This window comes from Panthera tigris, chromosome X, assembly GCF_018350195.1.
Source record: "Panthera tigris isolate Pti1 chromosome X, P.tigris_Pti1_mat1.1, whole genome shotgun sequence".
Classification (NCBI taxonomy): domain Eukaryota; kingdom Metazoa; phylum Chordata; class Mammalia; order Carnivora; family Felidae; genus Panthera; species Panthera tigris.
In genome coordinates this window covers 90171241-90459598 of record NC_056677.1, presented here as the reverse complement: position 1 = coordinate 90459598, position 288358 = coordinate 90171241, and the positions used below count along the sequence as shown (strand labels likewise).

Here is a 288358-nt window from a genome sequence, read left to right as displayed (position 1 = left end):
CTATCTCTGCCCTTCCCCTGCTCACTCTGTCTCTGTCTCTGTCTCTGTCTGTCTCTCTGTTTCTCTCTCTCTCTCGAAAGAAAGTTAAAAAAAGAATATGCCAGGAAAAGAAGTGGCTGGATCATTCCAGGCAAAATAGTCCCTGTAAAAGTATCGAAAGAAGAAATAGCACATGGGGACAATATTGAACAGTTCAGTGCCACTGGAGCATGGACAGAAAGTTGGGACACATGAAGAGAAAGGTTAGTGTGGTGCTTCATGGGGGGTGTGAATTGGAGGGGAGCCCTATGATACTAACAAGAAATAATGACGTCGTAACTCCCTTGATGTTTTCACTACCCTCATCCTGAAGGGCTTCTCTATGACCTGTCTTATCCTTCACTTCTGAACTTGTGCCCCATCTCCTTGGCTCCCACCTCCTTGTCTTACCTCCTATGTAGAACCTTCTGCTATATCCTGAAACCTGATGCTCGATGATATCCCTCAGGTACTGGACTGGACTTCTTTGCTAGGACTAGAGTTCCCATGTGTTGAAATCAACCCCCACCCCAACATATACTCAAACAGAGAGAAGCCTGAGGCTAGCTTGACTGGGGTGCCCACCAAGTGGTTGACAAATGTAAACAACAAGTCCAAAGGGTCAGAGTTGGGATTGAAGGAGGTGTGCAAAGCAAGGGTTTCAAAATTAGGCTGAAATGAGATCAAAGCAGGAGTAAGTTGAAACACGATGGGGTGGAAGGGCGGGGGGGACAATAATGATTGAATGATGCAAACCTTTAATGGTGTTTGGACCTTGATTTTACTGGTTTGACTGGTGATTGGAATGGGATGGGTGAATTTAAAAAGCAGAAAGCAGGGCCGCTTGGTTGGCTCAGTCGGTTAAGCATCTGACTCTTGATTTCGGCTCAGGTCATGATCTCAAGGTTCATGGGTGTCCATACTGACAGTGCAGAGTCTGCTTGGGATTCTCTCTCTCTCCTCCTCTATCTGCCCTTCCCCTGTTTGCACCTGCTTCCCCACCCCCCTCTCTCCCTCTCAATAAATAAACTTTAAACGGCAGTGAGTAGGGAAAATTCTTCCCACCTTCCCCCACAACCAAACCCCTTTGATAATAAGGGCTAGGGTTTCCTTAGATATACTTGGTGGAAAGTAGGGTACCACAATAGCTCTTCTGGCCCCTCTTTGTCTCTTGTCTTCTCTCACAGCCCTTTAAGCCAAGCTAACCCCAACCATGCACTGCTTTCCCACTAGCTCAGTTAAAAGCAAGCCACAAACCCCTACTCGTTTACATAGAAATCAGGCTTTAATCCTGATTGCTCACTTCAAACCTTGCTCTTGTTTTAATTCTACTTTTACCACTTCTGAACTTTTGCTGGAACCACTGTCTTGATTTCTGCTAAGCATTCGGCCTAGTCTCTATGGTATTAAACCTTCAACTCTTCCCAGTGAATGGTGGCTTACCTGCCCCTCCAGTTCTTGAGACCCTGGGTTAGCTATGACAGAAAGACTCCATTTAGGGGTGCCTGGGTGGCTCAGTCGGCTGTCTGGTTCTTGACTTTGGCTTCGGTCATGATCTCACGGTTCGTGGATTCGAGCTCTACATCAGGCTCTGGGCTGGCTGTGCGGAGCCTGCTTGGGATCCTCTCTTTCCCCCTCTCTTTCTGACCCTTCCCCGCTTGTGTTCTCTGTCTCTCCCTCTCAAAAATAAATAAACTTAAAAAAAAGACTCCATTTAACTTTGGTCCTGCAGAACCCAACCCAATCCTGATCACATGATAACTAGCTTACAAACTAGACCAAGCACATATTATCGCCCCATTCAACCTCCCAGAAAAGGAGGATTGGGGTAAAAACCCTTCCTTGTAAACCTGGTTTTAGAGTTCATAGGGTCAACAAGAATCTATGATCTTCAGATATCAGGATTAGCTGGGAGAATATGTATGTGTGCGTGAGTGTGCGTGTGTGTGAGTATGCATGTGTGTGTGTGAGAGAGAGTTGGTGGGAAAAAAACAGGAATGAAGAGTCGAAAGAGAATTCTTGATAAGCACAGAATATATGAAAAAAATAGGGTGAATGTGCACTAATGTGATAGAGACGGAATGTCACAGTGTTGAAGAACTTAATGATATTAGAAAGCTTAGAGAAAGAAATTAATTTGGGTGGTTGTACAGGGATAGCAGGTGGAGAGGCAAACAGTGTCTCAAGCTTGATTATATCTCCAGATGCCCAAGATGACTTAGGATTTGTACCATTCCTTGGAATGTTAGAGGTTGTCCTGTGGTTCTGCCTGTTATTCAGAGGCATAGAAGGTCATAGAAAGTCTACTTATATGTAGAAACTATGGTTGGTGTAGAGCAGCTTGCTCTTTTTTTAAAGGCCAACTTTATTGAGCTATAATTTTCATATACTAAATATAATAATATACATTACATATATGTTGCATATGTAATTCAGGGAAATGCATACAGCTTGGTATTCTGACAAATGTACACACCTGTGTAACTACCACCAAAATCAAAATGTAGAACATTTCCATCGTCCAAAAAGGTTCCCTCATGCTAATACTCACTTAGCCCCAGGCAACCAATAATTTACTTTTTAGACTATAGATTATATGTGTCTTTTCTAGAGTTTCATATAAATAGTATCATACATACATGGCTTTTTTTGTCTGTTTGTATTAGCATAATACAATTAGAAGTTTACCCATGTATCAGTAGTATATTCTTTTCCATTGCTGAGTAGAATTCTACTGTATGGATGCACCACAGTTTGTTTTTCCATTTATCTGTTTGTGGATATTAAAGCCGTTTCCAGTTTTTGGCTATTACAAATAAAGCTGCTGTACACATTCATGTATAAATCTTTGTGTGGACATATCTTTTTACTTCTCTTGGATAAGTACTTAGAAATGGAATTACTGGGCCAAATGGTAAGTGTACGTTTAACTTTGTAAGAAACTTCCAGATTGCTTTATAAAATGTTTGTACTGTTTACATTCTTACCAGCAATGAGTTGGAGTTGTTCTGTATTCTCACGAACACTTGGTATTATCAGTCTTTTCATATATATATATATATATATATATATATATATAATTTATTGTCAAATTGGTTTCCATACAACACCCAGTGCTCATCCCAACAGGTGCCCTCGTCAGTGCCCATCACCCATTTTCCCCTCTCCCCCACCCCCCATCAACCCTGTTTGTTCTCAGTATTTAAGAGTCTCTTATGGATTGCCTCCCTCACTCACTGTAACTTTAGTCTTTTCAATTTTAACCTTTATTTGGGTGTGAAGTGTATCTCAGGGTGGTTTTGGGTTTTTTTTAATTTTTTTAACATTTATTAATTTTTGAGGGACAGAGAGAGACAGAATGTGATTAGGGGAGGGGCAGAGAGAGAGGGAGACACAGAATCTGAAGCAGGCTCCAGGCTCTGAGCTGTCCACACAGAGCCCCAAACAGGGCTCGAGCTCACGAGCCACAAGATCATGACCTGAGCTGAAGTCAGATGCTTAACTGACTGAGCCATTCAGGTGCCCAGAGTGGACTTAATTTTTATGGCTCTTATGACAAATGATATTGAGCATTACTTCATATACTTAATGGCCATTTGTATTTTTCCTAGTGAAGTGTCTGTTCCATTCTTTTATTTTTTAAATTAGGTTGTCTTACTTTTTAGAAGTTATTTGTATACTCTAGAGGTGTCTGGGTGACTAAGTAGGTTAAGCATCTGACTCTTGATTTCGATTCAGGTTATGATCTCATAGTTCACCAGATTAAGCTCTGCAATGGGCTCTGTGCCGAAATCGTGGAGCCTGTTTAGGATTCACTCTCTCCCTCTCTCTCTGCCCCTCTCCTGCTCACTCACACATACACACACACACTCTCTCTCTCTCTCTCTCTCTCTCTCTCTCTCTTTCAAAACAAACATTAAAAAAAGAAGTTATTTATATATTATAGATAGCAATCTTTTGTCAGATATGCATATATATTTCAAATATTTCCTCCAGGCTGTGGAGGAATTTCCTTTAATGGCATCTTTCGAAGAGAAGTTTTTAATTTTGATGAAGCTTAATTTATCTATGTGTTCTTTAATTAATTATACTTTTAGTTTCATTGGCTTTCTTTATTGTGCCCTAGTTTCAATTTCAATTTTTTTCCCTGTTCTTTATTATTTCTTTTATTCTACTTGTTGTTTAATTTGTTCTCCTTTTCTGGTTTCCTAAGGTAGAAGTTGGGTTCACTGATTTAAGATTTTTATTCGTTTATAAGTTAGGCATTCAGAACTCTAAATTTTCCCCTAAATATTGCTCTGGGGCACCTCACAGATCCCAATGTGTTGTGTTTTCATAAAATACTTTAATTTCTTTCTGACTTGTGGGTTGTTTTGAAGTGCATTAGTTTAAAAATATTTGGAGATTTTCCAGAGATCTTTCTGTTTTGATTTCTAATTTAATTTTGTGTGATGAGAAGATATGCTTTGTATGACTTGAATCTTTACAAATTTACTGGCACTTACTTGTTTTATGGCCAAGGGAAGCTACCTTCTGACTAATGTTACCATCATATATCTTTATCTATTTTTTATTTTAATCCATTTGTGCCTTTGTATGTAAAGTCTGTTTTAGGCAGGCAGCACATATTTGGGTTTTGCTTTTTTATGCAATCTGGAGATCTCTGCCTTTTGATTAAAGTGTTTAGGTATTTTATATTTAATGTGATTAACGATATTTAGATTTAACTCTATCATCTTGCTATTTATTTTTTGGGTCATCTGTTCTTTTTTCTCTCTTTTCTTCTTTTGTATTAATTGTGTATTTTAAAAAAGTTTTAATCTTTTATTTTATTTTTGAGAGGAAGAGAGAGAGAGAGAAAACATGAATGGGGGAGGGGTAGAGAGAACATACTGACAGAAATACTAATTTTTATGGCTTTTGTTTTTCCTACTTTCATACTGTCATTTTTGGTCTCTGCTTTCTACTCAGGGTCCACTTTAATATTTCTTGCAGGGCTGGCTGAGTGGTCATGCACTACTTTAGTTTTTGTTTGTCTGGAAAACTCTTTATCTCTCCTTCTATTCGGAATGTTAGCCGAGCTGGATGGAGGATTCTTGGCTGCAGATTGTTCCCATTCAGCACTTTGAATATATCATGCCACTCTCTTCTGACTTGCAAAGTTTCTGTTGAGAAATCTGCTAGCCTGAAGGGTTTTTCCCTTGCAAGCTACTATCTTCTTTTGTGTTGCTTCCTTAAAAGTTTTTCTTTATCCATATATTTTGCCAATTTAATTACAATATGTGTTGGTGTGAAGCTGCTTTGTTGATTTTGATAGTTCTCTGTGTCTCTTGGATCTGGATACCTGTTTCCTTCCTCAGATTAGGAGAGTTTTCGGCTATTATTTCTCTCTCTTCTTTTTCTGGGACTCCTATAATATGAATGTTACTATGTTTGATGGAGTCACTGAGTTCCCTAAGTCTTTTCTTGTTTTGCACAATTCTTTTTTTCTCTTTTGTTCAGCTTGATTACTTTCCATTACTCTATCTTCTAGGTCACTAATTCAATTCTCTGCTTCTTTCATCCTGCTGTTCATTCCATCAAGCATGTATCTCATTTTCTTTACCGAGCCCTTTATCTCTGCTATGTTATTCCTTATCTCTGTGTTAAGGGTCTCATTCTTGTCTTCCACCCTTTTCTCAAGTTCAGTGAGTGTCCTTATGATCATTACTTTAAATTCTCTATCAGACATATTACTTACGTCTGTTTTTCCTTAGTTCTGTGGCCATGGCTTTGTCCTGTTTTTTTTTTTTTTTTTCATTTGGGACAAGTTTCTCCATCTTCTCATTTTGTCTAGGGCTCTGTGCCTGTTTTTCTGTGTTAGAAAAGTCAGCTTTGTCTCCTGTTCTTGAGGGTAATGGTCTTATGAAGAAGAGGTCCCGTAGTGTCCTGTGTGTAGTGTCCCCCATTCCTCAGGGCCTGGTGCTTCAGGAAATGTCTGCAAAGTATGCTGCATGTGCTCTGCTGTTGTGTCCTGGCTGCTTTATTCTTCAGGCCAGTTATCTGCAGAGGCTCTCTTTGCATGTTGTGGGCAGTGTTTGGTCCCTGGTCTGAATGTGGCACATTTTAACTAGGTGTGTCCTATGCTCGCTTCGGCAGCACATATACTAACTAGGTGTGTCCTGGTCTGCTTGTGAAATGAGACTTGTTGCCACCACCCCCCAAACCAATGCCTTGCTAAACTCCCAAGTATGGAGATGTGGTATTGGCAGGGCTTTGGGCCAGTATTCTGGGGGAGGGGTTCTGCCACAGTGAGAGACTAAGGCAAGCATGACTGGGATGGGAAGTTCCACCTGGGTGTGGAAGGGGTGGGACTTGGTGGAAGCAAGTTAGGTAGTATATGTTTGTGATGTTCTGGTTCTTGTAGGTGGCCCTGTGCTTATGCTGAGGGGCAGCGGAAGGAAATGACACCTGCCAGTTCCTTTGTTCCCAAAGAGGTCTTTCTGTGGATGCTGTCTCTCTGGGACATGCTCCAAGAGGAGCAACTAACTGTGCCTCGGGTGCTCTTCAGATCGCTATTTCCATGCTGTGTGTCTGCAGATTGTTTGCCTGCCTTGTCTCCAAGAGCAGCCCCAGTGCCTCTGGGGTCTCTCCAAGCCAAGTCCACTGCCCTTTAGAACTCCAGGCTCTAAGCCCCACTGGTTGCAAGAACCCACAAAATGTGACCTCTCTCGCTTTCCAAGCCAATTGCTATGGGGATTCGTTTTCCCCATGTTCTCCCCCGTGTGCTAGTCTGTCTCCTGCCCTTCTCTGAGACTGCTGCTCTCTCCCTACTTCAGTGGCCATGATCCGTTTCTCTCCCAAACTGCATCTCCTCACTTCCTACCTTCTTCATTGTGGCCCCTTTACTACCTTTAGTCATGGAGTTTGTTCTGCCAGTCTTCAGGTCAATTTCTGGGGTATTTAAGATGACTTGATAGTTACCTACTTGTATTTGTGGAACGAGGAGAGTCCAGGGAGCTCCTACTCCAACACCATCTTCTTATCTCTCCAGAAACATATAGATACTCTTCATCTGTTACGTTTCAGCATCATAATCTGATGATTTGGTCAGAAACATGGATACTCTTCATCTGTTAAATTTCAGCATCATAATCTGATGATTTGGTCTAGGTTGAAAGAGAGGGTACATTCAATAATCTCATATAACAAGTGAATTTTGATTCCTAAGTAATTAAAATAGTTCACATAGCAGGCCCAATTCTAGGAAGGTCCCAGTGGGATGCCCAATGGAAAGATGATGTGCTCAAATTTCTCAGCCTCCTGGGAATTCAGACACTTTTACATGGTGTTATTTTGTTGCCCACCAATACCTTTTCACCGCAGCCACAATACCTATTAAAACAGTGGGTGGGATATGGGCTACTATGTCAAACAGCTGGAGGAGAGGTGTTAACCTATGGGATTGACTGGGCCTAATCCTTTACCATTCCTGAACCCTGCTTTGTTTTTGTAGAGCTGTGAGCAGTGGCATCTTCTTTCATGTCTGGGAAAGTTTATGACTGTAAACTTGATCCAGCTAACCGCACAGTCCAAGCCAATCTTGAGTTGCCACTAATACCCCTTTGCTGTAGGAGCCAGTTTCTTATGAGACTTCGCTGCTGAAGTAGGATTAGGGAATAATTCTAATGGTAAAGAATGCTGTTAAGGTGGTGTATTACTTACTGCCTTTGCAATAGTATCCCAGCTGTACCAACCAGTGCCACCAAAATTATGAAGAAAACTTTCTGTCCCCATGGACTTGACATCCACCCGATCTCTCATTAGAAAGCCAAATTGGTATACCTGCTTTGGAGGGTACTATTCAAAGCTCTTCACATTTGCATCCACTTGTCACCCTCTGCAGATGGGTGACCAGGGGCATCCTTTAAATGAGCTCTTGGAAGCATCCCTCTGTGCTACATCTCCTACACACAGCAGGTACATTTGTTTCCCATCCGAGTGGGCATGCGATTCACATAGAGAAAGCCACTGCACACCTCCCAGAGGCACATACACTTTCAGAGCAATTAGTTTGTTGTTTTTTTTTTATTTAGCACCTCCACAACTCCTACGGCTAGCCAGAACCTAAAGAATATACAGGCCAACCAACAGAAGTTCTAGGATTCCCCGCTGGTGTGCCTACGATGAAAACAAGAAGGATGTTGGCCAGTTTCTGAGTCCAGCAGGAGCTTTTCCATTGCCTGTGCCCCTACTTGGATGGCTACCTGAAGCTCTCAAAAGAGGTGGCTAGCTTCATAGCATTTCTACTTTGTCTTCTCCCCTGCATATTTTACCATTCTCTGTTTCTTCTGGGTTACTGCTCACACTACTGCAGTTTCCTGTCTTAGAGCTTGGGAAGGAGTCTAGGTTTTACCCCCAACTCCTAGTCTCTCTTCTCATTGGCTGTTTTCAGACTCTATTATTACTGAGTGGAGTCAGCTATTCTTGGCTCTCGAGAGCTAAGTGCACACGTATCTCAACTCTGCATTCAGTGATGCCACACTGGTGTCTTTAAATTATCCATAACAGGAGTATGGAGTTACATACCATGGAAATGTGACAGACACCACAAATCAGAGCCCCACCTCCCCCAAAGGGCCAGTTACACATTGAGCAGCAAACCATTGCTTATACCTTACCTCCCCATCTTTGACAAGTCCTATTTGGTGTTATAGCATGGAAAAGATACTCTTCTTTTCTCTGAACCTACAATTTTTGAGGTAGTTGCTTCAGGGAACACTTTTTGATTTCAAATGATCACATCAAGGGATGAGAGGCATCCCACCTCTCTGACCTATCTAAGTATAAGGAACATCTCTCTGATCAGAGCTGCAGGAATCCCTCTGGCTCAACTTGTCAGAAGCAGGGTATCAGACAAGCTTTAGAGTCCATCTAGCTCCTTGGGGTTTCTATTTGCATTTCCCAGAGGAAGGCTGTGGCAGTGGTGCATGGCCACCAAGTGACAGCCCGGCATCAGCTACGGAGTTTGTAAACTGAGCCTTTGCTGACAAAACTCCCACTCCTGTACAAACTCATTGGTGATTGCTAGTGGTACTCTTATTTTGCATGGAAGACATTCTGTTCTAGGATTGCAGGTAATGTTGGGCATATTACACAACTGGTCTCTTCATCGGCAGATAACAAAAATGATAACAAATGCTCACGTAGTACTTACTATGTACTAATTACTATTCTAAGTGTTTTCCATACATTAACTAATTTAATCCTTGCATCACCCCTAAAATGGGTACTATTATATCCCCATTTTACAGATGAAGAAGACACTGAGACATAAAAAGTTTAAGTAACTTGCCTAAGGTCACTAGACAGCAATTAGCAGAATCAAGATATAGACCCAGGCTGTCAGTCTCTAGATTATGCTCTTAACTACTACATTAAGCACCATATAACAACTACATAGTTGCACACTAACACAATAATGTTAGCAAGTCTCCTGCTATAGCACGTTTGACCTGTCAACAGAGCCAACATGTGCTTGGAACTTCCATTCAGGAGGATGTCTTCTCAGCACTGGATTTCTGTTCTGGTAGTGAATTTCAGTTCCTGGCTTGGGGCTGGAATGAAGTGATTTTTCCTCATGAGCACAGTTCTGAGAGGATCTCAAGGGTACAGACCCCAAGCCCCACCCTCTGAATTTCAAAGCTGGCATACCCAAGGATATTAAGAGTCGACCTGTATTTTCCAATACGGCTGTCAACATTCCCCATCTAACACACACTGAAACCAGCTGCCTGTGCACATCACTCATGGGCAACTGCGAAGAGTGTGTCCAAAGGCTGGGAAAGCAGGTGTGCCTATTTTCCAGAGGGTTTGGTCTGGTTGTGTACTAGAGCTGCCTTGTACTTGCTTATGAGAGCCACTGTTGGAGTTTTGGGAACATTGCAAGCCAGTTGCGAACATAGTTAGCATTGAAAAATTAAATCATACAAACTCACAAATATAAGTATATAAAAACAAAGGTAGTGAACACTCAAAACTTACCACTTTCTAATTGTTCCAGTACATTTTCACCATCCGTGCTCTGGAGGTTATTTATAGATATTTCATCTGTATGTTGGAAATAGTACATAATAGCGTGCTCCGGCATATCTGTTCTCAACCCCGTGTGCAGTGACGTCGTATTGACAGCATGAAGCAGGATGGTTTGAAATTGGCTATAGCGGGAATACTTATAACATGAAAATCAACAAGTACAACAAATTGAGGCTCTTCCTGCTGGAGAACTAGTTATTAAACATTCACTGGGACACCACTTCCTGTTTCCTTACCTACAGTGGCACTGCTTTCTCCCACCAGAGACACTTTCAGCCCAACAATATGGACCATATAAGGCCTATGTACTATAAAGTAAGAACTCACAGCAGCAAGTAGGCTCTTACCTCCAGATCAAGGCCTTGAAGCCCCAACGTCCCCTATACAAAGTCTCACTGATCTGAGATGAGATAGCAATGCCAGTCAGTTCACAAATATATGCCTGCTTCCTTCCATGTGCCAGCCACTGTTTTAGGTGCTGGTGATATAACTGAACAGAAGAGACCAAATTCTCCACCTTATTATGGCTTCATTCTGGCTTGGGGTGGACAAAGATAGAAAATAAGCAAGTAAGAAAACATCTAAATAACATGCTTTCATATAGTCATGTGATGAACATAGGGTTGTGGGGCTGTGGGGTGGTTACTTTAGAGTGGGTGGTCAGGAAAAAACCTCTCTAATGTAGTGACATTTAAGTTGAGATCTGAATGATGAAGCAAAGTTGAGAGCCGAACAATCCATAAGACAATCCAGGGAAAAGAGTTTCAAGCAGAATGAACAGCAAGTGCAAAGGTCGTGAGACAAGAAAGAGCTATGTTTGCTTCCATCCTGGTGTTTTAAGAGCAGAGATTCTGGACTCAGTCCACTTGGGATTATTACTAACCCAGCCATCTGCTCTGTGATCCTTGGAAAGCCATTGAATTTCTCTGTACTTAAGTTTTCTTACTTTTAAAATAGGTGTAATAATAGAACAGGCATCATAAATGGCTGTGAGGCTTAAATGAAATAAAACATGTAAATTGCTTAGTACACCTCCTGGCATACAGTAAGGTAATCAATAAATACTACCTATTATTACTATTTTTTCAAACTTTTTATATTTATCAATATTTGATTTTTCAAGCTACTTTATTGAGGTATGATCAATGTAAAAAAGCAGTATGTATTTAATGTATATAACTTGATGAGTTTGGAGATACGTACACTCCCATGAAACCATCACAACAATCAAAGCTGTAAACTTATCCACCACCTTCAAAAGTTTCCTTCTGCCCCTTTTATTTTTAAAAAAATTTTTTTTAAATATTTTTCCTTTTCCAGAGCAGTTGCACCAGTTTGCATTCCCACCAACAGTGCAAGAGGGTTCCCTTTTCTCCACATCCTCGCCAGCATCTGTTGTTTCCTGAGTTTTTAATTTTAGCCACTCTTACCTGTATGTGGTGGTATCTCAGTGTGGTTTTGATTTGTATTTCTCTGATGAGGAGTGACGTTGAGCATCTTTTCATGTGCCTGTTGGCCATCCGGATGTCTTCTTTAGAGAAGTGTCTATTCATGTCTTCTGCCCATTTCTTCACTGGATTATTTGTTTTTTGGGTGTAGAGTTTGGTGAGCTCTTTATAGATTTTGGATACTAGCCCTTTGTCCGATATGTCATTTGCAAATATCTTTTCTCATTTCATCGGTTGCCTTTTAGTTTTGTTGATTGTTTCCTTTGCAGTGCAGAAGCTTTTTATCTTGATGAGGTCCCAATAGTACATTTTTGCTTTTAATTCCCTTGCCTTTGGAGATGTGTTGAGCAAGAAATTGCTGTGGCTGAGATCAAAGAGGTTGTTGCCTGCTTTCTCCTCTAGGGTTTTGATGGTTTCCTTTCTCACATTTAGGTCTTTCATCCATTTTGAGTTTATTCTTGTGAATGGTGTAAGAAAGTGGTCTAGTTTCATTCTTCTGCATGTTGCTGTCCTGTTCTCCCAGCACCGTTTGCTAAAGAGACTGTGTGTTTTCCATTGGATGCTCTTTCCTGCTTTGTTAAAGACTAGTTGGTCATACATTTGTGGGTCCAATTCTGGGCTCTCTATTCTATTACTTTGGTCTGTGTGTCTGTTTTTGTGCCAATATGATACTATTTTGATGATTACAGCTTTGTAGTAGAGGCTAAAGTCTGCGATTGTGATGCCTCCCGCTTTGGTGTTCTTTTTCAATATTACTTTGGCTATTTGGGGTCTTTTGTGGTTCCATACAAATTTTAGGATTGCTTGTTCTAGCTTTGAGAAGAACACCAGTGCAATTTTGATTGGGATTGCATTGAATGTGTAGATTGCTTTGGGGAGTATTGACATTTTAACAATATTTATTCTTCCAACCCATGAGCATGGAATGTGGATGGAACTGGAAGGTGTTATGCTAAGTGAAATAAATCAGTCAGAGAAAGACAGATATCACATGTTTTCACTCATATGTGGAACTTGAGAAACTTAACAGAAGACCATGGGGGAAGGGAAGGGGAAAAAATAGTTACAAACAGAGAGGGAGGGGGGAAAACCATAAGAGACTCTTAAATACAGAGAACAAACTGAGGGTTGACAGGAGGGGTGGGGAGAGGGGGAAATGGGTGATAGGCATTGAGGAGAGCACTTGTTGGGATGAGCACTGGGTTCTGTATATATGTGATGAACCAAGGGAATCTACCCCCAAAACCAAGAGCACACTGTATACACTGTATGTTAGCCAATTTGACAATAAATTATATTAAAAAATATTTTTCTTTTGTGGCAAGGGAACTTAACATATAATCTACTGTCTCAGCAAAATTTTAAGTAGACAATAGTGTTCTTAATTCTACACCCTATGTCGTACAGAAGATCTCCAGAACGTATTCAGTTTGCATGGCTGAATATTGTACCTTTGACCTACGCCTTTCCATTTCTTCTTCCACCAGCCCCTGTTACAACTATTCTACTCTCTGGTTCTTTGAGTTTCACTATTTTAGATTCCTCATAAAAATGGGATCATGCAGTATTTGTCTTTGTGTGTCTGGTTTATTTCACTTCGCATAATGTCCTCCAGGTCCACCCATGCTGTCACAAATGGCAGGAGGTCATTTTTCAGTTTAAATACTATTCCATTGTATGTATATACCCCATTTCCTTTATTCATTCATTCGTTCATTGACATGTAGGTTGTTTCCATATCTTGGCTGTGGTGAATAGTGCTGCAACGAGCTTGGGAGTGTGGGTATCTCTTCAAGATCCTAACTTCAATTCTTTTGGATATATATCCAAAAGTAGAATTGCTGGATCATATGGTTGTTCTATTTTTAATAGTTTTGAGGAAACTCCGTACAGTTTTCCATAGTGGCTGCACCAGTTTACATTCTCACCTTATTACTATTGTTATTAATACCAGCGGTGGGCACTGCCGGTGGAGGGGATCAGTAACTCCAGGGACACTCCATGAAACAGTGAATAGGTGAAAGTTACCAGAGTTTGGTACAGTCTATTACACAGGGTCCACCATTCCTTGGGGCCTCAGCTTTTTTTGGCTACAAGTCCTCAAATTAGGGGCGCCTGGGTGGCTCAGTTGGTTAAGCGTCCAACTTAGGCTCAGGTCATGATATCGCAGTTCAGGAGTTCGAGCCCCATGTCAGGCTCAGTGCTGACAGCTCAGAGCCTGGAGCCTGCCTCGGATTCTGTGTCTCCCTCTTTCTCTGCTCACTCTCTGTCTCACTCTCTCAAAAATAAACATTACAAAATGTTTTTAAAAAGTCCTCAAAGTACTTAACTGCTTCAAAGGTCGGGCTTTCCAATTTATAACAAAACAGTGCCGTTATCAAGTGCTTCATGTGCCCCTTCCGCCCTGGATCACACAGAACACTGCCCACCCTGGGAAATATTGGGGCAGCAGGTGGAGAAACTGCCCTCATACTGACTGTGTAGGACTCTAGGGCTTAGGTTACTGCTCAGTTCATATATTCTGCCTTGGAGTCCAAGGATAAGACACCAGCTTGGTGCAGGGATTCATTTACTTCCCTTGATGAAACCTTGTGTTTCTTTCTAACTTTGAAAAATGGAGAGTTTTACCCCTACTTGATCACCACATGCACATGCTGACTTCCAATCTCCGGGACCAGTTCTGTGAGACATCACTATGAAATTGGTCCTTTGGGGTCCCGTAATTGTGTTCATTTCCTGGAAGGTGGCAAGTAGAAGTTGCAATTCAGCCAAGGCATATTCGCTGTTAATATGATTTGGCCTAAATAATGTCCTAAATATCTTTAGCACCTAGTGCGATGGAAGAGAGCATAGCATTTGACGGTGGTTTAACATAGATGCTCAGAGCACAGACTCTATGGTCAGGCTACCTTGATTCAAATCCCAGCTCTTGCAATTACTATGTGATCTTTGGGTAAGTTACTTAAACTTTCTGGGTCTTAGTTTTATAATCTACAAAATAGGGATAAGAACAGAACCAGGGACACAATTAAGTGCTCAATAAATGTTGACCATTATTTTAATGATTGACATCTTATGTGATCTCCCAGTCTGTTCTCTACCAGGATGGCATCCTATTTTATTTTCTGGCTGTTTTTCAAAACTAAAGCCAAACAAAACAAAAACGTGGTCTGGCCAGTCCAGAACTGCCTATAGTAGTGTTCCTCTTGAACCCACACTGCAAAGTGGAGATTCCAAAGGCCAGAGGTGGAGTTCTTTTTTCCAGCTTTATTGAAGTATAATTCACAAATTAAAATTGCATATATATAATGTGTACAATGTGGTGGTTTAATATATATGTATACATTATGATTACCACAATCAAGTTACATTCACACATCTATTACCTCACATAGTTAAATTTTCATTTATTTTTTGGTGTAGTGAGAACACTTAGGATATATTCTCTTAGCAAATTTCAAGTATACAGTATAGTATACCACCATTCTGCTCTCTGGCCCTATGAGTTCTGCTTTTTTAGACCCCAGAGGTGAAATTCTTGAACCAGTTCCTGTCTGGCCTAGATGCCAACCATCCAGGTATAGCATCCCCTTAGGTCAATCAAGGATGTTTATAAATGCCTGAAGTTCACCAAATGCTTCTGCGCTTTTATCTACCATTTCTCTGCCCTGACATTGTTAATTGTGCACCTTTACCTAAGGGGAACGGGTTCCTCTAATCTTTTATCATGGCCATGGCCATAAAGGCTCTGTTCACCTCTGCTCAGGTTCTGGTCTATCCAACTAGGCCATACCCTAGGGAAGCTGATTCCTCCAGTATCATTGTAGGGGGCCATTGTATCACAGAAGGACCCCAGTATCAGTACCCACATTCCCTGTCTGATTCTCCAGGACGCTTGTAGTAGACATCATCAATGTCTTTGCAAAAGAAAGCTACTAACCATCAAAACTCTTTCAGAGGTATATTGTAACTTCCTCAAGGATCCCAATGCTTGATGACAGAATACTCGGATGATGGAAGTCTAGAGTAACTTACGCACAGTGGCTCCTTACTGTTGGTTTACCCTCTAGAAACAGGAGGTATGTACTTAGGATGCCAGCAAAGGAGAGGTTCCAAAAAACTAAGAAATATATTTGGAAATTTTTTGATATTAAAAAAAAAATCACCAAAATAGCACCTCAAGAAAAATAACTGTGCATTTCTCTAATGCCTATTTACAGTTTAGTATTGTTTACATTTTCAAATGTAGATGCAAAATATATACATTTCTGTGCTTAGGGCTTCTAAAGGTTTACCATCTAGCTGCCATGTGTTACATTACTCAAGTGGTTAGAGCTTGCCATCTGCTATATCCTAAGCAGCCAGAATTTCTAAGGGGATCCTAGAATCCGGAGTACTATGAGATGGAAAGGCAACTTCACTCAAGGAAATTTGGGTAACAGGAAATTTTGTTGTTGTCAAGACCTAGCCACAGCTAGCAGAAGTGGGTCACCTGGGTGGCTCAGTTGGTTGGGCGTCCAACTTCAGCTCAGGTCATGATCTCATGGCTCATGAGTTCAAGCCCCATATTGGGCTCTGTGCTGACAGCTTAGAACCTGGAGCCTGCTTCATCTTCTGTGTGTCCCTCTCTCTCTGACCTTCCCCTGCTGTGTCTCTCTCTCTCTCTCTCTCTCTCTCTCTCAAAAATAAATAAACATTCAGAAAATTTTAAAAAAAGAAGTGGTTCAGCAAGGGCCACAAAAAGTTGATTATGGAGAGTGGCATCTCATTGAGTTTTCAAGGTCATTCATAGTTGACCTTTGGTGGTACCCACTTTCTGACATTATTCCAGCTGCCCCACTGTTTGTGGCTCTTCCCAGACCTTAAATACAGGACCTCTGTGCAATATGGCAACTGATTTGACCCTCTCCAGAACACCATGAACTCTGACACCTGTATCTAGGTCAAAGATAAGTCCAGGCAACCCAAAGACCAGTTTCTTCCACTCGCGACACCAATATGATCTTGGGACACCATCACATTCAAATTAATTCCCATTCTGACCTTTTTTTCATGGCTATAAGGCCATCCTTGTGATGGCAGTAGATAGATGTCTTAACAAAAAAAAGCCATGTTGTATCCTGAGTCTGACTCCATCCCTACCCTCCATTCACTTATTTGCTCAATAAATTGTCTAACTTTCTGAGTATTGTGGAAACAGTATTGAAAAGGAGAAACAAAGTTCTTGACCACACAGATGTTACAGTCTGGGAAAGAAGAGACAATAATCAAGTAAACAGATAGCTAAATCAATCATTCCAATCTGCAGATGTTGATGAATTCCACCAAGAAAATTAATGGAATAATATATTTAAAAAGTCTTTGGTAGGAGTCAACTCTAGACAATGTGGTCAGAAAAGGTTTCTTTGAGGAGGTAAGCCTGGAAGGACAGAAAGGAACAAGCCATTCAAGGAACATACAGGCAGAAGGAAGAGCGAGTACAAAGGCCCAATGGCAGGAAAAGGCCTAAGTTTCAGGAACAGAAAGAAAGGGCTGTAGTATGGTGAGTTAGTGGGAGATTGCTCTGAAATGAAGATGTAAAGGTAGGTACATTATTATTATTTATCTTACAAGATCCCTTGCCTCTGTGGACTTCCCAGCCATCTGGCCCAGCTTCATCCATCTGTGTACTATCCACCTACAGACTGAGTCAAAGAATTTAATCAGTCCAGTGCTACAAGATTCTTTCTGCTGCTATACCGCCTACCAGCCACATGACTGGTCCACCTACTTTACCATGGCAGAAGTTGCCTGGAACATCTCACTGTACTCCTGCTTTGCAAACACCTCCTTTCGTAGCAACTATAGTCTTAGCCTCACTACTTTTTTCGCTTCTAGTAATCAGAGACATCCTTGCAGTCAGCTTGTGCCCTGGGGAAGCTATGGGATGCCCAGAAAACCCCCTAGGGCACCTTCTGGTGAGCCAAAGACCAAGACAAAAGATAGACTTACCAGTACTGGGCACAGGATGGAGGAGAGTTAATGAGAAACTAGACATGGAAGACAATGTCCGGGTTGCTTCTAGGCACATATCCACCACAGAGGCTCAGGGATCAACGCCTGAGAACTTTTAAGATCTCTGGCATCAGCCTTGTAGTTCTCTGACACCAGCATCTTTCTGACTCCATACCCTTTGGTGAGCATCAACCCAGTTCTAGAGATGTTCCCTGCTACACTTGACCCACTGAGATCTCATCTTTCATTCAACACTTTAGTGACCCTCCCAGATGACCCAGGATTAAAAATACTAATATGTCATAGAGAAGGTATAAGGATCATGTTGACAGGAAGGCTAGATCTATACCTGCCCCGACTGGGGGGCTGGGTAACAGCCAAAGGACAGGTCTTTGGAATCTACCTCTCATCTTTGGTCAGCAACAAGTCAGAATTCATAAGGCAAATGTAGGACAATCCCAGGATCGCAAGGAGTTTGGAAAGGAATACTGTCTACTCTGTTGTCATCTGTTCTAATGCTTCCAGAAGAGCCATGATGGTGGTCATTGGACCTGGATGAAAGTCCACTAAAGTCACCTGCATTCTGACACAGTCATTCATTACTCTAGGCTTCCCCCTCTTCCCCACCCTCCCCTTTCCCCTAGCTCTACAACATGTCCTGCTGATCTTCAGTTTCAATCTCCTTCAAATTCACACCTTGACTCCCCAGCTTGGTTTAAACTCATGTAGATTAGAAACTTGAGTTTGGACTGTATTCATAGCTCTAACCTGGAATTCCCTTGGAACAGTGCTTTATGAAATTTCTCGTGGACTCCATTCAGTGCAATAAGCACAATGGGGAGGAATAAAAGTAGGAGAAGGACAGGAAGAGTTAACACTTACTGAGCTATTACCAAGTATCAGGCATCGTACTGAGCATATGTTCATTATCTCCTTTGATGCTTGAAAAACTCTATGAAATACTTCGTACCATTATCCTCATTTTATAGACAAGAAATGTAAGGCTTACTGAAGTTAAGGGGCTTGTCAAGATCATACTGATAGAGACACACAGAGCTAAGATTCTAACCCAGATTCATTTGACTCCAGAAGCCCTGCTCTTAACCCTTCTGTCCCTGCCACATACCAGGTCAGGTCTGCGGCAGCGGAAGGGAGTCAGACACACCCCAACCACCTGTAATACCGCCTCCCCTATAAAGGTGCTCAGCATGATTATACCCAAGGCCATAGGCTTGCCACCCTCCCACCCCTGCAAACCTCTTGTCTCGGCCTCTTTTGGCTACCTTTGTATCTTGGGTTCTAGCTTTCATCCAGACCAATTTTTGTTTAGTTACCTTGTAGCACTAGATATTACCACTTCTAGTTATTGGCTATAGACTAAACCTCTTAAAAACATAGGTGACAGGCATTACTGCCCCAGCATCTGGCCTAGGCATAGAAGAGAGTTATCACACACATGCTCAAGGGTACCATAATTTGCACTGCAAAGCCCACCAAAACCAGGGACCTTGTGTGGCTTCTGTTGGCACTCACTGAGGCTGAGCGTCTGTGCTTGTGGATGAGGTTTGTCTGTTCCTGTCTTCTGTATGTACCTAGGGAATGGCTGCCATTTCTCCTATCTGTAAATTAATAACCTGTTCCTCCAGCCACCTTATAAGGGAATAGCAATGACAGACAACTCCTGATGACCAAGTCTGTGAACCACAAGATGGCCATATCTAGGTGAACGTGGGGGAGCACATCAAAAGACATTTTTCATGCCTAATTTTTATCAAATATGGTTAAACTTTAGATGAAACACAAGTCAGATTATCCACCACTCTGCTTAAGTCTTTTAATAGCTCACCCTTGCTTACATGGAATGTCAAACTGAGTTAATACAGCTTCCAAGGCCTTCTATCATGTAGCTTTCAAATGTTTTTCAGGGTCGACAGTGAAAGCTACATTTTATCCAGTGTCTACCTTTCCCCTTGGTCCTCCAGGTTTTTAGTGCTGGAAGCCCACAACATTCAGCCACTTTCTGGAAACACAATGTTCTTCCCTTTATATTGTTTACCCTTCTCTTAGGCTCTATCCCATCTGTCCATTCTAAGCTCAGAACCCATTAAGCATTTTTATTATGAAAGCTGACCTGCTTCTAGAGCCCAGGTGCTTATCAAGTACCCATATCCAAAGCCAAAGACCTAGGCCTTCTGTAAGCATGTGGGCAACAGGTACTATATAGCTTGAATGTTCAGCACAGAAGTTTTAGAGGTCAACTAGACCAGAGTTTGAATCTTGGCTTTGCCTCTCATTAGCTATGTGACCCAATCTGCCTCGATTTCCTTCTGTAAAGTGGAGATGATAATAATGGCGCCTCCTCTCATGATGTTGTTACAGGAACTAATTCATATAAATCCCTCAGGGTCTTACCAGTCATGTGGCTTGATTCCCTGATATTTATTTATTTTACTATTTTTTAAGGTTTTTTTTGGTTTGGTTTTGTTTTTTTTTACTTTGAGAGGGGGAGAGAGAGAGACAGTGGGGGAAGGGCAGAGGGAGAGGGAGAATCCCAACCAGGCTCTGCACCGTCAGAGTAGACACCAACACAGGGCTCAAACCTACACACTGTGAGATCATGACCTGAGCCGAAATGAAGAGTCAGACGCCCAACCAACTGAGCCACCAAGGTGCCCCGATTCCCTGATATTTATAAATGAGAGTGAAGGCTCTGTAATCAGACAGACCTGGGTTCAGATTCCTGGCCTTCCACTTGGTACCTGTGTGGCTTTCGACAAAACTAACCTCTGAGACCTTTCTTTGCCTGTGAAATGAAGGTAGTAATAGAGTTGGTGGGAGGATTAAGTGATTCACAGGAAAGCGCTTAACACAGTTTCTGGCACATAATAAACACTCAATAAATGCTAGCTATTAGTCTCATTGTAATGATCGCTGGTATTATTACCATTATTAATGTTGCTGTTAGTAGTAGGAGTATGGTGATGTATTGCAGGAGTCCTAAAGCACTCCACCTCCACAAATGAAGGCTCAGTGCTCTCTGTTTTTCACTTTTATTTTTTATTATGGTAAACTACACATAAAAATTTACCACACTAACCATTTGAAAATGAATACTTCAGTATACATTATGCTCATAATGCACTATTATCACTACCTAGTTCCAGAACATTTTCACCACCCCAAATGGAAACTCCATACCCATTAAGCAATAGCTCCCCATTCCCTCCTCCCTCAACTCTTGGCTAAAGCCAATCTGTTCTCTGCTTATGTGAATTTGCCTAGTCTAGAGAATTCACATAAATGGAATCACGATATGTGGCCTCTTGCAACTCGCTTCTTTCCCTTAGGATAACGTTTGAAGGTTCGGCCACACGGCACGGATCAGTACCCCATTCCTTTTTAAGGCTGAAAAATATTGCATTGTATGAACTACCAAAATTTGTTTATCTACTCATTCGTTGATGGCCATTTGGGTTGTTTTCCATCTTTTGGCTATTGTGAATAGTGTTGCTATGACCATGGGCACAAATATTTCTGGAACCAACTGTTTTCCACAGTAGCCGCACCATTTTACATTCTCACCAGCAATGAATGAGGGTTCCCATTTTTCGACAACCTCAGCAACACTTGTTTTCTGTTTTTTTTTTTCAAGTTATTATAGCCGCTTGGTTGGTGTGAAATAGCATCTTATCAAGGTTATAATTTGCATTTTTCTAATAACTAATACTGTTGAACATCTTTTTGCGTGTTTGTTGGTCATTTGTTTACCTTCTTTGGAGAAATGTCTATCCAAATCTTTTGCCTACCTTCTATTTTATTTTATTTTGTTTCCAATTGTAAGAACTTCCTTTAAAAAACTATTTAAATTCCATATGGCCAATATACACTGTAATATTAGTTTCAGGTGTACAATATAGAGATTCAGCACTTCCGTGCAACACCCAGTGCTCATCACGACAAGTGGACTCCTTAATTACCATCACCTATTTCTATTTTTTAAATTTTTTTAATGTTTATTTATTTTTGAGAGAGAGAGGGAGAGAGAGAGAGAGAGAGAGAGAGAGAGCACGAGCAGGAGAGGGACAGAGAGAGAGAGGGAGACACAGAACCTGAAGCAGGCTCCAGGCTCTGAGCTGTCAGCACAGAGCCCGACGCAGAGCTCGAACTCACAAACTGTGAGATCATGACTTATTTCTATTTTAAGTGGGTTGCTTGACTTTCCTTTTTTGAGTTGTAAACATTCTTTCCATATTCTGGATAAAAGACTCTAATCTAATATTTACAAATATTCAGATATGGTATACAAATACATTCTGTGGCTGTTTTTTCACTCCGTCGATAGCATCTTTTGCACACAAAACTTTTAATTTGGGAGAAATCCAGTTTATCTATTTTTTCTTTCATTGCTTGTGATTTTGGCATCCTATCTCAGAAACCATTGCCAAATCCAAGGACATGAGCGTTTACCCCTGTATTTTCTTCTAAGAGTTTTATAGTTTTAATTCTTGTATGTAGGTCTTTGATCCACTTTGAACTAGTGTTTGTATATGGTATAAGATAAAGACTCACTTCATTCTTTTGCATGCTACATATCCAGTTGTCCCAGCACCACTCATTGAAGAGATTATGTTTTTTCCGTTGTATGGTGTGGCACTTACACAGAAAAGTCAATTGACCCCATGAGTTTATCTATGGACTTTCAATTCTATTCCAGTATCACACTGGTTTGCTCACTGTAGCTCTGTGGTAACCTTGAAATCAGGAAAGGTGTGCTTTCCAACTTTGTTCTTTTTTTTTTTCAAGACTGTTTGGCTATTTGGGGCCCCTCAGAGGTTCATATGAATTGGAGGATCAGCTTCTCCATTTCTGAAATAAAAACTGTTGGGATTTTGATAGGGATGCCATTGAATCTGTATATTGCTTTTGGAGAGTACTGACATCTTAACAATACTGTCTTCCAATAACACATGATGGCTTTCCATTTATTTAGATCTTCTTTAATTCCTTTCAGCAATGTTTTACAGTTTCCGGTGTACAAGTCTTGCTCTTACTTGGTTAAATTGTATTTTATCCTTCCTGATGCTATGGTAAGCAGAATTGTTTTCTTAATTTGCTTTTCACATTGTCCATTGCTAGTGTATAGAAATTCGATGGTGTCTTGAAGAAACAAAGCTCCACCTCTCCTAGGACTGCCTTGATTCTAATATTGTTGCCTATAATCTCATCTGTGTTAGGAAAGTTGACAACGGAAGATAGCCTATAAGAATCTTCCAGCTGGTCTGAGTACACTACCATGCCTTTTGATTGTCGTAATACCCAGTTCTCCATCAACCAATAACCAGTATTCTACACCACTACCTGGGCAGAAAGTTATTGTATAGTTAGATGATATTCTCAACTCTCCCTCCTTTTGGACCAATCATGACAGGTACTCATTTAGGAGCTCTGAAGTCTAATTCCTTAGCGAAGATTTATTCGGCCACATCGTCAGGGGTAAAGTGACATGTGTCAGCCTTGCTGGACTTCCACTCAAGACAATGCACTGATTCCATGAGATTTCTTGGGTAGAAGCCAAGGCTCAAAACTTATTTGTTCACCATGGCTGCCTAGGTAACCAGACTCATCAAACAGCAGAGGAGGAGTTTATCTGTATCCTGACCTTTTATATCCACCCATTATCCTGTCCACTTTTATCACCTGACCCTAGACAGACAAAAGCATTTCACGTTGCTGTGACAGCTATCCTGTTTCAAAAGGACTTAGTAACCTCCACCCCTACACTTATTTCTCTGGGAAGCCTCTTCTGGAGTCAAAGTTGTTTGGCCACCAAGGCCACCTGATGTTGTGTTCTCAGACCACTGCAGGCTGAAGCGTAAGAGATGGAGTCATAACAAGAAGTAACAAGTGCTGGTGAGGATGTGGAGAAAAGGGAACCCTTGTGCACTTTCGGCGGGGAATGTAAATTGGTGCAGCCACTATGGAAAACAGTATGGAGGGTCCTCAAAACATTAATAATAGAACAACTGTGTGACCCAGCGATTCCATTTCTTAGTATTTATCTGAAGGAAATGAAAACACTACCTCAAAAAGATATATGCACTCTTATGGTCATTGCACCATGATTTACGATAAGCAAGATATGGAAGCAGCCTACGTGTCCATCGATGGAAGAATGGATAAAAAAGTCGTGGTATGTATATAATGGAATATCATTCGGTCATAAAAAAGAATGGAATCTTGCTATTGGTGACAACGTGGATAGACTTTGAAGGCATTATGCTCAATGAAATAAGTCAGACAAAGAAAGACAAACATCATATGATCTCACATATATGTGGAATCGAGAAACAAAAACAAAAACAAAAGCAAACTCATATAGAGAGAGAACAGATTGGTGGTTACTAGAAGAGGGAGAGTGAGGGTGGGTGAAATGGGTGAAGGGGGTCAAAAGGTATAAACTTTCAGTTATGAAATAAGTCATGGGGATGTAACGTACAGTATGGTGACTATAGTTAATAATAGTGTATTGTATATTTAAAAGTTGCTAAGAGAGTAAGTCTTAAAAGTTCTCATCACAAGAAAAAAATTCTGCCACTGTGTATGGTAATGGATGTTAACTAGACATACTGTGGTGATCATTTTGCAATATATGCAAATATTGAATCATTGTGCTGTATACCCAAAACTAATATAATGTGGTATGTTGTGTATACCTCAATTAAAAAATGATTAAGAGATGTAGTCATAAAATTGCCCTGTACCAGATAAGTCCTTCTGGGTTTTTGTAGCCCAATTCATGTAATTACCAGCTATACCTCCAAGATGTTCCTGATCTGGGGAAGGGTTTCTGCATTTAACAAGTTTATGGCCTAATTCCAGCAGACTGACGCCCACATGTGGCATATCGATGAGATTTTAGAGCAGGATTTCTCAACTAAGACACTATCGATATTTGGGCCAGAAAATTCTTCATTGTAGGAGGCTATCCTGTGCATTGTAGAATGTATTCCAGCATTGCTGGCCTCTGCCCACTAGATGCCAGGAGCCTCTCCCCCTACGCCATTTATAACCACCAAAAAATACCTCCAGACACTCCCAAACATACCCCAGGGGACGAGATCAACCATGGTTCAGAACCATTGTATTAGAGGGCTAGCTCTTCTGCCATATCTCCTACTAGAACCTGACTTTCCTCAGCACAACAGAGATGTACCTAAATCACGGCGGTCCATCTCTCAAAACACCCTCTTCCTTAGCAACCAGTTTCCTCTGCTACTGGCCCACACTCTTTATCCCATTTGGAGACACATGATCCCTGTAGGAACTAGGGGCTGCTCCCCAAAATCTCTGCCTTGTAAAACATGGGTGGAAGAAGGCCAACGAGTACCAAACCACAAGGAATGACACCTGAATGTATCATAGCGTATGGTCCTCTTCCAGCCATTATTCTCTACCTGTTATAATTCTAGAATCTGGAGGGTTACCATTCAGAACTGAGATGACAGAGGTTGTCAACCCCAAGGTCTTCCAGCTCAAACAGATCTCCTCTATGCACACACAACCAGTCTTGCCTTGCTGCTGGCACACCAGCAAGGGGTCAACAACCAGAGCTGAGAAGCATGAGTTAGTATGCAATCGGTTCTGGGTTCAAGGGAAACTGACACCCAGAAATAATCAAAGAACCTGAATGGTGCCTGTGGAACTGGGCAGTGCACAGCATTAACAGTTTTCTGGGGCACATTCTAATCTCTGGATCCTCCCAGACACTTTAGAACGTTCTACCAGGCAGATTCCAAGGGAGTGATGGCTCATTCCACCCGGAGGAGAAATATGTAAAGAATGAGAGGTGTTCTTTACACATCAGTCCCTTTAACTGCACCCAGTATACCTGTGCCAAACGCCCTGGCAAGTATCGATTCTTCCAGCTTTTATCCTGTTTTTCACTTGCTTCAAATCTCACACGATGTCCTCCCCTGGTCCTACTTACATCTCTGGTCTCCTCCACTATTTCTCTTTGATCATCAGACTCTCGCCCCAGTGGTCTCCTTTCTGTTCTTGAACATGCCACACTTATTTATTATTTTTTTTTTTTGCCTCCAGGTCTTTATACTTGCTGTTTTTCTCCCAAGATGCTATTTCCCCAAACACTTCAGTTCTCTTACTCATCCTTAATGACTCAGTTTAAAGATTATTCCCTCAGAGTCTATCCCTGACCCCACAGCTTAAATCACTATTCTCCCCAGTACCCCTTCTCCATTCTTCTCTCTAATAGCACCCTGTACCTTTCCCTGTGGCACTTATCACACTCATTTGGGTTTGTTGGTTTGTTCACCATTTCTTTCACTAGACTGAGTTCCATGAAGGAGGGAATGATTTTTTTTTCACCATTGTGTTGTATCCTCGGTACCTAGCATGGTGCCTGACACGTGATGTGCTCTCCAAAAAGATCTTTCCAATAAATGAATGTGTACAATTTGAAGCCTCTTCTTTATGACACATGGATTAAATTAGCTTGAACATTTAATTTGGAAAAGATCAGCTGTCAATCTGTACTTAATTTGATTCCAACACCTTTTCCATGGCTAATTTGATCTAAGGTGGTTAAACTTTTGATGAAACACGAATTGGATCATGTCATTACCTTGCCTAAAATCCTTCAGCAGCTTGCCATGGCCCGTAGGAAAATGTCCAAACATGTTAGCGTGGTTGACAAGTTCCTCTGTGACAGTGGCTTTCCAACATTTTCGACTGTGACCCAAAGTTCAGAAAATATTTTACATTGCAATCCAGTATCCACCTGTATAAATACATATATAAATAACCTAAAAAATGTTCACCAAAAAATTATAACTTTTCCTACAGGCAACGTATTACATGTTCTATTCTATTATAGTCCATTACCATTGAATAAAATGTTGGTCATGACTCACAAAATTGATTCCACAACATAGCAATGTCAGGTTACAAGCTGCGGTTTAAAAATTTCTGCTGTGTGATTTGACCTCCAACTCCAGCCTCCCAACCCATGCAGAGCTCCTTAGACCTCCTCTCGTGTGCCATACCATCGCACCTTTATTCATATTGTTCCCACCACCTGTAGGACGCTTCCTGGTTTTTCAAAACTCAGTTCAAGACTCATTGAAGCTTCCTGGCATCCCCAAGGAGATGTGATCACCCCTTCCTCTGGGTCTGCCCCATCCCACTCTTTAGCACTCTATATCAGCATCCTTGATCAGAACCTTTTCCAAAATGTGCTACATGTGTTTACTCGCCTGGATCCTCTCCGGCACCAGGTTGATAAGGTGCAGCTATAAATACATTGAATAATGGAAGGTTCTTGATCCTTTCTTGTAGGATCATTTGTGTAGCAAATACCTTCAATGAATCATTAGAACACCTTCATTCTGATTCTCAGTTTTCAATCCTTGCTATCTTGTTAACAAACCACTCATGAAAGGGACAGACACTGTTTTGGTTCCAGTGGAAGGACTCACTGAATTCCTATACTTTTTCTTCCATAGTCTACATTTATCACTGAGTCTGGTATTCTTCCCCAGATGGCTAAGGGCTGGAGAGAGGGTGTGACAGATCGAGATGGTGGAGTCCTGGGGGTTTGGGTTGGACGGTATAGTTGTTACAGGAGTGTGGGAGAGACGCTGGTCCTTGTCTCACAGAGTCGATGAATGAATCTCTTGGAAAACAGAGAGTGAGGAAAGCGATAGATTTTATTGAGGGAAAGTATAAAGCTCTCAAGAGCGAGAAGGGTCCCGACTGGGTAGCCGCTGAGGATTTCTGTGCCTGACTTTTTACTAGGAACTTACCAGAAAGATTGTGAGACGCCACGCATGGTACTTAGCCCAGACAGGTCCAGAACATGTTTATCTTATCCTCTCCTTTCCCAAACTCTGCTGCCACTGCCACTTCTTCAGCCTCCCTAGCTGCTTCCTACCCCCTGAAGGTCCCTTATCTCTCCCTGCCTAATGTAATCTTTTCCCTACTCATTCCTCCCCCCTGGAATAGGGCCGGTAACTGTGGTTAGGGAACAGGGACGATGACCATTTTGGCTTCTTCAAGCTGACAAGGGATGGTGTGGGGGTGTGGCAGTCAGAGTCTCCCCAAGGGTCGGTCAAGCGCTCCACGGTCCGGTTCCCTAGGAAGGCTGGCAGGCATGAGGCAGCACAAACATCGGCAGACACAAAGAGAAAACACGAACTGAAGATTCTACTGACCACCAAGGCGGCATCTCTAAGATAACGCCCCCAGTTCCCAAACCAGTCAAACAATCCAGGAGAGACCTTGACTTTGTCCACCTGTGCTCGAATGCCATCTGTCAGTTGCGAGACTCTTTGAGAGTTGAAACATGTGTTGAAACAACACATGCGAGGGCATCTCTCACAACCCAGGTGATGGAGAAGCAAGCAGTAAGTAACCCGTGGTGGCTTTATTGTCCAAGAGTCGGCCCTAACTTCATTTAATTCTTGATTTAAAGCATCTATTGCTTGTGAGGTGTCATTTAGAGTTCTGCCGAGTAGGTGGACAGTTGGCTTTATTGCGAGGAGTAAAACTAGCCAAGGCAGCCATTATCCATCATTATTTTGCAAATTTTTAGGTAAGCCAAATCTGGTATTATTTCATAAAGGGAGCTTTCGTTACTTCTTGTGCCTTTTCCATTTTTCAGGGGAAGTCCTTTCTCAATTAGTAAAAGCATCAACCCGTACCAACAGATGTTAGAACCCCTCTGACTTTGGCAAATGAGTGAAACCTAATTGTCAGTCTTTCTCTGGTTAGCCTCCAGTTCCTTCATTGCCTGGGAGAGCAAGTTTCTGGTTGAGAGGATTGTTTCTTTTCTTTTCTTTTTTTAATCTTTTTGTTTAAATTCAGTTTTGAGAGACAGAGTGTGAATGGGGGAGGGGCAGAGAGAGAGGGAGACACAGAATCTGAAGCAGGCTCCAGGATATGAGCTGTCAGCACAGAGCCTGACCCGGGGCTTGAACTCACAAACCATGAGATCGTGACCTGAGCCGAAGTCGGACGCTTAACCAACTGAGCCACCCAGGCGCCCTGAGAGAATTGTTTCTGAAACAAATTTCACAGGCTGATACTATTCACTGAGCTGTCCTTGACAAGTTTTTCCTAGTAAACATCCTTTGGGCCATTTGATAAGTTTTATCCCTCCCTAAATGAAAGGCCTGATGCAGTGCTTGAATAATCTCCCATTTCTGTGAGCGAGGTGATAGTAATTGCCCCTGCTCTGTTTGTAACCATCCCGAGGGCTGGAGACAGTGTCCATGAGTCAGACCCCAGTTTATTTTCTTTGGAGAGTAGGTGCATCTAAATTGAGCAAGGGAGTTATCCCAAATAAGAGAAGCCTCAATAACTTCTTCCTGTGGAATGGACTTCTTGGCGGTGGCTTTTGCAGCCACATCAGCAAAATTATTATCGACCGCCGTCTCGTCAGTCCCTTTTGTGTGCCCTTTGCAATGCATAACAGTTACCTGTGGGGGCAACAGGATAGATTTTAGAAGGTTATCTATCTCCTTACGATATTTTATAGGGGAACCATTTGCAGTCAGAAAATACCATTATAAGTTTCAATGCAGATGGCTAGACCTTCTAAGAGCAAAGTCTGATACTTTGAAAGACGAGTACCTGCCAACCAAAGATTGCCTTTTGTTTCCGGTAGGCTGGTTATATTATGAGGGGAATATATGGTTATGCCTGTCTCTAAGGTTATTCTCGTGGCGTCAAGTATTAGAAGGGCCACAGGGGCTATGGCCCGCAGGCATGCTGGCCACCCTTTTGCTACCATATCTAGCTCCTTGCTAAGATATCCCAAAGATTGTTCAGTGGGTCCCCTGTTTGGATTATGACTCCAAGAGTTATTCCCTTCCTTTTAATAACATAAATTAATTTTTTTTAATTGGGAGGCTTAGGGCCAGGGGTCTTTAAAAAATTTTTTTAATTTTTTTTTTTTAAATGAGAGAAAGAGAGCACAAGCGGGGGAGGGGCAGAGAGAGAGGGAGGGACAGAATCTGAATTAGGCTCCAGGCTCTGAGCTGTCAGCACAGAGCGTGAGCCTGACGCCAGGCTTGAACTCACAAGCCGTGAGATCATGAATTGAGCCGAAGACAGACTCTTAACCAACTGAGCCACCCAGGTGCCCCAGGGCCAGGAGTCTTAAGGCATGTTTGAATTTATAAAAAGCCTGTTGGGGGCACCTGGGCGGTTCAGTTGGTTAAGCGTCTGACTTCAGTTCAGGTCATGATCTCAAGGTTCACAGGTTTGAGCCCCGCGTCAGGGTCTGTGCTGACAGCTCAGAGCCTGGAGCCTGCTTCAGATTCCATGTCTCCCTGTCTCTCTGCCCCTTACCTACTTGTACTCTATCTCTCTCTTTCTCTCAAAAATAAATAAACATTAAAAAAAGCCTGTTGGGCCTCTGGCTCCCATTGTAGAATGGAGGTTCCATCAGATTGACTCTCTGTTAATAACTGATATAGTGGGCAATTTGTACTGGAGCCAACCCTCGGTGCAAAAGAAAATGAGTTGCTTTTTCTTCGGGGTTTGTGGATCAAAATAATCCCAATTTTTCAGAATGCATCCAAAAGGAATATTGCCCTTGGTTGGGGAATTGCCCATCTATAGGAAAAAGGAGGAAAAGGCATCCCTTATCTCAATTTCCCATAGCTGGTCAAGCCTCATTTCCTGGCCCCGTGTTTTGGCTGCCTATGCGACAGGCAGCCAAAAGCCCTGTCAGTCTCGCCAGGTGCTGGGAGTAGTCGCTCTTACCTAGGCTTGACTCTGCCTCTGAGAGCTGACCTTGTCTCCCCCGATTTCTCCTACTCCTCCATTTCCCCCCAATGGGACATTGGGGTATAAACTGTAACCAAGCAAAACTTCCCTGCTTGTAAAAGGATGGACTAATTTTATTTTGGCCCACCAGTAATTTACATATTGATCATAATAAAACTGTTCCTCTTTACAAATATATTTCAAAAGCCTGGTGAAAACCATATTTTGTAAGGATAAAATCGGTCGTTGAGGGGGGCTAAAAGGGCCAAAGCTGAGGTCTATTCTGCTACCTTTTTCAGCAATGCCCACATAAATATGTTCCAGCCCCGTGGATATCCATTTTAGAGTATCTAGGTTGTTATAAATTGGCATGCACGGGGCTAAGTGTAGCAAAATGGCTCCCATGTATCCCAGTAAAAGCCCATCATATATTATGCACTCCTCATACGGCACAGGCACCCATTCCTTTGCTAAACAGAAACAACACAAATGTGGAGCATTTAGAGGCCAGCAGCGATGACATTGCCACCGTCTCCCCAGCCTTTGGAACAAAGGAGGGGCAATTTCAACCAAGGCTTGAGCAAAACAACCCAAAAGGGCATGCTGTCCTGTGCCCTTGGTTAAAATCATAGTTCTTTCCATCTTTTTGGGGCAGACAAAAGAGAAAAAAAAAAAAAAAACCTTTGTTTACCTTCTTTTTTTTTTATCCAAAGGGACCAGCAATCCAAGAAAACTTGGCCTTTTTAACAGAGAGTAAAGCAGTATTTTAATCTTAGCCTATTTGATCCTCAGTAAACCTAGGTAGAAAAAGTTTTATATATTTAATACTGATAACTCTGAAGACATTTCTATCTTAATTATGTTCCACGTGTGTCCACTTAAAAGCTCTCCATTGTCAATTTTTGCCTGGGGCATCAGTGAGGATATCTAAAGTGGGTGGCATAAGTCTAAGGGGGTGTTCTTCCATCCTTGACAGCGAGGATAGGAGGAGGAACCCATGGTGCCAGATGCGTGGAAGATGGTGTAGGAGCCAGTTACACTGGCCACACCCGAGGTGGTGCAGAAACAGGTGGAGGGGGAGGGGAAGACAGAAGATGTGTGGCGTCACCTAGAAGCCTGGAGGCAGATGAAAAGCCAGAGGGCAGAGAAAGGTGTCTCCTGGTCTGAAAGCCTGTCAGCTTGGACAGGTGAGCAGATGCGCATTTTTTTCCACCAACAAGTGGAAAGGCCAGTCCATGTCGGGCCAGAGAAGACAGGGAAGTTCCCCGAAACAAAAGGAGTTTCGGCAGCTGCTTGGGAATATTCCATACAGTCTCCATCCCAAGGTAGACCAACCAGAGACAGTTGGCTCTGATTATCATGGTCATTAACCCTGGGAATGAAATGGGGGAGAAGCCCCCACATACAGTTAGAGTGACTGGAGTGTATTAGAAGAAACAGTGAGAGAGTGCCAGAGTCCCTTTTATTAGGGATGGCTTGTGTTTTCTTCAGCAACCTGGCTTAGGTTTTGGAACACTTCTGTATATTGATCAGGGTTGTCTGAAAATTTGCCCAAGTCCTTTTTATTTGCTTAGGATCTTGCAAGGAAAATGGAACCTTCATTGAGCCAAATTCACCATGAGACATTTCAGTCAACGAATACATTGAATGTGTCTTCCTTCCAGGGCGGGGATTTCTCAGGGGACGAGTCTGCAAGTACTTGCCTTTCTGTGCCCCTTGAAGGGGCTGGGAGGTCAGCACCTAACTTAGAGGTCTTACATCGGTCTGCCTGGTCCCGTAAAGCAAAGAAAACCTGTACATAAGGAACTTCTGACCATCCATCATCTCTTCTGCAATATCTAACTGTAAGATAGCACTGTACTGAATACTTTCCTCAGGAGGCCAGGACCTCTGTCCTCCAGGTGTTACTGAGGCCAAGCCTGGGAGCAAAAAAACACAAAACTTCATGCTCTTCTCTTTGACTGTGGATCAAATCTTTCCCAACTTCTCAGAACACATTCCAGAGGAGTTCCCGCAGAGAAGGGTTTGTTACCCATCTCATGATCCCAGTAGGCATCAAGGACCTCAAGAACCCCCGTACCTGTTGTATTAGAGAGGTGACTATGAAGGCATCCCAACATATGGGCTGTCCCCTTTAGAATCAAGGTGTCCTTTGATCCGCCCTCCCCAAAGTGAGAGAATGGCCTCACACCTTAGGTTGAAGAAGAATTGGGCCAGCAAGGGTAGCCATTCTGACCCACTGCTTTAGCCGTCACCCAACCCTACCTTGCCTCCTCTGGATCCTTCTAAATCTTAAGGAGTTTGGTGAGGTTAGTGATTCAGGCTTGTTATTTGTAAAGGTTATGGGTGTAAGCAAACAACTGAGAAGGTTACGGGGAGGCATGTACTGCTTATGGAGGAGGCTTCCCCTGGCCATGACCCCCAGGGCTGGTCTCCATCCTTTTACGTGTCTCGGGTGCCCAATGGGAGCCATAGGGTAGGTTCAGAGTGCTGGATCGCCAGTCCTTATGTGCGCCCCCAGATGAACCTTTCCTGTAACAGACAAGGTCCCTGATGATCTCATCCTTCAGAGCCCTCTTGACTGGGCCCTCATTTTTTGGTCTTACTAATTTGCTTGCACCCCCAACCCATGGAATCTAGTCCACACAGTCATTATTTCCTCACCTCCCCCGCCCCGCAAGCATCCTTCCTTCTTGTATGCCTGATGTCCAATCAGCAGATGGGTCCCAATAGAAGGGTGTAATCTTCGAGACCTAGCAGCGTTATAGTTTCTAATGTTTTGTCATTGAAACCAGAAAGCTTCAACAGTGTATTTTATTATGGTTCCTGCTGCTGTTGTGCACAAAGAAGGCACTGGTGGTAGATATGTGCTCCCATTCTTAATGTTCAAAACCCAGGGGATACAAAAGGATGACTCTAATATTGTCTGCTGATATTCAAAGCCTAGAGTCTCGGCCACACTTAAGCCTAAGTTGTATCTAACACAAAAACATATGTCTCACCAAATAAATCCCTAATTGCTAGAGTATATTGATCATCAGGGGGTTGGAAAGGTTTTAAAAGCCATTTAAGAAGGATAGGCAAAGAAAGAATAAGCCAAGAGCAGAAAGTGGAACTGGTTAGGGTCAGGCCAATGTTCCCCTTCCACAAGGGGGAACTGACCAAACCTTTACCCAGAAACCTGTCACTTGAGATTTAAGACTGACGGTCGCACTCTCTACTTTTAACTGGCCGACAGGTGGCCGCTTTTGAGACTCTTGGTAAGGAGATCCTCCTTTCAGAAAAAGAAAACAAAGAGTCCGCTGTTACTCACCCTCTGAAGGTCCCCGGGTTTCGGCACGAAAACATTCCAGGAGGGTGGCAGAGACTCTGGTCCTTGTCTCATGGAGTTGAGGAATGAATGCTGTGACAGCACACAGAAAAGCGATAAAGAAAGTATAAAGCTCTCAAGAGTGAGAGGGTCCAGACTGGGTAGCCTCAGAGGGTTTTTGTCCCTGGCTTTTGACTGGGACCTTATCAGAAAGTTTGTGAGACTCTACACATGGCATCTAGCCCAGGCGGGTCCAGAACACATTTAGCTTATCCTCTTTTATCTCAAACTCTGCTGCCGTTGCCACTTCTTCAGCCTCCCACTTGTAGCTGCTTCCTACTTCCCTGAAGGTCCCTTATCTCTCCCTGCCTAATGTAACCCTTTCCCTACTCATAGTTGACTCAAGCTTGCCAGGTCAGTATCATTCCGACTTTGGACACCATTTCTTGGTTTTGGTTCCATTCTTACCCTTTGTGGTTGAAGTCTGTACTTGGTTTCCTTGGTTTGACCATCTGTATTCCACAGATTGGCATTTTCTTCTTTGGCCTTCTATGTTCCTGGATGTCTCGGGGTGAGGGAGGAAGCATCTTTGGCTCTTCATGACTCCCTAGCACTGGCTCACTTGGCTAACACTCCCAGGCTGGGCTCACTCCAGCACCCTGAGAGTGGAAGCTCATGGCTATGAAAACGACTAACACTCAGTTGCTGTCCTCAAGAAGCATATGGTTTAGAGAACATATCGAGCATCTAGAACTATCCTTAATCCAACATCTCTGCTTTGGGTAATTGGCTTTTCCCAACTGGAAGTCATTGTCACCAATGGGTCTGAAGTTGTGGACCTTCAGCTTTTTGCAGTGGACTTTGCACACAAGTTACCCACAGTTAACCAGAGTCTACCTAGCCAGGTAGAAATGCAGTTCCCCAGAGACCTCCTTGGAACAACAGGGGTAAGCTCCTATAGCACTTCCCTCTGTCTGAAGGTAAGATACTATAGCCATCTTTTCTAACTCAGTATACCATCCAGGCAAACACAGACCTGTGGTTTCAGAATATTTGAAGTAAACCTATGAATGAGGCTCTCTACCTCCCCTCCCTCAATCCTAGTACTTTTTATGAAAAAGAAGAGAATAAAATTGAGGGTGTGCTGGAATGCTTAGAATATCAAGGCCATGATAACAAGATCACAACTTTTTTTGCCCAGTCCCAGAGTTTCTAATCAACTTTAAGGGCTGGGTATTTATAATCCTGAACCTAGCGGGGAGCGCATGATCCCATCTAAATCAGGGAGGACGTGAATGAAAGGCAGAATATTTGGATTTTCTTAGAGGTTATTCAATTATTTGATGATTTCTTTGAAATATGTAATGCACCAATGGTATATCCACACCTATGGCCTAAAGTTTCATCCATGTGATTGAGACCGATTGGTTTCTTTAAGAACATATTGATATACTCCCAAGATCTGGTCTCCCATGAGACACTCATGTAGGCAGTTCTAGGGTGACTACAGAAGGTCCCCAAATACATGGGAGACAAAATGACATCATTATACTCATACCTTTGGTGACATCATGCATTACAGTAGCTTCTGTCTCTATACTGTTGACTCTCACATTTGTGTCTGCAGCCTGGACCTTTCTTGTCAACACCAGACTTGTATCTCCAACTGCCTCCTTGACTATTTACTTGGATGCCTAATAAGCATCTCAAACTTAACATGTCCAAAATAGAACTCAACTCAATCTCCCTTCCAAAAAAAACTGGTTCTCCCATAGACTTCCCAGTATCGATTAATGGCAACTTTCAAGTCGCTCGAGCAAAGAAACCTTACGCTCATCTTCAATTCCTCTCTTTTTCACCCCACATCCAGCATGTCAGCCAAGCCTGCCTTCTCTGCCTTCAAAATACATCCACAATCAGATTACTTCTCACCACCACTACCATTTCTGCCATGATCCCAACTTCCATTATTGTTGTTGTTTTAAACAGCTTTATTGAGATACAACCCATATACTATATAAGTCACCCATTGAAAGTATACAGTTGAATGGCTTTCATTGTATCCACAGTGCTTCATGAATCATAACCAACATCAATTTTAGCACATTTTCACTAACCCCAAAAGAAATCCTGTACCCTTTGGTCGTCACCCACCTATGTGTCTATCTCCCCACCTTCCACAGCCTTAAACAACCACTCATCTGCTTTTTGTCTTTACGGATTGGCCTGCTGTGAACATTTCATACAGAGTCATACATCAAAGTGTTTTCAAGATTCATCCAGATCTCAGCATGTATCAGTACTTAAATTCTTTTCCTGGCTGAGTAGTATTCCACTGTGTGGTCAGATCACATTTTGTCTCTCCGTTCCACAGTTGATGACATCGGGGTTGTTTCCGCCTTTTGACTATTAGGAACAATGCTGATATACACATTCGGGTACAAATTTTTTTAAATGTTTATTTATTTATTTTTGAGAACGGGGGAGGGGCAGAGAGAGACGGCGACAGAGAATGCAAAGCAGGCTCCAGGCTCTCAGCTGTCAGCACAGAGCCCGATGCGGGGCTTGAACTCAGGAGGTGTGAGATCATGACCTGAGCCAAAATGGGACGCTTAACCAACTGAGCCGCCCGGGTGCCCCCAGGTACAAGTTTTTGTGTGGGCATCCATTTCATTTCTCTTGGGTGTACACCTTGGAATGGAATTGCTGGATCATGTGGTAACTCTGAGTTTAACTTTTTGAGGAAGCGCCAGACTGCTTTCCATCCTCTTTTGCTTGAATTATTTCAATAGCTTCCTAATTGTTGTCTCTACTTCTGCCTATACTGCTCTTCAGTTTATTCTTGCACGGCAGCCCGGGCAACTCTGTCATAACCGTATTCGGATGGTACTCCTTAGCTTGACTTAGAGTAAAAGACAAAGTCCTAGAAGCTCTGTGTGGTCTGGGCCCTCAATGACCTCCCTGACTTCATCTGCCGTCACTCTCCCCTGCATCCACTCCGCCGCGGTCACAATGGCTACGTCCTTATTCCTCTAATATACCAGCTGTTCCCACCCATCAGCGCTCTTTCGCTTGCTGTCCCCCCCCCCTCCACCGCCGCCTTAAATGCTCTTCTCCCAGATGTCTCCCTGACTTCTCCCCCCACTTCCTTCTGGCTGATGCTTAAATGTCACTTTCTCAATGAGACCTTTCCGGCCACCTTATTTTTACCTCCAAATACGTCATATCACCGCTGCTCTGCTGAATGTTTTTTCCTTTGGCACTTAAAATGATCTCACATACTATGCACCTCTTTATCTAGCTAATTGTCTGTCTCCTGTATGAGAGTGAGAACTCCACGAGAGCAGGGATTCTTCTCTGTTTTGATCGTGTTCACTTCTGCCTATCCAATAACTAGACCATGTCTGTCCCAGAGTTGGAAAGGACACAACAAATATGTGAATTAATAAATTAGTGGATGATTTAGTGAATGAATGAATGAATTGTTAAGAACATGAACTTTGGAGCACCTTGTGCAAGTTTCTCTGAGCCTCAATTTCTTGCATGACTCACAGGGCTGATGTCAGAATTTTAACGAGATAATCTATGTAAAGCCCACAGTATAGTGCTTCGCATATAGAAAGTATAAGTGACATATAAAACGAAGAATTATGAAATATCTTCTAAGATGCACTTCGAAAACACAGAAGATGAACTCCTAAGCCATGTCTGCCCGAGGGTGGACACAGCATCCTCAGCTGTAGAATGGCTAAGATTCCCAAACCAGCAAAGGGATAACAGATTCTTGGGGGTTATAAGGTATCACCCGGGATCTTGTCCCTTTTCCCAGTTTAAACACCCCTCTTAATGACCTCTATAAACAGAGATGAGGCTTCCTCTGAGTCCAGGTATGTTCGAAGCCCAGTCCCCTGCACACAATCCTCGCACACCCTGACTTGGCTCACCCATAATTCATTCACCCATTGCCATAGTGACCAGCGTGCCATAAGAGGATCCCTAAGAAGGATCGGCCCAGAAAATGTTTTAAGTTGAAATCTGCTGGAATCTCATCAGGAGGCGGCAGTAACTGACTTCTATGCCCAGCAGCAACCAAGTGAGAGCTCAGAACCATTATGGTGTGGCACTTACTGGATGGAATGAGGGAGTGGTGATGTCCTAGCACAGTGACTCTCAAACGTGAGCCTGTATCAGAATCACACGGAGCACAAGGGACTGGGCTCCACACCCAGAGTTTCTGATTCATTGGGTCTGAGCGAGAGCCCAAGAGTGTGCATTTCTGACAGGCTCCCAGATGATGAAATGCTATTAGGAACTTGGGGATAATAACACTTTGAGAATCACTGCTCTAGTCCAACCACATAACCATCCCTAAGCCTGAGAATCTGATTCAGGAGGTCTGGGGCTCAGTTCTAGGAATCTTTATGTTAAGCAGGACTCTAGGTAATTCTCACGCAGGTGTTCTAATGGACTGACTACACTTTCTGATGCCTGGTATAGATGCCCAGACCTGATCCCTGAGGATACTGGGTGAGTAAATTCTGGGGGTAAATCCAGGTGTTGGACAAGCCCTCAGGTGGTTCTGGTGCACATTAAAGTCTGGAAGCCATTGGTTTATCGAGTTAGCTGGACCAAACAAACAGTTCGGTCCTTTGTGAGGTACATCTGAAAGATACAAAGGGAAACGGGATATCTGTATCAGTCTGTGAGAGCTTTCACAGAAAGGATCTTTGAGAAAGTTGCTTTTGGGGATAAGGGCCATTGTGTAGGTTGGGGTAGTGGGGAAGAGAATGTGGTTAAGTAGCTGCAAAGCCCAAGCAAGGTTTGCAAGGGAGGCCAGTTTGGGTCACTCAAGCAAGAACTGCTCTGCAAGCAGTATATGCAGGTGGACTGTTATCCTTCAAGACCCTGCTCTGAAGCACCTGCCCTAACAGCTTCCCTAGGGTCAACTCAACGTGGTCCTTTGGACAACTCCTCATGGAAAATTCTAAGATAATAGGGTTGAGAGGAATCTCAGAGACTATGCCCCTAACGTTCCTTCCGTGGCATCAGGGGTGTGAAGACAGGCCCAGAGAGAGGAAAAGGGGCCCTGAACACAATCTAACAACAGTAGCTAGGAGCTGTGCTAGGCATCTTGTCCACATTATCTCGTGCAATAATCACAAGATGTCATTAACCTAGCACTGTTATCATCCTCCTTTTTACCTTCCCCTACACCTTGAGACCCAGGGAAGCTTTTGTACCTGACTGTATGTGCACACTTGAGGAGAGGTTGCTACAAGGGCATGAGCTGGAGAAAGCAATCGCCAAGTAAACAATAGCAGCTCCCTGATTGGTCAGAGCAGTAAATTCCAACCACCTAGCAACCATGTTTGGGGAGGACGATTGGCAGCTATTTCACGACAGGGGCCTGGGGAAGAAAGGAGACAAAATGGCTGCCCACCTGATAACTGCACATGTGCAGTAAGGGGGGAGAAGGGGGACAGTTACACATAGAGAAGAGGCCTTTCTTCTGCCTAGAGTCAGGGGAAAGGCAGCTATGCAACTGAGCATGTGCAGTTGGGACAAGCCTATACAACAGGGGATCCTGGGGCCCAGGCAGCAAATTGGCAGTGATACATATGAGGGGTGGGCCTTCCACACAGCTAGGGAGTAGCTGGACCTGGAGTTGAGCTCAGGTCTGCCCGACATAAAAGCCTCCGCTCTTCACGTTTACATCAGTGGGTCTCACAAGTTAGCGTGCCTCGGAAAGACCTGGAGGGCTAGTTATAAATACAGGTCCCTGGGCCAAACCCACAGACATTCTGACTCAGAGGGTCCTGGGTAGGTTCCTGCAGCCCATAATTTGAGATTTACTACTTTGAACCTTCTAACAGACCAATACCATTTCCAGGCCACACATAAACAACAACAACAACGACAACAACAAACGTGGTCCTTGTGTCCTACACACAAAGACAACCCACATCTTCCCTTGCACTCTGCACCCAGGTGTCTTCAGACCTGGTCACGACCACACTGTTCATCAGAAGGGTGCTGCACCTCAGTCTTCAGCACCAAATGCTCTGGCCAAAGGTCCTAATTCATGGCCTTTCCCCTCTTAATACAAAAAGGTATAAAGTGATCACAGATGGCCCATAATTACCAATTGCCTTTTAGTATTTCTTGAATTTGTTTTAAAATTATTTATTTTTGAGAGAGAGGGAGGGAGGGAGAGAGAAACAGACAGAGAGACAGAGAGAGAAGGAGTGGGGGAAGGGCAGAGAGAGGGAGACAGAGGATCCGAAGCAGGCTCTGTGCTGACAGCAGAGAGCCTGGTGTGGGGCTCGAACCCATGAACTGTGAGATCATGACCTGCGCCGAAGTCGGACACTCAACTGACTGAGCCACCCCGATGCCCCTAGTATGTCTTGAATTTTCTAATTCACACAGGGTAGAAAAAATACATGTAGTTCAAAAAAGCACGAAATTCACTGCAGGGACTTCTTTCTCACCTCCCAGACTTTATCCATAGTCATTCCCTCTAAAGGAAACCACCATCAATAATATCTTGTGTTTTCTTCCATTTTTTTTTTCTTTATCAAGTACCGACTTTGGAGGGCACTCTTCAAATCTACCTGTTTACCATCCCCAGGTCAGTACTTAGAGTTAACACTAAGTGAATCCCACGTCTGTGCCAGTCACTTTACACATGGTATCTAATTTAATCCTTACAACAATCCTGTGAGGTTAGGTAGTAGTATTCCCATTTTAGAGATAAACAAACTGAGGCTCAAAGAGACTAAGTTATTTTCCGAAAATCACACAGGAAACACATGGCAGAGAGCTGGGATCTAATTTTCTCTGAATCCAGAGCCTATATATTTAACTACTCAGCTCTACTGCCTTTTGGCAGGATATTATGATAAAAGCTAATATTTACTAAATTTATACTATGGGGCAGGCAATGTCCTAAGCACATTACCTGCATTGCCTAATTCCAACTTTTTTTAAAAGTTTATTCATTTTGAGAGAGGGAGAGCATGAGCAAGAGAGGGGCAGAGAGAGAGGGAGGGAGAGAGAGAATCCAAAGCAGGCTCTGCACTGTCAGCGCGGAGACCGATTGGGGGCTCGAACTCACGAACCGCGAGATCATGTGCTGAGCCGAACACTTAACCAACTCAGCCACCCAGGCGCCCCACCTAATTTTAACTTTTACAATAGCCTACTGAGTTGGGTATTATTTTCACCCCCATTTTATAGACAAGGCAGGGAGAGGAGAAGTGCAGAGAGGTTAAACCATCTACCCAAGACCACACAGCTGGTAACAAGCAGAGCTGGGGTATAAGCTGGGCAGTGTGGCTTCAGTGTTTGCATGTTCATACACGATGCTGTGTGATTTCCTTAGAAGGAGCACATAAATGAGTCTAAAAGCCTCAGAATTCACACTGCTGAATTCACACGTAATACTCCTGGTGTCCCTGAGCCAGAACATCCTCTGTCATAGCACCTTGGACACCCCCTTAATGCTCTCCTGCATCCCCAGGCTCCCTCACGCTAAGCCTCCAAGGTCAGTGGGTGCGCCTGACAAACGCGGTGGCCAGTGGGGTGACCCGGATGGCATCAGGATCGCCCTGCACACTTCTCTGCTCTAGCTCTGCCAGGCTGTGGCCCTCTGGCTTTTCAGACCCCTTGGTTGGCTTCTTGGGCAATCTCTGGACCTTAAACTTGGGTTTGGGGCTGTGTCTTTCTAGCATCCTGCCTTTATTTGTCTCCGATAGAATCTGCCTTGAATGACCCTCCATGTTCTCGTCTCAGCGGGAATGCCCATTCTTCCTCTCATCCTGCAGGCCCAAACTGAACTGCGGCTGCTTTTCCCTCTCCCTGGCCGGGCCAGCCTCAGCCTCCGGACCCCCTTTGCTGTGGAGAGTCAAACAGGTAGCCTCCAACTCAGGACTGCTTCGCAGAGCCGTCACCTGCTGTTTAGGGAAAGGAAAAGGCAGACCGCTCTTGGCAGGTGCTCATTCTGGCAGCTAAGTTAGCCACAGATTGGCCGGAGCTGCTCCTCTGTGTGGGTGATGACGCCTTCGGGGTGCCGCTGCCAAGCGATCTGCAGCCCTGCCTCTACGCCACCCTCTGGAGAAAAGAGGAAGTGATCTCAGGGAAAAAAAAAAAAGAAAAGAAAAAAAAGGAAAGGAAAGGAAAAAGAAAAGAAAAGAAAAGGAAAGGAAAGGAAAGAAAAGAAAAAAGAAAAGAAAAGAAAAGAAAAGAAAAGAAAAGAAAAGAAAAGAAAAGAAAACCCAAGCCTGAGAATCTAAACATACAGCGAGATTTGCGCACCCCCGACCCCCAAACTGCCTCAGCCATCCCTTTCTGTACCGGAGCCTGAACACGGGGGAGAGCGAGAAGCCGAGAGGGGACGCTGCTCTAGCAGCCAATCCGTTTCCTCTCAGGGTCTCCTATGGATTTCCCGATCTTTCTCCTCCAGCGCTTCTCTGCCGCTGCGATGTGCAGCCCCTTGGACTAGAGCTTCGCTAATGCAAGGCTCCTGGCCTCCACAAAAGGGATTTATCCACAGAGAGAATATGAGAACTCAGATGCCAGAAAGATCTTGGTCTTTACTAAATTCTAACTCCAGTTTAATGCAATTCGATGTAGCGTTTCCTCCTGTTGTAAACATAAGCACCAGCCCGCAGTGGGATTGGCAGTACCTGGGACTTTGTCATCAGTGGAAGTCACCGGCGGTTGTATGTCACATTGAACCAGCCGCACCTATCTCCAAATAACGTTTTGGCTCGTCACCGCTTCAGAATTATGGAATTCTGAGTGAGACCCGCCACTAGATCTTGTCGTCTGCTGGGTGATCAAGGAGCACATAAATTGCTCTATCACAAATTCAGTTTTAATATTTTGGAGAACCGTGTTTTCAGCATCATGGGTTTCCTTTTTGCTCCTGTGTCGTTTGTTTTGTGCATTTAAAATGTGGCTCTGAAAAGGGGTTCCGTCTGCTTTATGGACCTTCCAAAGGGCTGCGTGCACCCCAAAGTCAAGAATCCTAGCTCTTAGGATTCATCCAACGACTGGATGGCTCAGTCGTTAAACATCTGATTCTTGATTTTGGCTCAGGCCATGATCGCAAGGTCGGTGAATTCAGGCCCCTCCTTGGGCTCTGTGCTGACAGCTTGGAGCCTGAAGCCTGCTTCGGATTCTGTGTATCTCTCTGTCTCTCCCCTGCTCACTCTCTCTCTCTCTCTCTCAAAAAAAAAATCAATGAATAAACATTTTTAAAAAGGAAAAGGGGGAAAAAAAGAAAAAAAAAAAGAATCCTAGCTCTTAGGAATTCTATCCAGCTCTGGCCCAGGGAACTGGAGGGATGTGTTTATATTTAGGGCCCATGCTGGGAAGGCTAGGTGTAGGAAGGCTACGGAAGGCTGGAATGCTAAAGCTGTAAGCAGAATAAAACAGAAATTTAGGTAGAAGCTGAGTGTCCTACCCTGAGGCCAGGGCTCAGCCCCCACCAGTGCCACTTCAGCCTTGAAGCCTCTGCCTCACTTGAAAATTCATTCTCCACGGTGCAGCACGCACCACCAGATGGCGCTACTGTACGAGCTGGCGGCCAGGAGGGGCCTCTGAGCCAAAAGAGTCCATAAAGGTAACATAGTCGCTGTCCTGAACTTGATGTTAGTGCCTGTTGGCAAGGTCCAGCCAGGACCCTCAGAGGCCTGAGAGCGCTGAAAAGACTCCAGTGTCCCCCTCATCTGGAACTCAAAAGGAAAGCAAACCCGAAGTGTACATGATTTGGCTGAATTTCCAGTGACTTATTTCCAGATTTCCTGATGGCAAAATTCCGGATAAGGTCGTTGATGTTGAACGTTTCCCGTGCCCTTGATGTGCGTTCAGTCGGCCTGCCCATCCGCAAGCCCAGCACTGCCTGCTGGTAAAAGGGGTAACCCAATAAAATCCTGCTCTGGACCCTGACTGAAGTCTAATCTCCCTCACCCCACCCCACCCCCACTCGCAGTGTGTTGTACACTGGCAAAACCCAGGACGTCTGGTAACAACCTCCAGATCCCTTGTAGACTAAGGGGCTTTGGAGAACTCTGGGGACCATGCTCCAGCCAATTTACATGGCTCAAGACAGCCCCAGCGTGGGTGGCCTTCAAAATGTGATTCCGAAAATGAATAACCTCTGAGGCACGCATAAGAGTCCACCATGCAGGGGCGCCTGGGTGGCTCAGTCGGTTAAGCGTCGGACTTCGGCTCAGGTCATGATCTCGCGGTCTGTGAGTTCGAGCCCCGCGTCGGGCTCTGTGCTGACCGCTCAGAGCCTGGAGCCTGTTTCAGATTCTATGTCTCCCTCTCTCTCTGCCCCTCCCCTGTTCATGCTCTGTCTCTCTCTGTCTCAAAAATAAATAAACGTTAAAAAAAATTTTTTTTTAAAAAGAGTCCACCATTGAAATATTCTGGCCAGATATAATGTCCCCCTCAAACCTTACCTGGGTCAGCTTCACCCTGCTCCTCATGGCCTATACATCTCAGGGTTTTGCTAGCAGTTGCCTCGCCTACTGTTCCTACACGAATTTCTGCCAAGCTTCATCAAACCGGCTCCCCACCCTCCCAGCCCCAGCAGCGGGGACCCAGTACTCTAAAAACCCTGTAATGTCAGCCCTGTGACCATATGGAACCCTTCAGAATTCCAGCAATTCCCAAACTCCTGAACACACTCCTAGGGAACTCAGGGCAGTACAAAGTTGAAGTTCCAAGTCATGCACGTCCCTGATCAAATTCAGGAGCGCGGCCCAAAAAACCCACCATTTCATACCTGTAACAGACAGTTCCCGTGTCTGACAATGGCCTGCAGCTTGTACAACATCCGGCTTCTCAGACAGCTGCCGCATCAGATCACCCGAGACCCTCTGCATCTGGGCTTCATTGTTAGTGCTCCTGTCCTCCGTCGAGTCTGTGGTTCAGCCGTTCCTGGATCTGCTGCGATGGTACCGACGCTGGTAAAGGAACATTTTAGAAAGGGAGGGTTCCTGGGCTTCTCTCTACCTGCCCAGGGCATCAGCACAGCGTCTGGCAAGAACGAAATCCTCTGATCTCGAGAAGGATCCCTCTGGCCCCGTGATATACAGCGATTCGTGCTTTCCACCAGGCACTAGTTTTCTACACGTGCTGTCCCACTGCTGCTAAGTACCAGGAAGCAAACAGCTCCGTTGAAATGAAGGTGCGCTGCCAAGGGCCGTAGCCCTTCTATCACGCAAACCTGGGAAAGGCTCCCCTTAGGAGAGCTGGGTTTCCAGGCAGGTGGTGGGTGAGAGTGGTATCTAGCCCATTCCAGCCTGGTGCCTGCAAGCCAGCTGGCTGCTGCTGCCCCCTGTGGGCCACCATCACCCATTGGAACTGCTGTCCCAGGGGCGCCTGGATGGCTCAGTTCCTTGGGCATCCGACTTCGGCTCAGGTCACGATCTCACAGTTCGTGGGTTTGAGCCCTGCGTCGGGCTCTGTGCTGACAGCCTGGAGCCTGGAACCTGCTTCAGATTCTGTGTCTCCTTCTCTCTCTGCCCCTCCCCTGCTCATGCTCTGGCTCTCTCTCAAAAATAAATAAGCATTAAAAAAAATTAAAAAAAAAAAAAAAAAAGAAATGCCATCCCAGGCCCACACTTTGTTTATAACCTGGGTGCAATCTACCTCCTTCCAGCTCTGTGCTCAACCCTATCTGACAGAGTTCAAAGTACTTAAGCAAATGCTTTGCACGATTGTTATGCACCAGGTCCCATTCTAAGCGATTTACACATAATACATCATGTAATCTTTACAACAACTCTCTGACAGTGGTACCCCTTTTATTTCCATTTTAGAGATGAGGGAACTGAGCCCCGGAGACAAAACATAACTTGCCCAAGGTCAAATAGCTGGCAAGCAGCAGGGTCAGGATTCAGGCCCCGGGAAGGCTGACTCTACATTTCGAGGGCTTAAGCACTGTCTGTCCTATAGTCGGCTAGGCCATGTGGTGCCTCTGACAATACCCTTGGCGTCTCTTTTATGTTTTAGTCCACAGTCTCCCCTTGGATTTCATTGGCTCCCACCCATTTGGGATAAATGTCCTGCCTATTGCCACGCAGACATCAAGACTTCCCCCAAGCAGAATCCCAGGACAACTGGTCACCAGACCTCCCCCTCCACCGCCCCCCCCCCCCCCGCCCAGTTGCAGCTAAACTCCCTGGATGGGTTCCCAACACAGGTGAGGGGCGGTTGGGGGATGAACTGGAAACCCTAGCAATGAGGACAGAGGAGAGGCGGCAGATGCAAGGACACTTTTTTAATGTTTTTATTTTCTTTTTGAGAGCGAGCTCCGGGGTGGGGGGAGGAGCAGAGTGGGGGGCGGGGGGACAGAAGATCTGAAGCAGGCTCCTGGCTCTGAGCTGTCAGCACAGAGCCTGAGGCCCGACTCCAACTCACATATGGTGAGATCATGACCTGAGCTGAAGTCAGACGCTTAACCAACTGAGCCACCCAGAAATTTCTTAGAGAAATTTCTAAGGAAAAGTTAGTAGGATTGTGAGGCGTGAGGAAGAGGAGGTCAAAGCCCATTTCCAGGCTTCCCCAAAAATAATCATCTGGCTTGGGTGGCTGAGCAGGTGGATGACGAGGTCACTTGGTGAGATGGGGCACAGAAGGCAGAGAGGTTGGCTGGGAAGGTGGTAATAACAGCTGGTGTCTATGACACATGCACCATGCGGGTGAGAACGCAGGCACTGATCAGTATGCTCGCTTTACAGGTGAGGGAGTGTGAGCCTCTGAGAGTTGAAGGAATTATCCTACAGTCACACAGTAAGAAGCAGGGCTGGGATTTGGACCCAGATCTGTCTGACTTCAAGTCTGCACTTTTAATCAGCTGGATGGAAGGCAATCTGCCTGTATTCAGACCTTTGCTCTGCCTATTTCTTTTTTTTTTTTTAACTGTTTATTTTTGAGAGAGGCAGGGGAGGGGCAGAGAGAGAGGGAGACACAGAATCCGAAGCAGGTTCCAGGGTCTGGGATGTCAGCCCAGAGCCCAATGCGGGGCTCGAACCCATGAACCGTGAGATCATGACCTGAGCCAAAGTCAGACGCTCAAGCCACTGAGCCACCCAGGCGCCCCAACTGCCTGCTATTTCCATCCTGGTTGTTGTCTGTCTTTAAGCTTCTTGTTTTGCTGCCTTTCTAGAGTCCTAATGTTGGCTTAAGCCCTGTCCCTGTTTGCCTACCTGGCAATGACTCCCAGCCATTCTCCAATCTTTAGTGTCTAAATAACTGCCCTTCCCCAGTGCTGCTCTCCCCTCCCCAGCCCCCTCGAGCCCCACTCCACCCTTGTCCCTACATGCCTATCCAGAGTCACGACTCCAAATCTGCAGGTTTTAAGACCCTTCTCCATATCCCACCCACAGCGGAGCCTCCCTCCCTGCATTCTTCTCTTCCAGCCCAGCCCTGTAAGGAACATCAGAGCTCTGACTCAGTTTTGTCCTTGAAACTTTGTCTCTGTATCGAGGGATTCTCCAACTCCGTGTTTTGCATGCGTTTTGGGTGCATGTAAGTGTGTATACGGCAGGGATTGCTTCCACATGGGGGTGCCCTACTGGCATTTAGTGGGCAGAAGGCTAGACATCCCCAAAATGCCAAACAGTCCCACACCATGAAGAAGGCCCTGTATTCTACCCAACTTTTAAATGCCACACCCATCCCCAGTTATTCATGTAGGTAAGAAAAAAAAATCGGTTTGTAATGATCTGTGCCTAGAACATAACTCGGCTTTACATATCAACACAAAGTACTTTTTTTTCTGCGTGGTTTCAGGATATGCTGACATTTCTAAGAATACAACTACCATGTAAACTGAAGGAAAATTATATGTTGTTTTGCTCAGAACTCTCCCAAGAGTTCTTTAACATTTTTGAAGACCAGGTTGCTGACAGTAATGCTCCTTGTAGTAATTGAGTCAATGCCCCTGTATGGGTCTGCATTTGTAACCTTGGCATTTGTGTTGTGGTGTTTCTACACAGAGGTGCAAGTTTCTGTCTGTTCCCTTAGGTCTCCTAGTGTGGTGTGGCCAGACCCTTTACAGATGGAGTCATGATCAATTGCAAATACTTTCCTTTTATTTCTCCTTTGCACTACAGCTAAGCCTTTCTCTCTCTTTCTGTCTCTTATACACACATGCACACGTGCACACACACATACACAAATACGTAAAACTACGTGTATAGTAGGTACATAATATTGTCTCTGAATTTCCTTTTGCATTTTAGGATAGTAAAGGAGTCATAGAAAATGATTTATTAAAAATGGAAACATTTGAGTTGCTTGGGTGGCTCAGTCGGTTAAGCGTCCGACTTCGGCTCAGGTCATGATCTCACGGCTCGTGAGTTCGAGCCCCGTGTCTGGCTCTGTGCTGACAGCTCGGAGCCTGGAGCCTGCTTCAGATTCTGTGTCTCCCTCTCTCTCCCTGCCCCTCCCCCCGCTCATGCTCTGTCTGTCTCTCTCTCAAAACTAAATACTCATTAAAAAAATGGAAGCATTTCCTGAAGCGCCTCATGCAGTTTCAAGTTCATTATATGTATACCTCACTTAATCCTGACAAAAACTGAAGAGATAAAGATCATTTTCACTTTTATTTTGCAGCTGAAGAAACTGTGACACAGAGAGGTTAAGTAAGCTGCCCGAGGTCACACAGCTAGAACGTGAAAAAGAGCAGAATAGCAGCCTAAATCTGTTGGACTCCAAATGGAATATAGGTTTGCCTGTTGGCATATGCGGTAGATTCTCTATCATCTTTCTTACTGGTGTTAGGACAGGCTCCAGATGATTCCAAGGACAATATATTTAAAAAATCGTGTGGGTTCGTAGAAAAGGTACGCATCGCCCCAGGATGACTGCAAACTCTCGTGTATACATTTGGGTCTGTGTCTTTAACACGCATGACAGCCAGTCAGAGGACTTGAGTCACATTTAATGGTGTTGTATTCCTTAATTGCTTCTTGCAGCCAATCAGAGTGTAGAATTTCCGAAAGCAGCTCTTTGGCAACCATACTTTCCATTTGAAAAAAATAAGGTATGTTACCTGACACCGACTGTGACAATGAGACCCAAACTGTTTCCATCTGGACTATCCTGGAAAATCCCCACTCCACCAGCAACCAGCCACATCAACAAGATATATCGGGTGAAAATGCACATCACATACCTGCCTTATTCAGAGAAATTGGCCATTTATCTTGCTTTGTGTAGATACAGCCTCTGTGGGTTTCTCCATGCCTTCCTGGGGAGCTGCCCGGCTCCTTCCCAAGCATCTCTGAATTCCATCACTAGGTGGCAGCCTTCTCAAGGTTTTGAGCGGCACCCAAGGCCGGTTGTGCTAAGTGCCCTTTTTTTTTTTTTTCACGAGTCATAGGTCAAATGGACCATTGTTCCTTCCAGCTGAAGGAAGAATGCCCAGATGTTTTTCATGCTGCCATTTCAGGAAAGGTAGCTTGTGTTTGGCAACTTGTTGACATCGTAACAATAACCTAAAGCTTGTTCTGGTACACCTGGATCTCCACTGTTGGAGTTCAAATACTGGTTGAGCCCATACTATGTCACAAACGCTGTGCTAGGTGCTGGGGGTACAGTGATGAAGCCAAAAAGGCTTAGCTCTTAAAAAAGGCACAGTCTAGTGGGGAGACTGATGTCTAAACAAACAAACAACAACAAAAGCCTATATGACAATATCCTAAGCACTGTGATCGGGTGAGCACAGGAGGGTTACCCACTTCAATCCAGGGGCTCAGGGAAATCCTGGATCTGGTGACACCAAAAGCTGAATCTTGATGAATGGGCGAGTATTATCCAGGAAAGAACGTAGGGAAGGGGATTTCAGGCAGAGGAAACAGGCTGAACAGAAAGCTCACGACAGTGTGTCGTGTGCTGGGAACCCAGGTGGGGAATGTTGGGCATAATAAGAGAACACGGTGCAAGGTGCAAGGGGTTAGGTAGAGGTCAAGTCTGCAAGGGATGCAATGATCATGTCCCAACCAGGATCCAATATATAAACCACCTGCTCTTCCCAACTACTTCCTGAGATAAAAGCCTCACCATGTCACGATGTCTGTTTCTCACAGTCTTACGGCGGCAAGTGGAAATAACCTCGGCAAACACGTATTGAGTCTCTGCTAAGTACTGAGCACTGTGCTAAGAACTTCTTCATGCATCGCCTTCTTTCATATCAGTGACAACTCTATGAGATGGATGTCATTATGCTGTAATCTTCATTTTACAGATAAGGAAACCTAGGTTCAGAGAGGTTAAGTGACTTGAGTAGAAGCATGAATGGGACACAGAGGAAGTGCAGGAGAAAGAGGGAATCTCCAATAACATTAGAAAGCATGGGCCAAGAGTGACAAGGAAGACTTTCGGACACAGGTACGTGCCTAAGCTGGGTTTCGTAACATTAATAATATGGGGTGCCTGGCTGGCTCAGTCAGAAGAGCATGAGACTCTTTTTTTTTTTAGTATTTATTTATTTTTGAGAGAGCACAAGCAGGGGAGGGGAAGAGAGAGGAGGACAGAAGATCCGAAGTGCACCCTGTGCTGACAGGCTGACAGCAGCAAGCCGATGTGGGGCTTGAACTCACCAACCACAAGACCATGACCTGAACTGAATTCGGATACTTAACCCACTGAGCCACCCCGGCGCCCCTGAGCATGAGACTCTTGGTCTCGGAGGTGTGAGTTTGAGCTCCACGTTGGGTGTCGAGATTACTTTAAAAAAAACTTAAAGTAACAATAGCAACAATAGAGAAAATAATACCTTAAAATGTGTGTTATGTGCTAGACTCTATACTGTGTTTTAGCAATATCCCCTCATTTCACTGGGTGACATATGCAATTTTTGAATCACCTGAATTGCACACCTGAAACTAACAGAACACTGCATGTTAAGTACACTAGAATTAAAATAAAACCTTAATTTTAACAAATCTTACCTCATTTAATCTTTTCAATAGCCCTGTGAAGAAGGTACTCTTTTTATCCCCACTTCACAGATGAGGACACCGAGGCACAGAGACGTTAACCAACTTGCCCAAGGTCACTTGGCAAGTGGTAGAGCTGGGATTTGAATCCAGGTAGTCTGGTCCAGGAGCCAGGAGGATTTGAGCCCGGGACATGAGTGGGGACATTTCAGGCCAGGAAACGGCATGGAAGGCTGGGAACTCAGAGCAACTTGGGATTGCGGGGCTGTAAAGTGGGGGACCTTGAGAGGTCAGGACTGTGAGGCTGGAGAGGCCCACAGGGGCCACACTGTGAAGGGCCTTGGGTGCTCTGGAGGCAGCTTGCGTGTGGTACCCAAGGAGCGGGAGGCGGGGACCACTGGAAAGTCATAAGCAGGGGAGAGACCTAAGCCTGCGGGTACCATGACTGTCGTGTCCCCCCCCCCCCCCCCCCGCACCTGCTTCAGGTAACAAACTCCTGCAGCACAGACATCACACCAAAGTTCAGACTTCTAAATGTGCGCCATTGTACTTCTTGCTGTTCCATTTCTGGATGCGCCTGGGGCGTCTGGGTGGCTCAGTCGGTTAAGCGTCCGACTTCGGCTCAGGTCATGAACTCGCTGTTTTCGTGAGTTCGAGCCCCGCGTCGGGCTCTGTGCTGCCAGCTCGGAGCCTGGAGCCTGCTTCCGATTCTGTGTCTCCCTCTCTCTCTGCCCCTCCCCTGCTAGCACTCTGTTTCTCTCTGTCTCAAAAATAAATAAAGATTGAAAAAAATAATAAAACAAAACAAATGAACATTTCCGGATGTGCCCTGTGACGGCGATGTTCTAAGACAGATTCTCACACTGAGGTTCCTGCTCAGCGGTATCAGCACCGGCTCTGCAAACTCGTCAGAAATGCCGTTGCTGGGGCGCCTGGGTGGCTCGGTCTGTTAAGCGTGGGACTGTTAATTTCGGCTCAGGTCATGATCTCGCGGTGTGTGAGTTCGAGCCCCTCTTCGGGCTCTGTGCTGACAGTGCGGAGCCTGCTTGGGATTCTCTCTCTCCTCCTCCTCTCTCTGCCCTTCCCGCGTGCTCTCAAAATAAGTAAATAAACATTAAAAACAAGAAGAAGAAATGCCATTTCTCTAGCCCTATCCAGGACCCACTGAACCAGAAATTCTGGACGGAGGGCCTGGCAACGTGTGTTTTGATAAGTCTCCAGGTGATTCTGAGTGAGGCACACTAATGCTTGAAAACCACTGTTTGACATGGTTGCTTGGATATTAAATGCGCGCGTGTGTGTGTGTGTGTGCGCGTGCGCGCGTGCATGCGTGTGATTTATTTCCTTTCTCAGCACCCTAAGGGCAGGAAACCAGTCACCTCTTTTATCACCATGTCTGCCACCTCTGCCTCCTGCCCCTGGCACCGAACACCATAGGTATCCCAGCTCTGGCACTGACTAGCTGTGTGGAAGGCCCTTATCCACTGTATGCCTCAGTTTAATCATCTGTAAAATGGGAATAATAATGATAATACCTACTTCATTCAGTTACTGTATCGAGAGTTAGTGCTAGTGAAGCTATTAGCACAGCTCAGAAAAAACCTACTATCGCAGCTCTTCTTGATACATTTAAGTATTTTATACATCATTTTATATTATAGATTATTTTATAAATTACATAATATCTGCATGTTTCATTTTGTATAAAAGAATATAAAAATTATATTATATATTATTTTACAGAATATATAATTATATACTAATTATAATAATAAGGATACAATAATTAAATAATAATATAATTATAATTATCCTACAGGGCTGTTCCAGTGCTCCAGGAGCCTGATTTTGCAGGGAGTCAGAGAGGAAGAAGGGTGAAGCGGAATAGAGGCAAAATCACCTGGGCCCATTATACAAATTGTCCAGAAGAGGCAAATCTATAGAAACAGAAAGTAGATTAATGTTTGCCGGGGTTGAGGTGGGTGGTAATGGAATGTGGGTATGAAGACTTCTCTGGGGGAGTGATGAAATTGTTCTGGAATTATATAATGGTGATGCTTGCACCGCGCTGTGAATATATTCAAAACCACTGATTTGGGTAAATTTTATGATATGTGAATTATATCTCAAATGTTCAAAACTTAAAAAAGAAAACCCAGTGGGCCTCATCAATCTGAGAAGAGAAAGCTGGGACCCTTGCTTTTTTATCCCCTTAAGCCCCAGGAAACTAGGCACAGAGCAGGTGCAGGAAAAGCAAGAAGCTTGTGGCTGGATTTTGTTCTAATTTATTTGCTTTACCACATAGGGGCAACTAACTCATTTCCTGTGTCATTATTTTGAGAGACATAAAAAAAAAGTTTCACGTTTTCACTAAGACCCACCATATCAATGGCGTAAAATTAAATTGAGAGAGAAAGGCATAACCTGATTATAATAAAAACACAACCTGGACTGGTACATAATGGGGAATCTCACAAACACGTGTGCCACGTGAGGTCAACGTGGGTGAAAATATGAACCTTTGCTTTTTTTTTTTTTTTTTTTTTTTCCGTAAGTCCTCAGGCAACATAACCTATTCCAATAGTCCCGGAAGATCTCATTATATCCCCAAAGGGCCCAAACCACTTAATTTTCCTTCCCAGCTTTTAGAGTTTCCAAGAAAACCAATGATTAGCTTGCAGAGTGATAAAAGCAGACTTCCACCTTTGTAATACAGAGTGGATGAATCTGTACTACAGGAATTGTGAGGTTTAAATATATGTTCAACATTGTTCATTGTCGACGGAGGCTGCTTTATTCTATTCAAGAGAGTCTAAACATCTGCCTCACAGAATCTCTCTGTGACAAGACTGCTTCCTGCCAAGAGAGTTCTACCAGGAAAACTTGCAGGCCAAAACAAACAAACAAACAAAAAAGTAAACATGCTAAAGTAATTTAAACAAAGGCAAAAGGGAGGAGGTACTTCTATCTAGAGGTGGGAGGAGAGGGTGCTACACGTCACAGGCCTAACTTTATCAGGACTCAAATAGTAAAGGCAAACTAAAGAATGTGAATCTGTATAGTACAAGAGTTGAGCATGCCAGTTCTAGAATTCAGCTGCTTGGGTTCAAATTATTGGCTCTATTCTTGGTTCTCCTGGCTTGCCTAAGTAAGATATTATTTGATTTATGTCCCTCATAGTATGTTCCCCAATCTTTAGCGTTATGCCCTGACTGCCACTAGATTATAAATTCGATAAATAAGGCCAGGAGCCATCTCTGGCTTGGTATATGGGGGGGGGTTCTCAATAAATATTTGTAAAACTGACTAGATCCCTTAGCTTTGTGTTCTTGGGCAACTTGCCTCTCTAAGCCTTAGGCTTTTTCCCCCTTATTTGTTAATCGACGGTACTTGTAATTTCCACTTAATGGGGTTGTTGAGAGGAATGTGCATAAAAGTACAGTGCCCGGTACCTAGCAAAAGCTCAAAAAAATGAGAACTATCATTCCCCTCCTCCTCCTCCTCCTCCTCCTCCTCCTCCTCCTCCTTTTTTGGGAGAATTTCTGCATAAGCAGCATGCAGAAACTAGAACAGGTAACTCAATAAACTTTCTTTAAAAGTGCCATTTTGTTGGTTTAAAAACTTCATCTGAAATAAATCTAGCAAGAATATTAATGCATAAATTCTGGTTCATGGATACTTGGGTACTTTTTATGCTGTTGCCCACATTTTTATATGTGTGGCCATTTTAAAACATAGCCCTACAATCTTTGACGCTTTTCTTAGACACAGGTGGGGTCTCTGTCCCCTGTTGTTGAATTTGTGTTGTTGTCAGTATTTGTTTCCCCACCCCAAGCTTTATTGAGGTACAATTGACAAATGACATTGTATACATTTAAAGTGTACGTGGTGATGATTTGACATACATACACATTGTGACATGATTACCACGATCAAGTTAATTCCCACATCCATCACTTCACATAGTTACCATTTGTGTGTGTTGGGAGAACACTTAAGATCAACTCTCTTCACAAATCTATTTGTCTTTCTCTGTCTGCTTATTTTATTTAACACAGTGTCCTCTAGTTTCATCCATGCTGTCACGAATGGCAGGATTTCCCTTTTTATGGCTAAATAATATTATGTTAGAGAGAGGGACAGACAGAGAGAGTGAGGAGAAAGAGATTTTCTTTATGCATTCATTTATCAACAGACACTTTGGTTGTTTCCATTCCTTGGCTATTGTGAATAATTCTGTAATAAACATGGATGTACATATATCTCTTTGAGAAACTTATTTTGCTTCCTTTGGGTAGGTACCCAGAAGTGGGATTGCTGTCTTATATGGTAGTTCTATTTTTAATTTTTTGAGGAACTTCCACACTGTCTTCTGTAGTGGCTATTGTTGACATTGTCAACAATAGTGCATGAGGGTTCCATTTTCTTCACATCCTCACCAACTCTTGTTATTTCTTGTCTTTTTGATAATAGCCATTCTGACAGGTATGAGGTGATGTCTCGTCCTTTTGATTTGCATTTCCCTGTTGATGAATGATGTTGGCCATCTTTTCATGTACCGGTTGGCCATTTGCATTTCTTCTTTGGGAAAATGTCTGTTCAGGTCCTTTGCCCTCCTTTAACTCGGATTATTTTTGCTATTGCATTGTGTGAGTTCCTTATGTATTTAGGACATTTATCTCTGATCAGATATATGGTCTGCAAATATTTTCTCTCATTTCATGAGTTGCCTCTTGGCTCTGTTGCCTGTGTCCTTGGCTGTGCAGAAGCTTTTCAGTTGGGTGAAGCTTTCACTTCTCTATTTTTACTTTTGTTAATGCTGCTTTTGGTGTCATATCCCAAAAAATCATTCCCAAGAACCACGTCAAGGAGCTTTCCTCTAGCTTTTCTTCTAGGAGTTTTGTGGTTCCAGTCTTACATTTCAGTCTTCAGCTCATTTTGCATTGATTTTTGTGAGTTCTATAAGGGTTCCATTTTATTCTTTTACAGGTGGCTGTCCAGGTTGCCCAGTATGATTTATTGAAGAGACTGTCCTTTTTCTGTTGTGAGTTCTTGGTGCCCTTGTCAAGGAGTTGTTAACCATATAGGTATGGGGTTACTTCCGGAGTCTCGATTCTGTTCTATTGGTCCATGTATTGGTTTTTAGTGCCAATACCATACCGTCTCGGTTACTGTAGTTTCATAATCAGGAAGTCAGGAAGTGTGGTGCCTCCAACTCTGCTTTTTCTCAAGACTGCTTTGGCTCTTTGAGGTCTTTTTGCGGTTCCATACGAATTTTAGGATTCTTATTGGATCTTGCAAGCTCACTTGTACCCCATAGGATGTTGTAGGAGTGACACTGAATTCTGAGGCTAGATCAGAAAAGGTGATTTCCATTTTCACTGTGCTTGCTAGAATACTCTTGGAGCCCTGAGCCACCATATAAGAATCTGACCACACTGAAGCCACCGGATGGTGAGGAAACCAGTCATGTGGACAGGCCACATGTAGGATTTCTGGTCTTGAGTCCTTCTAGGCACCAGGCATGTGAGTGAATAACACTTACGCTGATTCCAACCTCTGGCTATCAAGTCACCCCCAGCCTTCAAGTTTTCCCAGGAGAGCAACCAAGCACTGTGGAGCAGAGAGAGCTTTCCTCGTTGTGCCTTTCCAAAATTCCTGACCCAGCAATTCCATGAACATAAAATCATAGTTGTCTTAGCTGCTGAATTGGGCAGTCATTTGTAACAGTGTGTTTGAAATATTTCATAGTTTATTTATTTTTTTAACGTTTATTTATTTTTGAGACAGAGAGAGACAGAGCATGAACAGGGGAGGGGCAGAGAGAGAGGGAGACACAATCGGAAACAGGCTCCAGGCTCTGAGCTGTCAGCACAGAGCCTGACGCGGGGCTCGAACTCACGGACCGTGAGATCATGATCTGAGCTGAAGTTGGACGCTCAACCGACCGAGCCATCCAGGCGCCCCCATAGTTTATTTTTAAATTTGTATTTATTTTTTATATTGAGATGCAATTGACAGGTAGCATTATATTAGTTTCAGCTATACAACATAATGATACAACATTTGTACGTATTGCAAAATGATCACCACAGTAAGTCTAGTTAACATCTGTCACCATATATACTCACAAAAGTTTTTTCTTGTATAAGAACTTTTGGGGCACCTGGGTGGCTCAGTCGGTTGAGCGTCTGACCCTTGATTTCACCTCAGGTCATGATCCCAGGATCGTAGGATTGAGCCCCACCTTGCGCTCCATGCTGAGCGTGGAGCCTGCTTGAGATTCTCTTTCTCCCTCTGTCCCTCTCCCTGAAATCCCACACACACTCTCTCTCTCCAAAGACAAACAAACAAACAAACAAACAAACAAAAAAACCATTTAAGATCTACCCTCTTAGCAACTTTCATACACGCAGCACAGTATTGTAAGTATAGTCACCATGTTTACATTATATTCCCATGAATTATTGATTTTATAACCTGAATTTGTACCTTTTGACCCCTTTCATGCAGTTCACCCATCCCCCACCGCCCAGCCCTTGCAACCAATCATCTGTTCTCTGTATCTACAAGCTCAGTTTTTTATACTTCATAATTATAAAGTAAGATTATTAAAAGGGCCAGTCCTCCTCTCGTGCCACCTAATTTAGATTTGGGCGAGAGCTAGGATGTGCCTCAGGGGTGGATAGCCATGTCGTGATGTCATTTGAAGGGCACTACATCTGCAAAACCCATCACCCCATCCTAGTGTCTAAACCTTCCCCTCCCGTCAAGATTTGTTTGAAGGCTTTTACTTCCAAGGCTCCACTCCTAAAAAGTAAATGATCCTCCAGAAGGCATGGAGGTGGGGGCAAGAAAAGGAGGACATTTGATCTGGGCATCATGTTCACAAAAGGCTTCAATTCTTGACTTGTGAAGTTCTAGCCCAGTGACCTTCTAGACATACAGTGTACGATGATATGACAAAGAAGAATATATTCATCATATGACCTTAAAGTTCCATCTCATCACCATGCCTACTCCCTGTACTGTACTGTGAATTATAAATGTTGTGCATAAATCTGGCAATTCCCTTGTTACTAGCACGAATATATTGTAGAGAATAGCCGTCTGGAGTGGAACATTTGAATTAGAATTAAGCTATAGGTGGGGCGCCTGGGTGGCTCAGCCAGTTAAAGTTAAACATCTGACTCTTGATTTCGACTCAGGTCATGATCTCCTGGTTCGTGAGTTCCAGCCCCCCATGGGTTCGAGCCCCGCATCAGGTTCCATGCTGACTATGCAGAGTCTGTTTGGGATTCTCTCTCTCCTTCTCTCTGCCCCCTCCCCCCTCACTCTCTGTGTCTCCCTCACAAAAATAAATAAATAAACTTAAAAACAACAAAAAATAAATAAAGTGTGATTGTGTGCCATGTAAACATTGAAAATATAGCACCATCTGTGAAACCCGTGCAGTAGTTAAAATACATACATATGTGTGGAGAGTCTTAGTCCCCAGAAATGGCTCCTGTCAGTCTGGCTCTCTGAGAAGCCCCCGGGTGATACTAAAAACTATCATTTTGAGCGATGTGGGAGATAAAATTTAATGACGGAGTTTTATGCGGGAATTATCTTTGAAATCTTTTCTAACCTTTGAAATCCTTTCTAACCTTTGAAATCCTTTCTAACCGTGAGGTCTAGTGGGTGTTTGACCCAATAAAGCCTCCTGGGGGAGAAATGCGGGGGCCCAAAAAGGAGAAAGACTGGAGACTGTGACATCTCTTCTGTGGAATATTGTTCTCTCCAACCTCTGCCTGGGGCTTCCAGAGGGAGGGAGCCCCAGGGGCCGGGGCCGACTGCATCAGCCTCCTCTGAATGCATGCATGTCCTGATGCAAAACTGAACTCCCGTCTGTGATCCGCGAACAGGGTAGCGGCCCCCAGGGTTGCCATGGCTACTGCTCTATTGCACAAGCTCCCTCTGGTAGCAGGGAAGGGTGTGCGCCAGGCTACGCAGCCCACCCATTCTCTGCAACTCTAACCCGGCCTCCCGATCTCCCTAAGCCAGTAGGCAGTGCCGGCCAGCAGAGGGCGCTGCACGGCCTGCTGTGGGACCCGGACATCGCCCTGAAGGGCCTCACCCTATGGCGTCTGCTGCTGCCACCTTGTGTCCTGGGGAGAGGCACAGTTGCTTCCTGAGAGGAGAGAACAGCTCCACCTTTCAGTAAGAGAGAGTTCTCTCAATGAATGGGGTGGCTTGGCCGGCTCCAGTCCCACCTCGCAGTAGCCGTCACCTGGCCCAGTGTCCCCCAAGATTGCTGGGGAGGGGCTATTCCACATGCCCTTCTTCCCTCTCATCCGTGTGCCTGCTCTCGCTTCTCTCTTGTCTTTCCTGCATCTTTTTTTTCCCTCCTCCCACCTTTCTTAAATCTTTTCCTCTCTTTTCTCCACCAGCTTTGTGCTTCCCCCCCTACCTTTTGGGCTTCCCACAATGCCCTCCTCATTTCCCTCTTTTATTGCCCTTGGCTTGATCTTTCACTCTTTTCTCGCTTCTTTTTTCTTTAAATCTTTCTCCTTTGCTCCTGCTTTCTCTTTTGCTCTCTTTCATGTTCTCTGCTTCTTTATTTCTCTCTTCTTCCTCTTTTTATTTAATTAAAAAATTTTAATGTTAATTTAATCTTGAAAGAGAGAGAGAGAGAGAGAGCATGAGCAGGGGAGGGACAGAGAGAGAGGGAGATACAGAACAGGCTCCAGGCTCCGAGCTGTCAGCACAGAGCCCAACGTGGGGCTTGAACTCACAAGCTGTGAGATCATGAACCTGAGCTGAAGTTGGACGCTTAACCGACTGAGCCACCCAGGCGCCCCTCTCTTCTTCCTTTCTGATCTGTGAACTCAGCTCTGTCTGCCTTTTTTATCCCAAGGTTGCAAACTGGTGGCTGATGGGCCAAACTCGGCCCATAATTGGGTTTTGTTTAGCCTACAAGGTAGTTTTTTCCTAATATGTATGTATTTTTTGCTAACGTTAAACAATCATGAGATTTCCTTTAAAAAAATCTGCATTTCAAACTTTACTTGCATAACAGTATCTGGAAAACCGGACCCACATTTCTATTAAGACAATAATCAGCAGGAACTGAGTTGGGCTGCCTTTGACAAGGCCCAGCAAGCTTCCTGCCCCCCCCCCCACATGCTTCCCGGCTGGCCCCTGTAGATGTAAGGATTTCAGCTCCCTTCCCCCATCTCTTTTCTTCTTTCTTCTCATGGCTTTTCTTGGGAGGCAGTAAGCCCATTGGTTAAGCTCCCAACCTTTGGGGTCATTCAGATCTAGGCTCAAATTTCAGTTTATCCAGCTGTGTGACCTCAGGGAAGTCTCTCAAGTTCTCTGAACTTCATTTGCCTCATCTGTAGGATATGGGCCTATTAATGCCTATCTCATGGGCTTATTGGTGGGGGGATCAAATCAGACACTGCTTAGAAAGTACTTAGAACAGTGTCCAGCACATAGGAGGCCCTCAATTAATGACATTTATTGTCTTTCTGCTCTCTTTTACATCTTTATTTCACTGCTTTTTAGCCTCCCTTCTTTCTTTTTCCTTATATCATTCCTTCTTTCTCTCTCCCTTGCTTTTATGTCTGTGTGTGTGTGTGTGTGTGTGTGTGTGTGCATGTGTGTGTCTAGGCCCTATTATTCTCCTTATTTTTTTGCTCTTATTTCCTTTCTTCACTTTCTTCCCTTTCTCTTGATCTTTGGGCTTATTTAAGTATTTACTCTTCTTCCAGGCTTTCTTTCTTACCCTCTCCCTGGTTCCCCACCTTCCTCACCCCTCCCCCAATTCCTCATAGGTGTAGAAATATGAAGTTCCAGGGTTATGGAATATGGATGCAGCGGACCCTTGAACAATGCAGGGGCTCAGGGCACTCACCCCTGTGCACTCAGAAATCTGTATATAGTTTTGATTCCCCCAAAACTTAACTACTAACGGCCTTCTGTTGATCAGAAGCTTTCCCAATAACATAGTCAATTAACACATAATTTTATGTTTTATGTATTACATATTGTATTCTTACAATAAAGTAAGCTAGAGAAAAAAATGTTAAGAGAATCGTAAGGAAGAAAAAATACATTTACAGTACTGCCTGTATTGATTAAAATAAAACCTCCTTGTATAAGTGGACTTCGCGGTTCAAACTCGCGTTGTTCAAGAGCCAACTGTATACATAATATTAAGGTATTTCTCATTGCCTGACTTTGAGAGAGATTTAGGATGGATAAGAGGAAATAAAAGCTATAACTCTAGAGATCTTCCCTGGAGCAAGAATGATGATGCACCCCACTTCTAGATCCTTCAGGCCCTAATGCAGCAAGTTCAGTGCTGTAGGTTAAGCTTTCCTTTCTGTCCAAGACAGTGCAATTCCTAGGAGCCTTTTAAAATTTTTTGTTGTGAAATATTTAAAACATACAGAAGGTATGGGTGCTTTCTTGTCTAACTACCACCCAGCTTAAGAAATCAAATAATACCAATGCAGTTGGAGCCCCCTGTGTTTTGCTTTCTGATCCTACCTTTTGCTTTCTCTCCAGAGGTTCCTTCCATCATAAATTGGGTAATTATTACTCTATGGGTCTCTTTATTCTTTTACCCTGTATGTATGCAGCAGCAGGAGCCCTTTTAAGGGCTTTGCCAACCTCCTAGTAGCAGGTTCACGCTATTTTGTCAGCTGTGACAGATGACAAAAAGAGGAGGTTCTGGTAATTCTTTGGGGGCAGCCAGCTCTCAGCTTTATGCACAGTCTAAATGCTGTAGGCTGCCAACAGCTAGCAGAGAGTATGGTGGTTAAAAGTGTGGACACTAACTATGATGACTGGGACTGGATCCCAATGATGAATTTCCTGGCTGTAAAATCTTGTAAAGTCTTGAGAACTGTACCTGGGGCAGAGTAAGTGCTCCATAAATAGAAGCTTTCAATTAGAAAGAGTGAAGGGCAATTGATCAGCAGTGCAGGTGGAAGCCTTCTTACTTTGATGTCAATACAGAGAAGCTTCCGCTAGACATCGAGTGGCCACAGAGACTCCAAATGCGAGAAGACATTTTATGAGTCTGGGTGCAACTGACCCAAAGGAAGAGTATTTTGGGGCCTGCCTCACTCCAACTGGTGCCTTATAAAGGTGTTTATTTCTTGCAAAATAATTTCTGCAGAACCCTTCAAGTTCCCTTCTAAGAGTGCCTTTCTGGTAAGGGCTTGGAGATTGTGCTATAAAAAGATGATTCTGTAATGAGGTCTATGCAATGATCACAAAGCGAGCTTTAATCCACCCCCTTTTCCCTCCCTTGGGGGGAAAAATGATCCACCGCAAAGAACAACAAAAATAGAAACAAACAATGAATTCATCTTCATTTATTGCTGTGGACTTAGAGGTTTCATTCCGGGATCCTGGGAGTATGGTGGTGCCCCTGATGTACGTGGAAAAGTTGATGCAGAGAAGCATTTGAGAGTGGAGGATTCTATTTAGATACATTGAGCTGAACAAGATGGACTATATAAATGGAAATGTTCTCTGAGTAGCCTTGTAAAGTAGGAAGGCAGTTGCCCCATTTGTTAACTGAACAAATAAAAGTTCAGGTAAATGAAGTCATTTGCTCAAAATAAAGAACCACGGTTCTTCAATTTTAGGTTGTATCAATTGGCCTTGATGGGGCTCAGGAATCGCATTTTAAATAGTAATTCAGGTGGCTCTGTGACAGGTGGTCTTTGTACAGAGCACACTTTGGAAATTTCTGATACATGCTGCGAGGAAGAGAGTTTCATGTGGAGAAGAGGGTATAGTCCCAGGATGATGCAAAGGGAAGGAGATCAAAGACTAGTCCGGCCAGCTCTTCACAAATGTTTGCTGAGGAGCACCCCAGCCCAACCAGGCCTTTGGTTGATAAGTTGGTCCAGAACCCTCCTTCCATTCTAATTCAGTCCTCTCTGCCCTGACTGGGTAGCATGTCATATATTTATTTCCTTGAACTGCGATCTTACGGTCTCATCTTTGGTTGTTGGAATGGAGAGCAATCAGTAGTGGGGCACAGGGGAGTGTTCGGTACTTTGGGATAGGGTAACTGGGATGTAGACAGAGACGAACTTGCTACCTCGAAAGTTACCGGTCCGGGACATGGGGCGAAAGATCAGTACTATAAAGGTACATTTCAGAGTTATTAGCATAGATGATAAGCATACCCCCGCTATGCAAAATGAAATGATTTGGCAACTATGCTGTTTATTGGTCAGTATAGACAAGTGATCTGAATAATTCAGGCCCTCCACAATGACAGCATGAACTACATAACTGCCAACTCACCGTCTCACTTGGGACTATTGTAAACATGGTTCCAGTTACCACTTGGGAAACTTGCCTTGGGAAAGATCAAGTGAAAAGTGAAAAGATCCAGATAAAGCGAGCTGTGCCTGAAGAGCCATAGAACTGAGGATTGCTGTGAGGTTGTAAAACCAAAGGAACGCTTGGCCAAAAGAGGCATAGAGTGGGGTAGGACAGCTTGAAGCTGTTTAAATTTCTGGAGAGACCAGTAAAAACCAATGGACTCCTTTCTTCCCTATAATCCACAAATAAGGGGTTACTTGATGAAGCCAATGGCAAAGAAACATGGGACGTCTCAAATGGATAATGTCTTCCTGTGGAGTATGTCACTCCTTTGTGGAAGTCACTACTGCAAGGAGCTGTAAATGGAAATGTTGAGACCATATTTTAAAAGTGGATGGGCTAACTTCATAATCAGTTCTAGGAACGTTTGCATCTTTGGCCTCAGTTAGGGAGAATTCGTCTTCATGCTTCAAATTCTCAGCCCGGAACTTGGTGGGGTGGGAGTGCAGCTTCAAGAAGGATTCATGTCTCGTAAGAGGAGCAATATACAATTAGCATGCTCTGTGGGTTTTCTTTGGCTGGCTTGGATCAGTGTACAGGAGGCTGGATCCGTTTGGCTCTCACATTTCTTGGAGCCTTTTTTTAGCTTTGCTGAATTCATGATTCATAGAATTGCAGTACCACACAATTCCGAGTTGGAAGCATGCTTTAAAAGGACCTGATCCAACCCTGTCTTTTTTTCAGATGGGATTCAGAGCTAGGAAACGACTTGCTTAAGGTCACAAGCCTAGTTATGTGCATAGAAACGTAGAAGTGTGGTCAAACTCGTTATGTGGTGCGGTGCTGATGAAATACTCAGATGCTTGTCTGAATTGACTAGATCAGCAGTTTTCAGCACTGGCTGCAGAAGTGGTATTCAAAATATTGAATAAGGGGGACAGTGCTGAGCACTGACTCATTGGAATGGAATCTGGCTAGATGCTGAAGCAGGGTTCTGGAGGGCTCCTGGTAGACCAGGCATTAGCCATTTAGTTACTAATTGTAGGGAAGTCGGAGGGTTCTGGGCTAGAAAAGATGAGGTGTCCCGGGCACTTGGGTATCAGGGCGTGTACCAACTTCACTGGAAGGATCCTCAGCATCTTCCTAACTGGTATGACTATGCCAGTGAATACTGACTTAATTATCCACCTCGGTGGGCCTGCACACTGGAATCATTTGGTGGCCCTTTAACGGTATCAGTGCCTGCGTAATTTTAATGTGCAGTCAAGGGTGAGAACCATTGGACTAGATGTTCTGGCGTCTAGTTCTGGAGATCTGGCAGACCCATTTCCTTTCAAGCTTAGCTCACAACCATTACTCAGGAATATAACCAGAATTAGAACCAGTAATCAAGCTTGTCGGGCTTCTTCTAAGGCCTCTGGACTTCATCTTGTTTTCCAAACAAACACATCGTATCAGGGAAGGCCTCGATGACACTGCCTGGGCCCCACTTTCTGTACCAACTGTCTTTGCGGTAAACTGAGGTCATCATATTTGGTCTGGATATGAGGTAAGACAAAAACTCCACAGGAGTTCATCTTCAACTGTAGAAGCCAGATGGATACCTTTGTGCGTCCACTGTGACTTTCCCTGCACTGTGAGCTTGCATCTCTGCAAGTGATGTGCCTAAAAGCTAATCCTTTTCAGTGGGAGCCAGGGAGGGGTTCTGGGGCCTGGGATGGGAGGTTCCATCTCCTGGGCACAGGGCCGTTGAGGAAGTCCAGTGGACAAGCTGACTGAATCCCTTTATGAGAGGACAGTCTGAAATGGAGTTAGTGATGGAGATGGGAGTTATAGGCTATGGGGCTTGGGACGGATAAGAAGTGTGAGGAGACAAACTGTAATCTGGAGAACAAAATAGGAGATGGCAAGTCAGACGCTAAATATGGGCAAGCATGGGGAAATCAGACACAGGAAGACATGCGGGGAGAAAAGGAATACTTCCAGATGAATCACAACGACTATCGTTTTTGTTCTCCCACACTTTATTATCAATATTTTAAAGCATACATAAAAGTTGAAGGAATTTCACAGTGAACACCCAGAAACCAAACACCTAGAATCCACGATGTATAATATATTGTACTTGGCATTATCACTCATCACCTCCCCGTCCCTCTAACCACATCCATCACCTTATTTTGCTACATGGCAAAGTAAACTGTAGACAATCAACTTCTCCCTAAACACTTCAGCGTGCCCATCGTGAACTACAGTTCAGAATTTGCGTACGGCACTTTTTTCTTTTGAGGTTGAAGTTACATAAAATGGGGTGCATAAATCTTACTCAAACCACCAGTGAGTTATGAGAAATTAATACACATGTGTAACCTAAACCCCTTTCCAGATATACGACATTGCCATCACCTCAGAAAGTTCCATATGTCCCTTTCCAGTCAATCCCTGCCCTTAGACCTGCCTCAGGCAACCACTGTTCTTTTTTTCTTACCATAGATTAATTTTGCCTGTTCTAGAACTTTCTATACATAGAAATATGCATCGCATACTTGTTTCTGTAAGGGTTCTTTCATTCAGCATAATGTTTTTAAGATTCATCCACGTCACTGTATCAGTAATTCATTCCTTCCTATTACTGAGTGGATCCATTCCATTGTATGACTATACCACAGGTTTTTTTTTTTAATGCATTCACCTATTAATGGACACATGAGCTGTTTTCAACTGGAGATATTATAAATAAAGATGCTATGAGAGCATTTATATACAAGTATGTTTCATGTGGACAAATGATTTCATTTCTCTTGGGGAAATACCACGGAATAGAATTTTTAGGTATTAGGGTTGCTGTGTATTTAGTTTTATAAATAACTGCAAGATATTTTTCCAAAGTGGCTACACCATTTCACACTCTCGGCAAAAATCTATGCAAGTTCCAGTTGTTCCACATTCTTGCTAACATTTGGTGTTGTCAGTCTATTTAATTTTAGCCATTCTTTCAAATGTGTGGTGGTATCTCATTGTGATTTTAATTCGCAATTCCCTAATGACTAATGGTGTTGAGTACATATTCATGTGTTTATTGGCCATTCACATACCTTATTTTGTAAAAATTCTGTTCAAATCTTTGGTCTATTTTAATTATGTTATTTGTTTTTATATATCCTGGATACCAGTCCTTTATCAGATACATGCTTGTGAGTGTTTTCTCCTAGTACATAAGCTTATTTATTCATTTTCTTAATGGTGTCTTTTAATAAAGAGACGTTTTTAATATTAGTGGTCTAGTTTATCAATTTTTTAATTATATGTTTATTGTTCTCTGTGTCCTAAGAAACTTTCATCTACCCCCAGGTCATAGAGCTATACTCCTATGTTTTCTTCTAAAAGATTTATGCCTTAAGCTTTTACATTAGGTACGTGATCCTGCTCAAATTAATTTTTGTGTATGATCTGAGATAGGGATGAAGGCCCATTTTTTTTTTTACTGTTTGGATATCCAGTTTCACAGCACCATTTTTTTTTAAGTTTATTTATTTATTTTGAGAGAGAGAGAAAGCACGAGCAGGGGAGGAAAAGAGAGAGGAAGAGAGAGAGAGAATCCCAAGCAGGCTCTGCACTGTCAGCGCAGAGCCCGACGCGGGGCTCGAACCCACAAAACCATAAGGTCTTGACCTGAGCCCAAGTCAAGAGTCGGACACTTAACCAACTGAGTCACCCAGGTGCCCCGACAGGGCTATTTATTGAAAAGACCACCTCCCCTATTGGATTGTGTCGGCACTTTTGTTAAACAAATCAAGTGACCATTTAAGTGTGGGTCTATTTCTGGGCTTTATATTTTTCTTCCGTTGCTCTCTGTGTCAGTCCTTATGTTCATACATATGGTCCAGATTACCCCAAGCAGGCTCTGCACTGTTGGTGCAGAGCCGGCTACGGGGCTCCATCTCACGAACCGTGAGATCATGACTTGAGCTGAAATCAGGAGTCAGACGCTTAACCCACTGAGCCCCCAGGCACCCCGGACTTTGTTTTTGTTTTTTTAAGTTTGCTTTAGATATCTGTATCCTTTGCATTTAGAAATAAATTTTAGAATTAGCTTGTACATTTCTACAAAATGCCAGATGTGAATTGAATATTTTTTAGAATTCCATTCAAAATTAAAATCTATTTATTGACATTTTAGTTATACTTTCCTTGTGTTATGCTTTTCATGGTTGCTCCAGGGATTACATTATACATCCTTCCCTTTTCTTTGTCTACTTGGAGTTAACCTTTTACCTTTTCCCATAATATATAGAACGCTTTCATTCAACTTACCTCCCTTCCCATCTATGTGACTACAGTAGTCAGAGACATTATATCTACATACATTTTAAATTCCAAGTGATAATCCACATGGCAAGCACTAGGGCCTGCCCTCGGCCAAGATACTGTGAAAAAAGGAAACTTACCTTTGCCAATCTCTTTGACCAAAGGTTGACTCCTCTATAGAATCTGCCTGCTCTCTGTTGCTTTCCAGTCTCTTGAAAGAGTTGTTTTTCAAATGTTGTCCAGAGTTTATAGTTCTTATCTTGAGGAGGGTTCACCCAATAGATGCTATGTTGGCCATTATCAGAAGTAGAACCCAGTAGCTTCTTTTTGAAAATATTTGAAGTTATAAAAGTAATACATGGCTATATTCTTTATTCCCCTTATTAAAATTTCAAATCATATGAATGAGCAAGGTCTCTCTTGGCTGACATCATCTCACTCCTTTGCCCCAAGATAACCACCATTATCAGTTTGAAACACATGCTTCCAGATCATTTTCTAGGAAATAAAATACATACATAGCAAAACCTTGGTTCGCGAGCATAATCTGTTTTGGAGACATGCTTGTGATTCAAGCACTCATGTATCAGAGCGAATTTCAAGAACCACTGGCTCAGTTGTGATCATGTGATGTTCCATATTGTGTACTACTCGTATTGTAAGACATCGCTTGTTTATCAAGTTAAAATTTATTACGAATGTTTCCTCATCTTGCAGAACATTCGCAGAATGAGTTACTTGCAATCCAAGGTTTTAGTATATATTTTTTAGTAATAAAAAATTTAAGGGCTCTTTACTTATGTAAATGAGATAGGTGGTATAATATGGAGGTTAAAATGATAGGTTATAATGTCAAACTGCCTGAATTCAAACCCCTATTCTAGCACTCACAACCTACATGTCCTTAAAGAATTTTCTCAAACATTCTATGCCTCAGTTTTATCATCTGTAAAATAGGAATAATAATATTGTCTACCTCAAAGGTAGGTTTGAAATGATGGCAATAATCAGTTAACATATATAAAAGACTCAGGACCATATTAAGCCCTCAATAAATGCTAGCCATCATTGTAATTCTATAAATCACTTTTCCTTCTTCTCAAGGTCTTGAATACATCTATATATCTGTATCCATATAATTTCTATCCTCCTGCATAATATATATTATGGCTGCATCCAGATTTTCTGCCCATTCCCCTACTGATGGACATTTTTCCCATTCTTCTCCGTCTTTTACAAAGTACAGCACGATGAAAACCCTGTTACATGCCTCTTTTATGCACCTAGGGGAGCATTTCTCTAGGAATAAATACCTAAAAGTAGAATTTGCTGGGTCAAAATATATGTACGTTTCAGTTTTTTTTTTTTTAATGATTTTTAACATTTATTTTTGAGAGACAGAGCAAGACAGAGCACAAGTAGGGGAGGGGTAGAGAGAGAGCGGGGACACAGAATCTGAAGCAGGCTCCAGGCTCTGAGCTGTCAGCACAGAGCCTGATGTGGGGTTCGAACTCACAGACCGCGAGATCATGACCTGAGCCGAAGTCGGCCGCCCAACTGACTGAGCCACCCAGGTGCCCCTGTACATTTCAGTTTTGAACATAATGTAGAATAACGCAAATGGTAATTGAGTGACATTAAAATTCTCTCAACACTGCTCTCATTGAGAACAAGTATTTCCAATATGGGGAAAAGGGAGATATAGATGTAGGGTAACAGAGGTTAACAAAATCCCATATCATCCTGAGTATGAATTGGAATGATCAGCATAAATTGATGGGGTATTTTACTTAAGCAAAAGACACAGTAATTAGTCCAAGAGCAAGAAACATTTTTACTGCTCTGATAGTAGTCTTGAAATAACATTTTTGCATGGAAAATAGGGCTTCTTGGAGAGACAGCTGTCAAAGTCCTTTCAGTGGCCTGCAAGGCCCAGCATGATCTGGCCTCAACATAATCCTTAGCACCCACAGTACTTTCCCCATCCCTCACTCTGCTCCTGCCGCACTGATCATTCCATTTAATCTGGCAAATCACTCCTTAACTTTAGCAATCCTGATCCCCCTTACACTTTTAATTTGTATTTTTCCATATACAGTAAAACCTTGGATTGCAAGTAACTTGTTCTGTGAGTGTTGCACAAGACGAGCAGACATTTCTAATGAATTTTAACTTGATAAAGGAGTGATGTCTTGCAATATGAGTAGTACGTGATGCTGAACGTCACATGATCACAACTGAGCCAACGGTTCCTTCTCTCTCTCTCTCTCTCTCTCACTATTGGAATGTGGGTGACTCTCTCCCATGCTTGTATGCTCAGTCTTAGGCCGTGGTGTTTGGCAGAAATCAATGATCTTTCACAACTGGCACTCGTGTATTTTTTGTCTCTTCAAAGCACCTATGGAAAGTCCTTTGCTTCTCCAGACAAGAGGAAGCTTAGGAATGCTGTGCTTCATTCTAGGACAGGCTGCCTGCAGATATAATACACCCTTTCCTCTGCTGCCTTATTGCCAGTTACATTAAATACAGTATATGACAAGAGTTTATTAATACTGTACTGAAGTCAACAATCATGCGAGCCTATATAATGACCCCCATGCAGAAAAAGATTCCACTGAGCCAATAGATAGCAGTGATTCCGTTAGTGATAGTGAAAGTCGTCCTACACGGTAACCCTCCTCTCTCTTGTCTCCCTCACGCTGGCCACGAAGGTTTTCAAAGGTAAGTGTAGGTTAATTTGTTTATTTTTCTATATATTTTGTATTTTCTTTATTGTGTTGTATTCTCTTATAGTACTGTGATCTTTTTTTATGAATATTTTTGGGTTGTGGAACGAATCATCTGAGTTTCCATTATGTCTTATGGGGAAATTTGCTTTGGATTACAAGCATGTCCCCAGAAAGAATTATGCTTTCAAACCAAGGTTTTACTATAGATATATAGATATAGATATAGATATAGACATAGATATAGATATAGTTTGTGTGTGTGTGCACATATACTGATACAACACATAATTTACTGTATAAGTCAAGTACTGACGACATAATTCTGTGTTAACAAGCTATCCCAAACCTCAGTGGCTTAAAACATCAATTATTTATTCTCAGTCACGAATCGTTGGGTTGACTGTGGGTTGGCTCCAAGCTGAAGCTTGGGTTTGATTTTCCTCTGTGTGCCTCTGGACCAGTGGGTTACCAAGGACATATCCTTCTCAAGCCTATGGCAGAGGCACAAGAAAGCAGGCCTGACTGTACAAGCACATTTCAAGCCTTTGCTCACACCGCCCCGTCCCCCCCCAACACTCCACCGGCTAAGTCAAGTCTCATGCTAAAAAATTCAACATTAATGGGTTAACATAAACTAATAATATGCTCTGTCTCTAGTAGGGGAAACTACAGAATTCCTTGGCAGAAGAAGTACAGATAGAGGGATGGTGCAAATTCAAAGACAATATTACTTCAACACACTAATTGTGTTTATTGTTTATTTGCTGTCTTCCTCGATCGGAATAAGTTCCGCAAAGGCATTTGTTCATTGATATATTCCAAGTGCCTAGAACAGTACCTGACACCTAATAAGTGCTCAGGAAACACTTCTTTTTTTAATGGTTATTTATTTATTTATTGAGGGTGGGGGGAGAGAGCGCAAGCAGCGGAGGGGCAGAGAGCAAGGGAGAGAGAGAGAAAATCCCAAGCAGGCTTGTCGTTGTCAGCGCAGAACCTGATGCAGGACTCGAACTCAAGGACCGCGAGATCATTGACCTGAGCTGAAATCAAGAGTCGGACGCTCAACCAACTGAGCCACCCAGGCGCCCCGGTAAACACCTCTTGAATTCATATGTGAATGAAGTATTCCTGCCGGAATACCTTCTTCCTTGCTTCCCTAGCACCTGGTTTAGACCTCTCAGGGGTCTAAACTATCAGCGCATCCGCCTTGAACGTGGCTTCTTCAGGGGACGCTATGGGACTGTGTATCTACTAGTACGCCCACACTCCCAGCAGCAGAGGGGAAAAGTGCAGAGACCTCACACCTCAGCCTCCTACTCTGAGCCTCTTCTTCTATCCACACTCATTCCTTAAAGGATCCCACACATGCAGCATTCTTGTGATGACAAGTGAGAAACAAAGAGTCCCCTTATGACTCAAAAAGAACAATTGCAATCAGGATATAGAATCAAAGGAATGAGAAATGCAGGTGGGATCTTCCTATCCCCGAACAAAAATTATCTGTGTCTTCTCATCCCTTCCAGGTCCTGTGTTACCCTAGCTGTCACACTGGCAAAGGTCTGGAAAATTTCCTCTAAGATGTTATTGAATGATGATGGCATATTATTTTACCTTCTTTGCAGATGAACAGAACGGGGTTTTACCCCTAAGGATCTAGAAGGTGGGAAGGAAGCTAGGTGGGGACAAATGACTTTTCTAGTGCTCCTTGAATCATCTAGCAGGGTGCCTGGCCAATAATTATAATTTTACATATATGCATGCACGTGTGTGTGTGTGTGCATGCACACACACACACAGAGATTGCTGAAACCCAACTACAGAGATTCGGACTTACTTGGTCTGGGCATTGAGAGTTTAAAAAGCAAAGCTTCCCCAGATCATTGTAACATGTGGCAAAGCGTGAGAACCGCTGCACGTGGCTTAACACATTTGTCACAAACTAGTAAACACCCAATGGATGGGGATGCTAAGAAATTTCTCTCTACTGGATCTTTCCTAACAGCATAAAACCACGTTACTTCTCTTCAAGATGAAAACCTCTTCTTGACTCCATTCCCCCCCCCCGCCCCGTCTCTCTCACACACACACACACACACACACACACACACACACACACTGTTTTTGTTTTCTTTTTCCTTAGGACAGCTCTTGGAAAGGACTGTCTGTACAATCCTTGTAAGTTCCCCATTTCCATCTTCCTACTCTCTCTTGAACCCACTCTAATCAAGTGTTTGCTTCCACCACTTCTCCCAAACTGCTCTTTTCACGGTCACCAGTGACATGCACATGATTAAATCCAAGCATCAATTCTAAGTCCTCACCGCATTTGACCCATCTGCATTCATTTTCACAGCTGATAACCCAGCCCTCCTCGAAGTACTCTCTTCACTTGGCTTCTAGGATGCTACACTCCCTTCTTTCGCCTCTTACCACTATATGGCCACTTCTTTTCAGTCTCCCTTGCTGATTTCTCCTCATCTTCCTGTCCTCTAAATGTTAGAGGGCCCAGGGCTCAGTCCTAGTACCTCTTCTCCTATCCACACTCATTCCTTAAAGGGTTCCAATAGGGGTCTTAATTTTATACTTACATTTTATGTACCATCAATACAGCGATGACTCCAAGTACCTATTTGATATCCACGCTTAGAAGTCTGTTAGGTATTTTAAACCCTAACATGCCCAAAACTCAGCTCCTAATATTCCTCCCCCAAACCTGTTTCTGCTGCCATCCTTCCCATCTCAGTAAATGGCAACTCTTTGGTCCTTTGCTAAGATCCAAAGCCTTGAAGTTATACCTTACATCTCAACTATCAGAAAATTATGTTAACTCTACCTTCAAAGCTTACTGGGAATCTGACCAGTTCTCAGCACTCTGCTGCCATGGCCAAAGTCACCATCATATCTTGCATGGATGGTTGCAATAAGGCTTCTAAGTGATGTTCTTGCTTCTGCTTGGGCCACCTTAAGTCTATTCTCAAAATAGCAACTTGAGTGATGCTATTAAAATGCAAGCTAGATGACACTCCCCTGATCAAAATCCTCCAACATCTCACTATCTCCCTGAGAGTTAAAACCAACATCCCCACTGTGACCTTCAAAGCCCTATATGATCTGGCCTTGTTCCCTCTCTGACCCCATCTCCTTACCACTGTCCTCCTCGCTCTAGCCCCTCCAGTTACAATGGTCTCCTTGCTGTTTGTTGACCACACCAGGCACTACCCCACCTTAGGGCCTTTGAACTTGCTGTTTCTTCTGCTTGGAACACCTTTCTCCCAGATATCCACATGGCTTACTTCCTTGGTCCCTTCGAATGTCACCTTTTCAGTGAGGTGACCCTATTTCAGAATTGCGAATTCCACCTCCACCTCCATCATATACATATGATGTATATGATGCTTGATTTTCCGACCTTCCTCTGCTTGATCTAGCATAGTATATATCATGATCTAACATATACATTTTGCTTATTTATCTTGTCTATTATCTTTCTTTTCTACTCCCCTCCCCCAAATAAGGGCGATTTTTGTCCATTCTTTTCTATTTTGTTAGCTGATGTTCCCCAGAGCCTAAAGCAATGTTTGGCACATAATCAATGCCCAATAAACATCTGTGGAAAGGAGGAATGAATGAAAGAGGCTGAGCTTTTTATTGATAACATTTGATGGTTACTGAATGAACTAACTAGCTCAAACCTGGATCTCACTGTAGTTTGGGATCAAGGCAGTTATCAAAGTGGTTAAGGGCCCAGGTTCTAGAGTGTGACAAACTGTATGACTTTGGGCAAGTACTTAACTTCCCTGAACCTCGGTTTCCTATTGGGACACATACACCTCAAGTGACACAATTCATTGAAGTGATCAGTTGATCCGCAAAATGAGTCAAAGTATGCTTTGCCTGATTCCACATATATGAGGTATCTAAAGTAGTGAAACTCATAGAAGCAGAGTGTAGAGTGGTTGATGAGGGCAGAGGAGAAGGAATCAGTGGGTGTAATGTTTCAGTAAAGCAAGATGAATAAGTTCTAGAAATCTGCTGTACAACATCGTACCTATAGTTAACAGTATGGCTATTATTCACTTTTATTATTTTTTTTTAATTTTTTTTAACGTTTATTTATTTTTGAGACAGAGAGAGACAGAGCATGAAAGGGGGAGGGGAAGAGAGAGAGGGAGACACAGAACCGGAAGCAGGCTCCAGGCTCTGAGCCATCAGCCCAGAGCCCGACACGGGGCTCGAACTCACGGACCGCGAGATCGTGACCTGAGCTGAAGTCGGACGCTTAACCGACTGAGCCACCCAGGCGCCCCTATTATTCACTTTTAAAGATCTGTTAAAAAGGTAGATCTCATGCTAAGGGTTCTTGTCACAATAAAGTTACAAACTTAAAATTAAAAAACAAAGACCCAACTAAAAAAAAAAAAACCCCTAAATTAAATAGCCTTGTAACTGTGAAATAAATTGATTTCTTAATTCAAACTCCCCCATCACACACAAAACACATGCTTTGCAAGCATGATGAAACCAAAGAGCCAAGGAAGTTCAAAATCATCAGGATCATGGGACTTAGATGCTAAGTTGAAGGAACATCTGTCCTAACTGGAACTAGGTATGCTGACTGATTCACCAAAAGCCAGTTCTTTGAGTTTATATGTGAAGTAGTGAACAATGCACAAACTTCACCCATGATCTGGATTCAAATGTTAGCTTTATCGTTATGTGACTGTGATTTAGTTAGACTTAACCTCTTTGAGACTTAATTTCTTCCACTATAAATGGGGATAAAAACAGCACCTTGCTCATAAGGTTTTTGTGAGGAGTAAATGAGATAAAGCACACTTAGTTCAGTGTATGGTACATAATACTATTATAGTTACCATTATTTAAATCGCCATCATGCATTGATTTGGGCTTTATAAATTATTATTTATTATTAATTTATTTTATTTCATTTTTTTAGAGAGAGAGAGAAAGACTGAGCAGAGGAGAGGGGTAGAGAGGTAGAGAGAGAGAGAGAGAGAGAGAGAGAGAGAGAGAGAATCCCAAGCAAGCTCCACACTCAGTGTGGAGGCCAATGCAAGGTTCGATCCATGACCCCGGGATCATGACCTGAGCTGAAATCAAGAGTTGGACGCTCTGGAGCGCCTGGGTGGCTCAGTCGGTTGAGCATCTGACGTCAGCTCAGGTTATGATCTCACATTTCATGGGTTTGAGCCCCGCATCGGGCTCTGTGCTGATGGCTCAGAGCCTGGAGTTTGCTTCAGATTCTGTATCTCCTTCTCTCTGCCCCTCCCCTACTCACACTTTATTTCTCTCTCAAAAATAAATAAATAAACATTAAAAAAATTACAAAAAAAAGAGTTGGATGCTCAACCAACTGAGCCACCTAAGTGCCCTATTATTAATCTTATTTGGGGTTTTAAGGAACTGTAAAGCCTAATAAATATTAGATGCTGCATAAATGCTTACTTAATATATGAATCAATTTGAATCTGAACCAGGTGCGTCTTCTTATTAACATGTACCTAGAACCCGTCCACAGATTGTTTTCTTGTGCACTTATTAACTGTGACAAAGACACCAAATGCACCTTTCAGGATCATCAGAGGGCAGACAAGTGGTGAGAATCATATGGTTAGCATTTTTATTTATGCTTCTGAAGCAGCTGAAACATGAATGAAATCTTTAACATTTCAGGAGAAGAGATAAGACCAAGAAAGTACAGAGAAGGATTAAATGGGGAGGGGTAATTAGAATATTTTAAATTAAACTGAAATCTATATGACATCAAATATATGTTGGAAATGGAAGAGGGGTAGTAAGTAGAGTCCATTTTCAGTAGGAATTCTTTAAAAAAAAATTTAATGTTTATTTTGAGAGAGAGAAAGCATGAGTAGGGGAGGGGCAGAGAAAGAGAGAGAGAGAGAGAGAGAGAGAATCCAAAGCAGGCTCCAGCCTCTGAGCTGTCAGCCCAGAGCCCGACGCGGGGCTCAAACTCACCAACTGTGAGATCATGACCTGAGCTGAGGTCGGACACTTAACTGACTGAGCCACCCAGGTGCCCCCTGTTTTCAGTGGGAATTCTTAGTGGCCCAGTTTCCTCGATGTGTTAATATCCAACTGGTACACAAATGGGAAAATTGATATAAAATTGCTCCTGAGGCTGCACTTATGATACCCGAACAGCTAGGATACCTAGGCAATGCAAAGAAGAAGTCACTTAGAACTCTGCTTGGTTACACAGTGGAAACATCTAGTTGGTTTAATTTTTCACTTTTCACCGGGGTCCTCGGGTGACAGGCAGACAAAGCCCAAATCTGCATTTTTTTCTTTTCATTTGTTTTAATCTGATACCACGCTTTTAGAAATGGAAACATCTGAACCTCAATAGGTCACAATTTGTCATTGAAGCACAAGGAACACAGAAACCTAGAGACATTTTGAATGAAACCGAGAACGCCAAGCTTTAGCTTTGAGAATGGTTCTTGATGGACCCGCTTACTCTGATTTTTCACATAATCACGTTCTTATTTTTATTAAGGAAGAGTACCTTGAAAATGAGTAGCTTTTTGTCCACTTTTCCCCCAAGGGACATTATCTCATTTGCTCCTACAAACAACTTCTTGAGATGCATAAAGTAAAACTTTGCTTTCATTTTCAAGATAAGAAAACAGAAGAAGAGAACTGGTTAGTAATCTTGTTTAGACTAGAGCCCAATTTCTCACTGTGGGTCTGAAACTTTCACTAAACCTCGCTGCCTCCTGATGCCCTCACTGCTTTAACACATTTTCGTGAACCTGTCCACCATGATGATCCTCGTGAAAAGAAAAAGTTCTTCCAACAAAACTATACAAAATTATTTAAATCTTTTAAAAACCTCCTTAAATTAAAATGTGTTCTTCTTCCCAGACTCCCACCATCTTCTCTTCTGTATTAGCATGGCCTCCAATCCTCATTAAGAGACTGCAAAATGTAATAAGTAATTGGCTTTCGGCATTAAGGGCCTTTTCTCAAATTGTCTCTGATTTTGTCCGTTCTTCCCATTTAAAGGATAATTTCCTAAATACGATGTTGTATCCTGGGTGGAAACCTGGGATGGAAAAGGGATGTTAGAAAAACTGGTGAGATCTGAATAAATCCTGGAGTTTAGTTAATAGTAATGCATCAGGGGCGCCTAGGCGGCTCAATCGGTTAAGCATCCAACTCTTGATCTTGGCTCAGGTCTTGGTCTCAAGGTCGTGAGTTCAAGCCCCATGTTGAGCTCCGTGCTGGGTGTCAAGCCTACTTTACAAAAAATAGTAGGGGGGGGGGCGCCTGGGTGGCTCAGTCGGTTAAGTGTCCAACTTCAGCTCAGGTCATGATCTCAGTTTGTGAATTGGAGCCGCGTGTCGAGCTCTGTGTGGACAGCTCAGAGCCTGGAGCGTGCTTCCGATTCTGTGTCTCCTTCTCTCTCTGCTCCTCCCCCACTCATGCTCTGTCTCTGTCTCTCAAAAATAAATAAACATTACAAAAAATAAAAATAAATAGTAGGGGAACCTGGGTGGCTCAGTCGGTGGGGTGTCTGACTCTTGATTTTGACTCAGGTCATGATCTCAGGGTCATGGAATAGAGCCTTGTGTCAGGCTCTATGCTAAGCATGGAACCTTCTTAAAACTCTCTCTTTCTCCCTCTGCCCCTCTCCTCTGCTCTCTCTCTCTTTCATTCTCTCTAAAAATAAAAATTAAAAATAAAACTAAAAAAATAGTAATGCATCAATGTTAATCTCTTCATTTTGAAAAGTATGCTAGAGTTACATGAGACATTAACGTTAGGGGAAACTGGGTGAAGGGTATATGGGAACTTTCCTTATGGTCTTTGCAACTTTTCTGTAAATATGAAATTATTCCTAAATGAAAACTGTATTAAAATATAATTGTAGGCCACCTGGGTGGTTCAGTCGGTTGAGCGTCCGACTTGGGCTCAGGTCATGATCTTGTGGTTTGTGAGTTCTAGCCCTGTGTCGGGCTCTGTGCTGCCAGCTCGGAGCCTGGAGCCTGCTTTGGATTCTGTGTCTCCTTCTTTCTCTGCCCATCCCACACTTGTGCTCTGTCTCTCTCTGTTTCTCAAATATAAATTAAAAATATATATATACATATATATAATTGCAAGGTACAGTAACTTCGAAATTAACCTGTAGTATATCTCACCTAGAACTATATATATATGTGTATATATATATATTTATGTATATGTATTTATGTATATGTATTATATGTATTTATGTATATATGTATATTTATGTATATGTATTTATGTATATATATGTTATAAATAATATATATATAACTATATATATATAATTATCAGTACAGTATTTTACTTTCCCCTCTACTTTTCCCTTCCAGTTTGTGTAACTCCCTTGTTGTTGGGCAGTGGAGGAGGTGAATTAAGAAATAAAATAGTATCCCAAAAATAATTTTCCACTTCACTTTCTCCTTTGAAATACCTATCCAGCTGCCACCAAATGCTTCTTGGGGCTGTTAGCACATCACATCAGGGTGAAGAATAAGGTTTGTATTCACATTGCAAGTTACAGGCGTAGAAAACCGCCCACTGACTCAAGAAGAGAAACAGTGAGTATCACATACCCCACCACCTGCCAACAGGCTGCCTGATCTTTTCCCTAAGTCAAAGTCGTAAGCCATACACTGACAGATTGAAAGGAGAGAAGAGTCTCAAAGCAAACCCCATCTTTAATTTTGTAAACCACATAAACCACCTTCCTTCTTCTTACAAACACACTTCACACCCAGAATCTCCAGTAAAATTCTTCATTTCCAGCATTTTGCCTCTAAATGGCACTTGTCAGTATCATGAGGTACCAAGTTGTGACAGAGAAAGGGAAACATGTTAAGAAATCTAGATTGGAATTGTGTTGGCACTAACGGTGGTGTAACTTTAGCAGAGTCAATGTTCTTTAGTAAATGGGGAGATAATCTAAAACATGACTAGAGGAATACTAATGGTAATGTTGAGCCAGGAACCACATTCTTTCTTAAACTTTCTCCGCCCCACCTATCCTGTCTTCTGAGCAAAGCTATCAGGAGAAAGGGGAAGACAAAAGACGCCAACTGGTATACTGTGTTTTTACTGTAGAGACAGTGCTCCTACAAAACAAGTCGTTTGAGATGCTCTTTTTTTCAGGGAGAGAAAGACAGAAAGGGAGAATCTTAAGCAGGCTCCCTGCCCAGCATTGAGTCCAACATGGGACTCGATCTCACCACCATGAGATCCTGATTTGAGCTGAAATCAAGAGTTGGATGCTTAACCAACTGAGCCACCTAGGCACCCCACTCTTTCTTTTTTTATTAAGTGAAACTTTAGGCATTTATATTTATTGTGAATACAGCTGTATTTGGGTTTACTTGTAACATTTTTTTGCAATTTTTCTCTTCTTTACGTTTTAATTTAAATTCCAGTTAGTTGGGGCGCCTGGGTGGCTCAGTCGGTTGAGCGTCTGACTTCGGCTCAGGTCACGATCTCGCGGTCCATGAGTTCGAGTCCCGCGTCGGGCTCTGGGCTGATGGCTCAGAGCCTGGAGCCTGCTTCCGATTCTGTATCTCCCTCTCTCTCTGCCCCTCCCCCGTTCATGGTGTGTCTCTCTCTGTCTCAAAAATAAATAAACGTTAAAAAAAATTAAAAAAACATAAATTCCAGTTAGTTAACACACAGTGTAATATTAGTTTCAAGTGTACAATATGGTGATTCAACACCTCCCAAAAACACCCAGCGCTCATCACAAGTGCCCTCCTTGATCCCCATCACCTATTTCACCCATCCCCCACCCACCTGCTCTCTGGTAACCATCAATTTGTTCTCTGTAGTTAAGAGTCTGTTTCTTGGTTTGCCTCACTCTCTTTTTTTCCCCTTTGCTCATTTGGTTTGTTTCGTAAATTCTATGTAGGAGTGAAATCAGATGGTGTTTGTCTTTCTCTGACTGACTGATTTTGGCATAATACTCTCCAGCTCCATCCATGTTGTTGCAAATGGCAAGATTTCATTCATTTTTATGGCTGAGTAATAGTCCATTGTATATACACTACATCTTTTTCATCTGTCTATCAGTTCATGGACTCGGGCTGTTTGCATAATTTGGCTATTGTAGACAATGCTGCTATGAACATGAGGGTGCATGTATCCTTTTGAATTAGTATTTTTGTATTTCTTTGGATAAATCCCTAGTAGGGCAATTGCTGGGTCGTAGGGTAGTTCTATTTTTAACTTTTTGAGGAACCTCCACATTATTTTCCACAGGGGGTGCACCAGTTTGCATTCAGTACCTGGGCTCAGCTGCAGGGAGCCGTCCTCACCTTCCCTTCCTCCTCAGACAGCTTCTTTTGACCAATGAGTGTCATGCTTAGGGTTTGATTAGTTAAGAGCCTTTGAGTTTGTATCTGTGCAATTCTCGATATATTAATCAACCTGTGTTTTCCTTCTAGGAATTTCCTTTTATTCCATTATCCTTCCTCCATTCAGGTTGATTCATTCAGTCAGCAACCACTGTCTCAGAGTAGGGGCATCACAGGATGAGTGAGGGGAGAAAGAACAGAAAGGTACAATTGTTGGCTTTTAGAGTTCAAATACCCATCAATGTGAGCAGGGAAGAATCAACTTTGATATCTTTCTTCACAGGATAAAATATTGTACAGCCATCAAAATGCATGATCTAGGGGTGCCTGGGTGGTTCAGTCAGTTAAGAGTCCAACTCTCAGTTTGTTGATTTCAGTTCAGGTCATGATCTCACGGTTTGTGAGTTCGAGACTCACGTGGGGCTCTGTGCTGACAGCATGGAGGCTGCTTCAGATTCTCTCTCCCTCTCTCTGCCCCTTCCTCATGCACGTGGACACACGTGTGCACAGACACACTCTCTCTCTCAAAATAAATAAATAAACTTAAAAAATGGTCTGTGTTTCGCTCTCTCTCTGCCCCTCCCCCAGCTCACACTCTGCCTCTCTTAAGCATTAAAAAATAATTGAAAAAACCCATGATTTTAAAAGTTATTTTTTGTAAGCTATGTAGATGTAATAAAATGATCTAAGAAGAAAGCAAGAAAACATGGGACTCAGGATAATGGCTACCTCAGGTGGGGGGCAGAGATAGGAAGGGGTACAATGGGGATAGAACACATGGTTAGATGTAGGATATTGTTAAGCTTCTACCTTTCTAGCTTGTGTTTTGAATGGATTGCTTTGCATGTCTATTACAATTATGAAAAATAAATAAGTAGTTAAATCAAAGGGGGTCATGTCTGGACCAATGATGAGGATGTATCTTGAAACAAGGATGATGATGAATCCATTCCTTCCGATTGGAGGAGCCACAGAGTCAGCAAGGAAACTGGTAGTGAGTCAGCATAAGGAGCCCTGAGTGGAGGATCTGTGTCTGACACTTCACTAAGTGGAGTTCTGGGAGCAGGAGGAACTGTGGGCTTTCCAACTAGTTTAGGGAATCCAAGAGGAGACTGATCCTGTAGGCTTGGGAAGGACACAGAAGTCATTACCCACAGCCCGGAGGTATGTGGGATCAGAAGGAACGTCTACAGATGGGCCTGAAGCAACCCACTGAATTTCTTGCAGCCCCAAAGGGACAAAGAGGAAACCCCTGTCACCCACGGGCCCAAGGAGCATGGAAGTTAAGAGAGAGCTGGACAGGGAGGAGCTCCATGGCAGAAGAGGAAGGACAATGGAACAGTGAGACCTGCTTGAATCCACCACCAACAAGACAGAAGGCGTCACATGCAAGCAGATTCCAGGATTTCTCTACATGACCCCACACCCACATGTCCCCAACCTCATTTTGGCCAAACTCTGGAAGCTCCTCAGAACTTAGATACAACTTAGGATAAAGGAGGAGGGACCCAAAATGACTGAGAGGACCAGAAGTGCCTAGGATTGAGAGTCTACCAAGGGCTTGAAGGAAGACTCGATAGAGAAATGAGGTTTTGTTGTGGAAGATTTAAGAACATTTCTTAAACAACTGAGCTTGTGGCCTAAGATATGCAACCCCTGCCTATATAAGCTGTCCAGACGAAACCTATGGCTCTCTGGGAAAATGAGATATGGGGACAAAGCACACAGAGTAGCCTCGCCTCTTTGCCGTAACTGGCTGTGTGAATTTGGGCAAATCCCTGGGCCGCCCTCTCATTTATATAAAATAAGGGTGGTGGCTAGATCCTAGATCAAGCTCTGACCTTGCCAGTAACTCACTGTGTGACCTTGGACATGTCTTTTTCCTTCTCTGGGTCTCTGGTTCCTCATCCACAATGCAAGGGAAATAGATGAAGTCTCACCTTCCTTTTTAGCTCCAACCATCTATAACTGAACTTTCACAGGGCTTCTTTGGACTTCTGATGTGTCAGATTCAATGAATAGCCTCTGGTTTCACTGACTATTAATATGAAGGTAACTCTTACTTTCTTCTAAAAAGTTTACAGACAGAGTGGGTTTATAGAGGCTCATTTATCCAAATCTATAGCCTGTCACTCAGGTGGCCAGAAACAGCTGAGATGTTAATATTTAACCATGAATAACCAGCAGGATTCCTCCGCAGAGCTAAATACAGTCCATTTTGTTATTTTTCTAAATATTATTGGCTTGGCTGTCTCTGCTTGAGAACGGTTTCTAGGGTTGTGAATACAATCAGACGGTCCTCCTCTTCTAAAGCAACCTCTGAAGCGGGAAGGTGGGTCTATTTATTTTTTTTTGGAGTCTCTGTATTCTTTTTGGCCCCTTGCCTATTTTATTTATTTGCCTGTGAAACACCATGAAGATGGGGAGGTGGGGAGAATGGAACATGGTGGGCACAGATCTGGTGAGCTAGGAATCTGGGGATAGGGAAGCCAGGGGACTGTCGATCGGGGGTGGGGGATGGGGAAAAGGAAAAGAGAGGCAGTGGTGCACACCAAGATGTGTGGCCTCACGGCCTGCAATCGTGAACACACGGACACACAGATGGGTCGGGTAGTGACGGGTTAAGAGCACGGGTCTTAGATTCAGAGAGCCATGGGTTTGAGTCTTGAGTTACCGGCTGTATGAGCTTCCCAGCTTGTAAAGGATGGAATGATAGTAATAGAGCCTGCCTCATACAGTAGTGCTGAGGCCTTAAACAAAAGAATGCACGTAAACATACTTAGCATTATGCCCTACACACAGTGAGTACCTAATAAATCATAGTGGCCTGATTATTAAAAATAATCGCAATTCCCCAGAATGCTAAAACTGGAAGGGACCCCTGAGATCATTCAACTCAGTCCCTTGGTTGTACAGATGAAGATGCCAAGGCCCAGAGAGGTAAAGGAACCTGTCTGAGGGCACACAGCTAGCTGAATGACAGTATCAGGACTAGGGTGTGGTCTCCTAAAGTCTATTTCTTTTTCTTTTTTCTTTAAAGTTTATTTATTTATTTGTGAGAGAGAGACAGAGAGAGAGTATGCAGGAGGAGCAGAGAGAGAGGGAGAGAGAGAATCCCAAGCAGGCTCCGCACTGTTAGCACAGAGCCCGACACGGGGATCGAACTCACTAACCGTGAGATCATGACTGGAGCAGACACCAAGAGTCAGATGCTTAACCGACTGAGCCACCCAGGCGCCCTGAAACAAGATTGCTGTTTTTCTCATGAAGATCACTTATGTTTTTTTTCTATAAGCTTCTTCTTACCACCACCTGTAAGGAAGATATCGCCTCTTGATGTACTTAGGGTGGTATCCAAAGCCGTTAGTTTCTGGTCCAGAGTGGGTAAACGACCAACTGGAGAAGCTGCCAGAAGGCCCATGAGCACTGGGTACTGAAAGCCTTCTGTTGGACCAGCCATTAACCCTTAAGCTGTGGGCTGCGTGGAGAGTCCAAGGGTTGCAGGGGAGGGGCAGGAGCGGTAGAGGCTGCAGGGCATACTTGGGGAAGCCCGAGACAGCAACAACTTACCCGGTGGCAAGGACGTATTTCAATGCTTTAACAATGGTACAACTGTACCGGAGCTATGTGCGAAATGTCAGCCGGGTGGACTCAGGTAGGGCTTTAGGCCTGGGGCTCACAAGGGGCACCAGCCAGAGCTGGGCCTGGCACTCTAGAAGCTCACGTGTTAGACAACTGTGCCCGCGCCAGGGTTCGAAGACAGCTGGGCAGAAGCGTGAAACCCCAATCTGCTGGCAAGCGAGCAATTTAGAGCAATGCGGTCATTGTTCCCAAGGTTGAGAAGGCTCCTCGCTGCCACTGCCTCGGCCTTCAAGGGTTTCAACTAGCAAACAAGTCAGGAGACAGTAGACATTTATACATTCTGCTCACCGCTTTTGAGATGGGGTGTCCTTTTTGTGAGGGATTGACCCAGGATTGTTTTGAATAGGAGCCAAAGGGAAAGGTGACGCTCCGTGGACACCAATATATTTTTTTTAACCCCGATGATTTGCCATGTAGTCACCCTCTGTCTTATCTTCCGTGCTGAGGCGTTCCAAGAAACTGCAGAAGCACTGGATCTCAAAATGACTCTCCAAAGGCATATTTAGCCTATGTTGTTATGAAAAAAAAAAAAAAAAGTCGAGCTTGTCAAATGGGCTGTCTGAAGATGATAATTAAATTAAATGAAATTAATCCCAAGAACTACTATTATGGGATTGGCTGATTACATAGGTAGCTAAGACCCGCTAACTACCATTTTCCCCTGCTGGACTCAAAAATGGCATTTTTGTTCTGTACGAAGAAGTAGTAACAGCGGCACAGCCCTGTCCACAGAAGGAACTCCTCTTTGCGTGTAGGGTAAATCGAGGGGCAGGGTAGAGTCCCCAGGTGTGCTCTGGCCTGATGGCCCCCCCCCACCCCGAATGCGCCTTGCTGTGCTGTGCCACAATTAATCAAGCTTTCTAGGTTTTAGTTAATTTCAGGACCCCAATAAATTGGTTTGTACTGGCATCAGTCCAGCCCTGCTAATTTCACAGCCGTGTGCTTGGAAACTGCTACAAGTTTGCACAGGACTTAGCAAGCAGGGAGCGGGGGCAGAAAGCATAAAAGAAACTCTTGTTTGGTTTAAGTTCCATTAATATTGGGGAAAGCTGAACTCTAAGTGACAGAAAAACATGGCTGAGCACATGGACTTTGTAGCCGGGGGTGGGTTTCTCTGTGTTCTTTACGCCCTTCCCCCACTCACGGTGGATTTGAAAACAATAAAATGAAATAAACCCAAACCTTAGGTTGACATTTCTCTTTGTCTGATTGTTCTCAAATTTTTGTCTCTGATTTCACAAGAGTCCCTTGAGGAATAAGCACTGGAGCCCATAATCTAGTAAAAGGTTCATTTGGGTTTAGGCTTTTTATTTTTAAAGATATGATTCTTGGAGATTTTTTTTTTTTTTTCGATTACAGCCAGTTTTTATGACTGAGAGGTTACCAGGAAAATCCAAAAGCAGCAAGAGAAGGGGTCCCTAATGAGAACAGACATTTGGGGCCGCCTGTGTAAATTAGCTGCTGTGGAGAATAACCCTGATTACCAAATCTTTCAGGCTTCCAGAGGCTCAGCGATGTCTCTGGCACATGGGTTGTAGAATTCCTGCAGCCAGAGAAACGCAGGTTGGAAGGGGCCAAGAGGTTGAGTGAATAGGCACCTAGAATATGATCTGACAAAGACTGCTCGAGCTTGAAGGAATCTGAGGCATCACGGAGTTCCATTCTTACACTTTACAGATGGGAAAACTGAGGCCTACAGGAGGCAGGAGGTTGGGATACGAGCCATCCAATGTGGAGACAGGACTAGAGCCCAGAGTCCTAATTCTCAGTTCCGGGATCAGTTCAGGTTCTGATGCTGCTTCTCTTTTGTCAAGAACATCGTATTTTCTCCAATATGAAAAGAAGAAAAGAAGACGTGGGCACTTGCTTATAGAGTCAATGTGAGCGTGGCTTTTGAGGTTTTCAGATTGTCTTGGCAAATTCTCTGGACGTGCAGATTCCTTGCTAGGTTTTAAAATCATCTAGGGGAGCCTGGGTGGCTCAGTTGGTTGGGCATCCAGCTTGGGCTCAGGTTACGATCTCATGGTTCGTGGGCTCGAGCCCTGCGTGGAGCTCTGTGCTGACAACCCAGAGCCTTCAGATTCTGTGTCTCCCTCTCTCTCTCTCTCTGCCCCTTCCCCACTCACATTCTGTCTCTCTGTCTCTCTCTCAAATAAACATAAAAACATTTTAAATAATCTAAACACAGAGCAAACTGGAGATGAATGCTTGACTCTGTCTACACGATGCCTAAACAGACAGCTGATTCAGTCAAAAAATATTAATCATGTTGCTGGTTTGGAAACACAATCAGTTGGTGGAGTCAATCGCTCGCTTTTTAACTCCTTGAGAGGCAGTGTGGGGTAGAAAAAAAGCCCTAGACTGGCTGTCAGAAAACCTGGCATCCAGACCCAGTAGAGCCACTCACTCACCTACCCACCCAGCCCCAGGCCTCAGTTTCTCCCTTTGTAAATTAATCCGACTGGGACTAAGCTGTCTCTAAGGGGCCTTAGAGTTTTCATCTTCGAGAGTACCACTGTCCTTTCCCAGTATGAGATGGGAAAGGATCACGTTCTGCTTGTGGTCTTTGCCATATGCGTGAGGTCAGCAGCCCCACATTTCTAGTGTGAGAAGGGATTTCTGGGTGTAATTCACAACTTACTTCCATTTCACTCCCAGCTTGGCTCCTAAGTAGGGCAGCTCACTGCTCTCTCTGGTCCCCTCCCTTAGGCTCCCTCTCATAAAGAGAAAAGGAGTCCAGTATTCAATTGACAGGAAGGACTCAGCGGTACTGTTGAGGGGGCCTGCACTTCATCATCTGACCTCATCATTCGAGTACGAACCGTTCATCAGCCCACACCTCCCTCCCAGATTACCCATGCTCGAATGCTGCACAATTGGCCAGCGGGATTCCTTAAAAAGAGGTAAGGAACAAGCAAGTAGTGTTGACTTAATGATGGGTTCCATGTCAAGTGTTGAATCTGAGGCTTTCTGGTTGATTTCTGACTCTTTTAATGTTTGTTTAATGTTTATTTATTTTTGAGACAGAGCATGAACAGAGGAGGGTCAGAGAGAGAGGGAGACACAGAATCCGAAGCAGGCTCCAGGCTTTGAGCTGTCAGCACAGAGCCTGACTCGGGGCTCGAACTCACAGACCGTGAGATCATGACCTGAGCCAAAGTCAGAAGCTCAACCGACTGAGCCACCCAGGTGCCCCGATTTCTGACTCTTAATCTAAGAACAAGATCTTCTGGCATGTGCCCCTCACCATCCCATTTACTTCCAAAGCTTTTCTGAGTGGATCTAAGCCAGTGGTGTTCGGGTGCCAGCTCTCACCAGCCTGTGAGGGGCAATGAGGCACATCTCTTACCAATGCCACATTAAGTGACAACCCACCAGTAGGTTGAAACTGGACACGGAGGGGGTATTTATAGAACAGCAATTAGAAATGTCTGTAAGTCAGGATTTTTTTTTTCTCCCTAGGGAGCCAGTTGTTAAACACTTACCACTATATATTGTGATTCCAGCTCAGATACCTCCAGGAGCTAGAAAAGTCATCTGAGTGACTCAAATAGGCCTTATGGTAACAATGGGAACACAGTAGAAAGTGACAGGGATTGTGACAGTTGATGTGCATAAAAGCAGAAGCCATTACTCTCTTCTAGCCTATGCCACCACGCCGAGATGTCAGCACCATGGTGCTAACAATTCCAATTTTTTGAGAGGAACTGCAAATCAAGGTTTTTGTGTAAAGTCTCCGAATGGTAAAAATTAAAGATTGTTTGGAACCAATTCATATTTTTAATTTTTTTTAATGTGTATTTATTTTTGAGAGAGAAAGGGACAGGGTGTGAGCAGGCGAGGTGCAGAGGGAGAGGGAGACACAGAATCCCAAGCAGGTTCCAGGCTCTGAGCTTTGAGTACAGAACCCGATGTGGGGCTTGAACCCAGGAACCGTGAGATCATGACCTGAGCTGAAGTCAGATGCTTAACCGACTGAGCCACCCAGGCGCCCTGGAACCAATTCAAATTTTGAAAGAAAAAAAAAATCCCTGTTCAGCCTGTCCAGTCAACACCTGTGAACCTTGAGCTGGCTCTCCTTGACCTCTGGGTCAGCAGTTTGCCTGCCATTTTGGCTTTCTGGCCCCCCTGTTTCCTGCTCTTATTCCCTGGGTTTCAGCCCTGATGCTGAGTGGCCGCCATCATATCCTAATGAAAACCAAACTCTCATTCCTCCTGAGCGTCAAGAACGAGGGAGCTTCAGATCTGAGAATATCCAGGTGGCTTCTTACGATTCTACTCTGGCTTGTATCGTGTTTTCTAGTCCACATGCCATGAAGCTAGAGAAGAGGATGTGAGGCCCAAATCTGTATGTAACATTTTGATATTTTCCCGGCACCAGGACCATCCCCAGTGCTCGTGCACCTGTGCGTGAGGAGAGAGTGGCTTCCATTTTGGCATCAGTCTCTTTACTGTTCCACCTGAAGGGCATGTCGGTACTCTACTCTCCAACTCACTCCCTGCCTAGAAGAGGGTGGGAAATGGGGCTAATTATTGGTTTTCTCTTCCTGCTTTTATCCCCACTCTCTTCTAAAGATAGGCAAACCAAAGCTCGAGTAGCTAATAAAGGACTTTACTGAATGGGGAATAACTCTCACATTTGGACTAAGTGGATGGGGGGAGGGAGGGTTACATGAGGCTGAAAGTAACTAATGAGCACCTAATATACGTCAGGCATTATGCCAGGCACTCCACATGCCGTAGACCACTGAATCTCCCTAGAAACATTATTATCCTCCCCTTTTGACATATAAGGAAGCAGATTCAGAAAAGGTATATGACTTGGCGGCATTCAGATTCAGGTATGCTTGAGTCTAAAGCTTTGGTTCTTCTGAGTACAAGCTACCACCTCCCTGAGGAGAGCTAGACACTGTGGTTAAGACAATGAGATAGTCACTTCTCTTAGTTCTCCTGAAAAATAACAACGGGCAGCTTTGCTTAAAAATAAAGGCTATAACCCTGGGATGTTTATGGTGGTTCTAGGGAACTGTGGGACCCTTGGGGCCCTACAGGAAGCGACCTAAGCCAACGCAATTTAAAGTGATTAAATGTTATAACAATAGAGATTCTAGAAAGGCCATTTCTATCCCACCGTACTGCATCTTTCTATGCACAGCCTGACCCTTGGACATATTATACCTCCAGTTTGTTTTAATGGAACCCCTGGTTAACAAGTTTTACACACCTTTGTAGGACTACTCAAAAAATGTAGTCAAAAGGCTCAGTCGGTTAAGGGTCCAACTTGTGATTTTGGCTCAGGTCATGATTTCGCAGTTCGTGGGTTTGAGCCCCACATCGGGCTCTGCTCTGACAGTGCGGAGCCTGTTTGGGATTCTCTCTCTCCCAATCTCTTCGACCCTCCCCACTTGAGCTGTCTCTCTCTCTCTTTCTCTCTCAAAATAAATAAACTTGAAAAAAAAAAAGAAAAAAATGTAGTTAAACTATGTGAAACAAATCTCTAGTCAGAAGTGGGTGTATGTTATGCTCTGTCCATTTGACCCATTCATGGTTACTGTAGACACACTACAATTTTGGATGAAGGAGTGCACCCCCTTTCATGTTTTGGATATTTACCATAGTCCTGAACACTATGACGAGTTTACCTTGTTTTTAAAAATAAACATGTTTCGGAAATTTTCTCTAAATCAAAGCTTGCTTTTTTGATGGCCTTTATGATTAACCTAGAGGTGCACTCCTTGGAAATGTTTCCCTTAAAATACTTCCACAAATATTTTAAAGTCACTTAAAAGGAAAATCATTTCTATAAAAATACTGTCAGATATAATACAAAGTACAAATTTAAAAAAATACCTTGGTTTCTTTTTGTTGGATACAAGCATAAAATGACAGCTTGACTACAAAGAATACACTGAACCCGAAAAAAACCCTGCTTCCATTAACTTTGTTTCCACGATCCTATAAGCTACTCTGCTGTTCTCTTCTGTGGTTTTCATAAAGTTCTAGAAAACAGAACCGTTTTTACTGGTGGTATCAGTCAGTATTGGCCAGGTTATGTCACACAAATAAGCTGCCTCTAAATCTCAGAAGCTTAATTCACAAAGTTCCATTTATTACTCATTTCAGATCTGCCAAATGAGACTGGTATGGGCTACGTTTATCTCAGTCACTCAGAAACCCAGGCTTCATTTGAATACATGTATTCATGATTCCTGTGGTAGTGATAAAGGGAAGGGGCAAATCATGCATTGGCTCTTCAAGTTTCCACCCAGAAGTGACACATCACTTTTGCTAAGATTTCAATGGCCAAAGCAAATCGGATGGCCAGTGCTCAATCCCAAAGAGGGAAGGGGGTAAAGTTCTACTGGGAACCTGACAGGAAGAAAGCTGGAAATAGTAAATGAACCATACCAATGACAACCAATTCTGTATTTTAGCATTTTTTTTTTTTTAGAAATGACTAGCAGGAAGAAAATACAATAGACAGAAATTTAATAATAAACAAGAATACATGCATGTAGTAAAGTGGCTCAGGGGCTTCTGGGTGGCTCAGTGGGTTAAGTGTCCAGCTCTTGATTTTTATGCAGGTCATGATGTCATGGTCATGAGACTGAGTCCCAAGTTGGGCTCTGTGCTAGGCGAGGAAGCAGCTTGAGATTCTCTCTCTCCCTCTCCCTCTGTCCCTCCCTTGCTTTCTCACTCTCTCTAAGAAAAATAATAATAATAAGATAAATGTTCTATAAAGGTTCTAAAAGGTCTATAGAGTGAATTGTCATCTTTCAAATATTGAATCAAGTATTCGATTAATACAAACTCTAGGTTGGTCTGATTTTCTGTATAAAGAAGCAAACCTATACCATAATACACTCCTCAACAATTTTTACGTATCCTGCCACTTTTTAGAAAGGTAATCAAATAACCTGAGTTTCCCAGGTTCCAATGGGACAAGAAGCATTTAAAAGGCTAAAACTTCTATCATCAGAACACTGTTCAGAATTAATCATTCTGAATACCTCTATTTTCACATTCATTTCTACCATTTGTGACAACATGGATGGACCTTGAGGGCATCGTGGTAAGTGAAATAGGTCAGATAGAGAAAGATGGTATGATCTCACTTGCATGTGGAATCTACAAAAAGCCAAACTCAGAGAGTAGAATGGTGGGTACCAGGGACTGAGAGGTTGGGGAAATGGGGAGGTGTTGGTCAAAAGGTTTAAACTTCCAGCTGAAAGATGAATAAGTCCCGGGGATGTAACGTACAACATGGTGACTATAGTTAATATTGTATTATATACTCGAAAATTGCTGATAGGGAAGCTCTTAAATGTTCTCACCACAATAAAAATTGTAATTATGTGAGGTGATAGATGCGGTAACTAACGTTATTATGATAATCACTCCACAATATATAAATATATCAAATTATCATGTTGTCCAACTTAAACTTATAAAATGTTATATGTCAATTATATCTCCAAAAGGCTGGAAAAAAATAAAATGAGTATGAGTCCTGTAACACACAGTATTGTGACACAACAATCAATTGCATTAATATATACTAGCAACAAATCAAACCAAAATAAAAAATACAATAACATGGTGTACACCTGATGGAACATTGTGTGTCAACTACACTTCAATAAATAAATTTTAAGAAACCACAATAACATTTACAATTGCTCCAAAGAAAATAAAATATGTAGGTATGATTCTAACAAAACACGTACAGGATCTATATGCTGGAAACAACAAAGCACTGATGAATGAAATCAAAGACCTAAATAAATGGAGAGACACACTGTATTCACAGGTTGGCAAGATTGAACACATAAAAAATTGTCAATTCTCCCCAGATTTATCTAGAAGTATAATGTAATTTCAATCCAAATATGAGAATGTTTTTTATAGACATAGATACGCTTATTCTAAAATTTATACAGGAAGGTACAGGACCTAGAATAGCTAAAACAATCTTCAAAAAGAAGAATAAAGTGGGAGGAACCACTCCACTTGATAGTAAAACCTCTATATGACCACAATAATTAAGACCATGTGTTGTTGGTGGAGCACAGACATATAGATCAATGGAACAGAATAGAGAAACCAGAAATAGACCCACACAAATATGCTTAACTGATGTTTGACAAAGGTGTAAAAGTAATTCAATGGCAGGAAGATATTTTTTTCAACCAATCATGCTGAAGCCATTGGATATCTGTAGGCAAAAAAGTGAACCTTGACCCAAGTCTCACACCTTCTGTAAAAACTAACCCAAAACAGATCATAGATTTAAAGGTAAAACTTAAGGGGTGCCTGGCTGGCTCAGTCAGAAGTCATGCAACTCTTGATCTTAGCGTTGTGAGTTTGAGCCTCACATTGGGTGTAGAGATTAAATAAATCGGCTTTTAAAAAAATGTAAAACTTAAACCCATAACACTTTTAGAACAAAAACAGAGGAGAAAATGTTTGTGATCCAGGGCTGGACAAAGAGTTCTTAGACTTAACATTCAAACACAATTAATAAAAAGAAAAATTAATAAATTGAACCTCATCAAAGTTAAAAACTTCTGTTCTATGAAAGCTATTGGGAAGAGGATGAAAAGGGAAACTATGGACTGGGAGAAAATATTTGCAAATCACATATGCAACCAAGGACTAGTATCTAGCATATATAAAGAACTATCAAAATTCAACTGTAAGAAAACATTTCAATGACAAAAATGTGCAAAATACGTGCAGAGGCAGTTCACTGAAGAGGATACATAGATGTCAAATAATTATATGAAAAGATGGGAGATATCATTAGATATTAGGGAAATGTAAAATAAAGCCACAATGAGATATCTCCATGTACCCACCCAAATGGCTAAAATTAAAAGTAATGACAACAAATGCTGACAAGAATGCAGAGAAACTAGATTTCTCACCCACTCCTGGTGGAAATATCAATAGCGTAACTACTCTGAAAAGTATGCGGCAGTCCTTACAAAATTAAACATTGCTCACCGTACAACCCAAATAAATGCACTGTTGGGCCTTTATCCCTGGGAAATGAAAAGTTATGTTCATGAAAAATCCTTAGACATATGTTCATAGCAGTTTGATTTGTGACTGCCAAAATTTGGAATCAACCCAGATGTCCTGTAATGGATGAATGGCTAAACAAGCTGTGATATGGGTCACCTGGGTGGCTCAGTGAGTTAAGAGTCTGACTCTTGATTTCGGCTCAGGTCATGATCTCATGGGTTTGTGAGATTGAGCCCTGTGTTGCTCTATACTGACCATGCAGAGCCTGCTGGGGATCTCTCTCTCTCTCTCTCTCTCTCTCTCTCTCTCTCTCTCTCTCCCTCCCTCAAAATAAATAAATTAATTAAAAAAACAAGCTGTGATACATGTAGACCATGGAATATTAATCAGCCATAAAAAGGAATGAATTATTAATAAATGCAACAACTTGGATGGGTCTCCAGAGAATTATGATAAGTAAAAGAAGCCAGTTTCAAAAGGTTACATACTGTATAATTCCATGTAATATTCCTAAATGACAAGCTTACAGAGATGGAGAACAGTTTTGTGGTTTCCAGGGAGTAGGAAGATGGGGAGAGAAGCTGGTTGGGACTGTAAAAGAATAATACTGAGGAGGGGGGCTGGGTGGCTCAGTTAAGCTTCTGACTTTGTCTCAGGTCATGATCTTGTGAGTTTTGAGTTTGAGCCCTGCATGGGGCTCTCTTCCGTCAGCACAGAGCCTGCTTCTGATCCTCTGTCACCCTCTCTGCCCACCCCCCACTTGCACTTGCTCTCTCGCTCTCTCTTAAAAATAGATAAAAATTTAAAAAAAGAAAAAGAATACTGGGGATCCTTGTGGTGCTGGCATTGTTCAGTATTCTGGCTGTGGTGGTGGCCATATGAACCAACACATGGGGTCAAATTTCATAGAACTATACACACAGGCAAATGGGTGCATGTAAAACTGGTAAAATTGTACTAAGGCAGATGGATTGTATCGATGTCAATTTCCTGTTTGTGATATCATACTACAGTTATGTGTGATGTTACTATTGGGGGTGAAGGGTATTCGGGATCCCTCTGAATTATTTCTTATAATTGTAAATCTACAATTATCAGCAAATAAAATGTTTTAAGAAATGACTATGAGATGATCTATGCTCTAATCCCCATTTAATAGGAAAAATATAAAGCATGGAGATAATCCTCACTGTAGTTTGGATAAGATCTGGTAGGAAGTATAGGTCTGGACTCACCCAAACTACAGTTCCCAACTCACACATCAAGACAAACTAATACAGGGATCACCAGCATTTACACTAATGAAGAACCTTTCAGAAAATTCTGGCAGCACCCATATAGAGTTGCCAAGTGTCTAAGAGATCCTGAACAAAAACTGCCCAGTTGAAAAGAACCGTTTGATCACAGTAAATTTTTTTGAGCTTTAAAAAAATTGCTTTCAGCTTTTAAGCCACTAGGTTTTGGGATGGTGTATTTTGCAGTAATCAGAATATTACATCAAGCACTGGGAGCAAGTGGTCACAACCAAATGAATAGGAGTTTTAAATTTCAGTGAGTCTACTGATTTTCAATGCTAGGATCCATCTTTGTCCCAGGCTGTTGTTCCTGAAACCCATTTTCCTGAATATATACTCTCCAGGCATGTTGGGACTGATGATGGATGGGGGCTGGGGAATGCAGATACAAAGGAAATTGAACAACCAGCCCTTGCCTTGAAGAACTCACAGTCTAGTGAGACAAAACATCAGCACGTTAAATGGAGTGAGAACAGTTATAAGGCAACAAATCTGCAAGTTCAAACCAATATACTACAGCACAAATTGAATGCATGTGGCAATGTATGGCTACCCAAACAGCAGGATGGAGCTAGACATTTTGGACCCTGAAGGCAACATTTTAGAAAGGGCCCCCTTTCCTTTGTTAACAGTGAAATAAACATCCCCAGCAATGCAGGAGCTAGTTGGATGATATTAACACTTCTGAAGAAAGAAAAGGGAGGTAATTTCCCAGGACAGTTATTTTTGTTTCAATTTTCCCTTGTTCTGTGTTCCTGATATGTGATTTGGGGGCAAGCTACAATTTTCCTGAGCATCCATTTCCTCATCTATAGGCTGGAGATAGCAATCAGAGAGTAGTCGGTTGAAAGTCAGGAAACCTGACTTGGAATCTCAGATCTATCATTTACTATGTGCATGACCTTGGATACATCACCTCCCTCCCACCCCCCTCATCAATTTCCTCTTCTGTGACATGAAGACTTTGAGCTCAATGGTCCAGAAGATCCCTACCAATTCTGACACTTAAGGCCACAGACAGTTCACGGGTTGTTGTGAGGGTTTAAAGAGTAGGGATGATGAATATGAAACTACTCTGTAAGCCATAACGTTATACAGATCCTGGAAAAATCAATATGATCCAGTTCAGCACTGGGTGCTGTATGTAAGCGATGAATCACCAGAATGTATCCCCGAAACCGAGAGCACACTGTAAACACTGTATGTTAGCTAACTTGACAATAAATTCTATTAAAAAAATAAAAAAATAATAAAGTCATATTCCAGTAAAAAAAGAGAGAGAGAAAGAAAGAAAGAAAGAAAGAAAGAAAGAAAAGAAAAGAAAAAAAAAGCAGCCCTGTAACTCTCCTCCAAATTTGGGGGCTTTAACATATAAATGGGTACTGTCTGTCAAGGCAGAGCCTTTGGGGCCCTTACAGGATTCTGAGAATTCTTTGTAACTACCGCTCATCAAATAAACATAACTTTGTCCTAGTCTGTCTCAGCCTTACCAAGGCATCAGCAGTGCTATTGTGATTTCAAGGCTGGGTTCTTGGCCCAACTCCCAAATCAGAATCTTAGGGACTGGGAGAACAGGGGTGGCTGTGGTGGGTCGCTCCAAGTTTTCTTCAAGACCCTTACCAATTAGTAAAGGCCCTTTACATGGGGGCGTTGGGGGGCCCTCTTCGTTGGGAGAAAGCAGATTTCTAACTCGTCCCCTCTCCCTCCACACACACACCCATCTCCACTCTGCCTTGAAGGACACCAACACTTTGCCACTTTTCTAGCCGCAGTGTGGATTTGGGAAACGCCCCTAAGTGATAAGCAGCTTGCTGGGGCATAATTTGCGAGGCCAGCTCCTCTGGTGTCCCGCGCACCAGCTCAGGACCCGACCAGGTGCACCCAGAGGGGCCCTGTGCGGGAGGAGAAGAGTTGCGGGCTTCCAGACAGGGAAGTCGGAGGGTAGCCGGGGTCTCCGGGGCAGGCGCGGGTGGTGGGAAGCTCCTAGGTGCATTCCAGTGCACAGGGGGAGGAGGGGCAGGAGGAGAGGTGCGGTCCCTTTAAGACCCCAACGCTCGCTTAGCCAGAGGAGGGGGGTGCAGTGGGGGCGCTGCGTGATGGGAAAGTCGCCGGCAGAGCCTCACACTTTCTCCCGATTTCTTAACTTTCGGGCCCCGGGAGCAGAAGTAGAGCCGCCGGGCCGGGGCGGAGACGGGGTGCGGGCTTGCAGCCGCTGCGTGCCCGCGGACTTCTCGCCTGCGTCGGGCGCCCGGCCTCTCCGGCCAAGTGGGGAGCGGGCGGCGGGCGGGCAGGTGGCCCCGGGCCGCCGCGCCCGCGCCTTGGCTCTGCCCCCGGGAGCCGAGCGAGCCGCTGCTCCCTCGTGGTGTGAGGGCGGTGATGTTTTTCCTCCCACCCACTTTTGAGTCCCCCCTCCCCCCTCGCGCGCACTCTAGCTCTCGCCACAACCTGCGAGCCCCAGACCTCGGAGGAGCGCCCCGGGGAGCTCGGAGCGCGTGGACGCGTGGAAGACGGAGCCGGCCAGTGGCCAGGTCAGTGAGCAGTGCCCGATGCCCGCTTCCTCTACCTTCCTTTCCAGCCTTTGCACAGGTGGGGCGTCTCCTGTTGGCCAGAACCGCCCCTGGACGTTCCCCCCCCCCCCCGAGCTCCCCCCCGCCCCCCCGCCTGACCTGCCACCCCAACTGGGCTCTCGGGTCCAGCTGCTAGTGGCCATGGCCCGGCTGGAGGTGGGCTCCAAGGCGCCCGGGGCAGGTTAGGGACTCCGGATTCGAACTCACCACTTGCCGCTCCCCGCGGGGCCTGCATATCTCCATGGTCTGGCGCTTCAGGGGAGGCCACTTGGGTAGCCACCTAAAGGGTTTTGCAGTCCCCTTAGTTATCTATCCCCTGAGTCCCGACCCTTCTTTCTCGCTTGCTGAAGTGCCCTGGACCAGAGGGTGATTAATACATGCTAAAGTTAATGAAACAGGGTGGACAGGCGAGAGGCTCCTCTGTCCTCTGGACATCTGTCTCATTTTCCGCCCAGACCACTGGGGTCAGAGCTTGAGACGCTAGGCTCAGGAAGCAACGCAGCCCTGCCAGAGAGCTTAGGGCCTGGAAAGCCTGCCTTCCAGACCCTCCCGGCCCTGCCACTAACTGTGGGAATGGGCAGTTGAGTTCTCTGGGCTCCAGGGTGCCCATTTTGGAGGTGGAGTTGTTGTAGGGAATGAAATGAAATGATGGATAGCAAGGTGTTTTGCAAGCCAAACGCAAGGCATTGTTTGTCAGTCATAAGCAGCAGTGAAGGCAAGGACTCTGGCGGAGAGAGACACCCTGGGTTAGAAGTGCCGTTTTTCTGTGGCAACCCACCAGCAGCGAACTGAGTTTTTTCTTGTTGGGTGGTAGAGTGGGGAGAGGATTTCAGCTGATGGACGTGGGCCCTGAGACCCCAGTGTCTTCTTGTTGTTTGTCAGAAAGAGAATTGCTACCCTGGGGACTGTCCCAGGAAGACAGTGAATGTGAGATTACAAGGTCAGTCAAGCCTCTCTGGCGGATTAAAGAGACACTGTGGGGCGTGGAGAACTGGCTGATGTGCTCATCCCTTAGCCTTCCTTTGGGAATGTCGCTTTGGTTCTCTTCTACCCAGGAGACCTCTTCTGAGAATGTCCAGACTTCTGACACTTGATGGCTCAGATTGCCTTGCAGTTTCAGCTGGGCAAGGAGCCTCTGGTCCCTTTGCTTGATGCAAATGAACTGTGTGAATGCTTGTTTCATGGAGGCACCTTCATGGATACACTTCTTTAGACACTGACAAGTTTCTCGATCTCTTGTAAAGCCTCCTCCGCCCGCCCCCTCCCCAGTGTTAGTGGTGGGATCTTGTTTTCTTATTGGCTTTCTTGACCGGGGCCTGGATCCCCCAAAACGCGTGTCTGTGGCCACATTTTGAAGGAACCTGGAAAAGAGTCCGTGCAAGTTCAATGGCACAACAGCCTGTGTGAAGCAGAGAGTTAATGCAGAAATAACTCCAGTTAACTGGGTCAAAGTATAATTTGAAAAATTAAGGACAGTTTGGCTCTTTGCAAGTATAAGAGTCGGCATGTTTGCTGAGCAATGCTTGCTTAGGTTTATTGCTGCAGTCCCCCCAAAAATGTCTTGAACCACATCTCTCCCCCCGCCGAAAAGAAAAAGTTAAAGGGATAAAGAGAAATTGAACGGGGAGGAGTCCTGGGGAAGGAATTCTTCTCAGTTTATATTTCTGCACAGAATACAAAGACAGGGCTTCAGATCTTGTAAATCAAAAGTGAATATTTATAAAGCGATTCATTTTCTGATGTTCTCCATCACAGCCTGGGAGGCCACACAGATGACAGGAACGCCAAAAGAGATTAATTGCTCTCTCGTCACCAACTTTTCTATTTGCTCATAACATTAGTCGGGACCCAAGAAAAGCAAAAAAAATTCTGAGAGCCGTTTTCTTGCCAGCTTGAGTTATGAAGCAATGCTACTGTTCACTGAACCGCCCCCCCCCCCATCATACAAGAAAAATAACCCTGTTGGTTCTTGCATGGGGCGACCTGAAAACTGTGGTTTCAAAACTACCCCCTGAGATCCATATGTGATTGTGATAAATTGGATTTCAGCGGTTAGAAAATCTTTCTCATTTGAAGGCTTGGGGGATAAGCTTATTAAAGTAGGCTCAGAAAGAACTTCGCTGGGGTGGGCAGCTGTGTTAAACTGTTCATGGAAATGATTTGCTTCAGAGGGCAGGGACGTTCTGAGTGATTGAAGCTGGGCCACAAGTTCATAGAAGGGACCAAGACATCAGAATCGAGGCCTTTGAGAGGCTAGGAACATGTTCATGATCAGTTCTTCTTTGGTTACGTAGCCGTAATTTCAAGCAATGGCTTTCAAATTACCCAGACAAGTTCATAGCATTTGAAGTATCTGCATCATGGCCCAGAAACCATTCGGTTCTCCAGAATGGTTATGTTGTATTCCTGCCAACTCTTTATACTCAATATTTAGGTTGGCCCCTCAGAAAAGATCAATGCACTCAGTTCCCATCCGGGGTTAACCCCGGATTGAAATGTGGTGTTTTTTGAACATTTAAATATGTTCAGATCATCCACTGGAACGTTTTTGCAAACTCTAGTGTCTATGGAAATGACCTGTGACTGGATCTGAGCTCTAGCAAATGTTCTGTGTTCTAAGGCTCGAAGGTTTAAGAATTTCCACCCCTTAGACTAGAAATGCAAGTCTCCTACTTTTCAGAATTATAGTTGCTCTGATGGCCTTTGGCACAGCGGTATAAGGCAAACACGTTACCTATTTAAATTGGCCTAATTTCCTTTGAGGATGGCCCGTTATAAAGTTCCGTTTCACAGTGGACTTCATGTGAGAGCAATATGTCTGAACGGTAAAGGTATTTAACTGCATCCATTTGCTAATTACATCTGTCTTTTCCAACATAAGTAGCCAAACTGAAGATCTTTATAGATCTTGTGGAGGACACAGGAGAAGTATTATTAACCAATTTGTGCCTCATCGCTGAAGCTAACATGAGTGAACTTTCATTTCAGAAATTGTTTGGGTCCCGTGCCTACTATTTTTATCTTGGTTGCCAAAGTAGCCGTTTTGCAAATCCATTTCCCTTTTCTCCCAAAGAAAAGCTCCTGAGAAATCAACTCTAATTCTGTTAAAAGGAAGATTTCAAAATTTATTTTTATTTTTCTATGACTTGCCTGTAAGGATTTTTAGCCTTAGCATTGGATAGGAACGCCTGTTCATCTGCTTGAATTTCCCCCCATGATCTTTGCAAGACCGAAGAGGCAAGTTCTCTTTCTGACACGGGAAAACAACGCTTACGCTTACATAAGTTCTCCAGCATTCCCACCCCCCCCCCCCCGCCCGCGCCAACACGTTAAAAGCTTAAGCATCAGTGATCTCCACCAGTTTCAGAGGATCTAAGTCTTTTTTTCTGCTTTCTCCCCAGGAGCTTGAATATACTGGGCCCTGACAGTTTTGAGTGGCCTCTTGCAGTGACCAAAATGAGAAAAAAGTGGAAAGTGGGGGGCACAAAGTGCATCTTTTCCTTGTTGCTGTTCTTTCTTTTCCTAGAAGGAAGCAAAACAGAGCAAGTAAAACGTAAGTGTCTCCCGTTTAAGAAACAAGATGCTTTCTTGTAATCTCTTTGAAAATGTGGTTATAATCTGTAGGGATTGAGATTTTGCCCTAATGTGGCCATATACCATTATTCTATTATTGGTTTATGCGTGAGTTGATACAACAACGAGAGCTTTGAGTCGGGTCGACTCAATTTGGGGCTGTTTTTCTGATTATCATATAGTTTTCATCTCATAGAACACATGACATATTAGCCTGTTTTCCTTTTCCTGTTCTAAACTGTACAAATCTCATTCCATTTTACGTAACTCTAGAAATATCTGACAGATGAGCTGGATTTTTTCCCAAATTTCAGACTCTTCAGCAAAGGTTTTCAGTTTATGAAAAAAAATAACACAGAAAAGAAAAAAAAAGAAAAAGAAAAAGTAAAGCAGGCCCTGCCTATTCCCTTATGCTGAAAAATGAAGAAGGAAAAAACCCTTCACATGAACTGGATTCAGATGAAAAATCCTTTGAGGAAATTGAGATTCCAGGGACCGTGAGCAAATTGGATGCCGTTTATTGAAAGAACGTCCCCGCAAAGCCAGGGAATATTTCTAGAAAGTCAGCGATCCGTGTGATGGGCTAACACATTGGAGAAAGCGGAGTGGCAGGAAGGGGGGATAATTAACCCTCCTTGCCTCCACGTTCAGGAGATTTATGCATAACTGTTGGCATCCCTGCTCTTGTTACGAGCTTTCTGCTGAAAGTAGGAGCCTCACCTTCTTTGGGCCACTTGCAGCCCTCTCTGAGGTGGACCCTTGCTCTAAATTTGAAGGAAAAGCCCTAGCTCTAGTTCCCCTTTTTGGCTGCATCAACAGAAGCACAAAATGGAGTTGGTCCAAGAGGGGCATTCTCTGCTCCACTGAACTTATTCATGAGAAGGAACCGTGAAAATCTTCTTGGTAGGAGCTGAAGCAGCATCTGAAGCCCATCGCTTAAACATTTATCTCCTTTATCAGCACAAGTTTCATAGATCAGGCATGAAGCTTGCTGACAGGGAGGACGGTGTGTTTCTGCCTCACTGTGATTTTCATAGTAATCTCAGTCTTCTTCCCGAGACAAGCGGTGCTTTTGATTAGGCTTCTGAGCAGGAGTGGCCCGTGGTGATGACCTAGCATGATGGGGACACAGGAGGAAGTTTAGCAGGGCACAGTACCAGCAAGGAAACTTGGATTGGCCTCTCTCCTGTTTTCCTCCAATGACCTCCCTCTCCCTCCAGAAAGCCCTCCTTTAAGTGGACGTGATAGAAAAGTTGTCCATCCATTCTCAGCTCCACTTACAACCCAACTGGGCCTAAAATCCTTGCTCTCTTAGGAAGAAACTTCCCTTATGACCTGTTAGCGATGGCGTCATAGGGGAAGCTTGCAATTCTTAGAAGACCGTCTCTTCTGGGAGGTCTTCCATAGATATAAAGAATTGAGGAGTACTGTCCATGCAACTTGGAGCTTAATTAACCAACCAAGGAAAAATAGGACTTACAAAATATTTACAGACCCCAAACTATCACTTTATAACATTTCCTGCTGCCTATGAATTTGTCCCAAGCCCATTGGATATTCAATTGGTGTCAAAAGGATTATATAGTAGATGGTCTAGGGCATCAGTTCTGTTCTAGTGTTTCAGGCTTTCGGTCAGATGATGAGGCTCATTCCCTGAATGAGCTGCTCAGCATCATTCTGTGTGGCCACACCCACTGTCTCGAGGACATGTACACAGTTATCTCCACTAAAGGAAATCTTAAAGCATATGCCCTCTGTATGTTGCCTCGATACACGCAGATGCACACACACACACACACACACACACACACGAGGCATGCGCAGAGATTTATATGGAAGCTCCAACAATGAGAAGGGAGAAGCAGTGGAAATGTCGGTCCATTGGGGAATGGTCATATAAACCATCTGTGTAATGTGTTGTCGTGCTACCATTGAAAACGTTGCTTATTACAAATTTGATGACCCTACGCAGTGCTTAATTAATTTGTTCTGAAATTTCCTAAGTATCCCCAAACTAATAATACTCCTAGTACAAAACAATCTGAAAGCACCTGAGCTTTACAAAAAAACGCGTGTCCCTCAGCTACCAACCAGAGGCAGCCATGACTCATAGTTTACTATGTGTTCTTCCAAACTCTTTTTCTCTGTATCTTAAAAACCTACGTAAGTACAGGTTTTGTTTTTGTTTTTTTTTTCTTGGCGATTGTACGTATTTTTCTGTAACCTTTCTTCAGAAGTGGGTCTAGGACATCCTTCCATGTCAGCACGTTGCAATACAACAGTACCGTATTCTTTCTAATGCTTGCATAGTTTCCAGTTGTGTAAGTGTGCCATGGATTACTTACCCATGGTATAGACTATAGCTATAGCTATAGACACTTAGATTGTCTCCAGTTTTTGCTATTACAACTAAGGTGTTAATGAACACCTCCAGGCACGTAGGCAAGTATTTGTGGGGAGTACTTTGGTCAAAGTGGATGTTCAGTGTTAATCTTGGTAAGCACAGTCACATTGTCCTTTGAAGAAGTTATCAATGTATACTCCCACCATCTGTGTATGAGAGTCCTTTTCGAATTCTTTCCCCACAAGTATAATTACTCTTTGTATCTTGGAGCCAATTTAATAGGAGAAATCATACTTCAGGTTTGCTGCACTATTTTCTTATTCTGGAGTATCTTTGCAATTAGTTTTTAGAATATTTTTAAATGTTTATTTTATCTCTGAGAGTGCATTGCCTATTTTGCAGTTAGGTTGCTTGTCTTCGTGATCCATCAAAGCATACATATTAAGGTTTTGTTATTGCAAATCTTGCTCCTGACCTTTTGTGTTCAAAATATTATTTTCCCCTTTTGCCATTTGCTTTTAACTTTAAGTTGTACCTTCCCATATGGAAGGTTTAAATTTTTGTGTGGTTGGATCTGCTATTTATTTCCTTTACGGCTTCTGAATTTCTTCTTGTTTCTTGGGAGACCCTTACCACTCATTCTATTATATTTTCTTCTACTGCTTGCATAATTTGGGGTTTTACCCGTAGTTCTCTACTTCATCCGAAATTTATAGTCATGTATAGTGGGGAGCTAATTTTTTTTTTTTTTTAATCTGTGACTGGTAGGTTCATGACTTACTTTTGCTCATCTTTGTGCTTCTGGAGTTTCCACAATTGGCAAGTATTACTTTAAATTTTTTTTATTTTTAGTGTTTATTTTTGAGAGAGAGAGAGAGAGCACGAGTAGGGGAGGGGCAGAGAGAGAGGGAGACACAGAATCTGAAGCAGGCTCCAGGCTCTGAGCCGTCAGCACAGACCCCTACTCAGGGCTCGAACCCACAAAATATGAGATCATGACCTGAGCCAAAGTCGGTCGCTTAACTGACTTAGCCACCCAGGCGCCCCTAATATCACTTTTAAAACAAGGATAAAAATCTGGGGAAACTCCAGGAAATGTGTAAGTGTAAGGGTAATAAATCCTCACGTCTCTTCTTGCTGCCTGATGCCATTTTACACAAGGAAGCCAAGGTTTTTGATCCTTTGTGGGTTGATTTCAGTGTAAGCTTCTAGGTCAATGCAGATGCTGTGTAGCCTGTTTCCCTCCTATCCTGGGCATCAGAGTGTTAGGAGGGGGCGTGCTGTTATGGTCAAAGATGCTCACTCGGTGTAGAATCTGAAGAGGTCTGCAGAAAATGCCGCATTTGCAGAAAGCTGTTTTCACAAGGAAAGTTAGGGGTGGTTGCTGCCACTTCCTAATAGCTGATTAGCCGTGGTCATGTTCCTGTCACAGGAGACGAGAAAGGCTCAGGAACCCGGGAAATACTGATGGTGCATTGCAATGGACGAACGAGCCATTTGTGGCTTCTATAAAAGTTTGTTACTTTCCAGAATCAGCAAGGTTTGAGGTCTTTAGCTGGGGAAGAAAGTCTTTCTGTAACTCCATTATGCTCTGTTGTTAAAGTTGTCGTCAAAGAGGCCCGGAAGCTCTTTTGAAGTTCAAAGGAGCGTGACATTGAGTGCATAATATTCATGCAAATATGGGACAAATGAGCTCAAGAGTTTGCCTCTTCTGGCAGTTCTAACTTAGGTAATGAACTATTGATCAAAGTAGGTGGAAGAATTGAGTGTCAGGAATATTCAATTATGTATTTCAAAAGGGCCTGCCTGTGCCAAGTCTGGCAAAGGTTCTGGGGAGAGAGAGATTGTTCATGTATTTCATGGAGTCCATTCCTGCTTTCTTAGGTGAGTTAGCTGGATCTTCTCACTCGTTATTTCTCTTCAGGAGAAAAGCTTCCCCACATTCATATATTGTAAAGATGGGCCTCCTGTGGCGCCTGCCCGGAGCTTCTCTGTTGTGAAAACCAACCAGAGAGGTTTGCGTTTTCCTCTTCCAGATTCTCTCTTGGACATTTGAGGCGATGATTGGACAACAGAAAGAAGCAAGCCAAAGAGTAGACCCATTCTCATCTTTGAAGCTTTTGTAGTAGAAGTGGACGAAAGAGAGAATACTTTACATTTAGATACCTCGATGCTTTTCACAGTACATTCTTAATTTTTTAATGTTGGGGGTGCCAGTGGGGTTGGGTGTGGAGGCTCTGGTGTTATCCTATTTTTTTTTAATTAAAAAAAATTTTTAATGTTTATTTTTTGAGAGGGAGAGAGACACAGAGTGTGAGTGGGGGAGGGGCAGAGAGAGAAGGAGACACAAAATCCGAAGCAGGCTCCAGGCTCCGAGCTGTCAGCCTGGACCCCGACGTGGGGCTCGAATTCATGAACGACGAGATCATGACCTGAGCTGGAGTCGGACGCTTAACCGACTGAGCCACCCAGGCACCCCTCTGGTGTTTTCTTAGATCCTAACCCCCACGCCGTGACTTGCTTATATACCTTGGGAATGTGACTTAACTTCCCCAGCTGTACTTTCCTTATTACTACAAGTATAGGAAATCCTACCACGATGGCCATCAGCACAGTCACTTGAAAAATAAAGGAGATCATGTACACCGAGGGCCCTGCAACAATCGCTGGCACAGTTAGGCTTGAATGAGAGGTAGGTCTGAGAGTAACTCTCTTGCAATCCACATGATATTATACCTTTAATTTTTCAATGAGAAACTTGAAACCCAGCAAGGTCAAGTCCAAGCCAGGACCGGAACTAAAACCCAGGTCTTCAAATTCCATGTTCTGCTCCCTACCCCCCAGTTTGCCTCTAGCCGTTCTCTGGGGAAGCCAGTTCATTCTTTTGAAGAGAAGTCCAGTCCTTTGCACATGGCAGCCACTTAACACATAAGAGATGATCCAAAGGAATGAATAAGGAACTTTGTAACCAGAATTCCTAAGAGAGGCAGTTTACTATTTGGGAGTTAAAAGGGACTAGCACTAACATTATTCAGGAACCTAAAATAAGTTAAGCCAAAGGAAATTTGTGAGGAAGGTTAAAAATATGTGCCTTTATGTCCTTGCTTCTGAGATTTCCCTGACTTCTCAGTAGGATTGGAATGTCCTCAGAGTCCAGTGGAAAGAGGACTGTGCTTTAAATCAGGAGACCTGGTTTCTGGTCAGTTCTTTTTGCTTGCTGTGTGGTATTGGTTGAGTCATTCATGGTCTCTGAACTAAAGAGTCTCGACTTGTAAACTGAGGATTCTTGCTTTCTGGACGGCAGAGTAAAGGACACCAGGATAGGCACTGAGGAGGTGGGACAAGGGAGAACAGGGCTCTGGGTTTTTAGGTGCTTGGAACACACCTGGAGTTTTATCATTGTCGCAGAGCCATTGCAAAGAATACTATTTGTTTAAGATTTATAACCTGCTTGCATCTAAAAAGGTTAGATGCAAGTTATGTATGAAAGCACAGTTGCAAAGCTAACATTTTTAAAGATGAAATAAAATAGAGCCCTTTTGAAGAATGTAGGAAGAGTAGATGTTTTTAACACCTGGTTTGGTACATTAGAGTATTCACACTCTAAATTTGGCTTGTGCTTCTGGAAAGATAAAAAGAGGGGTTTGGGGGCTGTTGGCAACAGAAAAATTACAGTTTCATCTACAGTGATTATTCCCACCTCCCACCCACTCAGGCAGTATTGATCATGGGATGTTTGAATAAAGCACATTTGGATAGTACAAGGATTCCGTCTGTAACCTTGGTTTCAGAGAAGAAAGAATGGCCTTTCTTCATTGACTCTCTGTAAAGGAAGAGGGCAACTAGTAAATTATAACTCAGTAAAGGTCTTTCTGTAAGTGCTAAGGCAATGTGGTCCAGACACTTTTAACTTTGGATGATCTGGACGTACGTAGACTAAATTGTCAATTACAAGGCGCCCTAAGCAAGCTTTATATTAACGTGATTTTTTTCTGATTTTATTTATTTTTTTATTTTATTTAAAAAATTTTTTTTTTAACGTTTATTTATTTTTGAGACAGAGAGAGACAGAGCATGAACGGGGGAGGGGCAGAGAGAGAGGGAGACACAGAATCGGAAGCAGGCTCCAGGCTCTGAGCCATCAGCCCAGAGCCCGATGCGGGGCTCGAACTCACGGACCGTGAGATCGTGACCTGAGCTGAAGTTGGACGCTTAACCGACTGAGCCACCCAGGCGCCCCACTGATTTTAAAATAGTTGCTCAAAAAAAGCTAAGTCACCTCTGAAAAATAAGAAAATAAAATAGATTCTCATTGTTAACATTCATTAAATTTTTTTATTGTTTATTTTTAAGAGACAGAGTGTGAGCTGGGGAGGGGCAGACAGAGAGGGGGACACAGAACCCGAAGCAGGCTCCGGGCTCTGAGATGTCAGCACAGAGCCTGACGTGGGGCTTGAACCCATGAACCTCGAGATCATGACCAGAGCCAAAGTCGGACGCTTAACCGAATCAGCCACCCAGGCTCTCATTGTTAAACATTCAGAAGACACATAAAAATAAAACAAAAGTCACTGGTAGTCTCAGCGTGTAAGGAAATAGCTAATTGGTATATACTCTTCTAGTCTTTTTTTTCTTTAGAGCATTTTCCCACAATGCTTTTTTTAAATTTTATTTTTGATAGAGACAGAGCACAAGTGGGGGAGGGGCAGAGAGAGAGAGAGAGAGAGAGAGAGAGAGAATCTGAAGCAGGCTCTAGGCTCTGAGCTTTCAGCACAGACAGAGCCCGATGCGGGGCTCGAACTCACAAACCAAGAGATCATGACCTGAGCCAAAGTCGGACACTTAACCGACTGCGCCACCCAGGCACCCCAAGTCTTTTTTTTAATGCTCAGCTATATGTGTGTATTTTCATACATACATGTTATTTTACAAAACGAAGCCCTGCCTTGGAACCAGTTTGGTTCATTATGTCACTTCACATCTGATTCTCTAAAATGCACCTGTAATGGTGATATATCCCATTCGTTTGAAGAAGAAAGCTGGGCGTTTGAGATATCTGTCTGTGGCAGGGCATGCAAAATCGATTCTGTTGTGACGAGTTCAAGAGCACACATCTTGAATTCTTGACCAAATAGAAAGCAAACCTCCTTTAGCAGACACTTGTGCCGCTGAGGTGCTGATAGGAAGAACAAACAAGAGCTTTGATTTTTACCCAAAGTCCTGGGCCAGAGGACATGTAAGAGATGATTTTTGCCGGAAAAATATTCAGGTCAGGTTTTACTGGGCCAAGCAGCTTTTCTGTGTAAAAGGGTCTCCACGTGGCCTTATAGTAGGGACTAATGAGAATACCATCAACTCCCAGTTATCCATGCTAATGGGAGCCTAGAAGAGAACAAGAAATCAAGATTTCATGGAATATCTCCAGTTCTTATCGTAGCCAATGGTGTGGTCTTACTCACGGTCAAACCTCTTGAAATATAAGCTCTTTTCTTCTCATGAGCTTACCCACCTGCTGGCAGACAATTGAAATGCCCCAAGGCAGATAGTGGGAGGGCCATGATGGGCACAGGCTGCTCGATAGATATGCATTTGAATTAATTTTGGGAAAATGATCTGACAAGTAGGAATAGGGTAATTAACCCCAGATACACAGGAATAAGCTGTATATATAGGATGGAGAATTTGCCTTCTTCCTGGCTTTTCTTTTTCACTGGCCTCCATAACCTGGAAATGAATTCTTAAAACCCTGAGGAAATCTCATAGAGACTTCAATTCCAGAAACCCAATTGCCAGAGAAATAGGAGACTTTTTTATTTCCTGTAGCTACTATATCTTGTCTTGCCCTTCTTGCATTCTGCCTCACGTCTAATAAATGAAAGAAATATTTCTTCCTTTATTTTTTCGGCCTTATTACAGTGTAGAGTAGCCTTTAACAAAATAATTAAAAAGGAATCTGTTTACTTGACTTGTCTGCTCCTATAACAAACAGCAGAGATTCATCTCTCTTTACTGACTGTATGTGTTATAATAAAATAAATATTATTGGAATACTTGCATGATGATGTGTCTAGAGTAATAGCTCTTATCAAAAACAGTTCTTAAGAATGTTTTCTTGCTTTTAGATTGGTGATGAAGTTATTGCCCTTTTGACCTAGTCCTGGGCGCTAGACAGCAATGGTTGGGCAAAACGTCAATGGCATAGTGACACATCTCTGTTGTCTACTTTTTATCATTGTTTCTGTGAACAGGGGCCCCAAAAGTAGCAGGGATGAGGGCCAGCCAAACCATCTGAAAAATAGCTATGATGCTGCAGGTTGAAGGTCCAACTCAAACGTTAGCTGCAGTTCCTTTGGGACCAAGTTCTCCTCGCAGATACCACTAGTCAGTGGGAAGTCATATATTGTCCAGCTGGTATCTGTCAGCTACTGGCTAGTGATAAGCTTACTGTACTTGCCTGTATCTTCTAGAAGTTAGTGAGTCATCATCGTTTTAATAAAATCAGCTCACGTGTGCGTCTTGTCCAAGATGATCTACTGGGACTTGAGGTGTGTTCAGTTATGCTGCACAACTCGTTGGATTTCCCCCTGGGGAATGCCAAAAACTTTGGAAAAGTTTAGACTTAGGAGCATGCGCTGAAATTGACTTTTATCATCACTTCTTAAGATTGATAACTGTTCGGCATACTCCTTGAGAAATCAACTGTAATGGTGCCAGCCGCTCAATCCTAGACACCCATGGTAAAACAGGTCTTCGAACTTACAGGGTTTACTTTTGTTCTGTGCTTGAAAAAAAAAATCAGTGCTGGTAATTGCAGAAGCTTTGTTTAGTGACTCCAGCGGCATTACTGCTCAACTCCTTGTCTGCCTCCAGTTCCTGAATTTGCTCCTTCCACGTGTTTGTTGGTTTCTATCTGGGGCATAATTGGCCAAATCCTATATTGCTCAGATAATAGGAACAATGACCCTGATGAAACACTATTATGTTTGCAGTTAAGACCAGGTTTCAATCAGAAGTTAGTGTTTGAGAAAGATATTTTCATCAAGAAGCATAGTTTGTAAGACACTGGTACCGTCATATGGAAGAAATGCCATGTGAGTATTATGAGGTTTAAAGAGGATGAAAAAGAACTTTCCCCTGGGCTAATCTATCTTCCCAACTAGATTTCAAACCCCTTAGCAGCATGGGTACTATTTTTTTTTTGCCTTGTAAACACATTTTACAAATTATTGAAGTATAATTAGCATACAATGTTATATTTGTTCCTCGTGTACAACATACTGATTCAACAACCACTGTGGAAAACAGTATAGAGATTCCTCAAAAAATTAAAGATAGAATTACTACATGGTCCCGTAATTCCACTACTGGGTGTTTACCCAAAGAAGATGAAAACTCATTCAAAAAAAAAATATGTACTTCTCTGTGTATCACAGCACTATTTACAATAGCCAAGATATGGAAACAACCCAAGTGTAGATGAATGGATAAAGAAGATGTAGAACACACACACACACACACACACACACACACACACACACACACCAAGGAATATTACTCAGCCATAAAAAAGAATGAGATCTCGCCATTTGCGACAACATGGATGGGCCTACAGGGTGTTATGCTAAATGAAACAAGGCAGACAGAGAAAGACAAATACCATGTGGACTCACTTACATGTGGAATCTAAAAGACAAAACAAGCATGGGTGCTATTTTATACATCGTGCCTTTAGCACTGCGATAGATACAAAAAATGCATAATAAAGTCAGCCAGCTGTACCAGTTTCTACAGTCTATTTCGTTATGACTTGACTTTACTATGGACAACATCTGATTCTTTCAAAGGTGATCAAAGATGTTTCAAAGGTTTAGTGGAAGGGTAATTTGAGAAAGTGTTAGGCAAGAATGTGTGGAAGCCCTTTATTTTCCAATTTCTAAGAGTGGGTGACCCGTACCTTACAACTATGTTACTGGAAAGGCAGAGTCCTACCGTGGTTACAGTCCTTGGGTCTGAAGCCAGACTAATTAGGTTTGAATCCCAGCTCCATACCCTGACTAATCATGTCAACGTGGGTAAGTTACCATATCTCCCTGTGCCTCAGATTCCTTATCTGTAAAATGGGAGTAATAATGGAAACTACCTCATGGGGTTGTTGTGGGAATTTAGTGAATTCGTATATGTAAAACCTTTAGAACAGAGCTGGGCTTTTATAGGAAAAGTGTTCAACGAATATTAGCTCAACCAATACTGATTTTGTTATTACTGTTATCACCATTTTCATCTGGCTCTGCCACTTAGGACCAGGTTCCCTGGCTGCTTTTTACACTTATTAACTACCTCTTAGACTGAGCCACATTTAGAGCAGGAAAATTCAGATCATTCAGATTTCACACTTTGTCGAGCAACACTCTTCAGAGACTGAATCTGGGGGGAAATGGAGTCTTGACTGAAACAAGTTATTTTTGGTTGATCTATGGATTTCATGAATATGGTGAGCTCTAATATATTGAAAGGATCCACTTTATAATACTGTCTGTGAAATAATGTACCTTAAAGATATTTCATAAATGAGATGTCAACTTGCTTAATAGTGATATGTAAAGAATACCCTCCTTGTGGGGTAAGTATATACTGTTCCTTTGGAAACAGACTTTCCTACAAATTAAAAAATTTTCATAATTTGGCTGTGAGTTTTAAAAATATGTAAATACACTTGAAACCCACACTTTGATAGCTTGGCTTATTTTAGTGGTTGCTTACTCTTTCAGGGATCTTTATTTTTTATTTGTCCCATTTTTTTCCCCCAACTAGCAGGGAGTCAATCACCCAACCAATTTCATATTGGAAGTAGGTAGGTTTTAATGTCAACCTCTGAGCGATCTAATTCAACTGAGTGAAATAATCCAGAATCAAATGCATCAGACACAAGGTTCCAGCTTACTTTGCAGTGTGGATTTAACTCAACAAAGTAATTTCTAGCTTCCCTCCATTTACATGTTAGTGGCTGCAGACCAATACAAGCAGGACTATTTATGCTAGCCTAATAATGCCCCTTAAATGGCCCCCCTTCACGTATTTGCTGCTTTTTTTCCTTTTTTTTAAAAAAAATAAAATTTATTTATTTTTGAGAGAGAGAGAGAGCGAGCACGAGTGGGGGAGGAGCAGAGAGAGGGGGACAGAGAGAATCCCAAGCAGGCTCCACACTGTCAGCACAGAGTCTGATGTGGGCCTCAAACCCATGAACCATGAGATCATGACCTGAGTGGAAACCAAGAGCTGGATGTTTAACCAGCTGAGCCACCCAGGCGCCTCAATGGATTTGTCTCTAAGTGTATACCCAGGATCTTTGTGAAGTGTCTAGATAAGTTGTATATGTGAGATGCAAATCAGGGGTTGGAGAGTGAGACTATAAATTTATTATAGAGAAACAATCACCTCTCACCCACATGTGGAAGGTAGCTAACAGTGCCTCATTTGGATGTTTGTTTTGGGAAATCCATGATCATTTGTTATTGGTTAAAGATGCTGGGATTGTTAAAATATTTAAAGTATTTCCTACTCCATTTTAGAATATTGTAGATCGAGTCATTAATTTGTGTCTATAGCAAGAAAATCGTATTTCCAAGACTTGGCTGAAAAACACCCAAGTTCTGCCTAAAAAGTAATTTTGATTTTCTGGGTTCTTTCAGTTAATAAATGGTTTTGAACACCTACTCTTAGCTGATAAATGTAGATTAATATAACAATGCTAACAATAATAGTAATATCACAAAAGAGAAAATAAAAATACTTATTAAAAGTGAATATATATTCAGCCTTCCTGATAAAGAAAGAAATATTGGTTCTGTTTTTCACTACCAAATTGGCAGTTTTATTTTATTTTTCTAAATTTTTTTAATATTTATTTCTGAGAGAGAGACACAGCATGAGCAGGGGAGGGGCAGAGAGAGAGAGGGAGACACAGAATCTGAAGCAGGCTCCAGGCCCTGAGCTGTCAGCACAGAGCCTGATGTGGGGCTCAAACTCACGAACGGTGAGATCATGACATGTAGGATGCTCAACGCACTGAGCCACCCAGGCGCCCCAGAATTTTTAATTTTAATTCCAGTATAATTAACTTACAGTGTTATATTAGTTTCAGGTGTGCAATATAGTGATTCAGCAATTCTATACATTACTCAGTGCTCATCATAATAAGTGTACTCTTTAATCCTCATCACATATTTCACCCATCCCCCACCCCCCACCCTCTGGTAACCATCAGTTTGTTCTCTATAGTTAAGAGTCTGTTTCTTGGTTTGACTCTCTTTTTTTCCCTTTGCTCATTTGTTTCTTAAATTCCACATGTGAGTGAAATCATGTGGTATTTGTCTTTCTCTGACTGACTTCACTTAGCATTATAATCTCCAGCTCCATCTATGTCATTGCAAATGGCAAAATTTCATTCTTTTTTATGGCTAAGTAACATTCTGATATGTTATATATATATATATATTATATATCAGAATATTATATATATGTATATATATATGTTACAAACTATTGGGACTACATCAAAATAAAAATCTTCTGTACAGTGAAGGAAACAATCAACAAAACTAAAATGCAACCTACTGAATGGGGGAAGATATTTGCAAATGGCATATCTGATAAAGGGTTAGTATCCGAAATATACCCAGAAAACAAATAATCCAATTTAAAAATGGGCAGAAGACACAAGCAGACATTTCTCCAAAGAAGACATCCTTATGACCAACAGACACTCGAAAAGATGCTCAGCATCACTCATCAGCAGATCAACAGGGAAATGCAAACCACAACTCCAATATCACTTCATACCTGTTAGAATGGCTAAAATCAAGAACACCACACACACACACACACACACACACACACACACAAAAAGATGGGGCACCTGGGTGGCGCAGTTGGTTGGGTATCTGACTCTTGATTCCCACTCAGGTCATAATCTCGCAGTCATGAGATTGAGCCCCGTGTTGGACTCCTCACTGAGTGTGGAGCCTGCTTGGGATTCTGTCTCTCTCCCTCTGTCCCCTTCCCCGAGCTCTCTCTCTCTCTCAAAATAAATACATATAAACATTCAAAAACAGAATACCAGAAACAACAAGTGTTGGTGAGGATGTGGAGTAAAAGGAACCCTCGTGTGTTATGTGTTGTTGGTGGAAATGCAAACTGGTGCAGCCACTGTGGAAAATAATACAGAAGTTCATCAAAAAGCTAAAAATAGAACTACCCAACAATCCAGTAATCACACTACTGGGTAGTTGCTCCCAAAATACAAAAACAGTAATTCAAAGGGGTACCTGCACCCATATGTTTATTTCAGAATTATTTACAATAGCCAAATTATGGAAGGAGCCCAAGTGTCCAAATTGGCAAAGTTTTAAATAATTAAATGATCCAGTGTTGTGCATTCTCACCTTCTGCTGATGTGAAGGTAAATTAGCATAAGTTTTCTGAATGGCAGTGAAACACTACAGGTCAAGAATTTGAATGCATTCAAAACCTTTGACCCAATAAATCTACTTCTAAAAATTTATATTAAGAAAAATAACCATTGTTGCATACAAAAGGGTTTTTTTTGTAAATTTTTTTAAATGTTTATTTATTCTTGAGACAGAGACAGAGCGTGAACAGGGGAGGGGCAGAGAGAGAGAGACACAGAATCTGAAACAGGCTCCAGGCTCTGAGCTGTCAGCACAGAGCCCGACGCGGGGCTTGAACCCGTCAACTGTGAGATCATGACCTGAGCCGAAGTCGGACGCTCAACCGACTGAACCACCCAAGCACCCCCAAAAGTTTACATACTAAGAATTTGTTTTAATTAAAAGAAAAGGAAACAGCCTAATCCCCCCAAATAGGGGATTGGTTGATAAGTTGTAGTTCAGCTGTGTTGGTGTAGAATCCAGTCACCAAGCATGAAGTATAAGGGAAATATTTAGTGGCCCCAAAATATTCATGGTATGTTAATTTTAGAATGTAGTTTACAAAACGTTTGTGCTATTAATTTTGTGATAAAACCTTTATACAAACAATGCATAGAAAAACACTGGAAAGAACTTCTAGTTTCTGGTCTGACATGTAAAGAGCTTAGAAGTTGTCACCCCCATTGTCACAAGAAAAAAGCTGAAGGAATGACTCCTCTTAAATCAGTTAGAAAATTGAGGTCACAGGGCAAACTGCCCTATGCTTTTTACTCTGAAATCTGAAAGCCTGGTGAATGTAATCACCACTGCTGGATCCTGGTAGGAGCAAGAGTAATTGACTAATTGCTGGAGATGGAGTATGTACTAGCTTGAGAGAAAAACTTATTTTTGTGAGTTTCACCCCCAGGAGCCCCATCAGGGTCTCAGGGTGAAGACTGGAGAAAAATTCTTTAGTGCTGCAGGCACAGGAGGGAAAAAGTAACCATTCTGAAATAAGTCCAAAGCTCTTTGTTCTCCTTAATTAAGACTTGCCCTCAAGGGAAATGATTTTACCAGAGCCTAACTGATTTGCATTTTGTCAGAGCCTAACCAGTGGGGAGAAGGAAAATACCCAATCCACTAGCCTTCCTGTCTTATCTACACTGGTGGGGGAGAACAAACCTAACTCGCAATTTTGAAGGTCACAGCTCAGAGACACAGGCTCACTAAAATACTGAGAACTAAGCATATAATTATAGAATGCTTCTCTCTCCAACCCCTGCCACAATTTACCACCATATCAGTTGGGGCCCTTGTATAATAACAGGCAATTACAGCTGAAAGAACTGCACACCTCAAACATTATTTAAGAAAGAGTATCTAGGGAAGCCCAAGACAACAGAAGGGAAATAAACAAGGACATTAGAGCAAATTTTACCTCTGACATCCCAGCTATGACAAAGAATGAACATGACCTAATTCCTAGCTAGATTAACAAAAAACCTCATGCTGAAGGCATATCTACCTGAGTTTCTTTTATCCAATACATCATGTCTGACTTTCAACAAAAAAGTAAAAGTCATGCTAAAAGGCGAAAACAAACAAACAAAAAACCCAAACCAAAAAAAAAAAAAAAACCCAAACAAACAAAACAACCACAGTCTAAAGACACAAATCAAACATCAGAACCAGACTCTGTAATAGAAGGTATTTTGGAATTATCAGACTGGGAATTTCGAGTAACTGTGAGCAACTTTCGAGTAACTGCTTTAGATTCTAATGGGGAATGTGGCTAATATGCAAAAATATAAGGGGAATGGAAACAAAGAGATGGAAATTCTTAAGAAAGAATGCAAAGGAAATGTGAGAAATCAGAAACACCCTAAGAAATGAAGAATGCCTTTGATGGGCTCATCTAGTAGACTGGACATGATGGAGGAAAGAATCAATGAGCTAAAGATATTCCGATAGAAACTTCCCAAACTGAAATAAAAGGGAAAAAATGAAGAAAAACGCAACAGAATATCCAGGAACTGAGAAAAAAATCACAGAAGGCTTAACATATGTGTAACAAGAATACCAGAAGGAGAGGAAACGAATGAACAAAAGAAATATTTGAAGTAATAATGGCTGAGAATTTTCCAAAATTAATGACAGACACTATAGCACAGATCCAGGAAACTCAGAGAACACAAAACAAGAAAAATATGAAAAGATCTACACCTAGGCATATCATATTCAAACTGTAGGAAATCAAAAACAAAGAGAACGTCTTGAAAGAGTCTGGAGGAAAAATACATTACCTGTAGAGAAACAAAGATAATAATTACATTCAATTTCTGTTCAGAAACCATGCAAGGAAGAAAGTGAAATAAATTATTGAAAGAAACCCCCACCAACCTAGAACCTAGAATTCTGTGTCCAACAAAATTATCCCTCAAAAGTGAAAGAGAAAGAGATTTTCTCAGGCAAAAATGGGAGGAATTTGTCACCTGCCTAAATGTTAAAAGAAATTCTTCAGAAAGAAGGAAAATGATATAGACCAGAAGCTGGGATCATTTCCATAAAGAGAGGAAGAGCATTAGAGAAGAAATAAATTAAGGTAAAATAAAATCTTTTATTTTTCATATTCTGAATTGTCTAAGAAAAAAATTGTTCAAAATAATAATAACAACAATGTATTGAATGATTATAGCTGATGAAAAAGTAAAATGAATAACAACAATCTTATAAAGGATGGGAGAGAAGAAAAGAGTACTTTGCTGTAAGGTACACGCACTATCTGAGAAGTAATATAGTGTTTTATGGATTTAGATTAATTGGAAATGTGTATTGAAAACTCAAGCTCTACCACCAAAAATTTTTTCAAAATAAGTATAATTGATATGCTGAGAGAAGGGAGAAAATGGAAGAGTAGAAAATGCTCAATTAAAGCTATCGAAGGCAAAAAAAAAAAGAGTGGAACACACACTCACACAAAAGAGAAAATCAAGGTCAATGAATAGAAAATAATTACAGATATGGTCAATCTGAATCCAACTGTGTCAACAATCACTTTAAATGTGAATGGTCTATATGCATCAAGTAAAAGAGAGTAACAGTAGATAAAAAAAAAAAAAACAAAACATGTCCCAACTATATGTTTTCTACAAGAAACCCACTTTAAATATAAAGGTACATGTCGATTAAAAGTAAAGAGATGGTGAAAGCTGTAGCATGCTGACACTAATCAAAGAAAGTGGGAGTAGCTATGTTAATTTAAGACAAAGCAGACATTCAAGGCAAGGATGTATGTTATATGCACCTAACAGGGCATCAAAATATGTGAGGTAAAAACTTTTAGAGCTGCAAGGAGAAACAGACAAATCCACTGTGATAGTTGGACTCCCTATTAATAATTAAAAGTTACAGAAGACAGAAAATAAGGATATAATTAAACTGAACAGCACCATCAATCAACCAGATCTAATTGAGTTCTACACAGTATTTCACCCAACAGTAGAATACACATTTTTCTCAAACTCTTGTGGACCATCCACCAATGTCTGTTAAAAGTAATAGACATTATACAAAGTATCCTCTCAGACCATACGGGAATTAAGCTAGAACTCAATAACAGAATGATAGCTATAAAATCCCTAAATATTTAGAGATTAAATAATACAGCTTCAAATAGCACATGGGTCAAAGAAATCTCAATAGAAATTTAAAAATATTTTGAATTCTTTGGAAAAAAATAGAACTTAATCAGAATTCACAGCATGCAGCAAAAGCAGTGCTTAGGGGGAATTTATAGCATAGAATTAGTATATTAGAAAAAAAGAAAGATCTAATGTCAACAATCTGAGCTTCACCTTAGGAAACTAGGAAAATTGGAGTAAATCAAATTCAAAGTAAGTAGAAGGAAATAAATTAAAAAAAATAAAGCAGAAATCAATGAAAATGAAACCAGGGAAACAATAGAGAAAAATCAATGAAACCAAAACTCCTTCTTTGAAGAGATTCATATAGTAAACATATAGGCAGGTTAATTAAGAAAAAAAAAAAGAGATAAGACATAAATCACTAATACCAGAAATAAAAGAAAGGCCATCACCACTATTAATCCATGGTCATCCAAAGGATAATAAAGGATTATAATGAACAACTCTGTGTCCACAAATTTAATAACTTAGAAACTATGAACCAATTCCTTGGAAGATACATTTAACAAAACTCATACAAGAAGAAGTAGCCTGAATAGCTTATATCTATTAAAGAAATTAAATCAATAGTTCATAATCTCCCCAAACAGAAAGCACCAAGCCCAGATGATGAACTGGTGAACTTGACCAAACATTTAGGGAAAAAATAATGCCAACACTCTGCAGTGTGTCTTAGAAGATAGAAGCAGAAGGAACACTTTATGTAACTCATTCTATGAGGCCATCATTACCCTAATACCAAACCCAGGAAAAGATGTTACAAGAAAGGAAAACCACAGGTCAGTATCTCTTATGTAAATATTCTTAACAAAATATTAGCGAATTGAGGCTAACAATGTAGGAAAAGTGCACAATTTATGGAATTTATTCCAGGAATGTAAGGCTGTTCCAGCATTCAGAATCAATTAATGTAATCCATCACATCAACAGGCTAAAGAAGATAAATCCCATGATTATATCAATAGATGCATAAAAAGCATTTGATAAAATCCAGTGCTATCCAGCAAACCAGGAATAGAGGAGAATTTCTTCAACTTCATAAAGAACATCTACCAGAAAATCTATAGTTAACGTCACTGCTTTTCCCCTAAGGTCAGGCACAAGGCAATGATGTCTTTTCTCACCACTCCAATTCAACATTGTACTTGAACTCATAGCTAATGCAATAAGATGAAAAATGGAAACAAAGCATATAAAGGGTTGGAAGAAAGAAATAAAACTACCTTTGTCCACAGAAGAAATAAAACTACCTTTGTTCAGAGATGACATAATTATGTATGCAAAAAGTCCTAAAAAGTCAATAAAAAACCCTCCTGGACTTAATTAAAAAGTCCATTGCTTAACTCTCTGCTAGCAATGAACAACTGGAATTTGTAATTAAAGACAATGCCACTTACATTAGCACCAAAAAAACCAAAATACTTAGATATAAATCTAGGAAAATGTGCACAAGATCTCTGTGACGAAAACTACAAAATTCTCAGGGAAGAAATCAAATAAATGGAAAGATATTCCATGTGAATGGATAGGAAGACCCAATATTGTCAAGATACCAGGTCTCCCCAACTTGAACAATAGATTCAATATAATACCAATCAAAATTCCAGCAATTTATTTTTTGGAAATAAACAAAGTGATTCTAATGTTTTCACGAAGAGACAAAAGACTCAGAATTTTGAGCACAACATTGACGAACAGTAAAGTTGGAGGACTGACATTACCCAACTTGAAGACATGCTGTAGAGCTACATTAATCAAGACAGTGTGGTGTTATTGAAAGAAGAGACAAATCAGTGGAACATAATATAGAGCCCCGAAATAGACCCACACAAATATAGTGATCTATGACAAAAGGAATAATGAAATTTTATTGGAAAAAGGATAATCTTTTCACCAAATGGTGCCAGAACCACAAGACATCCACATGCAAAAAACAAAACAAAGCAAAACAAAACAAACAAAAAGAATGTAGACCCTGACCTTAAACCTTTCACAAAAATAACTTGAAATGGATCAAAGGTCTGAATACAAAATACAGGGGTGCCTGGGTGGCTCAGTCGGTTGATCGTCCAACTTTAGCTCAGGTCATGATCTCACAGTTTGTGAGTTCGAGCCCCGCGTTGGGCTCTGTGCTGACAGCTCAGAGCCTGGAGCCTGCTTCGGATTCTGTGTCTCCCTCTCTCTCTGCCCCTCCCTCACTTGTGTGTGCTCTCTGTCTCTCTCTCTCTCTCTCAAAAATAAAATGTAAAAAAAAACCCCTTTTTTTAAATACAAAAGTATAAAACTTCTAAAAGGTAACATAGGAGAAACTCTAGGTGACCTTGGATTTGGTAGTGAGCTTTTAGATATAACACCAAAAGCAAGCTCCATGAAAGAAAAAAAAAATTGATAAATTGGATTTCATTAAAAGTAAAAGATTCTGCTTTGCAAAAGACACTGTTGAGCAAGTGAAAAGACAAGCCACAGACTGAGGGAAAATATTTGCAAAACACTTATCTGATAGAGGGCTTGTGTCCAAAACATGCAAAGAACTCTTAAATCTCACGAAAAGGAAAAAGAAAAGAAAAGAAAGGAAAAGAAAAGAAAAAAAAAAAGAAAATGACCAACCCAATTAAAGGCCAAGGAGCTAAACAAACACCTCACCAAAAAAGATATATGGGTGGCAAATAAGTATATGAAAAAATGCTCCACATCATATGTCATTAGGGAATTGCAAATTAACCAATTAGACACCACCACACACCTATTAGAACGGTTATTACACGAAATAGACACCACCAAATAGTGGTGAGGATGTGGAGCAACAGGAACTCTCTTTCACTGCTTGTGGGAATGCAAAATGGTATAGTCACTTTGGAAGACAGTTTGAAAGTTTCCTGCCAAGCTAAACATCACCTTACTATGTGATCCAGCAGCCATCCTCCTAGGCATTATCCAAATGAACTGCAAACATCTCCACACAAAACCTGCTCACAAGTGTTTCTAGCACTTTTATTCACGATTTCCAATAATTGGAAGCAACCAAGATGTCCTTCTGTAGGTGGGTTGATAAGTAAGCTGTACATCCTCACAATGGAATATTATTTAGTGACAAAATAAGTGGGCTGTCAAGCAATGAAAAACCATGGAGGAACCTTAAATGCATATTTCTAAGTGAAAGGAGCAAGTTTAAAAAGCCTTCACACCTTATGATTCTGACCGTATGGCATCTTGAAAAGACAAAACTAAAAAGACAGTAAAAAGATCAATGATTTTCAGGAGTTGGGGAGACAGAGGAGGGAAGAGATGAACAGGCAGAATTCAGGACCTATTTAGGGCTCTGAAACTATTCTGTGTGATACTATATAAAGGTGGATATATATCATTATACATTTGCCGTAACTCATACAACCATGCAAAACAAAGTGCATCCTTCGGTAAACCATGTGCTTTAGTTAATATATCACTATTGGTTCATTAATTGTAATTAATGCATTACAAGTGCATTACAATTTTCATTACAAATGCATTACACTTAACATAAGATGGCAGTAACGGGAAGCTAGGGTGAGGTCAAGAGCGGATACATGGGAACTCTGTGCTTTCTGCTCAGTTTTTTTGTAAACCTAAAACTGCTCGAAAAAAAGAAGTCTATTGATTAAAAAAAAATAAAGAAAAAATGAGAGTGACATTGTAGCATTATAGAATAGTAAACGTGGTAATCTTCTGGTAGCAGAATTCTATGTGATTTTTCTTTCCTCTCTATATTTCTTTTTATTGTTTTATTTAGGTGTAATTTACATGCAACAGAATTCACCCTTTTTCTAGGGTACCGTTTTGTGTTTTGACAAAAGTATTCTGCCATGATGTCACCATCAGAGTCAAGATAAAAATGGCTCAATCACCCAACAGATTTACTCTGTGTCCCTTTGTAGTTAAAGTTCTTACCCCACCCTGGTCCTTGGTAACTGGATCTGCTTTCTTTCCCTATTGTTTTGCCTTTTCTGGAATGAAGATAACTGGAATCATACCATACATGGACTTTGAGTCTGGCTTTATTAATTTAGCATAATGCTTTTGAGATTCATCTATGTTTGTATGCCTCAGACATTCATTTCTTTTTATTGCTGACTGATAGTCCATTATTTGGATGTTTACAGATTTATCAAAGGACACGTGAGTTGCTTTCAGGTTTTGTTGACAATGAATAGAGTCATTCTAAACATTTATGTACAGGTTTTTGTTTGACTATACATTTTTATTTCACCAAGGAAAGTGCCTAGGAATGGGATTGTTGGCTTATATATACAGTAAGTGTAGGTTAAACTTTATAAGAAACTGACAAGTTGTTTTTCCAGGGTGGCTGTACTATTTTGCATTTCCACCAGCAAAGTATGAGGAGTTGCTTTACAGTTGCTTTACATCCTCACTAGCACTTAGTATGGTTAGGTTTTTTTGAGTTAGGTGAGTAATGATATGTAATTATGGTTTCAATTTGCATTTCCCTGCTGATTCATTATGTGTTTGATATCGGTATATCTTCTTTGGTAAAGTGTCTGTTCAAATTGTATTCCTATTTTATTTTATTTTATTTTAATTTATTTTATTTTATTTTTGAGAGAGAGACAGGGAGCACATGGGGGAGGGGCAGAAGGAGAGAGAGAGAGAGAGAGAAAGAGAGAGAAAGAGAGAGAATATTAAGCAGGCTTCACACTCAGCTCGGAGCCTGATGTGTGGCTCGATCTCATGACTGTGAGATCATGACCTGAGCCAAAATCAAGGGTTGGACGCTTAACCGACTGAGCCACCCAGATGCTCCTAAATTGTAAAACTTGTTTCCTTATTCTTAAATTTTGAGATTTCTTTATATATAAAGCTTTTACCAGAAATGCGATTTGCAAATAATTTCTCTCAGCCCATGGCATTTTTTTTTTAATTCTCTTAACACTCTTTCAGAGACACAAGTGCTTAATTTTGATGAGGTAATTTTTTGTAATATTTCTTTTATGGATTATAGTTTTGGTGTCATATCTCAGAAATCTTTGCCTAACCCAATATCACAAAGGTAGCCTTCAATGTTCTCTTCCAGAGTTCTAAAATATTAAAGTTTACGTTAAGGTGTATCTGTGATCCATCTTGAATTAATTTTTGTATGTGGTCTGAGATATAGATTCATTTTATTTCATGTTTTGTGTATGACTATCCAAACGTTCCAACAGCAGTTGTTGACAAAAAATACTGTTCCTCCATTGAACAGTCTTTATACCTTTGTTGAAAATCAATTGACTACGTAAGTGTGGGTCTATTTTTTGACTCATCATTCTATTCTATTGATTTGTCTAATCTTTTGCCAAAACCACATTGCCTTAAAAAGCATAATTTTACATTAAGTCTTGAAATGACATCATATGTGTCCTCCCAAATCTTTCTTTGTCAGTCTACGGCCATACCACCCTGAACGCGCCCGATCTCGTCTGATCTCAGAAGCTAAGCAGGGTCGGGCCCGGTTAGTACTTGGATGGAAGACCAAATCTTTCTTTGTCAGAATTGTTTTGGCTATTCTCCTTTAACTTTCCATAAAAAATTTGGAATTAGATTACCAATTTTTACAAAATATCTTGCTAATAATTGGTATTGGGTTTCACTGAATCTATAAGTCACTTTGTGGGGAATTGACATCTTCACAATATTGTGACTTCCAATTCACAAACAAGGTTTTTAGGCCTTCTTTGGTTTCTTTTATGATTGTTTTGTAGGTTCCTGAGTACAGGTCTGGCACATACCCTGTTAGATTTATAGCTCAGTATTTCCATGTTTTGGGGGAGCTGTTGCAAATGATACCTTTTCAAATTTCAGTTTCTTTTCCTTTTGAATTTATTTATTTTTGAGAGAGAGAGAGAGAGAGAGAGAGAGAAAGCATGAGCAGGGAAGGGGCAGAGAGAGGGAGAGAGAGAGTCCCAAGCAGGCTCTGCACTATTAGCATAGCGCCCAATGCGGGGCTGAGTCTCAGGAACCATAAGATCATGACCTGAGCCGAAATCAAGGGTCAGATGCCTATCCGACTGAACCACCCAGGCGCCCCTCAAATTTCAATTTCTAATTATTTATTATAGAATACATTAGCATAATCAGCTTTTGGATACTGACCTTGTATTCTGTAATCTTGTTAAATTTTCTTACTGTTTCTGGTAACTGTAAATAGATTCGTCGGGATTTTTCTTTGTAGACAGCCATATCTATGAATAGAACAGTTTTATGTTTTATTCTCCAATATGCATACCTTTTCCTTCTTTTCCCTTCCTGATTTCACTGGCACGGATCTCCACAAAGTGCTGGAGCGGACATCCTTGAGTAACTCCCAATCTCAGGGAGAAAGTGTTCTTTTTCCATAAAGAATGCTGTTAGCTATAAATTTTTTTAAAATGCCCTTATTAGGTTGAGGAAGACCCTCCTTCTACTTTGCTGAGAGTTTCTGTCACGAATGAATATAGAATTTTGTTAAATGCTTTTTCTGCATCTATCGTGATAATTACATGATTTTTCTTCTCCCGTTTGCTGATATGGTGAATTAGGTTGACTGAATTGGGAACGTTGTGAATCTTGAATTAGCCTTTAACTTTCAGGATAAATCCCACCTGCTCACAAAATATTATCCTTTTTATTTATCCTTAGGTTTAATTTACTAAAATTTTAGTGAGAATGTTTGTGTCTGTGTTCAGGAGGGACGTTGGTCTGTAGACTTATTTTTGTTCTCATAACACCTTTATCTGGTTCTGATGTCAGTGTCATTCTCACATCAACGATGTAGTTGGGAAGCAATCCCTCCTCTTCATTTTTCTGAAATGTTTGGTAGAATGTTTGATAGAACTCACTAGCGAGGTCATTTGGCCTTGGAGTTCTCTTTGTGACAAAGTTTTGAACTACAGATTCAAGTTCTTTAAAAGATACACGAATATTCAGGTTCTCTAGCTCTTCTACTTTGAGCTTTGGTAATTTGTGTCTTTCCAAGAATTCATTCATTTCATCTAGTTTGCTAAATTAAGTGGCATAAAGTTATTCATAATATTCTTTTTTTTATCCTTTTAAAGAAATCCTCTCTGTTGTCCCTAATACTGGAAATTGGCATCCTCTCTATGTTTATCATTGCTGGTTTTGTGAGTTTATCAATTTTATTGATTTTATTTTAAAAAACACATGGAATCTCACTGATTCTTTATCTGTTGATTTTCTGTCTTCAATTTCACTGATTTCTGTTCTTTATTATTCCTTTCTTCTATATGCTTTTGGTTTATTTTGCTCACTTTTTCTAGTTTTTTTTTTTTTTTTTTTTTTTTTTTTTGAGAGAGAGAGAAAGAGAGAGACAGCAAGCGGGAGAGGGTCAGAGGGAGAGGAGGAGAGAGAGAATCTTCAGTAGGCTCCACACCCAGCACGGAGCCCAACATGAGGCTTGATCTCAGGACTGTGAGATCATGACCTGTGCTGAAATGGAGAGTCAGCTGCTTAACTGAGCCACCGAAGCACCCCACCTTTTTCTAGTTTCTTAAGGTATTGGTTTGAGAGTTTTCTCCTTTTCTAATATAGGTGTTCTAGTGATCTAGGCCTTTGAGTACTTCTTTAGCCAAATCTCACTGATTGTGACATGCCGTGTTTTTATTTTCATTTGGTGCAAACTATTTTGTAACTTTCCATTTGATTTTTTTCTTCAACCACAGGCTATTTCTGAGTTACCGGTATATTAAAAGTGGTTGTCTTCATGCTGGAATTGCGTGTAATGTTTTTCACGTATATACATTTATGTTTTTACTTTGTTCTTTCTGGAACTTTGTGCAAGTTTTCCAGGTTTCTACATTAAGTATGCATTGCTTTTCTAAGACGAAAACAATTACTATAAAATGACACTCTACGTTTTGTAGTACTTCTTCATTTACAGAGTTTCATTTACTCCTCCAACCTCTGCTTGAGAAGCAGATAATCTGTATCCCACAGGTGTGGAACACAGATTGGCAGGTTTTTTAACTTTAATTTTTTATTTTTTTTAAGACTGATAGTTTCACTGACTTGCTCAATGCCACACAGGTAGAGCTGGTTTAGAATTCAAACCCACATTTTCTGACTCTCCCAGCTCATTCTTCCGAAGAAGTTGGAAACAAAGATTTGAAAAGTAAATTGGAATTTATTTTTGGGTGGTTGGAAAAAAAATCATTGAGGGTCTTGAGTGAGTGGCTGCTTGAGACAATGATCTTAGTGTAGCTTTTTTTTTTAAATGTTTATTCATTTTTGAGAGAGAGCGTGAGTGGGGGATAGACAGGGGGACTCGAGGACTCCAAGCGGGCTCTGTGCTGACAGCAGTGAGCCCCATGTGGGGCTCGAACTCATGAGTTGTGAGATCGTGGCCTGAGCTGAAGTCTGACATTCAACTTAGTGAACCATCCAGGCGCCCCTTTCAGTGTAGTATTAATCTGAATCTCTGATTTCTAGTGAGGTTGAACATCTTTTCCTGTTTATTGCCTGTTCCCATTTCTTCTTCCCCCAAATTGTTATTCATGTCTCAGGTAAATAGATCATCTTTCTAATGGATTGGTTGGTCCTTTACTTATTAATTTAAATGATCAAAAGTTCCCGATACTCATAGTTTATTTATTGGAAAGATCTTCTCCCAGTTTCTTGCTCATCTGCCTTTTCTTTATTCAATTTGCTCATCAGCGAAATGTGTACTGGAGAGTGAGGGAAACTAATATGTTTGCTACAAGAAGAGTCTTGGTTTGTTTTGACCTTGTGTGTTGGGAAGCAGGAGATAAACGAGGATGGGATTCGGTGAATCACATGTTTGGAGATTCATTTACCAGTCAGTTGTTAACTGATTACATTTATTGGCCCCAGCGTAGTAGGCCATGTGATAGAGAGCAAAGAATAAATGTTGCCTGCTTTTTTGAAAACAAAAAATTTAATGTTTATTTTTGAGAGAGAGAGAGAGAGCATGAGCAAGGGAGGGGCAGAGAGAGAGGGAGACACAGAATCCGAAGCAGGCTTCAAGCTCTGAGCTGTCAGCACAGAGTCCAATGCGGGACTCCAACTCAGGAACCACAAGATCGTGACCCAAGCTGAAGTCGGATGCTTAACCAACTGAGCCACCCAGGCGCCCCAAATGTTGCCTGCTTTTGAGGAGCTTTTACTTTGATGGAGAAATAAGACCTGTAAAGTAATACAAGAAACTGTGGCACAAGACAGGCTATGGCTATGAAAGTTTCTTTTCATCAAAGGGGAAGGGGACATTACTTTGGAGCAAATGGGGAGTTGTTTACATAAGAAACAGTCTTTGAGTTGAATGAGAGCAAAGACTACGGATATTCTTGCTCACCATTTTATCCCCAGCAGTTAGCAGAATGCCTGACAATAAGTGTCCAGGGCGCCTGGGTGGCTCAGTCGGTTAAGCGTCCGACTTTGGCTCAGGTCATGATCTCGCGGTCTGTGAGTTCAAGCCCCACATCAGGCTCTTTGCTGTCAGCAAAGAGTCTGCTTCAGCTTCTCTGTCTGTCCCCCTCTCTCTCTGCCCCTCTCCCGATTGTGTTCTCTCTCTCTCTCAAAATAAATAAATTAATTAATTAAAAAAAGAGTAAGTGTAAAATACTTGGTTAATAATTGAATGATATTAGCATGCATGGGCAAAAGCCATTTATAGGAACTTAACACAGTGCTTTTCATTCATTACTCCTACACCACCACCAGGCAGCTCTGAGAAAGAGAGATCAGCATTTCAGACCTTAGCTTGCATTTCCAAAGCAAGGAGCACAACTTCTTCCAAAAGGACACCCGACATGCTCTCTTATCTTACCATTGGAACAGAGTGGTAATCAGGATCTTGGCTTCACTGAGGCAAACCTGGGTTTGACTCTCATGTCAGTTACTTGCTGGTTAGAGGACCCTTGATTTCCCTCATCTATGAAATGAGATTAATGGTAGTGCCTACCTTGTTCGATCATCGTAGGATCAAATAAGCAAAGCATGTAGAACACGGAGCTCCTAGAAGGGCTTCTGGAAATATCCCCTATGCCTCTTCTCTTGAAGTACCCTAAAACAGATGGAAAGTGTGATTGCCTTTGGATTTTATGACTTTGTCTGTGGTTTCTAACTGCCCTATTCTCCATCTCCTTCCTCACAGATTCAGAGACATATTGTGTGTTTCAAGACAAGAAGTACAGAGTGGGTGAGAGATGGCATCCTTACCTGGAACCTTATGGGTTGGTTTACTGTGTGAACTGCATCTGCTCAGAGGTACAATCCTTCCCAGCATATGATTACCCAGTTTGCTCCTCAGACATATTTCCTTTGCCTGAATGGCCGGGAAGCATGGGCGGTAAAAGCCTAAGAAAAGTTAGGAAGCAGCTTCTATGGAAAAACAAACATCTGACTTTTTCATCTTGTTGCGTTTTGGTTTGTTGCCTTTGGGATCCCTGAGTATTTGCTTGGGACAGATATTTATAGTCTCTTAGCCAAATGATATGGGACATGGTGGGAGAAGGTAGAAGAGTTTGATTCCCGGGAATGGGGAAGCAAAGCTCAATTAGAATACCTGGATTGTAAGACAAAACCGTTTTCGAAGATCATGTTCAAGGCTGGCCTTTAGAGAAAAGATGAGGACAGGTTATACACTGGTTCCTTGGGAGAGTGTATTTTTTGTTGACTCCACCAGAAACTATAATTAGGATCGAGGCTGTGAAACCTTGGCCTGTACCTGCTGATGATTGGAGTTCCCTTGGCGTGGCCTTGGCTCCTGACCAATCATTTGGAGAGGTGTTTGGATACATTAAATGCCATCTTTGCAATAGACAAAATAGGCAGTATCGTCTTCTTTCTGTGGCCTTGACCCAGGGCCACAGGTGTGGTCCATCTTTCTGGATAAGCTTCTACCATCACATAGTAGGCCAGGGTTTCTCAATCTCTACACTATTGACATTCCGGTACAGATATTTCCTTGTTGTAGGGCCCGTCCCGGACTGTGTAGGATGTTTAGCAGCGTCCCTGGCCTCTACCCAATAGACACCAATAGCATCAATCCCAGTTATGACAACCAAAAATGTCTCAAGATATGGCCAGAGTTGCTTGGGGAGCAAAATGACCCCTGGTGGGGACCACTGCACTAGGCCAATTGGGAAAGGAAGCCTTGTACCAGGCCTTGAGAATAGAGAACTCTGAGCAGATGGAAAGAATTTTCAAGACCAGCCTCTCACGTGAGACCTTGTGGAAGGACTGTATCTCCTCCCTAGTGCCCAGGTAGAACAGAAGCAGTCACTTGCAAGCCAGATTCTTTTGCCATTTAAACAGAAATTTGGGCTTCTAGAATCTTAAGGATGTGAAAATCTAAACTTGGGGCAGTAGGAGGTAATATTAAGAGGCTACCGGGCTCCAGGGTCAAGACAGACCATGTTTCCAATTCAGGCTCTGCCACCTGTGAGCCGTGTTATGTTGGACAAGTTACCTAACCTCTCTGCGATCCCTTCAGCTTCTTTTTCTTTAAAATGGGATCATGATACTATGTATTTCATATGGGTGTGGTAAGGATTAAATTCACTAATACATTTCAGTTACAACAGTGCTTGGTCACAGCATTCAAGAGACATCAGCTGCTGTCATCGTCATCGTCATCGTCATCATCACTATCACTATGACTGTTATTTTTGTTAATTTGTTAACTCTAGAACAGAATTCAGTTCAATGCATTAAGGAGGCATCAGCGTAGGCCTCAGCCAGAAGGAGTGGTTTCTGATGTGCTTTGGTGATTTCAGTTCAAGATGATACCACCTGGCTCTGAGGAGTGTGGCACAAAAGGAGACTCTGTGGTGTTTCCAAATGCAACACTCCAAAAATTTGTTCTAGAAAGTCCATGAGAAAAGAAAAAGGTTTCTGGTAAGGTCATTTGGATTTGGATCAAAGAAGCCTGCCTCTTTAAATGGCCAGGGCAGGTATCAAATAGGGCATCTGGGGACTGATTAACTGCCTGGTATGACAAGATTGTGTCAGATTCTTGACCCAACACATTGGAAATGGACAGCTAACCCTTGGGGGCTGAGCTTTGCTGTCTGCAGGGCAGGGAAAATGTTAATATGATCCCAAATCCAACAGCTCAAGGGCTGGCATCTTCTCTTTCCACATCCTCTTTGTCACCCTCTTCCCCCACAAGAGCGTGATAGATGCAAGTAACCCTTGCTTGGAATGAATTATGGATGGAAATATGCTAATGCCCAATTGATTTCCAAAGGCCTCCCATGATCTAGCAATGGCTGAGAGCTGTCAGAGCTAGGGATCTTGTCATTGTAAATTGGGCAGGGACCCAGTCACCGCCCTCCCCCTCCCCCTCGCCCCCACCACCAGGCACACTAGGTAATCCGCTCAATTCCAAAGCCTAGCTTGTTCTCCGAAAACTTACGACTGAAACAGGAAAGGCGGAGAGGAGGCATTCAGCCTGCTGGACCCAGGCAGAGTTACGTGGAATCCAAGACCCATGTGTCAGGGATGTCTCCATGCCCAGGGGTGGGTAGCAGCTAAGGGGGGGCCCATCACTGGTTATCCCTTCCCTCAGGTGGTATTGAGCAGGTGATTGTGTAATTAGACTAGGCTCTTGTGGATGTGCAGCTGGAGCCAGAAAGGCTAGAAACACCACAAAGCCAGGCCAGGAGGAGCTTTTGTCCGCAGTTGGTGGGAGGCTTTGAAAATGAGAGCAGTGGTGACCCCAGCTTCAGAAAGATATGCCAGCCAGCTATCCACCAACCCAGCAGACGTGCTAGTGATGAGAAAAGGGAAGAAAATGCTGATTTCATTCAGCTCCTTGGGAATGCGTCATTCGCTGTCTGGGTGAGTCTCTGCGTGCCTGTTTCCCAGACTGGCATGACCACAGGTGACCTTTGAAAGACATTCATTTTTTTTCTCGTGGTTGCCTCCTCTCTTTCAGAATGGGAATGTGCTTTGCAGCCGAGTCAGATGTCCAAGCCTTCACTGCGTCTCCCCTGTGCATATTCCACATCTGTGCTGCCCGCGCTGCCCAGGTAAAACCAGATCGCCTCTCTCTTTCCCCGCTGTGGTTCTCCTTCCTCCCTCTTCCACCCAAGCCACTCCATCTGCCTAATTCCCCAGAAGGGAAACTTCCAGACAGAAATAACAATAGGACGCTTTTAGGCAGGCCATGCTGGCCCCTAAATGCTGTTTATAGCCCAAGCGGGGCCCATTCTAAGCTCTAATAAGTTATTGGGTACCCAGTAACAGATTTTCATTGGGCTTTTAATCATTTGAAGGTGGATGTCAGTTGGGGGAAGGGAATTGTGGCCCAGAGAGTTCGTGCCATAAACAGCCTCTTCCTGCCATGGGCAGCAGGCACCAGAGGAATTGTAGCATGGCGGCACGTGTCTCAAGCAATTAGTGCTGGGATTGCATAAATCAAAGGAGCTGAACCAGTGAGGTTTATGACAGTATAAAGCTGCCTGCCTGCTGAATAGTCACCTCCTCCAGACTGCACAGTTATTATGTACACATTGTTAAGAGCAAATCTAAGGGGGAGGCGGGCAGAGACTTTCACAAGGCCGTTAGAACCGTCTACTTTGATGGTTTGCGGCTAGGGTGTTTGTCTGAGGCAGCGGCTCCCTCAATGACACTTTGTTCACGTCTGACTGGGGCCTGGCTCCCACACCAGAGGCATGCAGGCGTGGAATGATTAAGAGAATGCTGTGGGCCGGACAGCAGGCCTAGGAAAAGCTAAGTGATGGCCTTGGGATCTGGGCAGTAGAAGCCTTGTGGCACGTAAATTGATCTTTTTTTCCTCTAGGATGGAGGTTCTTGAGGTGGAGTCCGTGGGTGGGCTTTATGGGGTCAGTGAACCCTCTAAAACGGTTTCATTTTTGGTGTAATAATGTCTACATGTAAACTCCTTTAGAGACGATCCATAATCTTACAGGTATTTGTAAAGGGGGTGTACGTGACCCTACGAACACAAAGGACCACTAGTCTAGGGCGTAGGTGGTGCTTTTTTTAAGTAGTAAAGAACTTCCAGAACTTAAAAGAGAGGAACCCAAAGTGTCAGGGCAGCAATGGTAGGAATGGGGCTAGGAATAAGGTTCAATGAAAATGCAGTTAACATTTCAGTTATAGGGATGGAGGTGTTTAATGGAGAAGAAGCCCCCAAACCCTCTCGGTCACCCCCTTTGTGAACTACACTTTCCTGGATCAGAAAATACACGCTGATGAACACAGGGACTTCTTTCCCCCATGGCAAAAGATCATGCCATGTCATACACTTATCATTCTGAATATTGATGATGACAGTACGTGCTTCAAGATGTAAGAGACTGACCTGGCAGAAGATCTACCTGCAAGTTGGTTTTTGTAATAAATCCCTAAATGAGGCTTACAGGTTTGATATTTCTTTCTTTGCTGCTTCTACTGAAACTGGATTACGAAGGAGAGGTTTGGTAGGTGGGAGCAAAATTTCCCATTAAAAAGGCCAATCTGGAGATTTTTTTCCACTTTGTTTTCCACCGGAAGCCTCCAAAAGTGGTCTCATGCCATAGGAATGTATCGAAGCTATGTAGACATTGTTCTTCCCTGGGAGGGAGGTTGAGGCATGACCCAGATACAAAACACAGGGCCGAAGACGGTAGAGTGCAATATGGCTATCACCTACCCCAGCTGCAGAATAGGAAGCAAGTATTGAGAAAAAGCAAAGTATAAGCCAGCAGTTCCTTTGGGAGAAAAGACAAGTTGTAAAGGAATCGAGGCCATCAATACCAGAAAAGAGAAATTTGTCTTTAAGGCTTATTTAACAGTTCTTTCTGTGGGAGGTAGTACGAAGGTTCCCCAATCCTTATATGCAAAAATGTCTTTATTTTGCCCTCATCCTTGAATGATAATTTGGCTGGCTAAAAAATTTCCCTCAACACTTTGAAGATACTAATAAATGGTCTGTTGACTTCCTTCCTTTGGGGATAACAAGTATGGTGTTGGATTGTAGTTCTTTTCTAGGCAACCTGTTTTCTCCTTCTTCCAGCTTTTAAGATTTCCTCTTTTTCTTTGATGCACATGACGAATGGTGTAGATATGTGATTTATTTTTCTTTAGCCTGCTCAGTCCATCATTTTTTCAGCCAAAAGACGCAAGTTTCTCTTCAATTTTTACTCATGGTTTTTCTGAACATTACATCTTACCCTTCTTTTTTCCTCGTTCTCAAAGTTGCCTTTGACATATGTTTTTGCAGCTCATTTAATTTATCCTCTATCTCTTCATGCTTCTTTTATTTTTTCTGTCTTGGCATACTCCCCGTAATGATATATTACTTCAGTTCTGTCCTCCAATTCGTGAATTCTTTCTCAGGTCTTTTCATGCCTACTATTCAGGCCATCTGTTGGGTTCTGTTTGTTCTCTTATTTTCAATAACTGTATTTCCCCCCAAGTTTTTGAACTACATTTTAAAATATCTACATATTGCTGTTTTATAAACCCTTGTTATTATTTCTTGGGACCTTATTCTTTATTTCTTTAATGCATTTAAATGTTTATTTAGGGTCCATTTTAGATAGGTTAAATGTTTGTATTTTTTCCTGGTGTGAATTCTCAGTCGTACTGGGTTTCTTGACGGCTTTTCTTAGATCTGAATTTCCCCTTGTTTTCTAAAATGTTTCTTTGCTTGTTTGCTTGGATAAGGCCTTCCTTCCTGATGGAAAGATTGTTCCAGGCCACACAGTTCACTTAGCTCTGAACCAGGTGTTTACATTAGTGTTTACACTAGTGTTTACATTAGTGTTTCAGCTTGGGCTCCCTTATGCCTGGATGGTCTATTTCGACCTCTGTTTTCTTGTGCAGTGCTAGTCCCTGATAATGATCCTGTACTGTGACCTCAGCTACAGCTGCCTACCTTGGGAGAGCCACCTCAGGTGGGCAGAGCTATGTCCATCCCTGTTTACATGGGAGGAGTGGGGCCCTAGTCTCCACCTTTACATGAGAAGCCACTTGGAGGCCATAGTTCTTGCCCGGCTGTCTGGTCCCAACTATCTGTATCCAGTCTTAGCTGCCATATGGACCATATGGCTTTGGCCCCTTCCCTTTATTGCTGTACTTTTGTTCTATGTTTTATTCCACAAGGAGTCTTGTTTTTGTTTCTGGGCATGATTTTGCAGTTTCAAAGTTTTTATTTATTGGGGCACCTGGGTGGCTCAGTCAGTTAAGCATCCAACTTCGGCTTGGGTCATGATCTCAAGGTTCGTGGGTTCGAGCCCCGCATGGGGCTCTGTGCTGACAGCTCAGGGCCTGGAGCCTGCTTCGGATTCTGTGTCTCCCTCTCCCTCTCTGTCTCTGCCCCTCTCCTGCTCACACCCTGTCTCCCTCTCTCTCTCTAAAAACCTTTTTTAACTTTTTATTTATTTGTTTGTTTACTTACTCCCTCATTTATTTGCTCATTTTTCTTTATTGTTAGTTTTACATTTCATCCCTCACTCTTTGGTGGGAAAAGAGCAGGGAGTTCTCTCCTGTGTTCTCATGGCCATATTGAACAGGAATGCAAACCACCTCTTCTTGCTATTGAAGATCAAACAAGAGTGAACAGGTTTAATTAAACCATAGCAGAGAAGAATGGAGTTTGATAAAGGGATGAACTTTGGGACACGGTGGCTGTTAAATCCCAGAATAAATGACTAAGGAGAATTTCTGTCTCTTTACAGCATATTTCTGTAAGTAAAAAGGTACCCACCCATCTGAGATAAAGTTGTCACTGTTCTGCTTTGAGACAGGGCACTGGCTGTGATGACTCCTCTGTATTCCTTCTGCCCCAGTGATTATTAGGCATGAGGAAACTCCTGCCTTCAGGGCCACAGGAATGTTTGGTCAAAGGAAGGGGCTCTAATTTTCTGTCTTAACCCAATGGAAGGCACTGTGATGAAAATGCTTTCATTGCAAAGTAGAAGATTTATAGGCCAGGATGATGAACAAGTTCTGTATCAAAACGAGAAAACAAATGAGGAAGCTATATACCCAAGGTTTGGCCTTGCATACCATTCTGTAGCCCTATTGACTAGGGACGTTCATATGGTTGGAGATGGATTCAGTGGGAGGGTCCTGCTAGATACGCCTGGAGCTCAGATTCCGTTGGAGAAGACACAAGAGCCTTCGCCCCCCATTTGTTTCTCTGTTCACCCTGGTTCTTGCTCTCCAGACTCCCTACCCCGGAAATTTCCGAGGTTCCCACCTGTATTTGGGGTTGTCTCCTGCAGTTCCTGTTGAACTGTGGCAATCAAAGTACACACACTGCTTTTCCAGAATTACCAGAGAGAAATCTATATTGATTCCCATGAAGAGAAAACGAAAATTTTTTTTCATCAGGGCTTCCCCAAGTATCTGGGGCAGAGAGGTCAGGTCTTGGTCACATATGACAGCGTGCTCTACTGTGCCTGAAGAGGCAGGTGCTGCATGGAAGTTAGAACATTTCTTTCTTTTTTTTTTTTTTTTTTAGACTTATTTATTTTGAGAGAGAGAGTGATCAGGGGAGGGGCAGAGAGAAAGAGAGAAGGAGAGAGAGAATCCCAAGCAGGCTCCACAGTGTCAGCGCAGAGCCCGACTCAGGGCTCAGTCTCATGAACCACGAGATCATGACCTGAGCCAAAATCAAGAGTCAGATGCTTAACCCACAGAGCCACCCAGGTGCCTCAAATTTAGAACATTCTTAATGACAAAGTCAAGACTGCACAGAAGTCAGAAGGGTCACTAAATCCAACCCAGTCAATAAGCAGGACTCTCATAGTCCATGATATTGAGAGATTTATAGGAACAAAATTCCAGATCTCTTTTGGTGAAGTGGAGTGGTAAAGCGGAGAGGAAGAGAGAAAGGACAGGGCTCCTTTCCTTTTGTTCTTTATATATAATTTTATCATGAAAAGAAGACTTTTATAGGCACCAGGAGTCTAAATCATGATACTATCTACAATTGTTTTAATGGCTAATCTTAATTCGCTACTCAGAATTCAGAAATTTGGGTTCCTGTTGGGGTTTTCTAGCATCCGTGGGTCATTAAAGAGCTGTTATAAAATTGCCAACATACCTGATTTTATCTCTTACCAGAGACCTAATCCACAGCGTTCCCTATTGGCTAACGGTGAAAAAATATTAGTTCCATGATGTGATTTTAAGGGACAGTGATAGTGTGGCTTTACCAAGAGAGGTATCCCTCGCCACAGTCTTTTAAATTCAAGGGAGGTTAAAGAAATGACCTTTCCAGTATAGCACTATAATCTGTGTGTTACTGTAAGGAGAAGCTGGAAACCCTATGCCATTTGTCTGTCTCTTTTTTTATTTTGAAAAAAATTTATTTTATTTTCTTGAGAGAGAGGGGGGAGCATGAGTGGGGGAGAGGGAGAGAGAGAATCCTAAGTAGGCTCCACGCTCAGTGCAGAGTTGGACCTGGGGCTCCATCCCCAACTCAGATCATGACCTGAGCCAATATCAAGAGTTGAATGCTCAACCCACTGAACCATGGTGCCCCATTATTTGTCTCTTGACGGGAGTTGGGTTGTGAACTAGATAGCAGATACAAGCATTTCTGCCATAATGTGATATGTGTATTTCTTAATTACATTTTCAAGTTTTAATTTAAATTCCAGTTAGTTAACATACAGTGTAATATTAGTTTCAGGTGTAGAATAGAGTGATTCATCACTTCCATTCAACACCTGGTGCTCATCATGACAAGTGCCCTCCTTAATCCCTGCCCCCTATTTCCCTCTACCCGCCTCCCCTCCGGTAACCATCAGTGTGTTCTGTCTAGTTAAGAGTCTGTTTCTTGGTTCGGCTCTCTTTCTACCCCCACGTTCATTTGTTCTGTTTGTTAAGTTCCACATATGAGTGAAATCATATGGTATTTGTCTTTCCTTGACTGACTTACTTTGCTTAGCATGATACTCTCTAGTTCCATCCACATTGTTGCAAACGGCAAGATTCCATTCTTTTTGATGGCTGAGTAATACTCCACTCCATATATACCACCTCCGCTTTGTCCATTCATCAGTTGATGGACATTGGGCTCTTGCCGCAATTTGGCTATTGTTGATAATGCTGCTATAAACATTGGGCTTTGTGTAGTCCTTGGAATCAGTATTTTTGGATCTTTTGGGTAAATACCTAGTAGTGCAATTGCTGGATCATAGGGTAGTTCTATTTTTAACTTTTCGAGGAAACTCTGTACTGTTTTCCAGAGTGGCTGCCATAGATGCGTTTTTGAAAATCCCCACATTCTGCAAAATTATATGCTGAAAAATAACAAGGCTCAAAGAACAAACAAGATTGGAGAAAATAACTGGAAACTTATGCAACTTTGTAACCAAAGTACTAACAAAAGAACTATATTAATAAACAACTAGCATGGCTTAAAAAGGCATCTTAGATTTCTAATAAATAAAAGAATATTACAGTAAGTATAGACTTCACGTTTTAAAATGGTGTCATCAGCTTGGGGAAAGGGGGAAGAAAGAAGATTTGAAACTGCTGAGTTTTAGAGACAAGAGAAAAATGCGCAAAGATCAGAAAGAGTCTTGTTACAAGCACTTGCAAGACTTACAAGTATGGCCAAACTGAGCCAAGAGGAAGAATGTGGGGTGAAAGGGGATTGGGCAGATTACTGTATGTTTTCACAACTTGCTGATTTCAGTTGTGTTCATGTTGTCCCTTGATGGTGCTGCTGTCCCTTGGTGATGCTGCTGTCCCTTGATGGTGCAAAATGTTAATGTGCTGGGGAAAGTCATGTATGAACCAATGCAGTTTCTACTTTATACCAATAGCATTCTCTTATTTACCACTCGCATCTGAACAAGATCGGATCATGCAAATCTGTACCATAGTGGAAATAGCCTTTATAAGATGAGGTGGAGACACAGCATTCGGCCTTTGACAGTTCCTAGTGAGGGTTGCAGGTCACTCGGCCACTCTGAATCTGGTTTTTGATCTTTAATCGCTGAACTCTCTACACATTGTGTTCCCCTTCCTGTCCTATGACTATGTGCCCATGTCTGTGACTGCTAGTGTTACGTGAATCAAGCAAACAAGCCTTGTTTTACTCCCTCCAGTGTTTTTTAGGGCAAAAGTTCAAGGGGGGGGTTTCTTTAATTGTTATTGTGGTAAAGTACACATAACCTAAAATTTATGATTTTAGAGTGTACAGCTCAGTGGCATTAAGAACATTCACAATGGGGGGCAACCATCACCTCTAATCTAGGTCCCCAAATTTTTCAGCACCCCAGAAGGAAACCCTGTGCCCCTTAAACGATCATTATCCCCTCTCTCCACTAGTCCCTGGGAACCACTAATCTGCTTTCTGTTTATATGAATTTTCCCTATTCTGGCCATTTCATGTAAATGGAAGCATGGACATTTGGGTTCTTTCCACCTTTTGGCTGTTGTGAACAGTGCTGCTGTGAACATTTATTTACAAGTTGTTCTGTGGCATATGTTTTCAGTTATTTGGGGGATATACCTGAGAGTGGGATTTCTGAGTCGTATAGTGATTATATGTGTAACTCACTGAAGAATCTCTTCTGGATTTCAAAGCCACCCCATCTTCTTTTGGTTCAACTCTTTGAGTATCTGCTGCCTTCCATCCACATGGCTGCTGAGTGCTGCTATTGCCATCATTCGTGTGTGATCTCCATTGCTCTTTCCTCTCTCCTTTGGTTCTTTTCTGAATTCTGTATCCCCTTTTGATTTTATTGAAAAGGGTCAACTCCTTTTAAACACTAACAGCCAGCTGCCATAGTCTTTCCATTTAATGCGACTCTGTATGCAAGATGATCAGTTGGGGGCCATTTCCTTGTCCGCAAAAGAAGAATGTATTTAAAAAAAAAAAAAAAACTATCCAAAAAAGCCATCCCAAACCCTGAGGATTCTAGAACATTGGTCTCTGGATAGCAGGAGCTTTACTTTATTATTGTTGTTGCTGTTAGTTTCTCTTTAAAAAATTTTTAAAAATGTTCATTCATTTTTGAAAGAGATATAGACAGAGCGCAAATAAGGGAGGAATAGAGAGAGAGGGAGACACAGAATCCAAGGGCGGCTCCAGGCTCCAAGGTGTCAGCACAGAGTCCAGCACGGGGCTCGAACTCACAAGCTACGAGATCATGACCTGAGCCGAAGTTGGATGCTTAACCGACCGAGCCACTCGGGTGCCCCTATTATTGTTAGTTAGTTTCTTATACCAATGTTTGAGAGGTATCCACAGAGATAGTCTCTTTTGGTCACTAGACCCTCCATATCTATACAGTCTGTTCTTTCACATCATAGTGACTTTCACTGTCTTCCATGCTTTATTTCTATTATTTTCCTCATACACTTGGCCCTTGAACACAGAGTATGAAGGGTTAAAACTTCCTTCAGGAAAATGGTACCCAACTTGTCTCCTGTCCAGGTGAGGTGATCATTGTCTCTGGTAAACCCTGGGGATTTAGTTGCTTTTGAAAAAGAATGGGAGGGGTGCCGGGGTGCCTCAGTCGGTTAAGCATCGGACTTCGGCTCGGGTCATGATCTCACGGTCTTTGAGTTCAAGCCCCGTGTCAGGCTCTGTGCTGACAGCTCGGAGCCTGGAGCCTGCTTCGGATTCTGTGTCTCCCTTTCTATCTGTCCACCCCCCCGCCCCGCCCCCGCTGCTTGCTCATGCTCTGTCTCTATCTCTCAGAAATAAATAGTAAAGTTTTTTTAAAAATGAAAAAGAATGGGATTTCCTGTCAGTATGTTGGAAGCCCTTATGTCATCTAAGAATAAGACTTTTAGGAAAACTGTGCCTTTGCTTCATAGAGTAAAACTTCTCTCTTTCTTTCAATGAACGTTAAGCAAAGCTGATCCCACAAAAAGATAAAGAAGGTGGCACTTCATTGAGGGATACTGACAAGTCCCATTTGTCCCAAATGCATCTTCCATTTGTTTTCTATATTTAAGAAACCTCCACCACCGCAGTCACTCTTCTGGGTTAAAGCAGTGTTTTTCCAAAGTTTGTTGCAAGGAACACAATTGTATGGGATGGTAATTGAGCTCACTAGGGAAAACATTTACATGGGCAAATAAACTTGAGAGTTTCTGGGCAGATAAACTTTTTGGATTAGAGAAAGGTAAATATGTTTTGTTTGATGCAGGACTTCTCAGAGCCTTTAATATATTAATATACACTATGAATCTATCAGAGGTGTGTATGGAGTGCAATATTTTTCAAACTGATTCAGCTGTTTTTTTTGCAAGGCACTCTGAAGGATTAGTGTTTTTTTACTGTATGTTTTAAGAAGTCTTGGATTATGCCATTCAGTTTCCAGAAGTCATTTATTATAGCAATAAGTTATAATAGAGCAGCTTAGTTTGGAGAAGTTCGTTAGGGAATCAGGCCCTTTTACAACAAGACCCCAAACTAGTGTTGCTCAAACTTGAGTGTGCTTAAGGACCACCTGGAGAGATTTGATAAAATGCAGACTCCCAGACCTAACACTAAAAATTCTGATTCAGTTGGGCTGCAGTGGGTATTCTATACTTTAAACAAGCACCTCAGTGAGGTCTGATGCAGTTGGACTGGGGACTGCCTGGAAGTCCCAGGGAACATCTTGATAAAGGAGGTTAAGAGCACTGCCTACACGATCCTCAAGTAGAGGACCCTGTGCATGTGCAAAGGGCCAGGGGCAACACGACAACATTGTTTCTCCTGTAATAGGGAACAGAAGTACCTCAGAAACATACTTTGATTGCGTGACACGTTCCCAGGGTCAACCCTAAAGTCACATGTGCACACTGTTCCATGTGGCCAGCCTCCCTGCTTTCCCGGGGCTCCCACGTAAAGCTTTGCTCTTCTGCCGTCTTCCACATTCAGAGCCCCTGGCCGTTGTGTCCAGAAAGAAGGACCCTCTGTGGGGAGCTCTCCCTTCTACCCCGCCCATTGTCCATGACTTGTTGTTGGCAAGAAATGAATGGCATTTCTCGGAATTAGCCCAGGAATTTCTGCTGATAAACAAATGAAATTCTCAAAGGGAAAAGCAATCAACATAGTTTGAAATAAAATCAGTGTTTTCAGCTTAGTCTGTTTTCAACTTAGTTTGGAATAGGAGTCACATCTAGGGTATTTTAAGGAAAGGATTAGTAAGATGTCCTTTACTGAGCATTCTTCTGGTTGCAGGGCTGACTCTTAAACCGGGGCCTGCTTTCCGAGTAAGTGGGGCAGGAGATTATTACCTCGATTTCCCATCACCTGTGATTCCAAGACCTGTCTAGCCCGCATTGCAACAGCCTCCCCCTCTCCTTCCCCACTTCCTGCCAGGTTGCCTGACACCTGAAATGCTATCATTGTTACAGCTTCACCTTCTTAATTCAGGCTTTGATTCCTGAGAAATCAATCTACCTTTGAAAGTGGGATCTTGACTCTTATTAACGATTTCAATTCAGTCTGCACACAGCATCTAGAAAGCAGAATTCAACGGTAGAGAGTGGGGGTGGCTGGGTGGGGGGAGATCCCGAGGCCACTGGCCTGGGTACCTGGAAGAGATTTGGTGTGTGGGGGTTGAAGAGGGGAGGCTAGAGAGTCCGGCTCTACCCGTTCCACAGCCCTGCAGAGCACCACGCCTCTCTGTAATATCAAGGGCAAGTTCTTTATTCGTGGCAGAGGACACGGTGGTTTCTAGGATGAGTTGCCAGCTCTCCAGTTTTTCACTTTGGGGTTGTTAATTTAAAACCAATATGTTCTCGAAGTAACCAAATATCCTTGCTATCTGTTGCCTAGAGCCAAAGGGTTTCACTCCAGGGTTTTGGATGCAGCCACTAAGATAAATAACAGTCTTTATTAGAATGATTTTCATCTGATTTTTGTATTTAGAGTTTTACACTGTCAGCTATTCCCTAAAAGTGATTTAAGAAACTGGCAGACTTTAGGGTGTCAGTTATTGAAATTTGTTCCAAAATCCACCTCCTTGCAAGACTCCACTTTTGGCCATCAAAATAGTCTATTGTATAAATGGCTTGATGTTTGTCTCTTGTCTTTGCCACATAGACGCTAAGACTCAGAGAGTGGGAGGTGAGTCAGTAGTAGATGGGTGGCTGCTGAAACAGTTTTTTATAGGGTTGTACTCCTTGAATGGGAGAGACGCTATGAAGGATATGTACTGTATCTTTAAAGAAAGGGGTATGTATCTATCTATCGATCTATCTATCTATATTAATTTTAACTAGGGTCTACGCCCTATGTGCGGCTAGAACTCACAACCCTGAGTTCAAGAGTCGCATGCTGTACCGACTGAGCCAGCTGGGCACCAGAGAAAGGGATAAATCAAAGTTGTGGGTAGGAAGATGGTTGGTTGGATTTTCTTTTTAATTGGAGAGAAAGGGAAAGACATCAAACTTGGGAGTACAAGTTACTTTTAAAACATAAAAATTAGGTAAGTGACCCTGTAAGCTCGAGTTTTCTTTCCTTTAGCAAATTCGTGCAACGTTGATTTTCTTTTTCACATTCACAAGGTCATGCCTTCAAGGATCTAAGGCCAAATCAGAGTCCACACTCAACCCCATACCCTTTATATGGTGGATTCCTTTATGATTTTAATAGGACAGAAATGGGGAGTGAGAAGGAGAGGCAGGGAAATTTGGCTTGCTTTCTTCCTTGCTTTTTCTTTGTTTCCCTTTCTCTTTCCCTGCCTCTCACCTCCCTCCCTCCTTTCTTTTCTTTCTACTTTTTAATGTCTTCTTATGTAAAAAATTTTATTGTAGTAAAATATACATAACAATATTTACCATTTAACCACTTTTTAATATTTTTTAAATGTTGTATTATTTATTTATTTTGAGAGAAAGAGAGAGAGAGCAAAGGAGGGGCAGAGAGAGAGGCGGGGAAAGAGAATCCCAAGCAGGCTCTGCACTTTCGACGCAGAGCCCGACACGGGGCTCGATCTCACGAACCGTGCGATCGTGACCTGAGCCAAAATGAGTCGGATGCTTAACGGACTGAACCACCCAGGCGCCCCACCATTTTGACCACTTTTAAGCGTACAGTGTTGTGGCACTAAGTACATTCATGTTGTTATGCAACCAGCAGCACCATCCATCTTGGGGAATTTTTCATCTTCTCAAGCTGGAACTCTGTCACCATTAAACAAATCTACATTTCCCCCTCCTTCAGCCCCTGGCAGCCATCATTCTTCTTCCTGTCTTTATGAATTTGACTGCTCTAGGTACCTCCTGTAAGTGGAGTCATACAGTATGTTTCCTCTTGTGACTGCCTTCCTTCACTTAGCACAATGTCTTCGAGGTTCATCCATGGTATGGTGTGCCTTTCTTTCTCAAATGCGGAAGAAGGCAGAGAAGAAATTTGACTAGAGGCTGGTGGCAGAGATGAGCAAGTGAAGTCAGAAGATGACCAAGGGGTCTTAGAAGAATCTAGCAAATGTCGATCGTCAGAGCACACTTTTCACAGGATAAGGAAGGCTCCAGAGACCACACTGCCTTGAGCATTGACGGCCACGATAAGCGGTAACTGGCAGTAATGACCGACGTATTCCTTGTTAATGTTTCCTACAGAACTTCAGACAGTGTCATCTGTTAGCAGCTGATTGACCGGCAGCTTTTGTCGTCTTCTGGAGAAATCCATAGGGGCAGAGCTGTGTCCCTGTTTCTCTTGATCTAGAGAAGTGTATTTCCAAAAGGGCTTCTTCTGAGATTGCTTCGCTGAAGGAAATCATGTCTGGAGCCATTCAGTATGGTTTCATTAAAAAGATTATTAAAGGATCAGAGTATGAAACCTAAGAGGCAGTGTTGAAGGAAAAGTGTAATTACTGAGCCCCATAAAGGAAGGACTCAAACATCCTTCTGAAAGATAAATAAATGGGTCCTAGAGGATGCTGATCAGCTTTTTTTCTTCCACCTCCAAAGGTGGAGAGTGGACAGAAATGGGCTGCAGGAGAACAATGTTAACTACAAGGAAACACAGTTGACCCTTGAATGATGAACTTGAGCAGGGGTGAGGGGCACTGATGCCCCACAGTGGAAAATGTGGTATAATTTTCAACTCTCCTAAAAACTACAAATAGCCTACTGCTGAACTGGAAGCTTCACTGATAACATGAACAGTTGACACATATTTGTATGTTATATGTATTAAGTGCTGTGTTCTTGCAATAAAGGAAGCTAGAGAAAAGAAAACATTAAAATCCTAAGGAAGAGAAAGCACGTGCATGGTAGTGTACTGAGTTTATAAAAAAAAAAAAATCTGTGTATAAGTGGACCTGTGCAGTTCAAACCCCTGTTGTTTCAAAGCTCACCTGTGCTTTTCGGCACGGAGAAGGGAGCAGAAGTCTTTTAAAAGTCGACATCTTACAGCTCAAGCTTGACATTGAATAAAAAAGCAAGACACATGTCCATGAACAAGTGCATTCAGTGTGTTTTGATTAATATGAAGTTCACAACAGGCGAAATGAAACTATATTGTTTAAGGAAGTTATATACATGTGATAAAACGGTAGTAAAAAGAAAAAAGGCAGTGATTGTCCCAAAAGTCAGTACTGTTGTTCCCTCCAGTGGGGAGAGAATGGGCCTTCTGGGGTGTTAGCCATACTCTCTTTCTTGACCTACATGGTAGTTACAGGGGTGTTTGCTTTATAATCATCAATTCTGCTGTCTGTTTATGTTTTAGATACATAAGTTCTGTTTCCCGGTATAAAATATTTTATTTTTAAGTTTATTTATTTGTTTTAAATTTTTTTAGTGTTTATTTATTTCTGAGAGAGAGAGAGAGTGTGAACCACGGAGTGTCAGAGAGAGAAGGAGACACAGAATCTGAAGCAGGCTCCAGGTTCTGAGCTGTCAGCACGGAGCCTGATGTGGGGCTTGAACTCATGAACCATGAGATCATGACCTGAGCTGAAGTCAGATGCTCAACCGACTGAGACACCCAGGCGCCCCAGTTTATTTATTTATTTTGAGAGAGAGAGAAACAGTGTGTGCAGGGGAGGGGCAGAGAGAGAGGAAAGAGAGAATCCCAAGCAGGCTCCGTGCTGCTAGCACGGAACCCTATGCGAGACTCGAACTCATGAACTGTGAGATCATGACCTGAGCCGAAGTCGGATGTTTAACCGACTGAGTCACCCAGGTGTACCCAGCATGATATATTTTTAAATGATAGTATGTTTTCCTTTGTTTTGGCATGGTTATGATTGGAAGCAAACGGTGACCAGAAAACTTTTAAATGTTACAGTTAAGCATAGGATTGTGTTTATGCATTTGGCTGTTTGGGACCTGTTATTTTTGTCTAATTGTTTACATTATTTTGGTCTTCTTGGTGTTTGCTTTGGTTTTGTTTGCTCTGGTCTGGTCTTTTCTTTTTCTTCCTCTCTTTCTTTTTTTTCCCCCCACAAAGCAGATTAGTACCAAAGCCTGGAGAAAGGGCGTGCCCTCCCCTTGGAATTAATAAGAAGGCATTTGGGGGCATTTGGGGCTTTGCCCTCTGAACTGCAGAGTGCACCAGTAAGTTGATATCCATATGAAGCCTTCCGGCTTCAGGTCTGTATCACTGAGCAGAGGGCCCAATCATTGGCTTTCAGAATCAAGACCACATTTGGGAAGGGGAGAGAGCTTTGCTCCTGTGGGGTACACATTCTCTCCCCCGAGGTGAGGTTGAACTGTGCTGTCATGGGAGCAGGAAGGCATAGGGCCAGAAGGGAGATGGGAGAATGACCCTGCTCTTCCCCCGATTCACTGTGGAACGTGTCCAGACCTAACTGGCCTCTGTGTGCCTGTCTCCTCAACTTGTAAAACGAGAGTGATAACTCCTGCTTTCTACTAAGGTTTGCACTGACAATGAAAACAAAGTTGACATGGGAAATTGCTTTGAAAAGCATAAAGAGGTGCGTATATAAGCAAGGCGGTATCCAGCAGGGGAAAGAAGGAATTTGAACCCCAAGTCCCCAGATTGCATCATTAATAGGGAATGTGGGCAAAGCTTGACACTCGGGCATTTCAGTATGTGTTCCCGTAGATCCCAATGACAGCAGCTTCACAAACAGGCACTGACCATATGTCTCCAGCCTGAGGGAAAAGTTGAGGGTTGGGGGGGCTCCAAAGGAAACAGGTGACAGGTTTAGTGAGTGTCAGGCAGGAGGGGCAAAATAAATGGCATCCTCTCTGCCTTTCCTTTCTATTTCCCACCGATGAGATTTTCAGAGGTGCTGAGTATGCTGTGCTGCTCAGTGATGCTGATGCTCCCAGAGCAGGGTGAGCACTTAGCAGAGACGTAGGGGCAATGCTGGGACGAGGTAACAATCTCCGGACTGCCATGAAAGCTTGACTGGGTGTGTTTTTTCTTTTGGCTAGGCCTGCCCCTTGCCTCCAGTCACAAAAAAAAACGTTGAGCGGGCTTCATTGCTCTGCGTTGTTGAGCGCTGATTAGGCAGCCATGATTCCTCTTAGCAGGCCGGGAGTGCTTCAGTCTACGCTCTTACGAATTCATGTTCTGGCTGGAGCCTGTCATCCAGCATCTGGTTGCAGGGGGTCTCTCTGACCACCAGGCTCCGGGCAAAGAGCTCTTGCCATAGTGTTGCCTCCCAGCCCCGGAGGAGCAGTGCCCCCGCCCTTCTCCCAGGGCTTTGGAAATGTTGGGGAACTATGTTGGTCATCACAGCGACTGGGCGATGTCCTCGGCATTGACTAGGCAGGAACCAGGGATGCTTCGTGTTCCACGGTGTGAGTGGGAACGCAGTGCAGTGAAGAAACGTCCCATCCGAATTCCACCGGTGGCCCTATTGATAAACACTGGACCGCAGCCTTATTCAGAGGAGGCCAGGGAAGGGAGTCTCCTCCCAGCCAGAAGTTGGCAGTTCGTGTCCACTCACTCACTCACTCACTCACTTATTCCTTCATTTCACAAACATTTCCAGAGTACAAGCTTTGGGCCAGGTCCCATGAATGGTGGTGAGGTTTCAAAGTCCCTGCCTCAGACAGCCCACAGTCTCGGTGGGGAGACAGGCCTAACGAGATCACTAAAACATAGTGTGATGAGTACTTCAGTAGAGGTGTGGACAGGGCTGGGCAGACAGAGAAGGGAAGAGAAGAGACACTCTCCAAGAGCTAAGAGCCAGGCTCCTCAGAGAAAAGTCACTACTCAAGCTGGGTTCTGACAGACAAATGGAGCTTTTCCAGATGGAGGAGGAGGAAAGGGAGGGCACGTGCCGAGGCACGTGTGGGACCGTGACTGGAGTGGGTATGGTCTGTGAGGGAGGAGGCTCGAGAGGTCAAATCGGTGGGGACCGAGTCTCAAAGGGCCTCGCATGCCCTACAGTTAGAAGTTAATTTTGGAGAGCCGGCCCACCGCACACATCGGGAGTAGATGAAGTTTGTCTTCAGTGCCCCCAGACATTTTTTGTTCTCTCTTTCAGTTCCCCAAATCCTCACGTCTGTCCACACCACTCAGCTCTCATACAGGCACTAATGTCTGAGGAGAACGAGGCTGAGTGATCCCTTCCAGGGAGGGTTCACCCTGTAGCAGCAGAAAGGTCAATACTTCACTTAAAGAATTCACAACAGATAGAATTCTGGATGTCAGGGGGACAGACTTGGGGGAGAAGACTTTTTGAAGAACTAAGCACTGAGGAGATAGTGCCGAGGGCCTTTCTTTGTTCAGTGACCACACACTCATTGCGAGTATGAGAGTATGTGACGTGCACGTGTGAGTGGGTGAGATTCTGTGTGTGTGAGCAGGTGTCTGGGGATAATAAGAGCTCCTACCTTGAAGGACTGTCGTGAAGATTAAATGAATTAATACATGTAAGGGGCTTAGCACCAAGCCCAGTCCATAGCCCGCTCTCGAGAAATGCAGGCTCCTTTTATACTTCTTTTAATGTTTATTTATTTTTGTGTGTGTGTGAGAGAGAGAGGGAGAGACAAGAGTGTGAATGGGGGAGGGGCAGAGAGAGAGGGAGACACAGAATCTGAAGCAATCTCCAGGCTCTGAGCTGTCAGCACCCAGCCCGATGCGGGGCTCGAAGTCACGAACCGTGAGATCATTACCTGAGCCAAAGTCGGACGCTCAACCGACTGAGCCACCCAGGTGCCCCTGAGAGTGTAGGGCCACACAGTGGAGTCTGGGAAGGTGAGAACATGCTGGCCAGGATGGAGATAAAGATTTGATGCTAAGACTTCATGGCTCTATCTGGCTAGTTTCCAATCTGTGCCTAGCTAGGCCACATCCTCAACCTGGAACTATATAATCTCTTAGGACGTCACTTATCAAACTGTCAATTTTCTCAAGTGGAGGCATAGCATTACTTTGTGTATGTTTGGGTTTACTTTCTTCACCTCCACTTGGAGGGCATGCAAGGTGGGAAGCTGTTGTTTCACAGATGGTGCAAACCTGCCTTTAGGCCCAGGTCCCCCGTCCGTTGTTCTCCTGCGTGGGTTCACAAAATGGAAGAATCACAGCACTTAGGGCCAGAGCCGGGAAGATGCATTAGAAAGAAATTAACTTGGGAGGGGCTGGATGAGGGAACAAAGTCTTAGCTGGAGAAGGGAAGCAGCAAAAAGGGAAAAAAGAAAACTGGGACAGGATACATAAAGATCATCCAGCTGCCCCCAAACTGAACTTACAATGTTTTCTGTGTTCCCTTTGGAAGGCGGGTTGGCTTGTCCAGCATTCAATGGAAACTTGTTGATTGACACTGAGTTGGGCACAAGTTCAATGTGAGTGTGCCTTCAGCTATTTATTTGATTTTTTTAAAATTGCACCCTTTGCAGTAAGACTGTTCCGTTTCTCCTGGCAGCCGCAGGGCAGTGAATTTGATTGTTAAAATAGCAGCCGTTAACACTATCTGTGTTATGACACTGTCCTCCCTGCCCCCCCCCCACCTTGAGAGGAATGGGGCAGTGAGGTTGTCTGACAAAAGTTAAATTCTCCTCTCCCCACCAAGAGGAACGGAGACTCCTCCTCTAAGTCAGAGATTTGCCTAAGCGCCCTCGCTCTGCAAGCCTCCAAGTTTGCCCCCCCATCCCCGCTCACACACACATGACCCTCACAAACACAGTCTTGCTACCCTTACACTCAGACCCACACCCATCCCATGAGCTAGAGGAACCCTGGGTAGCCCCTGTGACTGTGTTAACTCTTCTTCTGTTTTGCTTTCCTTTATTTGCTTTGTTTTGATTTGAAATCAGTCTTTGGGATTACATGGGATGATTTTTTTTTTCATGTTATTAAGAGTGCTGTGGAGGGAGCAAGTAAGGACTTTATCCTCAGTCTTGGCCATGCCTGCTTCTCCCAAATAATAAATACAGTGCTGATCAATGGAACTGGTCCCTGTCAGACTTTACATACCGTAGCTCTTGCAAATTGCCCAGGGAACTCTAAAAGATGCACGCATTGTTGTATTATCTAGATTATTCATATGTCTGTTTAAAAGGGAATTTTTCATGAGAGGACTGGATGGCTGTTGGCTTTCCTAAAGGCCCTGCGAGAAGATCAAAGGAGCAGAGTCAGTGGAGGAAGTGTAGAGCAGCTGAGCTCTCTGAGGAAGGCAATAGTGGGGGCCAGAGCACAGCCCCACCGTCGGGGAGCGTCAGCTTTGGTCACAGCTGGACAGGCACGATGAGCCCAGACCTAAAAGGCACAGAGGAGCAGTTCTGTGTTCTCTGGTTATCTTTGATGCAAGTTGTCTATACCGGTGCTGTCCAACAGAACCTTTTGCAATGATGGAGCTCTTCTGTATCTCTAGCATCCAATATGGCAGCCACAAGCACATGTGGCCGTTGGGCTTTTGAAATGTGACTAGTGTGATTGAGGAACTACATTTATTTATTTATTTACTTATTTACTTATTTATTTATTTAAAAATTTTTTTTAATTTACATCCAAGTTAGTTAGCATATAGTGCAACAATGATTTCAGGAGTGGATTCCTTAATGCCCCTTCCCCATTTAGCTCATCCCCCCCTCCCACAACCCCTCTAGTAACCCTCTATTTGTTCTCCATATTTAAGAGTCTCTTATGGAACTGCATTTAAAATGTTATTTAACATCAGTTAGTTTCAATATGCACAGGCACACGTAATTAGTAGCTACTGTAGTGCATAGCATGGCTCTGTACCGTTCATCGGGTACTTTTCTGTTGCACTGAGTTTAATTCCGTACCTTCTGCCCATCTGTTCAGTGTCTTACAATTATTTATTTGTTGAGGACAGGAATGGTAGATTCTAAAACCACAGAAAATCATGTCTTGAAGAGATTCTTTTGTCCAGCCCCTTCCCCTCACATTTGTCAAGTGGGGAGACTGAGAAAGACTGTAATTTGCCTGAAACCACAGCGCTCATTATAAGTAGCTGAGCCTGGAACCTGGATCTCCCTGCCTCCTGGACCATGCTTCAGAAAAGTAAATGCCCTTTTTCTTTCCACTCTTTTCACTCTTTATAACTGAGATTAGTGCCCTCATATTTGAAAATAATTTGGACCCCAAGTCTGTCTTTATCTCCTCATGTGCCAAGGCACAGTGTAGACTCTGGACACACGTTCATGGGATGAATGAATTCTCGAAGGCCTTCCCGTTGTCTGTTCTTTTTTATGTTACATTTTCCGAGAAAATCTGTTTCTGTCTCAGACGTTCAGTGTGTTTGAGTCGGCTCGTGCTCATGCTGTCTCAGCCCAGGGAGGTAGGGCCTCTACTCCGTGGACGTGACCATGGCTTGTGCAGGCACTCAGGTGCAAACTAGGGCACCTCTGGAAGCTGCCTCGCAGGCCAGTGAAACTGCTGTAGCCCGTTGTTCTCTAGGGCCTACCTGCATTCTGAATCCTCTAAACTTGATGGTAACCAGGAACATCAGGCATAACGCTCTCCCTTCTCCACTTTTCCCCAGCAAAACACAAGCAATCACCTAGAACAAAAGATCCCTCGAGTAGGACTTGAGAGCAATATCTTACCGGTCCACTTAGAAACTGAGAGGAAACATCCAGTCCACACTGACTTCAGAATCGACTGCTAAAAGAAGACCATTCGACTCCTAAGTCCAAGTGAAGTATACATTTTCATCTTCTTTTTTCCTCTTTCTGTTTCCCACCTCAGGCCTTTGTCCCCAACCCAGAGCCAACCGACAGTAACTCAGAAATAGCTGAGTTGAAGCAAAACCTGTTACCAGCCACCAAAGGCTGAGTCTTAGCCAAGCAGCTGGCTCCTCCAGGTGGCCCTGCCAAGAGCCAGTCTGAGGCAAGGGAGCAAATGGCCTGGGTCCCATCTGCAGTGGAATGGCCAGCTCGTTTGTTGGTACCACCTAATGAAAGAGTGATCTGGTGTTGAGATAGAAGGCTTCCAGGGACCCGCCCAGCCCTAAAAATCTTAAGCCCAAGTATAGTCATTGGATGCCAAGGACACTGGAGAAAATCTTTGGAGCATGTAGAACACCAAGCCAATTGGAGTGCCTGCTAAGTCAGTCCAGGATTCCTAGCATTCCAGCCACGCCGTATACACCCCCACCCCCAGAGGGCAGCCAGTGGCCACAGAGGAGGCTACATCCGCCCAGCAGGCTGAGACCCTCATCAGACCCTCCAAGAGTCTGCTCCCTTGCTTAGGGTCGGCCTGCTTGCTTTGTGCTGAGTTCAGGGCGGTGGACAAACCGTACAGCCCAGTTTAGCCTAAGAATCTCATTTGCCATGGAGTCTCCAGGCAGTGAATCATTTCGAGCAAGCACTTAAGCAACTTTCCACTGAGTCATCCTGAGGACTGTCAGGTTCACTAATCCTGACATATACTGTGTATATCCTTTGTTCAGATCCTGTCCCCATCCTGATACTGGGGTCGGTAAACAACAGAGCTTTAAAGATGTGATTATTGGAGCTCATCTGTACCAGGGCTACCTTTGCCTACCTCCAAAAAGGCCCGAAGCACTACTCTTGGCCCGCAGCCAACTCTTGATCGGTGTATACTCTTGGCTACACAGCTACCAAGAGTGCGTTCTCTTAACTGTGAGTGGCACGGCATGCAGGATTTCTTTTCCAGATACTCCATGGATCTGTTTCCACTTGGCTTCTTCTAGACCAGGGGTCAGGAATTTTTTTTTCTGTAAAGGTCCAGATAGTAAATATCTTAGGCTCTTGCAGGCCGCACCACCTCTGTTACGATAACTCTTCCATCGTAGTGTGAAAGCAGCTGTCAGCAACATGTGAATGAACGGCCATGTCTGTGTTCCAATAAAACTTTATTTACAAAAACAAACTGCAGGTCAGATTTGACCCATGATGCCTCTTCTAGACATGAGGTGCCAAGTCCAATGAGTAGGTGAGACCTGTTTTCAGCTGGTAAAGTGTTTATGAACATCCCCTTGGGAAAGGGACCCCTCAGTTCATTTTGGGAAGAGATGTAAAAATTGTGGGAATATGTTTCATCTCATTTTGAATACGAAAGCCCATTCTTCATCCAGTGTTGGATGCCCTATGGCAATCAGAATAGGCTAAATTATGCTGCAGTCACAACCAACAAATCTCAGTGGCTTAAAACAAAGGTTTATTCCTTATCGTGCACCTTAAGGTAGCACATGGGTTTCTCATCCAGGGACACTGGCTGACTGAGCGTTGCCATCTGGAATTTAGTTCCAGTGACATGGGAAGGGAACTTAGCAAATTTTGCCATGGTTCTTAAAGACTTCTGCCTGGAAGTAACACAGATTACTTCTGCTCAAATGTCATTGGCCAGAGCAAATCACACAGCCATGTTTTGACTTCTAGGGGACAGGGGAGTGCAATGCTATCATGTGTCTGAAAGGAGAAGAATGAGAATGTTGATGAATAGCCCTAATGACTACCATGCTTTCTAAAAACATTTTTTTTCAGGTTCTTCATATCCTCTCTTGCCTAGCCCATAGTTCCTCTGGCCTATTTGCCTCTTTTGCCCAACCCTGGCTGACTTTGTTCAGTCCTGCTGGCTGTTGACATTAACATGTGAGGGAATATCTTAGGAACTAAAAGCATTAGGACAGCAATTATTCCTTAAAATGCTATGTTGACCAGCTATGAACATCACGTTGGGCCTTTGAGCCAGGTCCGACATGCCATTAGACCTGAGGATTGATTGCCACTGGGCAGCGGGCCTGAGAACAGTTTGACTTCCCATGCCTCTGGTTTTGATTTCACTTTGGTTTGCTTTTAATGGGAATTTGAATCAGAGGGGACGTTCTCAGCATATTGACTTTGGGCAGTTCCTGCCCTTAGTGCTCTGGAGGGCAGTTGTCACGATGGAAGAGGGAGGTGAAAAGCGAATGGTAGAAAGTGATAACAATGCAATATTACAGGCTGAAGTGAAACTTTTGGCCCATGATCTTGGAGGAGGGAATATATGTGTAAAGACAAAGGAATTAGTCGGGATCAGCTAATTGCTCTCCAATCCCAATGGTTCAGTGGCTAAACACAATGGAGGGGGGAGGCTATAGGGAAGGAGGGCTCTGCTCCATGTTGTCATCCGGGGATCCAGGTCCTTTTCGGGGTAGTGGCCTCGCCATCCTTTGTGGCCTGAGAGTCCTCCACAGGATCGTGCGCATGTGCCTCCCCACCCCGCCCAGTCTAGGGGAAAGAAAGAAAGGAGGATTGTGCATTAGGTTATGCAGGTCAGGCTTCAAAGATCTGTATGTCAGCTCTCACCACATTCCACAGACTAGAACTCATTCTGATAGCCCTACCTAACCACACACGAGGCTGTGAAATGCAGTGTATCTGGGTGTTGGGGACATGGGTGGGATGGAGAGGAGGAAAGCGGGTTTGATGGGCACACAGCACTGTGTGTACTACTGTATACTTGTCTTTTTTAATGTTTATTTTAGAGAGAGAGCACAAGCAGGGGAGGGGCAGAAGCAGAAGGGGAGAGAGGATCTGAAGCAGGCTCTGTGCTGTCAGCTGACAGCACACAGCTTGAGCAGGGCTCGAACCCACAACCTGTGAGATCATGACCTGAGCCGAAGTCGGACCCTTAACCGGCGGAGCCACCCAGGCGCCCCACTATGATATACTTGTCCTAATCAAGGGTGACTTTTACTAGGAAGGGGTCAAATTGCCAAGTCTTTGATTGAAGTCTTCACCAACATTCTCTCAACATTGAAATGTTTGCCACTCACAGAGCACTGTAGGCTTTTGTGCAGTAAGAGATTAGTCTTTCCCTCAGAGAACTCGTATTATAAATAGACATAAATGCACCCCCACCCCCAGATCTCACATTTTGCATTGTGCTTCACACAGGCTATAGACTCATAGGTAAGGGCAGTTATATTCTTGCTGGTACAGAGGCTTGGAATATGTGTGCTAGGGGCAGAGAAGTGAAAAAAGATGACATTCAGTGAAATGATGATCAGTGATCCTGGGCAACTCATTCCGAATCCTAGACTGTTCACAAATCACTATAAGAAACAAAAAGGTAGGCTTTAAAAGGGGAACTTTTTGCCCTGGCTACCAGGGAACTCAGAATCTTCTAATGCTCACATACAATAATTACATTAACTCTATTGGTTGGTAGTTCTTATAGCTACTTCTTGGTTCATGTTTTTTCTAGTTTAGCTTTTTGTTTTGTTTTGTTTTAATGTTTATTCACTTATTTTGAGACAGAGAGAGTGCAAGTGCATGTGCATGAGCCGAGTAGGGGCAGAGAGAGAGAGAGAGAGAGAGAGAGAGAGAGAGAGAATCCCAAGCAGTCTCCATGTTCAGCGCTCTGTGAGGAGCCCAATGCAGGGCTCAATCCCACGATTGAAAGCTCATGACTGAGCCAAAATGAAGAGTCAGATGCTCACCCGACTGAGTCACCCAGGCGCCCCTGTTTTGTTTTTAAGTGGACTTCATTACCAGCACAGTGCCCAGTGTGGAGCTTGAACGCATACACCTGAGATCAAGACCCAAGCTGAGATCAAAAGTCGGACGCTTAACCCACTGAGCCACCCAGGCGCCCCTCTGTTTTAAACTATGTCATGGTGTATGCCTTCTCTTGTAGAAAGGAAAAGGCGAAGGTATTTTTTTCTTGTTTTATTTAATGCTGAGTTGGAACGTTAACATTTGCAAAAAAGGCTTTTGGGCTGTATCAGTGGCTTCTGAGCAGTTGCTTTTACATGGTGTAGTTTTGGAGATGAACCTTGGGTTGAAGAAGAAGAGCCCAACTCTCTAAGCCAAAAAGGAGTACATCACTCCTTCAAGGGCAGCCAGAGCTGTTGTGTTCAACCCATAGCTGTTGGTCAGAACGGAGAAAGCCCTTTCAACAAAGTTCCCTTTCTCCCTAGTTTTGTACCGAGTATTTACGTGTCAGGTCATTTGTTTTTATTATTTCCTCTGGTCCAGGGTTTCTCACCTGCTTTGGGGCCAGGTAGTTTTTTGTTGTCACCGTCCTGTGTACTGGAGGATGGTAGAGGCATCCCTCACCCCTACCTGCTAGATGCCAGTAGCATCTTCCCCTACTTGTGACAACAGAAAATGTCTCCAGACGTTGTCCAATGTCCTCTGGGGGTAGCATTGCCTTCAGCTGAGAATTATTGCTGTAGTCTTAAAGTATTTGGAATTTGCACAGATAGCCTCACTTCCCCGGGATCCTGGTCTTGCGTTAAAGGCATTTTGCCATTTCTCATAGAGACAGCAGTTTGAGACAAAGGTTGTGAGTGGCAGGGAGTGCAGTTCTAGAATTGCTTACCTACTGCTCCCAGGAGGCAGAGGTTGAGGCAGTGTGGAACAAACGTCACATGTATATGTCCAGAACTAGGAATAAAAAAGCATTCTCTGCCTGGGTAGCTCAAATTGGACGGTTAAGCGTCCAATATTGGCTCAGGTCATGATCTTGTGGTTTGCGGGTTCAAGCCCCGTGTTGGGCTCTGTGCTGACAGCTCAGAGCCTGGAGCCTGCTTCAGATTTGGTGTCTTCCTCTCTCTGCCCCTCCCCATTTGTGCTCTGTCTGTATCTCTCAAAAATCAATAAACATTAAAAAAAAAAAAGCTTTCTCCAGGAGCCCAGGTGGCTCAGTCAGTTGAGCATCTGACTCTTGATTTCGGCTCAGATCATGATCCCAGGGTGATGGGATCGAGTCCCTCATTGCACAGCGTGGAGTCTCCTTGGGATTCATTCTCTCTCTCTCTGTCTCTGTCTCTGTCCCTCTGCCACTCTCCCACGCTCTCTCTCTCTCTAAAAGTTAAGAAAAGAAAAAATTAAAAAAGCCTTCTCAGTCCCTTTGAGAAGCTGACTCCTTTTCTAGGGTATTATTGAAGGTTTGGAAAACCTTCAGTGAGCTTTAGAACCGTAAGCCCTAAAGCAATGCCTCTCAGAACTGTACTAAATGCATGTGAATCCTTGGGAATCCTCTTGGGGCACAGACGCTGGCTGATTCGGTAGGTCAGGGTGGGGGTCTGAGATCCTGCATTTCTGACCACTTCCCAGGGAACACTGATGCTGCCGGTCCCCATACCACGCTTTGAATAGAGAGCAGGTGGTTTCCGGGATGCTTTGCCGGCTCCTGATGCCATTTTCAGGTTCTGTAGAGGGAATCGTTCCATTCCGAGATCATTTCACCGGCCCAGTAACGACGAAGGTAATCTGTAGTTTGTGACCATCCCCTCTTGCTGCCACTGTCAAGAAAGCACAGCCCAAGGTTAGAGCGTCCCCCACCCGCTCCCGCACACTCTCCCTAATAACCATGTGAGGTTATCATGAGGGGAGGTAGTCACGTACTTCCTTTTGGTCCTTGTAAATTTTTTTTAGATGTTCTTTGTGCCAGCGAAAGAGCGAGCACGCAAGTGAGGCAGGGGGTTCTTCCCAGGGAGAAGAACTTCCGAAGAGCAGTTGGAGTGTCGCAGAGGATTTTGTGTGGGTGGCTGTGTAGCTACACTACGTTCCTCCGCTTCCGGGGCCAGACACCATGGTTCTGGCTCCAGTCTAACCACTTTCTTTTCTTTTCTTTAAAAAAAATTTTTTTAATGTTTATTCATTTCCTGAGAGAGAGACACAGAGAGCAAGCAGGGGAGGAGCAGAGAGAGAGGGAGACACAGAATCCGAAGCAGACTCCAGGTCCCGAGCTGTCAGCACAGAGCCCGACGCGGGCCTCAAACTCATGAACAGTGAGATCATGGCCTGAGCTGAAGTGGGATGCTTAACCGACTGAGCCACCCAGGCGCCCCCAGTCTAACTGCTTTCTGACCTCAGTTTCCTCATCTGTAAGGGAGATAACAGCAAGACCTACCTCATGGGGTGGCATCTGGGAGAACAGGGCTGATGGACACGCGTATATGGTGCCGAACGCAGAGCCTGCTCAGTGTAGGCACAAGTCAGTAAATAGCAGCTGCTAATGATATTGATGCTATCACTGTAATTATCAGAACTATGACTCTCAGATTCGTTTCTGTCTCCGAAATGTCTGCATATGCCACACTCCCATCAGTGACATCTGTCATTATCCTCAAAGGTTCCCAGTTTGGAGTGGGCCAAGGTGTGAACCTTGAAACTGCTCCCATCAGAAACCCTGGTCGTCATGAGAATTAAGGCACCCTCTTCTTTTGATAATGATGGGCCCAAAGCAATGATTGAACCTCATATTTGCAGCTCCAGTCCTGCTAAATCCAAAGATGGCAGCAAACCTTATCTCCTTGCCTAATCTCCGACCCCTACAGTCACGGTTGCTTGTGATCACATCACTCGGAAATGAGGAGGGGGGCCACCCTGTGACTGTTGTTCACGCCTTCATTTCCTGAGGACTACTCGCCATCCCAGGGCGATCTGTGGTGTAGTTTTTTTGCATCCAGATTCCCTAAATACTTGCTTTTCAGTCTCTGTATTGTATACTCTTACGTGTGCTACCCTGTGCCCAGCAGGGACTTCGGCTTCCATACTTGAAGGTTCTTCTTGGAGGGAAACGCCATACTTCCTCTTTTCCTCTGGTAGTTCCATGACAAGGCAGACGAGCCGCCTCATTTAGTCTCCAGGAAGAAGTGGACTGACTTTTCCTAACAGCACTCTGACTGCTCCAAGCAGCCTGGAACCTTCTCCGTTTGCCACCGCCTTCCCTCTGCCTCTGCCAATGGCCTCTGGGGACCACTCTCTGAAGCCTGCCACTAACACTTTTCCAAACACAACAAAATGCGTGTTGGGGGATACGTTTTCTCAATTAATCCTCAAGTACCGAATGCCTCTTTTCTTCCGTTAGGTTCTTTCTCCAGCCTCCCGACAGGTCCTGCCTCCAACCCCGTGGTTTCCTCCAGTTGTCCTAAGCCAGTCTTTCAGAAATACTCACCTCACCAAATAACTTTACGGCCGAAATCACTTCACTGGCTTCTCCTCCTCTACAGGAAAAATCCAAACTTCCTGGGCTTGATTTCTTTCACTGCCCACCTCCCCCCATGCCTGGTGTCACTGGGTTGTTGTTGCAAGTGCCAAACTGTATGGTTCAAGTTAATAACACTATCCAGTATTTCATAGGGGGCGTTTTCTCTTGTTTTACAGGGCTCGCTAATGAAAGAAAAAAGAAAAGAGAGGAGAGGAGAGGAGAGGAGAGGAGAGGAGAGGAGAGGAGAGGAGAGGAAAAAGATGCAAGAGGTGCTGTATAGCTACCCAGGAGAAATACGTTAGGTCTTAGAGGAGGGCTGAGTGACTGAGGGTTGGGGAGCAGGGTCCTGAATTCAGTAGTGTCCAGCTGTCCGCGAGATGGCAAATGTCTAGATCCTCAAAATACCGAGTTATGAGTCTTCCTCGGGTGGTCATAGTTATCACATAGATGAAAACAAAAGTGCAGCAGTTCAGGAAAATCAGTGTGAGAAGATGTGAGGTCGTAGTGAAAAACAGGTTTCTTTCTTTACTGCGGGACTTCTGATATCCTTTAACACACTGAGAGGGATATTGTGAGCATAGAATATGGATCTTTTCCCAACTTTATTTGAAGCACGGAACTTTTGTTTGCACAGAGCATCTTGCCGAGTAGTAGTGCTCCGCAGAGCAGACTTGGGAAATGCTGGGGTAGGCAGTACAAAGGAATGCTTGACTGCACTCCCCACTGTCTCGGCCAGATGCCTCACATTGTTTCTGTAAATGCTGCTTGAGGGTAGTGACTAATTTGTCCATTTCAAAGGGTCATTGACCTTCAAAAAAAAAAAGTCTAGCTCCCAAAGGATTAGAACTAACCAAGTAATAGTAGAACTCATTCTTAATTTATTTAGGGAGAAGAGGAAGGCAGTGAGTGACACATGTTACTACACAACCTGCCATTAACAATCCGCTGTCATGCAGAATAGTTGATTTAACATTCCCATTTCAACTACAAGTCCATTTATCCCACCATTGGGTAATTAAACCAATTTTAAAACCTATTGGATAGTAGCATAGGAATAAGACAAGAAAATGCTCTTTATGTTCGGCTACATAACCCGAGTTCCAGTGAGGACTTGGGATTTGGAAGTTGGCCCCTGAAAACAGAAGGATTTGGTTTTCTTCTTTCCCAGTCGTTGGACTAGATTTTAGTGGGCTTCCCTAGCCCTCAAGTTTTGTGGCTCTCAGTAAAATTAGGTTTGAGTCGCTGCTTTGGCACTAAGTGATGGTGTCCATTCCACTCTCATTACCTAAGCCTTCTAGGGTTTCCCATGTAGATCTCCAACAGGAAGCTGGAAATGGCTTCCTCTCTGGACAGATGCAAACGAGGCCCGAATGAGATTGGAATGGTCCATGAGCTGAATAATGGAGCTGATGATAAAGCTGCTCAGTAAAGTGGAGGAAGACATTTTGACAGGACAGGACATGGAGGGGTTCCCTGCAAAGACTGGATTATGGGAAGCTGTCACCGGTAACTGCTCTTAGCCTCCAGAAAGCAGAAACCGAGCATGCGTGACCCTAGAGCCTGAGAACTGGACTGAACTGCCAGCAGGGTTCCAGTGCCGCTGAAGTGAATCCCACAGGCTCCTGGCTTTGTGTTCAACTAGCAGAGGCATCTCTTTTCGGTTGTGGAACACTTTGAGAGAACCCATGGACCCCCTTCTCACTCATACTTCTTGCTCTATGAGAACAGCCTTGCTCTATGTGAACGGAATTAATAATAGACTCGCAGCATTTGAGCATGTGTTGCTATTGCAACGTCGATCATTTAGCAAATAGTATGCTTGTTATCTGATGCTAGACTGTAGGGTACAGACAAGCGGGCCATTAGAGCAGCCACAAGAAATCAGAGCATGCTGGGTGGATGGTGAGGGTTGGCTACAAGATGAGCAAGCAAAGGTTGGTCTCTGATGGTGGTTGGGTCTAGGGTGAGCCAGGGCAGAGTTGCCAAGGAGCACAGTGCGGGGAGGGGGATAACGACTGGTTGGTCTGAAGTACAGCATTCTTAATTTTTTTTTTAATGTTTGGGGTGGGCAGAGAGAAAGAGGGAGACACAGAATCCGAAGCAGCCTCCAGGCTCCGAGCTGTCAGCACAGAGCCCCACGAGGGACTCGAACCCACGAACCGCGAGATCATGACCTGAGCCGAAGTCGGACGCTTAACTGACTGAGCCGCCCAGGTGCCCCTGAAGTAAAGTGTTCTTTAGCCAAGGGGATGCATCTTTGAGATGTGCTTCGTTACCCTGGCTGGACCATGCCATGAGACTGCTCCATACCTATAGCCTCAACCCTTGGGTGCTCGCCCACAGGCAGGAGACTTGACACTGCAGGGCCAGGATTGCCGCCTGAAAGGCAGCAAATCACAAACTGAGGGGCCTTTTCTGAGTCGGCAGAACCATCATGAGATGGAGTAAGTTCTGGACACTGGACCACTGGAGCCGACTCAGTGACAGATCTCCGTGCCTTCAGGTGCTTATGTACCTGGTAAAACTGGAGACAGTCATCATCAATGGGTTGTGTTGGCTCTAGCTTCTTTCCTCCCCGAGCCTTTTCAAAACATATGGAATCTCGTTTGCTCCCCTTATATCACCGTGAAGTAGAAGCCGATGAAATGATTGTCCCCAGCAAATACACATACTCACAAATGCGGAGAGTTCATCAGAAGCCGTAGGCCTAGAGATGCAGACCAGCACCACTTGCTTCCTAGAGACACGGGTCTTCCCTCCGGCGTAAACCCTCTCCTCTAGCCGTCATTCCCGGCATCTGTCTGACAAGAGGGCACATCCCGGCAGGGTCAGCTACTGACTGCCAACAGTTGAAACATTAAGGGAAGCGGGATGAAAAACAGCCCACAGATGGGTTCCGGGTGAGGAGGGAAGAAGCAGGATTACACCGGGGTGTGAGCTTTCAGAAAGCGCTTTCTTCCAGTCGCCTGTCCAGCTGGACCGGCAGATGACTGTTTCCTCTCACTCGGCACCTTCTTGCTCAGGACAGTGTTGTGTCTCTCTCTCTTGAGCTGCAGAGTGATCTCCTGAGTCTGCCGCAAGAATTTCCTGCCCTGGGACCCCACTGGGGGGTTGGGCTGGGGGTGCGAGTAGCGAGGCCACTAGTCTTGGTGTGGGCCCAAACATGGTCTTCTTGAAGATTCCAAGCGGGAAAATCCAGCCCCGCATCAGCCCCTTCCTTTGGCTCAGCTGCCTGGCAGGCCTATCCCGCCTCCCAAGGTGGGTGCCCTGCGGCATGGCCACGGAGCACCAGACCAAATTACGACTTCCCATTGACCTCCCCATCCCAGCCCCCAGACCCCTTTGTGGGTTCTGCTTTCCTGTTTCATTTACCTTTCCCTTCTTTGTCTGCCTCCCTGTCCCCTTACACAGCACCTTCATTTTGCTTAAGCCTGTCCCACTCGGGTACCCAGCCCCTGTGTCCGCGTTGTAAGGGCGTTTAGTGATTTCGTTGTAACAGCTTTATTGAGATACAATTCACTGTGAATTCAGGGCAGTTACAACATACCACCACCGTCACCACTGTCCACTTCCAGAATATCGTCATCACCCCAAAACGAAGGCTCATACCCCCTGGCAGTCAATCCCCCATTCTTCCCTCTCCACAGCTCCTGACACCCACTGATGTCCTTTCTGCCTCTGTGGATTTGCTTATTCTGGACATTTCATCCAAATGGAATCCTATGTCCTGTGACCTTTTGTGTCTGGCTTTATTGCTTAGTCGAATGTTTTCAAGGGTCATCTAGTCGAACTGAATAACATTGCACTGTATGGATATACCGCTTATTGTTCATCCATTTATCCACTGATGGACACTTGGGTTGTTTTCACCTTTGGGCTTCTGGCTCCTCGGAATGATGCAGCCGTGAGCATCCACATACCGTATCTGTTTGAGTCCCTGCTTTGACTCCTCTTGGATACACGCCCAGCAGTGGAATTACTGGTTCATGTGGTAACTCTATATTTAACTTTCAGAAACTGCCAAACTCCTTGCCAAAGCAGCTATACCATTTTACATTTTTACACCCCCACCAGCAGTGGAAGGGGGCTCCGGTTTCTCCACATCCTTGCCAACACTTGGTGTTCTTGTCTTTTTTATTACAGCCTCCCGGGTGGGTGCGAAGTGACAGCATGCTGTGGATTTTTGTCCCCTGCCCCAAGGCCTTGCTCTTCATAGCGGGACTTTTCCAGTGTTTGGTACTCATTACTACAAACTCATTGAACCTCTGAAAACAGCAAAGCCCTTTTCTAGCTAATGCTTAAACCTGGGCCATGTCAGGCACTCTGGCAGAGCAAAGAGGAAGCGAGCTGAGGGACAGAGTGGACTGGCCACCTTTGGAAGTATCGATGTGGCAGGAACAGTCTGCTCTACCACTCCGCCGAGAGCAGAGGCATAAAAGGATTCGTAGTGAATGTGATGGCTCAGAGGTGACTTTCTAGTCACCACTCAGAATCCGGCTATCTATCTATCTATCTATCATCTATCTATCATCTATCTATCTATCTATCTATCTATCTATCTATCTATCTATCTATTAGAGAGACAGCGAGTGGGGAGAGGGGCAGAGAGAGGGAGAATCCCAGGCTGGTTCCTCACGGTCAGTGCAGAGCCCGATTCGGGGCTTGAACTCACTAAACCGCGAGATCATGACCTGAGCAGAAAGCAAGAGTTGGACACTTCACCGACTGAACCACCCAGGAGCCCCAGAAGCTGGCAATTATTGAGAAGTTCTACAGGGCAGTGGAAAACAGTTGTCTTAGCGTGGGCTGCTAGAACAAAAATGCCATGTTTGCTAGAACAAACATTTGTTTCTCACAGTTGTGATGGCTGAGAAGTCCAAAATCAGCGCGCCAACAGATCTGGTGTCTGGAGAGACCCCACTTCTTGGCTTATAGACCCACCTTCAGGCTGCTTCCTCACGTGCTGAGAACAAAGATCATCTCCTTCCTGTGTCTTCTGATAAAGGCACTAATCCCATTCCTGAGGGCTTTGCCATCTTGACCTAATCACATCCCAAAGGCCCACCTCCTTTTTTTCTTTTTCAAGTTTTTATTTAAATTCCAGTTAACATACAGTGTGATACTAGTTTCAGGTGTATAATTTAGTGATTCAGCACTTCCGTACAAAACCCGGTGCTCATCACAAGTGCACTCCTTAATCCCCATCACCTATTTAACCCATCCCCTTACCGACCTCCCATCTGGTAACCATCAGATTGTTCTCTGTTATTAAGACTCTGTTTCTTGGTTTGTCTCTCTCACTCTTTTTTTCCCAATGCTCATTTTTTTTCTTCAATTCCACATATGAGTCAGATCATATGGTCTTTTTCTTTCCCTGACTGACTTATTTTGCTTAGCATAATACTCTCTAGCTCTATCCACATTATTGCAAAGGGCATGATTTCATTCTTTCTCATTGCCAAGTAGTATTCCATTGTATATATAAACCACATCTTCTTTATCCATTCATCAGTTGATGGACATTTAGGCTTTTTCCATAGTTTGGGTATTGCCGATAGTGCTGTTGATCATGCTGCAGTAAACATCAGACTGCACATATCCCTTTGAATTAGTATTTTTGTATCTTTTGGGTAAATACCTAGTAGTATAATTGCTGGATCACAGAGTAGTTCTATTTTTAACTTTTTGAGGAACCTCCATACTGTTCTCCAGAGCGGCTGCACCAGTTTGCATTCCCACCAACAGTGCAAGAGGGTTCCTCTTTCACCACATCTTCACCAAGACCTGTTGTTTCCTGCGTTGCTAATTTTAGCCATTCTGACTGGTGTCATGTGATCTCTCATTGTAGTTTTGATTTGTATTTCCCCGATGATGAGTGATGTTGAGGGTCTTTTCACATGTCTGTTGGCCGTCTGGACGTCTTCCTTGGAAAAGTGTCTGTTCATGTCTTTTGCAAAGGTCCCACCTCCTAATACCATTACGTTGGGAGATTAGGTTTTTAATACATGAATTTGGGGGGCAAGGAGGACACAAACATTCAGTCTAACTCAGGCACTGTAAAGATTAGGCAGCCCTACATCTCTTGCCTTACCAACCTACTTTCTACCTTCCAGAAATCCTGTCATTTTTTTTTTCTTTTCTTTTTTTTTTTAATTTTTTTTTCAACGTTTATTTATTTTTGAGACAGAGAGAGACAGAGCATGAACAGGGGAGGGGCAGAGAGAGAGGGAGACACAGAATCTGAAACAGGCTGCAGGCTCTGAGCGGTCAGCACAGAGCCCGATGCGGGGCTCGAACTCACAGGCCGGGAGATCATGACCTGAGCCGAAGTCGGACGCTTAACCGACCAAGCCACCCAGGCGCCCCAGAAATCCTGTCATTTATAGCTGATAGTAATATTACAGTAACAACATTTATTAAGCATTAATATGCACCCAGTATTATGCCAAGCTCATTATGCATCTTATCTTGTTGGTTCCTCACAACAACCTATGAAGTAGGTACTGTTACGAGCTCCCATTTTGTAGATGGTGGAACGGAGGCTCAGTAATACGAAGTGACTTGCTCAGCTAATAGGTGGTAACTAATTAATAGTGAGCCTGGAATTTGAACCCAAATGGAAAACCCTAAAGTCAGCCCTCTCCTCCCAATAGGACATATTGTGGAGGCTGTGTTTTCAGTAATCTCCACCACATAAGCCCAACATTCTGCAAAGCCAATAGCTTCAAACATCAAAGGGCCATGGTAACAATTTAATTATCTAGAAAAATAACCTGTTTTCAAACATTTCCTTCCATTGACACCTTAGCATAAATTAATGAGATAAGTCCTATGCCTCCCTATATAAGGACCTCAATGTGGTGGGCCAGAGAAGAGCTAAGTCTTTATGGAAGAGGAGCGTTTGGAGAAGATCTGGAAGTCTTAGGTCTCTGTCCCAGGAAAGCCAGTGCATTTAAGTCATCTCTTGGAGAGGCCCAGGGAAAGAAGAAGCGGGAGCGGTTGGAGCATGGAAAGGAAGAGATCCGAATGGTAGGCATCGCTGCTGTGGCCGCTAGACCCACTTGAAGCAGTACCTTCACTTTTACTGAGCATCCCAAAGAAACAAGACACAGCACCCCGCTGTCCCTCTCTCACTACAGCAGCACTCCTTGGTGGAGCATAAGTGGTTTCCCACGAGCATCCTTAGCTGTCTGCTTTCTTTCCATCTGGGCCAAGGCCTAAGAGCCAGCCCAAATTTACACGCTCTAAAACAGTGTGTTTTAGAAAGCACCGCAATAGCTCACACTTGCCCCAGAGGTGCCGGATAGTTTCAGTGGCAAAGAACCATCTTATTGTGGTCGGATTGGGAACACAGAGTCCTGACTAGGGTCTGTCCCACTAGTGGGAGGACAGCTGGGCTTCCGTGACCAGTTTTGTAGGATTGTCTTTCTCTGGTTGGAAGACACCCAGAATAGTCACCTAGTCTAGCCTCTGGCCTTCAAGTAGAATTTCTTTCCAACAGAAACTCTTGAAACTTAATTTTGGAATGAGAAATACAGCTTTCTAGTGTCTGACTGAAATCGTTAGTGATGCAGGTGGTATTCTTTCCCACTTGGCATAGTTTGCCAATTTGTGATAGATAATCTGACCTCTCTTCTAGCCTTCACCTTTATGACTTATTTAAATATGTTCTCATTTAACATCTTTTTGTGCCATCCCCTCTGAGGACAGCAGGATTCTTCTTGAAGTTAGGGACATGCCCTATTTACCTACCGTACACATAAACACAAAGCAAACGTCGTTTAATTAAATGTCCAGTTATCCATGGAAAGAAGGGAATCCCTCTATGTTCTTTGGGTTTTTTCAGGATGTGTGTGTGTGTGATCATAATTAAAGGGAAGGTAACCTCTTCCTTCAAGGCTTGTACCTTCATCTCTCAATTCCCCCTCCACCACCACCTCTGGCACGGTCTGCATATGTGCTGGGAGCCGACCAGTCGGATGACAGAGAACGAGACTGGACACATTAGCACCAGGCTGAGCCATCAAGAGTAAAGTAGGAACCTGAGTAATGGCAGCAATGGCAAAAGAAGGGAGAGTCTTGGAGACCAGGAGATTGGCAACTGGGAGCTCTGGAGGGGTTTGCATCTCTCATAAACACTGGGACCTGATTTGTCTCCTGACGTACAAGTGACCTTTCTGAAGAGCCAAGAAGTGGCCCACTAAGAAAATAGAAATTTGAGGGTAGGGAGAGTGGAGAAGTCAACAGCTGGCATGAGGACTTTGGGTTCCCGAGGGTGGGAAGAAGGCTAGTGCCAGGAGGGGAGAGAATGGTGTACCAAAGGAAGTGGGATAGGACCACAGACTTCTTGGTTAAAATGTGTCAGTTTCTCTGAAGAGAAACAAAACAAAACCAAACAAACTTGTGGCAAGGCTATTCATACTAAGATGTTCCTGCCAATGTGTAACCTCTCGCAGAAGTATTGGGATTATAAAATCTGATTGCCCAAAGACAACCATTTACCCCAAAGTAATGGACTTCTAATGATGGCATTTGAGGTAGCAGTGAGAGAAAAGGAAGGAAGAGATATTTAGGATAGGGGAGTGTTTTTTGAGCCCCCCGGAAGTCATAGTTCTGCTATTTATAAGACCATCCCTAATGGGATGGGGGGGTGCGTGGAAGAAGTAGTTTCTATTCCTGGCATAACTATAGTCAGATGGCATCGTGCTGGTCTGCTTACCCCACGATGTCCTTGCCCCGCCTCTCCTCAGAGTAGCACTCCCCTGAGGGGCTTTGAGGCCAGCTATGCTTTGGACGCATTTTCTGCCACTTTTCAGCCAGGAACACCGAATGTGTTCCAAGGATAGTTGGCTAGAAGCCCGGCCACCTTGGAAAATCGAGGAAGGCAGAGGGTAGAGTACCAGGTGGCCTTCCTTGCTTCTGTGGTTCCTTGCATGCTGTGTTGGCCTTCTAAAATCCAAGGCAAGGGGCGCCTGGGTGGCTCAGTTGGTTGAGCATTCAACTTTGGCTCAGGTCATGATCTCACGGTTCATGAGTTTGAACCCCGCATCGGGCTCTGTGCTGACAGCTCGGAGCCTGGAGCCTGCTTTGGATTCTGTGTCTCCCTCTCTCTCTGTCTCTCTCTCAGTCAAAAATAAATACACATTAAAAAACAATTTTAAAGATGTAAGGGGAAACTTAACTCCCACGTCCCATTTTTTTTTTTTTTTTTTAATGAAACAACTACCCATTTTTATTAGATAAAACTTCAGGTTCCAAATCACTTCCAAATCACTTCTCCAAACTTAATTAATTAATTAATTTCTGAGAATGCATTCTTTCCTTTGCATTATAAATGAAAAATGTAAGGGCCTTGCTGTTCCACTTTACTGTGCAGCTAGCATTTGAATCCATGCCTGTTTAATTAATTAATTAAGTATTATTATTATTAGTTCTTATAGTTTTAATCCACTAAGTTTTGGGGGCGGCTTTTTAAATATATGTTTTTAAATTTTAATTCCAGTATAGTTAACATACAGTGTTAGGTTAGTTTCAGGTGTATGATACAGTGACTCAACACTTCCATATGTCCTATTCTTAGAAAAATTGAGACCCCTTGGGGTGCCTGGGTGGCTCAGTCAGTTGAGCGTCTGACTCTTGATTTTGGCTCAGGCCATGGTCTCATGATCATGAGATCGATCCCCACATCGGGCTCCACGCTGATAGCGGAGCCTGCCTGGGATTCTCTCTCTCTTTCTCTGCCCCTTCTCCACTCGTTCTCTTTCTCTTTTGCTCTCTCTGTCTCTGTTTCCCCCTCTCTTTCTCTCAAAATAAGTAAATAAACCCTAAAAAAAAAAGAAAGAAAGAAAAATTGAAACCCAGAGGGGTAAAGTGGCTTGTGTAAGGTTGTGGAGTGTGGATACCTAAGCTGGGATTTTTGACTCAGTGGTCTTTGTCTCCCAGTGTGAAAAACATGCTTTTCTTTAGCAAAAATTGTATACATTTAAGGTGTACAACATGCTTATTTGTTATACATAAACAGATTGAATTGATTACTGTGGTCCAGCTAATTAACATCATCTCCTCACATAGTTCGAGTTTGTTTTGTGGTGAGAACACCTGAAATCTTCTCTCTTAGCCGATTTCCGGGACCCAACACAATATTATTAATTATAGTCATCACGCTGTACATTAGCTCTCCAGCCGTATTCATCTTACATAACTGCAGCTTTATACCCTTTGACCAACATCTCCCCTTCTCCCTGAACCGCAGACCCCGGGAACCACCATTCTACCTTCTGCTTCTATTATTTGACATTTTTTAGATTTCACCAAAAGGGAAATCATGCCTTTTTTTTTTTTTTTTTTTTTTTTTACCTCTGTATCTGACTTATGTCACCTAGCATACTGTCCTCCAGGTCTATCCAGTATTGTTGCAAATGGCAAGAACTCTTTTTTAAGGTTGAATAATACTCTGTTGTGTATATATACCATGGTTTCTTTTTCCATTCCTCGGTTGACCGACACTTAGGCTGTTTCCATATCTTGGCTATTGTGAATAACACTGCAATAAACACGAGAGCACAGATATCTCTTGCATGTACTGATTTAATTTCTTTCCTGCCAGCCAGTTTTAACACCCACTCTGTGTAAAGAAAAACATAAACTTCGAGACAGGAAAGCTGTATGTCTGAGTTGGGCTTCCTATTAGATAGCTCTGTGGCATGGGCCAAATCTTTCGGGGTACCAGTAGCCTCACTTTCATAATGCCCCCACCACCACTCCATTAGGGATATTAAAAGAATGAAATAAGAATAAATGGAAAGCTATTAAGATAAATTTATTGTGTAAACCTAGCATTAACTTGCTCATAGTTGGTTTCTTTTTCTTTGATTCTGTTTTGTCTTTCTGTCTTTTGCTTTCTCCCCATCTCCTGTTGAGTAGATTAATAGACTCCATGCCAGGCCGCTATGCAGACTATTGCAAGAAAGACTCTCAAGGTCATGCTTCCCCTGGAAAACCTCACCCTGCACTTGCCCCCCGCCCCCCGTTGATCCCTTGGTAGAAGGCCCAATTCAAAGATCAATCCACATTCTTCTGAGGCAAAATAATTCCAACCCACTTTTTCTTCTTTTGGTATTCCAAAGATCTGTCAACTCCTGTAAGAGTCACGGTAGATATTATTTTGTAGGTCATCCCAGTTTTCCTTCGCCACAAAGTACAGATATTTGGTGTAATTAGAGCCCAGGGGGGTGAGTGGGCCCTGCTCCTATCCTTTCTCCAGTGAGTTTCATTCCTGTCTACCAGCTAAATCTGGCTGGTTGTGTCCTGTTGTGGGCAGGGGCCAGGACTTAGGGTCTGCTGGTAAGAAATAAACATTTTCTAGGAGCTGAGGCTTCTTTTTAAGGAACTTCTTTTGCATCTTGTAAGGGGTCATTAATCAGTTCACACCCAAGGAGTAAGTTACTCAGAAATTGAAGCTAGATCAGTTTATATAGCAAAGTATAGAATTGAGTTAGTTATAGAAATCATTGAAGCCAAAGTAAGTGTGATATCAGTTTTCTAGGTATTCTAGGCCAAAACATTGTAAAGGAACACCATAACCTTCATGTTCCATTGATTTTGGTTTTTAAATCGAATGGCCCCTTCCTTGTTCCAAGGTTGATGTGATTGATAGCCTCCTTGATAGTGGCAAGGACGGATGATTCTAGAATCAGACATCAGTTCAGATTTTGGTGCTGCCACTCACAAGTTGTGTGACCTGGGGCAAGTCATTTAATTTCTTAAACCTTAGTTTCCCCATCAGCAAAATAAGTAAAAGCCAAGGAGAAAATGCATGGAAAAGCACTCACCATTGTGCCTGGCATATTAATTAGGGTTCAATAAATGTTAGCTGTATTATTATTATTATTATTATTATTACCATTCACCTTTATTATTTTCACCAACATCCTGAGGACAATTTTATTCTGTTTTGTTTTATTTTGTTTCAAGTTTTTATTTAAATTCTAGTTAGTTAACATATAGGAAAATATTGGGTTCAGGGGTAGAATTTAGTGATTCATCTATTCTGTTTTTTTTTTTTTTTTAAAACAGTCGTACTGAGGTATAATTGACCCATAAGATGGACTCATTTTCATTATACCTTTTTTTTCTATTTTTAAAAGTTTTATTTACTTATTTTGAGAGAGAGAGAGAGCATGAGCAGGGGAGGGGCAGAGAGAGAGAGAGAGAGAGAGAGAGAGAGAATCCCAAGCAGGCTCTGGACTGTCAGCACAGAGCCCGACATGGGGCTCAAACTCAGGAACCGTGAGATCATGACCTGAGGCGAAAATCAAGAATTGGACGCCCAACCAACTGAGCCACCCAGGCGCACCTTCAGTATACCTTTGACTGATGGGAAGGAAAGGACGCTTTCACTGTCTGAGCCTTCCCTTAACAAAACACACAACTCCTCTGACTTCTCTTCTTCCACTATTCTACAGAGGGCACTTTCCCAGCTCTTTTTATATCTATTGTTAATTTGTACATCAATGATTAGCTTCATCTGGGTTGTTTGGTGTGTGTGCGTGGGGGGGTGGGTGTGTGCGTGCATGCACACACACACCATGCGTCCTAAGGAAGCCCAGTAAAAAGACTTTTTGAGGCCATTTAGAGTCCACTCACCAAGTGCATTGGTGCATTGAGTTTTTGCTACATGGGAACCCTGCACTAGACCCCACAAAGGAAAGAGACACGTAAGGCAGCGTCCAAGTCCTTAAAAAGCAAAACATGCATATGTGTACATAAGCTGATAGAAAGAAGATGGAATTTGGGGCCATCGCTCACTACATTCATGACTTCAGAAAAGTCCACCTCAGAGGTTTGTTACCCTCAAATGAAAAATGAAGTTCAAGATCTGCCTTCCTTGATTGATAGGATTGTTATGAGGCTCCGGTGTAATAATCTGTGTGAAATCACTTTGTAAATTGTTGGCTAGATGACTATAATTCAGGAATATGAGATACAGTAATATTCAAGTCCCAGACTGTGTGCTTCAGAAATCACATGTTTTGAGAGGTCCAGATCGTGGGCTGGAGCTATTGGAGAATGCTTTGCAGAAGAAAAGGGACTTTTCCTGAGACTTCAAAATCGAACAGGACTTCAGCAGGTGGAAAAGAGTGGGAGGAGGGGGGAGATCTTGGTGGTGGAATTAAAAATAAGCAGAGACTTCATGTGGTAACTATACTTCAATAAAAAAAAACAAGCAAGGACCCCAGGGGCCAGAACAAACATACAGGCACATACCGAGTGATATAAAACATGGGAGGGGGTAAGGTTACCAGGGTAGTTATAATAGATGGTTCGTCTTCTGAAAGGACTCCCTCCTTCCAGCCAAGTTAACACATTATTCATCTGGTCTGTTAGTTCCCTCAAGGCAGGAGCCTTGTCCTTCTCTGATTTCTCTCTAGTACCCATTCTAGTGCCTGGCACATCATAGGTGCTCAATAAATGCTCACCAAATAAAAGAACAGATGGGTGATCATATCAGTTGCTGTTCTTGTCTGGTCGCTTTAATATTATCTAAGGTCATCGGCCACTGAATTAGAAACTATCTGTAAAATTCTTCTAGTGTTTATTTTTGAGAGAGAGAGAGAGAGAGAGAGAGAGAGACAGAGCATGAGCAAGGGAGGGGCAGAGAGAGAGGGAGACACAGAATCCGAAGCAGGCTGCAGGCTCTGAGCTGTCAGCACAGAGCCCGACGCAGGGCTTGAACCCACCAGCCGTGAAATCACGACCTGAGCCGAAGTTGGACGCTTAACCGACTGAGCCACCCAGGCACCCCGGGGCTATCTTTTAACTCCCTCTATATGGTACAGCCCTGTCTGCTGTTGGGATTTATGACATTCTTTGCAATGATGCTAATACTCGGTGTGGTTTTTCTTCCACCCTGTCCCAGAAGACTCCTTACCTCCAGCGAACAATAAGGTGACCAGCAAGTCATGTGAGTACAACGGGACCACTTACCAACATGGTGAGCTGTTCATGGCTGAAGGGCTCTTTCAGAACCGGCAACCCAATCAATGCACCCAGTGCAGCTGTTCGGTAAGACCCAGCATTTTAATGTCCCTGCTGGCCCCTACCCCAACACCAGAGCTTTCTCTGTGCTTACACCTTTACTTTGAGCCTACACCGTGAGGTGTTTGAATGGAAGATGAATTGCATTTGAATCCTAAGCCTCCCTGTTGATCTACTCCCTGATCTGCATCAACCCTGAACAACCCTGACCTATGTTAAAGTCAGACCCAGTTATATGCTGGTCTTGAAGCTTTAGGACTGTTTAAATAGACAAAGATCAGCTGACGGTCTTCATTTGTCCTCCTTTTCTTAATAGTCACAGCAGCAAAGCCTTCATTAGAAGGACTCAACGATTTTTTTATGTTTATTTACTTTTGAGAGAGAGAGAGAGAGAGAGAGAGAGAGAGAAGGAGCGCGTGTGTGCACATGCACGAGCGAGTGGGGAAGGGCCAGAGAAAGAAAAGAGAGGGAGACACAGAATCCAAAACAGTCTCCCGGCTCTGAGCTGTCAGCACAGAGCCCTATGCGGGGCTCGAACTCACGAACCGTGAGATCATGACCTGAGCCGAAGTCGGATGCCACCGACTAAGCCACCCTGGTGCCCCAATTCACAAGAAAAGGGGGGTATCTCTTGGATCCCATCTCTGATGTATTCTCCTAACCAGTTTGTCCCTGGTGCCGTGCATTGAGAACTCTCTCAGCAAAACATGATTATTCCTGTGACATTACTTGTCAGAACTGTATATACCCTAGGAGTAAAGTAAATCGATTATATCTTCACGTAATTGTGCAATCCAAAGAATGTAATAGGTAGAACCAGAAAATGGAATAAAATGGCCGTTTAACCTGAAGTGAGAGGAAATGAAGTTAGATGTAGAAACTTTTTATTGCCAGTAACGGCCTTAAACACTGGATTGCCAAGGGACGTTTGAGAATCTCTTCCCCTAGGGACTTGTAGTAAAAATATGGTATCTCAGTAGTTTGGGAGAATTTGGTTGTGGCCTTGCCTTCCTAATGACTTTTTAGGGAGCCTTCTTGCCCCAGAATTATTGCTTCTAAGAATTAAGAACAAGGTGTAAGGAAGGATGTTTGGAACCTAGAACTTTAGGGAGGTGGAATCTACGTAAAGACAGACCTAACAGCAAGTAAGTTTGGTTCTCTCGCTTGCCTTGTGCTGAATTGAGCTGTCCATTCCGATCAGCCCGTGTAGTTTTGCATTCCGCCCCCCGCCCCCGAGACAACTTGTCTCCCTGGCTTGGAGATTTATAAAGAAGGGGGGCTGTCATGCAAATCTGCATTCCCTGAAGTCCCAGTGTCCAGCTGGGGCACGATGGGGACCAAGGGATACAATGCAAAGAGAAGAGAAGGGCAAGACCATATTTAGGGCTTTGGCGGGGCTACGGCAGCTCTCTCACTGACTACCCTGTACCACCTCAGGGGATCCCCAGCGAGAATTACCAACTCTTCCATGACTTAGTCTCTGGCCTGGAGAAATAGTAAGCAGGAAAAAAAAAATAAGGCATAATTAAATTTCGGAAGTACCTAGAACTAACTATGCGAGGGCACTGGGAAGGAGTAGCCCATTTTGAGTCCCTACTCTTCCCAGGTCCCAAGCTAAGAAGCCTTTACACTTATTCCCAGATCCTTCTGACCTTAAGTTCTGTTTTTCCTTGGCAGGAGGGAAACGTGTATTGTGGTCTCAAGACTTGCCCCAAGTTAACCTGTGCGTTCCCAGTCTCTGTTCCGGATTCCTGCTGCCAGGTGTGCAGAGGTAGGTACCCCGTATCCCAAGAGGTAGGGATGCTGCTGGACTTGGAAGAGAGGAAAATAGCTTCCCAGCGTCTTAGGACGGGAAATTTTCTATGGTAGCCTTAGTTTAGAGCCAAGGGTTGGGGTCGGGGCAGTTGATTCACAAAAGGGAGAAAAACAACACTGATCTTTTAAAAAAATTTTTAATGTTTATTTATCTTTGGAGAGAGAGACAGAGTGTGAGCGTGGGAGGGGCAGAGAGAGAGGGAGACACAGAATCTGAAGCAGGCTCCAGGTTCCGAGCTGTCAGCACAGAGCCCGATGTGGGGCTCAAACTCGCAAACTGTGAGATCATGTCCTAAGCCGAAGTTGAATGCTTAACCGACTGAACCACCCGGGGGCCCCCAAAAAACACTGATTTTAAGGGCAACCACCTGAAAGAAACCATGCGGGAGTGTGGCAGGAAAGAAAGAGTGACAATCATCTAATGAGAAAGTGTCTCTGTCTCTTCTCCCTTAATCTCTTCTAGCTTTTACTGTGTTGTAAAACACAGGCCATTTCCATGCACAGCCTTGAAAGGAAGATTGGGCCTTGCAAAGCATTGATATGACCACTTTGAAGACTGTGCAGGGCAAATGTAGATATATTCTTTAAAACCCCACCGTCCAATGGTGACAAACTCAGTAAAAGCACAATGGAAGGCATCGTCTTCTCAAATTATAGCCCAAATGGCATCAGTGTCTTCTCAACCCAATTTTTTTCTTATTTGGTTTCCATTCCTTTGATAATAGCGCCATTTTTCACTCTGGGTTCCTAAGGTCAAGCATAATCGCCTTTAATTTCTCCTTTATTCCCTCTTCTGAGATTCCTATATCAGCAGTCTTTGATCTGTCTCTTTTCTGGCTCTCTCTAGCAGTACTCTAATTTTGTCTTCTTTCCGTCCATCCAATCAACATATTTATTGAGCATCTACTTACCATATGCTCAGCCCTGTGCTAGAAGCTAGATACATATTGGTAAATACAGTAAACATACAGGGCACCACTAGACTATATGGCATCTGTATGCGAATTTAAAAAAGAATACTTTTATTTAAGACACTTTACTGCCATTTGCCAGAAAATCTTTGTGAATGCACCCCCTTAACGGCAGCACTTTTGTGCAGTACACACCCTCTACAACTGTATGTAGCATACATAGCAGCAAAGGTATGTTCTTTGCTCTTGTGGAACTCACATTCTACCATAGAACACAAATCATAAACAAGTAAGTGAAAATCTAAATATAAATATGTGAGTGCCATGAGGAAAACAAATAAAAGACTGAGGGGATGGCATTTACATTGAGTGGGAGGGAAGGCCTTGCTGAGGTGACATTTAAGCTCTCACTTGAAAGATGAAAAAGACCCATCCATGCAAAGATCCTGGGGAAAGAGCATTCCAGGCAGAAAGAAAAGAAAATTCAAGGGCCCCAGCAAGGAAGAGCTCTAAGCATTCAAGGATCTGATGACCAGTGTAGCTGGAATACAGTGATTATAGTCAGCTGGCCTGAGATGAGGCTGAAGAAGTGAACAGGAGTCGGACCACACAGGACTTTCAAGGCCATGGGAAGGAGTTTGTATTTCAGTTCTTAAGTACATTGGGAAGCCATCAGAAGGTTGTGAGCAGGGCATTACATGAACCAGTTGATGTCTTAAAACGATCTCATTGGCTGTTGTGTCCAGACTAGATAAGAGGGAAGCAATGAAGCAAGGGGAGAGGAGAGGGAGAAGGCAAGTGGAGGAGTGAGAGTCTAGTGTGAGAGGGCAGATGCCTGGTTTAGAGACACAATATAGAGTAGTGGTTCAGACTGGAGCCTCTGGAACCAGGCTGCCACGGTTCTAATCCCAGTCCTGCTACTTTCTCACTGGATAATCCTGAGCAATGCATTCAACCTTTCTAACAATCTTGAAAGGGAGGATAATGTTAGCACTGACCTCCAAAGGGTTGTAAGGTTTAAATAATGCAGGAAAAGGACCTAGCACAGTGTCTTGCATACGGTGCGGGCACAATAATGAGAAATGGACAAGTTTGAAATATATTTACAGCATTGCTTCTTGACCGTGTGTCTATATTAGAATTACCTTGATAAATTTGTGTCCAGACTGGGGGTGGAGGGGAAGAGAGGTGATTCTAATATGTAGCCAGGGTTGAGAATCACTGAGTTAGAGGGACAAAATTATAGGATTTACTGATAGGGGATGGGCAGTTGACTCCTATACATTACTGCTAGGTTAATCTTCCGGAAACCTAACCTTAACCATACCACACCTCTACTCAAAAGTATTTGTGCCGGGGCACCTGGCTGGCTCAGTCAGTAGAGCATGTGACTCTTGTTCTCGGGGTCGTGAGTTCAAGTCCCATGGTGGGTGTAAAGCTTACTTTAAAAAAAAAAAGTATTTATGTTGACACATATCGTACCTACTAAATGCCAGTCACGGTTCTAAATGCTTGATATGAACTCATTTTCTCCCATGAGGACACTGTGTGGTGAGGATGGTTAGTATCCCCACTTTATGGATAACGAAACTGAGGCAGAGAGAGGTTAACAGCTTTGTCCAAGGTTATGTAGCTAGTGAGTCAAGGAGCTAAGGTTTGAGTCCTGGCTGTCTGGCTCCAGGCTTACCCTCTTCACTCTGGCACTGAAAAGAATGGCTGCCTGTTGCCAGTAGAAAACACATCAACCCATGTTGTAGCTTCAGCTAAACCCTTGAGGCCCACATTCTTCCATTTGTGTACCTCAGGTTCTACTCACAGTGTTCCTGTGCTCTTTTCCCTTTGTACCTTCGCTCTCCCCCTCAAGATTTCTCCAACTCCAGTGTGCTTCAGAATCACCTGGAGAACTTTCAGATCCCCAGACAACCACTACAGAGATTCTGATTCAGTGGCTTTGGGGTGGGGTCCCGGATTGTGCTTGTAGATATAGGCCCCACTGTGCACTCTGAGACAGGTGGTCCATACCCCGTGCTTTGAGAAGCCATTCCTAAGACCATGTAGGTGACTGGAGGCGGCCCCAAACAATGGTTTACATTTGAGCTTAGTGCACTTAAATTGAACCTGTTAGAAGTCTGAGACCTGAAAGCAATAGAAAAGTAACGAATGTCACTCTCTGGTCAGAGCATCTAATTCCAGTCATATGGCAACCAACTTTGGGGTGAACGAGTGACAGCTGGTTCATGGTAAGGAACTGGGGGGAACAAAATGGCGGCCTAGGTAACAACTGCACGTGTACAGCAAGATCTGGGAGGAGGGAACACCACCTCTTTCTGGAAAACCCTTTTCCGTCCATCTCTGCCTGTGGAAATCCTACAGGTTTCTCAAGACGTACCTCACATGCAACTGCCTGAAATTCTGATGCAGGCGGTCCTCTGGTCACATTATGATAAATGCCAGACGGAAGGCCTTTCTCTCTTCTTTGCCTTCCCACCTCCATCCCTAATTTCTCCACCCCCAAACCCTGCTTATCCAACGGCCAGCCTAACTGCCCCCTCCTCCATGAAGCACTTTTTAAAAATCCTGTACGTTAGGAGTAAAACTCCTTCCTTTCTGAGACTCCTCAACATGTAACTGGCCCTTCTCCAGTAGCATCACTTTGTTACCTTTTGGTTTCCATTATGTGTGCCCATGTCTTATCTGCCTTACCAATTATAAGCTCCTTAAGGTAGAAACTATTTCCGATTTATCTTTTTCTCCCCCTCACTGCTCTAGGGAGAGAAATGCACACTAGCTTGGAAGTATTGCCAGGAAGTTATAGTTTGAATTAGATGCAATGAACATATGGTATTATTGTTGTGTTTCCTTCCTCTGAGTTACTGGTTGACAGTGGTTGGTGGTGCTGGCTATATATTGGCTCATGGTCAGTAGGAAATCACCTGGTGTCATGTCTGATCCCCAGGTGGTTTTTCCTCCCCGTCGCACTTCAAGACACTGTGAGTAATATTATTTTAGAAAGAAATGACCTTGTTTTGAGTGCTGATCCCCTCTTTTTTTGAGGTGGGGAGGGGCAGAGAAAGCCAGAGAAAGAGAATCTTAAGCAGGCTCCAAGCCCAACATGTAGCCTGATGCAGAGCCTGATATGGAGTCCCATGTGGGGCCCGATGTGGGGCTCTATCCCATGGCCGTGAGCTGAAATCAAGAGTCAGAGACTTAATGGACTGAGCCACCCAGTCACTCCTCTGCGTATCCCTTTTAATATGTTCTGTTTAGTGGTTGTCACAAATCAGTGTGGATTTAGTCACAGCCTGATTTGGTTTGTGCTTCAGTAAGGCCCTGGATCTTTCGGTAGCGGTCTCTCCCAGTGTGTGTGTCTGTACGTCAATACAGCTATTACATTTAAGCCAGAAAAGAAGGGTATTTTGTTCCTCGTCTCTCTGCCCATCTTTGCCCCAACCTGAGTCTGCTCCAAAGGGAAGAGAGTCCATACAGAGCAGAGGTATACATGTGGCTGCTAATATAACCAGCTCGTTGCTCCGGTCCAGTTGTCAGGCTGAGGTTATTTTGTTTGGGGCAAAGGCTACAATGACAAATCTACACTGAAGGACAATTAATAAAATAAAGGAAACTGCCACCAGACATATTTTGCATCTGAGAGACAACGTGGCACAGAGGACATAGGCTCTGAAGTCAGAAGGACACAGATATGCTTTTACTCCGGTTTCACCTACTCGTGGTGTTACCTCGGGCAAGCTGCTGGCCCACATACAGCCTTGTTTTCTTTTCAGCTCTGAAAATGGAGATATGTAATATCTATCACCCATGGAAAGGCTGTAAAAAGTAACTGAGATGACCTGGAGATCTTGGAGGGGGGAGAGTTGTCTACACCCTCCCCTCTGTGTCTGATAGTCTTGCCTCTTTATTTGCTTAATCTCTGTTCACAGAGTCCCCATCTGCTGAACACTTCTCTCATCACAATTTACATTTCTTTTCTCATGTCCTCAGAAGCAACACATAAAAGCAAGGTATTACCGATCACGTGTTGTCCCTTCACACAACTGACGGTTCATGAAGTTCTTTCTCTGCCGTCTCTTCTGCAGCCTGAATAAGTCATTCTCTTTCGTCTTGCCCTATGAAGACTGAATCCTACACTTCCATAAAATTGATGCCTTTTTCTCAGCCTTTAATTTCTTTACATCTTTCAGTTGTATATAATGTGATTGAATCTCCTTTGAAGTCCTCATTTTTGAAGCACCTCGTTATTTTTTTTTTCTGTCGAAATGTCGTGTTTTATAAAGGTATGTCTTGTATAAGCATGTTACTCGTGCAGCAGAGAATGCAGACACGCTTCTCCCCTATGCTGGCCACCCTAATTGCAGGCAAAATACTGCAGAAGAAATAACCTTTTGAGTGCCGGACCTGCAAACCTTCATATAAAGGGCCCCATTGAAACCGGCTCTCTGTACTCTCACCAAACACTAGCGTGTGCCTCTTTTCCTGCGTCAGATAGCGATAGCGGCCACAGATTGAATCTCCACCCCAGCCTCCATTATTTAGACATGCCCCTGAGCCTAGGACAGTCAGGAGAGTGTTGGCACGGGGCGTGTCATTGCTGGCACTTGAGCAGACCTCATCTGGACTGGAAGCGGAACGCAACCAGCCACTGGAACCTTAAGGGAAACTTTATCAGAAGGAAAAATCTCTTTGGAGATCGTACGACTGCCACATTCTGGGCAGGCAGGCCTCAAGCCCAAACCCGGCCCCGGTTTCCCTCTACCGCTTATCATTACTGCTTCCTGTCTCCTGCCTATGTTGCCAAGGCAAAGGGGAAGGCTGTGTACTTGGACTCTAGACAAGGGAGAGGTTTTTGGAGTAGGCTCTTGGCCACATCGAGAGCCAAGCCTGCATGGACAGTGTATATAGGTAGCGCTTACTATGTGCCAGGCAGTGGTCTAAGCCCTTATGTGTGTAATACCCTGTTTAACCCTCACAACGGAGTTGAAACAGTTATTATCCCCATTGTATGGATGAGGAAACCGAGTCACAGAAGTTAAGCGATTGGCCCAAGGATCCGTGGTAGTAAGTGGCAGAGCTAGAATGTGAACTTTGCCGGCCTGGCTCTAGAGTCCCAAGTTCTTACACTACCTGGCGGGAGCCGTTCATAGGACACTGACAAGGGACCTCTCCCAGTTCAAGGAAGTAAAGGGGCAGAGAGAACATGCCTGGCACATTGGCATAGGCGGATAATCCTAGGAGGGTAACCACACTACTCAGCTTTCCCCATCACGGCCTCAACCTGCCCACTCCCAACCACAGGGGAACACCTCTGTTCCACCCCTCTCCCTTTATAGGTTTAAAGAATGTAAATATCTACTTTCTTTCATCCCGCGGACATTTCTGGAGCAACCGCCAAGTACCGAGCGCTGTGCTGGTGCTGGAGGTACAGTGGAGAACAGAACGAACATGGAGCCTACCCTTGCGGAGTTAAACGGGCAAGACACCTTAGCAAATAACGGCACAAGCTAATATAAAATTACAACTGTGCCGCGTGCTACAAAGAAAGGTGTTGGAAAAGGCAGTAAGTAAGAGGGGTCGACCTAGTCAGGGAGGTGAAGGAAGATGCATAGAACGGTCTCTCTAGCCTCAACTCACACCATATTCCTCTTTGCTGTCTGCACCCCAGGGTAAGGGAGGATTGACTCGAAAGTTAGGGACACAGCTAGGGGTAGTCTTACCCTCCCAGGATCCCCGACTTCTGATCCCACCATGAAACCAGCCACCCTGGGTTGTAGGAGTGTGAATAACTGTTCTTTCTTCACTGTACATGTGTGTCATGCTCTAGCCCAGGCTTTTCTTCTTACACAACTATTGATCATGTTGGTCAGTGCCTACCGTGTCTTAACCACATTTGCCAAGGTGAATCCTTCAGATGGTTTTTATGTATTTTTATTTTTTTAAGTTTATTTCTTTTGAGGGAGACAGAGACAGTGCAAGTGGGGGAAGGGCAGAGCGTGAGGGAGAGAGAGAATTCCAAGCAGGCTCTGCGGGGTTCAAACCCACAAAACTGTGAGGTCGTGACCTGAGCCGAAAGCAAGAATTGGATGCTTAACCGACTGAGCTACCTGGGAATTCCCTTCAGATTGTTTTTTAAAGGCGCTCTATAAAGCAATCTGACCTTTCCTTAACCTACTACTCATCCTCATTTCTCGGACACCAACACACACACCTTCTATTCTAGGCTGGCTCTTCTCTGTGTCCTAAAATATGCCATGTTCCTTCCCACTTTCTCTCCTGTTACGTGCCTCTCCTAGCTCTTACTCCCCACAAGCTTGGAATAGCTTCCTTCCTCTCTTCTATGGGTTGGGATCCTACCCATCTTTCAAGATCCCAGCTAGAGGCTCACCCCTTCCAAAGAGCCCTACCTGATCACTCTAGTCATTGGGCCCCTTCTTGGACCACTTTCAGGGCTTAGTCTGGTTTGTAGAGTCCAGCATTTCAAAATGTTTTCTTGGATTGTTAATCATTTCACAGGTCTTGGCTCTTTAACTGGGAAAGAACCACCTGATTCCTCTGTTTCTCCTAGCATAGGATTAAGCATATCTTTTGGTGGATTTGTGAAAAAGGAAGAGACATACGGCTATGGGGCGCTCTTGACAACATTCCCCAAGTGCAGTCCTAGCTAGGGAGGCAGGACAGATGGCTGAACTTGCAACTTCCTTGACCCAAGCTCATTTATCCAACACACTTCTAAAGAGTCCAAGGAGAAAATGGAATCTCTTCTTATGAAGTTGAACCATTTCTACAAGCTCCCTTGAGGTGACTGAAACCGAAAGCAACTATTTAAAGGCAATTTGTCGGTGCCCAAGACAACTGCCATTTTACGTGAGACTCTCAATTTCTCTTTCCAAAAGAGCAGCAGAGTCACAACTGAGATGCCATCTTGGCTGGAACCCAGAAATCTTGAGGGCAGTGGTGGGAGATATAGTCCATTTTTTTGAACATGGTACAAATCTACCCAAGTTGTCAAAGTTTGCCAAGTCAAACAAAACTGGAAAAAAAATAACAGCAGCTCCAAATATAGATCCTTTAGTGTTGTTTCTGATTTAGTCCACATTTTCTGCAGAACACTAGCATCTCCAGGTCATGACGATAGGAAGGAAACATCATTAACGAGACACACTTCTCAAAAAAATAAATAAAAGTGAACTCAGTCCTAGATGATTTCGGGTTGGGGTTCTCTCACCTAAACTTCAATATGCATTGAAACACTCCGATCTTCTCAGAGCTACAGAAGAGTCTGACCACCATTAGTTAGCCCTGTCTTCAGGTGAACTGTTCAAGTTCATAAAGAAAGGACCACCTTAGAGCTCTCCCACCCTTTGCCTTCCTCTCTTCTTCCAAATCCCTGCTGGAAGCTTTCTTTTGCCATGGAAGTTTCCTAGGTTGTGTTTGGTTCTCTCTCCATACTCTGTGCTCAGAATTCATCTTTATGAGTTTGCTGACACTCCCAGGACTCCATCCCCTCTGCGGTCATTGTGTTCCTTCTTAGCATGTCTCTTATGTGTAGAGTGTGTCTTCTTAGATAGAAAGCCCTGTAGACAGTGTATGGGACAGCAGTGATTTTCATACTGAGCTTAATGAACAGCCCTGATTCCTAATTGGTTGTGTGGAATCAATGCCCCATCCTACTCTGGGATTGGAGGGTTATTCATATGTATAGGAGTCTGGTTCTACAGTAAAAATAAGGAATTCCCCGTGAAGCATTTCGGAGCAAGTATTTCTTCCCGGGTTAAAACCACTCTGCCTTCAGCCCTGTCCTTTGAAGCACTTCACAGGACGCCATGATTGCCCAGAAACCCATGGCCATGTGTATCCATTATTCTCATTGGAACACTCTTCATGAGCCAAGACCCTGGTATTTATAGAAATGAGTCTGATTCATTGATTAACAGGAGCAAGAAGAGCAACTATCTGACAACTGTTAAGAACTTACGACTGCTTTCCAGTCATTCCCAGGTTGACCAGCAGCAAATGTTGATGGATTCCTGGGCTTCTGTTTTCCATCCACATGCTCTTTTCCATTTATGGATGCGGTAGCACAGGACTCTCTTTCTTTGGGTACTTGGACTTTTGTCACTCCACTTTATGACTACAAATTTCACTGTCTCCCAGTGAAGCAGATATCTGTCCTCGTCAGTCTCATTTGAAGCCAAGAGAGAATACAGGATCGCATTCAAACCCAAGCGCATCTTTGAAAATGATGAAAATGAGGACAGGGCTAGCACAATTATGAGACCATCTAAACCAGTTCAGAAGCCATGAGCTAAAAGAATCTCTGTGGCTATTTTTTTTTCCTGTATCCAGGATCCTGGCTTTCAAAGTGGAGTGATTTAGACATGAAATGATTCCCTTAAATCATTTCTCTTAAATGTGTACAGGCATAAATGTTTCCCTTACTGCTAGGTTTCATTTGTTTGTTTAATCTGGACCCTTTCCTTGTTAGGTACCTCGCAGGCTCATGGGAGTCTCTGAGGTGGGGTTTTCCCCATAGGTAAACTACTCTTGAGGAGGACGAAAGGATGGGAAGAAGAAGGGGAATAAAACTGACACGTAGCACTTGGTGTGCCAGGCACGGTTCTCAGCTCTTTGTGCATACGAATTCTTTTCATCCTCACACATACCCCCCACCCTGGGTAGGCATTATTGTCTCCATTTTAGCAGTAAGCAAACTGAGGCTCAGAGAGGTTCATCACTTGCCCAAAGCTGCACAGGCAAGAAGGGGCAGAGCCAGGATCCAGACCCAGGCAGTCTGGCTTGGGTTGTTCTCTCAGCCATGACTGCTGTGTCACCTCTCAACTTGGGAATGTAGAGAAACTTTGGGGAGTCTGAACTCTGAGGCTACTGGGAGGAACAGACTTCGTGACAGCTCTGCTCCCCAGGGGCCAGATATGATAACACTTCCAGCAGATTTATTGTGACGACTCAAAGACCCCACTTCATTAAAAAAAAAACATTTTTTAATGTTTATTTATTTTTGAGAGAGAGAGAGAGAGCACGAATAGGGGAGGGGCAGAGCAAGAGGGAGACACAGAATCCGAAGCAGGCTCCAGGCTCTGAGCTGTCAGCCCAGAGCCCAACACAGGGCAGGAACCCATGAACCACGAGATCATGACCTGAGCCAAAGTCAGACGCTTAACCACTGAGCCACCCAGAGGCCCCTCAGAGACCCTTATTATAATAAACTTGAATTATTTATCCACAGCACCATTGGAAGAGCAGAGTGTGGGCTCTGTTTACCATCTCGCTAATAGCTTCTCTCTTCTCTCTCCCATGATTTCCTCTTGCAAGCACATGCAACTCTCATAATGGTCTTTTTTTAAAAAATATATATATATATTTCTGAGTTTTCTGGATAAATGCTTTTGTATTCCTCTTCAGATTTGGCTGGCTACTCCTGGCAGGAGGTCCCCCTTGTCTGTGTCTTAACATTTCTCAAGCAGATACTTTAAAATGCTAAGAGCTTGTATCGACGGACAGCCCAAACAATGAAGTGCTTTATTTGACAGTGGAGTATTTTCTAGAAAACCTGACTATCCACAAGACACTAGAGGACTCCTGGAAGTACTGTATATCATTCTTGTTAGCTCAAACGTCTACCAGCGGAGAATCCTTATACCCCAGTTCTTTAAAGCTGCGCTCAAATTTCAGCCCGCTTGCTCCCTCTCAACAGAATTTGTAGAATTGGATGTTTGGCAGAGGCCCCCAAGTCAGCTGTTTCCACTCTGTCTTTCATCTGCCGCTTGGGTATTGTCTACTGGCTATAAAGTGGCCCATCCCAGAACGTGGCACATAGTAGGTGGAGATTTCACGATCAGTGTCTTCCTCTCTGCCCTCTCTCGCTGTCCCTCAGAAGCCCTTTAACTGTGTGCCCTGATTCCGCTGATTAGGACGTGTTCCTCTGAAAGTGCAGAGATCGCTTTCCCTGGTCACAGTGATCACTCCCATCCCTCCATCTCAGGAATTCATTTCATTTCTGTGCGCCTTACGATTAGAGCAACTTTGTAACCTAGCATCCAAATCAAGACACTTCTGAAAGTGAGAGTGTAGTCTTACTACTTTTGCCTGGCAGAAAAAGAGGCATGAAACTGGGTTGTCCCAGATAAATCGGGGCCTATAAGCATGCGGTTTATGATGTTGTGTGTGGTTCAGAAGCGGCCACATGCTGGCGTAGTTTTGCTTTCTGAGGCTTATCTTCATGGACATCTAATAATCTTGCTGTACACTTAGTCCTTCTAAGAGGACACGGTTTACTTCTGTGACCCTACTCAAGCCAACTGGAGTTTAATGGAAGCAGTGGGAGTTATAAACAGTCTGAATTTTAGCTTAGCTCTTGACCATTTTTCAAATGCTTGTTCTCCATTTCTCCAATTATCAGAAAGCCATTTGAGCTCCATAGGGTACCACTCAGAATATAATTGAGGTTTGAATAAACAACACATGTGGCTTTTAAGGTTAAACGAATATTGTTTGACATACGGTACACTAGAGTTGTTTTTCATTTTGGTTTTAAAAATTGGTTAAAATTACATCTTGTTGCTTCTCGGAATTAACTAGAATCCATCTGTCTCCATTAGAATCACTGTTTTGGGGGGTTTTTTGGTGCTTTTTTTAAAAATAAAGCTTTGATGGAAAAAAGCATCTCCCTCTTAGGGAAGATAATTTGCCCGGTGAATCAGAAAAAAAAAAAAAAAAAAAAAAAGCAAAGGAACAGGTTTTAGGGTAGTGCAGCTTCCTTTTTTTCTTGTATGTATTTTGTCTCTTAGGTATTTCTGAGATGGTAAATGAACATGCCTGTTATCAGCTATCTGGACAGACTTTGCCCAGGTCTAGAGAATCACTTAAAGGTGTACTAAATGGAACATCTAAGAAGATTCTTCCAATTTAGATATGGTCCAAATTATATGGAATAACTTCTTACTTACAGAACATTCCAGCTTAGAGAATACCATTTGGATGACTTTGAAAGCTCAAAGCCATAAAACTAGTAGTCATTCATACTTGAGGGTGTGTGTGTGTGTGTGTGTGTACAGAAGTAATGGCTCCAGTAGTTTTTTGTGAAGTGAAATAATTCAGATTTAGGCGCACATGCCTGTTTGCCATTAAATGCTTAGGTGTTGCGACACTTTCTTCTTGAACTTGTGTTACAGGGTGTTACACAAGTTCATGCTAAAGCCCCGTGCTTGTAGGAACCTCTACATCAAGCCTCCATGCTTGATCCTGGCTTGTTTCTCTGCTCACTTAACAGGGACTATATGCTTCAAGATTCTGACTGGACTATAAGTATTTCAAGACACTATCTAAAAGCCCTTTGAACACTCTAGGGTATAAATGCGATAAATTGAACTTCTCAGAAGGTCATGCTAAGTATATGTTCCGTGTCAATACCAATCATTAAATCTAGGTTTACAAACGCCATTTGATGCAGAGAGCAACTCTATCCTTTTTTCTTTTCTCATTTATTCTCTTCGGGGTCCTTAGATTAGGCTTGAAAATACATCCTATAACTTTTACATTTTGTTCAGCTGTTTGCTGGGGAATCTCTTCTGGTTTCCAGTCTTCTCTCTGGTCCCATATTTTCATCCGGTTTCATCAAGGACATTGCTTGGACCCACAACTGCCAGCAGAAGCGGAACAAGTAAATTGAAGTTCATCCTCACTCAGTCTCTGTCAAAGGCAGTGTCATTTCCCAGCTGTCCAGATTTGCAACCCTAGCGTCATTTTATGTTGTTTTCTCCTTTGCCAACCTCTTCCATTACCAAATCTCCCATTGGGATCTTAACATTTCCTTTTTATCTGAAGTAGTCTTATTTGCCCCTTCTCCATTATTTTATAGATTCTCAGGGCCTGTCACATATTAGTAGAACCGCCTCTTGGTTGGTTTCTCAGATTCCAGTTGCTCCCCAACTAGGTGACACTCGATTGTCAGGAGAAGCTTCCACAAACACCATTTTTACTGCAGGAACCTCTACATAAAAATTGGTAACAGGCTAAAATGTGAATTCTTCGACCTCTTTCTGAAGTCTACAAAGCAATTATTTACCAGCCTTATATACCTCAACAACCAGTCTCCCTCCCCTCCTGTTTCTTTCCTGCCCTCTCCTCTTCACCCACTACCCCCCTCCACTTCCTTCTTCCTTTCTTTCTCCCCACCATCCTCATTTCTCTTGTTTCACATCGGAACTTTTTACTCAAGCCACACCTTGCTGGCTGTCTCCAGTATGTTACTTACTGTTTCCAAAGCTCTGCCCCTTTGCAAATGCCATTCCTTTCAGTTGAGCCACCCGCTGTCCACGTCACCATGTTTTTTTGCCCTGTAGCATCTACTTCTAAAAACATGACTAATCCTTTTGGGAAGTTTTACACAATTCTATCTTACTGATCACTCACCTATTCAGTATCTCCCTAGCACATAGGTTCATTTGTATTTCCAGTTGTTACTCTGCGTGTGTGTGTGTGCGCGTGTGTTAGGCTGTTTCCTGTGCTGACTTTCTGTCACCTCCAAACATGTTGTAAAGATCTTGAGGGCAAGGGCCCAGCCTGATTTCTCTCCACCTTCTTCCTTAGTATCAGGCTTTCCACCCAAGAAGCATCCAATACATATTAACTGACTTTTGGGCATTATTTTCTAGATGTAAACAAAGGTGAAATCATCTTCACTCTTTCAGGGTCAGTCAGGGTTTCCACATAGTCTGGATGCAGTCTTTGTCTGCCTTCTTTACTCAGACTTGGAATAACCAGGAAGAAGCGAATTTACTATTGGCCAACTACTTAATTCTGTATTTTTGATTGCAGTTTAATTCAGTACATATACTGAGCACCTGATGTGTACCCAGGAACATGCTAAGTGCTCCAGGCCAAATATTTTCAAATTCTTGCACACTTCCGAATCCCCGGGAGGGCTTGTCAAAACCGATATCATTGCCCTCCCACCCCAGAGTGGCTTAGTAGGTCTGGGATGGGGTCCCACATTTTGCATTTCTGACAAGTTCCCAGGTAATGATGCTGCTGCTGCTCCAGAGACCACACTTTGAAAACCAGTGATCTAGGCAACACAGGGGAATGTCTAAGACATGGTCCCTAGTTTCAAGGGATTTATGGTCTCTTCAGAGGGACAAGGAAGACTCAGAAAATATTTTACAACAGAGGATACTGTACATTGTTTTAATGTTCATTCATTCAAGAAATATCGAATGAGTACCATGTGCCCAGTGCTGTTCTAGGTGCTGGGGTTATATCAGTGAACACGATAGACAAAAATCCTTGTTCTCATAGGAGAATTCTAGTGGAGAGAGCAGAAAATTAAACAAACAAACTGTATAAACCGTAAGATAGTGTTAAGTGCTAAAAAGAAAAGGCCAAGATGGCAGATAAGAACTATCAGAGGAGCGTTGAAATTTTCAATATGTTGTTAGAGAGGGCCTCTCAATTCCATCATTTGGCAAGTATTTTATTGAGTGACTACTATGTGTCAGGCACTGTTATAGATGATGGTGATACAGCCATGGATAACACGAATAAAAAATCCTGCCCTTACAGAATGGATGCGCTTATTTGGAAGCCAGGAAATCTGGGGTTTGGGGTGTTAATGCTCATCAACTCATTATGTGACTGTGAATGGCTGCTTGCCCTCTCTGAGCCTTTCTCCATCTGTGAAATGGAGCAGGTGGACAAAAAAAAACTAAGACTACGGGATGCTAAGTCCTTTAGGCAACCAGAAATATGTAAGAGCGCTTGAGGAAGATGTTGTACAGGAGGAAGAACTTAAATTGTTTGCATAGCTGTACGGGAGGTATGGGTGTGGGAGATGGGAAGATAATTTCAGAAGAAGAACATGAGCGAATGCATGGAAGCAAGAATAGGAGCCACATTTTCCATAAAGAGCAAAGGGGTCAAAGGGTTCTCCTAGTAGAGTAGCTGAGACAGTTCGGGAAGAGGCAGGTACTCATAAAGATGAGGGGGGGCGCTAATTATATCCAGTCTCGGATGGGAACGCATTGAGGGTTTTGATCACAGAATGATAAAGTTACACTATGATTAATCTAGTAACCAGAGTTAAATCTTGACAATTCATAATTTTTTTTCCATAAGATGATCTTTAAATCATGAAGGGACTAAAGCCATAATTTTGTTATATGTCACTACCTGATGATAATATTGCTATCAAAGGAATTTCGAAGTCTTTTTCAAGTCCTAACAGCCAATTTTCCCTCATAGTACTATCACATCCTTGAACTAGTAACATGTTACTATGTAGCCATGGGTTTTGAAACCTTGGGGGATAAATTAAAATAGAAAATTCTTAATGCTGATACTTTGGGGTGTTTCTTATTATCCCATGAAATATATGGTTGATCTGATGCTAATAGTCAGACCAAGCTCTTCCCATTGGCTTGTTTGGTCATAGATAAAACAAGGGAATATCCTTGGAAATTGTCCTGTTGTTCGTGATCTTTCTTTGGCTGAGGAATATCACCATCTTGTGCTGTGTTTGTTGTTCTCAAGGCTAAAAGTAAGATCTTCCTCCCAAAAGCAGTTACTCTGGAAGATGGCAGTGATAAGGGTTCACTATTCAAAGAGTGGACACAGAGACCTAGAGGAAGGTATCTTAGGCAATGGTAGAGAAGTACATCTTGGATACTGGTTATGTAAACACTCCAACCACCGCAAGCTTTACCTTAACTTTCGGACCAGGTCATACCTACTCAGAGACACAATGGAAAATTTAACCAATTATGACAGACCACATCCTCAAAACTCTCATTTTTAAGGGTAGTTTAAACACAGATTACACATGACCTGCAAAAAAGTTAACTGCCACGGAAAGAAAATAATCAAAAGGGAAGCTGATGGCTGTATCACAGCGGAAAGTGATTTTTTCCCTTTTGTTTCCCAAATCTTATACAATGGTGATGGGTGGAATCTTTTAGAAGGTGGCAGCTTTCTTCAGAGCTGCTTTGAAAACTGAGGCACACCCAGAGAGAAATCTTCCGGGCTCACTTTTTGAAGGACAGCCATCTTAACAACGGTCAAGCTGTCTGGAGAAATTTGGGATCATAGAACCAAAAATGTTGCTAGGTCACAAGGGTGATGGTTTTCCCTTCTATGTTTGTATGATTCTTTTCTTATTTTGTAATAAACAGGGGATGGAGAATTGTCGTGGGAACATTCTGATGGTGATATCTTCCGGCAACCTGCCAACAGAGAAGCAGTAAGTGTGAATAGCTCAAATAATTCAACACTCCACAGCACCAAGCCAAACTTTCCTCTCTCCATGGCTGTTATCCCAGCAACTCCATAAAAGGGCCCATTTCTAACACCATTTCTCTTTCCTTTCCTCAGAAAATTAATTGGCATTATCACCAACCTATTACCATTTAAGTACACTGCACGATTGGTAACCGGGGCCAGGACATGTGCATAAGGAAATCATAGCCCCCGCCCGTAGGTACCCCTTACTTAGATCAGAAGCTGGTAGACTTTCAGGATGGCTTGGCAAATCTCTGCCTTCTGGAAAGAAGGCAGGTCACTACTTCTGTCCTCAATAGTGAGAACCTTCTGTGGAATTGTAAGGTAGGTCCTCCCATCCTTTTGACAGGGGTACTGTAAACGCATCTCCACAAACCCTCTCTGAAGCCTTAGGTTTACAGCTGAAGGAGAGCAAAGGTAGCAGGCTGGATATTCCTTCCCCACCCTACAATATCTCATTCCCATGCTTAGTGCTAACCTCATAAAAAGCCTCTTTATGTATAGCAACAGTATCTCTTCTCCCTTTGTATTTTGAAGTAATTAACAAAATGCAATCCCTCTCTAAAAAACATATGGCCAGGGGGGCCAGGGCTCCTGGGTGGCTCCGTCAGCTGAGCATCCAACTTCAGCTCAAGTTATGATCTCTTAGCTCTTGAGTTCAAGCCCCGCGTCGGGCTCTGTGCTGACAGCTCAGAGCCTGGAGCCTGCTTTGGATTATGTGTTTCCCTTTCTCTCCGCCCCTCCCCTACTCGTATTCTCTCTCTCTCTCTCTCTCTCTCTCTCAAAAATAAGTAAAACATCAAATTAAAAAAAAAACATATGGTCAAGTACAGCGTAAATACCTCAAAATTCTTAAAATCTGGAAAGATGTTCCAGTTCAAGGAATCTATCCTGTTGAAGGACTTATAAAAGCACGCAAAATGTACAAAGGCATTCATGGCACATAAATGGGCATTCATCGAACCCCCGTACAGAAAAAGTGCACGGGGCATTCAGTGCAGTATTATTTTCATAAGAGCAAAATAAACGGGGCAGCAACCTAACCATGAGCAATAAGGGCTTGGTTAAACACACCCCATCTATGGCACATGGTACTGTTGTTAAAAAGAGTGCAAGGCATCGAAATGGACCAAGGTGGAGAGATCCCCAACATATATTATGTAAACAAAGCAAGGTACAGGACACAACTTACACTAGCATCTCTTTATGTAAACATTGAGTGTGTGCATGTGTACATACACATGAAAAGGTCTGGGAGGTCCTAAACCAAAACGTCAAGAGTGGAATCCCAGAGGGGTGGAAGTTGGGCAGGAGGACAGGGAGCGTTGGATTTTTCACTTGATCTTTTCTGTATCACTGGCTGTTTTTCAATGAGCATCGATTTGCTTTGCAATATATAACATTTATTTTTTGAATGTTTATGTATTTATTTGTTTATTGAGAGAGAGAGAGCGAGAGAGAGGGTGCAAGTGGGGGAAGGGCAGAGAGAGAGGGAGAGAGAGAATCCCAGGCAAGCCCTGCACCGCCAGCTCAGAGCCCAACACAGGACTCAAACTCATGAACCGTGAGATCGTGACCTGAGCCAAAATCAAGAGTCAGACACCTAACCGACTGAGCCACCCAGGCGCCCCTGCAGGATAAAACATTTAAATGATTTTTTTAAACCCGTGGAATTATTTCTCAACCAGCATTTTATAGAAGACAAGAGTCTAGGGAATTACAGGGCAAGCCCTAGGATACATCCGGAGGGTGTAAGGAAGGTGTTGGTGGGGACATAATAAAATGGCCACTATAAACATCTCAGTGTTGCTGAGGCCATGTTTCCTGGTCATCACACGCACCACTCTCGACTTGCCAACATCCAGCTGGCCAACACCCTCAGCAATGAGTTGAAGTGATGGCCGTTGGCTTTATTCTGTAGTCGTATTATTTTCTAGACGTTGCTGTTTCTGAATGAGTGTACAAGGATTGTGGGTGGGGCAGAGAATACCGGGTGTCTCAAAGAAAGCGACACTCCTGTGAGAGAGAATGGGCCTCCCAGTTCCCAGGTTAATATGGAGCCTGAAGGTAAGTGAAATAGATGGATGGGGATTAAGGAGGGCACTTGGGATGAGCACAGAATGGTGTATGGAAGTGTTCGATCACTAGATTGTGCACCTGAAACTAATCTTACACTGTATGCTCACTGACTGGAGTTTAAATACCAACTTTAAAAAAAAGAAAGAAAGAAAAAAAAGATTTTCTCCATCTAGCTCTATCTGCTTTATAGTAAATCAGATTCCTCTCAGATCTGGACAGGAGATGATACCAGTCTCCATTTTTTGTGTTGTGAATTTCCTCTTTGTCTCAGGGCTCATTTTTTTTATTGCGGTAGAAAGTTGAGAATGACTAAATCTGTGGCTGTCAACCAGATGGTATTCTAACCAAATTTGGCCCTGAGATACCTTAAACTGGGTGCCTTGGTCCCCAAAGCTAAGCGTCTGTGGCCAGCTCGGTGATCCTGCTGGGAATGCCATTAATTAGCCCTTCTTCTCGCCCCCATATTTTATGCTGCCTCCAACTCTACCCTGGCCTTTCCCTCTTGTCTTTTTTCCTAAACTGCTGGTGATAGGGCTGAACTTGATCCCGTACTTCCTGTAGCAAAAGAGGTCAGGTACAGAATGCAGGGCCTTGAAATTGTTATTGATTTTCAAAGGAGTTCAAGACCTATCTTTAGAAATAAACATTTGGGCCTAGTAGACCAAAATGTCCAGATGGTTCCACTTTATTATAAATAAATATTTTCCTTTGTTCTAAAAGGGGTAGATATTGTGGGATAGGATTTGCAGTAATAAATAGCATCTGTAGTAATAGAAGAATATGTACCTGGCACATAGTAGGCACCCAATAAATCCGTGTTGAGTGAATGGGTGTAGAAGGTGAGGTGAAATGTGTGGGAGGGGCTTTTCATGAACGTGAACGCACAGGCATTTGTCCCACATCAAAGATGCTTCACACTTGTTGCTGGCCCTCGAGCAGCCAAAAATCAGAAGGTAGGAGAACGCCTTCTGAATATCCTGTGCAGGCTCAGCTTTCTCTATGGGATCACAAAAGGCAGGCCTCACAGGACGTTGCCAGTTCAGCAGACTGTCACTTTAATGGACCGTCCCTATTCACAGGGAACCATCCAAACGTCAGTTCGATAGAAACACAGAGGTTTGCTTCATTTTGCCACATGGGTTGCAATCCATCAGTTTCCCAAGTTTTACGAAGTGCACAGGAGGAACCAGTGCCTCAATTGCACCTCCTTTGTCAAAATCTGAAATGGTTTCGGTTCGGTTTCCAGATCATAATTTCACATGCACTGGTCCTAGTACCGTAGCGGGGTGTGTGTGTGTGTGTGTGTGTGTGTGTGTGTGCGCGCGTGTGTTATAGGGAGGGAGAAGTAGACACAGGGTGGAAAGCCAAAACATGAAAGCAAGCACAATTTTGTTTTGGACAACAGCCAACGTCTTGATTTTGCCCCTGATAGATTACTCAGAGACTTACCACTCGAAAAGTGAAAGATTTAGAGATAGAAACAATAGGCAACAGATAAAAATCCACGTCTCATTCCTATTGTCAGAATGGTGGGTGGGAAAGGAAACTGGCCCAAGTGTCTCCCAGACAGGGATGGTCCCAGGGTTCCAGTGATGAAGATACAGGCACTCAAGGTTGTGTGGATTATGACACATTCTGAAGACAGTCTTTAAGTTAAACTATATTTCATGATAACTTTAGACTCACAGCCATGAAGGCACTTGGAGGGCTCTCTCGGAACTGTCCTGTTTTCCCGTCTCTGCCAGTAAAACCCATATTAGACCTTAGAACAAGTAAGGAAGAGATTCCTGGGGAACTTTCGACAATAATGGAGATTTTCCACCATCAGAAAAGAACTGTGTGGGAACCACTTCAAAAGCCTTAGTTATCGGCACTTTGAGTCAGGAAATAAAATAATACGAAAATATTGAGCAGAATAAAACAAAGTATAGCTATATGGCCATTTCTACCTAACAAGTCTTGACCTCTTCTCTTGAGCAGGCTATTCACAGCTTGTTTTTAAGATAAACTCCAATTTCATTTACGACTCCAAGGTGTTAATGCCTTTTCCTGTCTTGCTATAAGTTACAAGGTCAGAATGGTCCCTGGTAAACCTCTTTCATTTGCTTGTTTATTTTTTTTTTTTAGTGTTTATTTATTTTTGAGAGAGAGAGAGAGAGAGAGAGAGAGAGAGAGAGAGAGAGTACGAGCAGGATAGGGGCAGAGAGAGAGAGAGAGAGAGAGGGAGACACGGAATCGGAAGCAGGTTCCAGGCTCTAAGCTGTCAGCACAGAGCCTGACACAGGGTTCGAACTCACGAACCCTGAGATCATGACCTGAGCCAAAGTCGCTCAACTGACTGAGCCACCCAGGTGCCCCTCGTTTGCCTGTTTAGGGGAACAACCTCTATAAAAGAGCCATGACCCTCAAATCAAAATCACACTTCACCATCCTCCACCCCCAGGTTGTGACCACTGTCGCCGAATTTGCTATCTGAGCAGACTTGGATATTTTCTTCAGAGCAGCTTTCAGCCAAATGTTTGCAGACCACTGGGCTTGACCACACGTTCCTTCTCCCACTTTCTCCTTCCTTTCTTCCTCCTCCTGTTCATCCTCCTCTCTCCTCCTCTCCTGCCATCTCCAAAAACTGCAACTTCATGGTCACCCTAAATAAAACCCCTCTCCTGTCTAGCCTCAGTTTCTCTGAAAAACGCAAGACTTTAACAAGGCAAGGTTATGGGGGGCTGATCAAAATCCTTGAGTCTGTTTGGTCGGTGTAGAATGTTTTTGTCTCTTACTATATGTCCAGGGTCTGAGTCCCTGGCACCCAAGGCCAGCATTTCATTTTGTTCTCACCCTCATGAATCACAGAAATTGTTGTACTTGCAACTCATCCTGGGTTAGCGACCTCCTCTCTCCAATTCTAGCTCTGTGGGACTCCCTCCTTTTAGCATCAGGGTACCCACCAGCCAGACTGTCCTCTCTGTGTTCCTTTGGCAAAACTTTGCCAAACTCCAGAAAGGACAGAATGCTCTGTAATGGTCTTTGTGGAATGTGAGTGAAAAAGACATCTGAGCCATTGTGGGAACGAAAAATATTTGCGCTGAAAATCCCATCTGTGTACATGATAATAAGTTGATGCAAATTCTTACTTGCGTGAGTTTTTATAGCAATGCACCAGCGTGGATGCTTCTTAGATTTAGGGAATCATGTTCTCTTTCTCTTACTCTGACTCCTATTCTCTCTCCCCTTCTCCCACCGGTGCCTCCCCCCACAAGAGAGTTAATACTAATTCTCAAAGCTAAATTTGCAACATGTGTATCTATGGACCATAACTGTAATAAATGTTTTATGGGATGCTGGGGTTAGGGGATCCCATAACTACCTTCCCAAGATCCCCTGCTATATCTAACACTGAACATAAGGATCTTCCTTTTTAATTGCCTGTGAAATTACTCACGGGTCTCCCCTCCTTTATCCCAAACAGTTGCCTCTAAAACACAATGTTATTTGGCTTTTTGCCTTAGGTTCTAGCCTTCATTCATTCCATCCTCCTCTGCCTTCACTCTCCCTCAGCTCCTGGGAGAATAGTGGGCACATCATGTGTCGAAGCCTTGCTGACAGAGGAATGATTGCATTATTTGTAGTACAAGACTCTAAGCTTTCATTGGGGACGACAGCTTTCTTTCATTCATTCATTCATTCATCTGTTCCTTCAAGTGTCTAATGAGCACCTTCTAGACACTGGATGCTCTTTGGGGCACTGGAGGCATAGCAGTGAGCAAAACAAAGTCCTCCCCTCTGGCTGACATTCTGGTACTGTCCTACACGGTCAGTTCTTTTATGCAATGTCTAGGGTGTCTGTACCCTGCTCTGTGACCTCATGCCATTGGCTGCATTTTGAGTCTCCGTGCCTCTCATCTGGCCTATCCCGTCTCTTCATTCCATCCAGCGCACCGTATATATAATCAGGTATCAGTGCTTGGAGACACAGTTCTGATTCTGATTATTTCCCTGCTTCAAAAAAAAAAAAATCCATCGAAGGCTTCCACACCCTCACCTCTGTTGCCTACCAAATAAAGTCCTCACCCCTCAGCCTGTCATTTAAAGTCCTCCATGATCTGGCTGCAACCCAAATTTGGAATGTAATCCTTTAGCGGTTCCCATTTTTGGACTCTATGTTCTCTGCTACACGTTCTCAACTTGGAAATCGCTACCTGGAATATTCCTCACCAACTCTGCCTGTGAAAAGCCTCTCCACCCTTCATGGCCCACCCAGTTCACACATTCCCCATGACTGGAAAGTTCTCTTTGTCTTCCTAATTTGTACACCATTTCCCACTTTGTCTCCTTCAGGCTCCGGCTGCAGGCCACTCCCTTAACTCGTAAGGTTAAGGCTCCTGAAGAGTTGCAAATGGCTCCTTGGGAGCAGCTAAGGACGTTTTGTTTACCCTTTTGGGCTGTTTGCTCCCTCAGGTGAAACTAGTCCAGTCTTCTGCAAGCAGAGAGAAAAATCTCAGCATGTTGTCAAGGCTACTCTTGCTTCAGGTGCAACCGTATGTCTCCACTGGTGTAGGCGGACATGTGGTTAATTTAAGATCCGAGCTCATCGCTTGAGGTCATCACATGGCTTCTAAGTGTGTTTAAGTCCACTTGGGCCTTCTCGCTGGTGGATCTGGGGGACTGAGTTTGTCCTTGTCACTTTACAGAGACATTCTTACCACCGATCTCACTATGACCCCCCACCAAGCCGACAGGCTGGAGGTCTGCCCCGCTTTCCCGGGGCCAGAAGCCACCGAGGAGCTCTCATGGATTCCCAGCAAGCATCGGGCACCATTGTGCAAATTGTCATCAACAACAAACACAAGCACGGACAAGGTAAGGGACACTCTCGTTTTGGGCCACGTCCACAGTCCCCTTCTTTGGATGGCTGGGCCTGGGAAGGGCCCTGTCTCCCATGCATATCACACATTCACATGAGGATGACTTCCCATCAGGCCTCAAAGCGTGTGTGTGGACAAGCAACTCCAGCTGACTGTTAGGACTTCCCTAAAGGCAGCCCAGAGAGCTTAGTTTAGATTTCAGGTATACCTGCCCTTACTTAGGACAAAAGAAAGCCGTGAGCTTAATGCAGCCTCCGGCATTTTCTGTTGCCCTGGGGGGTTGCAGGTCATTTGGGAAAGTTCCTTGGATCCTTAACAGAAGAGAACTTGTGTGCTGTCACTTGGGCACCCAATATTCACAGGGACTCAGTGCCGAATGAAGCTCTTAGCCCCATACGTTCGAAGTAGCAGTTCTCACACTGCAGTGCACCCAAGGCTCTCCCCGGGCCTCTTGCTAAAGGTACATATTCCGGGCCCCACGCTCGGAGATTCTAATTCATATGAGGAGATTGTCATTGGAAATGAGTAATCCAGTAAGAAATCCAGAAACCTCCTGGCTGAGCACCAGGAGGACTGATCAGGTTAATACAGATATGCAGCCCACTCAGCCGACCAGCTGGCTACAGCAGGCACCCACACACGTCCGTGGCCAGGTCCTTCCTGCTCAGAGTTCCCTGGCCTCCACCCCCACCCCAGTAGTGGGGGTTGGGGGGGGGGGCAGAAATTCAATCAAACAATTGACTGCTTCTTACTTTTTTTAGGCATCGTGTCAACCAGCTCTTCAGAGCAAGAGCTCAGCTGGTTCCTTTTTACGAAACCACAAACATGTTTTGTTTCCTTTAAAGGAAAAACAAATCAAAGCCAGTTCTCTGAATGGGTTAAAAGTAATAAATTATTAAACCAAATGATTGAATAACACGGGTGAAAAACAATCCGTTACAAAGAACTCCTACTATAAATCTCAACAAAGCTGGTCAAACCAAAGCGAGTTGATCACAGCTGTTACTAGTTAGATGTAAATTTCAGATTACAGATAAAAAACGTTGAATCGCTTTTGAAACTAACAGGCTTAAAAGAGGAACATGCAAAATAAAAGTCTTGATTAAAAAAAATGGCGATATATCATAAGAATTGGAAATATTTACTATCGATCTGGGTTTGATTTGAAGCATATTATTTTTGAAGTCCAAGGCATCCTCATATGAATTTATGAAATGAGGAGGAGTATTTCAAAGCCTAAAAAAAATCCTGTGGGGAAATGGACTTTGAAAATCTTAAATCCCATAATTTCCACAGGCCTCTTCATTTCAGGGCAGAGGCTCATCCCTTGATTTTCTCTGTGTCCTACAAAAGGCTCAGCTGGTTTACATTTTTTCATTGCTCCCATTGATTTGGATGTAGCAGTTCTTTCCTGACCTTTCTATTATAGTTCACTGGAGAATCACTTGCCCCCACCCCCAACCCACAACGCCCAGCTGGATGATTCAAAATCATCTTGAGAGTTTGTTAGTGGGGAGAAGGCTGTGTTTCCCTCTAGAGGGTTGATCTCCTGTTACTACATCTCAGAATGTAGACTCTCACCCGGTCTAGATTGTCCCCTTAGTCCCAATACTTAGGGGAAAGGGAACCTAGCTATATAGCACGGGGGTCCTGCCCGCCCTTCTCCTTAGTGTTCCTGCTAACAGCATGCTCCTCTGAGACACGTGTGCTTGGTCCTCTGCTTGAGTCAAAGAAGAGAAGCGATAGGACTCCACCATTTTGAACTTGAGTCCAGCATCCGTTGGCATGAAGCAGACAATGTACCCACTTGACCACATTGTCTAGAAGGCAGTGTCACGGTCTCTGGAGATGACAGGAGAGATGAGGGCAGGAGACAGAATGACACATCCGGCATACCTTGTCCTGGGATTCCGTCCACAGTCCTGAGCCTCACAGTCCACACGTCAAGTCCCTGTTCCATCTCTCCGGAAGGTGGGGAGCTTCTCTGGTTTGGGTGCCTGTGTTCTTGGAAATCTTTGCACGGATGGACCCTGCTAGAGTGCCCAGTACTCTAGCAGTTTTTGCAAAGGACAGGAAAAGGCAGCCAACATCATCCATATTTCCTAATGTGACCCAGTGGACTTGAGGAGAAAGAAATAGCCCAATGATTCATCCTTCTGAGGCCATTGTCTTGCGGCCAAATCAGCCAATTCCTAGAAACGCCCCAAGTGGGGCTACTTCTCCCACCCTAGCCCCGCCTTAAGTGATACAACCCACCCTAGAGATGTTGTTGATTGGGATGCCGACAGGTCTCCCTGGGTATGATGAGGTGATGGGAATAATGAGAAACACACCCAGTCCCAGTCATGGCTTTAAAATCTCCAGAATGTCTCGGCACTTTCAAAAAGGGAGAGAGCCTATTCTCCGCCCTCCCCGCTCCCAGCCCTGTATAGTTCTTAATCCTGGAGTTCGGCTCTATGCCTTACGGGAGGAGCTGGGCATGTTTTGGTTGGTCTGCATTGGAGGATGTTCCCGTCGCCCCTTCCCTTCATAGCCACCCCCACAACTCCCCCCTCCCCGAGCCTGCAGCTCTTCAGATGCTTGCTCCTGCAAGGCCCCTCACAAAACGCGGAGCCAGTGACTTCACTTCCGGCTCAGGAAACGGGAGACCACTGTTGCTGGACCCCTGTAGCCACTGTGAGACAGGGGCCAGAGGACACTGCCCAAAGTGTAGAGGCACGAAAAGCTACCTTTCACAATCCTTTCCCTCTTCATCTCATTTTAGCGCCTTCCTCCCCACGCCAAAGAGTAGGCAGGTGCCATTACCTCCATACCCATCTGTGTTGGTGAATCAGACTCTCCATAGCATTTGATTTGCTTCAGGATCTGGAAGAAATTGGCCCTTTGGGAAGAGCGGTAGCTTCTTCATCGAGCCTCCCTGGGCAGCCAAGCTCTCTGGGGGATTTTCATGCCAAGAAGCATATCCGCTCGAGCCACGTACATCTTTTATGAAACTGCAGGGATTAACACTACAATCTCTTAGAGGTTCCTTATCACAGAGATACCCAGGACAGATGGAACCCTGCTCTCATGCACTAGTACATTCCTCCATTTTTAAGAAATATTTATCAACTGCTCACAAGGTGCCAGGCACTTGTGAGCATCCAGAAGTCGCTGCTGAAGCACCTGAATGGTTGCTAATGGTAGAATAGGAACCAGGATGGGGATTTTTGTGGTGACGGAGACTGCTCTGTACACGTCCACGGCCATGGAAAGGACAAAGGATGCTTGATGTCTGAAGGGGTTCAGGGCTTGGGTTCTGAGCACAGGGGCCCGTTTCAGCACCCTAGCCTTTAATTTCCAGCCCTGTGTTCTCTTCCAGTGTGTGTTTCCAATGGAAAGACTTACTCCCATGGCGAGTCCTGGCACCCCAATCTCCGGGCATTTGGCATTGTGGAGTGTGTGCTGTGCACTTGCAATGTCACCAAGCAAGAGTGTAAGAAAATCCACTGCCCCAACCGGTACCCCTGCAAGTATCCTCAAAAAATAGATGGAAAGTGCTGCAAGGTGTGTCCAGGTAAAAAGGCAAAAGGTGCGTTGGTTGGAAGCCCTGCCTTTCGTTGACTGAGCTCCCCACGTAGTCCTTCTCAGTGTTCTTTGAGCATCAGAAACCTAATCAACCTGCCATATCCTTGTAATAATACTAGTTGTAACAATGAACTTCATTCTCTCCTCCCTTGAAGGGCTGATAACATGGTTGTTTGGAAGAAATTTGTAACTCAGAAATAGACTGGGTTTTGTTTGTTTTTTTTGTTTTGTTTTGGTTTTTTTTCATATCTACTACACCTTTGGCCCCACGTAGCCTCAAGTGCCAGACTTCAGCCTGACTTTTCTAAATTATAGAGAAATTGGAGTATGAGGATTATACAGAAGAACAGTAGCACCTTTCATTGATGTCACTATTTCACTCGTCAAAGCACAATCACATTCATTACCCTTTCGAGATAGGATGGGAGGCACGTGAGGTAGAGTGGAAAGAAAGTGGGTTCTGGTCCTGACCTAAGTTGCTGTGTGACCTGGGAAAGGTGACAGACCTGTTCTGGCCTTCATCAGCCTCATCTGCACAAGGAGAAGTTTGGAAGAATTCATCTCCAAGCTCCCATCCAACACTACAATTTTATAATGATATCGTTACCGAAGTGCATAGAGCAATTTGCTCTGAATCCCACAAATAGATAACAAAACCGAGGTTTGGAATTCAGGTCACGTGTAGCTCATTACCTTTTCCAGGCCAGGAGATAATATTAACTGATTTCCTAAAAAGGGAATCCACAGTGGTTCTAACACCTATGAACTAGATTAAAATGTAGTCTGTAGTGTGGGGACTGACAGCATAGGGGATCGGTGATCAAGCGTTCTAATCCTGGCTCTTCCGCTGGTTTCCTGTGTGGCCTAGAAAAAGTCACTTCACCTCTCTGAGCTTCAGGTTCCTTCTCTGCAAAATGAGGGTTAGGGTAGAGGATTTCTTAGGGCCTTTCCTGCTCCAGCATTCTAGGAGTGAATGAGTCACTTCCATGCACATGAATTCATCAATTCATATGCCTACCTGCAAAGCATCTTTGTAAACACAGATGAAAACCCAAAAAACTTTAGAAGTAGGCAGAGAGCTCAAACATTTATTCCTTCAACTTAGACAGTTAGTTCGTCATGATTTGCAGGCAAACATGAACTTAGCCCACGTATATTTTTTGAGCCATCTTCATGTAAGCCAGTGGTTCCCAAACTTGTCTGCACATTGGAACCCCCGGGAAAACTTCTAAAAAATACCTGTGTCCCATCCCCAGAGATTAGGATTTAATTGATTTCAGGTGTTGCCTGGGCGCCAGAATTTTTAAAAGATCCCCAGGTGGTTTTAATGTGCAGACAAGCTTGAGAAGCACCTGCCATAGGCCCAGGGTGGTTTATGGCCTTCCTACTCTAAGTGTGGTTTGTGGACCAGAAGCACCTAGAAACTAGTTAGAAGGGCAGACTCTCAGGTCCCCTACCAGACCTACCGCATCAGAATCTGTATTTTAACAAGACCCCCCAGTTGATCCCCATGCACGTTAAAGTATGAGAAGCATTTCTTTATGGCACAAATTCTTCCTCCCAGAGTAAGCAGCAGGTAGGATTGGATGGAAGGACAGGACCTATCTGATCTGGAGTAGGGAACTGGGGCATTAAAATTGGTGAGACAAATGTCCACTGACTGGTGAATGGATAAAGAAGATGTGATATGTGTATACAATGGAATACTACTCGGTGATCAAAAAGAATGAAATCTTGCCCTTTGCAACAATGCAGGTGGAACTAGAGTATCCTGCTAAGTGAAGTAAGTCAGAGAAAGATGAGCATTCTATGATTTCACCCATGTGGAATTTAAGAAAGAAAAGAGATGAATATAGGGGAAGGGAAGGAAAAAATAAGAGAAAAACAGGGAGGCAAACCATAAGAGACTCTGAAATACAGAGAACAAACTGAGGGTTGCTGGAGGGGAGGTGGATGAGGGTGGGCTAGATGGGTGATGGGCATTAAGGAGGACACCTGTTGGGATGAGCACTGGGTGTTATATGTAAGTGATGAATCACTAAATTCTACTTCTGAAATCATTATTACACCATATGTTAACTAAGATTTACATAAAACTAAAAATTTTAAAAATAGTAAAATAAATAAAATAAAATCTTTAAAAAAATAATAAAATTGATGAGAAAATGCACTCATTAGAGATAGGGAGAGAGCACATTCTGAGCGTGATCTGGACAGGGGGGCCACCCAAGTCACAATAACCTGTTGTGACTTCCAAGTCTGTGATCTTGCCGGATCCTCAAACCTTTTAGTGTCACTTCGGAGTAATTCTACCAACACAATTTTATTTTATGTTTTTTGGTTTGGGTCAAGGGTGGAACACCTACAGTCATATAAGTAATGCAACATGACATTTTCAGACAAAACTAATCATGATCTAAACTACCCCAGGGAAGGTAAATCCTCCCTGCTATATAATATTCCAATTTCAATCTCAGATCTTCAGACCAAATCTCATTTCATTGTAATGCTTAGTCGTTTAGAGATATAGGTGATTCAAATAAGTGAATGTAGAACAGGCATTGGCTTTTAAATAGTTGGCTTCTCATGTTGGCAGTATTTATTAAAACCTTTACTTTCCTACTCTTTGGCTAAGTAATTCACTCCTAGGAATCCTAAGAAAGTAATGAGAGGGATACACAGATACACAAATAAGGATTTTTTCTTCAATGTTGTTTACAGCAGTAAAAAATCGGAAACAATTTGAAAATCTACCAATATGGGAATGGTTAAATAAGTTATGGTATAGCTGTACCATGGCTTATCAGATGGCCATTCAAAATCATTGTAGACTGAGGTGCCTGGGTGTCTCAGCTGGTTGAGCATTTGACTCTTAATTTTTTTTAATGTTTATTTTTGAGAGAATGAGAGAGAGCACGAGCAAGCATGGGGGAGGTGCAGAGACAGAAGTGGGGACAGAGGATCCGAAGCAGGCTCTGCACTGACAGAGGGCCTGATGTGGGGCTCAAACCCATGAACCGTGAGATCATGACCTGAGCCGAAGTCAGACGCTTAACCAACTGAGCCACCCAGGCACCTGAGCATCCAATTCTTGACATCAGCTCAGGTCATGATCCAAGGGTCATGGGACCAAGCCCTGCGTTGCGCTCCATGCTGAGTGTGGAGCCTGCTTGAGATTCTCTATCCCTCTGCCCTTCTCCCCCACTCTCACATTCTCTCTCTCTCTCTAAAAAACTAATTAAAAAAAAAAACATTGTAGACCAAGACTTAATGGCATGGAAAGATGTTTGTGACATATTTGTTAAGTACAAAGCTTTGCTCCAAAACAATATTTATATTGTGGTCCCACTTACTGTTAAAAAAAGAAAGTACTTGTAATACACTTAGATTAAGAATACGCCCAGGTGGCTCAGTCAGTTAAGCATCTGACTCTTTGGTTTCGGCTGAGGTCATGATCTCACGGTGCATGAGTTCGAGCCCCACATCAGGCTTTGTGCAACAGTGCGGAGCCTGCTTTAGATTCTCTCTCTCTCTCTCTCTCTCTCTCTCTCTCTCTCTCTCCCCACCTTTCTCTGCCCCTCCCTTACTTGTGCTCTCTGTCTCTCAAAATAAATTAATTTAAAAAAAGATAACACATGACAGAGAAAAAGGGAGAAAGAGTGGAGAGGGAAGAAGATCAATGTAGAAAAGAACAGTAAATTCAGCTATTTGTGTTGAGAAGGGAAAAGAGATAAATCAAATTCACTGATGATCTAGCCAAAAGTTTCCTTAGAACACATGATCACAGCCTCCTCCAGTCACAAACTAGGGCCAAAATTAAGGATGTGAGTTTTACTTCCCTCTCTTGCCTTTGCTCTGGTAGAGGCTGGCCTGGCCTTGCTTATTAGTGGCCACCTACAAGATTGTGTAGGACTTTCACTTCCTGAAGGTTCTTCAGCTCCGCTCCCATCCCCACCACACCACCCCGGTATCTGGAATTCCTATAATTACACAGTCCTTTCGGCATACAGTGTAAAACACCCCTGTTAAGACTTAAAACTTATCTGGGCTAATACATCCTCGTCAGTCATTACCACCTCCATAAGGAAATGCTTTGTCAATTTCTTAGCTGTGGAGAGCTCGGGATATGAGCATTCTCAAGGGAGGTGGGTATGGCCAGAAATGACTGTGAGCATAGCAGGCTTCCTTGGAAGGAAACGCAACTAGGTGAGCATGGAGTAATCAGAAAGCACCTTGATGTGGAGGGTGTGGAACAGGGAGGTTGTTGCCTACTGGATGCCTTGAAAGGCACAGTTTGTTTACTCTTAATATTTTCAAGTGCCAGCCAGGGTTGAGTCACTGATGGGTTTTGTTGTTCATAGAGCCCTTCCGCTGAGTCCATTAAGCTCTCGGTGGGGGTGGTGGGGGGGTGCAAGACAAGTCTTCAGGACACTAGGAGAACTTTTAGTACATGACAGGTATTTACAGAGCCATCATGGATTTCGCATGGCAGTTAACAGCTGTAGCCAGTATTAAGCTGGTGCAAAAAAAAAAAATTAACAACTGAACTCAGCTGTCATTCTCAAGGTGATAAATACACAGAGGTCCCTGGGAACTCAGAGACCCACTCCTCTGGCAAAGTGCTAGCACACGTCCCTTAATTACCTAACATATCACCACAAAGGACTGGCCCACCAAGCAATTAAATAACTAAAAAGGGCCAAAGGAGAAAGGAGGCTTGATCCTAGGATGATCTACAAATTGAGTAGTTCCACCTGGAATCACCAAGAGGTGACTTCGATTTTGTCCTTACACTGCCGAGATGGTGGTGGAGGGTGGGAATCAGGTCAGCACGAGATGGGCAATAGCAATTTGACTACAGCCTCTGGTCCCGATGCATCTGATCGGCTAACAATGAGTCTCCCTAATTAGAGTCACAGATCCAAAGAACCCAGCACTCAGTGGTTTCATCAGATAGTCTTACACATGACTTCTGCACATATTCAAAGTTTTCAGGGTGTCCATGGCTTCTCTTTGTTCCTCCTCATGCGAGGGTACACTTTAAAGCCATAGTTGAAGAGGGTGCTGCTCATGAAGCCTGCAAAGAATCTTAACTCACAGATCACCAACTTGGAAAAACTTTTTTTTTTTTTCTTTTGGTAGGGGGCCGAAGGAGGAGAAGGGTGGAGCAGAATGGGAAGTTTGAAGGGGCTGGTATCTTTATGCCTGGAAGCTGAAATCCAGCAGTTTAGTTTATACTTTAAATGATCCATAGTTGAGGGATTTGACCAATTTTTTGTGTCTCCCAGCCGTTCATTTGGCATAGCATGCATATGACTAATCTGACATCTAGGTTTTGGCACGGGTGCTGATCCGGTATTATCGTTCCCCTCACAAACAAATCAAAGAGCATTCAGAAATGTCAAGCCAATTTGGATAGATCCTTTGGGCAACTATATGCACATAAATGAGGGTCATAAAATGTTTTCTAAGTATACCAAAGTGATGTCAGGGAAGTTAAGCAAGACCCTCTGTCAGCCCATTCCCTGGGTCTCGGTTGGTAACACTGTGCTAAACAGACCATGATCCGGACCCAGCATGGAAAATCCTATGTACCCTGACGTGCCTAAGAGATTTGTACCTGGCCGCGTTCTTCCTCCTCATGAAGGTCTACTTCTCCTGTGGTGGTGGGTGGATCCAGTTTGGTTTGTGGGCCAGTGTTCTGCACATCTATGGATTCTGTTGTCGTGTAGACTTAAATCAAAGGTCATGTGGTCCTTTGTGATTTGGTGGCTGTTACAGCGCAGTTTAAACTGAGCCAAAGGAATAGGGGTGGAATTTCTAACTCTGTAAGAATGTTCTCGTTGATTGTCCACTTTCGATGAGCGTGAGACACTATGTACAATGAGATACCTGCTTCCCAATTCCAGAAGAACTTCCGGGCCAAAGCTTTGACAGTAAGGGCTACTTTTGTGGAGAAGAAACCATGCCCGTGTATGAGTCTGTGTTCATGGAGGATGGGGAGACCACCAGAAAAATAGCCCTGGAGACCGAGAGACCACCTCAGGTGGAGGTGCACGTTTGGACCATCCGAAAGGGTGAGCAAGACAATATTAATTCCTTGTTATTTTTTTTTGTAAGGGGTGGGGGACCAGGGAAGGAGGGGAAGACTCGCCTTAATTTTGCTTCAACCAGCTCCTCCGTTTGGGTCAGTTTTCCTGATCGCTCAGCAACTACCACATGACTGACAGGTGGTGATTGTGACCTTTGACCTTTAACCATGACCTGGTCCAAAAAGTCAGCATTGGCCCTTGGGGCTTGTTGTCTTTCTTGTACCAACGAAGGCTGGAGGAGTGCTTTGCAACCCTGGCTGCACATCAGAATCACGTGGGAGAGGTTTTTGTGAATACCAAATGCCTGGGCCTCCCTCCAGGGCTGCTGATTGATCGGCCAGGGATGGGGCCTTGGCATACGTGTTTGTTTGTTTGTTTTTAAACGTTTTTTATTTATTTTTGAGACAGGGAGAGACAGAGCATGAACGGGGAAGGGTCAGAGAGAGGGAGACACAGAATCCAAAACAGGCTCCAGGCTCTGAGCTGTCAGCACAGAGCCCGACCCGGGGCTCGAACTCACGGACCTCGAGATCATGACCTGAGCCGAAATCGGCCGCTTAACCGACCGAGCCACCCAGGCGCCCCACGTGTTTGTTTTTAAAGCTCCACAGGTGATTCTAATGCACAGCCACGACGGCAGCCTACCAAACTGTAGCCTACCCATTCTTTTCCCATCTGAACCTCAACAAACAGGAAAATCCATCCATTCAGTGCAAAGCTGCGTCTCTCAAATCGCGCTATGTACTCTGGGGTGACACGCACTGAAAACCTCATCCCCGCCCTCAAGAAGCGTCTCGCCCAGAGGAACAATCCCTGTCATTCTGTCCATCCAGTTCCTTTTCCGATCACTCACCCCGACTGCCATAGCCAGCCGCATCGTGTTCGTTGTGATCCTACAGCCCTTCAGACCATCCCACAGTTAACAAGGCTAGTATTGATCTAGGCTGGCCGCGTTTTCTAGGAATCCAAGTGAAGAGGTAAGATTTCAGCTGGGAAACAGCGCACATCCTTTTTCTCCTGGCTCCTGCGTAAGTAAGCCTCGAGAGTGCTCAAAGTTTAGTATGCCTCAGCATCATACTGAGGAGCTTTACATACCATGTAAAGGAGCCGGTTTACAACACAGCTCCCTGGCCCCATCCAAGAGACGTGAATTCAGTAGACCTTAGGTAGCACCTCAACAGTAACAAACAGCCAGGTGATTCTAATTCAGGCAGCACTCGGGCCATACTTTGAGAAACGATGGCTCGAGTATTTCTAGGGCTTCTTCCTCTCCCTTTTCACAACTTCTCTTGCCAGAAAGAATGAGTTCCTCCCCGCCCCTTAAAAAAATATGCTAGAACACACACAGGTTTCTTGTCTGTATTCATTTTTGCTCTATACCTAGGAATGTCCATGTTCCATGTCTAACTCCCTAGCTCCTCTGTAACTGGTCACCTAGGACTAAGCCCTGTCCTTTTGGCTTCCCTAACAGTGGACCCAATATTTGGTTGCCCCACATCGCTCACTCCCTAGAGGCGCGTGGATATTTTTCCACGCTTGCTGGGGTAGCATCTGAAGGACTTCTTGTTCAGGGCTGGGCAGCCACGGTCTGTGCTCGGTGAGCAGAGGATAACCCAGGTTTCAATTACGTTGCCTTCTCTAGACCTCTTGAGGATGAAGTAGGCTGGTAACATGTTGCTCTGTAACTGCAAGGCCATTTGCAGTTTATGTGTTATTCTGATAAAAACTATTCAGGCAAAGTTGAGACTGTGCCCCCCCCCACCTTTATTTTAACTTTCCCCATTTTCTGTAAGGGAAAGCCAAAGGAGCTGTGAAGATTTCCCAAAGGAAAATATGCTTTTCAGTGAGTTCAAGAACAGGGATGGCTTCTCCATTTACACAAACAACCTGTCTTCAATCCCACTGCTGGCTCTCACTGCTTGGCCAGAAGGGCAGCCCAGTGGTTTGGCAGGGACATAATCTACCTGGACGTGGGGCAAGGGCAGAATTTCTAATACTGCCTTTGGCTATAACAGCTCCCACCAGCACCCATGCCCGGTTCCATGTGGCTTTCCCTAGGAGGGGGTCCCATGGTCAGCAACACGATCTGCCATATCTCTATCCTCTGGAGAACCAAGGGGAGGCCAGTGAGCCAAAGAAACAGATGGAGTCAATTATAACCCTTGAGCCATCCAAGTTCCTGGTTAAGCACATTACACAGCCCAGCTCGATACTCCTAAGCCCCTGTAATGAGATGATATGCCCAGCCCAAGCAGAAAAAGGGGGTGGTGGTTCCAGATAGGGAGGGCCTGACCACCTGCCCCCACTTTTTACTTGGTTCCAGGCATCCTCCAGCACTTCCATATTGAGAAGATCTCCAAGAGGATGTTTGAGGAGCTCCATCACTTCAAGCTGGTGACCAGGACAACGCTGAGTAAGTGGTACCTGTCTTTCTTCGCTCCTCCCTGGAAAACGCCTCCAGTCTTCAACGTAGTATAGCCCCAAACAAGGTCCGCTTGTGTTCTCAGTGAACATTAGCAGTGCTCAGTGTCAACCTTAGAGTCTGTTGTGTCTCTTCTCCGGGTGACTCGGGGGGGGGGGGCGGGGGGGTCCGAATGTGAACTGAAAAACTGGGACCCGATGAATACAAATCCAGATGTAGTCTCAGCATCAGCTACCTTGAGTCAAGGTTTCCTGAATATCTTTAATGAAAACTGCTAACCCCAGCGTGTCAAGAAGGTCAGAGAAAGCTCACAGGATTCCAGGGCTGGTACACTTGTGGAGACTTGACCTCTGGAAGGATGTGTCCTCCAGCGGTGGGGGTGGGAGATGGAAAATGAAAGCGTCTCAATTCCTGTGTCCTACCAAAGTTCTGTTTGACTCTTCGAAACTGCCCCCAGGGGGTCATGTTTCTTTAAAAGCACTCAAGGACTCAAGCACTTCGGCAGCTTACCCTCTTTCTAATGCAGGATGGAGCCTAAGGACTAGATACTGCTAGGCGCTGGGAGGTGGCGAGCACTTCCGAAGGAATAAAAGGCCCAGAATTTGTATCAACCGGGTATTCTAATGGGCCAGACAGAACATGAAAATGCCTTCACTGTGAATCAGCCTAGCTCTCAAGAGTTAACTACCTGAGTACTCAGGGGAATCTGCAAGGCACAATGAGACAAGAGCCAGGTGGGCTTCGGGGAGGAGGTGTGTTTTCAAAGAGAAGGGTGTGACTGTGCAACAGGTCAGGAAATCAATTCAGGGAGAGGGTGCTGCCTAAAAGGAGACTCTGCCAGAAACAAACAAGAAATGTGGGGGGTGGGCAGCCCTGGAAGAAGCCGGTGAGAAGTTCACATGGAAGTCCAGTCGCGTTGGTGGTTGCTGCAGATTTACAAACGGCCTACTGATAACAAAAATGGTGCTCTGCAAAGATGTCTCTTGGCTAGCGGATGGATTTATGGTGTACCTACTTTGATGAGGTCATATCCCAAAGAGCCCATTATGCCATGCTGAGAAGTTAGACTTGATTGCCAGGCCAGAGAACCCCGGGGGAGGACTTTAAGCAAGTGCACGGTGCGTGCACATGTTTTTTAGAAAGAGGTGCCTGCTGTGTGGACTGGAAAGTGGACTGTCGGCGTTAAGTAGCTGATGGTAGTCTGAATTAAAATACTGTATTAAGTCGGTTGGACCAGGGAGGAGAGGTCACGGTGAGGGACACCTCTGAGTTTAAATCATCAAGATGGCTACAAAGAGAGAAATGAGTTTGGAATGGCTCCAGGAGTAACAATTTTACAGACCGGGTGAATAGTGATAATTTGCCAAGGGGAGGCTCTGGAGAACAGGCAGGTACTGCCGGGGAGAAAAAAAAAAATGTGTTTCATTTGAAACATGTTTACATTCAGATACATAAAGGCCATCTGAGCAGAGTTCCACGGTGGGCAGCTGGAAATAGGGTTAACGAGGTTACTTGTGTATTCTGTAGGAGACTGATAGACCATAAACTGCCCCGTAGGAGAATTCATATGGAGGGGTTGGAAATGAAGGGGGCAGAGTCTAGGGTCTGGTATGAATGATGTGATTTTTTTAAATTACCGATGAATTTCAAAGAACATGTTTTAGTTTTTACTGTGAGAAAGGCCCTATGCTAGGCATAATGGGATTGGGGGTGTATAACGGAAGTAGATGGTGTGTGCCCCCAGATGTGTGCAGCTGAAGGAAGTGGGTAATGAGACGATCCTGCGGGGTCACCTGGGGACAAAGAACAACAAGCCTGGCCCTTTCTGTCATGTGGCTCTCAGATCCTGGCACACAGCAGGGCTTCAGTACGAGGTGGTTCCTTGCCCGACCCTTCTCTCCTTTCCCACTGAGTTGGAGAGAACGGAGAAAAGTGAAGAACCCAAGAGACAAAGGAGCAGGGAAATGGAGTCCTTAATGAAGAGGGTCATGTTCTTCTGTGGCTAGGGAAAGAAAAGTGGTTCAAAATTGGCTCTGGATTGAGAGGAGCTCGCTGACCTTGGACTAGGAGTTCCCTAGGCTGTAACGCCATGAGAGCAGGGAGAAAAAGACCCAAAGTGGGTATCCAGGGTGGGCGGTTTGTCATCAAGATTCTTTGCCATGGCAAGATGACGCTAAGGAGAAGGAAGATCTTGCCACTCAAGGACCAGGACAGTCAGAAAAGGGACGGTTGAAAAAAGAGGTGATCTAGAATGGTTTCCAGTGCTCAGCACGGGGAGTGCACTCCAGACTGTTCGTTCAGTTGGCATGATGCAATGGGGGAAGAGATGAGCTGGTAAGGACATGCTGGCAGGGAGAGGAGAAAACAGAGAATGGGAGGGATCCTAAGAGGGGGGTGTTAAGACAGCATGTGAGCACAGGAGAAAACCGAGGTGGGAAGTTTTTAACAAAGGGCAGGAATAGAAAAAAGAGCACTAAATAATCGAGTCACCTACACCAGTATCTTGCCCCTGAAAAGTAAGCGGGACCTCAGGAACGCACAGGTACTGTTTTCCAAAGTGCCTTATTTGACCTGGTCCCAAGGGAATCCCCTAAAGAGCTAACAGCCTGATAGTGGAGCATTTTACAAATGCTAAATATACTGTAAAAATTCCAAAAATAATACTTAGGTTTGACTCTGGAGGCAATTACCTATTATTCTTGGGATTCTTACAAATACTGTGTGTTGAAATGAACATTCTGTGGCCCACTTTCCATATCTATCCCCAGAAAAGTGTTTTGGGCGCTGTTTTGCTGAAACCCCCTGACATTTGGCTTCCAGCTCCTCCCGGCGAGTGAGTGGGTAAGGATCGGGTTAGGTTGGTCACACTCCTAATTGGCTCTGCTCTCCTCTTACCTCTCTGGGCTGCTTTGTGTTTGCTTTCTAGGCCAGTGGAAGATCTTCACCGAAGGAGAAGCTCAGATCAGCCAGATGTGTTCGAGTCGTGTGTGCAGAACTGAGCTTGAAGATTTGGTCAAGGTTTTGTACCTGGAAAGGTCTGAAAAGGGCCACTGTTAGAGGAGACAGATGGTATTGGATAGGATAGAGCAAGAAAAATCAAGCCGCAGCTGGACTGCAGGCTTATTTTGCTTAAGTCAACAGTGCCCTAAAACCCCAAACTCAAATGCAGTTTATTATTCACGCCATGCACAGCATAACTTGCTCCTTTATGTGTCAGTCCTTAAACATCTCCTCCAAAGAGACTGGGAGAGTCTTGAATTATTTGTGGGAGGAAGGGGGATAGAACACCACAGCACTGCTCTAAGTTTCTGGGAGAATCACATTTCTTTACAGGTTAAAGAGTAAACAAAACCCTAGGGTTTCTATCTAGAAAGTTATTCCAGTGAAAGAAACAGGAGAGAAATGCTTAGTAGGAGTTCTGTAGTACAGAGAAAATATTTGTATGAAATCATACTCTTTGAATTTTAGAATGTCTTGTGTTTTTTTTAAAAAAATTAACACCCCATCCTCACACACACACACACACACGCACACACACACGCACACACACACACACACGCACACGCACACACAGACTAAACTGCAGTCTTCATTCTGAGGCACAGCCAGCATAGATTCCCCCCTCCTTTCTCTTGCCTGGCTCCCAGGTCGCTTTGAAGTTGTGGGTACTCAGGAAGATAAAGAAGGAATTGTGAGCAAAAGGCTCAACCCTTAGGTCAGTGGTGTGGCTGCTAAAGTCACTGACTCTGATGGAAGGGTGAAGAACAAAAACACTATTTCATGGTCGCATTCCCTTGGAAGCGATAATTAACATTTCCCTGATGAGACCGCTTCGCTTTTCTCCCTGAACCTGTGGGGGCCCCCATCAAAAAGTGAGAACTGGGTAAAATCTTCAGAAACCGAATCCACGTAAAACAAAATAATTGTTGAAGTAAACGGTTGGTCAGTGTCAACAAGGCAACCGTATGTGGGTTCGAGTCAATAGAACTCACTGACGAATAGCTTGACACTCACTAATTTCCTTGATGCCCTAGTTCGGTAGCCCAAAAATTGAAGTTAAGTGATTAAATTCTAGAAGCTCCTTAAGAGGGCAGTTTTCTTCCTTCTCCAGTTACAGGAGCTGATTTTGACTTTGCAGAGGGGCCCAGTCCTCCCACATCTTCTGAATGTTGCCTCTTCAGTTAGGAGAATTACTGCTCCTTTGAGGAAATGGAAATTCTGATAAGGATCTTTGTTCTAAACCTTCCTACCACTCTCCTCTCATCCACCAAGCCCAGATCTGAATCGTGAATCCTAATCCAGGCTGCTCTGAAAACTGTCTCTTTGCAGCTCAATCCCAGAAGTAGAAGCTCTCCATTCTGAGGCCTGGCTTTAGAAATCATCTTTGTGACAAAACTCTGAATTCTCCACAAGGATCTCAAGCCTGCCTCCTAGATTTATCCCTTCTGAGGGGCATGAATGAACTCTAATGAAGACTCAGAAATATTAGGGGCCCAGAAATCCTGTATTTCCCACTCCGTGACCATAGGGGAGAGGAACACTGGTTTCCTTACAGCATTTGACAGCAATCGGGCCCAGTCTTTATGGCAACCTGGCGTAAAGGAGGCTGTTCTCCTAAATTAGGAGACACAGGAGTGCCTCGTGGCCAGGCCTTTATGGGATAAGCCTCTTACCAACCTTTCCTTCATATTCTCCGCGGGAGAGGGTGGTAGGACATCCAGGGGCTGAAAGGCCACAGAGCATTATTGCGGAGGAGGGGGACGACGGTGTTCAGCAGCTGCTGCCTCCCTCCCAGAGGTGGCAGTATTTCCATAGTGTGGAAACAAGTAACTGAATCCCAAAGCAAGCGGTGGTTTCCCCTTCTGGATGACTCACCCCAAAGCCTTCCCACCCAGGTGTTCTCTGAAAGCTCAACCATAAGGGAACACCCAGAGAGCTTCCCTAGATAGACTTCTGCCCCCGGGTGCTGGGACACACCTTTACAAAGTGCCGTGTGAAGCACAAGCTGGGGAGCTGTGCTCGGCCAACGTGGAAACCCAGCGTTCGGTGTCGTGTAGGCAGTGGGACGTGGGGAGATGAGGCCAAGCCACCTGTAGTTAGGAGAGGAATGGATGTGGTTCTTCTTGTATATTTATTTGTATCATAAACACTTGGAACAACAAAGACCATAAACACCACTTAGCAGTTGTAGGCATGTCATAGTTAACTCGTGTACACAAGTAAGAGTAACGTCACAGTATTAGCCCTTTACTCTTCTCACGGGACATGTACCTAAATAGGGTACTTATTTATGTAGTCGCTGTAATTCTGGATTTTTAAATTAATAAAAAGGTGAATTTTGAAACATCATCTGCAGGAATGCTGCGTGAGTGATTGACTCTCTGGTCGGTGCTGACCTGGGACTGGGTAGCAGGTGATGGGTGGGCTCGGCTGTCTCCCACTTGGCTGGACACCCCTCTCAGGCTGTGGCATCGTCGTTAAGAGTGGGGACTTTGTGGTTGGCCTACCCGTGTTTTTGATCCCAGCTCTGTGCTTAACAGCTGTGCCAGTGTCCCCATCTATAAAATGGGGATAATGGGGCACCTGGGTGGCTCGGTCGGTTAAGCCTGCAACTTCAGCTCAGGTCACGATCTCATGGTTCGTGAGTTCGAGCTCCACGTCGGGCTGTGTGCTGACAGCTCCGAGCCTGGAGCCTGCTTTAGATTCTGTGTCTCCGTCTCTCTCTCTGCCCCTCCCCTGCCCACGCTTATTCTCTCCCTCTGAAAAATAAATAAATATTAAAAAATATGATTAAAATGGGGATAATTGTGGTACTATTGCCTTTTGCTTGCAGTTGTGCCGTGAGGCTTAATTTAGCCAGCGCATGTCAAATGATTACCAAACGTTCATTTATGACCATGGATATTCAAGAAGGGCACGACAGTGAAAATGGCCATTTATTTCTGGCTTCCACTTTAGGCCAAGACATTTAAGAGATTGGGGGAAAGAAGGCCATTGGCTTAGGTTTCAGGAAGGCCTCAATTTCGGTGTGCTGCTCGGTGGCACATTTTTATAGGAAGCAAGGTAAGAGTTTCATCGTATATGTTGATCCAAACTAAGTTCCCTCAGACCCCTAACACTGGTTAAATTTGTGCCATCACAGAGGCCACGAGAGCCGAAATGTCAGATAATATAAGACAGAAAACTGCGCTGGTGCTAGCAACACAGAAGTCATTGGTGGTGAGATGTTGGCAGAGGGATGGGAGCAGGGGCCAGCAGTGAGTGGAGGAACCACCCTTTGGAGAAGCTTCATTACAGAGAGTGGAGAGCTAAGGTGAAGGAAGTAGCTGGAGAAGGATACGGGGTCAAAGGAAAGTTTTTGTTTTAAATATGGGAGATACTTAACCATGTCTGAATACTAAAGGAAGGGATCCTATAGAAAGGAAAAGATTGAAGGGTATGGGAAAAAGAATGTTATCCTGGTGTGTGAGGTGCATGGGAAGCCATTTTCGCATGCTGAGCCCTCGAAACCCACAATTCTTGACCTACGACCTGGACTGAATTTTGGCTTCTGGGTGCCAACCCCTTACTGTGCATTAGCTCTACCTAGTTCCCCTCACCTCTGTTAGCTTCCCCCTACCCTTACACCCAGCATCTTCCGGAATGGTGGGTTCAAAATCCCAACATTACTCCACCTCCAGTGGGGGAACCACATAGAATTCAAACCCGATATGCTGGGTCCCTCTGGCACTCTTCCCTTTCCCTCACCCACGTTCAAATTTCACTGAGTCCTAGTCATTTGGTCTCCTAGACGTGGCCCATCTTTACTGGTTTTTGCATATCTCTCCTCTTGCAGGATCTTTTCTTCTCTGTAGTCTCCACCTCCCGGTGATTCCCAGGAAGTCCCAAAGATTATCTCCTCTGGCCTCAAGGATACATCCTGCTACCACATGTTACCCACGCTTTCATTCCTTTCTTGCTTTGGACCCCCACTCTGTGATGGGCACCTGCTGGAGAACATGGCTGCCCACTGCTTCTACCACTGCCCACCATGATATGACTGGTGGGTGCTCCTTCTGCAGGCTTAGAGGTGCCAGCAATGGTGGCGGTGCTCCAGAATCCTCAGTCTTCCCCAGTGGCACCGTATCCTGTGCACAAGCGGAGAGAGTGTCCTCCTCCTTCCCCACCCGTGATGTTACACTTTGCCACCTTACACTGAACCACTTTAACACGTAGTCCTTGAGTTTGTGTTACATAGACCAAGTCAGGGTCTTCTTGTGCCTCAGAGTCTCCAGGAGTTTGCGTGCAAACGAGTCCTTCAAGTTCCAGTTGCAGCCATTTTGTCAGGGTTCAGCTGCCTGTAGGCAGAGCCTGTGCTGAATATAAGCCTCTGAGACAGACATGAGACCATCCTCCTAATCCTTCTTCCTTATGGTTCACATGTACTGCTTACGTTCCCCACTGAATCCCTCCTGCGGATTGAATGCAGGGCCCCACCCCACCAGTCAGCCAAACATGCTCAGATACCCCCGAAACCTCTCCATGGGAGACAGGACTCCCTAAATGCAGAGCTCCAGCTCCAGAACACTGTCTCCCAAATATTTCATACACATTTACAACTTCAGGCCTTTGTATATGCTCTTCCCACCACCAGACTGTTCTTCCCTCGCCTTTGGATGGCAAACTCCTACTCATCCTTCAAGAACCCAGTCGAAATGTTACCTCCTCTGTGGAGCCTGGCCTGCTCCCCTTCTGGTTTGCCACCATATATCCTTTCTCCCCTATGTACTGTATCCTTCTACCGGGCCAACTCTGATCTTCTGGAACTTATCATGTCCTTAGTACTTCTGTGCCTTTGCACGCAGCTCCCTTTGCCTGGAATATTCATCCCCTGATGTTTCTACTTAATGAACACCTACTCCTCTCTTAAAAATCGCATTGCTCATCTCAGACCTGGTCCACCTGTTTCAGGCACACTTCGTGTACCCTCCCGCATGCTCCTGCAAAATAACCAAAGCACTTCCCTCGTGCCTGTCTCTGTAATGCAATCTGTTGACCTGCATGTTTTCTTAGTTAATCTTCACCACAGCACTGTGTGGTACATCCCATTACTGGCCCTATTTTAGAGATGAGGGTTGGGGCGCCTGGGTGGCTCAGTCGGTTGAGTGTCTGACTTCGGCTCAGGTCATGATCTCACGGTCCGTGATTTGGAGCCCCGCATCGGGCTCTGTGCTGACAGCTCAGAGCCTGGAGCCTGCTTTGGATTCTGTGTCCCCCCCTCTCTCTGACCCTCCCCCGTTCATGCTCTGGCTCTCTCTGTCTCAAAAATAAACATTAAAAAAAAATTAAAAAAAATTAAAAAAGGACATTGAGGGCGTTCACCTTGTACATGCCATTACAGTTGGCCATTCAATAATTTGGGGGTTATAGGTGCCAGCCCCCCCCCCCACGCACAGTCGAAAATTCACATATAACTCCTGCAAAACTTAACTACTAATAGTCTACTGTTGACCAGAAGTCTTACGATAACACAGCCGATGAACATATATTTTGTGTGTTATACGTATGATGTACTGTATTCTTACAATAAAGTCAGCTAGAGAAAAGGAAATGTAAGAAAAACATAAGAGAAAATACTTTACAATACTGGATGGACTATGCAAAATTTGCATATTTAAGTGGACCTGTACAATTCAAACTCATGTTATTCAAAGGTCAACTGTATGTGTAAAAATGATGGATTTGCTCAACCGTGCTCTCCCTGATTAGACTGGAGAGCTCTGAAAGGACGGAGACCCAGGGGCCAGCACTTTTAGACATTCAGTAAATATTTGGCAAGTGAATAGTCAATCTAATGAGATTCTTTCTCTGGTTGAGAAAGCAAGCAGTCCAGAGATTACTTAAATATCCAGGGGCTACCCAGCCCTTCAGAGCATCTTCTCTGTAACCCCCTCTAAGAAAAACTAATAAAATCTTGGTTAACAAATACAAATGAAAAAAGTGCTTGTTTGCATTGCAAAGTGATTTGCCATAAGGCGTCTTTTAAAATAACTCCCCTCCACCTCATCAAGATAAAAAGCTTCTGCACAGTGAAATGAAAAGGCAACCAATGGAATGGGAGAAGATATTTGCAAATGACATATCGGATAAAGGGTTAGTATCCAAAATCTACAAAGAACTATCAAACTCAACACCCAAAAAACAAGTAATCCAGTGAAGAAATGGGAGAAAGACATGGATAGACACTTTTCCAAAGAAGACATCCAGACGGCTAACAGACACATGAAAAAAATGCTCAACATCACTCATCATCAGGGAAATACAAATTAAAACCACATTGAGATACCACCTCATACCTGTCCAAATGGCTAAAATGAACAACTCAGGCAACAAGTTGGTGAGGATGTGGAGAAAGAGGATCTCTTTTGCACTTCTGTTGAGAATGCAAACTGGTGCAGCCACTCTGGAAAACAGTATGGAGGTTCCTCAAAACGTTAAAAATAGAACTACCCTACAACCCAGCAATTGCACTACTAGGTATTTATCCAAGGGATACAAGAGTGCTGTTTCGAGGGGCACACGCACCCCAATGTTTATGGCAGCGCTGTTAACAATAGGCAAAGTATGGAAAGACCCCAAATGTCCATCGACAGATGAATGGATAAAGATGCTGTGGGGGGTGCCTGAGTGGTTCAGTCGGTAAAGCGTCAGACTTCAGCTCAGGTCATGATCTCATGGTCCGTAAGTTCTAGCCCCACATTAGGCTCTGTGCTGACTGCTCAGAGCCTGGAGCCTGCTTCAGAGTCTGTGTCTCCCTTTCTCTCTGCTCCTCCCCCACTCACTCTGTGTTTCTGTCTCTCAAAAATGAATAAATGTTAAAAATTTTTTTAAAAGATGATGTGGTATATATACACAATGGAATATTACTTGACAATCAAAAGGAATGAAATCTTGCCATTTGCAACAACATGGATGGAACTAGAGGATATTATGCTAAGCGAAATTAGAGAAAGACAAATATCATATGACTTCACTCATATATGGAACTTAAGATACAAAACAGATGGCCATAAGGGAAGGGAAGCAAAAATAATATAAAAACAGGGAGGGGGACAAACCATAAGAGACTCAAATACAGAGAACAAACTGAGAGTTGCTGGAGGGGTTGTGGGTGGGAGTATGGGCTAGATGGGTAAAGGGCATTAAGGACTTGGGATAAGCACTGGGTGTTATACATAGGGGGTGAGTCACTGGAATCTACTTCTGAAATCATTATGGCACTATATGCTAATTAACTTGGATGTAAATTAAGAAATAATAAAACAAAGCCAAACAAAACAAAATAACTCCCTTCCAAAAAATTTTTTTACAAAAGGGGGTGCCTGAGTTGTTCAGTCAGTTGAGCGTCTCTTGATTTCGGCTCAGGTCATGATCTCACGGTCACCAGCTGGAGCCTTGTGTCGGGCTCTGCACTGACAGTGGGGAGCCTGTTTGGAACTCTCTCCCTCCCTCTCTCCCTGCCCCTCCCCTGCTCTCACTCTCTCTCTCAAAAAATAAATAAACTAAAAAAAAAAATTAAATAATAAAATAACTCCCAAATAATCAGATTTACACATAGATTTTTTTCCACGTTTGAGGCATAGGCCTCACAGCAGTGAAGCATTCTCACTAAAAATATTATCAATATTGTGGATGACAAGTAGTATCTATATTTCTACATAGCTATCATACTGTAATGTAATATTTAGAAGAACTGTAGTGCATGTTACAATACTTAGACCTCTATCTGTGTGTGTGTGTGTGTGTGTGTGTGTGTGTGAATAATTAGACTCAAACATGGTGTGTGTGGAGCTTTCACAAAACGGACAATACAAGAACCCAAGGCCTGGTTTCAAGTTAATGTAGATAACAGTGCGGAAGCGTTGCCTCCAAGTATAAACAGTCCCCAATCTAGGAATGAAGTATTGACCCCAAAGTTAGAATCCGGCAGGCATTTTCTTATAGAAACATTTGATTTGATGCTTGGATTCCCGGGCCAGTCCACACAAGCCTCTTGAACCCTGAAGGTAACCAAGTTATATATATAGTACTAATTAGTACCTGCTTAAGCTCAGTCCTGGGGGCAAGGGCGGGTGGTGAGGAGTCGAGAGGAATGAGCTGGGAGGTTCCTTTCACCTTTCTGGGTGGGGCCGCTGCGAGGTGGTGAGCAGCAGGCTGTAGGCAAAATGTCAAAGACAAGAGTTTGTGCTTGACGGCCTCCTGTTTTATCACGCACTCTCCAGTCCAGTGCTGTCATTCTGCCCTTCACATCCAGCTATCCCAGACCCAGGCCTGCCTTGCTCCACAAAGAACCACAGGCTCCACCAGTAAGGACCTCAACAATTAGACCCTGAATGCCTTCAGGACAGCCATCTGGGCCTTAGGAAGGAAGCACATTTAGTGAAGTGAGAGAGTTGCTGAACCCTCAGATACCATTTCACTTTTAAAGACTTTATTACTTTTGGGCACCTGGGTGGCCCAGTCGGTTAAGCAGCCGACTTCGGCTCAGGTCATGATCTCAAGGTCCGTGAGTCTGAGCCCCGCGTCGGGCTCTGGGCTGGCAGCTCGGAGCCTGGAGCCTGCTTCGGAGTCTGCGTCTCCCTCTCTCTCTGCCCCTCCCCCAGCTCATGCTCTGTCTCTCAAAAATAAATAAACATTAAGAAAAAATTTTTTTGAAAAAGCTGGGTTTGTTAAAAAATAAATAAATAAAATAAAGACTTTATTGCTCTTTATTACCCTCAAAATGAATTCCCCAATTACAAAATTACAGGCAGAGGGCTTAAGTCAGTGAAAACCTTCTGGCAACAGAGGCAGTATGAGGGAGGTGTGTGTGTGTGTGTGTGTGTGTGTGTTGGGGTGGGGGATCAAGGTTTGCTAGGCGGGGGGTAGGGGCCGGGGACGTAGGCAGCTTTCTCCTTTTACTTCCGAACCTACCAATTCTCTGAAATGCCCAGGTCTGGGTTTGTTTCTGGTGGGATGTAGCAGCTTCCATGGTGGTGGAGGCCTGGTGAGGAGGGAGGGGCTGCTCCTCTAATGGCGTTGTTGAGAACTGTCTGTGCGGCTGTCCACTGGCACTCACTTGGCCGTGGCCATGAGCTAGCCCTGGAAGGGGGCACTTAGAAATGAATTCTGAAAATCGGGAATGTATCCATGTAGGCAGAGCCCTTCATCAGGAGGTAGACTGAGAAAAAAAGAAAAACCCTGTAGAAGGGCTGTCACCATTTGCAGTCTTGCAATCAAGATGTTCACCTCTGTTCAAAGAATCACCACAATTAATAATAAAATCAGTGGCAGATGGGTGGCTCTGTTGGTTGAGCATCAGACTCCTGATTTCGGCTCAAGTCATGATCCCAGAGTCATGGGATGGAGCCCTACATCGGGCTCTGTGCTGAGCGTGGAGCCTGCTTAATATTCTCTCTCTTTCTCTCTCTCTCTCTCTCTCTCTCTCTCTCTCTCTCCCTCTACCCCTCCCCCCCACTCTCTCTCTCTCCCCCCAAAATAAATAAATAAAAAATAATAAAATCACATCCGAAGCTTAAGGTCAATCCTAGTGAGGACTCCACTCCTATCAGGATACCAAGAGAAGACAGGGAATTAACACATGCAAATGATTCACATTTCTTTCCCTTTCTCCCTGTTCCCTACATCTCTTAAGCTCTGATTCCCTATCTGCAAAATGGGATAAGAATAGTCCCTGCTTCAGAGTGTTGGCGTTAGACTAAAATGAGATAATGTACTGCGTTCGTGATAGTGACGAGCCCATAGCAAGCGCACAGCAAATTCCATTTTTGAAAATTCGGTGAACCATTTGTTCTTGAACTCCCATAGTCCAAAGAAAGGGGAAAGCAGCCAAGGCTTGGCTTTTTTTCAGGCAGAAAATGGAACCTGCGCCTTGTCTGGAAGGAAGTGTCAACCTGGGATAACTAAAAAGGTGAAGCCCTCTGGGGGTCCTGGTATAGAAAAGGAGAGAGGATGTCCCCACCGGACTTCAGCCAGGCTTGAGTAAGAGCAAGAATCTGATTTTAGCACCACAGAGAGGAGGAATAAATCTACCCACTATAATCCGGGAGTTGTGATCGCTGCAGTTGGTTTTAAAATGTAACCACATGACTACAAGGTAGGAAAGCCTGATGGACCACGTTTTTTGTTCTGAAAAAAAAAAATGACCTGGGGATTGTTGATGACCATAATTTCAATAAAAGCCCACAGTGTGGCATGTGTCATGGCTATTACCAATGTGCATTTAACTTACAACCTGTAGTAATAGAAACACTTCCATTTTAATGTTTTTTTTTTTAATTTATTTTTGACAGAGAGATAGACAGAGCATGAGTGGGGGAGGGCCAGAGAGAGAGGGGACACAGAATCAGAAGCAGACTCCAGGCTCTGAGCTGTCGGCACAGAGCCCGACGCGGGGCTCGAACTCACGGACCGCGAGATCATGACCTGAGCCGAAGTCGGACGCTCAACTGATTGAGCTACCCAGGCGCCCCAAAACACTTCCATTTATACGTTCATTTATGGAACACCTCCAGAGGACCACGTACTGTGCTTGGTTCTGGGCTTCCGATGGTGGACAAGGGAGGGCTGGTATTTGCCTGCACAGAGGTTATGGTCTACCAGAGAATACAGACACTGAACAAGTAATTCCAAGGGGAGTGTGAAAGGGCAAGACCAAGGTATTATGACAGTGTAGCTCATAAGGACTTGTCCTTCTCATGCGTGGAGGAACAAGGAAGATTTCCCTGAGGAAATGACACTGAAGGTGAGGCTTGAAGAAGACTTAGGAGTTGGGTTTCCACACTACATTCTGTTTGCAAACAAGGTTTCACTGCTTTGAGAGAGTTTGAACAAGGATTGGACTGCCGCATGGATTCTTCAGGTGACTCCTGTTACAATGTAGGTGCTCCTGGTAGGGGACAGCTGGGTACCCACTGTAATTCCTCCCCTATAAAGAAATTCCGCTGGGGCCGCTGGGTGGCTCAGTCAGTTAAGCGTCAGACTTCAGCTCAGGTCGTGAGTTTGAGCCCCGCCTTGGGCTCTGGGCCGTCAGCACAGAGCTCACCTCAGATCCTCTGCCTTCCTCTGTGTCTGCCCCTCCCCACTCGTTCTCTGTCTCTCTGTCTCTGTCAAAAATAAATAAAAACATTTAAAAAATATGAAAAAAGGGGAAAAAATTCCACTAGCGAAAATAGAGAGCAGGGTCCTAAGGGGATGGAACACAAGACATAAAGTTTGAAGGAGGAAAAGGATATGAATCTGAAGTATTGCCTGAAAACTCAGCCTTAAGTGCGACTCTCCTGAGGGGATGAGGGAACCACATGGGTGCTGCCGTGGAGGCAGCGTTGAACCAAAGTGGTTAGTATTTTATCACTGACACTGTTTAGAATTTACTGGAGCATGGTGATAATAAAAGCCTGACTAATTTTTCGTTAGTTCTACTATTGTTTTAAATTCCCTGCCAACAACGTACCTCTTTATTGATTGTACCCTGTGGACTGCTCTCATCCCCCACCTCAGCCCTCCCCCTGCCCCCCCTGCCGCCATATGTCATTAGGTGGCAATCGGAAAGAGGTTGGAGAAAGGCAGACACAGTTTTCAGCCCGGTTCTTGAGAGCTTTTTACCCTGCAATTCTAAGAAAATTAGCTCTAAGAAAATTAGCTCTCTCTTGGGACAGGGCCTCTTCTCAAGCGACTGAAGTCGCTGTACACTTGCCTTATTAGGGCCAAGGAAAGTGGCCACTTATGGCTCTGAGGTCATGTCAGGCAGAGAGGACAATTGAGGCAATCAGCTGGTTTTGGGCAACTCAAAACCCCCTTCTGCAGGGGCTGGCCAATTGTTTCCTCAAATGTCTCTTCTGCTTTGGCTAGTGGGGATCCAGTCTGAGTATGATTACTCTCCTGGATCTGAAACAAAGACACAATCACATGGGGTGGGATTGGAAAGGACCAGATATTAACCCCAAGCCACAGGCAGGGGGATGCCTGGAGCAACTCAACAGGCTTGAGGAGGCTCTGATGCAATGCAACGGGGAAGGAGGAGGGTGTTTGGTTGAAAGGAAAAGGTCAGTGTGCATTTGAAGTCAGAACTGTGGCTGATGGGACGCCCTGAAGTTTTGGAAACTGAGGACAAGCTCCAAGAATATTGAGACATGCTGGCAACTTTGGAGAGGGAACCCCTCCAGAAAAACACAAGACAATTCAAGCTGATTGAACGGCTTTGGATAGAAAGCGGGACTCTGGGTTGGATGGGATGGGGAAGGTTTGCAAACAAGTAGAAGGGGAGGAGATTCTGGGAAGGAACAAAGGGAAAGGAGAAGCTTGAAAGAAAAGGAAGTCTGAAGTCATCTGCTAACGTTTGAGAGTAGATATTACTATCTCCTCGCCCTCCCAACAAACGAAGAAGTGGGCCGATTTGGTCTTGATCACATATTTGGCAGCTTCCTCCTTTCTTTCAGCCTCCACCCCTGGTGCTCAGTACCTTCTTTTTTCCCCTCGAGTGTCTTCCAACACTCAAGAACATTTAGGGTTTGGCTCTTTGGAGTGGTACCAGCCAAACAATAATCCATCAAACTTTGGCTACTGTCATAAATACGAATATAATTGATTTCCCCAAGCACACATGGCACTCCAAATGCTGAACTCCTTAGCCCACTAGACCTGCCTGGGACCATTTCTCATCCCCACTCTGCTTTTAGGATGGAATTGTTCAATGGCCTTCCCGGAAGCGATCCAATTAATTAAGATCGTTGTGTTAATGCCTGCTGATAAGTTGACCCCCTACCACGTGAAAATTTTATACCCTCTGAAGAAGAGTCTTTTTTTAACTCAGTGGTCCCTCCACTTTTTTGAGTCCATGTGACTTCTTTGGTCCATCAGAACTTTCTCTGATTATCCCGTAATGGTAGTTGTACTTTTTTATCTGCTGATTAAGCAAGTATATAATGAAAAAAAGTTACTGGGGATTCAGCCACCTGTTTAGGAGCCTTTGCTGTTTATTAATCACATCAGCCATGCGTGTTTTCATCGTGGTAGTGAATACATGTGTAAGACAAAATGCCTCCTTCATAAGCCTTTGGTTAACCTGGTTGTGACCTCAGAGTAGGAACCAGTGTTTTAACAAGAAGAAATGATTGAAACAGGAAGCTTAATCTCTTTGAAAGTTTCATACTGAAGATACTTTTGCGCCAGCGGGGTAGGGTGGAACCTCTCCCATGTACCTCACAGATCTATTTTCTGTAGGAGGTCTGGGCAGGGCCAGTTAATAGCTGACAAAAGAAAAATGAAAAAAACGCTCATGTTTCAGGGAGCCACCCTAAATGTTCCTTTGAATGACTTCCACAAAGACCAACGCTGGAGGAAGCTGGTGGAACATTCAGGGTTTGACTTTTTGGAGCAGAGATGGCCAAACAATAGGCCGTTAGTCAAAATTGGGCCAATGTCACAAATACAAAAGAATCCTTTTCCCCAAACAACGGCTAACAGAGACGAGCTGCACAACTCTGAATATACTACTTAAAACCACTTAATTGTACACTTGACTCATCAAAGGATGAATTTTATGCATTATAAATTATATCTCAATAAAGATGTTATTTAAAATAAAAAAACTCAACCATAAATGTCATCAGGAGTATTGAGGTCAACACGATTGCCATATTAAGCTCTCCATAACTGAGCCCCTGATACCTCTAATATCCAGGGACTGTAAATTTGGCCTGTCCTCAGCTCCATAGAGGGCTGGTTCCTATTTTTTTTAATGTTTGTTTCTTTATTTTGAGAAGCGGGGGGAGAGAGAGAGTAAGCAGGGTAGGGGCAGAGAGAGAGAGAGGGAGAGAGAAAGAGAGAGAGGGAGAGAGAGAGAATCCCAAGCAGGCTCCACACTGTCAGCACAGAGCCCGACGTGGTGCACAGTCTCACCAACCATGAGTTCATGACCTGAGCTGAAATCAAGAGCCAGCCACTTAGCCGACTGGGCCACCCAGGCACCGCAAAGGTGGTTCTTATTCATCCCATCTATCTGACTTTGTATCTTCTGTGGAGATGATTAAAAACATCAAGTAGTAAAATGGAGTAGAGTGGTGAAAACACCAGCACTGAAATCAGACAGCCCGAGTCCCTGGCCTTGCTGTATAACTTTAGGCATGTCATTTTCTCTCTCCCAGCTTCATCTTACTCACCTTACTGTTTTATCATATTACCTGTTCCTGTCCCCTAACATTGCTTTGAGAAATAAATGGGTTAGAGAACACAAAGTGCTTAACATACTACTTAGCTAATGCAAACTGACGTAAGTCACTTGGTAATGCAGAAACAGTATTTGGTAAATACGGATAGCTGGCAGAGAAGTTGGAGTTGGTGAGTGAGGTCTAGCTACTCTTCTGTGTTCTCCCTACAAGATTACAATAAAAACAAAGGCTTATATAAAATTTTGCCTCACGCAGACATTATTCATTTGCAAACTAGGTACAGATAATCATAAAACTTTTATAAGCTTGATGAAGTCCTAGGTTTCTGTCCCTTTATGTGCTCTGAGCACATCCTTATGAAAGATGCAGTACATAGTTTTCTAGTTTGCTTCATACAGTCAGGAAACCTGCTAAACTAATGGCAGAGCACAGGACCCACTGGGGATCAAGTCACTAGTGTTATTCTATGGAGGATATCCATAGGTATGTTCTTTTATATATATATATATATATATATATATATAATTTTTAATGTTTATTTATTTTTGAGAGAGAGACAGAGCACGAACGGGAGAGGGACACAGAGAGAGGGAGACACAGAATCCCAAGCAGCTCCAGGCTCTGAGCTGTCGGCACAGAGCCCGACATGGGGCTTGAACTCATGAACTATGAGATCATGACCTGAGCAGAAGTGGGAGCTTAACTGACAGAGCCTCCCAGGCGCCCCTCCACAGGTGTATTCTTATGCCCTGTTCAAGTGAATATATGGAGTATCTTCTGTTTTAGCTAATCCACATATATTGAATACTTTGAGGTTTACAAATAAGAGCCCTTCTCTAGCATTCATCTTAACAGTATGCCATTCATTTCACCAATAAAAAGATTTGATGTGTGATCTGCTAGTTAGCAAAATGTCTTGAGACAGCAATAGCAAAAGGACTTGTAGTTGCCACCTCTGTGGTGTAATCCTTTCTAATAAATTCCCTCTGACCTCCTTGGATTATGCGCTGACTGTATACTCAGTTCTTTAATGAATATAGGACGATTCAAGGTCCATTTTGTCAGAGTTGAAGAATTATAGGCATAGAGTCCTTTACGGTGTCCCTTTATTTTCTTTTTCATGCCTATAGGTTCTGTGGTGAGATTCCTTTGTTCGTGACTGATATTGGTAATTTCTGTCTTCCCTCTTATTGTGATGGTCCATCTGGCTGGAGGTTTGTCAATTTTATTGATCTTGTAAAAAAAAAAAACTAGCTTTGGTTGGATTTATTCTCATTCTTTTCTGTTAATTTCATTTATTTATGATCTTATTTTTAATAATTTCTTTCCTATGCTTCCTTTGGGTTTAATATGATCTTCTTTTCCTAGTTTCATGAAGCGGAAGCTGAGATTACCGATTTTAGATCTTACCTATTTCTTGCATCAGCATTAACTGCTACGAATCTCCCTATTAGTGATGCTTCGATCGCATCCCACAGCTACAACATGTATTTTTATTTTCATTCATTCAGTTGAGAATATTTTTTAGGGGTGCCGGGGTGGCTCAGATGGTTAACTGACTTCTGTTCAGGTCATGATCTCATGGTTCTGAGTTTGAGGCCCGCATTAGGCTCTCTGCTGTCAGCACAGAGCCCACTTCAGATCCTTTGTCCCCCCTCTCTCTCTGCCCGTCCCCCACACTCTCTCTCAAAAACAAACAATAAACATTTTTAAAAAGTATTTTCAAAAATTTCCCTTGAGATTTCCTGTTTTACTTCTCAATTATATAGAAAAATTTTCTTCCATTTATGAGTATTTGGAGATTTTCTAGATATCTTTGTTATTGAATTTTAGTTTGCTTCTTTTAGGATCATTGCATTGTTTCTTTTTTTTAAAATTTTTTTTTAACATTTATTTATTTTTGAGACAGAGAGAGACAGAGCATGAACGGGGGAGGGGCAGAGAGAGAGGGAGACACAGAATCGGAAGCAGGCTCCAGGCTCTGGGCCATCAGCCCAGAGCCTGACGCGAGGCTCGAACTCACGGACCGCAAGATCGTGACCTTTGCCGAAGTCGGACGCTCAACCGACTGAGCCACCCAGGCGCCCCGATCATTGCATTGTTTCTATTCTTTGAAATTTCTTTTTTTTAAGTTTATTTATTTTGAGAGAGAGAGAGAGCACAAGTAGGGGAGGAACAGAGAGAGAGAGAGAATACCAAGCAGGCTCTGCACTGTCAGCACAGAGCCCGATGTGGGACTTGAACTCACAAACCATGAGATCATGACCTGAGCCAAAATCAAGAGTTGGACGCTTAACCAACTGAATCACCCAGATGCCCCAATTCTTTGAAATTTTTTAAGGTTTGTTTTGTGGTCCATATTATGCTCTCTCTCGGTATATGTTCCATATGCATTTGAAAAGAATGTATTCCCCTGTTGTTGGGGGATGTGCTCTATAAATGGAAATGAAATCAAGTTGTTGATAGTGTCATTCTGTTTTTCTGTATCCTTACTGATTTTCTGTATCATTGCTATATCAATGGCTGAGAGAGGAGTGTTGAAGTCTTCAAGAATAATAACTGTGGATTTGTCTATTTCTCCTTATTTGTTTCCATTTTTGATCAAATATTTGAAGTTCATACACATTTTAAAATGTTGTATGTTCAGGGAGAATTGAAGCTTCCTTTTTAGTGTTTTCATGATATGTCATATTCCATGCTTTCACTTTTAACCTATTTGTCTCTTTATACTTCAAGTGGGTGTCATATAGACAATATATAGTTGGTGGATTGGTGAGGTTGCTCCAAAGAAACAAAACCAGTAAGATATAGGGGTATGTCTGTGTATGTTTTTTATATATCTGTATATCTATATCTATATCTATATCTATATCTATATCTATATCCACACACATATACATATAATAATGTAGCAATTTATAAATGCTGAGAAGTCCCACAATCTGCCATTTGCAAGCTGGAGGCCAAGTAAAGCTGGTGGTGTAATTCAGTCTGAGTCCAAAGGCTTGGGAACCAAAGCAGCCCACGGTGTATATCTTGGTCCGAGGGTCAGACAGAGAAGAGAAGATAAAATGTCCCAGCTCTTTCCTCTAAAATCAGGAACAAGATAGAGATGTCCACTCTTGCCCCTTTTATTCAAGATAGTGTTGGAAGTCCTGGCCATAGCAATCAGACGAGAAAAAGATAAGAGGCATCTGAATTGGTAAGGAAGAAGTTAAACTGTCACAATTTGCAGATGATATGATACTATACATAGAAAACCATAAAGACTGCACAAAAAATATATGAGAAGTAATTAATTACGTAAAGTTTCAGGGTACAAAATTAATATGTAGAAATCAGTTCCATTTCTATACACCAATAATGAAGTAGCAGAAACAGAAATTAAGAAAATAATTTCAGGGGCTCCTAGGTGGCTCAGTTGGTGAAGTGTCCAACTCTTGATTTCAGCTCAGGTCATAGATCTCACAGTTGTGAGAGCAAGTCCCACATCAGGCTCTGCGCTGAGCAAGAAGCCTGCTTGGGATTCTCACTCTCCCCCTCTCTCAGTGTCTCTCTCTCACTCTTTCTCCATATAAACATTAAAAAAGGAAAACTATTTCATTTATAATTGCACAAAGATGAATAAAATACATAGGAATAAATTTAACCAAGGAGGTGAAAAACCTAGTGAAAAGTATAAAACACTGGTGAAAGAAATTGAAGGCAACACACAAATGGAAAGATATTCTGTGCTCATGGGTTGGAAGAATTAATATTAACATTTCCATACTACCCAAAGGAATATACAGACTCAGTGTAATCCCTATCAAAATACCAATAGCATTTTTTACAGAACTGAAACAAATCATCCTGAAACTTGTATAGAAACACAAAGACCCTTAATCGTCAAAACAATCTTGAGAAAGAAGACCAATGCTGGAGACATCACAGTCACAGATTGCAATATATGCTATAAACCTGTAGTAATTCAAATAGTGTGGTATTGGTACAGAAATAGATACATACATCAATGAAACAGAGTTGAGAGCCCAGAAATAAACCCACACTTATATTGTCAATTTATCTGCAACAGAGGAAGCAAGAATATACAATGGGGAAACGATAATCTCTTCAATAAATAATTCTGGAAGTACTGGACAGCTACATGCAAAACAAATGACACTGCACCATGTTCTTACACCATACCCAAAAATAAACTCAAAATGGATTAAAAACCCAAATGTGAAACCTAAAATCATAAAACTCCTAGAGGAAAACATAGGCAGTAATTTCTTTGACGTCAGCCATAGAAACATTTTTTTCTAGATATGTCTCCTGAGGCAAGGGGAAAAAAGCAAAAACAAACTATTAGAACTACATCAAAATGAAAAACTTTTGCACAGTGAAGGAAACCATCAGCAAAACAAAAAGGCAACCCACTGAATGGGAGAAGGTATTCGGAATGATAAGGGGTTAATATCCAAAACATATAAAGAACTTTTACAACTCAACACCAAAAAACCCCAAATAATCGAATTAAAAATGTGCAGAGGACCTGAATAGACATTTTTTCAAAATAGACATACAGATGGTCAATAAGCACATGAAAATATTCTCAACATTACTAAGGGAAATGCAGATCAAAACCACAATGAGATAACATCTTACACTTGTCAGAAATGACTAAAATCAGAAAGGCAAGAAATAACAAGTGTTGGCGAGGATGTGAAGAAAAAGGAACCCTTGTGCGATGCTGGTAGGAATGTAAATTGGTGCAGCCACTGTGGAAAGCAGTTTAGAGGTTCCTCAAAAAATTAAAAATAGAAATACCATTTGATCCAGTAATTCCACTACTGGGTATTTACAAAAATAATATATGTTTATTGCAGTGTTATTTACAATAGCCAAGATATGGAAGCGCCGAAGGGTCCATTAATTAGATGAATGGATAAAGAAGTTGTGGTACACACACACACACACACACACACACACACACACACTGGAATATTACTCAGTCATTTAAAAGATGAGATCTTGTCATTTGCAACAGCATGGATGGACCCAGAGGGTATCATGTTAAGTGAAATCAGTCAGACAAAGACAAATACCATGATTTCATTTGTATGTGGAATCTAAACAAAACGAATAAACAAACAAAAAGCAGAAACATACTCATAAATACAGAGAACAAACTGATGCTTGCCAGAGGGGAGGGGAGAGGGGGACAGACAAAATGGGTGAAGGAGAGTGGAGGATGTAGGCTTCCAGTTATGGAATGCGTAAGTCACAGGGATAAAAGATAAAGCACAAGGAATATACTTAGTGATATTGTAGTAGTGTTTTATGGTCAAAGAGTTTATTTTCACTTCTGGCGAGCATAACATAACATACAGAGTTGTTGAATCACTGTGTTGTATACCAGAAACTAATGTTTTCTTGGTTGTCAACTATACTTCAATAGAAAAATGAATAAATAAAATAAAATGTCCCAGCTCAAACAGTAAGGCAGGAAAAAAAAAAAAAAAGAAAATCCATCCTTCTACTTTTTGTTCTATTCAGGCCCTTATCAGATTGGATGATGCCCACCCACATTGGGGAGGGCAATTTACTTTACTGAGTCCACTGATTCACATACTAATCTCATACTAAGTGGAAACACCCTCACAGACACATCCAGAAATAATGTTTCATCTTGTCACCCTATGTTCAGTCAAGTACACACATAAGATTAACCATCATAGATAAGTCTCGTGGTTTTATGTAATCTGTTAGTCTCTGTCTTTGGAAACATTTACATTTAATTTAATTATTGATATGTGTGGATTTAAGTCTGCAATTTTATTATGTTTTTATGTTTGTTGCCCTTTTTTTCTCTCCTTTCTTTTTTAAAAATTTTTTAAATGCTTATTTATTTTTGAGAGAGAGAGAGAGCATGAGTGGGGTAGGAGAAGAGACAAAGGGAGACACAGAATCCGAAGCAGGCTCCAGGCTCTGAGCTGTCAGCACAGAGTCCAAAGCGGGGCTGGAACCCACGAATTACAAGATCATGACCTGAGCCGAAATCAGACACTTAAATGACGGAGCCAAACAGGCGCCCCCTCTCCTGCTTTCTTTTGTATCATTTGAGTATTTCTAGTGTTACATTTAAGTTAAGAATTGAATTTTAAATAAATCTCTAAATAATTTGAGTGGTTGCTCACGGGATTAAAATATACATCCTTGATTCTTCATGGCTATAGGGTTATAATTAATATTTTATCAATTTCAGTACAATGTAGAAACTTTATCACCATGAGTTGAGTCCCTATGCACTCCCTGCTATATGTTGTAGCCATTATTATATATATACATTTACATACATTGGAGTCTCCATCAAATAGTTTTATAATTTTTGCTTTCAACCATCATAACAGATTTTTTTTAATTTAAGAGAGAACAATCTATTATATTTACATAGATATTTACCATTTCTGTTGATCTTCCTTCATTCTTGAAGATCCCAGTTTCCTTCTGGCATTATTTCCTATTTACCTCAAGATTTTATATTTGGTTTTCAGAAGTATGACTATGATGTGTCTATGCATGGTTTTACTTGTATTTATCCTACTTAAAGTTCACTGAACTTGAATTCTTCAACAAATTTGGGACATGTTTAGCCATTGTATCGTCAATTTGTTGCCCCATTCTCTTCTCTCTTCCTAGGATTGCAATGACATTTATGTTAAACCATTAAGTATCATTCTATTGGTCTCTAAAACTTTATAAAGCTTTTTCCAATATTATTTCCCACTTTGCTTCAGATTAGATAAATCTAATTATTCTATCTTCAAGTTTGTAGATTCTTTCCCCTGTCATTTACATTCTGCTTTTAAGCCTATCCATTGAATTTTTATTTCGTATGTTGTATTTTTTTATTCTAGAATTTCCATTATGTTTTAAAAAATAACAATGTATATTTTCTGCTGATGTTTTTTATCCTATGATTAATCACAATCATATTTTTCTTCACTTCATTGAGCATAGTTATAGTAGCTGTTTTATAATCCTTGTCCACTATTTCCAATATTATGGTAATCTCTTGGCTGGTTTCCTATGTCTTTTTTTTCTTGAGACTGGGTGACATTTTCCTGGGCTGCTTTCCTATGCCTTTTTTTCTTGACACTGGGTGACATTTTTCTGTTTCTTCACGTGTTAAACAGTTCTGTATTATAAACCTGGATATTTGGAATGCTAGGTTGTGTAGGCTTTGAGATTCTGATATTTTCCCCTGAAAAGTATTGATATTTTTGTGTTGGCAGTAAGTCAACTCAAACTGCCAACTCTGTTTATTTAGCTTGGCTGGTTTGCCTCTGTCCATATATGCATGATTCAGTGGTAAATTAGAAACTTGGGCAGAATTTAATACTCCTCATCGACAGCTCTGTCCTTTCTGGAATTTCCCCCTCACTTCCCAGTGGCTGTGGTTGACAAAAACATTGTCCTCCAATTCTTCAGGACAGAAAGACTGCTAGCTTTCTATTAGAATGTTAACTGCCTCACACTTCCAGGGAAGATGGCAAAGTAAGAAGATCCCAAGTTCACCTCATCCCACGGATACAGCTAGATAACACTCATATCGGTGTAAATAACCCAGAAAATGAACCAAAGACTGTCAGAACAGACTTTCCACAGCTAAATATAGAGAAGAGGATACAGTGAAGAGGGCAGGAAGGGCAGAGACAAGGTTGGGACAGACCAGTAGGACTGTCCTCAGGAGGGAGAGAGGACACAAGCATGAAGAGAGGAGAGAAACAGACTCTCACAGTATGTGCCCAAGGCATGGAGAACTCATATGGGGAAGACGAATCCCTGCAACATTTGGCTTTGAAAACCAAATTCCTACACATGTCACAAGTTCTTACCATTAGCATGGTTTAACACCTGGAACTTTAAAAATCAGCAGACTTGGCTCTGGGAGGACCAGGATGACCATAGGAAACTGAGGCCTGGCCTTTAAAAAGACAACACAACAAACAGCCCCATGGAGATACAGCATAGAAGCTGCAGTTTGAAAAATGCCTGGGATGTATGGGAGAGATATGGGTTTAGTAATCTCAGAGCATGTGCTAAAGGGGCGAGGATCTTTGGGAGATTTCTCCAAGAATAAAATAGCTGTCAGGAGCCCTTTTCCTCCCCTAGGCCCCAGCCTAGATACATGGACACCTGTGGGAACCAGCTCAGTGCCAACTAACTTGCTAAAAACATGCCGCACCCCCACATTCTCCCGTAGAAGTGTTGAATGACTATATTGTACACCTGAAGCCATTATTACATTGTATGTTAACTAACTCGAATTTAAATAAAAGCTTTAAAAAATTACTTTGAATGCAAATGGACTAAATGATCAAATCAAAAGACTTACACTGACGACAAGGATTAAAAAAACCTCCCAACAAACAAAAGTCCAGGACCAACTTCACAGGTGAATTCTACCAAGCACTTAAAGAAGAGTTAATACCTTTTCTTCTCAAACTACTCCAAAAATATGGAAGAAGGGAAAACTTCCAAATTCACTTTATGAGGCCAGCATTACCCTGATACCGAAACCAGATAAAGACACTACAAGAAAGAGAACTACAGGGCAATATCTCTGATGAACATAGATGCAAACATCTTCAACAAAACATTAGCAAACTGAATTCAAGAATACGTTTAAGAAAAAATCATTCACCACAATCAAGTGGGAATTATTCTGCAAAGGTGGTTCAATATTCACAAATTCACAAATTCACAATATTCACAATATTCACAAATCAATCAATGTACTAGACTCAGCAATCAGAAAACAAAAAGAAATCAAAGGCATCCAAATAACCAAGGAAGAGGTTAAACTTTCACTATTTGCAGATGACATGATACTACATATAGAAAACCTAAAAGACTCCAGCAAAAACTACTAGAACTGATAAATGAATTCAGTAAGGTTGCAGAATACAAAATCAATATGCAGAAATCTGTTGCATTACTATACACTAATAATGAAGCAGCAGAAAAAGAAAGCAATCCCGTTTACAACTGCACAATAATAAAATACCTAGGAATAAACTTAACCAAGGAGGTGAAAGACCTATGCCCTGAAACTATAAAGCACTGATGAAAGAAATTGAAGACAACACAAACAAAAGGAAAGATATTCTATGTTCATGGATTGGAGGAACAAATACAGTTAAAATATCCATACTACCCAAGGCAACCTACAGATTTAATGAAATCCCTATCAAAATACAAACAGCGTTTTTCACAGAACCAGAACAAATAACCCTAAAATTTGTATAGAACCACAAAAGACCCCAAATAGCCAAAGCAATCTTTAAAAAGAAGAGGAAAACTGGAGGTATCACAATCCCAGTGATTTCAAGATATACTACAAAGCTGTAGTAATCAAACCAGTATGGTACTGGCACAAAAATAGACACAGAGATCAATAGGATAGAATAGCGAGCCTAGAAATAAACCCATGGTTACATGGTCAATTAATCTTCCACAAAGGAGGCAAGAATATGTGATGGGAAAAAGTCTTTTCAACAAATGGTGAGAAAACTGAATAGCTACATGCAAAAGAATGAAACTGGACCGTTTTCTTACACCATACATAAAAATAAACCTCAAATGGTTTAAGATCCTAAACGTGAGACGTGAAACTATAAAAATCCTAGAAGAGAGTACAGGCAGTAATTTCTCTGACATTCATCAGCCATAAAAATGTTTTTCTAACCATGTCTTCTGAGGCAAGGGAAACAGAAGCAAAAATAAACTATGGGGATACATTAAAATACAAGCCTCTCCACAGCAAAGGAGACAATCAACAAAACTAAAATGCAACCTACTGAATGGGAGAAGATATTTGTAAATGACATTTCAGATAAAGGGTTAGTATCCAAAATATAGAAAAAACTTATGCAGCTTAACACACACACACACACACACACACACACCCCAAATAATCCAATCAAAATGTGGACAGAAGAGATGAACAGACATTTCTTCAAAGAAGACATACAGATGGCCAATAGACACATGAAAGATGCTCAACATCACTCTTCATCAGGGAAATTCAGATCAAGACCACAACGATGATCATTGATGTGAGATCAAGACCACCTTACACCTGTCATAATTGCTAAAATTGAAAACACTAGAAGCAACAAGTGTTGGTGAGGATGTGGAGAAAAAGGAACCCTCTTGCACTGTTGGTGGGAATGCAAACTGGTACAACCACTGCAGAAAACAGTGTGGAGTTTCCTCAAACAGTTAAAAATAGAACTGCCCTATGATCTAGTAATCACACTCCTGGGTATTTACCCAAAGTATACAAATTCAAAGGGATGCGTGCACTCCCGTGTTCATAGCAGCAATATTTACAAAAGCTAAATTATGCAAGCAGCCCCAATGTCCTTCCATAGATGAATGCATAAAGAAGATATGAGATATATATATATATATATATATATATATATATACACACACATATACATACATATATATACATATATACACACACACACAATGGAATATTATTCAGCCATAAAAAAGACTGAAATCTTGCCATTTTCAACCACATAGAGAGATCTGGAAACTATAATGCTAAGTGAAATAAGTCAAAGAAAGAAATACCGTATACTGTCACTCATATGTGGAATTTAAGAAACAAAACAAATGAACCAAGGAAAAAGAGACCAACCAAAAAACAGGCTCTTAACTATAGAGAACAAATAGATGGTTCCCAGAGGGGAGGTGGGTAGGGGATGGGTGAAACTGGTGATGGGGGCTATGAGTACACTTATCATGATGGGCACCAAGTAAGCTATAGAATAGTTGAACCACTATACTGTGCACCCCAAACTAATATAACACTGCATGTGAACTATACTGGAATCAAAATTTTTGAAAATAAAACAAAAATTAAAAAAGAGCATTAACTGCCTCACACAATCCCATCTTTGGCCTACCCTCAAGTTAAAAGGGATTTAAAATAGGAAACACACTCCCTACTTCCTTTTTTCCAAGTGTCAACATCTTCTTTCTTACCAATGCCTTGATGCCATGATTTGTTTTATTTTGTCTAGAGCAGATGATAGCAAGCTTTTTCCGTGAAGGGCCAGATAATAAATATTTTAAGCCTTGAGGGTCACGTATAACGACCTGTCACAACTCATGAATTCTTCCATTATAGCATGAAAGCAGAAATTGAGAGCATACAAATGAATTGCCATGGCTGTGTTCCAATAACATTTTATCTACGAAGACAGGTGGCTGGATAGATTTGGTGTAGGGGCTATAGTTTTCCAAACCCTAGTCTATTATTTGCAAGAGGGTCAAATCTTATAGGAGCTGGTTGAAAGCTTTCTACATAATATTTTCTATTTTAGCTCATTCATTTTAAGATACTCCCATGTTAACTGGCTAAATAGAAAAATTCAAATTAATAGAATTTACAGTGTGGTGTGGGTGTGGGTGACATGAGACAAAATGGTCAAAACGTTTATAAACTTCCAGTTATAAAATAAGTCATGAGGAAGAAATATACAGCATGGTGACTATAGTTAATAATATTGTATTGTATATCTGAAAGTTACTAAGATAGTAGATGTTAAAACTTCTCATTACAAGAGAAAAGTTGTAAATACTTTTGGTGATGGATGTTTATAAACTTATTGTAGTGATCATTTTGCAGTATATATAAATATAAAATCATTTTGTTGTACACCTGAAACTAGTATGTTATAAGTCAATTATATCTCAATGAAAACAAGTTAAAGTAGAAAAAAGAGGGAGAAAAAAACCCTGCAATAATGTAAAAGAAATCACAAGGAGGATTATAATGATCTTATTATAATTATGTGCAAACTTAATGAATATGATTTATAAGTCAATGTGTGATTATTATGCTAACTTTGGGTTGCCTGACTTAGTGTTAGAAAGGACAAGATCCGTTAATTCATCCAAGAGAAAATGTTTACTGAGCATATATTCTGTGTCAGGCATTGTGATAGGTACTGGGGATGTAATGGTGAGCAAAATATCATAGCATGATGGTTGACAGTATGGTTGACTCTGGCACCAGCCTCCCTGGGTTTGAATCCTGGCTAAGTCATTTTTTAGTTTTGTGAACTTGAGCAAGCTATTCTGCCTCTCTGGGTCTCACTTTCCTCTCCATAGATGGCAATGATAATGCCTCCTGGAGTTGCCATGAGAATTAAATGAGTTAATATTTGTAAACTACTGAGCAAATTGCCTGACACGTAGTGAAAGTTGCATGTGTGTTTTTTAAACAGCAAAGACTTTGACCATCTCTGTCCCTAAGGAACCAAGAGTTCAGTGGGAGAACTAACTTTAATCTAAAAAGCACCCCAAGTAAATGTGCAAGCTCAGTCAGTGCTACAGAGAAGACTTGCATGGATCTATGAGAGCTTGCTTTCTGCGGATTTGACCAGAGAAGGGATCTCTGAGGAAGTGATATCTGAGCTGAGGATAAGCAGGAGTAAATTAGGCAAAAGCCATATTTTTGGAGGAGCATGATGAGTGACTGTGTGTTTCCTGTCTGTTTCATGAGGGTGTGACCCTAGTCTCAAACTTCTACATTCTCCATCATGCCCGTTAAGCATGATAGGCATCCCGGACAAGTCTAGTGATGTTTGTGAAAATCAAGAGCTGCCATTCTGGAGGCTAATTCTTTCCTCCTGCCTCACTCCCCCAAATCTGGGAAAATCTTCACAAACCAACTGCACAAAGAGTGTTTGTGGGTGTTAAAGCACTCTTTCTAGAAAGAAGTCAAGGCCACTGAAGGGAAACAGCAGTTTGGATGATGGATGTTAACTCTCTTTGTTAGCATACTGGCTGCTGTATTCTTTCAAAAGCATTTGCTCTGCAGACTCAGCCTTGGGAATCTAAGAAGCTGTGCTCATCACAGAACACTATAGGCTGAGGCTCCTCTTGCTTCCCTGTGGTGTTCAATTCTGAAGCCCAGGATCCTCTAGAGGGACATTCTTTACAAACTGAAGTCTCCATTTCATCACATGTGGCTAAAGGATCGGAATCATCAGGCACCTGCAACAATTTTATTTCCAGGATTCTTTCTCTTGTCAACTACAGATCAGGAAACAAATGTATGAAAGCAGATATCTTTTTTCCTCATCCAAAATTGGAGCAGCTGACATCATTTGCAGTCTGGAACTGCTGAAAACCTTGAACAATCCATTTCAGGGCACTTTCTAGAGAACGTTTCCATCCGGTGTAGAGATTGTACCAATTCAGCCTCAGGACCCACCATGTTGCTTACAGCTTTGCAGTTTATTTTAAGAGGTTTTGTGTGTACTTGTAAAAAACAATAAACAGATAAAAATAAACAACAGTGCATCACTGAGGATTGTATTCTTTGTTTGCAAGCCACTGAAGACTCAATTCAAATTGTCTTAACCCCAAAAGGGGAAATTACTGGCCAATGCCACTGTATAGTTCAAGAGTAAACCCAGCTTTGGGTGAGCTTCATTCTGCTCAGTTGCCTGCTCACTCTTCTTCTCTCTCCATTTCTCAGCTCCACTTCATTTGTTAGGACTCCATTCTCAGGTAGAGTCCCCCTTCTTGCTCCAAAGAAGGACTTAGCTGCTACTTCCAGGGCTACATACTACCTTGTCATGGCAAACAAGGAAGAAGCTTACTTTCCTCAGTACTCCCAGCCAAAGTCTTCAGATTACGTCTTATTTGAACAGCCCAAATCATATACCACCCCAAAACAATCACCGTGGACAAGGGATGAAATGAGCGGTTATCCTAGGTCATGTGTTCCACCTGGAATAGAGTCAGCTGCTTCAAAACAGGTATCCCCAAATGGGAATCAGGATTGGTGGGAAGAGACAAAAATGGAAATGCATAGGGGGAAGTCAAACAAAAATGGAAATGCATAGTGGGAAGTCAAACAACAAACACCCACTTTGTGCAACAATAACCGTTGCTTATATTAGATAAGTGTCTCCACTTTAAACTTGAAGTCCTTTTCTGTTCATTAACACACTGGAACCTTGCAACAGTCCTTGAAGGGAGCTAAGACTGGACATATTATTCTCATGTAGCAGAGGAAACTGAAACCCAGATGAGTTGAGTGAATTGGGTAAGTCTGCACAATTGCATGGTGAGTGACAGAAACACTTGACTCTCATCCTATAGAAATCTGTATTTTTGGAACTTCAAATCCACATATTGGGCTGTGTTTATTTTATCTTATTTTTTAACCCCATATCTCATTCCCCCTCTTATGCCACATACCGGTAGCCATTCTGGTATGTTTAACGTGTAGCTTTTTTTGTTCAAATGTGTTTTCAAACTCTGTGTTCTTGTTTTGTGGGCATGTATTCTTTATATAAGTAGTACTGTGCTGTACATCTCATTCTGTTTCTTACTTTTTTCACTCAGCATTATGTTTTTAGAGCAATCCACATTGCTGTGTGTATATTTAATCTGTTACTTCCAACTGCTGCATAATTCTCTATGGCACGTATCCACCACATTTTATCTATCCACTCTTTCAGTCAAGGATTTCCACTGGAATTCTGCTGAACTTCCACCAGCACAAATAACACTGCTATGAACATCTTCATACATGTCCCTCTACAGGCTTGTTTTGGAATATTTCCACATATGCAGGAGCAGAATTGTTGGGTGAGAGGACGTGCGTGTGTTTAATGTGACTACGTTAACTATGTAACCCTCAGGCCAGTGAGGTTTTCCTTGGCCACTCTTTTTTCAGTTTCAACTCCTATGGAACATTTCGTATTTCCCTTTCCTGCTTTACTTTCTCTGCTTAGCACTTATAATTATCTAATAAATGAAATATTTGGATATTATCTTTATTATCTTGTAATAATTATAAATATATAATATAATTACGTCATATAATTATATTATTTAATTATATAGCAAATATTATGTTATAATTATTATTATAATATGTAATATAATTATATATCAATATAATTCTTATATTATATTATAATTATTATTTTGATAGTAAGATTCCAAGAGATTTGTGTCTGTGTCTTTCACTGCTTATATCCCAAGCACCTAGAACGGTTCTCGACACATGAACGGTGTTCAATAAATATTCATCAAGTGAATGGAGTAGTGCCAAATTGTTCTCCAGAATAGCTGAACTAGTCTACATTATGCAGAACATAAGATTTCTTATATCCCCACATCCTCATCAATACATTATCGACTTTTTAATTTTTGCCAGCCTGAGAGCTGCTTAGTTAACTTGTGTTTCTGTAATTACTAATGAGTTTGAACACTTCTTCATGGACGTCATTCTAAGTGCTGCCCTTGGTAGTGAGCTCTTTGTTACTACAGGGGAACATCAAGCACTATCAAAGATTCCCGAAGAAATGCCTTGGGCTGCACGTCTACATCCTTAGCAAAAAGCAAGCACAGTCAGGATGTCTATCTATTTTGCAAAGAACACTCTAAAACCCAATACAACAAGAGTTTCAACTCTACCTCCCAAATCATGTATCATTTGGCTGCTAGAAACTCATCAACGGAACCTGTGGAAGAAGTCAAAATTCCCTGGTGTTCTTCGCTTAATGAACATAAAACTGTCAGAATAGCCATGTCCCCCGTCCCATTGACCCCAGTTAACACACCCAAGGAAGTATGTGTCCCAGGATTAGCTCATAAATGAAGCTCAACTTTCATATGCCACACCCTCCCTTTCTAGACCCGTTCCACATGCTCTCAGCCCACAGTAGAAGGCAGGCATCTTCTTCTCCTGAGCAGCATGGTTTGCCTGAGCAGCATGGTTTGCCAAATGGGCAAAAGCTTAGGATCAAGCAGACAAAGCTCTGAAGATTATCCATTTCACCTTTATTAATTGTATCAGCAATTAGATTCAGAGACTGCGATAAGGTTTATGCTGGAAGGAAGAACAGAGTGTTGGAGTGCACAGCAGATCGCTTGACCTGGTCTGGGAAAGGAGAAACGGGAGCAGATGAGACAGAAGGAAGGTTCCTTGGAGGCATAGCGCTTGAACTGAAACTGAAAGATCAAGTAGAAGCGTACCAGAAGGATTGGGGGAGGGAGCCAAAAAGAACAGCATGTGCACATTCCAAAAACTTATAGGTAGCTCACTGTGGCTTACAATGAGAGGAGGAAGGTGTGGTAATAGACATTAGCGCTTTTTGCCAACTATCCCCGTTTCTCTCCTGCTTGGGATTCTCTCTCTCTCTCTCCCTCTCTCTCTCTGCCCCTCCCCTGCTCTCTCTCTCTCTTAAAATAAATAAACATTAAAAAAGAAGGTGTTATGGAAATTCTCAAATGCCACATGAATGATAATAAGTAGGTGCTCAGCCATTTCTACTCCTCCAGTGTGGTGCGATTTTCCCGCCGAGGTATGACACTCCCTGAGGGCTGATGAGACCTCACAATTGCAGACGTGACTGAGGCTGATGTAAATCTGAAGGCCTACCCCCTCGTAGACACCCACCTCACCAAGAAAGCCCTGGCCCTTGTTCGGCAGTCCTGTAACTACAAGCAGCTTCGGGAAAGGAGCCAGTGAAGCCACCAACCCCCTCAACAGGGGCATCTCTGAGCTCACGCTGACGGCCGCAGACCCAGAGCCCCTGGAGATGACCCTGCACCTTCTGCTGCTGCGGGAGGATTAAGAATGTGCCCTGTGCGTTCATGCACTCTGAGCAGGCCCTGGGGCGGGCCTGTGGGGTTGCCAGGCCTGTCATCGCCTGTTCTGTCACCATCGGAGAGGGCTTACGGCTGAAGCAGCAGTCGGTTCAGCAGTCCACTGAAAGCCTCTTGGTCTAAAACCGGTGGTCTCTGCCCCACTCGTCACTGAGTCCTCAACCTGGGGCCGTGTATCATATTGTGTGTGTTAGCGCGTAGTATCTCCAGCTGCCCTCTCTTGTTGTGTGATAGCACTGAATCTGGTTTTTGCATTCCTGTATTGTTTTTGTTTTGTTTTATAGGTTGTTGTCCATATAGTACCCCCCACACACACACACCCCAATCTCCCTCTCTACTCTCTCTCGCTCTCTGCCATTTTATCCTCCCTTTTGAGAAACAATCACATGTCAAAACAGGTGGAAGCAGAGTGATGACACCATTCAAAGGCAGGGAAGAGCCAGGAGAGAGATTTGGTTTCAGCTTTTAAGCGCTAACTTCCTGTTGTGTGGGGAGCATGTTGGAAGTAAACGCTGTTTGCTTTGTCTCCCTTGTGCCTAGAGTACAAAATCCTTCCATACATGTTTGCTCTCTAGGGGTTTATGTACCATTTGGGGAGAAAAGCATATATCCTGTGAGGTTGCTAGGTGTATGTCCAAGTGTCATTTGCTAATATGCCCCTGCTTTCTGCTTTGGAGATGTGATATTATCCCCCCCCCCTTCCCCAACTCCCAACTGTGCCCCTGAGGGTGGCAGGGCAGCAACATACCAAAGAGATGTGCTGGAGAATCCCAGAAACTGCCTGGCTGAGTTAGACATGGGACAGTTGACTTAGGTCTTGAAAGAAAGAGTCAAGAGTGGCAAGAAAAAAAAAAAAGGGTCAACTGGTACTGGAATGAAGAAGTCTGGGCAAATCATGGAGACTTGACTGGAAGCTATAACAGGATGCTGGAATCCAAAGGAACATCCTCTCTAGTGGATGGAGATGTCTTCAGGGGGTACCTGGTACCAGCTCCGAGAGCTCTTACTCCTGTTTCCTGCCACAATGTGGGTCAGATGTATGTGTTCTTTATCACATCAGAAGGACGGTGCTAGCGTGTCATTCTTGTGAGCATTGTAATGTAGAAATATAGTCATATTCTCCCCCAAAATGGTAATAAGTATTTTCATGGGGAACAAAATAGACATAAGGAGGAGGGGAGAGTTGTCAAGGGACATTCAGGAATTCTTTGGCCTGAAGAGAAACTACAGAGCTTTGTCTGATTCATGGTGGCATCAGTAGGGACTTTCCAATTTCTGGGAAACTTAACCCTACAAAGAAATTATTTCCAGTGGCTTGGTGTCGTGGAGATTTAGCTGACTTGAGCCAGAAGTAGGGGATTTGGAGGAAGTCTGCCTAATCGCGGGCAGTGGGAAATTGGGATAGAGCCAATGTAAATGTGGCAGGCTGGGAAACATTTTTGCAGACAGAAAGCATTTAAACAATTTTTTATTGTGGTGAAATATACATAACATAAAATTTACCATTTTAACCATTTTTAAGTATTCATTTCAGTGGTATTAAGTACATTCACATTGCTGTGCAACCATCACCAATATCCATCTCCAGAACTTTTTCATTATCCTAAACTGAAGCCCTGTATTCATTAAACAATTACTCTTCATTGCCCCCTTCCCCCCGCCCCACCCCTGGAGACCACTATTCTACTTTCTGTCTCTATGAATTTGACTATTCTTGGAACTGCATGTAAGTGGGATCAAATAGCGTTTGTCCTTTTATGTCTTGTTTATTTCACTTTGTGTAATGTCTTCAAGGTTCATCCATTTTGTAGCATGGGTCCAATTCATTCCTTTTTAAGGCTGAAAAATACTGCATTGTATGTATATATCACATCTTGTTTATCCAGTCATCCATTGATGGACACGTGAGCAGTTTCCAGCTTTTGGCTCTTGAGAATAATGTTGCTATGAATACTTACTTACAAATACCTGTTCAGGCTCTTGCTTTCATTTCTTTTGGGTATATACTTACAAGTGGAATTGCTGAGTCGTACGATAATTCTATTTTTCTGAGGAACCACTATTTGGTTTTCCACAATGGCTGCACCATTTTACATTTTCACCAGCAATACACAATGGTTCCACTTTCTCCACATCCTTACCAACACTTGTTATTTTCTGTTTTTTTCTTTTTAAAAATTTTATTTAAATCCAAATTAGTTAACATACAGTGTAATAATGATTTCAGGAGTAGAATTTAGTGATTCATCACTTACATATAACACCCAGTGCTCATCCCAACCAGTGCCCTTCTTAGTGTGCATCACCCATTTAGCCCATCCCATCACCCAACACCCCTCCAGCCACCTTCAGTTTGTTCTCTATAGCTAAGAGTCTCTAATGGTTTACCTCCCTATCTCTTTCTCTTTTATTTTTCCTTCCTTTCCCCTATGTTCATCTGTTTTGTTTCTTAAATTCCACATATGAGTGAAAGCATAATATTTCTCTTTCTCTGACTTATTTCACTTAGCATAATACATTCTAGTTGCATCCATATTGTTGCAAATGGTGAGATTTTGCTCTTTTGGATTACCAAGTAATATTCTATTATATATATATATATATATATATATATACACACCATATCTTCTTTATCCATTGGTCAGTCGATGGATATTTGGACTTTTTTCCATAAGTTGGCTCATGTTGATAGTGCTGGTATAAACATTGGGGTGCATGTGCCCCTTTGAATCAGAATTTTTGTATCCTTTGGATAAATACTTAGTAGTGCATACTGTTTTCCAGAGCGGCTGCACCAGTTTGCATTCCCACCAGAAGAGCAAAAGGGTTCCGCTTTCTCTGTGTCCTCACCAACATCTGTTGTTGCCTGAGTTGTTAATTTTAGCCACTCTTACTGGTATGAGGTGGCATCTCATTGTGGTTTTGATTTGCATTTCCCTGATGATGAGTGATGTTGAGCATCTTTTCATGTGCCTGTTAGCCATCTGGATGTCTTCTTTCGAAAAGTGTCTGTTCGTGTCTTTTGCCCATTTCTTCACTGGATTATTTGTTCTTTAGGTGTTGAGTTTGATAAATTTTTTTTATATAGATTTTGGATACTACCCCTTTATCTGATAAGTCATTTGCAAATATCTTCTTTCTTTTTTATTTTTTTTTATTATTTAAAAAAAATTTTTTTTAACGTTTATTTACTTTTGAGACAGAGAGAGACAGAGCATGAATGGGGGAGGGTCAGAGAGAGAGAGGGAGACACAGAATCTGAAACAGGCTCCAGGCTCTGAGCTGTCAGCACAGAGCCCAACGCGGGGCTCGAACTCACGAACCATGAGATCATAAACTGAGCCGAAGTCGGACGCTTAACCAACTGAGCCACCCAGGCGCCCCTCTTCTTTCTTTTTTAAATAGTCATTCTAATGAGTGTGAAGTGGAATCTCATTATGATTTGGTTTACATTTCCCTAATGATTAGTGATGTTGAGAATCTTTTTACGTGCTTATTGGGCATATATATGTATATATATATATATATATATATATACATATACACGTGTATATATATAAAATTTCCTTAAGGAAATATTTATTCAAGTCCTTTGTCTATTTTTGAATTGGGTGCTTATTTTTTGTTGTTGAGTTGTAGGAGGTTTTTTTTTATGTATTCTGGATAACAGCCCCTTTTCAGATATAGAATTTGCAAATACTTTCTCTCTATTCATAGGTTACTTTCTCACTCTGTTGAGACTATTCTTTGTAGCACAAAAATTCTTAATTTTGGTGAAGTTCAATTTAGCTGTTTTTTTCTTTTGCTGCCTGTGTTTTTGGTATTGTGTCCAAGAAATCACTGCCAAGTCCAATGTCATGAAAATTTTCCCTGTTTTCTTCTAAGAGTTGTATAGTTTTAGCTCTTACGTTTAGATCTTTGATACACTTCAATTTTTGTATATGGTGTAAGGTAAAGCTCCATCTTCATTCTTTCATATGTGGATATCCAGTTTTCCCAGCACCATTAGATGAAGAGACTGTCCTTTCCCCACTAAATCGTGTTGGCACCTTTGTCAAAAATCATTTGATAATATACACTAGGGTTCATTTTGGGGGTCTCAATGATATGCCATTGATCTGTATATCTGTCTCTGTGCTAGAGCCACACTGTTTTGATTACTGTAACTTTGTAGTAAGTTTTAAAATCAAGTATGAGACATCCAACTTTGTCTTTCTCAAAATTATTTTGTTTGTTTGGGATCTCTTGAGATCCTATGTGAATTTTAGGATGGGATTTTCTATTTACACACACACACACACACACACACACACAATATTGTTAGGATTGCATTGAATCTTTAGGTTGCTTCGGAAGAAAGCATTTTAAAAAATCATTTCCACAAGTGATTCTTTATTGTTAAACCAACCCTATGTTTTATTTGTTGCTTGTTTAAAGCACGCTTTTAAAAAATATTTTATTTTTATTTTTATTTTTTTAATGGTTATTTATTTATCTGAGAGAAAGAGAGCAAGGGTGGAATGGCAGAGAGAGAGAGAGGGAGAGAGAGAATCCCAAGCAGGCTCCAAGCTGTCACCACAGAGCCTGACACACGACCCAATCTCACAAACCATGAGATCATGACCTGAGCTGAAATCAAGAGTCGGACGTTTGACCCACTGAGCGACCCAGGTACCTTATGAATACTTTACATTTATTTTTGATTGAAGTAGAGCTGACATACAATATTATATTAGTTTCAGGTGTGTGACACAGTGATTTGACACTTACATACATTTTGCAGTGTTTGCAATAAATGTTGTTACCATCTGTCACCATACAATGAAATTACAATAATATTCACTTTATACGTTATGTTGTACTTTACACCCCTGTGACTTATATACTTTATAAGTGGAGGCTTGTATCCTTAATCCACTTCACCTATTCCACCCAGCCTCCCAACACCCTACTGTCTGGGAATCACCAGCTGGTTCTTTATATTTGAGTCTGTTTCTTTTTTTTTGTTTGTTGTTTTATTTTTTTACATTTCACATATAAATGAAATCATATGGCATTTGTCTTTTTCTATCTGACTTATTTCATTTAGCATAATACCCTCTATGCCTCTCCGTGTTGTCACAAATGGCAAGATTTCATTCTTTTTTATGGCTGAGCTATATATATATATTTATATTATTTGAATTAGTGTATTTGTTTTCTTCGGGTAAATATCCAAAAATGGAATTACTGGATCAAATGATATTTCTGCTTTTAATTTTTTAAAGAACTTCCTTATTGTTTTCCAGAATGGCTGCACCATTTACAGTCCTACCAACAGTGCATAAGGGTTCCTTTTTCTCCACATCCTCACCAACACTTGGTATTTCTTGTCTTTTTGATACTAGTCATTCTGACAGGTGTGAGGTGACATCTCATTGTGCTTTTGATTTTTATTTCCCTGATGATTAGTAGTGTGGAGAATTCTTTCATGTGTCTGTTGGCCATCTGTAGGTCTTAAAGTATACTCCTCAGTAAAGAATTTAGAAGAAGCAAAGAAAATAATAATGATAAAAATATGAAGAACAGAGCTCTGGATAGAAAGTCAGACATTTTCAGTTTTACGATATGTTTATGGATGCAGGCTGTGTCCTTTTGCAGGTCATTTGCATGTCCTATGCCTTGGTTTCCACCTGCTTTCAGACCCAAAGGATGTTAAAGTTACCTCAAAATGGCATAGAACAATCAAGAATCTTGATATTATATGTAGAACTATAGAGCTATACAGAGATTTCATAGAAAAGCTTTACTAATGATTTATAGTTTCTGTTAAATTAATCACTTTATTTATTTGTTTGTTTGTTTATTTGTTTGTTTTAGAAAGAGATTATGAGTGAGGGAGGGGGCAGAGAGAAAGAAAGAATACCAAGCAGACTCCACACTCACCATGGAGCCCAATGCGGGCTTGATCCCATGTCCCTGGAATCATGACCTGAGCCGCAATCAAGAGTCAGATGCTCAACTGACTGAGCCACCCAGGTTCCCAATTAATCACTTTGTTTAAGTCAAAGGAAATGAAAGAACCATATGTTTATTGACATGATAGTATATCTGCCTTATCTGATGAAGACGTCTACAAAGCTTTGAGGATTATCCAGAAGAAATAGTTTAAAAGGCTGAGAAGTTTGGAACAATCTGCTGTACCCCAAAGCATAACTCAGCCATTCCAAACCTCCTTTCTTAGACAAGCTATTTCTTCTTGACCATATTACTGACACTACAAACATTTATAACACCAACCTAAAGTCAAGTGGAGTCAGAAGGCAGATGATACCCCCATATTACTATCAGCCAAATTTGGGCATTCCCTACTTAGGGACAAGAGGCAATACCTACAATCTTATGTCTAGATAATTTCTTTTAATTATTGCCTATATAAGTCGTTGCCTGTCCACCTCCTATATTAGTTATCTATTGCTATGTAACAAGTTAGCTTAAAACTTAGTGTCTACAAACAAACATTTATTGCATCCCAATTTCTGGGGATCAGGAATCCAGGAGAAGCTTATCTGGGTGCTACTGGTTCAGGGTCTCTCATGAGGCTACAATCAGGATAAGGGAAAATATTTAGGAATCATATATCTGGCAAGGGATTTATATACAAAATAGATAAGAAGTCGTACAGCTCAGTAGCAAGAAAACAAATAATTCCATTTTAAAATCAGCAAAGGACCTGAATAGACATTTTTCTAAACAAATATTCAAATAGCTAACAGGCACATGAAAAGGCACTCCACATCACTAATAATGAAGGAAATATACATCAAAAACAACATTGAGGTATCTCCTCACACCTATTTGAATGGCTGTCATCAAAAAGACAAGAGGTAACAAGCATTGGCAAGGATGTGGAGAAAAGGGAAGACTGTACATTGTTGGTAGGAACATAAATTGGTACAACACTGGACAACACTATGGAGGATCCTCAAAAAATTAATAATAGAACTACCATATGATTTGGCAATTCCATTTCTGGGTATATGTCCAAAGGACATGAAATCATTATCCTAAAGAGATACCTGCACCCTCATGTTCATTGCAGCAGTATTTACAATAGCCAGGACATGGAAACAACCTAAGTGTTCATCAACAGATGAATGGATAAAGAAAATGGGACGTATATGTTATACGCATATGAATATTATTCAGCCATAGGAAGAAGGGAATCTTGCCATTTGTGACAATGTGGATGAACTCTGAGAGTATTTTGCTACATGGAAGAAGACAGAGAAAGACAAATACTGCATGATCCCACTTGTGTGTATGATCTATAAAAAACAAACTCATAGAAACAGAGAACAGATTAGTGGTGGCCGGAGGCAGCAGAAGGAGGATGGGGGAAACAAGTGAAGTTGGTCAAAGGGTAAAAACTTCTAGTTTGAAGATAAGTTCTCCTCATGGGGCACCTGGGTGGCTCAGTTGGGTAACCATATGACTTTGGTTTAGATCATGATCTCACGGTTTGTGGGTTTGAGCCCCGCATCAGGCTCTCCGCTGTCAGCACAGAGCCCACTTCAGATCCTCTGTCCATCTCTCTCTGTGCACCTCCTCTGCTCACATAGTCTCTCTCTCAAAAATAAATAAATGTATAAAAAAGAATAAAAGTTCTATCACAAGAAAAAAATGTGTAACTGTATGAGGTGATGGATGTTAACTAAACTTATTGTGGTGATCATTTTACAGCATATACATATATCAAATACACCTTAAACTGTACACCTTAAACTTGTCTGATGTTACATGTCAATTCTGTCTCAATTAAACTGGGGGAAAAGAAACAAATTATAAATTTCATTAGGAAAAGAAGATGTTCACATGCTTGAAAGTGACCTTATACTTGACTTTGTTTGTGAAGAGAATTGCCAGCCTGCTCTAATGAGCTTGAAATTCTTGTTCTTGGAAAGAAACGTCACTTTGATTCTTAACACAGGTGTAAGCTATACAATCACTATTGTGGAAACATTTTCTGTTTAATTATACTAAAGAGCAGACATTCTAATCTGTCTGGCTTGCCCTAGTCTAGAAGCAGGAGATTGGTCAGCATGGCTTCTTGATGTCTTCTTTGGTTCCCAGGATTCTAAGAGATCAGTCTTCCTAATCTATCTCCTAGGCAAGTGACAGTGATGAGGTTGGGGCTAGAAAATATCAGCTGAGAGAGACCAGTGCCTCTGGAGCATCTCCTGAGTAGAGCACCTGTAACATTTGAAATCAATCATTCCTGAAGGGCAAGGCCGGCTCTGAGGTGGAAAAGAGCAAATGCGCCCTTTGTGCCCATCTGGCCTACTCATTCTCTGAGGAGCCTTTTAAAGGAAGGAAACAGTGAAAGGGCTCACTTGCCACAGAATAATTATTCAGGCTGATAAGGAACAAAGAGACCACTGTCGGTGGGGTTGGCAACCAAAGACCAGGAGCTTGGAGCTGGATTTCCTCCAGCGTCCCTGGGCTGCTGGAAGATTGGATCATTAAGAGTTTATGGCCTCATGGAGCTATTTTAAGCCTGTTCCATCGCTTGATGCTAGCCTCGAATTCAAGCTGCCACAGATTCTTTTATCCCCCAGGAACTGTGGCTTGGGCTGAACAAAAGAGAGGCTGCTCCTTTGGAGGGAGGAGGGCCTGGGGCTGAGAGATGGGGTTGCAGAGAAAAGGGTTTGTTGGACCTAATGAGCTGCCTGTGGTGCTGCTGTCACTGCCGTTGCCACCACAGCTGTTCATATGCTGTTCCTGTTCTCAGGCAGCTGACCGGATGGGGCATGCTCACATGGAATCAAAAACAACCGCTCTTACTACTCTGAGTAAGGCAAAGTGGTACCAAGTAAGAAAACTACGTCCTAATCTCCTTGTTTGGAGGTAAGAAGAGTAGAGAATGAGGAAGACAGGGCCCCTCCAGGGGCTAACTGGTCATTCCAGAAGCAAAGCAAAGCAAAGCAAAGCAAAGCAAAGCAAAGCAAAGCATCACATTTGACCTGAGGTATCTAATAGCAGAGGACCACCATGCCTTCTGCTCAGAGACCTAAAATCCCAGGCTTTTCTTCTTGGATGCTCCCTTTTAGAGGTGTGTAGAACGCGTAACTGTCTTGGAAAAAAAAAAAACAGCAAAACATAGTAATAATGTTAGTGAGTGTTCCCAGAGATTTTCAAGATCCATGGGTCCCCACTAGAAACTAGATCCCAATAAGTCATTCAACAGAAATTTTTTGAACACCTACTATATGCCAGGAACTACCCTAGGCCAGTTGGATATAACAGTGAACAAAGCAGACAAACATCTTTACCCTCACGGAGCTTCTACCCTAATAGAGGGTGACAGACCATAAACAAGATAATTTATTAAATAAATACTGTGTCAAATGATGATGGATGTTCTGAAGAAAAGAAAATCGGAGTTGGAAAGGATGGGAAGCACAGGCTGGGTGGTGGGGGTTATGATTTTAAATAGGTCAGGGAATATCTCATGGAGATGGGGATATTTGAGCAGAGACTTAAAAGAAGTGAGGGAAAGATTCATGTGAATAGCTGTGGGGAGATTGCTCCAGGCAGAGGGAAGATCTTGTGCCAAGGTCTGGCATAGTTCAAGAACAACATGGAGGCTAGTGTGGTTGAAATGGTATAAGGGAGGAGTGAAATGATAAGAGTTGAGGTTGAAGAGATAACAGAGGGCCAAATAATGGAGTGCCTTATAAATTAAAGATTTTAATGTTATTATGAGCGAGACGGGAGGCCATTGGAACGTTTTTGTAAAGGAGTAACATAATCTTATTTATGGTTAAAAACAATCATTCTGACTGCTTGAAGAATAGACTATAAGGAAGAAGGGTAGAAGTGGGAAGACCTTTAGGAAGGAATTGTAGTAATCCAGGCAAGAGAGTATGGTGATTTGGGCCAGTGAGGCAGTGTAGAAAGATGAGAGGTGGTCAAATTCTGATATACTTGAAAAGTAGAGCTGACTGAATTTGCTGTTGGATTGGATATGGATGATGTAAAGAAGGTAAGTTAGGGGTCATGAATGACTGCAAGACTTTTGGCCTAAGCAATTGGAAGGATAAAATTCAGCAACAAGATGGGAAAGACAAGTAGAGAAACAGATTTGAGAGGTGCAAGAAAATCAGAGTTTGATAATTAATGGACTTGGGTTTGCCCAGGTCTGGAGGCACTAGAAAAAAGGTCAGCAGCTGGTGGCTGCACTGGTTGGGTCATGGTGGAAAATGGATTGGAACAAACCTCAGCATAGCTGCAGATAGAGCCAGCTGGTGGTGTTTTGGGGAAATGGACCCAGGTGGACATGAGCTGCTCTTCCTCTGCTCTCCCTTCTCCTGCCTGGAGTCCAGTGCCTCCACTGCCCCACTCAGCTCCATACCGCTTGGTCAATCCCTCACATCTAGTCTTGGGGATGATAAGCTTTCTGTAAAGATCAAGATACTATTTTAAACTTTTTGGGCTGGTTGATCACTGTTGTAGTTACTGAACTCTGCCACTGTACCTCAAAATCAGTCATAGACAATGCGTAAGTCAATGTGTATAGGTATGGTCCGAGAAAATTCTATTTTCAAAAGTATAGCATGACTTGATTTGGCCCATGAGCCAAGTCCCCATGCCCTGGTCTAGATCTATGAAGAGCTACCCACAGAAACACAGGTCTCACATGGCCACTCAGCCTTATAACACATGTACAATCTAACTCCAAGATGAAATATTAGAGAGGTATCTGTGGGCAGCTATCTCTCAAAGATGGCTGTATTTTAATGTTTTAGTGGCAGAACCAATGGTCTCACTGGCATGCTTTTACTCTATAAAGTGACTAACCAAAGTTGGAACTCAAAATGCCCTTCATTTCAAATAAGGGGAAACAAAGGTGATTCATAAGCATTTCAATTTTTCCTGAATTGACTCCTATTACTTTAAACATAAGTTACTGGCCACTTCTCTACAACTGTCTCTGTCCTCCCCAAGTCAACTAACATGTCCCAGGTCCTATCCCTCTCAGGGCCCTGCCAGGTGACTAATCCAGTTATAAATTATTAATGGCATCTACCTCCCAGAAAATTTAAACTCCAAAGCCTACTTTTGAGGATGGGGCACTAAATGGCCTGCCCTTTCTGAGGTCTGCACAAGTTTGTTGGTACACCTCCCTGCTCCAAGTGTATAGGGCAGCTCAGCTCACATGAGTAACCTTTGAAATTCAGTGGGCCTCTGTCAGATGGGCTGTTGCCATGAGTGTATTTGAATAATGCTTTTTATTTATGAAAAAAGTTTGGAAATATTTAAAAGATGTAGAGAAAAATGTGAACACACCCATATACTCACCACCCAGCTTAATAAATAAAATATTAAACATCTATTCAAAACCCTTTGTCTCCCCTCCCTGGCGTCATTTTCTTCCCCGTCTGCACAAAAGTAACCGCTATCTTGAAGACAGTTGTGTCCTTCCTTTGTGCTTTTTTCTACATATGAATGTATACAGATGATGCCTCCCTAAACAACATAGTATTGCTTTGAATGCTGATAACATTTGTATCAATGACGTAATATTGTAAACATGTTTTCAAGTTGGATCCATAATTGATACATGTGCTTCAAGTTCATTCATTTTCACTATCTTATATTCTTCCATTGTAAGAGTATACTGTTTACCCATCAATGATTTCTTAGGCTGATTCCCATTTTACACCATTTCATAAAATGCTGCAGTGGGCATTTTGGTTTAGTCTCCTAGTACCATATGTCAGGGATGAAATGCTGCTATTTTTCTGAGCTCCTCTCCAAGTCTCCATGGAACCTCCCTCTATATAAGAATGGCATATGTGGAAAGATAAACCCCATCTTGGACCAAAACACTAAAACACCTTCAGAATTCTCTTATCTCTGGGCACCTGGGTGGCTCAGTTGGTTAAGCATCTGAGTCTCGGTTTTGGCTCAGGTCATGATCTCACGGTTTCGTGAGTTCAAGCCCCTCATCGGGCTCTGCACTGATGGTGTGGAGCCTGCTTGGGATTCTCTCTCTCTCTGCCCCTCCCCTACTCATCCTGTCTCTCTCAAAATAAATAAATTAATTAAAAAAATTTTTTAATAAAAAAAAAAAGAATTCTCTTATCTCACTGTCATTGGGTAAAGAGTTTTGACCTAAACCAAAATGATCAAGCCAGGAGAACCTATCAAGGTCACCTGCTGCCTTGATTCTCAGTTCATTATTTTGGTTCCCGAGTGTCAAAGCAAAATATTTTTATTTGGCAGCAGGTTCTTCTGGCCTGGTCCGATGGATTCACATGTATCCATGATGGTGGAAGACAAGCAGTCAATAAGAATCGGATTGCAATGTCATTCTATCAAATATCACGTGTGACAGGAGGCTTCCAGACTGTGGAGTCAAACTCAGAATGTCTTGTAGTACAAAGGCAGAAGGTAACTGAATAGCCAGCCACCCCCTGGATTTCCATGTTGTTCTCCAGGATTTTCCTGCTGTTGCTCTATTGTAGAGCTGGACAAAAGAGTATCTGATGTTTATGGGTCTCCACCCAAGAGGACTCATGTTATAAGTCAGTGCACATGTCAACAGTGTGGACATTGATGTGGACTGTTTTTTTCTCATAGCACATTTCCTGAAAATTTCTGTTCCTCAACGTGTGCCTTTACCCCCTTTATAGAGCTACACATAGAGACTTTCAATTCTCAGGGTATGACGAAAACAGGAAAAGAAGTTCTGAAGCATCAGGGGATATTATCACTTAAGTCAGGTTATAATAGAGATACTTTCTGTCTTTTTGCATCTATTCACTACATCCTTTATTTCATAAGTCTCTGATGCCACTGTCCTTAAAAACCCAAAGAATCACCATAATTCTTGTATCTATATATAGCCTCCTTGCACTGTGGTTGATCTGAAAAAAACTACAGTTTAAATTCATACAGACAGGTTTACTTTCTTAGATTAAGTCATTACTGCCACCACATACTTTCTCTGTGAATTCCTTTTAGGTATGTAGCCTAAGGCCAAGCAGTCCTCCTAAGTTACCCTAACAACTCACATGCCCTATTCCACACACAAAATCTGTTTCCCACTCCACATTCCAGTGCTTTCTCAGAAAAAGTTAAGCTGTTTCTACCTGATACAAAATCAAGATGTAAACCAGAGTAGCTCTCAGTATTGTGTGTAAAAACTGTCACATAGTCATACAAGAAACCATGGTCAAGCAAATTAATTTGGATTGTGGTTAATAATTTTGGTAATTGTGATAATTATTACCAATAGTAAATGCGCAACGAAAGCTGGCAAAGGGACTCATTTAAAACTTTTTATTTAAAAATGTATGCATTTATTTTAACACGTTAGGAAAAATGCAACTATTATATCAGATTCATTTAGTTTCAGAAATGCTATTGCTTAGGGTGAGGACACGTTTTTAAAAAAATTAATCCATTTTATGAAAGTTATTAACTGAAAAAGATTAAGTGAATAGCACAGGTAATTTGTAGATATAGGAAAAATAGTGAAGGTCTTATGTAAATGAACAATCCTTGGAAAATACTGACAAGGCAGATGTTTTTGTTTACTTCCAAGGATTCTCAAGAAATGACCCAGGAGCTCTAAAGCTAATTTGAATATTATTTGAAGATATTTGTAGATAGCTTAAAATTTGTAACTAAAAAAAGTAACTAAAAACAACACATATGTTAAAGAATGTTCTATATGCCAAATTTTTACACAATGAAGGCCAACAATGCATTGACTTGAGCTGCTCCATAGTTTCATTTTTCTGTGCAGAAGTCAAAATAAATTTCATTTGCCATTCAGTTTAATCAAAGAATGTAATGTAACTCTCTCTCTCTTTCTCTCTCTCTCTTAAAAATAAATAAATATTAAAAAGGGGGGGCATGTGGGTGGCTCAGTCGGTTAAGCATCCGACTTCAGCTGAGGTCATGATCTCATGGTTCGTGAGTTCAAGCCCGGCGTCGGCCTCTGTGCTGACAGCTCAGAGCCTGGATCCTCCTTCGGATTATCTGTCTCCCCCTCTCTCTGCCCCTCCCCTGCTCACACTCTGTCTCTGTCTCTGTCTCTCTCTCCCTCTCAAAAATAAATAAATATTAAAGGAAAAGAATGCATTGTAACTCAACAGTATGCAGTTGGACAAGAGAATAAAAAGCATTACCATTTGTGGGGCGCCTGGCTGGTTCAGTTGATGGAGCATGCAACTCTTGACCTCGGGATTGTTGAGTTCTAGCTCCATGTTGGGTGTAGAGATTACTTAAAAATAAAATCTAAAAAAAATACTATTACCATTTGCAAATAGTTATCTTTGTGGGTCAGAATATTCTTACTACCATGCAACCAAAACCAATTACAGATTTACATTGGTACAACTGCATCGTAACTCCCAATTTCAAATGTTTGTGTTTATCATAACAGTTTTAGATTAATTTTCCTTATAATAAGTAAATATGTGTTTGGGTTATCAAATAAATTGATATTAATAAAATACTGCTTTTATCCATTTTAATATATTGAAGTCCTATATAGAAATTTATTTGTAGGGTCACCTGGGTGGCTCAGTCGGTTAAGCCTCCGACTTTTGATTTCTGCTCAGGTCATGATCTCACAGTTTGTGAGTTCAAGCCCCACTTCAGGCTCTCTGCTGATGGCATGGAGCCTGCTTGGGATTCTGTCTCTCCTTCTCTGCCCCTCCCCTGCTTGTGTGTGCATGCTGTCTCTCTCTCTTTCTCTCAAAAATTAAAAAAAAAATTTAAATTAAAAAGAGAACTTTCTTTGTATAGGCAGCTTCATTAATAAACAGGCTTGGAAGCCATTGATGGAGATGAAGCAGACAGTTGAATTACTAAATTTTTCATTCTCACAACATATTGAGACTCTATAAAATGAGAGAGAGGGAGATTCTGCTTAGTAATAAGAGTTAACATTCATTTAGCACTTCTTACAACAGTCAGAATAGGGGAGGTGTGTTGCAGTAACAAATGATTCCAAAAACTTAGTTGTGAACCACAAAGGGATGTTTTTTACTCGTGATATGTGTCCAGCATGGCTTGGTTGAACCTCTGTTCCATATTATTTTCACTCTGGAACCCAGGCTAATAGATCAGATGCTGTCTGGAGCATTGCAGTTAACATAACACAGGAGAAAGAGAATATGATAAAGCACACCCTGGCTCTTAAAACTTCTGCCTGTATGTGACTCATACCATCTTTGCTTGTATTTTATCGGCCAAAGCGAGTCGTATGGCCAAGCCTGAATTCAACAGGGCAGAGATGTATAACCATTCCAGAGAGAGAGGCACTTCAAGGAGAGGCAAGAAATATAGGTGAACAGTATTGTAATCTACCATTCTTATTATGAGTGAGGCTCTCTTCATCTACGTTTACAACAACCTTATAGAGTAGGTACTATAATTACCACATTATAAAGATGAAGAAATGAAGGCTTAGAGTTTCATGACTTTTTTGAAGGTCACACGGTTGAGTAGTAGCCAAGCCGGGATTTAGAACCCAACAGCCTGACTCCAGAGCCTGTGCTCTTAAACACCATACTGTAGCATTTACATTGGGCTTCTCGTCAAACCCATGAGTACTACTCTTAGCCCCAGCCCAACGGGGGTGTTTTAAATAGGTTATGAAATTACACCAAAGGCTATGTATGACTCCAGAGGCAACTTCAGTATAATTCCAGCGTAGCGATTAATGAATGAATTCCACAAAGACAATAGTTCCAGCCATCTTTAAACATCAAAGTCAAACACATTCAAAACAGTGACAGTTCATTACAACTCAATTTTTGTAACCAAAAATTAAATATATATATAAATATATATATTTAAAAATATCACTGCCAGTCTTGGAATTAAGCACACCATGTAATCTAATTTTTCCCTTTCCTTGGATAGAAATAAGCCACCAGATGCACGGGCTCACCTAGGCCTGCTTTCAGAGTGTCCTATTTATACTCAAGAAAAAGTGAACCCCGAAGCAAGGATGCTCATTGGGCAGACTCTAAAACTAAACTCTAACTAAAGAAGGACCCATAGGCCTTAGGGTCAGAGGATCCATACTCTTGGGAACAATGCCACTAATATTGCAGCTTCTGGGTAGAGCCAGGACCTGAGTTTCTGTATAGACATGAGGCCCCTGAGGACCAGAGTCAATCAGGAAACAAGCAGCTAATTGGAAAAGGTAGGTGGAATTGTGGAATTCAGGCCCTCTAACAAACCAGGGCAATACATCCCTGGCCACAGTCCGATCAAGTTCACAGGTTGAAGGCTAGAGGTAAATTCCTATGGGTAGATTCTATAGCCATAGTAACAATCACTGGACCCTTCCTGCCTCGTTTCCTAATATTCATGTCTTTTTCTAGAATATTAATAAACTTTTAAGCAGGTAAGTGAGCAGACAAAAGTCTGTTTTTAGTATAAAATCTGCAAAATATTTCCGTTGAGCATACTTGGGTTTTAACTCATTTTGTCCTTGTAACAACCCTATGAGGGAGCTACTGTGATTAGCCCGACTTTTTAAATGAGTGAACTAAAACTTACAGAGCTATGGTAACTTGTCCATACTCCAACCAGGGAGACTTTGTGTCTCTGCATTTCCAGCACCTCACACAGTACCTGACACACAACTGGTGCTCAGAAAGTAGTTGAATGAATAAATGAATGAATGAATGAATGAGCAAGCAATAGCTTCTTTTCACACTATGTGTGAGCCATTGTGACTCACCTCTGTTATATCCTCTCTGGTCTCATCCTTCATCACTCAGACTGGGCCACCATCACTGTCTGACCTTTTCCAAGGCCTAGGGTTGGATGGCAGTGGAAGGAAGAGGTTGCTTAGTCAATCAACTTCAAATTCTTTGTTACCACATTTGCCCTTAAGAACAAACAAGTTAATGTAATCAGGAGGAGGCAGCTCTTGGGAAAATGTTTTCCCACTACATGCCTCACCTCATATGTTTCCAAACACAGTCTCCACAGGCCCCACATTTTTTTTCTAATACAATTTGCACTCCCCATCCAAGCAAGGCAATTTAAAAAAGGGCACCATTCTGTATTAAAAATTTTGGTCTTGATTTTCAGCCATCACTCGAATTAACCACATTTTGCCCTTGGAAAGGTTGCATTCCTGATTCTCTCTGCCATCTCACTTATAAAGGCAAAGAAGGGAAGTGGGGTGCCAGGGAGAAGGCATCAGCTTGGCATCTGTGGCATGAGCACTCCAGAAATTCCATTCTCTGCAAAATCTACGTCTCCTGTAGGTGTTGTGGCTGGGGCCCACAACTAGGGACAGAGGCCACACAGCTGCTCTCCTTTTAGCCCCCTTTCTCTACCTTTATCAAAGGCAGAAAGGTGCTGATTCAAGGGGACAGGGGCTTGCCTTTTAGAATCCCCTTCCCTGAAGACTTTAAGGATGCAAGGAACTTTGATCTACCAGGGCAGTGGTTTTCAACTATTTCTTAGCTCTGAAACTGTTTCTAAAAGTGAACCCCAATATATAAAATATACAAAAAGGGTAGTGACTCTGGATAAAGTAGAGAAGGGGACCTAGACCTCTGAGAGCTTTGTCTCTCTATATCAGGCTCTGGGGACTATCCATGAACCCAAGAGGGTGCAGAACACTATTCAAAGGTCACTGCCCTTGACTGTCAGCTCCATAGCAGAGGAGTGTGGACTGTGTCTGGCTTACTTGCCTCTGTATTCCCAGCTCTGTGTTGTGTGCCTGGAGCATAGTAGGAGTATCATAATCATATATTGAATGAATAGGAGGTACCAGTGTCTCGTGGCAGCGGCTGTTGGTTAAGTGACTCATTGTCCTGTGATGTGTGCATGTGCCTGTGCATGTGCACTGGTGGGAAGGTGGATTCAGAGCTGAATGTTGGAACGGACCAGAGATGAAATGAGTGACCACGTCTCTGATGGTGAAGAGAAGCTGAATGGTGAATGATGAATGGGTATCCAGGCTGCTAGGTTCTTCAGATTTGCCAGCAAAGCTGGTTGGTTTGCTCCTTCATTTGTTAGATAGGGATCTCCTGCCATGTGTCAGGTTAGCTCCTAAGAGACAACAATGACTAAAACCCAATTCCCTGCTGTCACAGGACTTATAGCCTTAGAGGAGGAGAGATGAAAACAAACCAGTGGCAATAAAGTAGTGTAACAGTGAGAGTGGATATCATTACTTAGCTCTGACTGTCAGACTAGGTTTTGGATTTTTAGTCTATACACAAGTTGTTTTTTTTTTAACATGAGACTCCCCAGCTAAATAAAGTACACAAAGGACAAAGTGCATCTGAATTTCTACTAATCTTTCACCAAAAATTTGCTTTTACTTTCATTGTTAACATAGGCAACAAAGGATAGCAATATTAGCCATACCTGTGACTGTGTCAGCGGTAGATATCACAGACACTTTCATACCACATTAATAATGCTGTAGTTCTCTCAAAATATTATTTACCCTCATCATTAGTTTGAAATTATGGTGGTTACTTGACCTGCCACTAGATCTTATCACTTACGCCATTAACAAAGAAGCACAGGTACTAGTCTGTCACGATTTTTTAAACATATTTTGATAACTGAATTTCAATATCGTTGGCTTCCTTTGTAATCCTGTGTACCTTATTTTTTCTATTGAAGCATATGATTCTAGGAAGGGATCCATAGGGGGCCATCATACTGCCAAGGGAGGTCACCATGTCACAAAATGGTTAAGAACCTCTATTAGACAATAGTCTTAAGAGTAACGTTTCATCAGGGAAGAAGAGAATTTTCAAATACCAGCGGCTCCATGTATGTAGTCCAAGCGACGCATGGGGTTTGACTATAAGCCATGAGTAAAGAGAACTCAGCGGGGGGTGCAGAAGGAGGTTCCACCTGCCTGAGAATGAAGAGATGTGGACTGTAAAAGAAAGTAGAGAAGGAGAGGAGCAGGCGGACAGCTATCAGAGAGGCCTGTAGGAAACCACCAAAGCAGTGAGGGACAAACTAGGAAGCTGTGAATCCCCCTTGGAGGAGACCTGCATTTACTTTGGTGCTGGAGCAATCTGGCGTCCAAATGGTAGGACAGCAACAGGGGAGGGAGGTCTCTAAGTTCACGGGCCTGATCTAACACTTGTGTTTCTTCATAGCCTGCACGTGGCACGTGGAACATCCAAAATGAGAAGGAGTAGAGAGGACGAGTGGGCCACCGGATGCCTATGTTTGGAATGAAGAAGTTACAAAATCAGGGGGCTTTGGAACCAGAAACAAATCACCAGGGCTATAGATTTAACAACAGGTGCAACCAATGAAGTCCCTAAAAGACCAGAAGGGACCCACTGCACTTCAGCAGACATTAGCACAGGGGAATAGGGACTGTTCCAGACCAGCCACTCCATAGCAGAAAATAGCATGGATCCAAGGCTCTATTCTCCTCAACCTCACTGCTTCCAGACACCGTGTTTTGTAAGAGAAGGAAAAATGAGGTTAAAATATGCAAGACTCAGCATTTTATCCAGAGGCAGAGTCTTTCAACTGACACAATGAATTGTGTGTCTGTACTTCCAACCCCCTACCCAGCAGGATGGGAAGCTCCTGGGGGTAGTTTAGTTCAGTTCTAGAGAACATTTTTGCACATCTGAGTTGCCGGGTATACATTCCAACTCTGCTGTATGTGTTTTGGCACCATGATATAGAAGTCAGTTCAGAGTCAAGAAGAGGACAAAGAGAGAAGCGTTCGGTTCCAGGAGGTTGTGGGTGGTGGGATAGGTGGGTGAGGAAAGGCTGCGCTGAGGAGGCAATGCTTGAGCTGTGCCTTGAAAGCTGAGCAGGTTTTCCAGAGGCAGTAGTTAGGCACTGCACTTACAAACTCAAAATCTTGGTGGAGAAAGTAACAGTCTACGAGGTGTGATTCGAAGGGTACCAGGAAAAAATGTCCAATGCCCCCTAGAAAGCTCCTAGAATACCACTATTAAAGATCTATGCCTCTGGTCTTCAGTGTCTTCTAAACCAGCGTTTCTCCAGCTGTAATATGCTGATGAATCACCCGTGGATGTCCTTAAGGTACAGACTGTGATGCTGTAGGTCAGTAGTGGGGCCGGAGATCCTGTATTTTTAACATGCTCCCAGGGGATGCTGGTGTTGTTGCTCTACGGACCACACTTCACTTTTCCTTTTTAAATATGGAACACTCCGCAAATTTCTGTGTCATCCTTGTGCAGGGGTCATGCTAATCTTCTCTGTATCAAGTTTAGTACATGTGCCGCCAGAGCGAGCAGGGGACCACACTTTGAGTAGCAAGGCTCTAGCTAATGATAGCTAACATTTATCCTGTCCTTTTTGCATGACAGGCATCGTACAAAGCCCTTCGTGTACTATCACTGCGTCTAATCCTCATGGCAACCTTATGAGGGAATTGAGAGTTTCCTGTAGGTTGAAAGTTACTGAAGTCTCGAATTCAGAGAATTCTCACTCATTGGCCCAAGGCCACTGCTGTGATGAAACTGGAAATTGTATGCAGGCTGCCTCATCCTAGACCCAAGCTTGTGAGTCTGTTCGACTCTATTCTCTCCCGGAAGGAGTTACACCTTAAGGTGACAGTTTTAGTTCTGTTTTTTGTATTTTTTTAAGAAACGGGACCTTTTCATAGCAGGCAGTATGTATAACAGATACAAATGTAATTTATCTGTTTAGCAAAACTGGGGACCCCAAAGCCCACTTGCCCACTCATGTTCCACAGCAGCCCCCAGAGCATCACCTCAGAACCCTCAAATTTTGGTAAACTCAGTGTGCAACCCAGTGCTTACAGATGTTATAAGTTACTCTTTCTGGTGAGATGAGTAGACAGTCGACCGAGAACAAACTCAGCATCTGAATGGAAGCTCAGTCAGGGGTGCTGGAACAGAGGAGGTGCCAAAAGGAAAGATAGCAGCTGACAAACCCAGCTACTGCTGACATTCCTGTTTTCTCAGAGCTAGTTCTATCTTGGTACCATCTTCCCTGAGGTCTGTCTGGGTTTACCTGGTTTCTCTCAGCTTCTCCCCACCATTAGCTTGTGCTTCTGCTCTCAAGAGGAGAAATGGCCTTCTGGTTTGCTCCTCACAGCCTTTCAGTTAGATGCTCCCTCAATGCCCTGACAACCAGGGCTTGTGCCTTCCTGGGCCAGGCTTTAAAAGTATTTAGTTCCATGGCTTTAAAACATTGCTCTGCGTAACCTGGAGCTCCTCCAGACCCTTCCATCACTGTACTTGGCAAGGGGGGTGAAAGTATGAAGAAAGAGCAGAGTTGGTTAGCAGGGTAAAATAACTTTTCCATCACAGAAGAAGAAAGTCTGAGAGCCTAAGGAGTTGAGAGTTCCAATGCTGATTTTTTTTCCTGATGCAAACCATGCTGTATGGGCATTCTGAGTCCTCCTCTGCTGACCGTGCCTGAGTAATGCTCTGACTCTTAGATTCTGACATGGGCTGTGAAATGCTTCCCACTGCTTGCCTGAACCTGGTTATCTCTCCTCCTGGAGCCAGGGGAAACTTTCTGCCATGAGTCTCAACCAATTCTGGAAATAGATACCAGGTAACTATTTCAAACATATTTCAAACCAGGGCACCTGGGTGGCTCAGTCGGTTAAGGGTCTGACTTCAGCTTGGGTCATGATCTCGTGTCGGGCTCTGGGCTGACAGCTCAGAGCCTGGAACTTGCTTCAGATTCTGTGTCTCCCTCTCTCTATCCCTCCCCAGCTTGCTCTCTCTCTCTCTCTCTTTCTCTCTCTCAAAAATAAATAAACATTAAAAAATTAAAAAAACCCACATTTCAACCCTAGGATTGTCTCTGATCATGCTGTAGTCTCTTCCATCCAGCTACCTGCTCAAGTGTCAACTCCTGACATTAGAGTAGGCAGTTCGGTTCTAACAGAATACCTGGGGGACCGCAAAAAGGAAGTCATGGCCAAGTATCAGGAAAGTCAGAGGCCTCTTTTGGCAGCCCTATACAAGAAGCTGGGTGAAACCAAGATGGTGGGCGCTATGATAGGAAACCATTGACCCAAATGAGGAAGAAAAGACCGGAAACCCTGCTTCCAAGAAATCTTCACTCCAAGTAAAGAATATTCCACCCCCTAGCTAACAACTGTCAATAAAAGATAGAAACCCAAACCCCAGGGCATGCAGTTCACTCGCTCTCACTTCTTGAACTCTCCTGCTTTCAGATATCGAGAGTATACTTTCATTTTAATAAACTTCCCCACTTGTATTGCTCATCCACTGTGTTGTGTCTGTCCTTGAACTCTTTCTCTTGACGAGACTAAGAACCTTCAGGGATGTCTTTAGGACAGGCTGGTTCGAGGCCCTAGAGCCCAGGGTCTCCCCAGGCCACCCTGCAACACTGAGAGAAGCCTTCCCTGACCATCCCACCTAAAGAAGCACTCCCATGCCCTGCTTTGTGCTCTTCATAGCACTTATCATTGCCCGGCTTTAGGTTATTTATTTATCACCTCCCTCTTCACTATAATGTAAGCTCCAGTTCACTATTATTACTTGCAGAACCTAGAGCATTGCTTGGGACATAATAGGTGCTCAACAAATATTTGTTCAATGAATGGACGGATGGATGGATGAATCTAATTCATAATGAACCACAGACTTAGAGCTTCTGTAGATTTTCTCTTTTCACAAGAGCGCACATAAGTTTGTTTGCACATTCCCTGGAACATTGTAGTGGCTCAATAACGGACTGAATGAAAGAGAGATGGCTATGGGAAAGATGTGGCTTAGACCAATGATTCGTGTTATGTGTGAAGGCATTGTGGACAATCCCCACGCACACAAACCAGGGCAAAGCACTTTTAACATTATAAATACGGGGTTCCAGTTTTCAAATTACTTACAAATTTTGGAAAATTACAAACAGAAAATAGGAAAAAGAAAGATTGTTTTCATGATACTAAATACAAAAGGAACATGAGCTTTTTGTTTCTTGTGTAGGAGCTAAAAGGAGGCCACCCCAAAATGGGCCACATTGGCAAGAACACTATATTGAGTTAAAAGTAATCAAAACGTAACCTATGCAGGAAAAGCTCTCTTCCTTGTCCTCAACTGCCTAAATTCACGTTAGAAAGGAAAGCCTATGCTAGGAAGAGAGTTATTAACAGACTCCCCTTTACCTAAGAAACTTACCTGCATAATAGGGCAACCTTTGTTTTTCAAGACCTCTCCTCTCACCTTCCTCCCCTTTGTATCCTCAGACCCTATTCCTCTCCTTAGCTCATATAAGCTCCCTATTGCCTCATTGTCTTTGGACTTTCATGTCTTTGTGGATTCCCCAGAAGTACACCATTAAATTTGATTCTCTCCTGTTAATCTTTCTCATATCAATTTGATTCTTAGTCCATTTAGAAGTACCCGGAAGGCAGAAGATCTTCCTCCTTGACACTTGAAAGGTCAGCATAGACTTACAATGGTTGCAGGCAACTTTGGAGTGACAGTCCCCAGGGAACCTCTCTCTTGAAAATTCTGTGATTCTAAGCCTGGGCACATCCCACGGCACATGATCCCGCTGTACAATATCTCCTTTCCTAAGAAGTGCCTCTCACGAAAGAAACTGCTGCTCAGATTATTTCCCCCATCATAAAAAAAAAAAAAAAAGAAAGAAAGAAAAGAAAAGCCATGGAAATTACCAGACCACAACTGAGCTGCGGTCAAAGCAGTCTTGAATGAGCATTAAGAAGAGGGTGCCATGAAACAAAGGCGAATTTTCCCTTTCCTTCCCTCCCCCGTGCTGATCACATTCCATTTTTCAAGACAATGGCAGCTATCCAGCTGGCATTTAATTTATGCAAATCCACAGCAGCCCATAGGTGGAACTGACACAGCAAGGGGCCACAGAAGGCAGACCTTGATGTTCTAATTGAGATTCTGTCCCCGGATGGCTGTGGAGAATGTAAAGTGTCTCATATACAATCTGGGCTGCATCCATTAGTGTCCAAATTCGCTGCCTGGTGAAGCCGATCAGGCACTGGTAGACTTTGACATTTTAAAATGACTGTTTAAAATGACACAAATAATACCTGCTCGTTGAGAACAAAATGAGTAGAATATAAATAGCCAGGAGGGCATAAAAATGATCAACAGCCCAGGGAAAGCTAATGTTAACATATTGATATTCCAGACCTTTTCTCCAAGCGTGAACATACACATATTTTTTCAAAACAAGGCATTATAATGTACAATTTTATGGCCTGAGTTTTTTCACGTAGCAATACATTGTAAAGATTATTCCTTGTCAAGGAGGTCTACGTTATTTATGGCTTCCAGGTTTCATGATATAAACATAGTTGCAGCGAATGTACTTGTAATTTAATATGTAATTATTTATTTAAGATAATTATCTAAAAGTGGGATTTCAGTGTATGTACCTTTTAAGAGTTATGATATTATCTCTTCCCTGACAACATTTGGTATTATCATATAATAATAGTTATTATTACTACTACTACCACTATTATACAAGCAGCAAACACTTATTTAGACCTTACTATATGCCAGAAACCGTTCTAAGCATTTTATGCAGTTTCACCCATTTCAATCCTCTGTACAAGTCTATGTGACAGGTATTATGATGCCCATTTTACAGATTGGGAAGCTGAGGTAAAGAAAAAGTAACTTGACTAAGCTAGCAAGTGGCAAGGTCCAATATAGAGCTCAGAAAGACGGTCGCCTATAATCTTAACCACCACATGGACTTTGTCAATTTGACAAAGGAAACAATCGACCTTAAGATTTTAAGTTCTAGCCCACAGCTGGAGTTATAAGTATTTCCCAATGTTTTCTAAATCTGTCCTCACCGTTTCATTCATCAAAGCAAGTGTGTTATCCCAGGAGTCTGCCAGTTATTTCTCACCTGAAAAATCTAAAATATCGCATGTAACTGTTAATTTTTTAAAACAAAAGTACAGTTGGAGACCGTTTTGAAAGTGAGCCATTGCTTCTGCTTTGGCACCAGTGACAGCCGATGACAACCCAGTGGAAGTGCATTCCTACTTGGACAATGCTCCACTTATCTACCAAAAAAGCCCGCCCCCACCCGTGTCACCAAGTTCCACCTAAACCTCTCAACTAACTTTGCATTACATTTTAATTGCAAATATTTGCGAGCAGGTTGCCACTGAGAATTCAGTAGTGCTGAGGTGATCCTGTTCCCTGTAGCTTTTATCTCCGAGTGTGCAGACTACTTATAAGTATCGTTTTCCCTTCTACTTTTACCACTGAAGTTGCTTGAGCTCCAGCTCTGTTCCAAAGAGCAGAGGGGCTAAGCATACTTGACCTGGATTTGCATCTTAGTGTCACAAATACAAGCCATGTGACCTTGAGTATGCACTTAACCTCTCTATGGCTTAGTCACTTCATCTATGTATGGGATGAGGGGTGATACAATAGTACCTAATTCATTGGCATTTTGTGAGATGAAATGAGAAAATGGGTATAAAACACTTAGAATGTGAGCTATTATCTATTATTAAAGAGGCCTGCTGTCTATTTCTCAAGGGTACACATTTTGGGCTCAAACTTCTGAGATTCAAGCCTTGGCTTTCATACTTTTTAGTGTATGAACTTGGCCAATTTACTTATCTTCTCTGTACCTCAGTTTACTCATCTGAAATAATAGTTCTTATGTCATAGAGTTCTATGAAGAGTCAGTAAGTTCATTTATGTGAAGTGCTTGGAGGACTACCTGATTCAAAGTAAGTGTTGGTTATTAACGTTGTTCTTGTTATTATTAAAGTGCTGTATAGCCCAATTTAAGCGGACTTATAAAATGTTGGTGAGAATGTGGAGGAACTCGAATCCTCACACAGTGTTGATGAGAATGTAAAATGGTTGAGCCTCTGTGGAAAAACCGTTTGCTAGTTCATTAATATTTTAGGCACAAAATCAACAGAATCAAGCAATTCCACTCCTTAGTATATACTCAAAACTGAACATTTGAATTGAATGTCAAAGCAAAAACTGGTAAACAAATGTTCACAACAGCATTATTCACAACAGGTAGAAATAACCCAATGTCTATTAGCTGATGAATGGATAAATAAAATGTGGTATACTCATAGGGTGGAATCTTATTTGGCCATAAAACAGAATGAAGTACTGATATATGCTACGTATGGATAAATGTTGGAAACATTATGCCAAGTAAAAGAAGCTGGTCACAAAGCATCATATATTACATGATTCCATTCATGTAAAATGTCCCGAATAGGCAAATCCATAGAGACAGGAAATAGCTGAGTAGTCTCCTGGGGCTAGAGCAGAGAGGGAGGAACAGCAAGAATAGAGAAGGACTGATAATGTTTATGTTGTTTCTTTTGGAGGTGAGGAAAGTGTTCTAAAATTAGACTGTGGTGATAAGTTGTGGAACCCTGTAAATATACTAAAAGCCATTGGGTTTTAATATTTAAGATGGGTGAGTTTCATGGTATGTATATTATTCCTCAATAAAGTTTTTGTTAGAGTCTTGTATACCTGAGAAGGGTTAAGTGCCTCCCAATAACACTTTGATGTCAGTTTTGGCCAAATGCGATCAGGTATTTGGGGAGTCCTAACAAGAGGATGACTAGATCAAAAGATTAGTCCTTCTCCTGACCTTTGTTAACCAGATCTTACCATTGTTCTCCAAGATCTTCATAATCAACTCATCTGTTTGAATCTTACTGCAGCCATGGGGCGTGCTTATTGTCCTATGGCCCTACTGTAGTTAGGATAATTTAATACTGTAAATAAACCATGATAGAGAGCACGGATCTTGTCTATCTTATTCCCTATTGCATCTACAGTGCCTACTTGGCACATAGTAGGTGCTCAGTAAGTATATGAGGAGAAATAAATTGATGGGTGGATAGACAGGTAGCATGAGCTATGGAAAAACTTTGAAACCAGAAGGACTTGAATTCAAATCTCATCTCCACTATTTACTAGATAAGCAATATTGAGTTACTCATTTACATTCTCTCAAACTCATTTTCTTGCAAGAGGGAGAAATAGCATCTCCTTCATAGACAGTAAGTTTTAACTGAGATACTACATGCTATGTGAGAACTCAATAAATGTTAGTTTCTTTCCCTTTACTTCCACCAATTGGAAAAGCTCTGGGGTACTGTGAGTTCTCTACTGATATATTGCTTTCTGTTAAGTCCTGTTGTAGCAATAAACATGAACATTGACACTTTCCTAAGCACAAACTTAATGTCATGTGATATCTGTCCTCCATCGTGGAAGCTGGCAGTGAAATCTGAGCCCATAAAATGCCAGAATTGGGAGGGCTCTTAGTAAGAGATCATCTAGTCCAAGCCCTATACTTGATAGAGAATCCTCAAATACCAAAATATTAGTGGCCCATTTGGAGACACTGGCTTAATAAAAGAGTGGGCAAAGAAATAGCTGGCAAGGTGGATAGCAGACATCTGGGGGACCACAAGTGAGAAATTCCAGGAGTGATTCATTGTCCTCACCCCTGCAAAAGTCCCCTATGATATCTGACAGCTTAATCGCCATGTGTGTATTTATATGGGTGAGGCAAAGGTCACTGTACAAAAGAGAACCACTAGAGGAACAGGTGTTGATCTTCAATCTTCTAAATATATTAGTCAAAGCAGAATGTCCACAGCAGGAAAAAACAGTCAGCATATCTATATAGAATCCTGCTTACACTTCAATTCTAAGAACTACATTTTAGTTTCTTCATCAAACCTTAGGCCTCATTTTTATAAGAAGGAACTATCTGAATTTGGCACCCTGGTGTCCAGTGAAAGGTGATATATAACTAAAATAGGCAAATGTCTTCGTTTATTAAGGACCTGAATAAAATACCAAAGTGTTGGCTAATGAGGGAAATAATTGGCTCATTTGGAAAGTAAACGAGGAATAATTCATTTGTTAACTTGTTTTCCATACTTGATAACTTCAAATGTGACAGCTATGTTTATTTATATTACATGAAGAAAGTGCATCTCACAAATTCTGTCTCTTTATAAAATCCACAGAAGCATCAAGGGTAATATTGGAAGCCTAAGAGGAAAAACAACACTGGGAGGCAGTAGAGCCTAGTGGTTAAGAGCACAGGCTTGTTTTTCAACCAAAATAAAAGCCTAGGCTGATGTAGGAAATATTCCAAAATCCCATCAACACGCAAACACACACACATGCGCATGCACACGCGCACACACACACACACACACACACCTGCACCACAAACTCATACATTGCAGATATGTAAAAATGCCAGATATTCAAGTGTAAATGCATACTCAATCTTGAAAACAAGAAAACTCCATGTACCAGAAACTAAGAAAACACCCAAAGTGGTAGGTAGGATTTGAAGACTCATGTCTCAAAGGGTAAGTGGACCAGATATTGTTCTTAGACTCTGGAATTTTAATGCTCTAAAGAAGAGAGAAGTCAGGATTGCAAGTTCTGGATATAGCAGAGAGTTAAATACGATATAACCAGGGAAGATGGAAAGCAGAGAAATGGAAAAAGTGTCTTCTTTGAAAAAAACCTAATCACCAGCCTAAGGATAGTAACTATGTGGTCCCTGTCCAAAGTCATAGATGGAAACTAAGTCAGCCTGAAAAACTCAATGCCCCTAGACAATGTAACATGAACAAGAAGGAAAAAAGCAAAGGAAAAGCATGATAACTAGAAAACACCAAATAGTGTATCAATAGTCGCAATAAACATAAATGGATTAGAAACACCTATTTGAAGACAGAGACACTCAGATTAGATATTTAAAATTCAGCTATATGTTGTCTATATGACACATACCCAGGGGCACCTGGGTGGCTCAGTCAGTTCAGCATCCGACTCTTGATTTTGGCTTAGGTCATGATCTCATGGTTGTGAGACTGAGCCCTGCATTGGGCTCTGCACTGAGCATGGAGCTTGCTTGAGATTTTCTCTCTCTCTCTCTCCCTCTCTCTCTCTCCCTCTGGACCTCCCCCATTCGTGTGCTTGCTCTCTCTCACTCTCTTCCTTTTTCTCCTCTAAATTTTTTTTTAAAAAACATTAGAAAAAAGAAACATACCTAAAACATAATGAATCAGAGATGTTAAAAATGGGGGGATGGAAAAAGAATATGCAAAATGGAATTTAAGGTGAAAATCATTAATAAAGACAAAAAGACACATCACTTAATGATTAACAAATAGTCATCCACTGAAAGAAAACGATGTTGATACATCTAAAAATATAGCTGCAAAATGTATGAGGTGAAAATTGACAGGATTAAAATGAGAAATGACCAAATCCATAATAATAGTGAAAGATTTTAACACATCTTATTCAGGAACTGACAAAGTGGACAAAAGTTACCATGGATACATAAGATTTGAATAAGGCAATAAAATTGAGCTAATAAGTAGATATATTTAGAAAAAACACTGATGGGGCACCTGGGTGGCTCAGTGGGTTGAGCATAGACTTTGGCTCAGGCCATGATCTCATGGTCCATGAGGTTTTTAATTCTTTTGTTTCCCACGTAAATTCTAGAATTGACTTCTTTATATGTACAAAATATCCTGCTAGAATTTTGACTGGGATTGCACTGAACCTAAGGATCAGTTTAGGGAGTATTGACATATTAAGAATATTGAGTCTTCCAATACATGAACGTAGCATATTTCTCCATTTCTTTGGGTCTTTATTTTATCAGGTTTTTGTAGTTTTTTAAAAATATGTATTTATTTATTCTGGGGGGAGGAAAGCACAAGCAGGGGAGGGGCAAAGAGAAGGGGACAGAGGATCTAAAGCAGGCTCTGTGCTGACAAGCTGACTGCAGTGAGCCTGATGTGAGTCTCAAACCCATGAACCATGAGATCATGACCTGAGCTGAAGTCAGACACTCAACCGACTGAGCCACCCAGGTGCCCCTTTTGTAATTTTTAACATACAGATTCTGTATAAATTTTATTACATTTATAACTAGTCTTTCATGGGGATTTTTTTGTATCACATGCTTTGAAACCTTGGTTGTGGTTTCTTTGGCAATTCACTGCCCTCAAAAACTTAAAGGCTTCTAGGGCACCTGGGTGGCTCAGTTAGCTAAGTGTCCAAATTCAGCTCAGGTCAAGATCTTGGGGTTCACGAGTTCTACCCTGCATCGGGCTCTGTGCTGACAGCTCAAGACTGGAGCCTGCTTCAGATTCTGTGTTCCCCCCTCTCTCTCTCTCTGTCCCTCCCTTGCTCATGTGCTCTCTCTCTCTCTCTTGCTCTCTCTCTCTCAAAAAATAAATAAACATTAAAAATAAATAAATAAATAAATAAATAATTAAAAAACACTGAGCAATCTGATAACACCACATACTGTATGACTTCAACTATATGACATCCTGGAAAAGGCAAAACTATGGATACAGTAAAAAGACCAGTGGTTGCCAGAGGACTGAAGAAAAGGAGGAATAAATAGGCGGGGCACAAGGGATTTTTATGGCAGGCAAACTTTTCTGTACAATACTACAATGGTGAATACGTGTCATACATTTGTCTAAACCCATAGAACCTGTGACACCAAGAATGAATTCTAATATAAACTATGTACTTTGGGTGCTAATATGTCAAAGTTGATTCGCTGGTTATAACAAATTGAACACTCTGTGCAGGTTGTGGATGTTGGGGGAGATGGTGTGTGTCAGTGGGAGGGAGTATAGGGGAACTTGCTATACATCCTACTTCATTTGCTGTGAACCTAAAACTTGTGTAAAAAATAAAATACATTAAAAGAAACCGTGCATCTGCCAAATGGAAAACAAATATTTTTTAAGCACATAGGGGAAACTTGCAAAAAGTGAACACATTCTAGGCCACAAAAATCCCAAATACAAAAATCTGAATATCATGCCTCATTCTTCAACCATATTGCATGCATGCAATAAAATGAGAAATCAATAGCCAAAAGAAGCCCTTCAAATATCCATAGACTTTGAAACTATTAATGTGTACTTCTAAATATTCTTTTTTTTGAAAATTATCAAATATTTATAACTGATGGATAAAAGAAATACCACATATTAGAAGCTATGGCATATAACTTACTGGCAGTGGACTAGAACTGCTTTATACCAGCTCCCAAAATCTTGTTTTAAATATTCAGGAATTTTTCCAGCCGGTTGTTAGATAGCTTGAAATCTGCCATGGTAGGAGCATTTCTACTATGAAAATCAGCAAATGCTACAAATCAGGGCTTCTTTTTTCTTTTTTTTCCTTCATCTTTTTTCCGCCCAAAGAGTCTGTTTACCAGCACAGCACTGGCTAAAGTGGTAGTTAGAAACAACTATAAAGATGTAAAGGCATTTATTACAAAATCAAGAAACACTGAAAATTAATAAGTAAAATGTTCAACTCAAGAAGGTAGAAGAATAAGAGAGTAAAGCAGCCCGTGCTAGTAAATGTTTAACAACCAGATTTTTGAATGTAGTTCCAACATAAATGTTGGTCAATATTTTCATTTGTGTTAATGAGTAAGACAAAAGTGAAACTATAAAGACTTATTTAAGGGGGCACCTGGGTGGCTTAGCTGGTTAAGTGTCTGACTCTTGATTTCTTCTCAGGTCATGATCTCATGGTTCATGGGTTCAAGAGAGCATGGAGCCTGCTTGGGATTCTCTCTCTCTCCTCCTTTCTCTCTGCCCCTCCCCCACTCAGGCTGTCTCTCAAAATAAATAAATAAACTTAAAAAAATTAACAATAAATAAATAAATAAAAATTATATAGGAACTTCACTCACTTGTCAGTAATATTAGGGACTTATTTGCTGACTCAGATAATAGTTTTCAAATACTGGAAGAATATTTCCTCCATATTTTGTGCTATTCAAAAATGCAATAGCTACAGGCATAGCACAGTTTTAAATACAAGTTGCATTATTAATATTTTCTTCATTACTTTCTTAACTCTGGACAATCACCAACACGATAAATCAAACCCTGATTTATGGCACATGCAAATTTCTGTGGTTTAAATATTCTAATCATGGTCAATTTCAAGCTGGCAACACAACATCACCAGGAAAAGATGCACAGTAGTGGCACACCATTATATAGCATTTCCTTCATTCACATACAATAGAAGTAAATATCCTCAAGAGTATAAATAATAGTAAAATGTAGCAAACATTAAATTAAGAAGTGACAATTTTGAATGTTCATTAACTTTACTTGTAATGTAATGTATTTAATTGTAATTATATGTAATTTAATTTTTAATAATGGCTGTTTTTACCAGATGGCAAACTTCATGAACATGCAACAATGGGTTCTCATTAGCTGATATGAGCTGGTCCCAGCACACCATTGGTAAACTCAAAGAATGTAGAAGGTAAGAAATAATAAAGGTGAAATCAGAAATTAAGAACATATAAAATAGACAAACTATAGAGATGTTTAACAAAACAAAAGAGCAGGTTCTTTGCAAAGGTTAATATGATAGACAAATATTTGTCAAGACCAATAAAGAAAAAGTAAAAGTTACAAATAGACAATATTAGGAACATAAAATTGGACAAATGTGTACATATAAAGTAGAGAATTTTAATCATTAAAGAATACTATGTATGCTAATGATTTATGCCAATGATTAGAGGTAATGGGTAGTTTTCTAGAAAAATATTATTTAACCAAATTGACTCATGGAGAAAAAAATAAACATAAATATACCAACAACCATGAAAGAAATGGAAGTTGTAACTGAAAATACAATTCCAGGGGCGCCTGGCCAGCTCAGTTGGTGGAATGAACAACTCTTGATCTCAGGGTCATGAGTTCAAGCCCCACGTTGGACATGGAGCTTACTTAAAAAAAAAAAAAAAAGAAAATAGAAAAAGAAAAAGAAAATACAACTCCAAAAAAAAATTTGCCCAGACAGTTTTTGTAGGTGAGTTTTACTAAACCCTTAAGGAACTGATAATTCCATCTTTTACAAACTCATCTATGGAAGAAAAGGAGAAGGTACCCACCTCATTTTACTAGTTGATATGACTTTGATACTAAAACTGAACAAAAAAGGGTAAGAAAAGTGTAGATTAGTCTCACTTATGAACAGATATGAAAAACAAAATCCTAAATTAGAAAAATGTACAAATCAAATCCATCAATATAAACACATCATGACCAAGTTTATACAGGAATTCAAGGATAATTCAACATTAGGAAATCTATCAAGTCACTACATTAACAGATTCACTGAGCATTTACCATTGCAGTTGTCATGTTGGTCAGCTATCTTTACTAGTGCAGACTAATGTGGCCTCAGGTATAAGGTATGCGGTCATTGATTTAGAAAATGTGGTTTTTTTTCAATGCCATTCAGAAAATAGTATCAGAAACAGATTACATTCATGTAGAATGGACAAAAACAAATATTGACAACATATATTACATATATATTTACATATTGTTTACAGGTTTATGTTAACTCTTCTTTTAAAAAAAAGTTTATTTATTTTTGAGAGAGAGCACAAGCGGGGGAAGGACAGAGAGAGAAAAGGGGAGAGAGATAATCTCAAGCAGGCTCTGCACTGACAGCACAGAGCCCAACATGGGGTCTGATCTCACGAACCATGAGACCTGACCCGAGACCAAGAGTCGGACGGACACTTAACTGACTGAGCCACCCAGGTGCCCCCAGGCTTAGGATAACTCTTCTGCTCTCCGTCCTTATACAGTTTGGAGATATTTGGAGTTTATGCATCACACAGAAATATTACATTGTTGACATCATGCTGATTAGGCAGGATAAGCTAATAGGTGACTAATACACTCAAAGACTTGTCAAGACATAAGTGCTACATGCCAGGAAAGACAAATCCTAGAAAGATTCAGAGACTTGCCAATTTGTTACAATTTTTAGGGGTTCAGTAGTAAAGAATATGCCGGGATATCCCTTCCATAGCAAAAGAAAATATGTAGCCTCTTGCATTCCTTACCACAAAAAAAAAAAAAAAGAAGCACAACACTTGATAGGTCTTTTTGGGTTCTAGAGCTGACACATTCCACAGTGGCCCATATAGTTGGTGACATAGAAAGCTGCCAGCTTTGAGTGGAGCCAGGAGAAAAATAGGGCTCTGTAGCAGATCAAGGCTGTGATAAAGCAGCTCATGTGAGGCACATGAGTTGAAAGGCCCTATGTTACTAGAGAGGCCAATGGTGGGGAAAGTTTATGGCAAGTTCCAATAGAAATTCCAATAGAAAACTGCAATGCAGGGTTCTGAGGTTCTGGAGCAAGATATTCCACCTGCATTAATTAAACATTTTAAGAAACATCTCTTACTATTTTGCCAGATCCTGGTAGAGATGGAATGCTTAACTATGGGACATCAAGTGACAATGTATCCAGAACTGCTTATGAGCTGAGTTCTGTCATAGTCACCAAGTCACAAAGTCAGTAAGGCTCAGTAGTTGTCCATCACAAGTTAAAAATTGTATTCTGGGATAGGGACAAAACAGGACCAGAGGACACAATTAAGCTGCATGAGCAGGTAGACCAGACCCCATGTCACCAACCAGGGTTGTAGCATTATTCCTCCTTCAGCTTGCTCCCATGAGAGGTTGAGTATAAATACCCCAATAATAAATAGATCGCAATGTGTACATCTCTATGCAAAATCTTGTAAAACCTTATTGAAGGAAATAAAATATCTAAATAAATCAGGGGATACATGATGACAGTTCTCCCAAGACTCATCCATAAATATAAATCAACACCAAGCAAAATTCCAATAGTACTTTTTGGTGCCACTTGACAAATTTATTCTAAAATTTGTATGGAAAGATAAATGTCCAAAAACAGCCAAGAAAATTCCAGAGTACCAAAGAACAACTTGCCAACAAAATAGCATGATTTTTTTAAAGTTTTTGTTTACTTATTTTGAGAGAACAAAGGGGGGGGAGGAGAGAAAGTGCGGGGGAGGGGCAGAAAGAGTGAGAGAGAGAGTCCCAAGCAGGCGCTGTGCTGTTGGCACAGAGCCCCAAGTGAGGCTCAATCTCAGGAACGATCAGATAGTGACTTGAGCAGAAGCCAAAGAGTCAAACACTTAACCAACTGAGCCACCCAGCACCCTTAGCATGAATTTTTATAAAACCATAGCAATTAAAACAATGTAGTTTGGCACAGGAATAGTCAACCAGATCGACAGAACAGAAAAAAAGCCCAGGAATTGACTCATGTGTATATCAAATTTTCCTGTATGATATAGATGGCTTTACAGACCTGAGAAAGGACAAACGGTAAATGGAATTCAGATAACTGGCTTTATATACGGAAGAATCAACTAGTCTCCTTTCACCATATAGGGAAATAAATTCTAGATATATTTAAAATTTAAATATGCAAAACAAAATTTTAATGTTAACTGACTAGACTTAAAAACTTCAAAAAAACCAAAATTTTAATTTATTAAAATAAAATATGAACAGATGAAAAGATGAATATTCTCATGACCTCAGGATTACTTACAACACAGAAAACTCCACAGATTAAGGAAATATTGATATATTTGAAAAATCAAATTTAAAACTTTTATATAGTGAGAGCACATACTAAATAAAAAGTCAAGCAACAAACAGGAAAAGGTATCTGCAACATATGTAATAAACAAAGGATTTGTATCCATAATATACAAAGAACTTCTGATCAACAAGAAAAATATAAGCTTCCCAAATAGAAAAAGGATTAACAAAGGTTATGAACGGGAAGTTCACTTGAGAGGAAATCTGGCAAGAAGAAGGAGGGGGCACCTGGGTGGCTCAGTCGGTGAAGCGTCTGACTTTGGCTCAGGTCATGATCTCACAGTTCGTGAGTTCAAGCCCCACATGGGGCTCTGTGCTGACAGCTCAGAGCCTGGAGCCTGCTTTGGATTCTGTGTGTGCCTCTCTCTCTGCCCCTCCCCTGCTTGCACTCTGTCTGTCTCTCTCTCTCTCTCAAAAATAAATGAACATCAAAAAAAATTTTTTTAAAAAGAAGAAGGAGGAGGAGAGGGAGAGAGAGATCCAAATATATTTGTAATCAGGTAAAATAAATTTTAAAAAAGCATACATGGGATGCCATTTAACACCCATCAGATTGATAATGATTTAAAAATCTGATAATATAAAGAGGATGGGAATGTAAGGCAGTATGGCCTTTTTGAAGTAGAATTTGGAGAAGGGAAGGAAAAATAAGATTAAAAACAGAGAGGGAGGCAAACCATAAGAGACTCTTAACTATAGAGAACAAACTGAGGGTTCCTGGTTGGGAGGTGGGTGGGGGGATGGGCTAAATGGGTGATGGGCATTAAGAAGGGCACTTGTTGTGATGAGCACTGGGTGTTGTATATACGTGATGAATCACTAAATTCTCCTAAAACCAATACTACACGATGTGCAACATGTTAACTAACTTGAATTTAAATAAAATATTGGAAGAAAAAAATACATATTGAAGGATTAAGGAGTAAGGGGGTATTAAGTCTGCAACTTTTTCTCAAATGGTTCAGAAGAAAATGTTGATGTGTGTGTCTAAATAATAAGGCATAGGTGATAAAGTGGTAACAATTGGTAAACTGAGTGAAAGGTATAGGGGAGCCTCAGGTGCGACTTTTACTTTTTACATCTTTTCTATTCATTTCAAATTTCAAAATAAAAAATGTAAGAAACAGAAAAAAACTTTTTTCAATATACATGCCGTGTAAATCAGCAATTCCACTTCTGCATACGTAAGCTAGAGAAACTCTGGTACTTATGCACCAGAAAAATATATACAAGGATGTTTACTTCAACATCCTTTTTAATAGTGAAAAATAAGGGGAAAATACCTTATCATATATCAATATAAGAATACACATATAAATTGTGGTATATTCATACAATAAAATGAGTTAGATCTGTGTGTATCGACATGCACAGATCTGAAAAACATAGTGTAGAGACAAATACCGCCATTATATCCATTACATTATTTGTAATTTTTTAAATTTTAAGGTAAAATTTACATAACATAAAACCAATAACTTTTACATCATCCATATCCAATCCAACAGCAAATTCAGTCAGCTCTACTTTTTGAGTATATCAGAATTTGACCACCTCTCATCTTTCTACACTGCCTCACTGGCCCCTGGATTACTACAATTCCTTCCTAAAGGTCTTCCTACTTCTACCCTTCTTCCTTATAGTCTATTCTTCAAGCAGTCAGAATGATTGTTTTTAACCATAAATAAGATTATATTACTCCTTTACGAAAACGCTCCAATGGCCTCCTGTCTCGCTCATAATAAAATTAAAATCTTTAATTTATAAGGCACTCCATTATTTGGCCCTCTGTTATCTCTTCAACCTCAACTCCCACCCCACACCCATTAAGCAGTCACTCCTCATTTCTTCCTCCCACCAGACCCCCAAGAACCACTTATCGACTTTCTGGCTCTATGTATTCGCCTATTCTGGACATTTCATATAAGTGGAATTATATGATATATGACATTTTGTGTCTGCCTTCTTTCACTTCACATCATGTTTTCGAGGTTCATCCATGGTATAGCATGTATCAATTTGATTCCTTTTTTATGGATGAATAATATTGCATTGTATAGATATACCACTTTTGCTTATCCATTCATTAGTTGATGGTTATTTAGGTTGTTTCCACCTTTGGGCTATTTCAGATAGTGCTGTTACAAACATTCACGGACAACTGTTTCTTTGAACACCTATTTTCAATTCTTTTGGATATTTACCCAGGAGTAGAATTACTGGATCATGTGGTGATTCTATGTTGGACTTAGTAAGGAACCAAACTGATATCCACAGTGGCTGCCCCATTTTGCATTGCCACTAGCCATGTACAAAGGTTCCAGTTTTCTCCAAAGTCTTGCTAACACTTGCTATTTCCCCCTCTTTTTTTTCTTACTACAGACTTCTTAGTAGGTATGAAGAGGTATCTCAGAGTGGTTTCATTTTTTATTTTCACAGTGATTAATAACATTAAACATCTTTTCATGTGATTTTGGCCATCTTTTGCATCTCTTGTATTTTGGCCATTTTCTATATCTTCTCTGGAGAAATGTCTATTCGGGTCCTTTACCCAGTTTTTAAGTGAGTTGTCTTTTTGTTGTCCAGTTATAGTTCCTCATATATTCTAGATATTAAACCCTTATCAGATATGGCTTACAAATATTGTCTAACATTCTGTAGATTGCCTTTTCACTTTATTGATAATGTCCTTTGATGCACAAAAGTTTTTAATTTTATGAAGTAAAATTTATCTATTTTTTTCTTTATGTCTTCTGTTGCTCATGCTTTTGAGGTCATATCTAAGAATCGATTGCCAAATCTAAGGTCATAAAAATGTACTCTTGTTTTCTCCAAGAGTTTTATGGTTTTAGCTCCTATACTTAGGCTGCTACTTTGAGTTACCTTTGTATATATTTTGAAGTAGGGATCCAATTTCATTCTTTTACACGTGGATACCCAGTAGTCACAGCATCACTTGTTGAAAAAGTAATTACTGATATGAAATACAACAGTTATAACAATATACTGAAGTAAAAGTTATGCATCGTACTCACCTTTCTCATGATGATGTGAGATGGTAACATGCTCACGTGATGAGATGAAGAGTGGGAATGACGTAAGCATTTTGACGTACAGTTTAGGCTACTATTGACCTTCTGATGACACATCAGAAAGAGGGTCATCTGCTTCTGGACCATGGTTGATCATGGGTAACTAAAACAACAGAAAGAAAAACTGCAGGTAAGGGAGGACAACCGTATTTAAGCATAATGTGCTTTAGTGTGGATCTCTTTGAGTTCACCTTGCTTGGAGTTCATCGAGCTCTTGGATATGTATCTTCATGTGTTTGATTAAATCTGGGAAGTTTGTGGCCATTATTTCTTCAAATATCATTTCTGCCCGTTTCTCTCCACCCTCTCCTTCTAAGGCTTCTATTATGCACATCTTGGTATCCTTTATGGCATTTCACAGGTCTCTTAGGCTCTGTTCATTGTTCTTCATTCTTTTCCTCAGATTGGATAATCTCAATTGGCCTGTCTTCAAGTTGGCTGATTATTCTGTCTCCTCAAATCTGCTGTTGAACTCCTCTAGTAAATGTTTCATGTCTTTTACTATGCCTTTCAGCTTTGAAATGTCTATTTGGTTGTTTTAAATAATTTCTATCTCTTTAGTGATATTCTCTATTTGGTGAGACATTGTTCTCCTGGTTTTACTTAGTGCTTTTTCTGTTATTTCCTCTAGCTCTGTGAGCATAATTAAAACCGTTGATTTGAAGTCTTTGTATATTAGGTCTTTTTGCTTGGGCCTTCTCTGGAACAGTTTCTATCAATGTCTTTATTTTTCCTGTAACTTGGCATATTTTCTTGTTTCTTTGCATGTTTCCCAATTTTTTTGTTGAAACTTGGAAAATGTTTATGCTGGTAATAATGTGAATAATGTGAATTAACAGGAACTCATTGCTGAAAGGTATGCAAAATGATGCAGCCACTTTGGAAGACAGTTTGACAGTTTCTGACAAAACTAAACATACTCTTACAGTATGATCCAGGAATCACTCTACTTGGTGCTTACCCAAATGAGTGGAAAGCTTATGTCCACACAAATACCTACACACAGATGCTTATGGCAGCTTTATTCATAATTGCCAAAACCTGGAAGCACACAAGATGCCCTTCAGTAGGTGTGTGGATAAACAAACTGTGGTACATCCAGACAATGGAATATTATTTAGCACTGAAAAGAAATGAGCAATCAAGCCATAAAAAGACATGGATGAACCTCAAATGCATGTTACTAAGTGAAGGAAACCAAGCTGTAAAGGTTACCTACCATATGATTCTAACTATATGACATTCTGGAAAAGGCAAAACTATAGTTACAGTAAAAGGATCACCGATTGCCAGTGGTTGAAGACAGTGAGGGATGAATTGGTGCACCACAGAGTATAACTGTAATGGTGGGTTCATAACATTATACATTTGTTCAAACCCATAGAATGTACAACAAAGTGGAACCCATAATATAAACAATGGACTTTGGGTGATATCATATGATCTGTTGTTGCAGGGTTCTCGATTCTAACAAATATACCACTCTGGTGGAAGATGTTAATAGTGGAGAGGCTGTGCATCTGTGGGAGAAGGAGATATAAGGGAACTCTCTGTTCCTAACACTTCATTTTGCTATAACCTAAAACTGCTGTAAAAAAAATCTATTTAAAATTAAAAAAAAAATACAGAGAAAAGAATTAACAGCTTTAGAGTCAGATAAGCCTAGAATTCCAGCTCAGCTAAATACTAGCTGTGTAACCTTAGACAATTTGCTTAACCTCCTTGAGCCTCAGGTTTCTTATTTGGTAAGTGAAGATGCCTCATAGGGTTTCTGTGAGAATTAAATAAGATAGCACTCGCACAGTGCCTGGCACATAGTGTATTGGCAGTTATTGGTATTATCAGAGACTCATGAAGCTAAATGTGTCCTCAAATTGTTGAAGGACCTAGACCTACAAACTCTCCTGGTAACTTAATCCAGAATCTAATTTCACATCCAATTAAATGCTTTCTCTTTACAAGGACGAAGCCTATTTCTCTAGCTTGGACCATCACAGAACTGAAGAACACGTTTACCTTCCTTGTATTAACACTTCAAGAGCATTGGACGAGATGTCCTTTAGTAATTTATTATTTTAGTAATTTGTTTTGTGCCTCCTGAAAAGGAATAATTCCTTCGCTACCCCACCCCCCTCCCAAGATTGTTGTGAGGAACTGTGTAAAGTGATGTACCTGATTACTGTTTGACAGCTTAAAGGGCTCTATAAATGTAAGGGATTAATAGTTACTTGGAGAAATGTATTAAATTATCTCTTAAAAGTCTCCAGTCAAGCTTAATTACTCTTTAACCCTGTCCATATTTCTCTGAAAATGTGGAGATCAGTAAAATATTATTTAATAAATTCTTTTATTTCACGAACATGAATTGAAGGCCTGCTTTGTGTCAGGCACACTATTGGGTGGTAGGGGATCAAAGATTAATAAAACCTGATCCCTGCTGCCAAGAAACTTATAGTCTAATAGAAAGACAAACATGAGAAATAAGTGTGTTATAATATGGTGGGTGTTTTGAGACAGATATAGATATGCCAAAGGAACACAGACGAATAGAAAATTTATTCTAAGGGATATTATAAAAGACTTCACGGAGAAACAACATTAGTGCTGGACTTAGAAGGGTAAATAGGAAATTTCCAGATGGAGAAAAGAAGAGTATTTTAAACAGAGGGAACCCTATAAATTCATGGAAGCATAAGATCTCATGGCATGTATGGTGAGGATAATATTTAGGCACGGTGAGAGGTAAAGCAAACGAAGTAGACTTAGGAAGGAGGAAGTGGTGAATTACATTTGGAAAATGTTGACTTTAAGATGCCTAAGGGACTTCTCTTTGAATGTTACAAATCAATGGAGACATAAATATAGAGAGATTTGAGAGTCATCAGTATACAGGTATTAGCTAGATATGACGGAAGAAAGAGAGAGATAGAGTGATCATGAATATTTGTGTTCTTGTTTGGGTAACTGGATCAATAATGGTGCTTTCATTGAGGTAAGAAGCTTATAGGTAGAGGAGCAGAGGGAAAAGGAGGCCATATGGTCTTTGGGGCATGTTGATTTTCAGATACCCCTGGGACATCCAAGTGAGTATGTTCAGTAAGCATTTGGATCTATAGATACAATGCTCTAGGAAAAGATTTTGATTGGAGATATAGAAGTAGTAGAGTAATGGAAATGGGCAAAATTGTTCAGGGATAGTGTGCAAAATAAGAACAGGTGCTAAGACAGAACCATTGTGAATATCAACATTCAGCGATGAGGCAGAGGTGGAACATCCATCCAAAGGGATCGAGGAAGAACTACAAAGATATGATACGAACCAGGAGAAGTGCCATAGAAACCAAGAGAAAAGGCTATTTCAAGGAGGGGTGGTCAACTGCATAAAATGCCAAGAACTGAGAGATCAAGTAATAGAAGGACTGATTAGTGCCCATTGAAAGTTTATTGAATACCTAGCTTTCCCTTGCAATCTTCTGGACACAAAGGACTCTGAAAATATCAACCCTGAAAGCTAAAAAAGCACTGACAGTCAGTGCCTTGTTTTCTACTCATGTGGTCACTAATACACCTTCCCCAAGTTCACCAATTACTGTGTGTGCCTCAACGGCTTGCCCCTGAATTGCCCAGACAAGGAAATCACCTGGATACTAGTTGAAACACTTGTAATCAATTCAAGCAAAATAAAAAAATCAAAAGCTTAGCCCCTAATGGAATTGACCACAAAGGCCTCCCCAGGGGGTAGAGGTTTATGTGCTGTGCCTGGACTATGTTAAAAAAATTAAAAGTGGGTTTATAACAAAAGGGCTAAAGTGTCAAGTCACTAAAAGCAGAAAATTCCACTTGCAACACAGATGCCCACTCTCACACTGGTTTATGATGAGAGAAAGTGAAAATTTATAATATGCTTTCCATAAAGCCCTGACAGCCATTGAGCTGGGACCTCTGGGGGCCAGCCCAAAGGTTCTACCTCATTATCCAGGGAAGGAGGGAAAAGGGAGAGAGTGCTTAGTCACAGAACGGGCTTTGTCTTTAAGAAGGCCAACTCACACCTGCACTTCTTGAGCTCTGTGACTTGGACTTTTTCAACATTTATACCGGAATCGAAGCAAAAAGTAAGTTGGTCCCTCAGCCCAAGTTCAACAGTTGTTTTGTACCAACTGCAGATGGACTATTTATAGTCACTCTTCTGGAATCCTTGGAGGTTAAACAAGCTAGGATAAGCTAGATTATGCTGCCGTAAGAAACAATCTCAAAAGTTTGTGGCTTATAGGAAACATTTATTTCTTGTTCATACTACATGTCCAAAATAAGTTGGTGGGAGAGTGAGGAGGAGAGTTCGACTCTTAAGTAGATCTTAGTTGTTCTCGGTCTGGGATCCCAGCTGATAGAGAAGGAGCCATGTCAGATGTTGCCAATCAACACATCCTATGGAAAAGGGAAATTGACAAAGCAAGCACTGATTCTCCAAGTTTCCACCTAGAGGTTACACATACCACTTATGTTCATATTTTATGCCTGATTTTAAAGGCCTGGGGAAGCATAATTCTCCTGTAGGTAGAGTCACTGCTGGCAGGGACACCAACTATAGGTGAGCAACATAATAGTCTATCAGAGAAGCCATAATTAATACGTGTTAAACTTTGAATAGATTATGTAATAGTTACTCTTTGAACACAAAGGTATTGGTAGCTGTCATGCAATTATCCACTGCTCCCTTACCAGCCACTGTGCCTTAGAATGCACCACTCAAGCTTCATTCCAGGGGGTTAAAATATTTGATTACCAGAAGCCACAGGGTGTCAAAGTGCAAATGCCTGCGGTGGGACAGCACATTGATCTGTATCAAATTAATACAGCATTCATATTAGTTGTCCTACAGCAAGCTGTTATTATTGGAAGCAGGGAGCACAGCAACCCTGAGATACTTTATTCAATACCTACTATACTCGACTCTTCAACACACTATATTTCACTTTATCCCTGTGCCTACTGCACATTAAAGATAATGCAAAAGGGGGTGCCTGGGTGGCTCAGTTGGTTGAGCGTCCGACTTTGACTCATGTCATGATCTCGCAGTTTGTGAGTTCGAGCCCCGTGTTGGGTTCTGTGCTGACAGCTCAGAGCCTGGAGCCTGCTTTGCATTCTGTGTCTCCTCCTCTCTCTGCCCCTCCCCTGCTCATGCTCTCTCTCTCTCTCTCAATAATAAATAAATGTTAAACACATTCTTTTAGTAAAAAAAAAAAGATAATGCAGAAGGTCATAACTGCTTATCTAGAAGGTGGTAATGAGTGCCAGGGGAATGTCCAGCACGTAGGGTGCTACCTGCAGAGGACCATTAAGGGGGACAGCAGCAGGGCACCAGGTGCTTGGGGTGAGGAGATGGTTTCCGCACCATAAGTCAGGAGAAATCTGCCCAAAGAAGAAATCCCAACAGGTTTGACCTACTTCACATTATTTCCTGAGCCAACCCTTTATCACTCTGCACCTGAGATTAGGTGGTATTCTTTTAGGTGAAGGGAAGAAACAATCTGGTTTTCCAGAGGGGTGTCCTGGGAGCTGGAGAGATTTCTTCTAGAAGATACCTGTTAGTGGAATCTGGTCTGCCAATCAATCAGCCTTCTATCAATGGCTACTGGAGCCCCTTGTTTGATTATGGATTTATTGAACAAAAAGCCTGCCAGGATGTATATTACACTGCCTGACTTTTAGCTTTGTGTGCTGAATAGTGGTTAGCTCAGCAGGAAAATGATGTTTTAGAGCCATAAAGGTAATACACATCCAATTCTGACACATGTGTGCGCGCGCGTGTGCACGCGCACACACACACACACACACACACACACACACAACCCCTGAACATGGATTGTAATGTTAGTAAAGATAAACACAAGAATTTCTCTCCAAAGGGCAGCACCAGTGGCATATACTAAGCTATTTTTAGCAAATCCCTTCCACACCACACATTAATTCATTTATTCATTCGTTCAACATATATTTATTGAGCATCTACTGTGTTCCCAGCACAAAAAGACTTGACCCCCACTGTCATGGAGCTTACTGTCTAGTGGAAGACAGACATAACAAACACACAAGTTAAACATCATCACAAGTTAGGGTGAGTGCTGTGAAGAAAATAGACAGGTGCAGTGAGAGCAAAAAGGGAGAGTTCAGTTTAGATAGGGGTAGTCAGGGGTGCCTGGGTGGCTCAGTTGTTTAAGTGTCCGACTCTTGACTTTGGCTCAGGTCATGATCTCATGATTCATGGGTTCAAGCCCCTCAATTTTAAATTAATACATAAAGAAATCAAATGATAAAACAAGTGGGGGAAAAATGACAAGATGAGGTGAATCTGAATAAAGGGTATACTATTCCATAATTTGAATTTATTTTCAAATAAAAAGGTATAAAAGAAAAGAAGGAGCCAACCATGAAGAGTGTGATTAAGGATCTTCTTCCACATAACATTCTTCCTTTTTCTTTAGGGCACTTAAGATATTTGTAATTAAATATTTTTTGGTGATTGACTATTTGTCAACT

At 42.6% G+C, this 288358-nt stretch overlaps 1 protein-coding gene, 1 non-coding gene and 1 pseudogene across 5 annotated transcripts; 2 read left to right on the top strand and 1 right to left on the bottom strand.

Moving 5' to 3' along the window:
• The first annotated feature begins 96626 nt into the window (after positions 1–96626).
• Positions 96627–214616, top strand: CHRDL1 (chordin like 1). 4 transcript variants are annotated; one of them, XM_042974810.1, is made up of 12 exons: positions 96627–96850; positions 100291–100442; positions 128075–128187; positions 130862–130955; positions 172104–172246; positions 173897–173990; positions 190140–190207; positions 197013–197181; positions 200548–200742; positions 206663–206830; positions 209169–209258; positions 212194–214616. In XM_042974810.1, exons 1-12 carry the CDS (start codon positions 96699–96701, stop codon positions 212322–212324), a joined length of 1569 nt encoding a protein of 522 aa, XP_042830744.1. In that variant the 5' UTR covers positions 96627–96698; the 3' UTR covers positions 212325–214616. The 4 variants fall into 4 exon arrangements, with proteins under 4 accessions (XP_042830744.1, XP_042830742.1, XP_042830743.1 ...); XM_042974808.1 differs by having other exon boundaries at positions 200548–200757; XM_042974809.1 differs by having other exon boundaries at positions 172101–172246.
• A 23911-nt stretch (positions 214617–238527) lies between these two features.
• On the top strand, positions 238528–243301 carry LOC102963352 (annotated as a pseudogene).
• Positions 243302–263361: 20060 nt separating this feature from the next.
• On the bottom strand, positions 263362–263468 carry LOC122235573. Its single transcript, XR_006213625.1, has one exon. It is a non-coding gene; the product is annotated as a U6 spliceosomal RNA (small nuclear RNA).
• Positions 263469–288358: the final 24890 nt, after the last annotated feature.

Excerpts from the sequence above, each read along its gene's own strand:
- CHRDL1 (XM_042974807.1), top strand. The coding sequence starts at position 96,699 with ATGTTTTTCCTCCCACCCACTTTTGAGTCCCCCCTCCCCCCTCGCGCG. Across the intron at positions 100,443-128,074 it reads CAAAACAGAGCAAGTAAAAC|ATTCAGAGACATATTGTGTG; the intron begins GTAAGTGTCTCC and ends CCTTCCTCACAG. Across the intron at positions 200,758-206,662 it reads TCCAGGTAAAAAGGCAAAAG|AAGAACTTCCGGGCCAAAGC; the intron begins GTGCGTTGGTTG and ends TCCCAATTCCAG.